Genomic DNA, 288,358 nt, shown 5'->3' on the forward strand with positions numbered 1-288,358 from the left:
TCTTGAAGTTACTTAAATAAGGATTTAGGTGCACAGGTAACAAAAAATGTGTATTTATCTAAGTAAAATTTATAGAATACCTAAACTATAATATTTGTATTCCATAAATATAGGAGCATTTGTATATTTAAATATATTTTTCTTTCTTTGTGGTGATCAGTAACAAACATATAGTTGATTACAGAATTCCAAAATGCATTTTTGAAGTCTTCAATGAACTTTATGAAGTTTGTAGTTCTTTCCTTCCTTCTTTCCTTTCTTCCTTCTTTTTTTCCTCCCTTCCCTCCCTCATTCCCTCCCTCTCTATCTCTCTTTCTTCTTCAAGAAATTGACATACATACAGGCTTTAACAACGAGTTTCAAAATAGAAAATAAACTTGGAAATGCAATTTGCTAGTGATCAGCAGGATATCCCTTACATTTTACTTCAGGCTTAATCTAGTTCAATGCCAATTTCCTCCTTCAAATTTACTGAGAACAAAATTTTTAATGTTTACCAAATCATATCTGCTTGTAATTGTGCTTATTTCCAATTTTATGAAGTCCTTCACCATAAATTCTCACCCATTTTCCTTGTTCTTTTCTAACAAAATTCTTCTTACTTGATGATTCCTTATGGTGAATATATCATAAGAAGTAAATATATGGCTGTTTTTCCTATTTAAATATCCATTTGTGTAGTAGTTGTAATCCATAGAGAGATTTAGAAAAATTCTTTGAAAAATATCAACTTTGTCATCCTCTTATAAAATCAGAAAATCTGTTAGAATGTATCTTAGTTAGCAAGGCCTGGGTATCTCAGACTTTGAATGAGATTTCTTATTTGGAGGAGCCTGAAGTATAAACAATGCCTGCTGCTTGAATCTCTCTATCACTAGGACCAAGTCTGTACCTGGGTGATGTAATCCTGTTAGGAAAGAAAAGGGAGGAAAAGCATTTTCATGAATAGCTGTTTTCTCTGCATAGGAAATGGACACTAAATGTCACATTTAGTCCATTTAATCTTACCACATAACACCTATATCACCAAATCCGTATTTTCACATGAGAGAAATGACATGTGTTTTCAGCATCGTTTTTAATTTCACAAGGTACATAATCATTGTGAGAATGCCTCTCACTTGTTTTTCTTTCTTTCAGCAATTTATTTATGTCTAAAATGTAATCGCCACATATAGTGTATCAGCTAATATCCAGCAGTAACCAACTTATTTATGAATAAATTTGAGTCTGCCATATAACATGTTCCGTAAGACCTGCTTTTCCATGTCATTCCTCCATCTTAATATTTAATGATGTATCCAAAGGCATGTAAATCACTATATAAAATAAATACTTGTATATTTGAGTTGATAGCCACCCTATTTTCCATAAACATGCAATTAACCTAGATGTTCAACAATTTACATATTGAACATAATACAATGTGCATAATCAATTTAGTCATAAAGAATAAAATTATCATATCACTTTCAAGAAAATGGATGAAAATTGTATAAAACAAAATAAGCCAAGTTCAGAAAGAAAACATAACATTCTCACTCACAGCTGGAAATAGACCTAATGCTAAACAGTAATGGTAAGATATGATTTTGTAAGAGTAATCCTTTGTGGAAAACCAGCATTACATATATGAAAATTACATAATGAATCCCACTACAAATGCAGCGAAAGATACAAAAGTTAAGAAAGAGTAATATAGGGTAGGTGAATTTGGTTAAAATACATTATATACAAGTTCAAAAAGGAAAATTGCATTTTCATGGTATGTAGCAAATTGATATATGTCCAAGAATGTGTTAACTTGGAATCAGATCAGATGATGATGTGATAGAGTAATTTAATTTAAATAATCATGAAAACATTCACTTCTTTTTAAATATATATTTTATTGTAAAGATACCATACAGAGGGGTTACAGTTACATGAGTAAGGTAATGAGTAGATTGCCTATTGAGCATTGTTATCCCTTCCTTTATTTTTTCCCCTACCATCCCTTCCCTGACCACCTCTCCAACTCCTTCCCCCTACCCCTAAAGTTGTACAGTTTGTTTTCAACATAGTGTCTTGTACATCTCATTGTTACAATGGCTCAACCTGTATCCTTATTTCAGCATTATGTTATTTCCCTTCCCCTCTCCAAAGTAGAGAAATGTATATAGAAGGTGCAGGGCACTGGAATCAAATACAGTGACAACAGGGGTTATACCATGGGGGCAGAAGATACAAAAGAAACAAAAAAATCACAATAGTACATTATAAATACATTAAAAACAACAGAAAATATTAACTCCTATAGAGTCCACATTTTCTGCTTAAAGGGAAAAATGATATCCCTAGGCTATCTTTTTCCTGTACCTATACCTAGAGTTATGATGCATGAGCTTTTTTGTTTTGCTTTTGTTTTGTTTAGTGATCATTTTGATTTTGAAGTTATTTTTATACTCATGAATGAAGCTTGCATCCCATTTCCTTTTTTATTCTTTTGTACTCTGCAATTCTAGCCTACTCTTATTTTGTGCACTCATTTACTATCTCCAAAAAATTGAAATAGTTCACTTTAACTGAAAATGAATCGAAATGAATCTAAGAACAAATATGGTAGCTATTTATAAGCAAAATGATATATAGTCTCCTGGTATAGATAGAAAAACATATTAATATGATTTTCATAGGCCTATTAGTATTTTCAAATTTAGCATGGAAAGCCTAAAGACATTTTATGCAGCATTATTCATGGTGGAATAATTTTCATCTCAAGAAAGATGCAATTAAAAACAGAAAAGCAATTATTTTCAACAAATTTAGGGGGAAGAGTCTATGAAAATTATTTATATAATAGCGTAAAGTTTATATACAAAGCAGCATTCACAACAGTGCACTTTAATATAAAGATATTCAAGAAGTGTATTTTGTACTTTCAAAAACAATTTCATGGTATATTTTATTTGACTGTATTCTAGGACCTTGAATTGTAAAAAAAATCCCATGAAGTACTATTATTAGTCGTGCAACTAGATAAATACTGGTTTTGATTTTGTTTTATTTATTTATGTTCTTGAGAAAAACTACAGAATTGGATTTTCAAATTTATCCTTTTGTGTATGGTTGTGAATATAGACTTCAGAGTCTTAACAACAATAGTCTAATTATTTACTACTGCTCTACCTGCCTAATCAAAACCCTAATTGATGTTTGGAATTTTATCTTTAATGTACTGAATGATTATGAAGTCTCTGACTTAATAGATGAACATTACTTATGGTAAAATTACATTGAATAATATTAGTAAATATTTTTAGGATTGGGAGGGCTCAGTGGACAATAAGGAGGTAATATTATTGTGTAATTGATACACGTTTATCAGACAACAGGGCTACAGACTTTTGTAACTTTATTCTTAATACAGAAAAGAAGTTTTTAATTTTGTCTAATATTAAATCTACAAAATGCATACACATATGTGATTTTATACAACAAATACATGTATGTACAAATGTGTATAAACAGATATAACCAATGTAATAAAATCCTTTACTATCACACATTAATGATTCTGTGAACTCACATAAAAACAAGAGACACGAAACTCAGAATTATAAATTATTGAAAAGTTTAATGTGCCTTATTCAGTGGCGATGAGAATCAGCACAAAACAGGAAGGTTATTCAGTACTGAACATAAGCCAAGAACTCAAATTGAAAACATATTCACTATACCGGTGATGCCTTAAAAAAGTGTATTTGTATTTCTTTGAAATCATTTTAAATTATTTTAAGGCTCCTTTCCACAGAATAGTATGATAATATTAGTAATGTTATTAGTGTCACTACTAATATGGGAATTAATACATGAGCACCTGCATCTTAAGGACGTGGTTAAAATATATACATAGTAGTAAATGTAATGTTATGAAAAAAAATTGTGACTTTATGAACTCAGGAAATAGATGCCATTAGAAATAACTTAATCATGTCCATTCAGAATTTAACAAACTGCTTTGATATTGTCTATGGTAATTTTTGCCCAAATCACTACATTTTTTCATGTTTCAAAATCATTCCTAAACAATTAGATCAGCGTTTTACTAGGTGCATGTGTGTTTTACAAGATTACTTTGAGAATGATCTTCTATTATTTCAGTTACCCACAATCTGATATAATAAACTTACTGGCATGCAAAGCAAAGTGTGTTCTCACGTATGAGGAAACTATGCTTCAAGACACAGTTGCTCTTTAGATAAATTCATTCATGTCTACATGTTATTAGGTGCTAAATTACCTTTAACATAATTCAGTAATCTAGAAAGTAGAAGATTTTTATTAAAGGATTTCTAGGCAGAAGAAGAAATACACTTTTAGTACAAGCAACCATTTCTAACATGAATTCACTGATCTAGAAAATTACTTTAATGCACATATCAATATCCAAGCCAGTTGCTAATATTTTAGCAATTAAAAACTGTGGAATTCTTGCTTGTGTATATAGAAATATACACAAATTTTCAAAGTAAAAATCATAATTATTTCTTCATTATTGCTATAAGGATAAAATTAAGTCACTACTGCTGAATAAGCTGAAAATAAGGAAAACAAACCATTGCACCTTTCACATGCCTTTCTCTTTATGGGAAAAGAGTCAGAAGAAAAAATTAACATTGGACTTATTCTGTAAAACAGAATTTTTTTTTAGCCACAGATTTTAAAGTCTAAAAATCAAGACATCCATATCTGAAGAAGATTATAATAGAGATGGAGAGACAGACAGAAACAGACACGCACAGACACAGAGGATTTTTAGTTAAGTAATTAATTAAGTCAGTCATGGGGCTTGAACTCTAGGCCTGGGCACTGTCCCTCAGCTCTACCAGTTCTCTAAAGGAGAACGCTCCACCACTTGAGCCACAGCACCTCTTCCAGTTTTCTGAGTGGTTTATTGGATATAAGAGTTTCACAGAGTTTATTTCCTGGGCTCATTTGAACTATAATCCTCAGATCTCAGCCTCCTGAGTAGCTAGGATTACAGGTATGAGCCACTAGTGCCCAGCTACTTAATTCATTTTTAATATCCAAAACTTTTGTAGAAAAATTTTAAAATCCCAAATGTATATCTATTATCATAGCTTTCATCTGTCTATCTGTCTCTGTCAGTCTCCCTCTAACATCTATCATCCATCACCATCATCCATCTTTCTACCTGAAGATTTCTAAATTGAAGAAAACTGGTTCCTGTGTGCCTTCAGCTTTATAGGATACAAAGAACTGAATATATCTGTGAGAAGCCATGAGAAGTCTGCTCAAATATGATTTGATTTGATTTTTGAAACACCATTTAATTTATCCCTGTTTATTTGTTCCCTTAGTATAAATCAGGTTATTATTATTTATTTGTGTTTCTTTAAAACTTTTCCAAATTCACTGCTTATTATATTTCTAAAATATACATAAATATGTACATACGTATTTCTCTTACTTTCACCTCTTTGCAAATTTCTAAGTTTATATTTCAGCTTATTACTTTCACAAATTCTTTATGAATTTCTTCTGATATTTTAAATATCTCCAGTTGTAAGGCACAAAGTTGCTATGTTTTAAACTCCTGTTGTTGTTGTTTTTTTTGGGGGGGCCCGGTTGTGGGGCCTGAACTCTGGGCCTGGATGCTGTCCCTCAGCTCTTCAGCTCAAGGTTAGCACTCTACCACTTGAGCCACAGTGCCACTTCCGGCTTTTTTTCTTTTTGCTTATGTGGTGCTGAGGAATCGAACCCAGGGCCTTAAGCATGCAAGGCAAGCGCTCTACCACTGAGCCACCTTCCCAGCCCCTAAACTTCTGTTTTTAGTGTTTATTTTATTTCTCACAACTTCCCAAACCCCTCTACTACTCTTCTTAACTGTATCTATCCAATTCTAATAAAATCCCATTTGTCGTTTTCCCACGTTACATTATTTTGTAAACCCAATTTTTAGCAACATCTTTCTCTCAAATTGTCTTATAGATGAAATAAATTATAAATTTTTTCCAAGTGCTTCAGGGCAGTGAAGAAATAGAAGCGAAACCTGTACCATCAGAAAAGAATGCCAAAATTTCAAAGTCTCATTCAGAGATGTTAAACCTGACCATACTGTAATATGTATAGGTATGGTGATATTCCTATGTAGATGTTATGGTCTCTATCACTTCAGTCAATGAACAGCAGGAAAATCTTTGATTTTTGTTTGGGATTAAATAAAGATGATTTAGCATATCCATATATACTAGATGTTATTTAGTTTCTGCCCCACATGATTGTAACACATAAGAAACATGTGTAGCATGAGGAAATGACAAAAGTAAAATAAAGATGAAAAGTGGTTCGTTAGTGTTTAACCTGTTTTCACTGTATTTGATGTTTGTATAATTTGGGGAAGGGAAGGGAAAAAACAAATTGTTTAAATAGGGATACAAGTAGACCAATTGCAACAACGAGATGTACAAGATGTTATGTCGAAAAAACGAACTTTACAACTTTGGTTGGAGGGAGGGGAAGGGATGGTAAGGGGAAACAAAGGAGGCAACAATACTTGATGAGAAATGTTCTCATTACCTTGTCATTGTAACCACTCCCTACAGTATTTTCACAATAAATAAAATCAAAAAAGGTCTGTCTTCAGAAATAGTATACAATTTGTAATGAAAGTAATTCATATTGTATTATCTGAATGTACCAAATACTTTTATGTCTCAGCAATCACTCATCTTCTCAGTTTGACTCCTCCTTCTCACATTGTGTCATACTCTCTCCTGAGACCTCTTTGCTTCCCTTTTACTGATCCATTGAGCTATTTACTTTTCTGTGCAGCCAGAAACTCCTGCATAGATTCTGACACATTCTACATAGATTTTATGCTACTAACGTAACATATTAAGACCTGTGAAACATCAGCATGAGACAAAGAAACCCATCTAATAAATACATGTAAAACGTGCTTTCTTTGAAACAAGGTATTGTGTTGGTTATTCTCGATCTTGACCTTGATTGAGTAAAGAAGTATGTAGGACATTAGTGGGTATAACCTGTGAAGTGTTTTTAGACATAACTATGGAAAAAGACCTGCTCTAAATGTGGAGAGTAGCATCCCAGAGTCTGGGACAGCCTTGAATACAAAGAAGAAAAGCAGAAAAGCCAAAGTTCAGGCATTTCCCCTCTCTCCTTAGTTCTCAGTTGTTATTTTATGAACTTTTCTGCCCACTATTGGACTGCAACATCTGAAATCATAAACTAAATTAAATTTAGTCCTCTTTAACATATTTATGACAAACATATTGCCACAGTGACTCACAGTCTTACTAGTAGGAAGTTAGGACAGAATTGGATTTAATCAGTGCTAAATCTTACTAAGTTTGCTTTAAAATACTTTTTTAAACATCCTTTGTTTTATGCATGTTTCTCTAAATTTTGTGGTCATGAGCCTCTATGAGTCAGTTTTGGTCAAGGGAAAACCTGTCTTCTGAGTTAATTGGTGAAATTTTGTCCTCAGTGAAAGAATTATTTCAGCCAATAGTCAGCTAAATACATAATTTTATATAGTTTCCAATTTGTGAAACTATTGTTAGAAATAATCATAGCTTCCCAACTTCTCTGCAGTGTCAACCTGGACACAATTTTAACAATCTGTATATTGTACATTACATTTCTGTATAGCAGTTCTTTGATATATAATATTTATACATATATTTTGATAATATATAACAATCAAGCATTAGCTATGCATAATTAGAATTTTAGGCAATGAGAACATCAGTTGATTTATTTATATTTTCTGTTACAATCACTTATATCTTTACTTTAAGAATGAAAGGAAGGTTAAAAATGAACCATTAAAATTTTAAAGAGTTGAGTAACTACTGTCGTTTAATAGAGTGTTATTAACCACAGCACTTAAATGAGTAAAAATTTCACAGTAAAAATTACATTAATTAAAAACTAAATATCCTCAAAATTCTCCTAATAATAAAGTAATTTAATTAAAATCCAAGACAAGAGATGAGGTATAACCATGTGTACACTCATCACATAACATTTCTATTTTGTATGTGTGTGTATGTATGTGTGTAAAAGCTGATATCAGAAAAATAAAGGTTTGGCCATTACACTTACATATTTACCTGGAAGGAACTGTACAATATAGGCCCTTAATTATGCTGCCATTCTAAAAACAGAGATTCTGTGTTAACGTGCTGTTCCTGAAGTGGGAAAACCCTGGACTTGCAATTTCCAATACTTTTCTCAGTCTTGGTGGATCATAGAAAACATTTGAGAAATAATAGTCTGTTGAAGAAAGTCAACTGAGCTACAATGAACAACTACTAATTAATAACAAATATGCTAAAACAAGGCAACAGACATATATTTCAAGTGTTATACATTATGTTTTACAAATTCCTTCATTGACAATCTTTTTAACTGATTATACTTCATATTTTGATCATGTTTTATTCACTTTTAAGGACATTGTAATCTTCTTTCACACTTTTAATTTTTGGAATCCCTACAGCCTGTTTTGGATAGTTTCCATAGATATTTTACTCCTATTTTGTAACCTTTATTTTCCTGAAACATGTGAGCTATTAAAAATGTTTCTGTTTTCTTTGGTTGGGGTCTCTGAGCATCATATGTGTTCAGCATGTTCAATCTCCAGTTTTTCATCTATTTCTTGGCTTTGTGGAAAGAGTATAAACATAAAGGAAGAATACAAGATTCATTAAGGAGAGTGCTTCTCCTTGAGCTTTAGACTTGGAATCTATAAACTTCAGAAAATAGGTCACCATTTATTTTCCCTATTGAGAGTCTGCTAAACTATAGAAGCAGAGACTTTTAAAACAGATCACAGGTAGCTGTACTTGTTCTAAGTTTAAATTAATCTCAGCCTTAACTGTACTGCATGAGATTGGGGACTACAGAAAAGGTTGATGCTTAAAGCACTGGGTTGGATATTTTTCATTTGCCATGAGGCTTGAATTCAGGGCCTAGGTGCTGTCCTTGATTTTTGCTCAAGGCTAGCATTACACCATTTTGAGCCAAAGCACCACACTTCAGATTTTTGTTTTTGTTTTGTTTTTTATGTGAAAATAACCTTACAGAGGGGTTTACAATTACATGGGCAAGGTCATGAGTACATTTCTAATCAAGCATTGTTGCCACCTCCTTTGTTTCTCCTACCATCCTTTCCCAGGTCTCCCCCACCCTTCAGCGCCAAAGTTGTAAAGTTCATTTTTCGACATAACATCTTGTACATGTCATTGTTGCAATGGGTCCACCTGTATCCTGATTTAAACAATTTGTTTTTTCCCTTTCCCTCCACAAATTGTACCAAGATCAAATACAGTGAAAACGGCTTATACCGTGGGGGAGGGACACACAAAGCAACAAAGAAATCATCTTATAAATATATTAGAAACATTAGCAAGAAAGAAAAACAATTTGAGTCCTTATCTTGGGGTTCATTTCACCTAACATCAACTTGTCTGACAGTTTTTGCTTGTCTCAGACATACTAGTTATTGCAAATAAGGGAAACCATGGGACCTATGTTTCTTTGGGCCTGGCTTACTTCACTTCATATAATTTTTTCCAAGTCTTTCCATTTCCTAACAAATGGGGCAATGATATTCTTTCTGATGGAGGCATAGAATTCCATTGTGTATATATGTGGTATATATACCACATTTTCTTGATCCATTCATCTACTGAGGGGCATCTGGGTTGGTTCCATATCTTAGCTATGCAGATTGGGAGAAGATCTTCACTAGCCATACAATGGACAAAAGTCTCATATCTAAAATATACCTGGAACTCAAAAAATTAAATCCCCCAACAACAAGTCCTCAAAGAAACAACTGCCTAATAAATAAGTGGGCTAAAGACTTAAAGAGAAACTTCTCTGAAGAGGAAAGAAGGATGACCAATAAACACATGAAGAAATGCTCAACCTCCCTAGTTATAAAAGAAATGCAAATCAAAACATTGAGAAACCACCTCACCCCAGTTAGAATAGCTATAAGCAACTCTAAAAACAGATGCTGGAGGGGATGTGGACAGAAGGGAACCTTACTGCATTGTTGGTGGGAGTGTAAACTTGTTCAACCACTTTGGAAAGTAGTATGGAGGTTCCTCAAAAGACTCCACATAGAGCTCCCCTATGATCCAGCAATCCCACTTTTGGGCATTTACACAAATAGTCACAAGACCATACAAAGCTACCAGCACAACTATGTTTATTACAGCATTATTTACCACACTTCAGCTTTTGTTGGTTAATTAGGGAGTCTCTCAGATTTTCTTGTCCCTGAGCTGGCTCTGAATGGAGATCCTCAGATCTCAGTCTCCTGAATAGGTAGGATTACAAGTGTGAGCCACTAGAGCCCAGCTCTACTGTCCTTTCCATTATGTACTTTTATTGTCTGACATGAGTCAACTAGGCAGACCGTGAGTGTAGTTGGGCTTACATTTGATCATTTTATTTTACATATTACAGAATTAAAACCTTTTTTTAAAAAAAACATGAAAACCTTTTATAGTCTTTGTAAATGATAATATAGAAAAGGCAAGATCATCTTTGTTGAGGGACTTTCCTCATTTTGCAAACTAGGAAAGATGTCTGTAGTTGTTATCCTGAGATGTAAAACCTCTATCATCTTGATTCCTGGTTTAGCCAAAGACTGTTTCCATAGCTTACAAAGAATACTTTGGTGGAAATTTAATCACTGTAATACCTCTGTCTTATATATATAGATGCCAGATTTCAGGACTGGAATTTCTGTGCTTAATCAGAAAATCAAAATAATATCCATGCAATCCTTGAACATGGTGCAGATTAAGTTTCTAACAACTAGAATACATGCAAGGAAAACTGTTAAATGTTTGGCATTAGAAATCCATGAGTGAGTGTGTTTTCTAAATATACCGATCGTAAGTGTTTTGTACAAGATACATTTAAAAAACAGTGTCAACATATTTTAGCCACTTATTCTTTGCTATTTTGCTCAAAATGACATGCCCTTTCCAAAGTATTTGTGAAAACAAATGAAAACCAGACTTCTGCCCAGAAGCCACTTGATGCAGCCTTTGGAGTTGATTGAGTGTATTACAAAACATTGTTAACACTGACCTTATTGAAACAACACCTATCAATTATTACACTATATATGTGTGCTGATGCACTGTACTATATATTCTTATATGAGTTTCAGTATATTTCACTTAGCGTCAAGTGTTCAACAGTAGTGTTAGAATAAGTAAACACTAGTATTAATTTTTTATCTATTTTTTTATTTCCTAACCTTTCTGTCCGCTGCCAATAGAAAATACATCATATTTCTCTAATAAATCAGTGACATTTGTAGTTTCAGAGTCTAGGAAATGCACTACCTTTTTGAATATTTTTTCTCTCTTCAGTTTGTCACAAACTGACGAGTTAACATACAGGTGAAAGAGAACGTTAAAACACAAAATTTTGATATTGTAAGTAGACACCCAAACCTTAAAAAATCATTTGGATAAGTCGTTTGGACAAGCCTTTTGATCAGCATAATTGATAAAGAGAAGATTAAGAATAACCATACTGTTTTAATCCATTTGCAATCTTCAAAAAGTACACTTAAATTTTAACAGAACATGCATATATTCAGGACAGAGTGCTGATTAAACTTTAAAACCTTCCATTTTATTATAATACAGAGTTTAATAGTGATATTATAAAATGCATATTATATCATGAAGTCAGTAAAATTTCCATTTTTGTGAAAAAAGGCAGAATAAAGTTCTCTCACTTTATTCAAAATCCCTTTTGTTGTTTATATTTTCTAACAAGTACTGTATTCAACTCACATTTATATTCTGAAGATAAATACTATTATATAATAACAGCAAGATTACAGGGATTTGGTTAAATGAAATAGCAAAATGCACAAAAATCAGCCTTTAAAAGTGGCTTAATAGTCAATTCAAATCCACTGATGACCATTATTTATGGGTAAGAAAGGACCCTATATTCTTACCAACCTTTATACTTCTCACTTGGCATACATCCAAATTTCTGCTGTGTTAACATTTGCTCCTGGGAGGAGATGAAGGAAGAGAGTTCCATACGGTTCCCATTGGCCCAGACAGTGGAAACATCTGCTGGATTCAAGAGCAGCTTGCTGTCCCAAGTCTGCAGGGAGAGTTGATGCTTATCAGCTCTGCCATATGAATTGCTATTTCCTGTGCCCTGGGGCTAAACAAGCTAATTTAAAAAAAAAGAAGGAAGTGCACTATATGTCAAAATCTATCATTAACTAAGTATTATATGTATTTAAAGTAGCTGTCAGGCAATTGTAAGTTATGAATTTAATACTAGTAAAAGTCAAATTAAAAAAGTAATCTATTATGTTATCATCAAGTGATCATTTATATCAATGATAACTTGCATGTATTTAGAAATGTGGTTGGGGAATGAAACCTTAAACTTCACTAGTTTGCTGGTATTGTTCTTTAGTTAGATAATAATTATCAGAAAAATAGGTAACATTTCAGTTTTCCAATGAGATCATCTTCATAGGCTGCTCTGGTCAGTGTTTTCAATATTAGGATTATAACTCCAAGAGCTTAATAAATATTTACACAATTCTGTACTCATAATTATTGAATTTTAACACATTTGTCAAAAATAGTCATTCATGTTACTGACGAAAATGGGAGCACTCAAAACTTTTTCATTTGTTCTCTAATTCCTGGATTTATCACATTCAGTGACTTTAAATGTAAATTTTGTCACTCCAAGATTCACTAAAACTTTTTGAAAATTTTTTTACAAAATATGAAAAGAATATAGGATCCTGTAAAACAATGAGACATAACATATAAAATGGTAGAACTAATTTTCTATTAAGATTTCTCTAAGAGGAATTTCAATAATGACAGTTTAGTTGACATTATTATGCATTCTTCAATGGACTTATTGGAAAATCCTAAGTATATATCTTAATTAGAACAATAACACTTAGCTACTATTAATATGCCAGTGCAGTTATTAATTTCCCAGTGCAGTTTAGAAAGTGAGAGATTTATTTATCATCTAGCAATCCTTCTACTTGTCCGACCAACTACTCACCCACCTATCCACTTATCCATCCATCCATCCATCCATCCATCTATCCATCCATCCATGCATCCATCATTCATCTGTCTTTCCAACTAGATATTTTTGGTTTATGATTTCCCAAACTGTATATAGTAACTTTAGTTTTATACAAATTATTCATAGTATTCACAACTTATTTTATATTTTGTTTAGTAGTAGTCTGATATATGGAGGAAACAAATAAGAACCATGCTTAAACATGAAAAGTATGACTAATTTACTGAGATTAGAAAAGCCAAGCTGGAGGTTTAGCACAGCAGTAAAGAGCCTGTCTTTCAAGCACAAAGCCTTAAGTTCAAACCATAAGAAGGAAAAAGGAAAAAAAAAATAGAGCTACTATGTTACCTAATAGACATTAAAAGACTGTTTTGTCAATACAGTACAATAAATATTGGTTTTGTGAATACAAAATGTCCAGAAAACACAACAATCTACATCCAATATTGAGTTTATCCAGAGGTTAGGAGACAGATGATATATACAATGGGAACAGAGGCCATGATATTTCATGAAATACTTCTGCATGTATGACATCATTCTTTATACAAGAGTTCATGAGACCAGTATAGGCTAAGCAAGTCTCTTTTTCTCTGGAGGTCTATTCAGCTTTTAGGTCTACTCATAAATCATCCTCTTCAAGATTTTGTCATGATTCCATCCGCTTGTACCACTATATCTCATCAGTCCTGTGTACTTTATGTATGTATGTATGTATGTATGTATGTATGTATACATACTTTTGTGGAACGCCTGGACCTTGAACTCAGGGCCCGGACATTGTCCGTATGATTGGGTGCTCAAGAATAAGACTCTACCACTTGAGCCACAGCTCCACTTTGAGTTTTTTAGTGGGTAATTGTAGATTAAGAGTCTCATGGACTTTACTGTTCTGGGTGACTTTGAACTGTGATATCGGATATCAGCCTCCTGAGTAAAGAATGTAATAGGCCTGAACAACTGTCACCCACCTAATTTATTTTCAATTAATAATCTCATCAATGACATATTGACCCTTAATCCAGTATAGAAGAATCTATCCAGTTCTCATACCTGTATTATTCAATGTATTTATGAATTATTTAGTCAAATCTGTGATTCAGCCAACCGTTAACTTTGTTTTGAGAAGCTCTAAAAACAAGAAGCAAGGTCCAGGATCAGATCTTAACCCTTTCCTTGCAATACTGTGGTTTAGAAACTTTGAGCCTTCTTACAAAAAAATATTTCTTTTCCACATTATCATTTTTGAACTATACTCCCGACTAAGATTCCTACAATTTAAGAATCTTAAGGTATTTCTAAAACCTCACCTTGATTTTTGAGGTTCCTTTTAACAATTGCCATTGAAATAGTCACTCTAATTATATAATTAGGTGGAAATTCAGTAATTATCCAATTATCCCCAAATATTTTAGCTATCATTCATTCTATTATTGCCTTTTTAACAAGTATAACACTTTTGAGCTATTTCATCTGTACTACTCTAGCCAAACTATGAAATTTCATTTCAATATTTTCCCACAGCAGTTTCCACTTGCTCTCCTAGGGTAATGTTCCCTAGATCTAATATGGCACTACAAAGGGCTTGAACATCAAAGACTGTAAACACAGACAAGATGGGTAAAATCAACATTCATGATATCTTTGCACATTCAGAAATGATCAAACACTGAAAAACACATTCTATTAACCACTGTGTTTTTACATTTTTTTTTTCAAAAGGGAAGCTTGTTTCTTAGGGGATATTCTAAGTTGCTTCATATGTTACTACATATTGATCTACACTTAAATAATTAAGGGAACATCATTTGAACACAATGCTCATATGTTCAAAACTACATGCACACCGTTTATAAAGCAATACTTTATGTATAATGAAAAAAACTATGCATATTTCAGTATGTCTTATTAATGGAGTTTTTCCACACCTCAGATTTATATACCATTGGTTACATTGAGAATTCCTTAATGTAAAAAGTGTTTATGTTTATGTTTCTTAAAGGATGAGTGTAATTATAAAGTTTATATAATATGCTCATGTGCTGAGGAAAAGAAACAAAACTTGTTATCGTATTTCTGTATACTTTTAAGAGACATTACTTATTTGAACATTTATTTGAATTGGTATTTCTACCCATTCAGTGAAATATGCCTTGGAAAGGAAAATGTTTTAAACAAAATATTTATACTTATGGTGTTTCACAAAAAGTTTTTTTTTTCTTTCAATTAAGTGCTGCATTTTTAAAAGCAAGAAGTAAAAAGAAAGTTAATGTTTTAAATATAAGAGATTTATCAACCCAATAGCATCTGAAAGTTTAAATAAGGTATAAAGAGTGATTATATGAACTTCTGGTAACAATCCTTATTACAAGCTCAAGTCTATAGTAGATAAGGACTATTTAATAGAAAGTTATTTTCAGGGTAAAATTATAAAAACAAAACCAGCTTTATTTTTGAAAGTAAAAAAAAAACATAAACAATGTATTTATCTACAAGGTTGAAAGTCTTTTGTTATAATAGATTAATAGAAATATAATATTTTGAGAATTTAATATTATTTTAAATCATTTTCCATTGTGTAAATATAAGAGAATAAATATATTCTTATTTTGATAACAAAACTGTCTTGTATTACCTATTTTTAATCTTTTGTTTCTCATCATGGGTCTTCTAATTCCATCCTATACCTGTTTCAACAATATTTTCCCTTTGGTTAAATACCATTGTATATTTTATTGCAATAAGATGATATTAGATAGAGGATGACTCTAAATTTTTTATTATTATTACTATTGTGAAAATACCAAAAAGAGGGGTTACAATTACATGGGCAAGGTAATGAGTGCATTTCTTGTCAACAATTGTTGCCTCCTCCTTTGTTTCCCCTTCCCATCCCTTCCCATCTCTCCCTCTACTCCTCCACCCCCTACCCCCCACCAAAATTGTAAAGTTCGTTTTTTGACATAACATTTTGTACATCTCATCGTTGCCATGGGTCCACCTGTATCCTCTTATCATTTGAATTACATCTGAAGTCTCACTACCCTCTTAGGTAGGATGTTATTTGTTTGCAATGTTGTTTGGTTCTATTGACTCTTTAATAGCTCAAGGTCTGAGTGTGCAAGAATCCCTCCCACCTTCCCAGATACATCCTTCATATCTACAGAGAAAGTGCATTCAAAGCATTGGCAGAATTTGTTGAACAAATTAGTGTAGTTGAAGTATGTTGAATAAAATCCATTAAAATATAAAATATTAATTCAGAAGATAGTACATGTTATTTTAGATGAACTGAAATTATTGATGCCTAAGATGAACTGAACTTATTTATCACTGAATATATACATGATACCTACCATACTTACATATATTCTAACTTAATGCATTATTTTATACTTTATTACATTCCATAATTAGAAAGATAAAGGTGTAATCTAACTAAGAATAACTATAATTCTATTACAACAATTATATTCAATATACCAACACAATCATTTTTATAATCTATAGCAAATAGTAAAGAAAAGTAATCTTAGTGGGAAGGTAACAAAGCTCAATATAATTTTGTGCCTGAAAAGTATATATTTGGGACAAAATAAAAACAAAAAAGATTAGTTTCGGGGGGAGATGGGAAGGAATATTAAGGGGAAACAAAGGAGGAGGCAATAATGCTTGATAAAAAAATGTACTCATTACCTTGCCCATGCAATTATAACCCCTCTGTACAATATTTTCACAATAAAAAAAATCTTAAAAAAAAGATTAGTTTCTAAATCCAAATTGCAAATAAAATCCTTAGCTAGTGATAATCAGGCAACAACCAATTTAAATAAATATATTTTGTTCTTTTACTTAGAATTAGTAAAAACCCAGATAAAAGCAGGTTTGAAGCAATAAAATGTCATCAAATTATAACTTTGTAATTTTTTACTGACTTGGTGATTACAATGGTGGTATATTAGAAATTAACATTTTAATAAGGTTTACATAATTTTCTTATGCCACAAAATTTTCTTTTGAAGAGTTATTAGCAATTTTACTTTTCCTTGAGATTATTTAACATACAAAACATAGTAAATGCAGTATTATTTTGTAAACTATGTGAATAAACCAGATAAGACTTACTATATGAGACAAATTTGTAGGAATTATTTTATCTCTTTTTCAACTCAGACTGAATATTTTCCCAAGAACTTCAGTTTTAAATCACTGCATCCCACCCAGTCCACTTGGTGTGTCTCTAGAAGATTGATTTTCACATGCACTGCACTATATCCCTTACCCTATCTTCTAAAGAGCCCCACCATCTGTGTGCTTCTTTCCAGAGTATTTCCTCCAGGTTGACATCTCAATTTAAAATTTAGTTACGTGATTGAGCTTCACTGTGAACCACAATGTGATTGTGGTCATAAATTTCTTTTCTCTGGAAGGCTGCCTCTCAAATACTCATCAGTTAGCCAGTACAGCCAGGCAGTTCTAGGTCTTGCTCATTCACCCTGAAAACAGTATTCTAGAAAGATAAAATGACTTTATGCACACAAGGTAATTACCATGAAAGTCTGTTTTGAAGCTACAGAGATACTTTAAGTTTATTTTTTAATTTTATGTTGCTTGAAAGAGACAGTTTGGAGGCTATATTTAAATCATCTCTTCTGTATATTTCCCAATTACAATATTTGAAAATATACTTGTATATTTTCATGAGCATAGCCTCATTAATACGTGAACAATCTATCAATTTTATTTCTTCCTTCAAAGATCAAATACATTTACTAATAAATTATCATTTGAATATGTGATAAAATAAATATAATTTCTGAATAAAATTAAAATAGATGATAATAAAGACTATATTTGATGTCAAAATTCAATTCTGGATATAAAACCATAATATGTACTTTTAAATTTTTTTCTAGTTCACTAATTCTTTGGATTATAAACAACTTTGTAAACTCAAGCTTGTGTTTACATTTTACATTTTGGCAGGAATAGTGAGCAGATAAACAATCATATAAAATTGACTTTGTAAGTTTAGACATAACAGAACTTCCAAATATATGTGATAATAATTTTTTACAAAAACTAAAGGATTGTCACTTCTTGGAAAAGATATAATGCAGACAATAAACAACATTTCCTAGGATTTTACAAGTATTGCATGCAAATTATAAAGTTATCAACTAAGAGAAATATCAAGCTGGTGATAATGCTGAGTAATGCAAACTTAGTGGAAGAAATTAAAGCAAAATTGATTTGTTGAATGACAACTATTTTGTACAAATACATAAAATAACCATTATCATCATCATCATCATCATCACCATCATCATCATCATCCACATCATCATCATCATCATCATCATCATTACATTATTGCCAAAAATAAATGTAACACAAGAAAATAATAGATTATATATATGTATGTGTGTGTATTTTAAAGTATATTATGTAAAAGGCATTAACAGTACTAGCAAAGATGTCCCTCAATGGACTAAAATATCAAGAAAATGTGGCATATAGATATACAATAGAATTTTACTCATCCATTAGAATTATATGTTATTTTAAAACAAATAGAAATACCTGGAAAAAAATTGTCAAGTGAAATACGTCAGGCCCAGAGAGATATAGAATAAATATGTGCAGAACCTAAAATTAACTTATAACTATATAATTATCTCACTCATAAATGTGAGATATCATGCAAGTGTATACAAAGGTATTAATTGAAATATGGTATATTCAAGGAAGAAAGCAAAATAGTGTAATTCCTTAGAAAGGCAAAGTCAAAGTTCAATAAAATAAATTCCAGGAAAGGGGTGTAATGGTGGGGGAGAATATAGTCAAGATTTCAACGTCTATCCTACAAAATTAAGAAGGAAGCAGGGAGTGAATGCTGGAGGGATGGGTTGGAGTGGTGAAAGTGGTGACACTGATCGAGGTATATTTATAAACTCCCTCATTAAATGGCAATTCTTTCGTACAACTATATAAAGATAGTACAGAAACAAATAAGAAAGTCTGACTTGGCTGAAATACAGTATCTCTGGTCCCGATATTCAGAAAGGAAGTATAATTGTAAATGCTACTGTAGACAGAGAAAATGGCCTTTCGCTTTGATGCTATTTGAACTGTGTTTCCTACTCGTTCGGTTAACTTTCCCTAAATCACTAGGGGGATAATCTAATGGTCATTCTATAGGTTTCCCTGTTCTGCTCTGAATCATATGGAAGAGATGGTTGAATTTCTACAGGAATATTACGATTTTCTGGATCAGAAGCTGTGGGAGCCACTGTAATTCTGAACGAGCCTTTTGTTATGGATCACAAGCCAACAACAGAGGACTAGGGCCAAGCTTTGGGTACACAAGACATTCTGCTCCCCAAGTTGGTAGCAGAATGGGCTGCTCACAATGGCCACAGTGAACAAGAGGATCTGGTCTACAGGATTGTAACTCACAAAGCTGCCAATTTGGCACCGTTACGCTCTGATATAAGGCGCAGAAAGCCCTTCCAACCTATCCTGGCCTTGCAAGACCTTCTGCCCGCCAGCTTTGTCTCTTCTCTGCTGTGGTCTGGCAGTTGCAATGGAACACAGGTCTCCAATGTGCCTCCTGTCGCTATGGAAACTGGCTACCAGTATCAGCCTGATGGCCATGCTTACAGTGGCTGGGCATCTGAGAGGCACAGAAAGCGGGTACCAGGTGTTGTGCTTTAACAGGCAGACTGAATCCAGAAAGGAAGAAGTAGAATGAAGGAAAAATAAAAGTGTGTGTGGCAGCCTAGAAAAGTTTTCAGGCAAAGTCTAAAAGCCTGAATTCAACGACAGGGGAAACAAAAACAAAACAAAACAAACAAACAAACGACAAAAATGACCAGAGAAATCTTAAGCTTATGAAAGAGCAGAGGAACATTCCAAACGTGGAAGCATCTACACTTAGTTATCCGTTTTCATTTTCTTTTTCTTTTCCATTTCCTTTCTCACATGATAGCACATTTATCGCCCTCCACTTAAGAATTGTAAGCCTGCATTAATGACATTGGTGCTTTTCAATCCAATAGGCTTTCGTATGCAGTATGTGTTTCAGTCCACACAGCTACTGAGCCACAACTTTCACATTAGAAGGTTATTTGTTTAGAATGCCTTCAGTAATTTAGTGGAAGTAATAGCATGCTGTGTGCACATTTAGATATATTTTTAGACTCTAATTTAAGCAGCAAGAATGATCTTGAACTTCCTAAGATGCAGCTTCTTTGTATAAATACCCCAATCATTTGATGAAAGAAAAGTGCAAGAGGAAAAGAAGAAGGAGAACAGAAAGAACCACAAGGGCTAAGAGCTGAGATTAGTAGAAGGGATAACTCTAAAGAACAGTAGACTTGGGGCTGGGAAGGTGGCTCAGTGGTAGAGCACTTGCCTTGCATGCATGAGGCCCTGAGTTTGATGCCTCAGCACCACATAAGAAAAAAAGTCAGAAGTGGCACTGTGGCTCAAGTGGTAGAGCACTATCCTTGAGCTGAAGAGCTGAGGGAATAGTGCCCAGGCCCAGAGTTCAGGCCCCACAACTGGACCCAGAAAAAAAAAAAGAACAGTAGACCTCTTCATGCTTCATTTAAAAATATATTGTCTAATTTTTGAGTTGGGTGTTTAAGAACAATGAACATATTTTATATCTACTGATACATTAGTCATTTGTGCTGTTCACAACAAAGATATAAAAAACAGTATGGGAAAAATACTTTGCATTTAAATATGGTTCTTCAGAGAACACACAACTTAAAACATTGACGATGCTATTTGATTCATGTGGCTTTACCTCTGTCAAATTAACTAATTTTTTAGATAAACTTGTCAGTATTCACTAAGTATAAGTATACCCTAATAAGAGACTTCTACATATTCTTCTTGAAAATTTGCTTCTTCATTTTTTTCCACATCATGTTTCTTTTGTCATGTTTTTCTTTGTTCTGTTTTGGTTTTTTTTTTTTAATCTGATTCTTCTGTTGAGGAAGCTTTTTTGCTTATCTCCAGAAAGGAAAATATGAATGGCCCACAGTTTCAGTGAAATAGTCATATATTGTGATCATTTGCTTTAAAAAAATTACTGAGTATAAAATACTCCCTCTCAGTCTCTATCTAGATATACCTTGGGTGATTATTGCTCTTAAGGAAGAGAGCACTCAAGATCATTGCTCCATCATTTTGTCCATGCTTAATCTTGCTCTTTGTGAGAGAGATGGAAAAAGTCATTACTCTTACTCATTATCCATTTAAGAGATAGGAAAAGTTGAATAGTATTGTTTATGGAAGTAGAGTCATGCTTTAGGATCCATGCTAAGACAGGCAACTTTGTCTGCCTGCTCCCTTTCAATGAACAATGCTGGTTTCAAGGGTCTTTCTTCAACATTTTGCTTACTCATTCTTTTGTCTCATGATATATCACCAGCTCTCAAGAAAGTTAAGATGGTCATCATCTTAGAACCAGTTTCTTAATATTCTATTTGAGAGTGAGCTAGATTCTTGGTTGTCAGACTGTGTAGGTTTGTACCAAACTTGTGATGGCAGGACGGCTAGATAACAAAGGTCAACAGGAGCCAAGGTTTACTTGATTTTGGACTTCATAGGAGAAGCAAGGAAATCTTTAAACCACTTCATAATAATGTTTGTATTATGAATTAATGGCAGCAGATGCTTAGTATACTATTTAAAATATGGAGCACTACTTTTTCAGACTATTCTTCATAAAAAGTGTTTTCACAGAAATAAACTAGCATATTTTTTTTTGCAGAGCTACTTCAAAATTTGAAACCACCAGTCATAGTTAGAAATAACCTTGGCAGCATAAGAAAAACTAACACTTGAGTATCACTGTCCACAGAACTGATGAAACACAGAAACCTGTTGGAAGAATATAATTGGAAGAATGATGGGTCAGAAAGGGAAAAAGTTAAGCATGTGTGCAGCAGCCCCAACAAGAGACATCAATGATAATTTTCAGTGATAGGCTGTAAATATTTAACAACTTACTCTGTGGGGAAAATCATTGGCCTGTAGTGTTTGCCAATTTCCATGGTGAAAATACTCCCTCTGTGGTCAATTTCAAGCTATGAGCTTATGTCACTGAACACAAAGTGGGAAGAGTTACATTCAGTGGGATCTTGGGATCTGGCTCACACCAGCTCCAGCACATTGTGCTTTTACTTGAATTTCAAATGCCCTTTTATGTGTTAAAAATAGGTAGAAAAGCCCAAATGCATTTTAATTGCTTCACTTTAAACAGTGTTATCATTATGTAATCAGAATTAGATTTAATATTTGCAAAGACCCTCTGTGATGAAGATCTAAGAACAAGAGGGCAATAATGAAATTTTTGTCTCTTTTCCAACTATATGACTGTGGGCATATTATTTAAAGTTGCTGTGTGTCATTTCATTAATCTTCAATATAAAGATGATGGCAAAGTTATTATGGCAGATTAAGCCATTGGATATGGAAAATGTATTTAAAATTTTGACTAGTTACCTAGTACATTGTCAGTGTTAAAGTCAGCTACACACTCCATATGTTTACAAAATAGGAAAAGGAATTAGAAGGGCAACATACTTAATCCTATAGAAGACTACTTATCTAAGAAGCCTTAAGTAGTACTATTAGTTAATATTAAAAAAAATGTTGAACACTGCATTCTTTTCTTTTGACATGAAAATCTGGCATATATATAAATATATATGTATATAATTTCCTTTCTCATTTTAAGGCTGCATTGGTGTTAGCTCTCTTTCTCAACCACCATCTGCACAATATTCTTACATATATTTCTTAAATTTCAAGTAGAACTTAAAAATACCTTAATGTATCTTTAGGGCTATTGCAATTTAATCTGTGCATGTTTTGTCTCAGGGAAGATGAATTACACTTTGACCCCTTGATTTGACCATGAGCAAATGCAACAGGCCAGATCTAACATCATTATTCTACTGTCACAATTCTTCTCCAAATTCTTTCTCTTTGAATAGTAAAAAATAGAGCTCAAACTTAAAATAAAGCTAAGCAAATGTAGCACATTTATATGTTACTATGCTCTACATTAGTTTGTAGTTAACAAACTAACATAAAAACAATGAGGGATTCAATAATGATGAGAGATCTTCTAGAAAATCCACTTCTAGGATTCCTATTTATTTATTTATTTTTATTTTTGAATACTTGTATTATCTTTAAGCAGTTGTACAAAGGACTTGCCATTCAACAAAGCAGTTTATGACTAATACAGAGTATCCTGATCAATGCCACCCCTTTCAACATAATCATCCAACCCTACCAGCCAAATCCTTCCCTCAATTTTCTTAATTTTTGAGGATCTGTACTGACTTTTGTTGCCATGTAACAAAACAGTTTATGCCTACATCTTTATCTGTGTCGTCCATCAATACCTGCATCCTTTACTCCCTCTTCTGTAGAATTCTTCAATAAGGTAAATGTAATTATTTGCTTTTGTTCATAAGGATGCTTCTCTGGACTCTAGTTCTTGGTTGTTAGGTAAAGTTAGGGTTATTTTAAAATAAGGACTCAATACAAACACACACACACACACAAAGATCTGGATCATTACACCTCAGTGTGTCTTCTTCCATCATTGCTTCTAAAACTACTGATTATTTTGTTGGCTACTTAGCAGGCAGGATTTTAATCTTCTGTTCATCCTTTGACTATTGATTCTTTCAAGATAAGGCACATGGGTGGTCTCACAAAATATTTACTCCATAAAAGCATTGAGGATGAATTGTTCATTTGAAAATATAGTCACTTTTATAGGTAAGAAAAATTAGTAATTCCTTTGGAAGGACTTCCTGAAATTAAATAGCAACTGTGAGCCATGAGGAGTTAAAAAAGAGAAAAGCAGCAGCCAACTCAATGCTCTCTCCAGGTTATAACCAGGAGTAAAAGGCAATTCAGACCTCTGAGAAGAAGTTTGACTGCCTTCAACACAGGCTTTCGAATTGATTTTGGAAACCACGTATCCTAAGGGTATTTAGGATTAGTAGATTCTCCACATGAATTTGCTCTCCATTGGGAAAAACTAAATTATTTGACTGCAGGGATTTTAGGCTGTAAGTCTCAGTGAACTGAAGTCATACTACTTTAAAGTCGGAATCCATGTGGTGAAAAGTTGGAAGGATGCTGTCCTAATCTACCTGGAAGGGCAAAGTGTAGGTATGCTGGCATAGCCAAAGTAGTTGGCCCATAAGAAGTCATTAGCAAATATTTGCTTCTTTCTTTCATTCATGCTAGCAAGAAAATAGGCTAAAATAATTATCAAAAGTAAGTTCTGTAAAGCACAGGAGATTTGAGAGCAATTAATATTGATAGCCCCTCTCATTTGGTTTACAAATTAAAATTTTACTGTGAACATGATTCTTTTTTTTATTGTTGTTTAAATCACATTTAAACAATGATAAATCTATAATGAGTCAGCAGCATTTGTGGAAAGATAGTAAGAGACATCCTGAACTTTCAGCACAAAACTCCAAATGGTTCATTGACTTTGTTTCACCATGGAAAAAAAGAAAATCTCTTAGCCTCCCAGTGTCAGTTTACCCATCTGTGAAATGAGAAGGATAATATTTTCTTATGGGAATGTTTAGAAAATTATTTTGCAAATGTAGTGGATGAAATGGCTGCAAGCCTCACTGCTCTTTTTCCACTTCCTTTAAGAAACTGTATCATCCAAGTAACTCTTGATAGTCAAAAATGTCACCTGGGTTGAAGTATGCTTATTTATTAGCACTTGTATGCTTTTTTTATGATGCAAAGAATCCAAACTATTCAATTTATTCATTCCATCAATACTAGAAACTGAAGAAAAGTATCTTTAAAAATGTCCTGAGCTTAGAATTTATGAACTGCTAATCGCTGGTAATTATTCCCTCTTTGTGCTTTAGCTCAAGCTTTCTTTGATGTGGTTTTTGCCTCACTTCACATCACAAGATTGATGGTTCTCCATGTTCCCCTGCTAGAGGTCACCTCGGAGCTGAAGGCAAAACACATCCCACTCTGGCTCCTGTTGACATTCAAGTCAACTATCAAAGAATTTATTCCAGACAACTTCTAACCTCAATTTTAAAACTCCACCCTAAAGATTACAGCGAGCTATCCCAGGGAGTTGCCATAGTGACTCTAAGAGGTTGGCATGGAGAAGACAAAGCTTCTGATATCAGATTTTTATACTTGATAGGTTTAATTATATAATGTGGCCATGAACCTCTGTGTAGTGTCATTTAGGTCTGAGTAGAAAAAATCCCCTCAGGCTCTTCTATCTCTTATGGTGCCAATCAACAAGTTTCTTGGTAGTAAGATTCTTTATGCGAATAACTCCAGCCTAACCTACAAGTGGTGATTGAAGTACCAAGAGTATATTATTATACAACTGAGAAAAAACAGGAAATATGCTTACTGGATTTGAATCCATCATTGTAAGATTCTGGCATATTTAAATTATCTCTGACTTGCTGAAATACCTTGTTCATATAAGAGTATTTTAATTTGGCTCTACAAAGTCATTTTTACCCATGTTCATCTTTGTTATCAGAATTAGAGGAATTAAATATAGATCATCATCTTCTAAGTGAAATTTATGTATTGCTTTCTGGATGAATGCTTTGTTTAACTATTAGGAGTGTGGTTCTTCATTAAGTGTATTGCAAAAATTACTTCTATGTATTAGTATAATTCTTAGAAATGTTGAAAGATTGATTATATAATAATAATACCTATATATAGACAAATGTTCAGAAAAATATATTTTCCTGATTCTAAAAAATAATGCATATACCAACTGGATAAGAACAGACAACTACAAAAAATTGCAATGAAGAATATTACCAGTATATTCTGGGTTAGAGTTAATGGCTGTGTGTGAATGTGTGTGTGTGTGTGTGTGTGTGTGTGTGTGTGTGTGTGTATTTCTTTTATGAGACAGAGCCTTGATATCTTGATATTTGACTGACTCAAATTTCTAGGCTGAAAAGTCCCTCCTTCCCTTAGAATACAAACATGATCCCAAACTAGAGTTAATAATATATTAATGAATATTCTATAAGATGAACTTCATTTTAGACACTAGTCACATACTTTTCACCCCAACATATTATAGATTTCTAAAAATAACTTTCTCTACAAGAAACGCTGGTGGAATAGGGTTCTTTTTAATTTATGCTATCAGAAATTGAATCAAATGTTCTAGTATTCATATTTCAGATTTATTCAGCATTTGCAAAGCTACCAAGAAAGAACTTTATGTATTGCATGTGCTGCATTAGAGAGTTTATTTCATCTCATCTCATCCACTGACTTATCCTCAATAATAATCCAATCTATCACCACAAAATTAATGCAAGACTAAGGGATATTAATGGCTATCATGTGCCCACTGGAATATAAATCTCCATGTGTGCCTGAAAGGAAAACAAGGTTTTCTGGAACATGTAAGAGAATATAAAGAAATCTTGATGGTATGTTGCACTGTTCCTCTGATGAAGAATTTTTAATTATTTTATATTGATTTTTTTAAGAGGTGGTTGGTTAGTTTGTTTACTTTGAATAAGAAGTGAAGTCCAATGTAGAAACTGGGAAATTAATCATTTTATAACTTGCATTTAATCAACTTTCTCTTTAATCTCCTTTTAGGCAGTCAAGGGCAGTTTCCACTCACACAGAATGTAACGGTTGTAGAAGGCGGAACCGCAATTTTGACCTGCAGGGTTGATCAAAATGATAATACCTCCCTCCAGTGGTCAAATCCAGCCCAGCAGACTCTGTACTTTGATGACAAGAAAGGTGAATAAATTTTCTTTTAAATATTTTAATTATATTCTGAAATATCCTAATTATAATAAATTTATTTTTCTGAGATGATTCAAATTATTCCTTTTGATTACCAAACTGCTGCTGCTTGTATTTAAACATGTTAAATATTAAATACTTTAGTTTGCAAGTCATAAACACTGAAGATAACCTATGTCAACTTTTTAATAAAATAAACAGTTTGAATGCTGTTTTAAAAAATACTTTTATGACTCCTCTTACATGCTGTTTTCTTCTAGATACTATCATAACTTTTTATTGTCTTACTTATGAGTTAACATTTTGAATATTCTTAAGACAATGCTATTTTTCACAACATTATTTTAGATATTTGGAAAATGTTATACAACTTTGCATAGCAAGAAAAGTTTGTAGCCAAAATTTGCATAATAAGAAATTACTCTCTTGAATTAGTTCTACAATTAATAATTTTAGAAATTGATTTCCAAAATATAGTTACACATACAAATGTTTTCAAAATAAGTGAAAAGCTGAATTTATATGTGCTTAAGAGAAAGGTAATATGTATTTTATTAATATGTATTTTATTAATTATTCTGGGCTTCTGATTGGATACAAGTAGATTTTGTTTAAGCTTTTCAGAGCAGTAAGAAAAATACAGGTTTTCTTATGCAAGGAAACCATGAATAACATATCAGTAAGAGTTGTTCCATTGTGATATGATGAAAGAAGAGAGTTTATTAACAGAGTGAAAATGTATAACATTTCTTTAAATGGTATGGAATAGTAATTTTAATTATATATTATTAATTCAACAAATGATTAATACCTGGTTTCTTATTAACCCTGATAGGTAATGATGAAATAATTTAATTTCATTTTTTCATTTTAACAATTATATTTGGTACAAATAAGTTCTAATAAATGTACCCAGTCCACCTAAAATATCCATTCAGTATATTTTGAGTGGTACTGTGACTTTCTCTCATTTACATCCTCTAAATTTGAGATGAATTTTTTAGTGTATTAAAGATACAAGGAAGAAGTGATTAAATGTATCCATAGTTCATTTGATAATTTTTTATGAAGTGTTTTTCATGAAACAATATAGCAAGAAAACAAAGCCCCTACATTTACCAGGCATTCAATCAATAGAGGAGGCAGATAATAAGCATACACATAAACAAACACATATCTATGTGTACACATACACAAGCATATACATAGATGTTAACAAATCGTAAGGGATATATAGTATATAAAAAGAATGAATTGTGTGTGTAAGATATACTAGTTGTTTTCCAGAAAATCAATACCAACAGGATGGAAGAAGAGAGAGAGAAAGAGAGAGAGAGAGAAAGAGAAAGAGATACAGAGAGAGAGAGGAGAAGAGAGGAAGTGAGAGGGAGAAAGAAAGATGTTTAGTAACTAGCTCAAGTGTTTATGGAGGAGGCAAGTTTGAAATGATCAGATGGACTAGGTTTTGGATGAATCCCAACTGCAGACTCTAGGAAAGTTTTCATGTTTTAGCTCAAATCCAAAAGCATTATAGAGATAACATCCCCTCTCCTTTTAAGACCTTAGTCTTTCTCTGATGGTCTTTAATGAATAAGATGAGACATATTCACAATGTAGAGAGAGGACGGCTTTACTCAAATTCTGCTCATTTTAGTACTAGTTCTTCTAAACAACATTGTCATGGAAACATCTAAACTAGTATTTCAACTATCCCTTCCCTTGTTGGTAAGGGATGAATTCTAGAACATCCCTGAATTCCTGAAACAATAAATACAGTATTTCTGCTCTTCTCTAAGTTTCTGAATTCCAAGGTTTTAGTTGTGCGCAGTTACTGCAGGTGATTATATGGTTATACAATATATAATGTTTACATGTCCATATTTTAACAATTTAAAAACATATTGAGAAAATTTCTTTCTCTAGCTTTGAATTGAATGGAACAATCTACTTAGGACTTTTAGAATATATAGCATTATTGATGAGAAATTTATGTGGGACAACAATTATACTTTTACAATTACAAATTTGGTACATTTTTATTGCTGTTTGTTCATCTTATAGGCATTTGATAGCCTTCTTCATTTTTCTTTCTTTCTCTTTTTTTGGAGGGCGGGGGGTGGTCCAGTCATGGGGCTTGAACTCTGGGCCTAGGTGCTGTCCCTCAGCTCTTCAACTCAAGGCTAGCACTCTACCACTTGAGCCACAGTGTCACTTCCGGCTTTTTTTTTTCGGCTTATGTGGTGCTGAGGAATCGAACCCAGGGCCTCATGCATGCAAGGCAAGCGCTCTACCACTGATTCCCAGCCCAATAACTCTCTCTCTTTTTTTTTTTTTTAACAAAGCTTGTACTGTTTAAGATCTTTGGCAGTTGTGTTTACAGTGACATCTACAATTAAGAAGTCATATCCTCTGACAAAACAAAAACAAAAAAAATCTATATTGAATGCCCTTCCCTCTTCTTTCAATGGTTCTTTAAGTTGTACTTTACAGATCATCTAAAACTGGAATTGATTTTGAGTTTTTCAAGCTAATACATCTTTCCAGTAGAAATGCAATATATGTTCAGGGTTTTGAATAAGCAACTCTCAAACTTCTGGGAAATTATTCTAGGGAGAAATAAAACTTATATTATATTTAGGATATCGAGCATCTTTCCATTGCTGTGAAATATGGAATGTATTTGATCATATTAATGTTTGCAGTTTGTTCTTGTTCTGCTTCCTTCCTTTTTCCTATCTCAACTGGCAGCTTAAAGTTATGCTGCAAGAAAAACAGTCTTCTCTCTCTCTTTCTCACTCTCTCTCACATGTGTGTGTGTGTGTGTGTGTGTGTGTGTGTGTGTGTGTAGTGTGAGTTGCAGTAGCAGTGGCAGTAGTAATAGTAGTAGTAGCAGAATCTTTGGGTATTAGCTGTTTGTCTACTTTGTTATGGGTTTAGTCATCAATCACAGCAAATCAACGGAAATTACTTGAATAAAGAAATCCTTTCATGAATGGCAGTTGTTCAGCTTTTATGTGATGTTTTAGTTGAAGGAAACTCTGAACAGTGATGTTCATTAACTACAGGAGTTTGGAAAGTGAAAGCTTCCTTTAAAGATTCCATGTCAGTTTTTCACACACCACCTTTTGGTTAGCAATTTGCCTATTTAACCTTCCGCAAACTAAGGCTTATCTTGACTTTGTTTTTAAATCATGACAAGTTGTACCTAAACTAAAGGACAGAAACTAAACATGTGTTAGATGAATAGGGCCACCTGCACCTGCTATTGTCTGTGTCATTTATACAAATTTCTGCAGGGGGCTGCTGTTGAAGATTCCCTGTCAACACCACCCATATTTCTGGCTCAGATAATGTCGCCAGTGTTTCTTAGCCCTAGCAACACAATAAAATCACCTAGGGAGCTCTCCAAATTGAATCTTTCAGGACAGGAGCAGTATCAGAATGTTTTAATTACATCTTAACTGAAACGAAGCTCAAGTTGAGACTCTTGAGTTAAGCAAGTCAATACAGGAGTATTGCATCTGTAAACTCAGAATTGTGGACTGAATAGATAGCAAACAAAAAGAGGGAAAGACAAAAAGGAAGTGGAAAAGGGTAAAGCAATTAGGAAAAACCAAATGAACGAGTGCACCTCAATGCCATTGCTATTTCCATTGTGATCATAAGCCTCAGCATGCTGAGCAGCACTACACACTCCCTAGCCATGGGTGTCGTCAAGGGTTCTCACCAGATGGATTAACCAAAACCTACAAGGGTGTCAATGGTCATGTCAGAGTCAGGAAAGCCTTGTTTAGTGGGAATTACTTGCTGAAGCATGCTGAGACTGAGCATTGAGCTAAAGTAGCTGGGATATCTGGTGTGAGCCTCTGTGTCTTGTTTTCTTCCTTTCCTTTTTCTCCTTTCTCTTCTTTTTTTTTTCTCCTTTAAGACAGGACCTTGCTATGAATTTTACTCTGGCAACTTAAGGGGAACCCACTCTCTTCCAGTCATAGCATTCTTAGTCTAGGATTGAATGAAATGGGCCCTACACCAGACAGATATATAGTCCTTGAAAGCAAGAGTTCCTTCATACCATTGAAGACACAAATAAGTTAAGATGCAAGAATATATTACAGTCACACTGCCTTACTTGACATTTCATAGTGCTCAAATCATTCAATGCAAGCTTCAAACAATTTAGTAGACTCATGTAGATTTTTACATTTAATTAAAGCTAAGTGAAACTCAAAATGATTTCTCATTCACATTAGCTACTTTTCAAGGATTCTATAGGTTATAATTTTTTCTACTTTGAAAAGTATAATTCTACATGCTTATTCAGACTTTAAGTTACAACATAGGTCTTGCCCAATGACAGCACTGACTAGTAGAATATCTAGTTCCTAAACAAGAATATCCTATCACAGAAATATTCATGGATATTAAATGTTTAGTTCTTTGCTGTTTAGGTTGTAGAGCTGTACATGGTAGGCTGTAGAAGAAAAGTCAGATCTGACCAGTAATATTACTTTTGGCACTAACTAGCAGCCTAAAAGAAGGTGCTCACTGATACCCTGCCAAATCAGATAAACTGGATGTTGGATCAGAACTGCATTTTGACAACTCCCTATCCGCTTTGTGTGCACCTGAAAGCAAAAAATATTAACCTTTGAAGTAGAAATTCAAGAAAAATTGCATTTCAGTTCTGCCTAGCTTCTAGAAGTTTTTTTTCATGTGTAATATTTAAGAGCCTGAAAAACACTAAATAGGAAATAAATATCAAGAAGAAAATTTAGAATCCTTCTGGATTAGAAATACCTAGAGTATATTTTTTTGAAATCTTTCCATTTTCTTACAAATGGTGCAGTATCCTTCTGACAGAATCAGAACTCCAATATATATATTCTTAATCCATTCATCCACTGAGGGGCATCTGGATTGATTCCATATCTTGGCTATGGTGAATAATAGTGCAATGGGCATTGTTGTGTTGATACTGTGTTGTTTACTGTGGCCATGTTTGAGGTCTATTGGATAAAGGCCCAAGAGTGGAATTACTGGGTAATAGGGAAGCTCTATGCTTTTTTAATATTTTGAAGAACCTCCATGCTGTTTTCCAGAGTGGCTGAACAAATTTACATTCCCACTAACAGTAAAGTAGCATTCCTTTTGGCCACATCCCCATCAGTAACTGTTGTTATTACTTTTCTTGATAATGGCCATTCTAACTGGGATAAGGTGGAATCTCAATGTTGTTTTGATTTGCATTTCTATTTATGGCCAGAGACGTTGAATGTTTCTTCATGTGTCTTTTGGCTATTCTTACTTTTTTTGAGAAATTTCTCCAAGAGTTTAGCCCATTTATTAATGGGCTTATTATGTGTTTTTGTTTATTGGGGGGATTTTTTGAGCTCTAAGTATATTTTAGATATAAAACCTTTGAAGCTAGTATAAATTTCCATTCTATGGGCTATTTATCTTGCTAATTGTTTATTTTGCCATGCAGAAATTATTCAGTTCTTTCTCTGATTTGCCAGATACCAAAGAAATCTAGGTTGCATGGTTTCCTCATTTGTTGTAGCTGTGCCTATAATCCTACAAGTAAACATACTGTATGGTAAAAGACAAAAAAAAATATGCGTGGACATGATAAAATATACAAGACTCTAAACATTCACACAGTGAGACCAAAGATGATATTCTTAGATTATAGCTCCATAGCTATATGCATATGATCATATAAAATGGTGCTTTTCAAAAGTAACTCCAAGAAATGGACACAAGAGATTTTTATTATGTAGCTTATTAATTAATTCATATATTTCCCTCTCTGCTATCATTTTTTTATTTCTATAATTTTTGTTTTGTTATGTAAATTCATCTGTTTTGGAGAAGCACAAGAAAGGAGGGATCAAAGAGTAAACAAATGCAGTGATACTAAACACTGTGTTGAACTGAACTATACAACGTGTCGGGGAGAGGTGTCAGGAGGGAAACAAGGAAAGAAGGGACACTAGTCAAAAAGAAAGGTACTCATTATCTGACTTATGAAGCTGTAATCCTTCTGTGTATCACCTTTACAATAACAACATAAATATATAAAAAGGAAAAGAAAAATCTAGATTGATATAGTAAGGTGACATTCATTTGTTAGTCTTCTCCTGGTTATTTTGCACAACTGTGAGCCAAGCAGTTACAAATGATAGGTCAGCATTGAAATAGTGAGAGTGTGGGAAGAAAGACAGAGAGAGAAGGAGAGTTCACCAAAGTGCCACATAAATGCTGTACGGTATTTCGCAACAGAAACTTTGGAAAATAAATTAGATCATAGTGTTGATAATTTGGCAGGTGCAGGAAAAAAACAATTGAAGAAGGAAAATCTTATCATTAATGGTCAGAAAAAAAACCACTTCAGTTCTTTCCTATTATTCACACACACGAAAAAACTTTACATGAACATCTGCAGAAACCCATAATGTACACATTCTAAAATCACATTTTTGCTTATATTTTTTAAATATAAAATGTAAAATACATTACTCTTTGTGAGGTGTTTTCTCCATTTGTGTATGTGTGTGAACTATTGTTCTTTGTTTCTCACATGTTTCCTGGAGGAAGGAAAACAAGAATTTTCTAAGAGCAACACCCCAAATCATTGGTGTTAATTGACCAATTACTCTGTTGATAATTTTACATTAATATTGGAGACAATGAGAGGGAAAGAACATGAATATAGTGTCTTAAAACAAGGAGTGATAAAGAGAAGAAAAATGAGATGAATATGAAATGAAGATACCAGTGCTTCAGCTTCCATACCAATCAATGCCACCTCACTGTATCTATACCTACAAGCAGTATCAATCACCTTGACAGGCTTTGAAATATTAAAGATTAGCCAGAAGCAGGTATCAAAGTAGTAGTATTATTCTTCCTTTCTTCCTGTCCCCACTGCCAAAATCCAGTTGTTCTCTGTGTGTCCATTAACTATATGCAATGAGTGGTGATACTTACACTTATACAATAATACACAATGGTAATACAATATTGCACATAATTGTCTTTCATTAGATTTTCAACAATACTTATAGAAGGCCTCCCTCTTCTGCATACAAAAATAAAACCAGACTTACAGTCTTGAAGATCTTGAACAGCAATTGGCAAAGCAGTGATGTATTATTTATAGCACAGACGATGCTATCAAGAAAGGCTACATTTCTTTGGTTTTTATTTATTATTTTTACTTTCTAGTACATATTGCAACTTCTTTTGGGACTGTACTACAATATCCTTTTTGTATTACTGATTGCCAAGCATCCTTTATATTTCAATTCTACCACATCACAATAATTTCATGCATATTAGCAAATTTTCTAGCAAATTCTTCCATGTTAACTGAATAGGAATCAGATTTCCTTTAAAAATAAACTGCACAGTTTGATTAAGAAAGAAAGCTTAATTATGCAAATATAATAAGAACACTAGGGAAGATGATACAGCAACCAGGAAGGCCTAGCAGGAGAAAAGCATCCTATTTGGGGCCCTCTAGCAGAAACCGGAGCTGCCACTTCAGTTGTATACAGGAAATATGACTGCATGAGGAGAAGACAATGAAAGACAATATGGAATTTGCACCTCTTCCCTTTGAGCTTCTGTGAAATGTGTTATGTACACTGAACCCAAATGGAAAGTGTAAGTCAAGAGATTCTGGGTTCATTAGTCCTTCAAGACAAAAAACACAGCTCTGGAAAGATAGAAAGAAGACAATATCAAATATTCTGCATAAAGATGTTTTTCCTATCCAAATTTCTTTTAAGATAATTTTCATTGAAAGCCATCTATCATTCTATGTTTACAACTGCTCTCAGTTTTATCATTCCTTTTGGAAGTTACATTGAAACAATGCACATATTTTCAAAATTATTTTTTTATTTCAGTGTTTCCTGCCTCTAATATTGAATGTATATTAGTATGTATGTTCATAAGCCTTTTGAGAAAAGTACTTCCACTTTTACTACTGATAAAGCCATTCTTTCAACTTTTTACACTGATTTTAATAAAAGGAAAACAGTTGTGCATGATGAAATCCTACCTCTTTATGATCATGTGATTTGAGTCCATTAAGTTGAAAATATGCATAAACACAATCATATACTTTAATTTTTTACATGGTATAACATTCTGTAACAGCATAAAATTTTAAAGCTGACCTAGAGTTCTATGCAGCACAAGTGGTAAAACTCCAGCTTTGTGCAAAAGAGGGGTGAAGCCCTGTGTTAAATCATCAACATCAGCAAAAAGATTTGGAATTGTGACATTCAAAACACATTCATACTCCCACCAACAATGCAGTAGGGTTCCCTTCTGTCCACATCCCCTCCAACATCTGTTGTTATTAGAGATCTTGATTATAGCCATTCTAACTGGGTTGAGCTGGTATCTCAGTGTTGTTTTGATTTACATTTTTTTTATGGCTAGGGAGGTTGAGCATTTCTTCATGTGTCTATTGGCCATCCTTCTTTCCTCTTTAGAGAAGTTTCTCTGTAAGTCTTTAACCCTACTGCATTGTTGGTGGGAGTGTAAACTTGTTCAACCACTTTGGAAAGCAGTATGGAGGTTCCTCAAAAGACTCCACATAAAGCTCCCCTATGACCCAGCAATCCCACTTTTGGGCATTTACCCAAATGATCACAAACAAGACCATACTAAAGCTACCAGCACAACTATGTTTATTGCAGCATTATTTACCATAGCAAAGATATGGAATCGACCCAGATGCCCCTCAGTAGATGAACGGATCAAGAAAATGTGGTATATATACATAATGGAATCCTATGCCTCCATCAGAAAGAATGACACTGCCCCGTTTGTTAGGAAATGGAAAGACTTAGAAAAAATTATATTAAGTGAAGTAAACCAGGCCCAAAGAAACATAGGTCCCTTGGTTTCCCTTATTTGCAATAACTAGTATATGTCTGAGACAAGCAGAAATGCTCAGATAAGTTGATGTTAGGCAAAATGAACCCCAAGGAAAGGACTCAGGTGTTTTCTTTCTTGCTATTATTTCTAACATATTTATAAGTTGATTTCTTTGTTGCTTTGTATGTCCCTCCCTCACGGTATAGCCTTTGTTTTCACTGTATTTGATGTTGGAATAATTTGTGGAGTGGAAGGGAAAAAAACAAATCGTTTAAATAGGGATACAGGTGGACTCATTGCAACAATTAGATGTACAAGTTGTTATGTCAGAAAACAAACTTTACAATTTTGATTAGGGCTGGCGAGGGGGGGGGGATGGGAAGGGATGGGAAGGGGAAACAAAGGAGGAGGCAACAATGCTTGATAAAAATGTTCTCTTTACATTACCTTGCCCATATAATTGTAAACCCTCTCTATGGTATTTTCATAATAAAAAAACTAATTAATAATAAAAAAAGAAATTTTTTAAAAATCTGCAAATGCTCAAGTCCCTATATAAGATGACATAATACGTGCACATCACCCATATACATTTTCCCATATACTTTGAATCATCACAGATGATTCATAATATCTAATGTACTGTACATGCCATGTAAATACTTGTTATACTGTTTTATTTAAGCAACAATGATTAAAGTATTTTATGTATAAAAAAATTCATAAACATTCATAAATTTTCTTCCAGCAACTTTTAACTTTTGCATGCCTTAGAACTCATTTTAACGTTCTGTAGTTTATATATACATATATATATATATATATTCAATGTTCATTCATATAATCAATTTATAATATCTTCTGCAATGTTTTGTTTAAACATTATAACATTTTCTGCAAATAAATCAAGTGTAGGTGTCTTTTCTTGAGCCAGAACCTAATTCTAGATTATTTTAGATATTGCATGTTCTTGATCATATAGAAAAAAGGTTTTGTTAAAACCCTACAAAGAGAAAAGTTATTATCACAACACTATTTTTTAAAATCTATTTTCTGAGTATTATCTAATATTTTAATTTGACAATTCAACAAATTTTTTGTTTGTTTGTTTATTTGTTTTGAGAGCTCTACCATATGAGCCACAGTGCCACTTCTGGTTTTCTAGTGGTTTATTGGAGATAAGAGTCTTTCGGATTTTCCTGCCCAGGCTGGCTTTGAACTGTGATCCTCAGATCTCAGCCTCCTGAATAGCTAGGATTACAGATGTGAGCCACTAGCTCCAGGTTTCAACAAAATTTTTGAGGTAGCCACTGTGTTAAATATCATGAATTTCCCTGATCCTATAGTGCATTCCCTAAAGAGATTTGGAAGAGAGCTTGTTTTGCTGCAAATGAGATTTCCATATTATCATATATCATCTATACAGAAGTGTTAAATTTCCCATATGAATAAGAAATGATATTATGCCATGTATTCTTCAGATAGGAAACTATAAATCTATTTATTGCAGTATAAATTTATTCTGGGAGATATAAAATAGCCAAGTAATTTAACTTTCATGTATCTAAAAACAGGTGGGATAAAAGTAGGTTTGTTTGAATCCCTATAAATTGTAATTAACAATTGTAGTTATCAGCTTTGTAGTTAGGATCAGAAGTTGTGAAATAGCATCATTGATGTAGTTTTTTGGTACACACAGGAAATTATAATACTCTGAAAAGAAAATATTAGGCATTAAGGGATACATCTGATTCTTTATGATACCACATGATTTTTTATTTATATGAACATATTACATTTTAGATACAGTATTAGTTTTAGTCTTTAGTTTTATTATTCATTTTGACTTGTTTGTTTTACAAAAATAAAAAAATGATGCCCTGATTTTACATTGGTGAAATCATATGGAAGTGTTGATGTTGGGCACTTAAAACCAGCTCCAGAGCAATTATGAACAAGGGCTCTTCAATCATCTAGAGCCACTGTAATTCCAAGCCAGAAAAATAGATTTAATCACCAAATATTTATCAAATATATTCAAAATTCCAAGAGAGTGTAGATTTGTTCACCAAATATTACATTCCTGAGCTCTAAGCTTTGGTTAAAAACAGTAATCTATGGACACTGAAGAGCAGAAGATCTACACTTTACATCACAAAGAGTCTTACTTCAAGTGTTCAGTATTGCATGTGTGTTATGTAATCCCTTTCTGGGACCAGGTTATAGTACTTGAGTCAGGTCTTTTTCTTTTTTTTGTTTGTTTGTTGTTGTTTTTGGTATTTTTTTCTTTTGTTTTTTGTTGGTCATGGGGCTTGAACTCTGTGTCTCGGCAGTGCCCCTGAGCTCTTCAGCTCATGACTAGCACTCTACCACTTGTGCCACACCACCATTCCTGGTTTTCTGGTGGTTAATTGGAGATAAGAGTCTCACAGACTTTCCTGCCCACGCTGTTGTGAACTGCAATTATCAGATCTCAGCCTCTGAGTAGCTAGGATTACAGGCATAAGCTACTGGCCAGCTGCTTGTTTGTTTTTGAGGTAGTCTCACTGACCTTGCCTGGACTGGCCTCCAACTATTTTTTACCCTCTTCTTTCTCTCTTTGGAGTATTTGGGAAAATAGGCATTTGCGCCAAGAAGTAATCTCTCTTAATAGAATACATTTTTTTTCCTGAAAGTCATTTTGACATAAATTATAAATTGAATGAAAAGGTATATTTAAAATGGTATTTCTTGAGTTTTCTTTAAAGGTAGTATGCAGGTTTTTGAACCAGAAAAGCTTTTTAATAAGCAAACTGTAAGTATTACTTCAACTTATGTAAAAACGTAAACAAAATAAAGCCAAAATTTATTAATGTCACCAATAATTAGAAAGCTATCAATTATGACTTTGTGATTAAAAGGTTTATGGTGACTATTGTGATCTACTTTCAAGTATTGACTTTTGATTTTCTCCAATTACTTGGAATATTTCTTACATTTATAAAACCAAGGATTTTCCCTTTCTCTAGCCCCTGAAGCAAAAATTCCTCCACTGTTCATACAAAATCATGCAATTTAGAAATAGTATTTCCAGAATAAATAATTTAATGTACTTTTATATTGTGAATATGAAGGGTTATAAATTAATAGAACTTTTTTCTGTTTTCACTAATCTGCTCCTTTAGTCTCAGCAGGCTCTTACAAGTGGTTCCTGGAAACAAGAGTAAACAACCATTTGTAGTTCTAGTGAAATGTGGGAGGCTATGTTATTTATTTAGTACCCACATGTGGGTGTTTGTAATCACGGAGTCTCCTAATTTTATATCTATTTAACTGAGACTAGTGAGTGAACTGAATTACAAATGGGAAATAGGGAAAGAGGAAGGTGAAAGATTGTTTTCAGTCTTCTCTAGCATTATTATAAAAATATAGTCATAATTAGAAAGATAAGCAGCAGTATGAATTAGATAGAATATCTTGTGCTCAAATTTTGGAAGAAAATTCAGATATACACATCTCTTTTTCTTTTATGTTTACAGTGAAACTGATTGGACTATTTTTGAAATTATAAATATATAATATTTATATATGAAAGCATTATATATTATCTATAAAATATATTGTGCATTATATTACATGTAATTATATATGACATATAATGTATATTATATAATGTACATTATATATAATATAAAACATAATATATTATATATAGCACATATTATATTCACTGATATAAATAGATCGATAGATAGATAAATAGATCAGTTACTGTTCTTCTACAGACCTGATAATTGTTAGTTTATTAGTCATATATTTATTCATTTGAACTCAAAAATCCTATCTCATGAACTTTCATAAATATTGTAGATGAATCTAGTTAAGGAAGACTGAATATTACTGGTCAAGAGAGCTGCAAATGAACCCAGATAATCAAATCTGTAGCAGTGTACAAAATCAAATCCTAAGTCTTATGTTAGAAGTTCTTAAGTATTTCCTACCTAACTGAAAGTTGTGGATTTTATACATTTGCCTTTGAATGGAAATGGTTTCACCTTCAATAAACACTTAAAATAGACCTCTTATTAGAGTAACCCAAAGCAAAATTCAGTATTAAATGGCATTATTTAGCCCAATAATTTACTAGATGCTGAAAATACCCTAAAGGAAACAATGGAACCACTATTTCTCATTTTGATACTTCCTTTCTACACTAAAGGGTTTGAGGAAACAAGTATATGAGTAATTTAGGAGACAAAGGGGAAACTTTCTCACCCTTTAGTATCTTACTTTTAACTTACAATATGAGTTTTTAGAGCCATAAATTTCCAGAAAGGCACTTTCCATCAGCAGATGTTGCTGACCCTTTGCGACAAAGCATGGCCTGGCACACGGAGAGGAGAAACCACTGCTAGTCCTTCTGACACTGACAGACAATTTAAGGGATTGTTCCCCCTCTTTTGTGCATAAAATATTATACTGACTGTTGTGTTAAAATTAGAGGACTGAAAAATAATACTTGACCAGATGTTGGAAGGAGATATAGCCATAGGGAAAGACAAACAGTTTAAATATGGTTTTCTAGAACTAAGGTATGATGTAGTAATGACCTGGATCAGAAAGAAAGATGTGAAAATAAAAAGGAGAGAGATAGGAAAAGATACTCCAATACGTAAGTACATAGACTGACAGATATATTAAGACAAAGGATTTACTGGACTTTCTAGTGTGACAAAGCTAGAAAACTATAGCTCCCACTTTTGAAACCATAGCAATGTGGTTGAAAATTTTATATTTATTAGATACTAATGTGTTCTACCATTTTTATGACAGACTAGGTATGAGCAAGGAAACCAGCATAATTTTGAATAATAACTCTGAGTGTATAAATAATGACAAAATTAGCAGATATATTCATTAACTATAACCTTACATATTGATGCAACTGGCATTTTTAGAGTAATTAGGGTTTGATGATACATTTAATAACAATCATTGATCTGCTGCATGCCAGGAGTTACATTGAGAACTTTTGAATTAGCAGAGGACAAAATATGAAACTCTGTCCTCATGCCATGCATATTCAAATGGGAAGAAACTAACTGTAAACAAAATAAATAATGTAAATATCTCATGTGTCTGAGAGTGACAAATTCTATCAAGAATCATAGCTTAGAAAATGAAGACAAGAAAAACCCTGTTAAATAATATGGTGAGAACTCTCATTAAGAAAGTAATACAGCCTGCCGCCAGTGGTTCACACATGTAATCCTAGCTATTCAGGAGGCTGAGATCTGAGGATCACAGTTCAAAGCCAGCCTGGGCAGAAAAGTCTGTGAGACTCTGATCTCCAATAAACCACTAGAAAACGAAGTGGCGCTGTGGCTCAAGAGGTAGAGTGCTTGCCTTGAGTTGAAGAGCTGAAGGACAGTGCTCAGGTTTAGAGTTCAAGCCCCATAACCAAAGAAAGAAAAAAAAGAAAGAAAGAAAAAGTAGCTAGATGTGTGACTGTGGAGACAGTAGGTGAAGTAGAGAAACTGAAGTGGCTGCTCTCTGAGCAGGTTGGAAGGGGAAGTCAGTATGTACACATCATCTGATGTGAAGAAGAGATAAAAAGTTTTAATAGAACAACATACAGAAAAAGAATTAGAGCTTTTTCCCTGATTAAGACACAAAACTGAGCCAGGTGCCCATGACTCACATCTGTAATCCTAGCTACTCAGAAAACTGAAATCTGAAGATGGCTGTTCATCAACAAAGAAGGTTGATAGGTATGCTGCACACAAGGAGAGTGGTGGGTGGTTTCACACCAGCCAAGACAGGAAAGTCTATGAGAAACTTAAATCAAATTAACGAGGAAAAGAAAATCAAAAGTGAGGCTGTGCCTCAAGTGGTAGAGTGTTAACTTTGAACACAAAAGCTCAACACAAAAGCTCAAAGACAGCTCCTGGTACCAGCACAAAAACAAAACCAAACAAGCCAAACAGCTACAACAAATGACAATTTTGGATAGCATTGGGCCAAAAACAATGAAGCATTCATATGAATACATACACAGTATCAGTCTAACTGACATGCAGAGAATATACTGAGGGTAGAAGAGAGAGTCACAAGAAGATTGACCTACTGAGCAGCTGTTTGCAATTTTTCAGGCAAAAATACCAATCTGGTTTAATTAGGTATATAACAATGAAAATATAGTGAATTCTCCGCGTTCATGAAAGTAGAGCAAATAAATCTACATGAAAGTAGATAACATGAATACTTGTGTCAAAGAGTATAAAGAGAAATCCTGTGCTTTTATAACAAAAAATTGACTGATAGAGGTGCATGCTGGGTTGAGAGCTATCACTAGAAGATTTAGATTTGACTCTGTTCTATCTAAACTTATTAACATAAAAGTGGAGACTATATAGTAGGGAAGTAAGTTTAGAATCCAGATAGGATATTTGATCTCCAGTTTAATTATGTTAAGCAAAAACACAATATTGGCAAACCATAAATTTGTCATTTACAAATGGTGAATATATTCATTCATGTTTCTTCTTTCCTGTCATTACTTATCAAGCATATTTCAGTCTAAGTCACTACAATTTGGGTTTACAACATGCTTGCTCATACTTTGTGGAGTAGGTTCTTGTTCTATATTTGACCATTTCTGTTTGTTCATCTCCAAATCCTGATACTCAAACTGGGAAATTTTGTACTCTTTTGCATTCTACATTTGATGGAATATGAAATTCAAAATTTGCCATCAGTGTTGTAAAATAATCCAACTTTTTGCAAATCAAGATGGTCTATGGAAGTGGCGCTGTAGCTCAAGTGGTAGAGCGCTCGCCTTGAGCTGAAGAGCTGAAGAGCCCAGGCCCAGAGTTCAAGCCCCACGACCGACCAAAAAAAAAAAAAAAAAAAGATGGTCTATATCACAATGATCACCAAACTTTACTCAATTTTAGAGGTCATCACAGATAATTCTAAAAATCCTGTACTTTCTAAATTTTAACTTTTATTTTGCCCTTTAATCTTAACTACCATTGGAAACTACATTTTTTTCTTACAAAACAATGAGCAAAGGCAAGGATTGGAGGTGGACATATCAGGGACCCTGCTAGGGAACAAACCTACATGAATGGCCATCAAGTGAGGCAAGAGAATTTTTCCATGTGTCTTGGGCATCGGTGGAAGCCTCCATGAGCACCTGCAGTTAGTGCAGGGGTGAAAAATCCATTTTCTACTCAGAGTAAAGGAAGGCCTCTTAAAAAAGTATTTCCTTGTAAAGATGCTGTACAGAAATCTGGGCACCAGTGGCTCACATCTGTAATTCTAGCTACTCAAGAGGCTGAAATCTAAGGATTGCGGTTCAAAGCCAGGCCCTGGGCAGGAAAAGTCCGTGAGACTCTTATGTCCAATAAAACCACCAGAAAGCCCTAAGTGGCGCTGTGGCTCAAGTGGTAGAGTGCTCTTAAGTTACAGCCCACAGTTCAGGTCCCAGGATGAACCAAATCACAAAAACAAAACAAAACAAAAAAAAGATGCTATATAGAGAGGTTGTATTTACATCACTAAGGTAATGAGTGCATTTCCTGTCGGGCATTGTTACCTCCTCCTTTGTTTTTCTCCCACTAACCCTTTCCTCCCCTCCCTTATCTTTCCCATCCTTCCGCCCGCCCCCCCAATTCATTTCCAACATAATGTCTTGTGAGTCTCATTGTTGAGTAACATCGTTTTTGTTATTAGTATAAAAATTAAAAACACCCCTAATCTTATTTCTCCTTAGCGTAATGCAATTTTCTATGTGGATGTCAAAAAGAAGGGAGATCCTTTTGTTGTTGTTGTTGTTACATGCAGGAAGATGTGATACATACACATTTTGTATACTTAATGTTGTTTGTATCAGGGCTGCTACTTCTGCTGCTGCTACTGATGATGATGATAATGATGATGATGATGATTGTTACTACTGAGGCTTCTTGTTGTTGTTGTTTTAATACAACAAGCCTCTGGATGAATTTTGTCTGGGCAAAATTCTAGCGAGGAAGAGTGGGTGCTTTAATAGCAACTATAACAAACTAGCTTCATTCTAAAAGCTTTCTCAACTTCTCTAATTCTCTGAAAGGTGAAACATTTTCCATCAATGAAGCATAATGATTTTTTTAAGTGAAACAAAGGTAAATTAATACATAACAAAATTATAAGAGATACAAAAGGCAAATTCCAGTGTTTTCTTATTATGTTTGTTTCTGTAAAAAATAAGCAAGGATTATAAAATTATATGCACTCATTGAACATGATATATCAGAAATAATAAAATAAATATAAATTTTTATTATATTTGCTCTTCTGTAATTAGAATAAAAAAACTATCAGAGAAGTAGAAGTTGCCTATAACCATATATTAAATGAATATCACATTTATCAATGATTTAAAGTTAAATATAATATGGGCATGCTTCTTTTTTATAATTTACCTAATCTCTTTGGAATTACTAAAGCCTTTCTTATAGGAAATAATGGACCAGCTGAAATATTTCTATGTCTAATATTAATAGCAATCATGATAAAGAAATGCCTTAGACAAGTGCATCAACAGGAATGGAAGAGGATATTTTGAAGCAATTTCAGCAAGCTTAGGACACTCATTTTAAGCTTTTATATAAAATGAGGCACATTTTGGTACATTTTCAAAATTCATCTTCAATCCGATGTTAGTAGTCAGTTCTAGTATTTATCCTGTAAACTTATAGGTAAAATGGAGTTTTTGAAAGAAAGGAATCAGCTTTTAGGATTTGTGAAATTTCTGAACCTGGTTCATTTTTGATGGAAAAATGCAATTCAGAATCCTGTGTTATTTTGTAGAATGATCTATCATAACTCCAAATAAGCAATATCAAGATAATCACCTAATCTTATTTATGGAGATCATATCATAAATGATTGTAGAAATTCTGTACCTTCTAGATTTTAACATTTATTTTGCCCTTAATTACCTTTGCAAACTCTGCTGCATACTTTTTATGCAAGATGTACCATAAACATTAAGCATAAGGAAAGCTGAGTATCCCAATAGTTATAAACCCAGAAACTGAGCTGGTTCTAATTTGATTTAAAAGAGCTATTAAATGTCTTTATGCAATAAACTTGTTTGAAAATAATAAAACTATACCTGGAAAGAAAGAAAAAAAAAACAAAAAACAAAGCAGTGTATCTTACCTGAAAATATCAACAATCATACAGAAGTGTATGCCTCATATGCTTCTCTATTCCTACACATCCACACTTCACTGTATATAGGCAGAAATACACAATTAATTATGTTAAAGACATTCTATAAGAATAATTAACTAATTTCCAGGAAGTGATATGTGCAACAAATGTGTAATCAAATGGCAGCCAATTATCAAGATCATTATAACAGCTAAGAACACTAAGTGAATTCTGAGATTGTGAAAAAAGATTGTGGAATTATTTGCTTTAGCTTAAGCTAGTCCTGAAAGCTTATATGCATTTTGATCTTATATTCATCTGTTGTCACATTTTTCCACCAATGCAGAATAAACAAAACAGTTTATTAACAAAAAGTGCTCTTAAAATTTTAACCTACATAATATTCAATACAGTGCTATTATTACATGAATTTACGCATATGAATATTGAGGAAAGAGACTCAGATGCTTGCTTAAGTTTGCAGTAACCAATACTGTAACAAAGTTTACAAAAGGATAACATGTTAGGCAGGGTGACCATACAGCCATTGGACACCAATATTTACAGTATTGTCTCACAAATAGTAAGTAGAAGCTAAGAATGGAAAGTTTGTAGTAAGTCTATTGAAAAAAGATATTAGACAAAAGGAACTTCCAAAATGACTTCAAGTGAGCTGAAAATACACAGATGAGTAGTGAAGACAGAAGAGAAGAACAGGTACACATGCCCTGTGCTTTTAAATGGCCCAATGTATGCTATTGTGCATGAGAACAGAGCTGTAAGTGGAATGGGCAACAAAGAGCTGGAGCAAGGTGGATTTTCACAACTAAATAGGAAGGTAAAGGTAGAGTTATTTTGAAGTCCTTATTTTGTTCAAATCAGGCAAGTCAATTGAGAAACAGTACAACCCAAATTAGGACACAGGAAAACAAAAAAGAATAATCTAAGAAAAACATGAAATATGGAATATATATTTAAAATGAAGTATATGAATGTGTAATCAAATAGGCGTGAATAGGAATCAGTAACAACCAATAATGAGCCAAGATTCAAATCTCTATGAATGAGATACTTTAAACAAACAAACAAAAAGTGGCAGCTTTAAAAGGCAAAAAGTATGTAACAAGGGTTAAAAATAATCAAATAAACATACAGATATGGTAAATATTTTTTAAACCTCCAAATAGTAGATTAATTTGTATTGGATAATGCCATTTATGCACAAGGCTGTCTGTATTTTATACTGTAAACTGACATCTAATTGTCCTGACTCTGAAAACAATATCAAAATGATGAGCAATTAGGATTGCCATGAGAGAATATGATCATTTTACAGTAGAAAACACAAGCACCAAAGTTTGTAAGTAAAGAGACTATAATGAAGGCAACTTCACTAGATGTGGGAGATTATAGGAACAGCAGAAATGAATGACTTATTAGCCAACAATATGCGAAGTTATCACTTATGGGGCAGAAGACTGATATAACATGTGATTTATGTTGTAACCCAAATTTATATCCATTATCAGAGCTAAAGGAACAATACCTTCACCCTTTTCCTACTTTTTTTTTCCAGTTTGACAGAAACTGTTTTTAAGACCCAGGAAAAGTATGCTTAAGGAGTGTGTTTCTAAGAGAACATATATTTGCTTATATAATAGAGATTATGGCAATGACAGAGGTAAATATGGCAATATATGAATCAAACTGTATCAGGTAACAAATTCATTATGAAAATAACCTTCAGAATACTACTTTCACATTTTGAAATGTCTTGTTTTTTTTTCTTTTTACAGATTTTTAAGTGAATAATTTTTTGCTTTATTTTTTCTTTTATTGTGAAAATACCATACAAAGGGGTTACAATTACCTGAGCAAGGTAATGAGAATATTTTTTAAGTTACTGTGTAGAAATGCTTTGCAATACGAGGCAGAATGTGAAAATTGACACTCAATTCTTTAATATATTTCAGACATCTTCACCACTCAACAGAAATTTGTGTAATATCAAAGGGAGTTTCTAATTTGAAATATTTTAATTAGCAAGTGTTGCATTCAACCATTCTAGGAATATAATTTTCAAGTAAAATAATATATTAAGATTATTCTTAAAAGTATATCATCACAATGTAATTACTAACCTTTTATATTATCACATACTTTATACAAATTCAGAATATTCTTCAAAAGTTTGTCTCATTCTAACTTCAATCACTCATTATATAATTCTAAATATCTGTCATGTTACTTTGGCTTTATTCAGTACCAATACACTAATCATGGGTAGTATAATTATTTGCAAGCCTGACTTTCCTTTTTGTAAAGTGCTGCCCATTGTACTATGTAATGAACGATTGCACTCAGACTTAATCATTACTTTGCACTCTACTTCTGTTAAAATAATGACAAATCACACATTTGCATTTCAATCATTAAATCAACACTAATAATATGAATGATTTTCATGATGGTAGGGTATTATACTTCTTTTATAAATCCCAAATAATTTTGTATCACTTTTCTTTTGAGATTAGTAAAAATTCAAGTAACAAGAATTGTTTTAAGAGGCAGAAGTTAAAAGAAAACGTGAAATAATTTATTTTCTTTCTAATTATAAGATGAAAAGATTCCCCTACAGCTACCAAATGATAGTGGAGAAATGATGGGTAAAAGGGCAGAGAAGAATAAACATTTTTCTTTGAATGAACCATAGGGGAATTTCTGGAAGATTTACAACCATACTGGTTCATTGACTACTCACATGGCAGAAAGATATTCTCAGTGTGTGCTCTTCTTTCCTAATGAAAAAGACTATTAACCTACCTCAAAATGAATATTAAAAGTTTTATTTTTCAAAATGGAGAGCTCTGTTTAACCCACTTGGAGAAATGGGCCCTCTGTCTGAAAATTGCAACCACTTTTGAAGAAATAACCCTGCAATTAGAAATCAAGTGGAAGTTAGAATTGATACAGTGTTAGATTCTGATTGCAAGATAAATGCAGTCAGGAACTATATTTCTCCCTTTGTAGTCCAGAGATTATGTGGAAATTCAAATTTTACTTAGTTACCCAAATTGACCTTAAAATGGAGGGTCACATAGGCAGGCTAGAAATTACCCCATTAATGCCAAAAAATGAGAGGGTTTTACAGATTTCATACTAGGTTTCATTGAGATCACTCTTTTCACTGAATAAAATTGAACATTTAAATAAATGAATAATAACTTTTGGTCAAAGTAATATGAAAATGTATGATCATAAAATCTTGATAACCCTCTAGTCATGCTCATAGGAATTGTAGCCTCATACAAATATAATAGTGGGTGGTAACCCAGTAGGAAATTATAAAGGCTGTCTAAATTCTAGAACATTTTCTAAAATATGCATTATTACTTTTCCTGGTACATGTAAAAATGCACATTTTGCATTATGTTGTGTGCTGTGTAGATCCCCCAAAAGAGTATATTTCCCTTAATATTAAAATAATTTGACAAAGGAGTTACATGACTCTGTAAATTCAGGTGGCTCTTAGGCAGTAGTAAAGTACTCTATTCATAAAAATAAATTCATGATTTTGTATTTCATTCATTTTGTAGGAATCAGACCAAATGTTTTAAAGGGATGGCTTATATGAAATATTCAAACTTAATATAAATAATTTAAAAGTTAATGAATGCTTCTGTTCTATGTTTTCCCCAAAATATGCTTAGACATAGGACAAAAATCTCTAGAGGGATGTATATGATTATTTCATATACTGATAATCTGATACACACAACACAGTGTAATAATTTCCATAATGAAATTAATGAACAGATTTATCACTACCAATCTGGTTACCTAGTTGTCATATCTGTGGTTGAAGTGATTTTGAGATTCAGGCATTCACTACAAGTAAAGGTTGGTCTTGAAATACAGTTCCTAATGATTAAAAGTAGATTACTGTTTACAAAAGGCCATTAAGTTAATGGTTTAGAGCTCTTAAGTAATAGAGCTGAAAACTTACTAGCCACGTTTAAAAAAAAGTCACTTGCTAATTTGCACATACTCTGTTGGGAGTGTGCTGGTTTACATGACTTCAAGTGTGTAAATGTTTAAGATATACGTATGAGGATTTATTACTCCTGCTGAGGTTATCAGAATTAAGAACAAATAAATGTGCAGCATCTTGAAGGATGGCAAAACTTCAATGTGCATTAAGAAAAAAAGTGAACTAAAATCTTTTCCCCATAGCTCTAGTAATTTTTCTGGGTTTGACTTTTCATTTTCCTTACCTGCTTGTGATGAATACTTTGATGGAGATATTTTGATAGCTTTTTTAAAAGCTGCACTTTAAAATTTGAAATATGTGAGCAGTAGCTATAGTAAGAACAGTTTCAGTATCATTCCTTTTTCTCACTTGTTGAACTTAGTTAAAATCACTATTTATTCTGGGCTGTAGGAAAATCAAATATAATCTAGCACTTGGGCTTACAGGGACAGTTCGTTGTTATTTTGTTTTTTAATTTTTTTTAGAAAATTTAATACAATATGCCAAGTACTGTGAACCTGCGGGCCATGCAGAACTCTAAAAACTCTCAATGAATTTTACTTCTTGTAAGTTAATTATATTCTAAAAACAATAATATTCTTTGTTCCTTATTCTATATTGTTAGGGTTTTCTTTAAGTACCCTATGTATTAGTCTTTTCTTAGTAAAGAACTTGCCATTTGCTTCCTAAAGGGAACCTCTGGACATAACTTGTGTCCATACCAAATATCCCATACTGACAAACTCAGTAAGAACTGATTCTACTACAACCCATTCTCTCTGGCATTAAATCTTGTAAATTTTCTCTTTGTTTCACATTACTTCCTTAATTTCCTCTGAAAGTCACTATATTTTTACTTCATTCCTGGAGATAAGTATTGCTCATGTTTAAAAATACTCAATGAAAACAAAAGGCTACTATTCTTAGTAGGCTGAGATTTTTGAATATTGACCACAAATAGTTTTCAAAAAGTACTTTAGTCTATAAGCAGAATAACATGGATGCTGTTGACTTATATAATGAGTGGATGAAAACATTTTGATAGCATCTGACCTTATAAGATCACTTATTTAAAGAGCCTTTGGAGATTAAGAGAAAACTTCCTCTAAAGAATAAAATTACTCGCTGGTAAAGTATATTTTCTGTTAGTGTAGTAAGGTGGGAATAATCACAAGGAAAAGTCCAGTAGCCATGATTATAAAAAGAACCATTTGCTGCTGATAGAGATAATAATTTATTCCAGTAAAAGCAAGGAGTGATAGTGATCACATACCACTTCGGGTTCTGGTTCTTTCTACCTTCTGCTGACTGTTCACAATAATTAGAAATTTTTAGAGACAAAACGATCAAGGCTTGGAAGATCAGGCTCCCTTTCCAAGAGTCAATAGTGGAGGTCAGGATTAATTTGTTGCTTTAAAATGTGGAAATTACTCTTCATGTTTGAGAGCAGTATGTGGCACCACTTAACTCTATGATAAAAAGGGCCTTGAGTTTCACTGTACGTGTGTGACATAAAGGATATCTATTTGGAAAGATTTAATGGGCCTGGAATAGAGGGTAATAGAAACTGAATTGGAGTAATTTATGTTGTGCACCAGAGAAGATGGCCAGGGAAACTTCAAAGACATTCCCTCCTGCATGACTAAAAGTGAATAGACATTTTAAAGCTATCTTCCTCTTACATGAAGCTTAGCACTGATACCTTTATTCCAAAGTTTTTATATTTACTCATGTGTGTGTAAGCAAAATATTAGAGAGACATGTCTGTGATCAATGGAAGCACAGGAAAAACTTAGCTCAGATAACTGACTAAATTATTTCAGATGACTTTCAATTAATCATCTGAGAAAGAAATTAAACTTAGTATTTTTTAAACAAGAGAGACTGTTGTGTGCTTTACTTGAAAAAATGAGTATGTGCAGTTTAATGGAGTCAAAAGAAATTGCAAGGTATAACATTTACCAAATTAGTTAACAAAGGATGTTGTATGACTATGAGGATGTACAAGTAATACTTATTTTAGAATATTCATCATCCTTTTTTTCAATGTAAGTTAAAATGAGCATGCATTGGTACTTCATGTAATTTTACAGGGAGTTATATTTGGAGACGTTTGCATTGGATGTTGCTTTTTCTTAAGTTTGTCTGTTACATGTCATGTTTGGAGCCAACTAACATAATTAAGCTTTATTTGGTATTACGTATAAAAATTTTGAGCTAGAACAAGAAGTATGTCTGGAAAATATCTAAGTGTACTCTAACCATATACTGTCTCATTAAAATACGCTTTTCTGCTGTTACTTTCCAGGCATACAATTATAGAGTATACATTTACTATAACATATACATTCTGAAGTCAAACTTAAGAAAGAGTATGTTGATAGTGTACTGTAGGTAATTTGAGGAAGATATTTGCTGCAATAAATGATTACACAATAATTTAATTATACAATCAATACATAATTATTTATTGTGATAAATGAAAATAATTGTCATCTTCATGATGGCTAGCTATCCCTGCTTCCCTTTTCTATATAATTCAATTTTCACAAATATGTGCTACATTGATAGCAGCCATTGAGCACTTTTATTAGTACACATAAATTAAAAGAAATGTTTAATCATTTAGATGACTTTTAAATTTACTACTATTTTGATAACAGTATTTTTAAATTCCTTCATCCTTGGATCCATTTTAATTTCAAATGGCTATCTCATTTACGTTTAAGGAACAAGTCAAAAGAGGCAAATGTCTAGTTTGGGGATCTCATTTTGCCATTGAAGTTGCTTGTCAACTTAAAAAAGGATGTGAAACATCAATACTGAAACACTACCAGAGGACCAGGAAATATGGCTGACTATGCAAGACTTGCCTTGTATGTACAAGAACCTGGATTTGCTTCTCATTGCCACACAGCAAAACAGTAAGAACAAAACAACAACACTGCACACACAAACACACACACACACACACACACACACACACACACACACACACACACACACACACACCTTGATGGATCTTTTCTAGATACAGAATCTGTGAAGCTCAGTGAAAAATACAAATATGAGATATCATGATACTCAGCTTAAAGTTGGCAACAGCTAAAGTATTATCCATAGCCAATGGTGGCAGAGTTTTAAGCAAGCATGAGAACTTCCTAAATTTAGGGCAGCCCAGTTTGCAATGGTTGTAAAGATTAAGTGAATTGATACTTCCTACCATATATGAAAGTCTCAAAATCAATACTTATTTCAATTCTATTTTATTGGATATAGGCTGGGTATCATATGGGGTTCTTTTGGTAAGGCTAGTTTTAATTTAATCATATATATTTTAGTTTTGATTTAGAATTTTAAAGGTATTGTACATGATCATAATACAAAGGAACCTCCAAATATTCAAATAAGTGTATCTATCCCAGGAAAGTGTGATGAATTGAAGAGATATGATATCTAACAGATCCCACTTTTGCTGTACAATTTTCTTTTGGAAGAACTCTAGAAAAGAAACAAAACATAATCACATGACTATTTGGAGAGTAATTAGCACAAGATTCTTATGCCCAGAGTGTTGGGAAACATACAGAGTCTGGTTTAAAGACACAAGTTCACAGATTAAAAGTTATATTGATAATTCAACTGTGAAATGAATTAGAAGAAATTTAGATAAATCCCAGAATGAATGCAATCTTGGATTTGAATGTCAATGACTTTTTTTTGTTTCTTTGGTTCTTTTGGCTCAATGCCTGCATGCTCTACAAATAGTTACAACTTATTTAACATAAAACCAGTAACTGCCAACAATATAATATGATATTTATGTTGTCTCCCACAACATCAATTTCTCTCCTCTCTCCTTCATATAATGTTAAAATACACACACTTTTTAACATCTGTACAAATACATATGCATACATATACATATACATGCACATACACACTCGCTCAAATAGAGAAACTAGGTCTAATTCTCTTGCATTTTTTGAGTCCATATCAGACGCTTACTTATGGTTGCAGGAGAGATGAATATGTGATAAGCAGTTATGGTTACTTTTTTTCTCTCTGTAAATGTGGTGGTAAGGATCAAATTCTGGTGCTCATTCATGCAATGAAATCACTTTGTCATTCACCTCATAACCCTGATCATGATCATTGACAAATGAAGCTATGTCCAAATAATTGCAACCATTGTGAAGTGAGATACAAAAAGTGAGTTTCAGAAAAGCTACTAGAGGGCAAAGCAAAATGCCAGCTAAGTTTCCCCAGCAATTGCCTCCTTACAAACTCACCAATTTGAACATTTTTTTCTTTTTTTTTTTTTTTTTTGTTGGTCGTGGGTCTTGAACTCTGGGCCTAAGCGCTGTCCCTCAGCTCTTCAGCTCAAGGCGAGCGCTCTACCACTTGAGCTTCAGCGCCACTTCCGGTTTTCTGGTGATTTATTGGAGATAAGAGTTTCATGGACTTTCTTCCCCGGGCTGACTTTGAACCGCAATCCTCAGATCTCAGCCTCCTGAGTAGCTAGGATTACAGGCATGAGGGCTTTTTTTCTTACATTAAGCTACTTTCTTAAGAACAAAGGAACCCAAGTGAGAAAACACAATGCCTGCTTTTTATATAGTAGTAAGAAAAAGTTCACTAAAGGTGGCAGACAGAAAAGAGCTAACTCACAACCAACCTTTCTCAACTCCAACTTTACAGATGCAGTTGTAACTGTAATTACAGTTGGGGAGGAAAGAATTAGGATTTCAACATGAACCCTAGTGCTGATCATAGCTCCAAAATTCCTAACACCACTCTATTCTTTCGATTGAGATGTTGGAGTTCTGCTACCATACAAGCCAAAGCAGCTGCTATTTCCAGTAATCCAATCTGCATAGGCAAACAAGAGATCAACCCTACAACTGCTGGTGAGAAGGGCATAAAATGAAGACTAGTAGAATTAAAAAATCAGCGGCTTCTTTACCCAATCCAATGTTTACAGACATAGGTCTCTATAGCTGCTCCCACACCATGGGGAGACCTAATCATGAGTTCATTAGTCTTAGTGACCAAAACCACTGATATTACCTCAACTTTTGGCTACTTAGCACCAAACAAGACTTTATTTATTGGAGTAGGAAAAGCTAGCAAGAATACAACCTTGACTTAGAATTCAGTGCCAAAAATATGCAGTCTGATATTGGGAAGACACTGAATGTCCTGCACTTCTAAAGCCAGTGTTAGTAAATCATGATTCTAGAATAACTTTATTATCAAATGGAGACTTTAACTCCATTTACTAGAATTCTTTGTACTGTGGCTGTTTGCAGACTTCTCAATTCAGCAATACACAGCCTGTGGGCATTGGTATACTGAGCACTTGCCCTGTCTGGAACAGCAGTGATTTCAAGATGTGACATAGCCTTACATCTTTCATGGTCACATCCCTTACTTAGCAACTGACTTACCTAGAGCCAGGTGAAATGTTATAGTTTCTGTCAGAAACTACTGAGTATAGACAAGGTGTTTAGGGCTATGTCCACACCAGGAGAAAGGTTGTAAGGATGGACTGCCATTTTAATACACTTTCTCCGTTCAGGCTGAACAATGCACCAGTGTTGATTTGGGAAAAGCCTGATCTCCTACTGCCCTCTCATGCTAGCAGTATGAAAACACACCAACAGCAAGTTTGGCAGAACTAAAGTTGGTGATCTGTTGTCAAAAATCTCAGTAGGTACAGGCTCAAAAGAAATAAGTAAGCTGCTTGACTTTCTGGACCAATGGGAATAAGCAAATCCAGGTTACAAAGACTGGAAAAGATACCATATTTTTGATGTGCAGACAAGCTGGACACCAATAAGCATTCAAGAACTTTTAGGGAATGAGGAATTTCACCTACCATTCAAAATAAAGTGACAAGACAAGACAGACAAAAATAACCAATGAAGAACATAAAACTTACTTATAGAAAGTCAACGATTTTCAAGAGAAAATAAAAACCAATACTATAACAGTACTAAAAAAACTAAACAGATATTCCTGAGCAAAAAAAAGTGAAAATCATAAAATTAAATCAAAATCAACAAAGGAAGAATAGACTGAGAAGAACCAACAATCAGTGAGCTTGAAATCAAGCTATTTGAAAATATAGTTTAAGGCAAAAAAAAAAAAAAAGGAGTGGAAAGGGATAAAGGAGTCTGGGTCTATGGGAATTCTGGATCAGTTCAAAGAGATAAATTTTGGACTACTACGGAAGTTTAAGAGGGATGTGAGAAAACTAAGAGGAGAAAGCTTATTATAAGACATTATAAAAGAAAAATGTCCAAACCTTGAGAAATATATATACACATACTATTTAGGAAGGTTGGAGGTCACCAGATTGAACTCATTAAAGTGTATTGCAAGACATAGTACTGCTGTTGAAGGTAAAAGTCTGAGAATTTACCTGACTCACAAAATCAGAATTACCAAGAACAGGTGCCCAAACAAACACAGGAAGTATAAGTGTCTTGGTCTAAGTCATTTGCTTCCTTGCCAGTTATTTATTCTCAAGGAAATTTAACAGCCAAAATTGCAGACCCTAATTAATGTGGCTGATCACCTGCTGATTGTAACTTATTCTGTAGCTAAGTGCCTACGGAGAATACAACAATGCTTTCTTTTTTCTTTCTTTCCTTTAGGAGGTTTGCTTTACTAACAGCATCAACTTGCTTTCCTTTTTTTTGTAATAGTGTAATTCCTCACTGTTCAGTTAAAAGTAACTACTTTGGATTGTAAGAAAAGGGATATTCTTATATGCCTGCCCCTTGACCTTTGTTAATACTTAAAATAATTACTTTCATTGCTTACATTTTTTCTCCTCTTTACCTAAGTCTTCTACAAAGGCTAATACTATATAATAGTAAACAAAAAAAAACTTGTTAATGTTTCTTTGGAATTTTTCTGTTTTAAACTTGTGACTATTTTCTTTGTATTCGGGACTCTGCCCTCTGTTATAGAGCTCAGTGAAAGTTCATTGCTGTCATAATACGTTCTCACCACACAATTCTATCTAATTGACATTAGTGAAAATGAAGGGAAGCAAGACAGGAAGAGCAAAAGCAATCATTTCTATTATCTAGCAGTGTAGAAGTCAAGGTCTGTCACAATAAGAAAGAAAAACATCAAAATCCTACATAATCACCTTACACATCAAGAAAAAAGGTGAATTTAGTTATCAAATCACAGATTAAGTAAATGAATATGCATTCTTATGAGAGTATATGAAATAGTTCATTCAATAAAAAAGAATAATTTTGTCATTACCATTTGAAAACTACACATTATTACAAGTAATGTGGGAGAGATAAAAGAAAACATTGCTTCTTGACATCTCTTGTTTCTTGTGGAGGTATGCTCATTAACTAAAATTAAGATTTTTCTAATAATTATGTGTATGTATAATAGGTATTAAAAAGAAATTTGAAATATATCATGCCAGTGATTTCCGTGTAATTACTTGGATTTTTTCCTACATGCCCTTTTTGGAAAGACATGTCTCTTTAGTTCAATAAATGTTATCAAGCATTCTTTGACTGTTCCTCTTGCATCGACCTTAATTAGCTTTTGATTACTGTTAATTTCACAGCATTTTCCCTTTAATAAGTTGCACCAAAATGCTTTCACTTCTGTTGCAGCGTTTAATTAGTTTTTGAATCTTGTTTCTTGTTTTCCTTTCCATTTTTAGGAAAAAAAATTACAACACTCACTTTCTTTGTTTTCTATGAGAATAAACATGACTTACAAGCTTGTGTTAACCAGGAGTCCTCACCTCTGACTTTCAATAGCTTATTGCAGTGACTAGTTGTCTTTTCATGCACATCAGGAATTTTTTCATGTCCTCTGGTTTTTATAATTCTTTCAGATTATTGAAAACGCTGTTCTATTATAATTAAATTTTATATGTTTCCATAGGTCAGATGCTTTATTTAAAGCATGTAGGATTCTAATTGGTTCATCAATTCAAATATAAAAACACATTTGCTCTTTGTATAGTCAATTATACGATACAAAATATTTATATTCTCTTTTCAGAAATTCAGATATCTTTTGTCTCCCTAAATCTAATTTTTATCAGCAAAATTCTTTAAGACAAAATGCTTCCCAAATTATTATTTTGATATTTGTAAAATGAAGTTATGCTTTCTAGACACAGAATATATTGTTATTTAACTTATCCATAAAATATAGTAATTAAATTTTAAATTACATAAAATAGGATACAATATAACTCAACCTTAATAAAACATTATAAACTGTTATTGCCGCAACATCTTGTATATAAATAATCAGTGATACTCATATGTATTTGAGAGCTCTGAACAGAAACTTGCATTAAATGAATTTTTAACCTTTACCACTAGAATAAACCCCCAAAATAACTAAAAACACTTTATCTGATAAGTTTATATATCTGTTAAATAGCAACCATTCAGATATCAGTAAATCTAAATGTGCTTCATATTGTATTATTGTAATAACAGCATCATAGTAAATATTTCACAATGATTGAAATTCAGCAGAAGAAAATTAAAGGCCTAATTAGAGAACTGATTAAACTTAACATTGTTATTATCATTTGATATTACAAAATACTTCAAGAGAAAATTATAAAACTTAAAATTGAGTAGTACAGGTAATGGTAGTCAATTAGACAGCTATTCATAAGCTTTATTCCTAGTAAGGAAAAATTATATATAAAACAACATGGAGTTTGTTTCGATGAACACCATTTTATATGATCATAAGCATATAGTGGAAGAAAGGATTTTATTGTAATATTTGCAGTAATTTTTTTCTTTGGTTTATTCCCTTTTGTCATTGTTTTTGATATCTGTACACTTTGTCTTGTATGTAAAATTTTCTGATTTGGGGAGAGGAAGGAAAGCACAGAAATGGTGGGACAAAAGGTGAACCAATTCAGCAGTGGATACTCATTAGACACTGTTGGAAATGAACTTTATAGCGTGGTGGGGGGTGAGAGCAGGGAAAGTCAGGAGGCGAAAAGTGGGAGAAAATGAGAGATGGGTAACACTGTTTAAAAAGAAATGTACTCATTACCTGACTTATGTAACTGTAACCCCTCTATATAACAACTTTGCAATTACATTTTTGAAAGTCAACATGGAATGAAAGATTAGTATTGTAACAGAAAACAGCTGTAGAGAAAGAAAAGAGCCTTAATTCCAGTAATATGTAAATTTTGTGTACTTTCCTTAGAAAGCATGACTTTGGGATTTGAAGGAGCTGAGCAGTCATCTAAGCCTTTATATTTTCATATATTACCAACATCCCTATGTTGATCTAAACAGTCACTCAAAATTTGTTTGGCTATTGCCATCAAAGGAAAATTCTGCAAAGCTATTTCAGTCTTTAGCAATTTCTGAAAAACAAGTTGGAGACTAAATTCTTTAAATATCTTTCTTTGACCCTATGTTCTCAGTGTATCCAAATAATCCATATTCTTGAGAGTTGAAGTGGATTTGTAGATACATCTAGTGTCTCTAGCATATAGAACTGAGAGATTAGTGGTATAATTGTTTAGAATAGCAATGTTATATATTATAAGACAATGAAGATATAGCCACAGTGATACATGCATGTAATTGTTTTCCAGTTGCTTGGGAAGCCACAGTTTTACAGAACTTCTAGCTTCCTTCCATTGACTTGTAAATGACTTTAATCTTTCAAAATTCACTAATACACTTTTATTAAGAAGCCCTAGATAATATTGTTAGGAAAATTTCAGGGCATGTGTCTTGTGAAATTATAGTTTCTGTCTTGTAGCTAATTTTAATGTATGTTTATTTTCTGTAATAAACCCTATCATGCACACATTACTGCTATGTTATGCCTCCTACATTTTTTTAGAATTTAATTGCTTTAATGCATATATTTTCCAATCCTGCAGCTGCAGCAGAGGTTAAAACTCTACCAAGAAAACATTCACGATGAACCCTCATGATTAGTGTCTCTGCATATTGCTCCAGAGAAAAACAAATTAGCACTAGAAGGAAAATCTCTTGTGGGAAGTCACATTGCTGATGTAACAACCTATCGCCTCAAGATTGAATAGAATAGATCTACAGTGACTCCCAAAATGGCTGGGGCTGGCAGCCTCTGGAGATGAGGAACTACAGCTGAAGTGATAAAGCAACTAAATGACTCCAAGTTATATATGCCTGCATTCCTCAACATTAAAAAAACAAACAAAGAAAAGGTGTCATTTCAAACTTACACATCTGCTATGTTTTCTCAGTGTTTTGTAGAAAACCTAGTTAATAAGATCTATCTACTTGAAGCAAATAATTTCCTGTTTGTACACAATTCAAATCATCTGAAAGTTAGATTTAGAGACATCATCACAGGTCTTCTTGGCAAATTAGGAAGCAAGACAGTCAAATCTATGCATCCTCTTTCTACCCTGTAGACTTCACCTAGGAACTACAAAAAAGGAGGATCTTCCATGTATTTCCATCGAACCTTTCTTCTGTTATTGAACTCAAGAATCCTTTAAGTTATGGTGTTCTTAATTTGAACTTCTTATAGGAAGCAAGATTATGACTTAAAATTGATATATATATGTATATCAAATGATTAGATATTAAACAAATTAGTGCAGTGTAAACAAAATATATTTTCCATTGATGCTTATACATTAGGTAGTAGGTGGAAATATAAAATATATATAAAATTTTTATAACAGCCAGTTAGAGGCGTTATCTTTATAATACACAATTAGAATCGATGTATTTGTTCCAGAAATAGAAAAGGGAAACCATGAAACTATGGCATAGAAGCTGGTATAGCTGATGTTTTTATATACCAGAAGTGTCTTTTGGGAAAATATGAAATAAAATCTGAAGTAGGGCATCTGAGAAAATATTTAGATTATTTTTTGAAAGTGATATATATTTTTGTAAAATTTATGTTATTTTTTTCTGAGTATCTTTAAGTGCTTGGGAGTCAATAGTGGAATCACTGCTTTTTTTCACCAAATAAATAACAATAATAAAAATAATAATAATAAGTAAAAACTTTTGCTATAACCTCATAGTCTCTCACTAACTCTTTTCCTATTTTGTTCAGTGTAAATCTATGATGAATCACATAATGTATAATTGTATATAAATTGATTTAACTTTTATCTTGAAACAAAATAAGATGTAAGTAAAAATACCCACGTAGTATAAAAAGATGAAAGTGTTCACTCTAAATGGGACCGTCTTGTATAGATGAAATGCTGAATCTGATTTTCCTCTCAAGTCAAGCAGTACAATTGAAAATCACCTTACTGCTCCTTGTAAATAAATGAAACTAAAACTCTGGGAGAAGCTGTAATACCAATGTGCTCTCAAGCATTCAAGATGGTAATCTTGGCTAAGGATACAGGGTTCTTTTGTTTGTTTTTGTTTTTTTTTGTAGAAAAACAGTAATGTGTGTGTGTGTTGCTATTTTGTACTAGGAAGCAGATTCCCTTGTTAAACTTTTACAAATGGGAAAGAAAACAAAATATATTTACATTCTATCATTTGAATTACTTTATAATTTTGCCTAAATCTATTTTTAATTTTAATTTATACAAACATAGCTTGTAAATAAATTTTTGAAAATTAGCATCATGCTATCAAATTTGCACCCTACTGGATGTTTTGGTCTTGTCCTCTCAAAACAGCATGTAACCAAAAACAGAAAGATACCTCATAACTACCTAAGTCTGGAAGAGAGTAATGGCAGTGTAAGTGGAAAAACGATTAAATAGGGCTTTGGGAATGGACTCTGTAGGATACCTATAAAAGGTATATTTTAGGTGTTCCTTATATTCGAGATTTTTGGTAATTTTGTGTGGTGTATACTACAGACTTCAGGAGTCTGGATTCCTGAAGCTCATCAGTACATCTATAATAGCCTTCAACACAAGTGGTTTTTCCTTCCACTGTAATCTTACTGACCTTTTGTAATGACTTGTATTTTCATTTAAGCTGTGTAGAGAGCACTAATTAAATATGCTGTCTCTGTGTTGCTTGCACCCAGTAGACTGTTTTATTTAAAATGAAATACTGTGCCATCATGGCTCTAAGTACATAACAGCCACTCAATAAATGTGACATGCATAAATGAGAAGATACATGGATTACATCTTTCCATGTATACTCATATTGTTTTCTCATTTTCCAATAGAGTAAGAGCTGATTATAGACAAAGATTTTGTTTTTTCTACAGTGTGTTATGCCCTAACAAAGAGTAAATAAATACTTCCTATTTAATGAATAGAAGCAAAGCTACACAGTTCACTTAAATGGTTACTTAAATTTTGGTGTAAAAGTCATAAAATTCGCTTTATTTTTCACATTTTATATGGAATATTAAGAAAAAAAACACTGATACACAGAAATAAAGACAACAACACAGAAAGTAAAACAATACAAAGTTAGAAGTTGACAGTACTAGTGGTCACCAGTCTCCAGCAACAATCCTAGTAGAGATTTTCCAAACATTCCAAGTTAGCCAGAGGCCTGGGTGTACATCTCATTATATTGTGGTTTCATGCATAAATTTACCTTCAAATCATCCTTCTGTCTCTGAAAGCACATTATTAAGGTAAGCCATTTTTACTTCTTGGAAAATTCCACAATTGTGTACATAACCTTAACAAAATCATTAACATAGTCATTAAACAGTATCTATAGAAGTGTCTAAGACTGGGTACACGGGGTACTTAACTGTGAGGTTGAGCTGTCCATCTTGTTTCTTCTTGCTTTGTAATCACTTCTGCCTTAATAAAAGCTAGCTTTTGCTTTAAAAGAAAAAAGTTGACAGCACTGAGGAGTAAAGACAAAGAACAGAAGTTTTTAAACTGCATTTAACAATGTGACATTTGTCTCAGCCACAAGAATCTCATTATGATCATACTCTGAACATAATTCTGCTAGAACTAAGCATTTTATGTTATATTTATTTGCTTACAAATCATTTGTTCCCCCAAGGAGTCTTCTGTTTGTGGCTACATTGTCCAACCCTGGCACCTGTCATCTAGCATTCGGACAATGCATTTGGTGAAAATGATAATGGATGCATGGAAGCAATCTTTTTTTTTTCAATCAAGAAGAATAATTTTTGAAAAGTCTTAAAATTATTTATTTTAAAATTTATTTACATTTATACAGATAGATAATTTCCAAATTTAGCATAAGAATGCTTAATTTTTCTTTTGCAGTCATGCTGTTATTTAGACCTTTCGCTTGGGGTTTTAATTACTAGTAATGTTTTAATAACAATACTGATCACAAAGGATCATTTCTTGAGAAATAATCTGTTTAAAATTCAAGTCAGTGGCAATCCACAGACTTACAAAGGGGTGTTACCTGTGTGGAGTGCCAATTAAGTATCCTTATTATTAAATTTTCTGCTCACAGTTTGTAGAATTATAACATTTTTGTTACAGTAATGGTAACTTTCTAGCTAGTGTGGTCATTCTCTAGTGGTTAGCGGTAGTGAGAAAGCACTACCAGTTTCTCAGGAAATATTGTAGAAATAGCATTTTTCTTTGTCCCTAAACATAGTAGCCTGTTACACAATATTTTATATTTATGCTTCTTAAAACTTTGGGTGTATTTCATTCAGATTCAGAGCAATACATTCTATAATTATTATAAAAGAAATGGCAAGTATTCATTTAAATATTCCATTCTCTTTCATAAAATGCCTTCTGAATTTTGGCCAGTGTCTCAAAACCATTAAAAGCATGTCTTCCTTCATAACCTATGTTGACTGAACATTTTTCCTATAGTAACAAGCTCTTTCAAACTGTGTAGTAACCATTGTTTAAAAAGGAACATTAGGCCAGGCACCAGTGGCTCATGCCTGTTATCCTAGTTACTCAGAAGGCTGAGATTGGAGGATTGCAGTTCAAAGCCAGCCTGGGCAGGAATATCCATGAGACTTTTATCACCAATTAAGCACCAGAAAACCGGAAGTAGCACTGAGGCTTAAGTGGTAGAGTGCTCCCCTTGAGCTGAAGAGCTCCGGGACAGAGCCCAGGCCCATAGTTTAAGACCCAATACTGACCAAAAAGAAAAAAAAAAAAAAGAACGTTATAATATATGGAATATAACTTTCCTTTTGTTTTCTGAGCCACAGTCTAGGATTATAGCCATCAGCAACTTACATTTAGGAAAGAATTATTAGAAAAAGACAACATGCAAAACTTGTCATGATTTAAAGCTTTGAAACAACAATATAATGGAAACTCAGCAATGTAAAATTAAGAATTACCTCATGTTCTCATCCCGAGTAAAAGTTTCAAAAAGAAGAAATCACATTTAAGATGGATTAAAAGTCAATGCTTGGCCTGGAGCCAGTGGCTCATGCCTGTAATCCTAGCTACTCGGGAGGCTGAGATCTGAGGATCACAGTTCAAAGCCAGCCGGGGCAGGAAAGTCCGTGAGACTCTTATCTCCACTAAACCACTAGAAAACTGGCGCTATGGCTTAAGCGGTAGAGTGCTCGCCTTGACCTGAAGAGCTGAGGGACAGCGCCCAAGCCCAGAATTCAAGCCCCACGGGCGACAAAAAAAAAAAAAAAAAAAAAGAGTCAATGCTTAAGAACCAAAGTAAAATATATCTGTTTCTTATGTCATAATAGATTAATAGATGAGCCACAAGGGTTTCTTGGAATAAAATTATATAAGAAAAAAATAAATTGAAGGGTATTGTTTTAGTTCAGGTTATTATAACAGGATACCATGGACTATATGCCTTGTAGACTATGAAAATCTATTTCTTATACTGATAGAGGCTAGAAATCTATGATCATGTTGTCAATGTCATCAGGGTCATTGATGTTTATAAACTCCCTTTCTCTCAATGGATCCTAACAGGACACAGAAGAATCAAGACAGCTCTCTGAGATCTATTTGGTAGGAACACTAATTCTCATGAGGTAATTATTTCCTGAAGGTGTTTCCTGCTCTGAAGACCATACCTTCACGGGTAGGATTTCAATTTGTGAATTTGGCAGGGATAAAATTATAATCACTCAATTCATTGAAAAGAATAAGGTCAAAGACAAGTGCAACAAATAAGCCAAGAGTCCAGATGTCTGATAGTCAAAGTACCAGCCAAAGTATAATGATGGGGAAACACCCAGGAAAATCAGGATTTAGCAGTAAAGTTGTATATAACAGTGTGGCATCATGTTGTGTGCCTTCTGTTAGCATTCTGTTAGCATTCTTTATAACTCATAGGCTCACATGGCTGTGTGCCATGAGCAGAAAACCCAAAGTGGAGCAGAAGCTTCCGTCAGTTTTGACAGTTTTCCCAAACTTAGATCTTCAGAGTCCTTGAAAGTATTTTCTGAGATAGTCTTGGCATTGTTACCTGCATTATGGTAATAACAAATTTCAAATTTATCATCATAAAAACTACTAACTAAAAGTCAAAGCAAAAGAATAAATGCTTTGTTTTACTGAAAAATTGTATTTTCAGCCAAAACAAAAAACACACTAACAAAAAACAATAGTTCTTTAGTTTAGAGGCTTATAGATAGTGAGATAAAAATGCAACAATAATCTGATTATTCAACCTACTATGAATATTAGTCCTAATTATTTTATTTTGTTTTCTGTTGGCAATGGAGAATAATTTGGTGGTACATCGGTGGGAAAGAAATGGGTTATATTTGTAAAACTGTAGTGTAGAACATGTAACATCTCTGCCTTTAGCTATGAGAGGCTGAAATTAAAATATCCTAACAAGTTCTGAAAACAGATGCTTAAATACTAATAAAACCTTTGATTCTTGATATTGTACTGATGACACATGTTAAAAAGATAGATTGTTCATTAACCCCTCAGAAATTCTAACTTTTTTAATTCAATTACATTTACCACAACATTCTCACTACAAAATGCTTTCAGAGCATCCATTATTATTGAGACAACAGACTTTAAGTGAGGCCATTAATGAGTTTAAATTAGTAAAAGTTGTTGGCTTTCTAAAAGAAACTAATGTTGCAGAATTACTATATATATATATATATAAACAGAAGCAAAAAAGGTTTAAAATTACATTCAATTCACATATTTCATTCCCGTATTTTACTTTTATACTGCCCTGAGAAAGCCCAGATGGCTGAAATGTTGGCAGGTTTCTGCACCTGCGATGATAATAAACTGCTCTGTTAGTACCTGATGCACGTGAGTTGAATGCAATTACGCTTTACTTGGTGTTGTATGCACTGTCAAGTCAACAGTTTATATTGCATTTTTATAGGATTGGTAAATGTGTCTTGCTAGACTTCGCTGAGCTCACCTTTAGCAACAGAATGCCAAAGGCCGCTAAAGCTCCTTCCTGGTGACACATTAATCATGTGCCAAAGCTTAGCACTCATGAGCTTATTACTACTCAGATAAATAGAAAGAATAACTAAACTGGCCATTTGTAGAATACCAAAAAAATATACATTCTTTATAACAAAATGCATGGGTTTTATTACAGTTTTTATTGAAAAACATCTAAATGAGAAGACTGTATGGAAGGATTTAGAAACAATTTCAATTTTGTGACATTTTAAATGTAGAAAGTTTACTGGTTTATGTTTGAGAGATATGGAAATATATAAAGAGATACACATAGATATAGATATAGAAATAATTTAAGTATCAAAATATATAAATATAGAAATAATCTTAAAACTATGTACCACTCACAATCTCAACACCTAGAAACAACTTCTGTTGACATTCTGTATATTGTTTTATACATTCAAACATAACTGACAACATATATAGGTTGTCTTGTGTGTTACCAAGTAACTATTAATAGTTTCTTTCTCTATGTCATTAAACGCTGTAGTTTCTTCTCAGTAAATATCTTTTCTTCACTCCCAGTTTTGCCTTTTGTAATCTGAATCTTCTGTTACAAATTTCAAAAGCTACTTTCTTCAACAAGAAGAAAAGCCTTCTCTTCTTGCTGGGGAACAGTTGACTATTTTCACAGCAAATTAAACATTGTCTTTGTAGTCTTTATGTAAGTTTTTATGGAATTCTTACTTACATGTATTTTTTTAATCAGAGATTTTAGTTTGAATTGTATTAAACTTAAAACTTAATTTAGGAAGAATCATTATTTATAATACACATTATTTTCATCATATTAATCATTTTCCTCTTAATTTCATTTTTATGAATTTTTGAAAGCATATCCTGTAATTTATTTTTAAGTAACATTAGAGTAAATATTTTGTTTATTATATGTTAAGCTAGCTTATGCTATTATATTGTAAACATATTTTGAAGTGTAGAAGCTTAATGGTATATAATTGTAAGAATTTTTATGTAAAACCATAGTCACATACTATTTATTACACAGTGGTAGCAGATGAACTCAATCATTCCCAAATAAGTTTCATTACTTATCATGTATCCTGCAGTTTGTTGGATGCAGGAGATAATAAAAGGAAAGGTAAAGAAAGTAGGTCTGAAATACAAGGAAGTTTACAGACATTTAAAGTGGTGTATTAATCAGGTAAATAAGTAATTTATCTTTTGTTATATAATACTATGAAAAATAAATTGAATAAGATAGATTTGTGACAACTTTAATTTTAACTAGGCTCTTAGTCCTGCTTAGATAGCTAGAACAAAATCCTACAAGCTGCGTGGATTGTAAACAAAAATGTATTTCTCATAGTTCTGAAGGCTAGAACTTCAAGATCAAGATGTTGAAGTCTTTTGAAGATTGAAGTGTGGTATCTTAGCTGTCAGTCTTGTTTCTGATGGTAGCAGGAGCAAGAGAACATACTTCACCTATTTTGTAAGGTTGCCAATTCCATTCAGGAATTCTCCGCGCCATGACCTTGTCAATCTCCCCAAACTGCTTCCTTATACTATCTTCTGGGAGGTGAAGATTCCCATATTTGGATACTGTGAAGATACAAATATTCCGACAATAAGATGATCAGAAAAATTCTAAGGGAATGTGGGACTTTTAAAGTCATTTTTATGTAGAAATTCTTACAAGGTTGAACAACAATAAGCATCAAAACTATGAGATTGGTATTCCAGAAGTAGTGTGAAGATGGACACGGCTAAAGGGAGAGAAAGGATTCTATTGTATGTCATGACAGGAGTTATGGTGATAGCAGATTGTTTGCACCTGTTGAAGCAGTCTAAGGAACTCTGGCATTATTAGAAAAGAAGCTTATGGGAGAGGTGCTTGAGCATGTAAATGCCTTACACATTTGGGGCAGGATCACCCTGGCTATATTATTGACATGGTAACCTGGAGAGTGATTAGTGAAGAACCCCCATTAGCCAAGTAAGAGTAGTTCCAGTCTTGAAGTAGAGTATTAGCAGTACAGATGATCATTGTTCTGATTTTCTGATCTATAATTGCAAACAGGGCAAAAAACAGTTATTGAATGCTTTATGTTATGAGGGACAGAGATGAATTAAGGATGATTTCATTGTTTATGGCTTGGACAAAAGTGGAGTGAGTATAAAATAAGACGGGATATTTTTCTAGTAGAGGTATTCGGTAAGGAATACAATGGGTTGTGCTGTAAACATTTAACCAGGAAATGTATAGTAACATTAAAATGGACATCTCTAGTGTTCAAGCTGCAGACATAAATTATAAGGAAATGAGGATAAATTGTCAAACATATAAACCAGTATTTTACTAAGATATTCATGGATATTAATAAAAGCAATTCAACTTAAAATATCTTTTTTTCTGGTGCTGGAATGCAATGTTTAATCAGATAAATTTATGTGTGGCTTCTTCCAGCTAAAACTAAACTGGAGTACAAAGAATGTCTCATATTTTCCATAATACATATTTCTTCTATTAAAGAAAACTGAAAGTTGCTAAAATCACATATAAATTCAAGGAAATTTTAACACATCAGCCTCTGGTATACTATAAAAGCATATATTCACCAGCATTCCTCACTCTGTTTTAATATTTCATTCATCTGTCAACCTAATAGATATATCACACAGATGTAATATTTTATTAGTAAATAGCATAAACAAAATAAAATTATATTATTCAAAGCTTTTCAGCACTATTTGTTTTGCTTTAAATCAGAGAAGTATTTCCGATCATCATCCTGTGTATTTTAGTCTCAAAATGTTATTCAGCTAATGTCTCATGCTATTTCAATTAAAAATATAGTGATTGATTTTTCTATTGCTATAGACCCTTCAAATTAGTGGAATAAACTCAAACTGATAAAAGTTAAATCATCCTTTATATAAAACTGCATTTCTCCTCCTAAGTAATGAATGAAGTCAGGAGACATCATCCTGTATTTTTTCTGTGCAATTTTCTCTGAATAAAGTTATGGATATGAGTCGAAAGTTCTCCATTTAGATCCAGCTAAAATTTTGTTATGTTTTAAAATATATCCCTATAGATAAATAATAGATGGCTAGATAGGTAGACAGAAAGATATAGATAGATCAATTTATAGATGATTAAAGACTATAAATATTTATTTTCATTTCTTTATTTTAATGGGAAATTATTCCTGTATTTATTATTTCATTCAACTCTAACATATACTTTATACTCTTTGTTTAGTTAATACATGACATTACATTGTTAGAATAAGTTTGAATAATTACTAGAGCTGGCAAAAGTAACACAATTTTCAGAAAACTATTAAATAACCAAACACAGCAATATAAGTAGAAACAGCAGAAGGGAGAAGAAATATGCAATGAGCTCCAAATCTTCACTTGCTAACCCCGGGGTTACTATTATTTGTTCCTCCCATTCACAGGACATGAGAGAAGCAAATTTCCATTGTTGCTCAAGTTTTTCAAGGTAATAGTTCAGACAAAATAAAACTGAAAAATGTCCTCTCAATATATACATTTTGATTTGAAATCAGAAAGCCTTGCCAGAGCCAGAGGTAAATATATTTACTTGCTTTTAAGTATGTGTTTCCTACAGCCTACTGGTTGGATTATCAAAACATGTTACTAGATTCAGGCCACTTGTTTCAATACTTAAATTCTTATGTGATCTTTCAGTACTTAAGGAATGTCAAAGGAGAATAGGCAGGATTAGGTTTATTAATATAAAGAAAAGCAAACATGTACCTACCAAAGAGGAAGGTGGGCAAGATAAAGAGGAATTGTTGTAATGAAGGTCTAAGATTTCAAGACTCCTTATTGGAATCTTAAACATAGATGGTCAATCTTGGAAAACTGGATTATGTGTCATTAACTTCCAGAGATTTTGTTGTATATCATAATTTCATAAGATATTTGGGCCAACAGGAAAAAGGTCTTGGCCCTGTAGTCAGTCTGGGCTATTACTGCATGTTACAAGAGCTGTGATTCATCAAGACCCAGATGTATGTCATAAGTGATTTTATTAATGTTATTAGTCCAGGATAGGATTCCTTATCAATATCCAAGATATTTTTATCAGCCACAGGGTAGCCTGACTTCCTGTCCAGGCCATCTGTCATTTCTATATTGGAAGATGTGTATATCCTATAAGATGTTTTTCTTCACTACATGTATTTATTTATTAACAAATGTTTTGAACCAAAGTATTACCCATTCTGTCATTTTATTTGAGTCTTTCTTGATAGACATGTGGTTACTGGACAACATGAAATAGGATAAAAAACAAACAAATGTCCGCTAAATGTGATAGCATTTGGGCTGGGAAGGTGGCTCAGTGGTAGAGCACTTGCCTTGCATGCATGAGGCCCTGGGTTCAATTCCTCAGCACCACATAAGAAAAAAAGAAAAAAGCCAGAAGTGGCGCTGTGACTCAAGTGGTAGAGCACTAGCCTTGAGCTGAAGAGCTGAGGGACAGTGCCCAGGCCCAGAGTTCAGGCCCCAGGACCGGACCCCCTCCCCCCCAAAAAAAAAGTGTGATAGCATTTATAGGAAAATATTTCTGAGGGATTTACAGTTGAAAGTTTAATATTCTTCTGACAAAAATATTGGTTTTTTTCTTTTTTTTTCCTAATAGATGTAGTCACATCTGATTTTCCTATGAGGGGCATCAAGGGGCAACATTAATGTAGGTAAAAATAACACATCTTAGAGAAAATGATCCCTAGTATAAACAATATTTACATCTTAATGAGGTGAGTATGCATCACTTTTATTTGAAAAAATGCAAGAGAGAGAAATAGGATTTGGTACTGAGAGCTTTCAAGACAGATCAACTAAGAGGCAGCCATGAGAACCAAGGCCCAGAAGAGCATAGTTTGGAGTTATATCAGAAATGTCTTTCGATTTGCTGAAAAGGGCAAAACAAATATGGTTGGGATGAGTCCTGAATGTTATCTGCAGAAATACATTGCTTCATCTCCTAGTCCATTATTTCTCTGGCTGAAGTTAATGTTAATTTATTTCTTTGCCATTCAGTGGCCTATAGCCACATTCTAAGTTAAAACAAGGAATTTCTTGGCTCATTAGATTCTTATTTAATTTCTCTTCCCAGTTCAGATTTATGAATCTTAAACCATTATCATTCACTTGTTTTCAGGTTACATTACAATTATCACCTTCATATTTTATATCTGTATGTTTAATATCCTTCAAATAAATTACAAGCTCTTAAAAATCAGCAGAGACACTTAACCACTTCTTTGGAACTTCCTCTATACATATTCAGTGCTTTGAACGAATATTTTAATTAATAATTTATATCTTTGAGGTGTGTATTAGGAAATTGAGTTCACATTCTAGTTATTCTTTTTTTCATATTTTTCTCAACTTGTCTTCATTTTCTTCTGCCTTTTTTCTCTAGTGCTTTCTGATTCTTTGTCTATTTGAACAACATAAATATATACATGTTCACACACCTTAAATGTATTTATACTATTTTATACATAATACATGTACAAACACATTTACACTCTGAAGACAGCACCTCAAGAAGCAGTATCTTGTAAACATTGTGTGTAATTTTCCATAAAATAAAGTTATAAATACTTATTGTATTTTTTTGGTGAAGACAACATGTTAGAAAGCTGGAGAAGGAAGAGTAATTTACAAGCATCAATATAGCACTTCTATGTATGTATTAAGGTTAGCAATGATCTGCTTAAGACCATGGGCATGTCACCAGGCTGTCGATCACCTTCTTCCCTTATTAGTCACAGATGAAATATAAACAAAAAGACTGGCAGTTTTATGCCCTTTGTCGTTTTGTGTTACCCTCACAGACAGGAGGGTATTTTGTCATCACTCAAGTCTGTCACGATTGGTGTAGCTGCCTATGTGACATCAACACTGTTCTGGTCCTAATGTTCATAAAGACATGCACATAACAAATTTGATTATATACATATATATATATTCCCCCTATGGCAACATATTCCTGAGGAAATAAACTCTCATTATATAACTTACCTACTTGAGAAGAGAACATTTTAAGCCGCTACCAAAAATCCTAGAATATAGAAGCAATCTGTTTCACAGATGCTTATTTAAAATAGAGGAATAAATACCACAAGATATGTCTATTTTTTTTCAAAATATGAACAGAATCTCTATAGGCATGCAGCACATAAATTGAACTATATTTATTGCTTTAGGAATATTTTTAAACAAAATTATTGGTGTATTTAGTGCTCCAAAAGAAGTTACATAAAAAGATTTAAACAGTGCTTATTTTATGGATGAAAAACATTTCAAAAAGTAATATATTTGTTCACATCCTTGATAGCTAAGGTAAAATAAATCCCAACGTAGTAAATATAGGATAATTTAATGTGGTGATTATGATAATTAAAGTACCTTTTTAAAAATCACATACTCTATAACAACTTTTTCATATTTTCCATTTCTAGTTTTCTTATAAACATCTTCTGACATGTCTATTACTAAGAAATAGCATTAATAATTGAAAGAGTTCAGTATTTAGTAAATAGTCAAGTTCAGAAACAACAGTTTGTTATATTAATTCTATATAACATTTTAAGATTTTAGAATAGCTGTAATGCTACCTAATTGATAAATTTAGAAAATTCAGAAATTTCAAAGAAACAGGTGAATGATTCCCAATTCTAGTCCTTAATTAGGCCTACTTACGTATTTTCTCCTTTTTTTCAGAAAAATAAATAGAAGGAATTTCCCTGGTACTTTCAATAACTAACAATCTATGGCAGTCTGTACTGAGAATGAATTTAATAGTTATTAACTTTTGTCTTTTAATCCATTTCTCAGCATTGTGATGGAAGTTTTCATTCATATTTGAAATGTAATAATATTTGGACTGTAAAGACAGGTTAATTATGGCCAAAGAATTTATCTTACTGATATATTTAAGTAACAGTGTGTCATTGGAGATTTTTTTTCAGTAATCTCTCTCTCTCTCTCTGTATCTGTATCCCTTTCTTTCTCTCTCATTTACCTTATATTGAGATACCTTGAATATGTAGGAATTGAATAACCCAAGCTCCTTTAAGGATACAGTGTTTTTACCATCTAGAGCCTTTGCAGATTCTGCTTGCACACAAAAGGAAAGATAATAGAAAAATTAATAAATAAATGTGTCCACCTCTCAAAATGTATATATGAAGAGGAATGCAATCATTACTATCATTCAACTCTCTAATCTTGGTTTGTGACAGCTTTCATTTGAAAATTGTACCCTAAATTTAATATGAAAGGGGAAGCAGACACAGGGGTCTTACACCCTGTTATTCAGAATTCTCAGAAGAGTGTAGAAAATAATGGCTTGATTCCAGATAGTGCAGAAATATTCATTGGACTCAAATTCTAACAGAGCTGGAGGTGTGGTTGAAATGGTAGAGTGCCAAACCACCAACCACAAGCAATAAATAAGTAAAAAAGTAATAGTAAATTTTATTTTTATTATTTTTGAAAGAAAATCAATCCACTTACATTACACTTAGTCTTTAACAAGTTCTTTCCCCACACCTGATTTTTAATGATGAAGTATGTAAAATGTGCACATTATTCTTTTATTTAATTATTTATTTACTTATTTATTTTTGTGCCAGACACGGGGCTTGAATTCAGGGCCTGGCGCTGTCCCTGAGCTTCTTTTGCTCAATGCTAGCATTCTACCACTTGAGCCACAACCCTACTTCTGTCTTTTCTGTTTATGTGGTTGTGAGGAATTGAACCCAGGGCTTCATGAATGCTAGGTAAGCACTTTACCACGAAACCACATTCCAAGCCCCCACATTATTTGTAAACTTTTTTTTTTAATGGGCCAGTCCTAAGGTTTGAACTCAGGGCATGGGTACTGTTCCTGAGCTTCTTTTTACTTGTCTAGCATGCTAAAACTTGAGCCAAAGCTTCGCTTCCATCTTTTCTTGTGCAGGTTTTTTGGAGATATATGAGTCTCACAGATTTTTCTACCTGGTTTGACTTTGAACTGTGATCTTCAGAATGCAGCATCCAGAGTAGCTAGGATTATAGGCATGAGCCACTGGTGGCTCACTTTATATTTTACTTTTTATAGTGACTATATATATATATATATATATATATATATATATATATATATATAAACATATGTATATACATATATAGTGTATTGTGTATATAGATATACATAATTTATCAATTACTGGCATAATCACTAATTTAATAATAAGAACCCTTCCTCTTAATCTCAACTAAGAGATCACAACTGTCCTAAGTTTACTAAAACCTCAGACAATAACAGTAAGGATAACACTTGGAAAAACCTGTATAAGCACATTTTTTTCTTTTGTATTAATATATTACATCATCCATAGGTATTAGCTACAAATAACTCCACACTTTCATCTTCATTTTATCATCATCATCATCATGGTGTGAATTGTGCAAGTACTGCATTCCTTTTTTGATGACATTATGTTTATTTGTTCTCTATTGACCACAGAATCAGTCATTATCTAATTGTTTAGGATTCTGTAGATTAGGTTTCAATAACTTGAATCGAAGGCTGGTTTTGTTGTTGTTGCTGTTGTTTTCTTTTCTTTTTCCGTTTTCTTTCTCTTATTATCTAGTTGAGGAAATCAAGTCAGTAATGTTTAAGTTGTAGAATATAAGAAGGAAATAATGTTGTAGAAAATTATTTCTAAAATGTTTTCTTTTCCCTTCTCAAACTAGAAAACTACTTTATACAGTCTTTCTTTTGAAAGAAGGATTTTTTCCCCCTCCAACAGAGACTGGTTGTTGAGCTGCCAATATTTTCACACTTATTTCTTTGGAATAATTAATATAAAATGACCATAAATTTATTTTTCAACTAGGTAACATGCAAGATTTCTATAGGAATCTTGCAAGATTTCTGAAGGAATTTGTATGCTATAGCAATTTCTTTTACTAAACAATAATGTTGTCCACGTATAAAGATGGAACTAAATTTTTTTTTATACAAAATTCAAGGCTAGTATTTCATGCTCATCATCCTACCCACTCAGGAGGTTGAGGTGTGAAGATCATAATTTGGAGCCAGCCCAGGAAGTTAAAAATGAGATTCTTATTTACAATTAAATAGTAAAAAGCCAGAAGTTGAGGATGTAGAGCATATGAGCAAAAGTTGAAGGTTCTGAGTTCAAATATCAGGACTGGTGCTCACGTGCACGCATGCACATGCACACACACACACACGCGCACACACACACATACATACACATGCAGGGTGCCAGTGCCTCATGCCTGTAATCCTAGCTACTCAGGAAGCTGAGATCTGAGGATTGTTGTTCAAAGCCAGTCCAGATAGGAAAGTCTATGAGACTCTTATCTCCAATTAGCCACCAGAAAACTGGAAGTGGCGCTGTGACTCTAATTGTAGAGTACTCACCTTGAGTCCCAGGACTGAAAGCAACAACAACAACAAAATAATCAGGCTATAATATGTTTTACTTTGGAGCCATCAGAATCATGCTCAACAGAAATCAAACTAATTTCATCATTCTACATTTATTATAAACATAAACTGAAAGCCTTTCACAGAATGTGGGGCATTATAATTTCTCAAAATAATAAAGAACAAGATTTTGATTTCTCTATCTAATGAAGGCAAATATTTTTCAATCACTATTTAATATGTATTTAGTTAACAGCTTTACATATAATCTAATCTCTGAGATAAATTCTACATGATATAGTAGCAATATTGTAGATGTAAACATAACAGTACAATATGCTGTAAGTGGTTTAAAAAAAAGCTTCCAAAAGTAGTTTTTTTTGTTACTAAGTATAAATCAAGACTTATATCAAATTTCAATGTAAACTGTGGTAATTACATGGCAAAATACTCTGTTGTGAAATAATCAGACAAAATATTCTATAACTGTTATTTGTGATGAATGGAAAGAAAAGCATTGTCTGAATAAGAGCCACAAAAAACGGGTCATAATTTTCTAATTAATTAGGATTTGTGATTATGTATTAAAAGTCTTCTTTAATAGAATTTCTCATCGGAATTAAAAATTATATGCCATATTCGATAAAAAAGAAGGCTCATAAACATCTTTTTCACCATATAAAACTTTCATTGCTCGTATAGCAGCATAAGGGCATTTAGTTTAAGTTATAAATCATACTTTACTTGCTATGCTTATGAGTTATTTTGCCTTGAAGGCTTAAAGAATTTTCTAAAGACTAAGTTCCTAAGATTGTATAGTCTTCTTTATTTTCTGGTCATGTTTTCATTGGTATTTTACTAGTTCGAAGAACATTATTAAAATATACATAATGTAAGTAGTCAGAGGACAGTTGAATCTTCTGGCATTCTAGATCTGAGTTTTGTAAACTAACCTTCTACCATGTTGTCATGGCATCTGGCAAATAATGTATTCATTTTTTTCCTATTAGACTTTTTTCATGAGATAAATACACAATTATTAGAATATTAATTTTTAATTTAGGAATGATATATGAAAAGAGAAACATCCTGTGTAAGAATAAGGGAATTAATTTCATTGAAATTATGTATGTATTGTGTGCATATCTATATTACTGTGTGTAATATATCTAAAAACATAGTATGCCTGAATATTTTTCCAACTTGCACAAAATGTCTTTGTCATTTGAAACTCAACCTTAATCAACTAGACATACATGGGTGCCTCTTCACAACTTTGTGCCATTCTCCTACATACTGTCATACTGGCTTTGTCATTTGTTTGATGAGAATAATCAGACCTAGAACAAACATGATTTGAGTGGATACGTACTAATTTTCTAAAGATAAATGTGTGAAATGTGCTTGATTATCTGAACAGTCTTATTGAATCGCTAGCTTCCCAGTGACAATATTTTCAGCATAAATTTCAATCATATTAAAGAACTAAATTGAGCAAAAAACGTAATTCATATTGGATAATTTTAAAATATGGATGAATAATAGCACGAATACAATTGAGGTTTAACTAATTTGAAAACACCTTAAAATTGAATGAACTTTTTGAACACTAATACAATTGAGATTTAACTCATTTTTAAAAACAACTTAAAGATGGAATTGACTTTTCGAACATTCACAAATAGACTATAATGCACCACTGAATCACATGACCACCAAGGGTCATATAATATATTGTGCTTTTCTAGGTGTCTCTGGAAGGCTGACTGTACAATATACTGCAAGGGACCTAAAAATTTATGAGAAATTATGACCCTGCAAGGTCAAAAAATACTTAAACAATCTTGGCAGAATACCAGGTAGCTATTATATGAATAATTGTCAGGGATCACTACTTCAAGTATAGATGCATTAAAATGTTGAAGTTCTCAATAAATAAATACTTCCTATATGAAATCCAAAACCACATTGTGTTTAAAAATTCAGTAGACTTGAGAGACATAAAAGAACTTCTTATTAATGGATTGTGTATCATACTTTTTCAATCAGTGTCCTTGTTATTAGTGCAAATTTTTCCAGATTTAGATTATGTAATTATCTGTTGTGGATTTTAGGCAGTTACTGAGTTTCTTTCTTTCTCAAAATGTTCTATTACATATTGTCAGAGACAGGAAATATTATATATCAATCATGTGTGTCACTGAAACATTTTCTCCTCTCAACAATGATCAAGAGCAGATTTCTGGTTGTACAGATTTTATCATAGAGTAAAAAAATATTATGACAATTGTATCATTATGAAATAGAGTTAAATACAGGTATTTTACATACAAAAAGAGTTGCATTTTATGTATAATTGAAATGGACATTGAATTTCTTATTTATCAATATATGTATATACATGCACATATTTATCACACATTTATGTAAGACACACTGAATGTTCTGTGATATGATTTGCTAAATAGAGCTAGCATGTTATGTACTCCTCTGTATTGTCATTCACTTGTTAAATAGAGGAAATAAGAGTTACATTTAGAGCACTTTGCTGATTAGTCTGGGCAATAGATACTTGTCTTTTACACAGTTAAAATGTCTTGGGAGATTACTATGTCATAAGGTAAAAGGTGCAAATAAGAATATAAATAATGGACCAGAAAAAGCTCACCTGTTCACTCTCTTTGTCATAACAAAAACTATGTAGCTTCATTTTAATATGTTGACCCTGAGAACTAAAGATTTAGGTTAATAATCCATAAGCACAAGTAATGTCGTTTGGGGGGTGGACTAGAAAAGAATTAATAACATATGGAGAAAGAGAATTTTTTTTCTTCCATATTTCTACAAATGCTCAGTTATTTCTAATTGATGAGATTTTTGAGGAGGCTTCCGGGAGGATTGAGAAAACAGACTCAGGCCTTATATTGTGTAACAGTTTAAATGTGATCTTACTGTAAAGATACTGGTGTGTTATCAAACTAGCTCAAGTACATAGAATAAAAGAGCCCACCTCATAAAGAGGATGTTCATTTTTAGCAAAATCAAGAAGTCTGGCAAATAAAAAAAAGTATACAAAATGAAAAACAATGTGGAAGTTAAACACATTATTAGTATTTCTTGTATAGTATATTTCCAATGAAAGTATATTAGTTTTATATATCATGTGGCAACATTTTTGCTTTGCTTTTATAAATGTTACATAAAAGAGCTTTTAGGTATGGGACCGAGTAGTCACTCTTTGCTTTTATACATTTGAAATAAGAAAAGCTGAAGTTTAAAAAGTGGAATTCTGCTAAAAGTCTTCCAAATGGCTACACAGTTTCCAGATTTATTGCTTAGGTTCTCTTCACATTTTATTCTAAAAGCCCATTAACTATGGCTCTGGTAAGATTTCATCCAGGCTGAAACTTGGTATACCAAAAAGCAGCTCTGAAGCAATGGCTGTTTTTTTTTTTCAATTTTCCAGAAAATTGATTTAGATTGTTCTATGTTGTCTGACTGTAAAAGAAAAAAAAAAAAAAACAGAAAAGATTCACTTGCTTCATCTTTCAGTTTTTTTTCCAGTACTTCCTAGTACTGACACATGCATGGAACTCAAACTAATTTTAATACATTAACTAAAACTGTGCTGACCTTTCAGCAAATAAAGTATCCATTGAGGGTGACAAGAGTTCCCTTTCTCTTATCTTTTGTGCAATAGGTAGAGAAAAATTTTAATATCACACATGTCAAGCTAAAAAGTATTAGGCCTGATTCTTTATGCTTTTTATAGGTTTTATGATAATTTATTTGACTTAGCTTTCCTTAAATGATCTTCGTTCTTAGTGTTCAAATCCACTCAGCAGGAAAAAAAATCATTTTGGCATATTAAATCCAATTCTCTTTCGCAAAGATAAAGTGGTAGGAGGTGGAAAGTAGATATGTAACACTCATAGATATTGGGGTTTTTGCATTGAATGAATCATCTTGGTAATTAACCAAGTCCAGAGAAATTGTGATTAGGACTGAAGTACATTAGGCAATTAGGCCTGAACCAGGTGGACAATACAATATTCCTGCAAAAAAATCAGATTAAAGTCCAGGTATCCTTGTTATCAAAAGTGGAAATAGAAAAGAGGATATTCTTATGCAATGCACGGCAAAATAAATCTTAAATTAAATCAAAAGTTTAGTATTGAAATTTGTAGCTAAATCTTACCTGTCAGCAGAATTTGGTTGATTATGTTAACACTTCTAAACTCCCTACAACATCTACTGGATAGAGATGATGTGCTCTTAGTCCAAGGAGAATAGGTAGCAAGATTCTTAAAATGCATTCCGTATCTGATTTGTGGAGCTTTCATTACAACAACTGTTTGGATATTAAAAGAATTTTGAATGCTTTTAAGTGATTACACTGATTGGTAATATCTCATGTATCTGGAAATGTATGCTTGCCTTAGCTATATTAATTATATTAATATTAAGAAATTAGGGCTGGGAAGGTGGCTCAGTGGTAGAGCGCTTGCCTTGCATGCATGAGGCCCTCGGTTCGATTCCTCAGTACCACATAAGCAAAAAGAAAAAAGCCGGAAGTGGCGCTGTGGCTCAGATGGTAGAGCACTAGCCTTGAGCTGAATTGCTGAGGGCCCAGAGTTCAATCCCCAGGACCAGACCCAAAAAAAAAAAAGAAATTAAATAGCCAAGATGACATTTGAAAGTACTGCTATTATTCTGATGGGATTTTATCTCTGGTTCTTCTGGTAAACTGCATAGTAATTCAATACATTAATAAAAATTTCACTATACAGAATTCCCTTCTATAAAATATGTATTACATAAAGTATATAATATTATTCTAAACCATTAACACATAAACTCATAAACTACTTTTACAAATTAGGAATATGTTCCTATTCAATTTAATAATTCAATAAACTAGCAATAATTTTGTATATGGATCATGAGGAATTGTGAGGAATTGTGTATAATTCAATCCATCATAATCATCTCATGGGAAGAAGTCATGGGGCGAACGAGTGAGTGAACTAGAAAAAAGCAAATAAAACAATGATATAATTATGTTAGTTAATATTTAAACAGCAAAAAATATTTGATATTATGTAAGTATTATATAGAATGTAAAGTTAATTATTTCTCACTAGAAATCTATTTAAACATAATTGAATTGAATAGGTTTTGCAGGGATGTAAAAATTATAACAGAGTGTAGATTGCTAAGACAGCACTCTGCAATTGAGCTTCCTTTTCCTAACTCTCCTAGTAGACGCCTGGATAAATAATGTTAAATGGATACAATTATACTGTTGTTATTATTTCATTTTTTTATTTGAATTAGCATGCAGCTTACCAAATATTCTGGCAACTTTTGTCACAAATGGGCATTACTAAATTTATCCAAGAAATTTTCTTAGGAAAATTATGACTAAATTTATCCAAAAAATTTTCTTAGGAATTTTAATTTTATGTAACATGAATTATAGTATTTATTTTTATATTAATAAACCACTTAGAAACAATAATATTTTGTAATAATAATGTTTACCATTAAGTGGTTATTAACAGATTTTTTACTCATTAGTCAGTACTTCTTGTTTTAAACTCTCCAGAACTTGGGATTTTAAACCTTTAAATCACCTTACCTGTGTTTGGCAAGTACCTAATGGTTAATGATGCCGGACAAGAGAGGCCTATCTAGTAGTTCTTTTTTTTCTTAATCACTGCAGTATGTGTAATTTGTTTTTCCTCTTTTAAAAATTACAATTGCTCATTCCTGCTCTACAATTATTCATTTGTAGGGAAATGTTTTAAAGAGACATATGTAAGATTCATACTTATTTTCGAAAGATAAACCATTTGCATTCCTTGCTTTCATGGGGAAACTTTTTAAAAACTGAATTTACATCCACTGACAATATTATAATTCTTTGTTCGCTACATATTTGGAAATTACTACATAGCAATACGGGTGGTCTCTGATCAACTATTACCTTGCCATGAATGTTCATTTGGAAACTGTGAGGCAAAGGTATTATATCAAAGATCACCTACTTGGTACTTCAAATCACTTGCCAATGAAATATCACTTGGTTGAAAACTATGTAGCATGGGGTTTCTAACTCTTTTATGCCCATAGCCTGTAAATGGGAGCTTTTTTAAAATTAATTCTCCCTTCTTTCTCTACCTCTATTTCTTTTCTTTTTCTCTTTATTTGACTTCTTTCCCATGGGGAATCCTGTGGAGAGATATTGAAGAGGATTTCCCAGTTCAGTTCTTTGTTACACTGTTCTTATCATATACGGACAGAGTTTAGTTCTCACTTTCAATGTAACAGCCATTCATTGAATACCTACTGTGCAGAGAGCTATGGTTCAGGGTGCTGAGATATTGAGACAAGTTTTCTGCTCACTGGGAGTCCATTGAGTTTTAGGAGATCCTCGGTTGTACCACTGCAGGTTGTCCTTTATTCTTCTATACTTGAACTTCCTTTTTGAAGCATATTGGAGATGACACTATATGTATTTATAAACTGGGAAAGAAATGCAATGAAAAAGAATGTTATGAAAAATCCCATGCAGAAGTTCTATTATTTAGCAAATGAACTAGCAAAGAAATTTTCACTGTAAATGATTGGTGAACTCACCTTGGCAGTGATTTGGTAGGGCAAGGTATTCGCTATTGCCTTGGAAAAGGCATTTTGAAGACTTCTTATTGTGAAAGGCTCTTCTAGTTATTGTCTTGTTATCTAAATACCTTGCCCGAGATGGGCCAGGGTTCTCAGGCTGAATTTGGGGTTACTTTTGGGGGATGTTTGTCTGTGATATTTCTTCTATATTTCATTGAAGGTGACCAAGTGTCTTTTTATACTGATGGAAAGACCCTATTTGATCAACAGTATAATCAAGCTTAATGAGTGCTTCTTCTGTAACTGGGAGAAGATGGCCATGGACCATCTTTTCCTTTTAGCTAGCCACTATATTATTCATTATATCTGGGTATCCTTGAGCATCTTTGCTTCCTTTTTCTATATTTCACTAGTAAATTCCTGCTTAATTCCAGATTTTATGTGTTTACTTAATGAAAATATGATTTTGTAATCATAAGATATACATAATAATGACTGAGACTCCTGTGCCCTCCCACAAAAAACTGGTCAAGTGTAGCACAACCCTATAGCATTCTAAAATATATTGCATGAAAACAAGTGTTCTGTGATAGGAAAGTGATTTTGATCGAAGCATATATGAGCATGATCTATCTCAGCCAATCAGAGTGAATTGAAGTCTCTGGTAGCCTGAAAGTGTTTTCAGCTAAATATCACCTTAGATTTAGGTAAAGTTCAGTAAATGTCCCTATTGAACTTTTAATATAACAATTCTCTTTGTTCAGTTTCTTGAATGTCGTCAGCAATCAGATTCCCAGAGCTATCTGTCCACAGAAATGAAAACATTTTGTTCACATGTTTCCTTGGTTCTGGCATGCCATGGCATCCTTTATAGAGGTCAGCTGCTAGCACAAACATCGCTTTATCTAGCATTATACTAGATTTAATCATTTTAACTAAAAAATAACTCCAGAAACAATTAATGAGCACTTCATTGTGCTTTTGTTAAAAAAAAACTGATAAATTATGCCAAACTATTTAAACTAGTTCAGGAAACATAGATGTACGTCAAACAGAAGGTATCAATAATATGTTGAAAATGTATAAAAATATGGACTATTTCTAATGTTATTCACTTTCAATATTTTTTTTAGCTTTAAGAGACAATAGGATCGAGCTGGTTCGCGCTTCCTGGCATGAATTGAGCATCAGTGTCAGTGATGTATCTCTCTCCGATGAAGGACAGTACACCTGTTCCTTATTTACAATGCCTGTCAAAACTTCCAAGGCTTATCTCACTGTTCTGGGTAAGTGCAACTGATTAATTCCAATAGAAATTCTAGAGACCTGCATTCCACCACAGCAAAGTGATGCAACTAGATAATATATTTTGAAAATCATTGATAGATTCAGTTCAAATTATTCTCTGCTATTGTACAACAAAAGATATTTAAACTCCATCTAGTATGGTTTTTTCTCATTTTCCAAATGGACAAAAGGAAATACATGGATTTATATGACAACCAGAAAGTATAGAGCATTTCGGCTATTATTCACCAACACCTGTCAGTTTCCTTAATTTCTAATTAATCTTGATAGAATCATCTCGATATAGGATGTACTCTGGTCCCCTTATTAAATGACATGGTCATGAACATGATGGATTCAACTTGTGTGTAACTTGTGCCTCTTCTTTTCTATAAGTCACTCAATAGAGACCTTCCCTAATAACCTGTAGCTTTCAAAAATGACTCTTTTGTATATTTTAGTGCCTTTAAATGACTGTGACATTTCCATGCATTTTCTTTCTTTTTACATTTGCAGTTTCTAGATTCCCAAATGAAGTACATAATGTCACTTGTGCATGCAGCCTGTAGCATCTCTGTGCTTTTATTTTTTAAGTATCAGACTTATTTTCCCAAAGGTTAAAGTGACATAAAAAAGCAATATATTTGTAGAGATTCTGAGGAAATAAAGTTGCAGCTCAGAGCTCCGCAATTCTATAGACACCGGTGCCCCAATCAGTGCAAATTGCTGCAGTTCATTGAAAAATACCTGTGTTCTGTAGAAGTTAGAGAAGTTTGAAGATTGATTCCCCCACTAGATAGATAAACACACAATGTTGCATTCAAAAGAACGAATACACACCTCTTGGGTTGGGAATACTAAGGTTAATCCAGATAGCAAATTGGTTTTGTGCTTAAGATATAAAATAATGTTTCACTGTGGGTCCTGCTGGAATGATTTTATTTAAAAAAATCTACTCCAGTTTGTCATTAAAGATATGTGTATGTGTGTGTGTGTGTGTGTGTGTGTGTGTGTGTGTGTGTGTGTGTGTGTACCAACAACAACATTGAGTATTCCAAGTTAACAATTACTTAAGTTTAAGTAATATTTTCTTCTCTAGAAAGACATGAGACTCAAAAAGAAAAATAATTACTGAATACCATTTATTATTTTGTACTTTGGCCAGAAACACAACAGATCTTAGTAATTGTAGGTTTTGTTTAATTTGAATGCTTCATATTTAAACTTTCCAACATTTGTGCATTTAGTCTCCTCAAAACTTAAAGTAGATCAATGTAGTTCAATAAAGTTTTAGTATATGTTTATTATTGAATGATTTGATAAGAAAATTTAATTCATATATACCTAAGAAGTATATATACCTTTGAATTTTTAAATCATTCATATACTATAACTGCATATGTTGATAAGGACTAGAAAAAAGTAGCCATAGTGAGCATTAAAATAATATATACCCTACTTCTCCAACCTAAATTGCATTTTTTATGCAAATGTTATCAAGAGACATTCTCTCATTTAAAGGAATAAGATAAATAATCAAAAAAGTTCATTGATGGATCTCTTACCCAAAACTTTATTTTCTCAAAATACACAGAAGGTGGCAAAACCACTTTAAGGAAATGACAAAAAAACATTTCAGGATCAGGAAAGGAAGATGTTTGATGAGCGATGTTATAATTTTCCAAAAAAAAGTAACAATTTTTATGGATTCTATCCCAAATGCATTTTACTTTCTTTAACCTATGCTGGAAATCTTACAATATATTGCGTGATTGTGTTTCAGAATTGCAAAAAATATTTTTGCACGTAAAATCTTGTGATTTGAACTACACATACTTAAAAACTATATGTGTGTAAAGTATTTAATTTTATCATAAAACATATAGAGATTGATGATAACTTCCTTATTTACTTAAATTTCAGGTGTTCCAGAGAAGCCTCAAATTAGTGGATTCTCTTCACCTGTTATGGAGGGAGACTTGATGCAGTTGACTTGCAAAACATCTGGCAGTAAACCCGCAGCTGATATAAGATGGTTCAAAAATGACAAGGAAATTAAAGGTAAACAATGGAAAAAATCCCCACATCAAAATGAATATACTAAAACACTATGATATATTAGAAAATGCGTATTTTGCATATCTTTCAAACTACATTGTTAGTGAATTAAAAGTCATTTGAACTAGATTTACCATTGAACTAAGGTAATTACACAAGTTATGGTAATATAATTGTTGTATATTTAATTTTTAGTTATTAAAAATTATTGAGTTGAGCCGGGTGCTGGTGTCTCATGCCTGTAACCCTAGCTACTCAGGAGGCTGAGATCTGAGGATCATAGTTTAAAACTAGTCCAGACAGGAAAAGTCCATGAGACTCTTAACTCCAATAAACCACCAGAAAAAAACAGAAGTGGTTCTGTAGCTTAAGTGGTAGAATGCTAGCCTTGAGCTGAAGAGCTGAGAGACAGTGCACAGGCCCAGAGTTCAAACCTCATGACCGACAAAAAAAAAATTACTGAATGAACACAATCCACATAGGCAATTTGTGAGAATGAGTTTGTGTATGAAAGACACACAGATTCATGTGTGAAAATAAACACTAAGTACACTTGACTATCCAGAACTCATTTATAATATTTAGATTTCAGGCAGACAAAATACATGAATTATTCATAAGTTTGTTGGTTATGGAATTATAAGATTCTAAGAATAAAATAATTTAAGCATCAATAAATTTGATTTCTAATAATTTCCACAGAAGGCCAAAATATCGCTTGTCGTGGTAGAAAGGCATAATTATTTAACAAATTCATACATTTAGATTTAAATACTCTTACACACACACACACACACACACACACACACACACACAGAGTTTGTTTCTTTTGCTTGTAATTTTTATGTCTGCCATGGGGTTTGAACTCTAGGCCTGGCCCTGTCCTGAGCTCTTTTGATCAAGGCTAATGCTCTAGCACATTGAACCACAGTCCAGTTCCAATTTTTGACTGTTTAATTGGAGATAAGAGTCTCATGGGGAATTTTCTGCCATGGCTGGCTTTGAACAGCAATCCTTTGTTCTCAGCCTCCTGAGTAGGTAGGATTATAGACTTGAGCCATGGGAACTTGGCTACACAGAGTATTATTTTTGTTTTAATTTTTGTAAAGGTGGTGATAGACATAGGGGGTAACAGTTACACAAGTAAGGTAATGAGTGCATTTCTTTTTAGAATAGTATTACCCACTCCCTTGTTTTCTCCAGATTTCCCACTCCCATCCCCTGCATTCATTCTACTCCCACACAAGTTGTATAGTTCATTTCCAACATAATATCTTCTGAGTATCACTGTTCGCATTGGTTCACCCGTTGTCCTTTGTCTCACCATTTCTGTGATAATTACCTTTCCCATGCCCAAATCAGATAAAACTTATATACAATACAAAGGGTACTAAAAGCTAAAACAGTGACAACAGGGGGTAAACCAAAGGACTGGGGGAAATAAAAAAAAAAAAGCAAAAAAGAATAAGTGCATACAGTGCACTAAGAAAAAAACATACAAAAACAACCCTCTTGTTTCCATATCTTGTAGTTCATTGTGATTAGCATAATTTTAGAAATATATACATAGCTATTAAGATCCTTTGCTACAACTATCCTAGACCTATACTAATTATTAAAAATAAGGGAAGCTGGGTGCCAATGGCTCACGCCTGTAATCCTAACTACTCAGGAGGCTGAGATCTGGGGATCACGGTTCAAAGCCAACCCTGGGCAGGAAAGTCCGTGAAACTCTTATCTCCAATAAACCACCAGAAAACCAGAAGTGGCACTGAAGCTCAAGTGGTAGAGTGCTAGCCTTAAGCTGAAGAGCTGAGGGACAACGCCTAGACCCAGAGGTCAAGGCCGACCCCTCCACCCCCCAAAAAATTGAGACCATGGACCTATGTCTCTTTGGGTCTGGCTTACTTCACTTAATATGATTTTTTTCAAAGTCAGTCCATTTTGTTACAAATGGGATGGTGTCATTTTTTCTAATGGAAACATAGAACTCCTTACACACACACACACACACACACACACACACACACACACACACACACACACACACACACATGTTTCCTTGATCCATTCATCTACTGAGGGACATCTGGGTTGGTGCCATAGCTTAGCTATGGTAAATAATACTGTGATAAACATAGTAGTGCCGGTAGCTTTAGTGTGGCTTTGTTTGAGTTCATTAGGTTAAATGCCCAGAAGTGGGATTACTGCATCATAGGGGAGAGCTATGTGGAGTCCTGTGAGGAACCTTCCCACTGCTTTCCAGAGTAGTTGAACATATTTACATTCCACCAACAGTATAGTAACATTCCCTTTTGTCACATCCCCTCCAGCATCTCTTTTTTAAGATTTCTTTATTATAGATATTCTAACTGGGATGAGGTGGAATCTCAATGTTCTTTTGATCATGGCCAGAGGCGTTGAACATTTCTTCATGTGTCTATTGGCCTTTCTTATTTCCTCTTCAGGGAAGTCTCTCTTTAAATCTTTAGCCCACTTATTAATGGGGTGGTTATTTCTTTGAGTATTTTGTTTTTATATATTATCTGTGTTTTTCATATTATATAATATACAGTCACATAATATATATAAAATATAGGCATTATATAGTATATATAATATGCATATGTGTTCATATTATATACATTACATGTACAAACATCTAAGTGTAATTATCTTTTATACTGAGAGAAAAATCAAATTGTGTATTGGTAATACCAATATTATTCTAAAAACAATCTACATTATACTAGCCATATTGTTTATTATTGGTTTATACTAATAATAATGATTATTTTAGCTTCTAACTCCATTGACTTATATCAGGTTATATAATTTTTAGTAATGGTATACAATTTGAATAGATAGAATCATCCATACCACATAGAAACTTTTGAATTATAATCCATAAAATTATTTTACTTATTTTCCAGTTTAATTTTTCCTTTTGTACATTCAGTTTACAAAAATGAGATTTCATGTATGAAAAAAATATTTCATGTATGATTACAGCTAATTACTCCCTTTGTCTAGAAGTAATAAATATATCATATTGAAGAGTGTGATTTTGGAAATACAAAAGGAAAGACACAGTTTGTCATTTTATTATGTCAAATTAAACTTTCACAGTATTGTTACCTACTTCTTGTTTTGTTTACAGGACTCAATTATAATCTTTTGGATTTGAATCTAGGACATATTTGTTTAGGAAATTCTGGTCCTACTTCTTATTAGATGGAATTTTCTTAAAAGTTGTAGTGTTATCTGACTCTGATAAGATCTTTTCTGGTCACTTTTCTGCTGAAACCCTTCAATAGAAAGATCTAAATTTAGGATGAATTTGAAGTTCCCTTTCTTCCCCATCACAAAAAAATCATTTTCTGTGATTCTGTGATTGGAATATGATAGAATCCATTACCCACCCTCTTTTCTCTCTCACTCCCTTCTCTCCCTCTCCCTCATATATAGTACTGTTGTTTGAATTCAGGACATTCTGCTTAACAGGCTGACACAATACCACTTGAGCTGTGCCATAACCCTGTTTTATGTTGACCCTTTTTTTCTTGACTGGACTCTATCAAGGGACCTTCATATCTCAGTGTTCTGGGAGGCTACAATTGCTATCATAAGCCATCAGTGGCCATCTAGAATATACTTGTTAAATGTGATACTGCAAAAAAAACCTGTTCTGTTACCTATATACATCCCTTCCTTATCTTTGATATAATCATTACTTCTCTGTTTGCTAGGATTTTGTGTTCCAGAAGCTTTTCCTTTCTTGTACCCTCAAGGTAGTGATAAACCTTAATAAATTACATATTTTATTAGCTGTTGATTGCTTTTAGCATTGCAGTGATGTTCTCAAATTTTTATTGCAAAACTTAATTTTAAAGGTATATGGCCTCTTCTTTAATGTCAAACAGATTTGATATATATGAATGTATATGTATTGATACATAACAACTGCAGACATATGTTGTTGTTTATAAGTGTAAATGGGAGAAGGTTAAATTTTAAATACCTTACTTCAGTCATCTGAATTAAAACCAGACCAAAGATTGAAATCAAAACATACATAATCAGCATATGGTTCTTTCTGAATTCAGAGTTGTAGAGCTTCATTTGTTTATACTCTAAAATGCATGGCCATTTATGGAGCATATATTAGACCTAAAATTTTATTAGTCTATGTATATTTTTTCTTTGTTTATAACTTTTCAGCATGTTTACACATTTTGTCTTCCCAACCAGATGGCGAACTTCCTGAATGCTATAAACTTTATTTTTTACAGAAATAAATGTAAATGAGATAAGTATAGTTGTTTGTATAAACTGTGTGCTCACTATGGTTACTGTTCTCTGGATATACTAAATGAAATCTCAGGCCTGTCTGTTTAGCAGAGACTCTTCTGTGAAAGCAGTTAGATCCATCCCTATCTTGCGCTGTCTTTTCTTTTCAGAGATGTGCATTGCATTCTCTATTTCACTATCTATATTTCTATTTCACTATTCTCTATTTCTGAATCTTACTCTTTGTACTAACATTTTTAAAAGATATAATTGTGAAAAACAAAGGAGAAAATAAAACTCATCAAATACACAAATTTAATTCAAAAAGTTATGATAAAACATTTCATGGTATATGAGTGAATATCTAAATGAAGAAAACAAAAATTTTCATCTGCAGGTGTTAAAGATGTCTTTGTAATTATTAAGCAGGTTGTTGATAATACTATCCTATAAATGAGAATATGGACAAATTTTTATTCTTCTTCTTCAATAATTACTATGCAAATTTCATTTGCAAGTTTTGTGTTAACATTAATAGAACTTACTAAATAATTATATTTGTATGAGTAAAGCTGATACTCTTCTTCTAGGACCATATTGGTATAGAAAGAATAAAATTAGGAATAATAATCTTCAATAATATAGATAGAAGACCTCCATCTATAACTGATCTGTAGTCTCTGTCTACTAAATGAAGATAATATTTGCCTCAAACTGCTTTCATATGAATTCTAGATTAGCCAATATAGAGATTTTCATCAAGCACAGGGAGCAACTAAAAATATTTTAAGTATTAATATAGATCTCACTGTTATTGGTATATTCATCAAATTGTGGCTTATGAGTTGTAAAAACATGTAAATTAATATTGAAAATACCAAAGTGCACAAGCCACCCTCCAAATAGTCACAGCTGGAGGTAGATGTCATAATGTATACTGGGAAGAAATACATGAGCTACTTCTCTTATGTTGTTCAAAAAAAGCAGGGAACTAGGCACTGGCGGCTCATACCTGTAATCTTAGCTACTTATGAGGCTATGATCTGAGGATTGGCATTTGAAGCCAGCCCAGGTAGGCAAGTCTGTATGACACTTATCTTCAATTAAAACAAAACAAAAGAAAAAGAAAAACAAAACAACAAAATGGAAGTAAAACTGTGGCTCAAAGCAATATAGTGCTAGCCTTGAGCAGAAAAGTTCAGGGACAGCATCCAGCCCCCATTACTTACAAAGACAAAAAATAAAACAAAAAACAAACACAGAAGCAAGGAACAGTTATAATTCTGGACACAGTTGGAAAGCTATAGTTCATTCATACATCTATGCACCCAATGTACTTGTTCATTCAGTGAAAAACAAAAGGTCTGAAGGAGTGGAATTTATCACATGATTTGGGGATAAGACTATCTGAAGATAGATTTTTAGTATCTGTATCTACATGGAATGAAAAGCATACAACTGAAATAACTGGAATTTTATATGTGATATACATATAATAGGAAAATAAGGAGACTGAATCCAGATGGCAGGTCTTTTGTTGCAAATTAAAGGTTTTGGAATGTATTCTGTAGGCAGTGTTGAGATTTCTTTTTTCTATGAGCTTTAAACAGTAGAATAAAATCATAATTTCATCTAACTCTAACTCTGGGCTTCCTCCCTCTGAGAGCTGACTCAGATATCCCTTTGATGCCTCTGTGCAGCGCTGCTTCCAAACCCACAGGTGTTTCTCTGAAGCTTTTAATCTACCAAGTAGCCAGGAAGCCTGCATGTCTGCCATTTAGTGGGAAAAAAGATGTGCATGGCCTTTCAAATATTTCAGCTCCATGAAAACCGACTGTTACAGTGAAATTTTCATTCCAGGTCTAAGTTTGGTAATTTGTTATTTGAGGATATCTTATCATAATCTTGAGAGTTTTCAAACTAGCTTTTACTTGAATGTATTAGGCACTATTCTATCATAACCCTCAGTGACCTATGCTCCTGTATAAATCTTCCTTCTTAATTGCCAGAGAGAATCTTCCCTTTATTTTGAAATCTCATTTAAGAAATAGGGTCATGGAGATGTAACTGTGGATTATATTCTAGTTCATTAAAGGGAGATATCAAAACTGTGTCTGGCATAACAAAGAATGGTCAAAGGCACACTTTGCTTGGCCTGAAAGAGGACAAATAGTTTTGAACTGTTTCTGAAGGCTGTGTTTGTGGTGAAGAACCATATATGACTTCAACAAGCTGAATACAGTTACTGTGTAGCAACAGTCTGCTTAATAGAAACATTTGGTAACAACCGCTGAACTCATAAGGACAGTAAATTCCAAATAGCAATTATAGCTCCCCCGTAAAATTTTGTTTATCCCCATAACACTAAATGGAGTACCAATATAATATTTTCTTGGATTTCTAACTCACAGAAAGTACAAGATAACAAATGCATTTACTGTGTATTGATTAAAAATAAATCCTAATTTTTAAAGGTGTTTTGTGAACATAGAGATCTCTAGATACCTAAGTCATCATATGGGGGGGCGGGGGGGAAAGCATGGCTGCACCATGTAGGTGTTTGGTGTGGGAAAATAATAAATAAAACATTTATTTGCTTTTTGTTATTCTCATTTTTAAAAATCAAGTTTATTGTTAACGCATAGATCCATCATCCAGCCCAGCCTCAGCACGAACCACTAATACCTCTAATGGCTCATGTGCCAAGATCACGTTCCTTCTTCACATGCACAACTTAGTAATTGCATTGCTGAACACAAGAGGGAGCACCAGATATGTCTGACTTTCCCTCTTTGCACCCTCTTCACTGATAGAAAGTGATCTGACCTTAGATGACTAGCTCTTTCTCAACTCAGTCTACCTACTTCAAAAGGATTCCCCTCCATAACTGCATCCCGAAAGTATTTCAAAGCAAGAAAGAAGTGGCATTTGAGGACTCAAATCATATGTTTCCAATCTGTCAGATTTTACTCACTGCTTATTAATATACTGTTCACCATCTTAAAAAAAAATCTCCCTTACTTCTGTGTAGGTTGGAAATAGATGTCCCAGTCTTTACTTTTGAAATGTTGATGAATTATTGTGAAGACTTGGGTTTAATTTTTGTCTGTTGGCTTGTTTGAAGTATAGTAGTAAACACTATAATGTTATAAAGAGCTGATAATCACTTAATATTTAGAAGAATGAAAAGGAATGAGAGTATAAACTATATTCCCTTTTGATATATTATTTTACACTATAAAATTACAGATTAGAAATCCATTTGCTTAATCAGAGGAATGCAATAGGATCGTAGAATTGGAAAAAATGTAGAGGAATATTTCGGTACATATAAAATGATATAAGTAATCCTTTTATTATTGGACTTACTGTTAATAATGAGACTTTTCTTAGTAAAAGAAGTTAAAAACACTTTTAAGTTCATGTGTTTAATTAAAAAAAAGAGTTCACCTCAATTCTATAGGATTTATAACCCTTTAGGCAATAATAAACAAACAAATTATAGCAACATAAATGTCCAGATACACTTGCTTTTAGTTATCATTTTCTGACTAGGCCACTTGCAACTTTTAAAGTTATTTCCATAAGGCCTTTTGTGGATTCTGCTGATTCTAGGAAAGGTGACGCTAATGTTATTAACTTTCAATTTCTCATGGAACCAGGATTTTTTACTTTTGTGGGATTTGAAGGGCAGACACTGGTTCCAACACCTTTGGCTAATGACCTTTTTGAACTCAGAGGATTTTTCAACATTTAAAGCATATCTTCCTAAAATGATTTTTTACTTTAACTCATTGAAAGACATGAGATTCAAATAGTTTTCCACACAATTGTGGTCAAAATAGCATCTTAGTGTCACAGAACTGAAGTGTATTTGTATACTTTCTTTCATTTGCATTCATTATAGGAACTGGTGAAAACAGATTACTAACATAACCCAACAAAAGGGTGACACTATTTAATATTACTATTACAAGATGAATCATAAAGTTCTGCATAGTAGACAATGTACATTCTTTGTCTACCTGTTTATTTACCAGTTTTAGTCATTATGTAAAACTATTCTTTTCCCAGAGAGTGACCAATTTAATTTTACTTCACATAATTTTCTCTTCAACTGAAACTCTTTAAAATGCCTGTTATTTCATCCTCCCTTGTTGATGCCAATCATGGAAATTACAAATCTGTATCCTTAATATAGGCTTATTGAAATAAAATTGATATAATAAAATTAAGGTATTATGTATAATTTCATTCAATTAATTTATAGAGCTATAAAGTTATCATCGAAACTTCCTATTTTTATAATCCCACAAGCAACCTCATAACCATTATCAGTAGTTTTCTATTTCTACTCAACTGCATTGCCTCCAGTCTATTGACAATTATTATAATTTCTTATTTTAAAATTAGTGTATATTAGGAACAGAGGGATATGTTGTTTTTATAACTCCACACATGTTCACTCTGAATTGCAATCAATTTTACCCCTCTATTCCTCTTCCTACTTCCTACAACACATATACTCTCTCTCATCACAATTCATATATATGCACATATATGTGTATAATTTATAAAAGCATAGTACATATACTGTTTTTGTGACAAGCTTAACATAAACAAAGGTTGCATACTGCAGCATATGTTAGCATTTTACTTTCATTGCCAAATTATGCACCAAGATGTGTATATACAATATGATTTGTATCACTTAATGTTTTAATAGTTCATGTCATTGTTCATATATTGTTTCTTTTTTTATACTACAACATTCCATATTGTTTGACTCATATACTTGATAGCTGCTTAGAGATGTACACATTGTAGCTTCCCAAACTCTTTATCTGATTTTAATAATCTAATCTAAAAAGCTGTAAAATTGTTACTTTTCTCCCATTATTAGTGTTATTAGACAAATTACAACTATTGTTAAAAACAATAAAAATTATTATTATTGCATTATAAATTGCTATGTCTTTGAATCTGAGATTCACAAAGGATAGAAAATACAAAGAGTTTGTTAGATTCATCACATCGTGTATCATTCTTAGTTATTATCTCCATGCAAATTTCTTCCATCACTGGTGACATTTCTTCTTTCAGAAAAATATCTGCCCTCATTTCCTCCATTGTTATTAAATATGTTTCATTTTAGTGTGTTATAAATCCTATGGTACGTTGAGGAGCAATTGTTGATGATTGGTAATTAAGTCAGTGAAGAATAGAGAAAAATTATCCTTTAAACACATGTTGTTGATTATATAGGCACCTTTACTTATGTTTTTGGTTTTGGTTTTGTCCTTAATAACTTCCTTTAATACTTGGAAAGTGCTAATAATCAGTTCTGTCACATTTTGTTTTGGGGATTAATATTTTACATTCTTTTGTAAAAAAATACTTAATCGAATTTCTTGTTTGACATTTCTATCCTTTTTTTAGAACTTGATATATATTATGAAACTTCCTTCTTTGTTTTAATTCATTGTTTATTTGGAGAAATTAGTTGTTATTCTCAGGGAGTTCCTTTGTTTATATGTAGTTGCTCATTATACCTTGCTTACCTGACTTTTTGCTTGCTTTTGTTTTCCAACATGTACAGACTTATTATGATGTCTCTGGCTACAAACTCCTTTGTAGTTGTTTACATTGAGCCCACTGAGCTTGTTAAAGAGCTAGGTAATATTTTATACCAGTTAAGGAAATAAATCCCAAGAATACCATCATATTTTTTCTACTCCTTTTTCTTCTGTCTTTTAGTTCTCTAATATGGTCCTTTTGTTAAGATATACTGTGCTTGCTTAATGTGGTCTTGGATATATGTTTGGGGCCACTTCTTTTTTCTTTTGCTTTGTCTTTGTCAAATTATTTGTCTTTGTCAAGCTATTAAAAGCTAATGAAACATACCTAGGTATATTTTCCTTAGTACATTTTTTGTCTGCAAAAATAATCATTTATCTCCCATAATTACTTCATAGACTTTTTTGAAGTAGTGATGATTAAGGAATAGATCTGATATTATTGATAGTTAAACTCTTCACCTAAGCATTTTGAACATGTCTACAGAAAATTTGTTTATACATACGTATGTGTGTGTGGCCCTTTAATATACAGCGACTTACTTCCTTAATGAAAGTTTTACATGCAGAATCTGGCATTCTGTATTTGCACAAAAATGAAAATAAATCACAGATTAATTAGAGTGCTATTAAAAATTAAACAGCAGACAAATTAGTGTACAAAAATAAGATATTTATAAAAGTCCTGAGTGTTGGCTTCAAAAGGTAGTAGTATGGCATTTTCAAGGTGGAGAGTGGTTATCAAAACCTACCTCGTTCCCAGTGTGACCCATTAGCTTTGCAGTGGATTAAAAAGAAACTGGACTGCTCTGGGTGTGTGCTTGATATAGAAGTCTACTTCAGGATCCAGGGAGACAATTTCTCTTTACAAAAGCAGAAGTATCATCTTTTCAGGTTTCTCTAAATGGAATCAAAATCACAAAAGGGAATAGAGAAAATGAGTGAAAATAGTTCAGATTGTACTGCTCAGGATGTGTTTGAACTACTGTGGAGACAAGGCAACTTCCCCAGGAAGTTCTCTTAAGAGGATTTTCTCTCTGAAAGTCTAGTGCAAATGTGGTTAGAAAGGCAGATAACTTGGTGATATAAATCTACTCAAGATGGACAGGTGATCTGATACTTTCTTTTAATATTTAAATATAAAAAAGCCTAGATGACTTTTTTTTTTCAGAAATATTTCAGAAGATTTTCAAATATTTTATTTTAGGCCTCTAGCAATCTAACTCATCTTCATCTTCATTTATTTTCTAAGGTAACTCTAAGTGAGACTAAAAAATCTATGATACTGAATATAAGGAGACTGCTATTGCACCCTATATATGTATTATTTATAAAGATAAGTGAAAAGTTCATAGGAGGTTCTTTAGTTTGGGTCATTAAACAAGGAATGTTTAGCAAAACTTTTTTAAAAAAAATACTTAAGGAATATTCTCTTAAAAGTAGATATGTCATTTAGATAATTTTATTACCTACAAAGTAATCACAATAGTATAATGAGGCAGACAGTGTTTATCACCTAGGTTAGCACTCAGCCTTTTTATTTTTAAAATTTTATTGTCAAGGTGATGTGCAGAGGGGTTATAATTACATAAGTAAGGTAGTGATTACATTTCTTGTTAACCCTTCTTACATTTTTCTCCTTCTTTCCCTCCCCCCACCCAGTCCTCCACACACAAGTTTACAGATCATTTCCAAAATATTGTCTTGTGAGTATCACTGTTGTATAGGTTGTCCCTTTGTCCTTTGTTTCATATTTTGTTGTTCCCCTTCCCTTCCCTAGTAGACATAAACAAATACACAATACCCAGGGTACCAAAATTGAACACAATGAAATAACACAAGAGAAAAAAGAAATCACGTAGTGCATTGAGAACAACAACAAAAAAGAAAAACCTCTTGTGTCCATGTCTTGGAGTTCATTTTGCTTAACATCGTCTTGTATGGTAATATGAAAATAGCTATTGAGTTATTCTGCTCATTTTCTAATATTATCCTATACTAACTATTACAAATAAGAGATATCATGGGACCTATGGTTCTTTGAGTCTGTCTTACTTCACTTAATATTATTTTTTAAAAGTCCTTCCATTTCCTTACAAATTTCCTTTCTGATGGAAGCATAGAATTCCATTGTTTGTGTGTGTGTGTGTGTGTGTGTGTGTGTATACCAAATTTTTTGATCCATTCATCTACTGAGGGGCATCTCGGTTGTTCCATATTCTATCTATGGTGAATGGTGCTGTGATAAACATAGTAGTGCTAGTAGCTTTAGTGTGGTCTTGTTTGTGATCATTTGTGTAAATACCCAGAAGAGGGATTGTTGGGTCATTGGGGAGTTCTATGTGTAGTACTTTGAGGAACCTCCATACTGCTTTCCAGAGTGGCTGAACAAGTTTATACTTCCATAACAATGCAGTAGGGTTCCCTTTTGGTCACATCCCTTCCAGCATCTGTTGTTATTAGATGTTTTATTATTATTATTATAGCCATTCTAACTGGGGTGAGGTGGAATCTCAATGTTGTTTTGATTTGCGTTTATTGTATGATCAGAGGTGTTGGGCATTTCTTCATGAATCTATTGGCCATTCTTATTTTCTCTTCAGAGAAGTCTTTAGCCCTCTTATTAATGGGGCAGTTGTTTCTTTGTTTTTTTGGGGATCTGATTTTTTGAGCTCTAAGTGTATATTGGATTTAAAGCCCTTGTCTGATGTTTGGCTAGTGAAGATCTCTCAATCTGTGTGTTTTCTACTGATCTTACTAGCTATGTCCTTTGCGATACAGAAGCTCTGCAGCTTAATGCAATCCCATTTATCCAACCTTTCTTTGATTTGTTTTATTTCTGGGTCTTTTTAAAGAAAATTTCAGCCTGTACCAAGGAGCTTCTTCTATTCTCCAAGCAGTTTCTTCTATTCCTTCCAGAAAAGTTCAGCCATTCTTGTTTCAGTATTACTTCTTTTTTTTCTATTTTTTATTAATTTCTTTTTTTTTATTGTGAAAATACTGTACAGAGGGGTTACAATTACATGGGCAAGATAATGAGTACATTTCTTATCAAGTATTGTAGCCTCCTCCTTTGTTTCCCCTTCCCATCCCTTCCCATCCTCTCCCCGGCCCCCCTACCCAATCCTTCTCACCGCCCTTCCACCCCCAACCAAAGTTGAAAGTTCCTTTTCGACATAACGACTTGTACATCTCATTGTTGCAATGGGTCCACCTGTATTTCTATTTAAACGATTTGTTTTTCCCCTTCCTCTCCACAAATTATACTGACATCAAATGCAGTGAAAGCAGGGGTTATACTGTGGGGGAGGGACATACAAAGCAATTTCTTGGTTGTGTTAATTAGAATGTTGTTAATGCCAGGCGCTGGTGGCTCATGCCTGTAATCCTAGCTACTCAAGAGGCTGAGATCTGAGGATCACGGTTCAAAGCCAGTGCGGGCAGGAAACTCCTTGAGATTCTTATCTTCAATAAACCACTGGAAAACCTGAAGTGGCACTTTGGCTCAAGCGGTAGACAGCTTGCCTTGAGCTGAAGAGCACCGGGACAGTGCCCAAGCAGCGAGTTCAAGACCCACAACTGACAAAAATAAATAAATACATACATAAATAAATACATAAATACAAAAATAAATACAAATTATAAAAAAAGAGAATGTTGTTATACTTCTTATTTTTCCAGTAAAAACTATGTACATTGAAATTAACTCAATTTAGCCATGACATTTTAGCAAATATATAACTAAAATCTTTTTTGATGGAGAACATGTTCACACCTCAGAATTTATTTTTATATTTCTTTTTGGTCAATTCTCAATGATTAACCACAAAAAGGACCACTGTTCTTAATAGGAATACATGTCATCTGTAACGTTATTTTGAATCACATACATAGGAAAATATACATTTATATATTTATTTTCACCTACATATTCTTACAGCTGCATAAGAACCTGCATTGAACATGATCTGAACGTGAATGACATACTTATCCCATTTTGACATGATGCTTTTAATCACATATAACATGTCATATGAAAGGTAATGTAAACTACAAGATAGACTATAAAAAAAAGAATGCCATGAAATGAGCAAGTATGAGACATAAAGATGTATTAATTCTGTAACTTAGCAATATAAAATTCACTTTTAGAAGGCAGAAAGTATTAAGGTTATTTATTAAGGAAACTCGAAAGGAGGTCAGCATCAACTATGGGGAAAGGTACTAGGAGCACCTCATGTCACTGTTGTGGAGTTTTTTTGTTTTTGTTTTTTTTAGTTCACCTTGTGGACTCACATTATCGTCGCACATTCATATGAGCTTATTAAAAGCAACAAATTAAACTTTTGTTTATCTTATTTGAAAGATGCTCATTAAAATTTTATGGTTTATACAACTGCTATCAAAGTTTATGTGTCCAATTAGTTTTACATTAATGATACTTTTGGAAAGGAAATGGCTAAAAAACAGATGTGTAGATTCATAAAATGAACTGTTATTAAAAACAAACAATTGCTATCAATATTCTGAAATATTTTGTCATATATAATAGGATAATAAAAGTTTGTCAAGAGATCTGAATTTTCTTACCTTGACAGTTTAGATGTAGGAACAAATAAACATTGACACAGATTTGTAGGAGAAAAAATAAAATGTTAAAATGACCCAACGCTTTTGTATAAATATACGAGACATTGAAAAGTGAACATCCTAAACCTTTAATGTTAGCAAATACTGGAAATATACTTCTATTATTCTGATACAATTTTACTTAAAGGAGCTCATTCCATATTTTTTTATATATTAACTGGAATTTTAAATACAAAATTCTTTATATAAGAAGAAAACAGCAAAAACAATATATTACATAAAGCATAAGTAAAGTATGCATCCATTCTATAACTAATAAAATTAACATACTGGTAAAATACAGAATGGAGATTTTTATATGTCGGTCCCTGTTTATAAATGCTAGAAATTTTCTTCTCTTCCAAAGTTCAATAAAGTTTTGTTTTGTTGCCTCTGTGTGTGTGTGTGTGTGTGTGTGTGGTGTGTGCATATGTGTTGAGAGGGGTAAGTGGTTTACTGAAGTTTGAGTTCTGGGCCTTGCACTTCTTTGGCAAACCCTCAACTGAAAGCACATTTTTTAGCTCCCAATCTCAAAACATGTTTTGCGTTAAAAATCTTACTTGATTTTTCTTAATACATAAACACCATTGTAAACACATATTTTAAAGGACAAGTACATTACATTTATCTAGAAATATCCTTTGCTAATTTTTAATTGTTCTCTTAAGAGCAATCACAAAGATTAAATCATAATTTCATGGAAATAAAATCTTAATGAACCATACCTATTTCTACTTATAAAGCACATCAAACTGAAAGTTATTTTTAAGTGTAAAGCTAAAAGAAGAGTTGCTAAACTGAACTTAAATGTTTACTGTCATTAACATATTTTTAAATGTTTTTCAAATAAATTGAATACATGCATAGTAACTTATGATGTGTATTTTACGTGAAAGTGTTCATTTTCAGAGAATATAACTGTTCATTTGCTATTGAATGGTGGGAAAAATGAGGGAAAGCAAAATAAAACTGAACACATTTTCTTCTCAACTATGTTTAAGATTGTGTTATAATACTATCTACACCTTCACCTATCATTTTGATTTCTAATTCTTTTAAATTGCCCTCTTCTTATCAGCTACTTCAGACTTCAGAAATTACAAAATAAATGAATATATTATTAAGCTCCTTTTTCACACAGGCAAAATAATCCATGAGTGCACCATTTAACAATGGATCTCAATCTTGCACAGCAAGTTTGACTATCTATAAGTGAATTCACATCTTCAAAAACTATTTTCATTTCTGCGGAAATAGATTCCTCAGCAAAGTGGAGAGCATTTATTTCAATATAACTTTCACTGAAAATGTACATTTAAATATTCAACTTATTCAGATGGCTTCCCCCCACCTCCCACCAGCAATAACAACTCTAGAAATTCTTTAGAAATTTTGTGTTTATCTGGGCTCACATTGTTTTTATCATCTAGGTCACATTCAGAATGAAATACCAGTGCTTGTTTCCAACCTTTTATTTTTCAACTCCTTAAAATTTTTCCAACCTTTTACTTTTTAACCCCTTAAAATTAAAAAAAAAATAATCAAATTGGCATGTATTAAATCAGAGAGAGAGAGAGTGTGTGTGTGTGAGAAAGAAAAATCCTTTCAGTGTCGAGTAAATAGAAATGCCCTACTTTAAAAATATGATAGACTTTCTCCATTCATATTTTATTTTCAGATGTAAAATACTTGAAGGAAGAAGATGCGAACCGCAAGACGTTCACTGTCAGCAGCACACTAGATTTCCGAGTGGACCGGAGTGACGATGGAGTTGCTGTGATCTGCAGAGTAGACCACGAGTCCCTCAACGCCACCCCTCAAGTAGCCATGCAGGTGCTAGAAATACACTGTAAGTACATCTACTCTTCTCTCTCTTACCTCAGCAATGCATCTCTCCATTTGCATTTAATCATGTCAAAGTTGCGCAAAATAACAGAAAATTTGCGGCAAACTCTATACTCCTTACCATTCTTCACATTCAAAGGGAAATACAGTTTGTGTGTCATTCTCAGCAATGAAGTAAATATTAGAGATGAAATGAGGTTAGCATTCATAATTGGGTCAAAGTTGTGGCTTGCAGTGTGTGTATGTCTGTGTGTGTGTATGAATGTGTGTGTAGATTAAGGGAGGATCAATGTGTTTATATTAAAATAATTTTGGTCTCCCAGTGATGCTTTTAAAATTAAGCTTCATTTGATCTTGTATATGAGATATTTTATTTCTGGTTGAATGCAGGAGTATGTCTGTTTATCACTATTATTTATTATAATAATAGTAGCCTTAATTTCCACACCCCTCTACATGAGGAACTGTTAGAAACACTTTGAATAGTTTCTCACACATCCTGATGAGCAGTTGCTCTCATTAGTCACCAGCTACACACAGACAGCAGTAAAGATGAAGGAAGGAGATTCTAAGAACTAGCAAATGACAGACTTGCTATCATGGCATTCCTTTAATTAAGCTCCTAAGGTTATGGTCAATAATGTATGTTTATTAAAATTAAACTGAATAGAATGAAATAAGAGAACAGGAAAGTGTAAAAGAGAGAAAAATATATTTAAAATTGCACTATGTGACTTTTGATTATGGAGACTTCGGTTGGTTTTTTTTATCTATATTAAAATCATAGCTTGAATTTAGAATTTATATGTGACATGTAATTACATAAATAAAAATGCTGATTTCTAAATGCAAATTTATTAATTTGCTTCATTGTTGAGTAAGAGTTTATCAGGTTCCAATTATGTAAGAGATATTGTGTGGACCCCTGGTCTTAGAGAAGTACCACCCCCAATAAATAGCAGCAACAGAAACAAAAATGAAATTGTTCTCTTCTTTCCAATTGTTACCCTCCTCACAACAAAGTTCCATTTTCTTTCACCATCTAACTTAGACAGGAGTAATAGAAAGGCAAAACATAAAATAAAATAAATACACAAAACAAGGAAAGTAAGGGATGGATGTGTGTGTGTGTATGTATGTGCGTGTGATACTGAGGAAGGGATTGTACAAAGGCCCTAAGTTACAAATGTGCTTACCACTTTTATGTCTAGAAATAACACTGATACAAAATAAGCCCACAATATGGGTGAAGGCAAATAGAATATGCATTTGAAGAAAATCTTGGAGAATTACCAGGAAACAGGAGTTGGGGGAGGGGAGTATTTTTACTGTTGATTTTTGTTCGTTTATATGTTTTTAACTTTTGGCTAAAAATGTCTTTTAATTGTATTAGTTTTCCAGTGAATGAAATTATTGTATAATTAGTTATTTCATTAGGTTTTATCATATTTTCCTTTAAGAAGAATGAGAAACAAGAAAACAGTGGAGTCCACATGCAGGATTATCTTTAAATACCAAGAACTAGTCATAGTGACCTTGGAACAATTACTTATATGTGTGTGTTTGATTATAAATTAAAGAATTAATGTCTGCATGAATTTGATTAAAATATGAGAGGTAGGTCTTGTAGAGAGAAGTTCCATCTTCTCACTTTATTTAATAATTAAATATCGATTGCCTTTCTGTTTTCTTTCCTTATTTATTACATCATTTGGTCTTTCAAACCATGAAAAATAGTATGGATAGTTATTCTGAAGGAGTCTAGAACACCAGCACAATAATTTGTAATTGTGATACAAATTTATATAACAAAGTAATACTTTAATAATCACTTATTGGACTATAAAGGCCAAAAGATGATAATAGAAAACATGAATCAAGCCATAAAATATATTAAAGCACCGGGTGCCGGTGGCTTACGCCTGTAATCCTAGCTACTCAGGAGGCTGAGATCTGAGGATCATGGTTCAAATCCAGCCTGGGCAGGAAAGTCTGTGAGACTCTTATCTCCAATAAACTACTATAAAACTGGAAGTGGTGCTGTGGCTCAAGCGGTAGAGTGTTAGCCTTGAGTTAGAGAGCTCAGGAACAGCACCCAAGCCCAGAGTTTAAGCCACAGTTCTTTTATCTCTACTTCCTATGTAATTAGAATTACTGGTACATGCCATGAAACCATATTCAACTTATTTTTATGACTTATTTCCTATAGATCACTATTTTTGTGAATTTATTACACTGGTAGTTAATTTATTGCACTTATATAGTAGTAATTCCTTAGTATTATGAGAAACTTAGCAAAATATGGAAGAAAAGTTACCGGATATCACTGCACACTGACAACAGGAATCTGAAGCCACTAGGATGTGAAATCTGGGTTTAACTGCAAACTTTCAAACAGAAAAAATAAATTGGACCTCTTAGATAAATGCAATGTTACCTGGAGAAAATGAATACTGGTGCTGAAAATAAAATGGTTCAGGCTGAAATCAACTACAACCCCTAATAAAAAGTGGTAGGCCTTGTGGAATTAATCAAGATCAATTTCTAAAATTGTTTCCAAAAAATTATTATAGCATTTTGCTCAATATTTAGCATTTAGTTCATTTCAGGTGTAAATGGAACAAGAAAGTGAAACATCACAGATCAGTTTATGTATTCATCCAATGTTTCAGAATTCTTAACATACCATGCATTTCATTAAGATATGAAGGTACAAGACTATTGTACAATCAAGCACCTAGACTTAATGAATTAAATATATTAGAAAGTGTCACTAAGTTCAATATATTATAACAGTTTATACTCTGCATTTAACCATGAATATTAAGTATTTCCTGACATTTTGTATAAATGTGGTATACATTCACATATATCCAGTACATACAGTATTGAGTTTACTTAGATATGGTTTGACTTTAATATTATATACTGCTTTAAAATCTTTTTTAAATACACAAAAAAATAGCATACAGCCAGGCACTCGTGGCTCACACCTGTAATCCTAGCTACTCAGGAGGCTGAGATGTGTGGATCAGGATTGAAAGCCAGCCGGGGCAGGAAAGTCCATGAGACTCTTATCTCCAATAAACCACTAGAAAACTGGAACTGGTGTTGTGGCTCAAACAGGAGAGCCTTGAGCTGAAGAGTACAGGGAAAGTGCCCAGGCCCAACAACAACAAATTAGCATACATGATGAAATAAGAACAAAGAACTGACAACAATAATAATGCAATTTTGGTAACCCTTCGATATAACATCAAGTGGTACAATATCTATCAGTAATTAAACACAACATAATACATATGCCAAAAAAGCTGAAGCAAGAACATTATTTTAGTTTGTAAAGAAGTAGAGTATGTAATTCTATACTGGAAAAGAAAAGGCTTACTTTCACAAGCCTGGAATTAGTATTTAAATGAATTTGTGATATGAAATCTACATCCAATCCTTTGAAATGTATTACAAAATATAAATGCAAACATGCATGCAGCTTTTAATAATTGTTAAGGTTTCCCTTATTTTCAATAATTAGTATACATCTAGGATAATCTTAGCAGATGAGCAGAATAGCTCAATAGCTATGTACATATGACCATATAAGATGATGCTAAGCAAAATGAACTTGGAGACATGGATGGAAGAGGTTTTTCTTTGTTGTTGTTGTTGTTGTTAATGTACTTTGTGATTTTTTTTGTTTCTTTTGCATGTTCTTCCCCCTATGGTATATCCCCTGTGGTCACTGTATTTGATGTTGGTACCCTGGTATTGTATATACATTTATTTCAATTGGGGAAGGGAAGGTGAACAATGGTATGGTGAGTTAAACGACAAGGGCAGGGGGGAACCAATGCAATAGCAATATATACATGACAATACGTTGGAAATGATCTGTACAACTTGAGAATGGAGGGGTTGGGGGGAAGTAGGGGTAAAATGAGGGAAGAAATAACAAGTTTGATAAGAAATGTACTTATTCCCTTACCTATGTAACTGTAACCCCCTCTGTACATCAACATGAAAATAATGATTCTTTAAAGATGTTAAGGATGTACAATGAAATATTTTGATTATGTAGTGATTACTTTTTAAATGCAACTCATCTATTAGTTATTAAAAATCAATATTATAGAAATGTATGAATTTCTAATTTAGAATTGCTTCATAAAAATCACATAATCTATGGTATTACATCCTTTTCTTGATAAATCTCCCAACTTAATATATAACTAAACAAACAATACAAAGAAATAAAGGAGACATTGTTTATTGGATTGTTTTGAAGAAAATGTGGAAAGTGAATACTGTTAAAATTCATTCTGACTTGACATATATATCTATATACATATATAGCATAAATTTATATGTTAGTACATATTTGTTAGGACAGTTTTACATTTGTTGCTTAAACTACTAACAAAAGTTCTATTCTTGTTAAAAATATCATTTCAGGAATGGCATTAATATTTCACTAAAATATTTTGCCCTAACATCATCTGATCAATTCCTTCATGGATATTTTAAAATGAATCACAAAAGTAAAGGATGATTTAGAATGAAAGAGGTCTTATTATAAAATAAAAATTATCCAGAATCCAAATTACTTTCTTTTACTGCAAAACACTTTGAAAAATCAAATTAAGCTAATAATCAGCTAATTGGACATACATTCTGTGTGTGTTGCCAACATACTCTGGTTAAAAAGGAATATTGAAATTTCATGGACATTAAATCAATCTAGAATTTTAGCTTGAAAATTAACACATCTGTTCATAATTAGGTTCTTCCACTATATCAAGAAAGCAAATAAAGGGACTAGGAAGGTGGCTCAGTGGTAGAATGCTTTCCTTTGCATGTATGAGGCCTTGGGTTCGATTCCTCAGCACCACATAAGGAGAAAAAGCCAGAAGTGGCACTGTGACTCAAGTGATAGAACACAACTCTTGAGCTGAAGAGCTGAAAGACAGTGCCTGGGACCAGAGTTCAGGCCCCATGACTGACAAAAAAAAAAAAAAGACTAAACATAGACTTTCCCTATGACCCAACAATGCTATTCCTGGGCATTTACAAACAAGCCTGCCATTTAAGCCATCAGCACAAAGATATTCATTGAAAAATTATTTATTATAGTTACAACATGGAACCAATTCATATGCCCCTCAGTAGATGAATGGATCAAGAAAATGTAGTATATATACACACTGGAAATCTATGCTTCCATCAGAAAAAATGGCATTGACCATATAATAAAGAGAGACAAGTATTACACATATACACTTGTATTCAAAATAACTTGCCAACCAGATGCTGTTAACTCATGCCTACAATCCTAGCTACTCAATGTGCTGAAATCTAAGGATTTTGGTTCAAGACCAGGCCAGGTAGGAAAGTCTTTGAATCTCTTATCTCCAATTAATCACCAGGAAACCGGAAGTGGCATTGTGGATCAAAATGGTAGAGCAGGAGCCTTCAGATAAAGAGCTCAGGGACAGTGCTCAGCCAGAGTTCAAGCCCTACCACTGACAAAACAAAAAAAAAAGATATCTAAAGCAGAAAAATTACAGCAGGAAAACATCTAGCAAAATAACACTTAATTTATGTCAAATTATGTCAATGTGAGCTGGGAATAAGAATTAATATAAAGTTTGTGTCCTAACTAGTTAAGCAAAATTATCTATGTAATAGACATGAAAAAAATTCAATCATTTCTTAAAGGCTTCAGAATAGATTATCAAATCGATGACAAACCAGCAGAAATAGTATCATCTTCATTTATTGTCTGTTTATTAAGAAAAGACTTCGTATAAGAAACTGTGCAAAATACTAAAGAGATAGCAGTTACAAAATACATAGCAGTATAAGGATGAAATACAAAGCATTCATTTAATGCACTTGAAAACAACAATTTGAATTGAGATTAAAAGTAGTTTTAGGGCACAGTGGCTTATACTTCTAATCTGGGGGATTAGAGGACTGAGATGCTACAATCAAAGTCCAAAATCAGTCCAGGACAAAAATATAATGAGATTCTTATCTCCAATTAAACCACAAAATCCTTGAAGTAGGGGTGTAGCTCAAATGGTAGAGTGCTACTTTGAATACAAAAGTCAAAGGAACTCATGAATCCTTGATTTCCAATCCCAGTACTAACACAGCACACACATGCGCACACACACACACACACACACACACACAGATTCAAAGATATGTGAGAGCCAAATAAGGAAAAGATTGTCCACCTATGGAGTATTTTTGAGTTTCTATGAATGTAAATAAGTCATTCAGTAAAAGATGAGTAAGAAAGTATACTTGGTGGAATTTTATAAATTAAATAGAAAACAAGGAAAAGAAGATGTAGATTAGGCTAGTACATATGACATTATAATTTTGTTTTGAATATATAACAAAAGATTGTCATTTGAGCTCTGAGTCACAAAGTTGATGTCAAAATTCCTATTTTGAGATGACAATTTTATTTTATTGTCAGAATAAGATTTAGTAAGACATAAAGCAGAAAGAAAGAAAAAAATATTATTTGGAAAAATACATAAGTGACTTGAGAGGTGTAAGAAGAGAAGACAATGGATTTGAAAATGATTTAGGAGGTAGATCAGACAGAGTTTGGAGCTGATTGAAAGAAGCAGGAGAAATCAAATAGATGAGCTAGATGAATGGTGTTCATCTAAGGAATTGCTATATGAAGGACAGGTAAGAGGAAATTTAAAATTTTTTATTTTACTTAAGGGCATATCAAATGAGCTGTTTTTGAGATAGGCAAATGGGCATGTCAAATAGGTGCTACATATAAATAAAAGTAGGTCATTTGACAGTATTGCTGTGGGATAGTCATTTGCCATTGATTGGTGTTTAGATGTGGGTATGACTGAAAAGACCCTGCATAAAACAATATGATATCAGGTTCTAGATCCTGTGGTCTGTGGATTCCAACTATTAAAGACTAAATAGCAAAAATGAAACACACAAAATGTAAGAAAGATCACCCAGAGATATACATTAAATCATATGCGTGATACTTTTGTGTCTGCACATGTGTGTATAAGGGAAGGATGTCAAACAAACCTAAGAAATATTGCATTTTTCGTTGTATTTCCATTGTTAAATTATCTTTACATGAGCTATTTACTTTCTCCCTCTTTACCTCCCCCAACCCCTCCAAGTCGTACAGATCATTCCCAACTTATTGTCCCAACATATTGTCTTGCGAGTTTTGCTGTTGCATAGGTACCCCTTTGTCCTTTGTCTCACCATTTTATTGTTCTCCTTCCCTTCCCTAGCTCATATAAATGTATATACAATTCCCAGGCTACCAAAATCAAATGCAGTGACAACAGGGGACAAACCATACGGGGGAAAAACATAAAAGAAAATAGAAAAAATTAAAGTCAAAGAAATGTGTGTTATGAAGTACCCTGTTTTCGGATGCCCCCTCACAGACCACCAGAGATCATGATCAATGCAAACAACAACGAGTCATTTATTGAAAGCTCGAACTTGGTCGTCGGGGCACTCTGTGACCAGTGACGCTAAGAGGCCCCGAGCATAGAATCAGCACAGGTTTTATAGCATTGAACAAACAACTTTAAGGAACTTTTACATAAAAAATACATGATTGGTTAACATTTAAAGCAAGCTAAACTGGGCAAATACGATTGGTTACTCTTTACAGAAAAATAGCTATAACCTATGACTTGACCACAGCGGGGTCGACAGTTCCCAGGAGGTGTTTCGCTCTGGGTTCTAAGGAATAGGTCGGTTGGAACGTTAAGTGTTTTTCTCAAAACCGAAACTCTTGGCCCTAGGTCACTCCGGGGCCAACACTTTTTAACTGATGGAGGCCTTCTGGCTCCTTACGTCTTTCATGTTGTATTGTGTCTCTTGATTTTTTGGGAACTTAGAAGGTATTAGGTTCATTCTGGAGATTTCCATAGAATTACGTATTAAATATTTTACCTCATTTGGCCTTTGTTTTTACATAAAATGCCACAGGAGGTTTCTAAAGGGAGTATTGATCAATGCATTGAGGAATTTGTTATACAAAATTTTGCCTCTAATAAACTGCCTATACTAAATAGGCAGAACTAAAAAAAAAATGCATACTTTATTTTCTGTTTTCTTACACCAATATTCCACAATATAATTTCTTTACTATAGTGGAAACTGATTGCTATCCTCCATATCCTTTAACAAAACCCATTCCTATGTTCTGAGTAGTGTAGAAGTGTCAGGGAAATAATACTTCTCTTCTTTACCCAGAGAGCAATCTCCAAACAAACCTTAATAAGAATTAGAATAGTCAGTAGTAAATATTTCTGTCCCTTCACTATTGAGTATTATAGAGCTGTGTTCTACAATGGGATGGAATTTCTGTGGCTAATATATTATCTGTTTGGTATCACAGGGTTGGTAGGCTTTATTTATTTTCATCCATTCTTTTCTCCTTTCTCAGTACTTTTTGAGACGGAGTCCCAGTCCTCATAAAAGCCATGCCTCAAAATTTTTTACTAGGATAGTGCATTAGTGTGAGCTCTCTAGAGAAACAAAACCAATTACACATACATATAAAAAGAGATTTATTTTAAGGAATTGTTCACACTATGAGTCTGACAAGTCCCAGAGAACATGGAAAGGAGAGACTCAAACCAGCCATTGGCTTGTTTCAGGCTGAGTTGCCTGGTTTATAAATCCTAGTCCAAATTGAAGTCAGGGAAGACAGATACTATTATTCTAGTCTAGTTATTAGCTTTTAGGCCCTGTCACAAAATACCAACAATTATGAAATTAATAGGGAACACGTTTTACTTTGACTCATACCAGGAACTTCAAATCATGATTGGTGGGCCCTGTCACTTTGAGCCAGTGGAGGTACAGTTAATTGTGGTAAATGCACAAGGAAGCTGAGTCCTGTTCACCTAATGGTGGCTAAGAAAGCAAAGTGACAAACAACAATACCATCTTCGGAGACACATGCCAGTGAACTTCCTCCTCTAGGCCAAACCTCCTTAAGTTTCTCCTACCTTACAGTAGTGTCATAGGCTGGTGATCGTGCTTTCAACATCTACCCTTTGAGGAATGTTCTAGATCCCAATGACAGCCAGTCAAAAGGCAGAAAAATTCCAGATCCCAAGTTGAAAGATCCAATTTCTGGGCACAGGTTTAGTCTCATCATTATTCTTTGTAGGCACCACCAGTTGGGTGAGCCCACCTGTATTATGGAGGACAATTTGCTGCACTCAGTATATGTCAATCCTATTTTGAACAATCATTTTCACAGAATCAATTACAATGCTTGACTTAAGAGCTCTATATCCTATGGCATAGTCAAATTGACATAAATTAATCCAATCTCTTTCACAGAGTCATATGTATTCTATTATTTTCCAACCTGTTTCCTAGAAATACAGCTTTCTTTTAAGATATGACAAAGGAAAGTGATGTTGTGTATATATTGTCTAAAAGTAAAAAGATATAGGCTTCAGTTTGCCAACAACAATTCTGACTCATCTCTCTTACCCTGCATATGATCACTATGTTTCCACATGTCCACTTTCACTTTTAAAAATTCTGGAGTCAGTATGCTCACTATAAGCCCCGCTTTATCGTTGAATTCGTGAGTCATTGAAACCAAAAGTGATAGGCTGGTTTAAGTAGCCATTATGTGACAAAGTGTAGCCTCATTGGCCACCTGCGTGTGGTCTAGTATGACTGTGCAATCTTTTGGGTGTGTGACAATCTCATTGGTCACCTGCGTGACCAGGCTTGACCTTGTGAAATTTGCCTTTAAAAACCTAAGTACGTGGGCCACTGAGGGTCACAGTATCAGTACCCAAGCCTGTGCTGCGGCCCTGGCTGGTCAGTGTAGGAACCTTCTCAATAAAGTTGCTTCTTTATTAAAAAAAAAATTCTGGAGTCAAAAATTTATGTAATTTCTAGTCAACAAATGACTCACAAATATAATAATATTAATAAATGCTAATGAAATTATATGTAAATTTTTCTTCAGTGTACACATCTACCAGTTAAAAAATGACTACAATGAACACATCTCTTCATTTTCTTAAATAATTTTTTAGACTGGACTTATTTTATTATAAAGTATAAGAGGTACCTATCTGTACTATTCATTCTATTTTGGGAATTCACACCAGAAGTTACACAGGTTAGGCAAACACAATATTCCCGATCGCAAACACAGTATTCCTGATCTGTACATTGGTCCCTTTGATTTTTTGTTTTGTTTTGTTTTTTAGATTTTTTTAATTTTTATTTTCTTGTTAAGATGCTGTACAGAGAGGTTACAATTGCATCAGTAAGGTAATGAGTACATTTCTTGTTGGGCATTTTTACCCCCTCCTTTGTTTTTCTCCCACTATCCCTGCCTCCTCCACCTTCCCCCAGTTCCCTCTCCCAAATTTGTAAGGTACATTTCCAACATAGTGCCTTGTGAGTATCATTGTTGTGATGAGTCATCCTTAAATCAGGTTCTCTTCATGGTCACACATCCTGATTTTGAACTCAGAAAATCTAGCCTCACCATCATGAATAATGGGATTAGAATCATGTCAGCACAATGAAATAGATTAAAGTTATACAAATTAGAAATATAAATATCCTATACTATTCTTGAATTTTCTACAAGTAGATATGATTTTTATCTATATGATACCTACTTGGTATATCAAGTAGGTATAGTTTTTTAACAAGGCACATTTTAACTCTTAATAACATTTTAAGTAGCTATTCAGTTTGCTTTAGACAGCTTCAGGTGCTCAGTGATATGTTACTTCATTCTGAAAATACTCAGTATTATGCTTCTGAGATAACAGAGGAAGAGTTCACTAGGGGTTCCTTATTGTGACTCCTGTAACAATGAAGTGCTGTATTTCAATGCACATAAATACATTCAGCCCACACTAATAGCATTCATAGCATCTATAAACAGTTGGAGAAACAATTGTATGAAATACTTGATATTCATTTGAACCACATTTTGCCATTTCACTTTTCAATCTAGATTTCAGAGATGCTCCTAAGATATTCATATATTTCTGTTGGATTTGCATGGAGAAGAACTTCTTAAAATTGAGTTGCCTCAGGAATCTTTTATAAATATATATAACTATAAAAAAGGAAATAATATATGAACATAAAGAATGTATGGAGAAATTAGATATCGTCTGTGACTAATAACCTGTCTTAATATTCTTTGTTTTTTTTCCAGATACACCTTCAGTTAAGATTATACCATCTACTCCTTTTCCACAAGAAGGGCAGTCTTTAACTTTGACTTGTGAATCCAAAGGAAAACCACTGTAAGTAACTTAACAAGCAATAAAGACTTTCACTATATCCTTATTTGATTACAGGTTTTAACTAAAGAAACATATTAGTTTTATTTTTTTTCTTGGTGGGCAAATATGATCCTTGGAATAGAAAACCTCTGAACCATGTCTTCATTAAGCTTCTGGGGAAGGTTGGCTTTTACTTTGCTATCTAGAGAAATTTCTGGGAAGGTTTCCAACTATGCCTTTTTTTTTTTTTTTTTTAAGCTTCAATAAGATATTTTAACTTGGGAGGAGTAAAGGCTTAATCAATCACTATTTATTTATTTATGTCACCATACTGATAAAAGTGACACTCTACTAAATTTAATTTTCCTAGAAAGTGGAAAAATATTTAAGTATCCTCAAAGTTTCAAGAAAAACAGGCATATACCCTTGATGTAGTACCCAATGAAAATATGGTTTTCAAATGTTACATACTTCAAGCAAACATGAAATAAGATTTTAATATTAGAGCATGTTAATGTTGAGGTCAAGGTAATTCTAAAGCTTTTCTTTTCAACATACATGTTCAAATACAGCCAAATCATAGGATGTTACCTTTTTCTCGATGTACTGTGGTGTGAGGCACTCCAACAGCAGAAACCAATTCCAGACTCTTTTGTCTAGTTATTTACCAAAAACAAAGACAAACTCCTATTTTTCATACCATCATTCCAGCTTCTTTCATTGAGATGGAGACTCGGGGACTTTTCTAACTGGGCTTTCCTGGCAGTATAAGCTTCAAAACCTCAGACTCCAGTGTAGCTTGAATGACGTGTGAAGTCAATGAATCAAACTTTTGGTAAAAAAGGAGTGTTGCCTATATGCTAGGGCTGGCCATCGGCATGATCCTCCCCATCTCAGCTATAAACCACCATAGCCCAGGACACAATTTTTTTAAAAACATAATATATTTAAATATGAATGATTCGTGAATAGATCATTTACTAGTAATTGAAAATGATGTGATTGTTTTAATAAAATAACACTCTAGGCCTAACTTTGTGAAATGTTTGATTTTTAAAAATCTTCCAAGTCATTTGTGTTTAAATTTTAATAGGAGAAATTTAATTATATTGTATTGTATTATTTAATTATATTATTATATGGGAGAGTCTCTGCAAAGCAGTTTCACTTGCCAAATTTCACTTCTAATTATAAATTATTAAAGTATAGGTACCAGCTTATGTCATGACAAACCTTTCTCCATGAACTATAAAATATAAGCTTGACATTGAAACTTTTTTCTATTAATCACAGTAAGTAAATCAATGTCATCTTTATTACCATTTTGATACATATATTTTTTTAATTCCTGACTCTTTGGGGCATTATTTTCCTGGGATGAAAGGACACTGGTTTTCTGGGTTCAGGTGAGTGTAGTGGTATAATGTCAGGCGATTGTAGTGGTATAATGTCAGCCCAATCAGAACATTTTTGAGCGTTTTGTTTTTTGTTTTTTTCTCAGCAAATAACTGGCTGCAGTTTTGTGTGGCTGTCTTCATGAGGTGAATTTGTGGCTGAAATTAAAAGGATGGTGATTCCAGATTAGCGTAAGCAGAAGAGTCCACAGCCTATATTTATGGAGGGATGGTAGATTTGGGGGTCATACCTGTCAGTCCAGCAATGACAGAAAGCTGAAAGTAGATAGATCATGACAGGAAATAAGTCTCAAAATTAACCCCTGAAAACATTTCTAGAGGCCTGGCTCAAATGGTAGGGTATCAGACTACCAGTAGAAGGCCCTGAGTTAAAAAGAAAATACAAAAAACAGAATACATAGTTTTATGAGCAATTTATACATAATTCTATTGTGTTTTCCACTTAAATATATGAAACCACTTTAGAGCTAATTGAACATACTTTTATGGTAGCTTTTCTGTCTAGATAGCCTGTTCAATTCATATTCATAGTTTTACCTTCAGAGAAGTTGAAGTTGCTTATAGAAAACTGTTTTCTACCACAATATGTTATTTATATGTGACAAGTACATTTCAGCATTACAGCCTCAGCTAGAACTTTTGACTATAAATATAGTACTTTAACCAGGAAAAAAGTATAATGGATTTTACCCAGCTTAGATATATTTAAACAAAAATTTCTCAGATTCTGTACCACTATCTTCTCTACTTTCATTTATTTCTGCTATTATTGTTAGTGTAGTCTTTTCCTTGTCTCTCTTCTCTTGCTTTTGTTTTTCACAACATCAGGATTAAGCATAGGGAACTATGAAGGAACATCAGTATAATTAGGATACGCAAAGTAATTTTGTGTTTACTTTTTTTTCCTTCATCTTTATCCTAAGGTAAATAGTTGTACATTTGGTATACATGTGCAATATATTTTGTATATGTATGCAATCTATGTATATAGTATAGGAAGTTAAATGAGATGGAGGAAAAAAAACATGATATATACATACTTAGAAATAAATATGTGCCTGCTCAAATAATCGTCAGCTGTCAGTGATCTGTTTTTGTTTGTTTGTTTGTTTTTAATTCAATGCCTCCTCCCAATGGTAGAGTCATCATTTTATTTATATGAATAATTAGATTGACATTTATGAGATTACATATTTAAGATGTCCATGTCATCCACTTCAGACATTATTGAGTGGTTGTGCCTCATTGTGTTTCCTGGAGCTTCGTTAACTTGAAATAAGCTTGTGTGTAAAATATCCTCTCTATTGGAGATGATTGTAAAATATAATAATCTCATATACTTATTTTTAAGAATTCAAAGTTTGGTAATTTTAAGAAATAGGTGTCACCTTTCCCATAAATTTAGATTAATATGAACGGGCAAATGTAAAAGGAAAGTTAGAATGCTCCCTATTTTATGGAAGAGAAAATTAATGTTCAAGAGGATTAACTACAATTTTCTATCCATCTACATTGAAAATTGGTGAGACTAAACTTGTAATTCAGTTCTATCCAAATCTTAGACTGTTTCAATTATTTGTGGCTACTTCAACTGCTGAGGCTAAATTGCCACTTATGATATCCAAACTTACATATGAAATTCTACTATAAGGCTAATAATAATTTTAACACAGAAGTTGCAGCTCTGGATGTTTTAGAGAAAGAATTCACTAGCATTATGATATATTTAGTTTGCATGCTTATCTGACTTTTCTTTATATTTATGCCCTACTGTTTCCGAATTCTTATTCCACTGTTGCTAGCATGTTTGTACTCATATATGAAAAACTCCAATTAATATATGATCTTTGAGCAATTAATTCATAGATTTGTAAACAGGTAAAATAGTCATTTTCTACTTCATTCTTACAATTTCTGTTTATACCCAAATTGTACACAACTAAAAGTGCATTAATTCATTCTCTTGTGTTAGATCTCCATTTCCAGATTTTCATTTTCATTTCTTTTCCATCTAAGCTGCTAGGCAATTGATAATAAAATGACAGCTTCGTGTGATTTCTTTACTTCTTCCTCATCTTCTTGGAACCTATTCTCCATTTTTTAATGTGACCATCATTTCCATTACATGAAGGCATTAACCTCTCTAAAGACAGTTTCACTGGTAGCCTCTCTGTAGTTTGTTGTTTCCAACAGTGCCAGATGAGGCAGACAGAAAAAAGAAAAAAAAAAAAAGGAAGTGAAGGCTAAAAAGAAATTATTGAATTTCCCCAGAAGGAAATCTTACTGATCGTCAAGAAAACAGTTTCACTAGAGCCCAGAGAACAGAAAGTAAATTGCAGTAGATTAATCAGGGAATTTGTAGGTAGTAGGCAAAGGAAGAGAACCTCTAATCAGAATACAATGTACATCAGAGAATGAAACATGAACTGTGGAAGAGAGGTGATTAAAAGAAATAAATATTTTGAAATAAACATTTTAAAATAAAACACGATTGAAACAGTAGTGGGGACGCTATCCATATTTTAAGAGAGGATCAAAAAAGAAAGAGTGAAAATGAACTCTGGGATAGTACAAACCTAACAGGCAGATTCAAGTTGCCTACTGCACTTTGGTAATCACTGCCAAAGTTCTGCTCCATTACCTCAGAGCTATTGCAACTGATTCCCCACTTGATTATTTTGGCACCAGGAGAAATATTGCTATTGCTTCACGTTCAATTGCTTCCCTAAACACTTAATGTCTATTAACTTTACTATTTACCTGATCCACCCTTAATGAACAAAAGAGAATCAAAAATGTAAAAGGGAAGCATTATGTCTTCACTTTTTTTCATTTTAGCTGACTTGAATCATTTCTGTGATCCAAGGCCAAATCTTTATTACTTCCTAAAAATAGTGTTTGATCAACATATGATTTCTAGAAGAATGAGTCATTCATCATTATTAGGCATATTGTTAACAGACAAAGCAACCCACTATCCTTTGTGTAAATCACAAAAAATGATGCCATCGCTCAAGTTGCATTGAGACTCCTGTTTGTAACCTGCCCTCCTGCATACTAATGTTGTTTTCCTTGTTCTAAATGTGAGGGCCCTAGTGACTGTTTAGGAACAATCATGCCTTATTTGCCTGCTTTGGACTGGAGCCTTTTGCCATTTTCCTGTGGAACAGCTGCATTACTTGGGCCAGAACCAAATTGTTCCACTTGACATTACTATACAGGCAGAGGCATCCCATTCTTTCCTTAAAAGAGAGATTACAGTACATGTCTGTCTATTGTTTTAATTTTAGTTTAAAGTGAGGACCCAGCCAATGACAGCCACTTTTCTTTCAAGTCCCCAGAGTTTTTGCAGTCTTCTTTTTTCCTTGGCTGAATTCCCAGACAGCTTTCAGGCAGCAACATTCTCCATTTATTTAAAAAAAAAAAATTAAAAGGTGTGGGGGAAGGGGTGGGAACTTTATATTACACTAAAGTCATGACCTTAAGTGCTGTGTGGTTGCCGCCCCATGCTGTGACTAGTAAGTCATCCTACATTTTAATCCAATATTTAACACTTTGTGAATTAACTTCATACAAAGGACCCTTTTTCAGTTGAATGGATGTGTTTTGGCATTCGTTCTATAACAGGCAATAATTATGAGATTTGATAAATTTTTCTGAGTATCCAGCACAATGTTTGCCTTGTACTTAACTACTCTCCTTTCTGGTAACCACAATTTTTCTTTCATTTTTTGGCATAAGTCTAATATGCATAATTTCATGCCAAAGAAACTTCTGATTCTGGACAAACAGAAATATTTTGATCTTTTGGAAGACAGATAAAATACCATATAGCAACCAGTGAGGTGTTGTAAACAATTATCCATTTTAGAAATGATCAAAAATTGGTATTTTCTTATTCACATAGTAGAATTTTTTTATTTTTTTATTTTTTATTTTATTTTTTGTCAGTAGTGGGCCTGTCAGCTCTTCAGCTCAAGACTAGTCTAGCGTTCAACCACTTGAGCCACAGCACCACTTCTGGTTTTTTCTGCTTAGATGGTACTGAGGAATCAATCCCAGGGCCTCATGCATGCAAGGCAAGCATTCTACCACTGAGCCACCTTCCCAGCCCCTAGAATTTTTTTTAAAAGAGACAATTATTAAGGAAAACCTGTTTTATAAGGAGTTAGATTCCTTCCCTTCTGTGGACTTATTTACAAATCATGGGCTGTTTGACATTATTTTACAAACTAATTAATGAGAAGAAATTGCAAAACATATCAGGAGTTAATGGAGTCAAGTTATGATCCACAGTGAGATACTGTTCAGCAAAATAGGGAAAAATATAATTTGGAATTAATATAGATCTATAATAATATCAATATCACATATTTTGACCTAAATACAACAGATATCATCATTAAGGAAAATGTATTTCCTGCTCTATAGCAAGCTTTCTAATTAATCATCATGATCTGTGTTTATGCTAGAAGAGGATGCTTTAGCAGTTAAGCTCAAGGGTACATAAAAGTTTTATTCTTAATAGAAAGAAAAATGTATATTAGGATTTGAATTATAAAAATCTGTGGCTATACTAAGCTTTCATTTTAAACAAGTCTTCTAATTACTTCAGGTATCTTTTGTATATATATACGTATATATATATATATATATTTTATTAAACAACTTTGACTTTTGAAGCTTTAGATTCCTAGCATCATCAATACAAATACAATACCCATTTAATATAATGTCATGTGGAGCTTGCTAGTCTAAATAAAATGAGCAGAAAATCAGGTCATGATCTACATAATAACATGTCATCAAAACAATTATAAAATGGATGTAGTGATTATTCCTTTGTTATCTAGACATTCTTATAGCACCATTCCTAGTTAATAAGTGTTATAGAATATTTAGGTTTATTATTTATCATCTAATGTCAACTTTAGAATGATTATAAACTTTTCTCATTTAATTAATTTATTAATTAAAATGAAAGATATTGCACTTATTATTCTAAGATGTTTTCAGAAGTATAATTTGGGGAATTAATTCTAAATTTCCATAATATAAATGCATCCATGTGTTGTTCTTCCCATATCAATTTCTTCTTGAAGCCCATATGGTCTTTTCCATCTCATGGCTCAAAATTTAATCATACTTTGACTCTGTGGAAACACACAAGTGGTTATGTTGAAAATGAGTCTGAGATTGAATATATTTGGGTTTGTTTTGAAACAAGAAGCTGATGACTGGTAATCTCCACTGCTGTTATTTAGGATATGCATCTGTGGTGTGTTGGGCTCTCAGTCGTTTTCAATTAAATGTTCCAATGTCTTGTGAAAGTCCCCTAAGAGCTTAAAGAACATGATTATAGATCCCCAGAGCAAAAGTATTTCTTGAATATTTTCAGGTAAGCAGTTTTCTTGCAACAAAAAGCCAATTATTTTGAGGGATATGTAAATGTTTAGCTGGAAATCCTATACAAAATTTATCTACATATTAATGATACTGTCCTATGCATGAACTAGAATTTTAGGCCATGCATTTCTTGTTTCTAGCTTTAAAATTCTGTAGTGATTTTATACATTTATTATTATACTATATCTTATCTTTTTACTTTTTGAAAATCTACAGACCATGTAGGTGCTTATGAAATAATAAAATCATCAACTTGGTAATGGTATAGGAAGATTTCAGGAATAAAAAAACATGTTATATGTATGTATGTTTTGGTGTGCATATGTGTGTTTGTGTATACACTGAAATGCTGGAATTATTTATTCAAGGAAAAAAATTATTCATTCTTCAATACGAGGCATTCTATATCTGCTTTTTCTTTTTGCATTTTTCCATATTAGTCATAAATTTGAAGCTAATATCCCTGTGGAAATCACAAATACAATTTACTGTCAAGTGGATTGTTCTGTGCTTGTTATATTAGCTGTAAAATATTTTAGTTATCACTTCTGAATAAATATATGGATAGAAGAAGATATGTAGAACAGAATTAATTTGGAGTCACTGTACATGTTTGGTATTATTTTACTTAATGATGGAATAGAATATTATTCTCTGGAAAGTTATTGTGTGAACTCACAGAAACAATAAAAAAAAAAGTGTTTTCCTTGCATTACACATGCTTTTTAACATGCATGAAGTTATTTTACAAATAACTTCTGTTCAAACGAAACAGGCAGAAAGCTTTATAATGGGAAACAAATTTAAACATTAATGTCCCAAATTTTAGGAAATAAATTGGTTCTAATTAGAATAGTCAGTCTGTCAATGATCCATGGACATTCTATCAGCCTAACTTTTAGGAAGTCAAAGTCCCAGAAATATCCATATACCTGAAAGAAAGGAGAAAGTAGAGAGATATAGAGATATATTAATTTTTTAAAGGTAGGTGAGTAGTAGAAAAGCACCTATTGTGATTTGTGACCAACATTATGCTCTGAAGGTGGGAAGTGAAGTATGTAAGTATTTTTCACTTGAAACTGCAAGGACAGGAGATCCTGACATGATCTTACTGAAGTCAAATGTAAATACAATGGTTTTGCAGAATGTAGGAAGAAGAGTATCTATGAATACAGTTGCTCTCCCTATGATGTCAAAAATGCAAGTTGTGGCTTATTCTTGAGTCATAAAATCAATTTAGATGAGGACCCTTAAAGCCAAAAAATGGACAATGGAGGAAAGGAAATTACAGAGAAGAAAAGAGAACAAAGTCAGCAAATTGTTCTTATATACAAGTATATGATTTTTATACATGGCTTTGTAATGCCTTTCTTACCCTCAAAATTGAAATTTTTTACATTAAAGATACATCAAGATCTTGGGGAAACTGATGCTAAAACCTGTGTGTTCTACCTGAAGTCATTTTAGTTCCATAAAATAGACTTGAATATCAACAGCAATGCTTTGTTTAATAAAGAAAAATGTGATCCTCTGAGGATTTCTTCCAAATAATTAAAATACAATTTCAAATTTGTAAGTTTTAAATTTAGATCCACTTCATTCTTCTTTGCACAAAACATTTCATTGTCAGCTACCAGACAACTGATGTGCACTTTCTGATTATTTTTCCAAGACCATTCGCTTTGATGTTAGACAAGAAAGGAGTTATGAAACAGTTGCAATTCTATGACTGTGGCTCACTCTGTGTTTAACATAAGTATGAGATCACATAGACTAATAAGCACTATTTTACATCAGTGGAAGCCATGAATTAATTTAACTCTTCTATAGAAAATATAATTCTTCCTTGCAACATTCTGAACTGAATGTTCTTCCAGGTTCTGACTGAGGTGAATGGTAGAAGCTCCATCTTATAAGGCACCTTATTGCCTTGTATGATGGCAGATATAAAACAACAGAATCTGAAACATTCAGACTGGCATATTTTGGATTTTAAAAAGCATGAATCTGTTAAAAAGTGCATTATTTTCAAGAGAGAAATTCAAGAACTAATAATTTTCAAGTAAGTTTTAAAAAAATTCATAGAGTAAGTGCATTGTTCAATTGATCATGAAGATTTCATACTTAATGTACACACATAATGGTATTTGCAATTTCACATATGATACTCATGATGTCGTTCTGTTGTTGTTGGCCATGGGTTCTTGTGCTCTTTTGCTCAAGGCTAGTGCTCTGTTACTTTAAACCATGGCTCTCTTTCTGGTTTTCTGGTGGTTAATTGGAGATAAGATGCTCAAGGACTTTCCTGTTGAGGCTGGCTTTGAATCACAATCCTCATATTTCAGCCTACAGCTAGGATTACAGGCAGTCACCAGCACCTAGCTGCTCATGATATCCTAATCATTAACATTTTGTGTTACAAAAGAAAAAAAATGTTTAGATAAAACATGGGTAGTTGTTTTTCTTCAGCAGAACATCCTGAGAGATTAGTTTATTTTTGTGTGCCACCCTGAATTTTGTTTTGACTTCAGCATGACGTCTGCATCTCCTGCAATAGCATAGCAATCTGAAATGCTCTAGGAATAATCCATTTGTTGTACCATAACTTTGCTGGAATTATGCAGTTTGTAGTATAATGGCTTTCTATCTCAAAACTTGAAATAATTATCAATAGACATTCAATAAATAAGTATAAAGTACAGGATTTCACAGACACTCTAAAATAATGTTATTATTATTAAGTTTGCTAACAAGCACTTATCTCTTCTATATAGGTTATTTCTTCTCTCAATTATAAGACTAAATTTAGCAGCAATAAGTGCCTAGTAAATCAGAATCAAGTATTATATGATGAGAAAAATCTGATTAGAAGTCCATTTCTTATTTGCTGTTCAAGTTTTAAATATATTCACAAAATAAAACATTGGATTAAAATTTATAAAAATGTGTTAAATTTGAAAACTATGGCCCTACAATCTTAGAATGTATGCGAGTGAATTCATAAACATATTTGCTTCTTTTTTTCTGTATCATCCATTCAGTTGGTTTAGAAACAGTTATAATTTTAAAAGGTAAAAATAAAACATTGTCACTTAGATTTGATAGAAAAAACCTCAAGGTTCATCACATGTAGATTTCCAAGTTCTAATTACTTGCTATTTTTAAATGGGTGATTTTCAGGATTAAGTAAAATGTACAATGTAACTGTCTCACATGTGTTGCTGCCTTCAATTTTCTTTTACCCTTAGTGCCTGACTCCTGTACATTTTTTAATCTGACCACACAAAATCTGAAGACTATGACCATTTTTCATATGATCTCTTTTGGATGTCTGGACACCAGGCAAGAACGTTGTTCTCTGGAGCCAGAAATTCAATCATTTCTGTGTTCAAATTAGAAAACATCTACAGGCCTTCTTTATTAAGATGAAACAAATTGTATTTGCTAAACCACTTAATTTTTATGGAGATATTAAGAAGTTAGAATATTTTAAATAATAACTGGAAATACATGTATGCTAGAGTGTATGTGTGTGTGTGTGTGTGTGTGTGTGTACTTGCTCATGTGTATGTGTGTTAGTCCTGGTGAACTCAAAACCAAAAAGCTGTAGAGAAAGCACAGAGAGCTGTTAAGACTAGCACTCTACCACTTGAGTCACAGCTCTACTGCTAATTTCTCGTTATGTCGAAAAACGAACTTTACAACTTTGGGGAAGGGGGAGAGATGGAAAGGGATGGGAAAGGGCACAAAGGAGGAGGCAACAATGCTTGATAAGAAATGTACTCATTATCTTAATTGTAACCCCTCTATATGGTATTTTCACAATTAAAAAACCAAGAAATAAAAATAAGAGTCTTACAGACTTTCCTGCCTGATCTGGCTTCAAAATATTATTCTCAGATCTCAGCCTCCTTAGTAGCTAAGATTACAAGTGTATGCCACTGGCACTTGGCTGTGTAGGCTAGTTTTAATTTATGTATAAACCTAACTACTATTTTACCATAACTCAATCTGATGGTTCTAATGGAAGATTTATCATCCATAATAGGTTCAAGAATCAGTGAAAAACTTAGCTCACTGTTTGCAGAATGTTCTTTTTTTTCATTTTCCATTAATCACTTCTTCAGGTGTTTATTTCAGTTATTTGAAATGCTAATTAACAAATCAAAAGGTTCTCTATATGTCTATATTTCTAGCTACGTAATTTAAAAAGACAAGTCTAAATTTAATTATATATTTGTAGAACCTTTTGCTGTCAGGATGACACAAAATTTATGGATTCAAGTAATAAGAAACCGCTACTGTTTCGGGTTTGAGATACTACAGGTATTATTTTTAATAAATATAAATGTAAAGATACATTAATGTGTATATGTACATAATTACATCTGTTAATTTAAAATTTCAGCTTACTTTTCACTAAAATATGCTTAAATATAGTGAGTGATTTGCATATAATTATAAAATTTCATAGGTACAGTCCTAATAAAAGCCCCTTCTTCGTTTTCACTCTGTGAAACACACATACACACACAACTTTTCACTATTCTCTACTCACACACTATAGTAATTCACCCGTGATCATCAAAATATATGTGAGTTTCATCTCCCAACAATGGGGGTCAACAACCCATTGTCCAACCTACTACAAACTGGGGTGATCATGGCTGTCTGTGTGTGTTTGATTAATTTTCTATAACAGCTCATGGGTCTCTGGAAAGCACTATGCTTATGCTTTCCCATAAACTACATAGGATTCACATGAATAGCCAGATGCAGAACATGGAAAGGACATGTGCTTCCACATCCTCTACTGAATGACCTCACTCCTCCCAGCACATTGTTCAGCACCTATGCTCTTTGAATCACGAGCCTTGAGTTTCTCTGATGGCTTCTTTACAAAGGCCTTAGTGATTAGACACTGAACATTGATAATTCAATATTCAATTATTTCCTTTTTCTCAAGTAGGATTGAATGTTATATCCTTCTACATAGTCTCCATCCTGATTTCTCCAAGAGTCCACCAAGAGAATCTCATACTACTTTTTAAGAGCTCCTCAACAGAACAAAAATAAGCCTATTATTCAGGAAACATCAGGACTTAGAATGCTGTTAGCAACTGAGGTGAAAGACCAAAATTTTGAACAAAAATATTATAACACTCTTAATTAATTAAAAGGATTTCAAGGGCATATAATTAATTACTATTGGCAGATGGAAAATATGCATTATTTGTTATATCAAAATATCACACTTCCAACTGGCTTCAACATTTAACTATTTGATTGCCAGTTCTTTCACCATCTCGCTGATTTGCACATATAGGTGTTCTTCTCAATGTTGTATTTTTAATATTTCATCTGTAAGATTTGTTTTGTTTTATCTCATTTTGTTTTGTTTTGTTTTGTTTTTTAATGTCAGTACTGAGGCCTGATCTCAGGGCCTCATGTTCTCATTAAAGCTATTTTGTTTATGGCTGAGGCTCTACTTGAAACACACACACCTTAGTTTTACATTTTGCTGGCTAAGTAGAAATAAGAGTCACTCTGATATGTGTGGCTGGCCTGGATTTGAACCCAAATTCTCTATGTCAGCCTCCTGAGTAGGTAGGGTTAGAGGTGGCAGCTACAAACTCACAGCTTTCATCTTTAAGTTTGATATTTTGCAGATGGTTTTCTTATAGATGGCTTATTTCTTATAGAATGCATGTCACAATCCTAGTATCAATTTTCAAATATTATGTTCTGCTTGTATTCACAATGGTTTAACATATATTTAAATGTTCATGACATGAAATAAATAATGACAAAATCTTGCTAAAAGTAGAAAATCCATATGTACACAAGGAAAATAATTGTTATGTTGAAAGCAGGAGCTAGGAGATGAAACATCAAAATGAGTTAGATCAGATTTTTGACTATTTCTCCTATCTTCTCCATTCTTTGTATAGTACCTGTGATTTTTTTTCAAATGGCATTTAGGTTAGTTAGGCATGATGGTACATCCTGGTAATGTTAGCTGCTCAAAAGGCAGAGGTAACAGAATCACAGTCCAAGGTTGGGGCAAAAGTTCACGACCTTATTGAAAAAAATAACTAAAATCCCAAAAATGTTGGGATTGTTGCTTAAGAAGTAGAGGCTCTGCCTAGCAATTGTGCCGCTCAAAGATCAAGCCACCATATTGTAAAACAATAAACAGATATGTATATTTTGAGAATTACTGAAAAGATATGGAATGCATCATCCAGAACTACTATCATCAGGACAGCATGATAGGGATTATGAACAACTATTCCTATTATTAATGCTTTGAAAAAGAATTACATATTTCAAAGATGAGAACCTATGGTTTACTTGTCATTTCTTTTCCAAAAAGTAAATTTTTTATTTTATTTTTTTATTAATAAGTTTTTTATTGAAAATATTGTACAGAGGGGTTACAATGACATGAGCAAGGTAATGAGTACATTTCTTAAGCATTGTTGCCTCCTCCTTTGTTTCCCCTTCTCATCTCTGCCCTCACCCTCACCCCGCGCCAAACTTGTAAAGTTCATTTTCTATATAACGTCTTATACATCTCATTGTTGCAATGGGTCAACCTGTATCCCTATTTAAACAATTTGTTTTTTCTTTCCCCTCCCCAAATTATAATTTTGACATGAGAATCCTTTGCAAGTACAATCTTCATTGCTCAACTAATGGGATAGACCCCGAGACAGGCAACTTAGGAGATTTCCCTGCTGTAAGAACATCATTATACACATTCTAAGATGGTCACAAGTCTCATGAGCTCAAAATTCCATGTTCTCTGTCATTAACCAAAATTACCCTATGAAGTACATGAATTACTTTTATCATCATATATCAATCATAACAGAGTTTCATTATGATATTATATAGATCCATTCAACACACATTGTTCAAATTCATTCCTCCATTATTCTGACTTAGTCCTATTCTTTATCTACTTATTCTGTTATCTTCATTTATACATGCATATATGGTGATACGTGTATTTTTTGTCCTGTTCCTCCCATTCTCTATTCCTCTGCTGATGCCCCCTCAAGAAAGCAATAGTAATTATAATATGATATAATATATATTATATAAAAAATATATAATATAGGTTATATAATTATATAAATTATAAATATATAATATATATGTATGTTACACATTACATATTATATAACAATAATATTCCATAATTATTATGATTATTTAAAAATTGATTTGCATATAAGAGAAAATATGCAGTATTTGGCTTTTGAATTTGGTTTTACTCTTTCAACATGATAATCTTTATTACTATACATTTGTTCAAATATGGCATAATTTTATTCTTTATTGCTGATACTATTTCATTGTGAATATACACAACATTTTTGTTACTTATTCCTAAATTATTAAGCACATGGATTTTGTTAAAGATGATCTTTCAGATAAACCTTTTGGGTGAATGCCAATGGTGGAGGAGATGTGAGATACCCATCAGTCACATTCAAGCAGAGCTGTGTCATTAGATAGGACCCTTGGGAAAATATAATTTCAGGTATTTCTGGGAAAGATTTGCTTCAATACTGCAAAGAAAATCTTCTAATGTGAGGTGTGAGCCATTAGCAGTAGGATGTAGACTCAGGAACTGTTCAGGGCACCAAGGTTAAATGGTATGATCCTCAACAAATTAGTTGTTCCACATCTCTCGGCTAAAAAAGGGTAGAATTAAATTATAATTTAACCTAACATGGAATCTTCTTAGTGAGAGTGTTCGGTGCTTCTAATGGTACCATAGCCTATACTTATGCACAAAGTAGGTCTTGAAATTTGTGAATTGCTCAACTCTGTGAGTTCACAGAGTATGCAATGTTTCTTATTTTCTCTATACTCCTCTTTGGATCTAACAGGCCAGAACCTGTGTTGTGGACAAAAGATGGCGGAGAGCTACCGGATCCTGATCGAATGGTTGTGAGTGGCAGAGAGCTCAACATTCTGTTCCTGAACAAGACTGACAATGGCACTTACCGATGCGAAGCCACAAATACCATCGGCCAAAGCAGCGCGGAATACGTCCTCATCGTCCATGGTAAGTATCTTTCTGAAAGCACTGCAGGTGAGAGAATGGCCTAAAAAGGTTGCTTAAATTTGTCAAAGTCCTTAGCATAATAAAGCAAATTAAAGAGCTGGTTGCTCTTTCACCAGGACTTTTCATAAACATAAACATCTCTGCATTAATACGTTCCAAGAAGGCTAATAAAAGAAAATTACAGCACACACTAAGAATAAGATTATTTTGTGAAAAAGTTTGTCATAAATACTTTTATTTAATTTTTGGTGGTGACACATAAATGTTAATGCATACCTTTAATTTTGCAAATTAAAGGATTTTTATTAAAATCTAGAGTTATGAAAACTATTTCCTTTAATTAACTTTCAGTTGTATGATCAAAAAAAAAAAACAGCCTTTTAAAAAATCTCTCTAACTGGCAATTCATAAAAATGATAGTACTCAAAAATAGAAAACCCTAGAGACAATATTATTGATTACAGAATAATACAGTATCAATGAGTAATTTCATATGAATAATTGTTGTAGTTCAGCGAGACCGGGGAACGCAGCGTCTGGTAGGCAGACCCTACCGTGCGAGTATAGCCAAAGTTTATTAAAACGTCCCACGCGTATGCTTATATAGGGCACAGGGGCATAGAATGTAAGTCTGTAGTCATGGGATCATCACGGGACAGAAAGTTGACCTTAAACAATTTCGGGGGAATGTGGACAATTAGCAACCTTTAATCAGTGGGAGGGAAGAGTTGTTCAAGACAATAAAAGAGGAAGCAAGGTGGGGGGGAGGCTCCATTAAAAAACACAAAAGGCAGCATGAGGCATTGTTCTACATGATTAAATAGGAGGAGCACAAATGGCACTTCCGGCAATCCATCTCCTGAGTATGACAGGCAGCGCGGGCTCTTTGCCCAGTGTGGGGCACCCAGAGGGAATGCATGACAGCATGTACCCCATGGCACACAGGAACTCAGATAGGGTCACGCAGGTCAATGCCTCGGACAAATAATAAATTGCAATATCTGTAGACTTTTCTTCTTGATTGAACTTATTTCATAATTGGGGTGAATACAACAAAATAACAGGAAATAATGCCTATACTCCTTAGTGAAGACAATCACTGTCTTTTCAACCACAAGAAGTCACAATGGGTTGTCCATAGGTAGCTTTAACGTATCATTAAATGCAACTAACATTTTATGATATCAATAAGTACTGTAATTAATAAAATTATACATTGCCCCTGAGGTTTATTTCGTATGCCAGGCTAAAATGGCATCTCTCTAAGAGAATATAACATTTCCCTTAGATATTTCACCAAGAGAAACATGCTTAATAGTACCAGTATATTATTTTCAGTATTAAAACAATTCTGAAATTCTGTAATCTTATGTAAAACAAAATTCTGTAAAAATCCAATGATTTGTTTTTTTTGGTTGGTTGTGGGACTTGAACTCTGGGCCTTAGCCGATGTCCCTGAGCTCTTCAGCGCAAGTAAGTGCTCTGAAACTTGTGCCACAGTGCAACTTCTGGTTTCCTGGTGGTTAATCAGAGGTAAGAGTTTCATAGACTTTCCTACTTGGGCTGGCTTTGAACCGTGGTCCTCAGATCTCAGCCTCCTGAGTAAATAGGATTACATGCATAAGGCACTGATGCTGGCTAAATCCAGTGAATTTTAAGAATCATGTATAAGTTTTGCTTATGTGATATTTTCCCTATGAATCTAATTATGGAATACAGTAAGAAGCATAGATTAGTTCCATAGATTTATACAAAAACAGAGTTGTCTAATTCTTTGTAAAGAGTTTTAATTTACCAAAAATAATAATAATAACCCTGCTTTTCTGATTTTTCCTTGTGTTCATTTTGTAAAGATGTGGGCTAATGTGTGAGAAAAATAGTATATAAAAGTAAGACTTTTCTTATTTTTAGGCAATCTTGATTATACATATGTGTGTGTATTTTCATTCATTTCACAATGGCCCCTGGTACTGCTAAAAAGATGAGGGCAGACAGTGAATAAACTCTCTACATATATACATCTTCAGCATGGTAAAGCTAAACATTTAATTTCTAATATTTTATAAGTAGTACAAGCCGGGTGCCAGTGATTCTCGCCTGTAATCCTAGCTACTCAGGAGGCCGAGATCTGAGGACTGTGGTTCAAAGCCAGCCCAGGCACAAAAGTCTGTGAGACTCTTATCTTCAATAAACTACCAGAAAACCAGAAGTGGTGCTGTGGCTCAAGTGGGAGAGTGCTAGCTTTGACTTGAAGAGCTAAGAGACAGCACCCAGGCCCAGAGTTCAAGCCCCACAACCAATACATATATATATATATATATATATATATATATATATATATGTATATATATAATATTATATATATATATATATATATTAGAAAGCTCATCTTTGGGAAAGCTTAGCACAATCAAGTATGGAATTAAATGTTGTATGTTCCTATAAACAGAACATCTGGACTTACTACCAGAATGGATTGAACAATTGATGCAGGAGTAAAGAATATAAATTAGATCCAGGAAGCCAGATTCAAGAATACGGGTATAATTAGATTGTATAGTATCAAGGTTAAGTATACTGTCTGTGATTCTTCCTAAGTTTTAAGTGTTTCTCTCACCTTATGATTTCTCAGAAAGCAGTTGCATGTTGGGGAGTGTGCCCCATTGTGCTGAAAGCAACAACACAAAAATACAGAGAATTAGAAGGCTAGTGACAAAAGAAATAATATAGTCAGATAAGGAACATACCACTTGTTTCTTTAAGGCAATTCAAATGGGCTAAATTCATATTTTTTTTTCTGGTGTTTGCAGGCTAGCCAACAGCATGGTTTCCTAAATAGCCAAGCTACCTTTAGGTAGTTGGCAGCTGACATATTTCAAATAAATAGTTCTCTAAGCTCTTTGTAAGAAGTCATTTTTGGCTTTGCTTTTTGAACTTCAATTCATCAAAAGCACCCCATAGATTAACGCTATTCATGCTGCTAGATAAATGCTGTGAAGTTCAACAGTCGTTTACCTAGGATTATTGACTCCAGTAATGAGAGGTTTGATGAAACAGTGAAACCATGTTACAGTGTGTTTAAAAAGGGTTCCAATTGGGTTCGTTACAAAATAAAGTGTTTTTTCCCCTTTGCACACTGGGCATAATGTTTCATTAGTCACTGGTTGTATAAATATAAAGCTGCACTCTTCTGTAAATGGTTTTGCTGTTTCAAAACCTACTAAGCGATGAAATTTGAGTGGCATTTCAATCCATAATGACATCTGTATGCATTTCAGAATTGGATGATAAGCGATCATTTCTGATAACTTTACCCTTCTATCTTTTATACCAAGGATGATTTTTACATTAGCTGTGATAATTTAATGTGGCTCTAGCATAAGATTTTTCATGAACAGAATCTCCTGTCTGAGCCTCCCACAATTGCCCAGATTCTATTGATTGTTAACCTGATAGACTGCTGAGCCGTTTTGTGTGAAATCATCAGCTATCTACATGCATCTTTGTGGTTAGATTTTATTCTTTGGGTGTCAATGGAAAGAGCATGACTTAAAGGCTCTCACAGCTAATTGTCAATGGCACTGATATTTTGTGTTATGTATACTAGTAGCTTTTGTCCCACTCTCACTTGCACCTTTCGAAATTTAAGAAGGAGGAGTACAAATGGTAATTTGAAACCGTGGGTACCAAATTTACCTGTAATGAAATTCCTAACTGGAGCCAGGGAACAAATACCTATATGATAACATATTATACTTATGAAGAAGAATTTGCACCATGGAGGTTCCAATAGTAGAGTAGATATCAGTTTCACTAAAAAACTCAACATAGAAAAAATTAACATGTTAAATTAATAAGCACATTTGTACTAATTAATTCCTGAGAGCATAGTTATTTCTTACATTTTGCTTTCTTACTTAAAGGTTGAAATTTTTTCTTGTTATATATGCTATCATATTTATTTCTTTAAAATCCAGAATCCAAAGGTTAAAAGATTTGAAATATTTTTTTCTTTTTTAAAAGTTTTCTTGTTGGTCATGTAGCTTCAGCTCATGGCTTGAGTTCTATCCCTGAGCTCTTGTGCTCAAGGCTAGTGCTCTACCACTTTGAGCTACAACAGAACTCCCAGGTTTCTGGTGGTTAATTGGAGAAAAGATTCTCATGGCCTTTCCTTCCTGGGCTGGCCTTGAACAATGATCCTCAAATCTCAGCCTCCTGAGTAGCTAGAAATACAGATGTGAGCCAGCAGAGCCTGACTTAAAATATGTTTTTTATTGCCATATTTATATCTAGATAATTTAACCAAAAGAACAATTGATTCCTTTATTAAAAAATGACAGTATTCATCTTTTTAGAACAATGACACTCAGGTAAATGATACTCAAGAAGATTGTAGTTTAATATGAAAAGGAAGTCATACATAGATGCACATGATTGAAACATAGGAGAGTGAAATCCAAGAATCTGGGATTTTAAAAAAAATAGTAATTCACGAATTCTGGATTTTTCCTAAGTGACAAATATAAATGGAAGTATCATATACTATGTCAGATACATAGATTTATTCATAGATTAATACAAAGCTTAATGCATTTATTATTGTTGTTTATTTTAGTTATAACCTTCTTATACAAAGGACAATTCAATTACAATAATTACTAAAGGACTGCAGAAAGTTTACTGACACAGATGTTTCTGAATAGTATCCAGATTACAAATTAAATTAATTTTACTAAAGAACAAAAACACTCAAAATTCTTGCTAACAAAACAATAGGAAAAAATCTTTAAAATACAGAAATAGAGCAAATTATAATTTGTTTGCTTATACAGGTGTCTATTAAATAAATACTGATATTTATGTTGCCAGTAAAATTGTTTGTTTCAGATGTAGCACTCACATACATGTATTTATCTATATATGATTATCTTAAAAGAGTAGTTGTTTTAATCTTTTAGATAATACATATATATGTATATATACACCTATACACACTTATTATTAGCTAACAGGAACCATTATAAAAATATTGTGGGTTTTTTAACACATAAAAGGACATGTTAAATTGGAATTCCTTTGTATAAGTACTTGCACATAATAAAAAGGTGTTCTATTTCTTAAATTTTAATAATAAGAGAATATTGCTACTAGAAATGTGCATGTATTGTTGTAAAAGGAATGAAGCTATTTACTGTGCCTTTCTAACTTTTAAGAATCAATAAGATTGCGACTTTCATTTCATTTTGATTTTATTGTTAATAAATGTCAAAAGATATTCAGAGACAAAAAAAAAGCTGTATGTGCAACTGTATATTACAGATTACTGCCGTAAGCCAACCTTCCAAGCTTGGTTCCTTATTTGGACATACATGTCTTCAGAGATAAAGTAAAGGAAAGCTCTTTTCCATCCTGAGTATTGTTGATTTTCTATTGTAATTGACTTGCCTGCTAGTGAAACAAACCAAAAAAGGGGTATCCTTCTTTCAGTTAGTAAACATTTCAATTCAAGCCATCTTGTCTTTCAAATATTTAACTGTTATACAGAAAATAAACATTGTTGATCTAGCATTGTTATTATTGACCTATGTTTAGCAAAATAAAATTTCTGTGAGTGAATGCTGTAATATTTTTTCTAAAAGATTAAAAATGTCACAAATTAATATCTTAAATTTGTTTATGACCTTCCAAAGTATAGAAATTGATACATGTAATTGTTACATGTACATGCCTATTTATTATAGGCATAGAACTTCCATAGACACATGCCAGGGTTAGCAATGATTTCAAAGCTAATAAGTATTCTCATCACAATATTTTTGAGAAACGTGCTTCAGAGCAAGTATGTAGCCAGACAAAATGTTTGTAGCTTCTTGTGACATGGATTTACTATTAAAGTCACCTAAGAACAAAATGTTTAGACTCACTGGAAGACAGCATCGTTTCTTTATGCCTAGCTGTATTACTAGGCAAGGTGACACTTATAAACCTTGTTAAATTAAAAGAGAAAACCTTTGAGCTCTGATGAGTGGATGACAAGCAAGAGAGGAAGCCTTGGATTATGGACAGCTGCACAGCCTAGCAAACATGAAAAGGGGTTTTAACTAAAATCTGTTTCCTTACATAGAAACAGACCTACCAGTTGGCAAATTAATTCTGCACACTCATAATGAGCATTTTCCTTTGGAGCAGCTTTCTTTAGAAGCATAGATAGCAAATACATGGTAGAGGAAGAAAAGGATGGCAAAAAGACATCCATATGGAGTAATGAACAGTCTGCTAATGGAAAAACCCTATGCTTGCTGCTCTCATATCTGGTTGAGAATTTCCAGGCAGTGACTAGTTGGATGATTCTTAAAACAGTAGTTGCTTTAATCTTTGAGATAAAACATGTCATTTCTGGACATGAATGAGTAAGGAGAACTCTGATGCCTGTAGGAAACGCATACCTCTGACTGGATAAATCCACTGTTGAACTCTGCAGAGAGAAGAGGAGTGGTGAAAAAGACTAGGGACAAGATCACTGTTGGCTTCATAAAGCATTTTAAACATATATTGGGGAGACAACACAGAGTGAAGGTGAATTCCAGCTTTTCCACATAGACTATGTGGTGGATAAATTTTAAAAATTCACATAAATTTTAAAAAAATCACATAGACATACCACTCTGCAGTAAATATCTAGATGGAATCCTGCATGAGATGTCAAAAGGGAAAAAACAATCTCCATTCCTCCTAAGAAAGGAAGTAGTCTACTATTCAAAATTCCATACATTTAAGAATATTTCTGAGTCTAGTTATATATAATTGTTTCTCTCAGTTGCACTATTTAATAAGGAAATAGAAGGATAAAAAAATCTATGGCACTCGCTATGGCCTTTTTAGATAGGTTTTTGTGGAAATAAGACAAGGCTAGAGCTTTGCAGAAAAGCAGAGAGCTCTTCTACCCCAAAATACAAGCATTAATTAGCTCATTTATTAGTGAATTCAAGCATCATGCAATAGCCAGGAGGAGAAATGTTAGCAATAGTTTTCAGAAACAATGACATATATGGAAAGGAGATACAGGTTTGGCATAGAGCCTATTTTTTCTGCTCCTTACAATGTAGTTTTCCCAAATGGCTTAACTATGTATCATGTAGTTGTTTTAGCATCTAAGAATTATCTTGATTCCTTCCTGCTTTTCTCTCACCAGTACTTTTCATCCTTCTAAACCATGCTCCCTAATCTTCAAGCCAACCTTTACTCTGGCATAAATACTGAAAGGGTATCTTACAGGTGCCTTATTCTAAACACCCATGCATAGCTGGGCACAGGTGGCTCATGCCTGTTACTCCAGCTATTCAGTAGGCTGAGATCTGAGGATCACATTTCATATCCAGCCTGGACAGGGATGTCCATGAGACTCTTACCTCCAATTAACCACCGGAAAACCTCAAGTGGTGCTGTGGCTCAAAATGGTAGAGTGCTCACCTTGAGCTGAAGAGCTCAGGGACAGCACCCAGGCCTGAGTTCAAGCCCTACAAACCACACACACACACACACACACACACACACAAAATCCATGCACATTTCCATTTGTTCCAACTTAATGAGCCTTTAAATTCATATCCTTTCATGAATTTTCCCCATTCACAAAACCTAAAGATGCTTCATATATAGAGCAAATGCAAAGTTATTACTTTGTATTAAGCTCAATTATTACTGAGCTTACCATATCTAGCTAGATAAGATTGGTGTTGCCAGCAGAGTTCCCCCACCCCAGCTTAAACTCAAAGCCTCATACTTACTTGGCAAGAATTCCACCAGTTGAGTCATAAGCAACCCTGCAACCCTGTCCTCCTTCATTTAGAACTTAGGATTTTTTGGGGGGGAGGAGGTGGTTTGTTTTGTTTTTTGTTTGTCTTTTGGGTAGGGATTAAAGGTTGTTAGCCCTATCCACCATCAGACCATCATCCTCCTATCTTTTTCTCCTTAACTATTCATATCTGGTATTAAAGGTATGCACCACCACACTGGTTTGTGATAGTCTTGCCTAGGCTGCCAAGCAATGTGATTTTCCGGTCTTCACCTCTCAAGTAATTGAAAGTTATGTGCTACAGTCCCTAACTCACATTTCCTGGTATCATGCAGACAACCAATTCTGTCCCTTCACCCTCTTTCAACTCTCCTAAGACACTAAGCTCATTCTCTTTTTAAAGGAATTTTGCCTGTGTCCACAGTGGTTTTCCAAGAAATTGAAGCATGACTGTCATGAATGCTGGCCTGGTCTGTGCAGTGCTATTTTCTCATTGTCCAGATCTCTGATAAAAGATTTCTTCTTAGACGTTTTTCATTCATCTCCATTAAAAGCTACTACCATCCCTCTACCATTTCATTTTATTTCTTGACAGAACATTTATTATTATTCTCCATGTTTTAGTTGGTTGTATATCTATCTATCTAGATATAGATATAGACATATTTAGTTATATAGTCTTGTGCCACATAATGTTGTGCCTTTGGTCAGTGATGGGCTGTGTAGCTGAATGTAATCTCAAAAGATTATGAAGAGGATAAAAAAATCACTATCACTTAATGATATCATAGTGACCAAGACATTGTAGCATATACAGTCGTCCTGTTAGTAGTGATGATCATATAAATAAATCTATTCCTATTCCAGTGTTTACACATAAATGCTATTCTCTAAAAATATATTTCTTAGAGAATATGCAACCCCATCATGAAGTAGTTCCTGACAGTATATTTATATAAGTGTTTATATAAATGTATATAAAGCTACGCCTTTATCTTTAAATAAAAATGTATATACATATTTAAATTATTCTTTATTTTTTCAGGAGAATATGATTTCCTTGAAAGCAGAGCTTTAGTGAGTTTTCTTTATCTCTGAACACCTAGCTCTTAGATAGTAAGCTATTAATTAGTAGTTTCTTTAATGATTATATCTATCTTCAAACACAAATTTAATGGATTAATTATATGTAAATGTGTATATGTACATATGTACATGTTGATATTCATTCATTCAGTCTCAATTGTAATTAAATGTACAGTACACATATGTTTTATACGCACAAAAAACACACACTCGCACACACGCACACACACACACACACACACACACACACACACACATACAACTTGACATCAGGTGTCAGTGTAATGCCTGTTCTTCTATCACTTCCAAAGATCTTTGTATGCTGTATGTGAGTGAAGTAAGTTGTATTTATTTGGCAATCCATTTGAAAATAAATGGCCACTTATAGAGTTAAACAGGTTTTCCAGGTTAATATATTGCAAGAACTATATCCATGGAAATGTAAAATTCCTCAAAGTGTTTTAATTTGGTGAAATGTTTACATCCTTATAAAGACCATATTTTAAACAAAAATATTCTGGGAACATTATCAGTCTTTGTTACTACTTCTAAAATAAGAACCATGAATATTTTACCAAATAAAACAATTATTTATTTTTTTCTTGATGGTGTGGGAGTTTAAACTCAGGCCCTCACATTTGCTAAACATGCAAAACTTAAGCTACAGTCCTGGCTCTCTTTCCTTGAGTTTGTTTTTAGATAAGATCTCATGCTTTTGCTTGCCTTAGCCTTAAGCCAAGATCCTCCTTTCCTCATACCCCAAGTAGCTTTGATTACAGACTTGAGCCATCAAAAACATTCAGAGTAAAATATTTTTACTTGTGAAATTTCAGTCTTAGATGTGACTCCTGGAAGCTTAGATCTCTCTCTTTAGATTCAACAAAGGTAGTATAATTCAGACATGATCCAGTCAGTTTTACATTATATGTGTGTGATATGTGTGTGAAAGAAGAAATGGGTTCAAGACCAATATTGCAAATATTTTTATTAAGTCCATGATTGAACAATGTAGTATGAAATAAATATATAACCTAGTACTAGTTAAGCAACTTTTTGTGAAAAAATGAACACTAAAAATAAATAAATAAATTCAATCAAGAAAACTTGAGAGGTTTTATCATTAGCATGCTATATTCAACTATGGTTGCTTGATAGAAAGTGCTTTTGTATTCTCAAATGAAGTTTCACTTATGTTCCTTTTTATGCCATGCATGTCATTATTAGTCTTTCAAGCATATACAAGGTTAACTTTTAAGTTTTATAACTAATATGACTTGCAGTGTAAGGTAATAGGTGAGTTTTTGTATTTTATATATGAGCTGACACATTGAGGAAACCAGTTTCTCAAAGTCACATGCAAAAATATTACATCAATAATATTCTTAAGTGAACATATTTTGTGTTTAAGTCAGTTGTGTCTATCAATAGTCAAGAACCTGTTCTGGAGAAATTTATATAAATTACCATATCTATAGTATTCAATTTTATATAAAATTAATAGGTACACAGACCTAAACTACATACAAAATTCCTTCTAGGTATTTTATCATAAACTACATGAAAACAAAAATATCTGTATTTTTCTAGTATAACACATTTTTTTGTATACATACTTAATTCGATTTTGTAAATAAAGGACAGTATTATTCTCCCATTGAATTATCTGATATACTTGTATGTAAAATATTTTAGCAAAAGACAAACCAATTGAATTAGGTGGAGCTAAAGGATGTCAGATTATCCATGTCAAAGCCTTTTGAAGTCCTTCTTTAAATTTCAATGTACTTTTTTTTGGAATGTATCAAAAGCATTTTATTTTTTTAATTTTTATTTATTTTTTATTGTGAAAATACTGTACTGAGGGGTTACAATTACATGGGCAAGATAATGAGTACATTTCTTATCAAGCATTGTAGCCTCCTCCTTTGTTTCCCCTTCCCATCCCTTCCCATCCTCCCCCCGCTCAAAAGCATTTTAAAAGTGTAAACCAGATATTTTTAATAATACTTGATTTTATTCATAACTTTTCATTGTAATTACATAGAACTGTAAGATACCACCTACAGTTGAAAATTGTGCTACTTTTCATTTTTCTCATAAGGATTCATTTATTATGAAAAGCTGTAGGAGCAACCAAAATAATGAAAAGGGATTCATTCAAATCTGGTTTTGCAAAGGGTCCCTTTCTATGATGCATGTGAGATTATGGATGATTCTTCAGGGAGGTGAAATCCACTGGTGACTTGAGGCCCTTTCAACCTGATGAATGGCATTTAAATTAGGGACTTGTAGTTATGTACTTTTATGGCCTGGCCCAAATAGATTGCGCTATGTGTAATTGATCATAAGGTAAACAGAGGAATGTTCATTTTCCCCAAAGATGTAAAAGCAAATACCATAAAATGTTCTTTTACCATCACATCTGATGGAAATAGAATTAGCAATAACAAGAAGGTGCCGTACAGAGTTGAAGCCCCATGACTGACAAAAAAAAAAAAAAAAGATGCCTTACAATTTGTAAAGAAAAAAGAATGTGCATACTCTCTACCAGAAAGACACTTCCAATCTTTTTTAATTTAAATTTTATTGTAAAGGTGATGGACAAGACTTCCAGTTATATGATTCAGATGAGTACATTTCCTTTTCTCTCTGCCAGAAAGACACTACCAATCTGTTTTCTTTCCTTCTTTCATTTTTTGGAGGGAGTTAATTCCCTTAAGTAGATTTGTTTGTTTGTTTTTTCTGTACCCTTTATCTTCTATTTAAGTTAATCTGATTTAGGGAGTGGAAAGGGAAGCAGAGAAAAATGGGACCAATGTTGCACTAATTCAGCGGTGAAACCTACTGGATTCTATGTTGGAAATGAACGAGACACTTCCAATCTTAGTTCATCTATTATCCATCAAAATCTAACTCTTATATGTGTCTCCATAAAAAAAGAAAAGAAAAATTAGTGTAGACTGATTATCCTGGGAGTAGTCTGGAAAGGAAAACTTAGGACACACAAAGGAAGGAAATAGATAAATGGATTTCAAAGTACGTAAGTGGGAGGAATTTTTCTCCTTATTTGAACACTGGTTTGGAAAGAGAAACTCACAGTTTTGGCTTCTAGGGCTGTTTAGACTTAATTTTGCTTCGAAAATCCATTCTAAATGCCAGTTTTAAAAAGAGAAACTGCCACAAAACAAAACAGCTTGACAAGTTAGAAATTATTGTACATTGCATTTGTAGAGAACAGAACATACCTTTAACCTGAAAAGCTCGTTACTGGGGAAAAGGTGCTTTACCACACTGCAGTTTATTGTATGCAGTGCTTGTTGCAAGTGATTTCATTCTGACAAGGTTATACAGTATCTGTTGTGCTCTACTAAGCGCCACTAACAAAATGTGGTGGCATTTTTTTTTTAATTCACTCATTAGTATGTGAAGGAAAGGACATTTTCCCATCATTTTTAATTGGATGATATGATCTGGGAGTTCTAACACTTTCACAACATTAAAAAATATGCATTCAAAGCACAAGATCCTTGGAGATGCTGTCTTTTTTTATATTTTAAAAATAGTCTTGTAGAACTGAAGACTCTCAGAATGAATTTCTAAATACCATGAACACAAGAAAGTGAGGACAGCAATATTTTCTAGGGAATAATTATATAATTCTGTTACTGATTCATGTTATTAACAAGGATATGGTACCTATGTCATCATTATCATTATCCCTAGTAATAGCATTATGAAGTGCCTGACAAGTCCAGTTATTTCATGAAAATATTGCATACTTTTGTAATCAACAGCTAACTAAAAGGCCAAAATTAATATTCTTTACCTTGCCCTCATCTGCTAAATAGTATTGCCAGTCATTTGTCAGAGTAAGAACAAGATCAAAATAAAAAGTAAGAACCCTTGGGTTTCAGAAAGAGGTTCCTACAGACTTTTGCTAATGTCTACTCTCTGACAAGACAAAGATAATAATACTGAGATCAAATAAAACAAGGTTCTGTCATATAACTAGTATAAATATGTATATGTAAAATTATATAGACCAGAAAACTATCTTGAAACTTTCTTAATTATGGCAGTACAAGTATTGTAATTTTGTTGTGATACGAGACAACTGAGAAGAAGCTTGAAAAAACTTGTTAGGTGACAAGGAAGAGAATTTATATGGAAACATAGAAAACATAAACTATAACCCAGATCTGCATTACTCTCAATGTAGAAGAAAGATTTGTGGATGATATTTATGTTTTGATGAAATGAGGAGTAACTAGGTGTTGGCCTTGAAATCTGACCTTTCTAATTTATGTTGAAGACAAAAATAAGATCACTTTTTTCAGTGGAAAGAAATCATTTTACTTCAATGATAATTTGTTGGTCCTATCACATAATTGGGCTTATCTAAATACCTTGAAAAGGTTATATGCTTATAATATTATAATTGTGTTTATTGGCTATTTATTGACCTTTCACATTGCACTGAGGTTTCAACAGCAAGAAAGATTACGCTCTAAGACTAATTGTCAAACAAGAGAAAAGGGACTAAAATGAGAGCAATCAGGAAATTTAAGTAGAATATAGGACTACTGTTAAATTTCTATCAACTTGCACAGAATTCCAAGCAGTTCCAAACAATTGTTGGAAGGTTTAAGTCCATGGTTTATTTTTGAAATTCATATTAAATTATTTAAAAAATTCTAGAAGTGTGAATTCAGATTATTTCAGATTTTCTTGTTTCACCATCCCCCCCCACAAAAAAGAAGTAAATGCCACCACATTTGTGAGTGGTGCTTAGTAGAGCACAACAGATTGAAGAATCCCTCATAATTATTTGAAATTTTAAAAGAAACTTTAAAAAAATCAAAATGTATCCATTTGTGTTCATTGAAAATAGTATCCAGGCTCCACTGGCTCATGCTTTTAATCCTAGCTACTCAAGAGGCTGAGATCTGAGGACCATGGTTTGAAGCCAGCACAGGAAGAAAAGTTCATGAGATTGCTTTCTGCAATTAACCAGGCATGCAACTATGGTTCAAGTGGTAGAGCAATAGCCTTGAGCACAAAATCACATGGGAGCATCTAGGTCCTGAGTTCAAGCTCCGGTCCGTGAGACTCTGTTTATGTTTGTTTGTTGTTCTTTTTTCCCCACAGGTACGTGGACTTTATTGAGAAGTGATAGACCTAGGCATTAAAAACAACAATTAAAAAAATAAAAAAACTAATATGATCCAGTTCACATTGATCATTCTTGTAGCCCAGGAAAGGAAATCTTCTGCAAGACTTTTACCTCTAATTAACCACCAGAAACCAAGAGCTGTGGCTCAAAGTGATAGTCCAGTAATCTGGAGGAAAATAGCTCAGGGATAGGGCCCAGGCTTTTAGTTCAAGTCCATTTCTCTCTGATTTACTTTATTTTATTTGTTTCTTGTTTGTCCTGGGGCCCAAACTCTGGGCCTGGGTACTGTCCCTCAGCTCTTCAGCTCAAGGCAAGCACTCTACCACTGGAGCCACAGCGCCATTTCCAGCTTTTTCTGCTTATATGGTGCTGAGGAATCAAACCCAAAATCTCAAGCATGCAAAGCAAACACTCTACCACTAAGCCACCTTCCCAGCCCTCTAATGGGTCATTTTCTTAACTGAGTTATCATATAGGCCAAGGTGCTTTCACCAAATTACTTTCAGCCACAAAAAAAAGAAGGAAGGTTGGAAGAAGATGATGGGAAGCTAGATCACATGCTAATAATGACCATTTTTTACTCATCTATCTGGATAATTAATTTAAAATTCATAAACAATTGTTACATTTATCCATATTTTCAATTCTCTGAGTACTAGTTGAAGAAAAAGATATATATATATATATATATATATATATTTAATGAATTTTCCACAATACCAGGACATTATTGGTTTATATGAGATAGGTCATAAGACTTGAAAATATGTAGATTCCCAAATTAGAATTTCTATTTTTTTCTAATATGGGAAGAGAAAAAAATTCAAAATGACATTTTTAAATATACTAAAATAAGCAAATGAATAACACACTTATATGTATTCTGTGCTTACAAATCAAATGCCCGAGCTGATATTGATAGTTTATTTTATTAAAACTAGATGAAAAAGTAGTATTCTATTACTATATCTGATAGAAAATAATTTAATCTGAGATTAGTTTGGTAATAATAGATTCTTTATACTTTACACTGAGCAGTAAGTGACAATACTAAAATCTGTTTTCAAACTTGAACGTCATGGAAAATACTGACCTTTGCATTTATTAAATACATACCATTTAGATCCTAATGAGGAAATTATTTTGCTAATAAAGATTTTTCATTTTCTGTTGTCTGTGTACAAAAATTAAAATCATATTTGGAAAATTAGAATCAGTTTCCACTATTTAAAAAGCTTACCATGAAATAAGAACATATGATTAAAAACAAACAAACAAAACAACCCTCTCAACCCAAAAGTACTATGTACATGCATAGATACATAATATTTATTCCATTAAAACATTTTATAGACAGTTCTAAGGTATGATCATGCAAAACCACACTCCAGGAAATAGCCACTTTCCTTAGTAATTAATGTTGCATCAATGAGTTTTCAGAGGTTGTTTTCATAATTTGCCTGGCCAGGAAGCATTTCTCCATTGCAAAGCAGGTGTAAACATCAATATTCAAGATGAGAGAGTGACCCCATGCTTGTTTCTAATATACAGAATTCAGCAGGGAGAGTCTGTAATTGAGTAGGACTATTTATCAGAAGTAAAGAACTATAAAATGTTTGGTGTGACTCAAAGACTTTTACTAGAGGGAATTATAGGAAACCACTTAATAGCAAAACAGTCTGTCAAACACTTTGCATTTTTGTGACAAACACATGAAATAATCACTAGTATATTAATTGCAGGTAATTTGGGAACAGTTTCTAATCACGTCACTGTATTAGTTAATACATATATCCACTTGAGACTAGATTTGTCACTCTAAAGCTTTTACTGAGGATTATGTAGCTTGATATTAGTTGGGTCCTTTTAATGTTCCCTTTGCTATTTTTTCATATTTTCAGAAAGTTTGAATGAAAGGAAGAGGGGATTGGACATTAAATTATTCTTTCTTTATTTGTTTCATCTCCTGTCTTGTGTAAATTTGAAGTACTATGTTAACTTTTGGCAACTTGATGATTTATGGATTAAGGATTGAATGTCATAAAATCTATGTTCAGTAAATTCCTCAAGCTATGCCACATTAAAATAAGCCATAAACCTTTCAGAATATTGAGTTCCATTCTAGTTGACTCAATACATGTTAAAGACTCCTACGTACCGCAAAATTGTTACAAGGCGTTACCAGCTAATTTGGGTAAGATTTGCAAGATTCTGTACATTAACATCATTTGTGAAAACAGGAGAAGCAAAATAACAATAATAATAATAGCTTCTTTTGTTTGTTTGTTTCTAAAGTTTGCTCTCATTTTAGTTCTTACCATTAAGTTTTCCTAAAAAAAGCAAAAAGCAAACAGCACTTAATATGCATATGCATATTCATCATTAACATCGTTAATCTTCTATGGTGGTATTTTTGTTTATTTCTGTATGTGTTATTTCTTTTTTTTAATTTGTTTACCAAGCATGCTATTTTTTTGTTTTACTCTATGTATTTTGCTACTGCATGTCCAAATTTTCAAATGACTCATTTTTCAAATGATTCAGTGAACAAATGAATTCTTGTCATTTTAAATTTCACTCTACATATTGCAAAGTAACTTCATTATTCTCCAACTTGGCTCCAAGACATTGCTTTGTGTTGGAGAAAATAAAAAAGAAGTGAAAAATAAAAATGACAGAATCTGTGTGGTACCATCAGTTGTGTACCTGAACCTCTGTGCAAGCTTGTAAAAGTTAAACATAAGTAAGATTTATGTGCTTATAATTTGAATCATTCGTGTTTCTCTTTTGTTTGCATGATATGATTTTTGTTTTGTGTTTTGTTTTTCTTCCCACTCACCAGATGTTCCCACCACTTTGCTTCCCACTACTATCATCCCCTCCCTTACCACTGCAACAGTCACAACCACAGTAACCATAACAACCAGCCCAACCACATCTGAAACCACCAGCAGAATGAGAGGTACAGTATGCTTCTTTGTTACGGCCTGAAAAACACCATAACTGGTGTTATTATATAGAGGTTCTTTAGAAGAGTAGAATAACTGACGTACAATATGAAAGAATTTTAAGAACTAATTAAATTACCAAAATAGATGAAATTCAAATTATTGAAAAATAATATGGGAAATCATTGGGATATTTTATTTCATAGTGTACTGAAGAGTTATCAAAATATTCCAGAATACAGATGTTAAGATGTGGGACTCTAAAGTGTTGACCAAATTAAAATCTGAGCATGAAACACAAGTTTTGCTTCATCTTCAAATATAAATGAAGAACATTCAAGGATGCAGAGGGCATCATCTCAATTCTCTGATACTAGTTTAATGTTATTGACTTTATATTCCTCTGCAAATAACTAAAGGGTGTGGAATGCTGAACTTGATTTAAAATAGTCATAAGTCATGAAGTTATTACAAACTACTCACCACATAGACTTGTCAAGAACTATTCAAAGTGCAAGTCATTCTAAATTGATTTGATACTAGATTTATTTATTATGCTAACGGAATGTTCTCAGACCAAATATTGTAGTTGTCCAGGAAAATAGTAGGAATCTATATTCCTGCAGGAAAAAAAAAAATCCCTGCTATTACTATACATGTAACATTTTCTATTACCAAAAGAAAGAGCAAATTTAAGGAAATCAAGTATCTTTAAGATTAAAAGAATTAATTATATTCTAGTTGAGAAATACAAAAAGTAAAAGTATTCTTGAGAAAATTGTGAAATGGCTCATTCATAGATAATAAATAAAAAAGAGTTATAATGTTATTATAGTAAAACCTACATCTTACTTTATGCATAAGCAATATTAAGAGAGAAGTCATCATGTTTAATGTCTTTTTCTTACTTATATGTGTTTGTATCATGTTGGCTATACTAATATATGTTAAAATTAACAATTTCATTTAAAATTAACAGAGACTTTCTATTTTTGCATGTAGTAATTAACATCAAAGATATGTTCGCTATCCTTACCTGTAAGGGTAGATCATGTAGGAGTGTTTTTCTTGGAATTTTTAATAATTTTGATGTTGTATTCAGTTTCCAATTTGCACAACATTTTCTTCTTTAAATTGTTCCAGAAAACACAATGTCTGACACCTGTCAAGATCTAATAATCTGTCAACCATATTTTTCAATGTAGAAGACTGTTGTTAAAATGAATTTGAGGTGTGTAGCAGTTAAAATATTTCAGAAATAATTTGGTTTATTGTTTGGATAACTGAATAAATTTTATTTTAGCTAACTCTATAAGTAGGAACAACTTAAAGATCTTAGTCATTGTTAATAATATTAAATAATGGAGGAAAGAAAATGAAAATAAAAAGGTAAAAAAAACATTTTTATGGAATCAATAAAATGAAAGGTATGTAAAGTCTTATATATTTTGTTCTGCAGAGATGTGTGTACATTGTAATTCAATGTAAATTTTAACTTCTGTGTTATACCAAAGTCTCTATGTTATGTTCTAGTATAACAAACATAAAGAGTGAAGAGCATTTACTGAAACAGTTTTAAATGTCTATTGAGATACAAAGTCTGATAATCAACTACTCTGTCATTTTTCAAAAATGTATTGACTGTTTAGCTGGCATCTACCAGGTCTTAAAATTATGAAAATTATTTACATTTAACATCAATAGTAATTAATGGAAACATTTTTAACCCAATCAGTGATTTTATTTAATCTTTAGAAAGAAGCAAATGTATTCTTTTTGGGAAAATCTTGCATATCTATCTTTCAGCCTATTGAAGTGGGATGCTAATATTTATATTTATATTATGTTTATATTTATATTAATATCTGCATTTGTATATGTTGTATATATATACAGTATATATAATGGATATATTTATACATTTTACACATTTGTATTTACACAGAGTATAGTCTACAGTATATATTTACACATATTAACATATATATACATAGATTTATATAGAGTAATATATATAATAATACATTGCATATATACACATTCAATTCATTTATAAATACATTTTTGAGGCTATTTCAAAATTATAATTAAGGAGGTACAGTAAGCAGTTTATATCAGGAAATGTAAAATTTAAAGAAATATTTTCAACCTGTAAAATTCATTTCAACCCTACCATACAATGATTTGAATTAAACTAAATACATTTCATTTCATTAGATTTAAATGCCATATCTTGGGATTTCATAAACTGTAACATTTATCTTGATAAATATAATAAATAATAGCAAATTATCAATGTTAATATCAACATCTATACTTTCACAACTCCTATCATTACACAGTCTTCGAGTATGATCAATATCCAATTTAAAGTAAGTGTAGAGTCTCAACTGTGGCTATATAAGAAATCAAGATGGACTCAAACAAAAAAAATACTAGTCAGATGATTAAAGTGATAACCTTGAGACTATATATCTCTTTGCTTGTGAATAAAATTAATCCCTGTTTGAAAACGAAGACTTAATTCACTGAGGGAGAGAGGCAAGAAATTAGTAGTATCCAGTAGTATGCAGTGTTAACACACAAATAAGTGAATCAATTTGAGCAGTCATGGCAAAAGCAAGGAAAAAATAAATGCTAAAGATAATTTTGAGGATGAATGTCTATTTACTCATGTTTGTTATCAAGTAGTTCAACTGAGCGGTTTCAGTTCTACACGTCAGTTTATGAGTTCAATGTATCTTGAGCAATGTCACCCCTGTCATCATTCTCCCCCATCTCTCCTTACCCAAACCATCCTCTCAATTTACCTAGATCTGATTTCACATATACACTGAATATTATGACTGCATTGAGCAACCTTTCCTCTTTCCATTCATCCAATCTCTCCCTTTGACTTCAACCCTTTAAAAAACATGCTCTCGCTTGCTCTTATTCTTTTTTTTTTTCTTTCAGTTCTGAGGCATGAACTGGGGGCCTGAGCCTCTTTGTGCTCAAGGCTAGTGCTCTACCACTTGAGCCACACACAACACTAGTATTCAGCTTGTTATGAATGGTTTATTGGAGATAAGAGGGTCCCGGCCATTCCTGTCTGGTCTGGCTTCGAACCACTATTCTTAGATCTCAGCCTCCTTAGTTGCTAGCATTATAGATATGAGCCACTGGAGCCCGACCTGGTATTCTTTTTTTAAAGCCATACTTTAAATGAAGGGACAAAGTGTGAACAAATGCAGTAGTCATACTCAATAGTAACAATGTTGAAAATTAACTGTGTGTGGGAATGGGAGAGAAAAATGGGGAGAGAGCAAAGGAACGGGTGATAGTGTTTGAAAGCAAATGTACTCATTACCTGACTCATGTTAACTGCAACACTTCTGTATATCATCTTTATAATGAAAAAGTAAAAATAACAAAAAAGCTAATTTTGATTCTTTGATTAAGAGCCTTTTGGTCTCAGACATGGAATTAAATTTTGCTTTCCCATTTTTTATTTCATCAGAAAATGAGAAGCCCTTACTTCCTGTAGTCATTATGAGAATTCATGTTGAAAATACCTCTGAAATACATTAATTTTAACAAATTTATTTGAGCAAGACAACTGGAACATTCACACTAAAAATATTGTTTCTTTAACCCACCCTACCACATTTGCAATTAGTATTTATAGCTAGAAAGAAGGGAGCAATATTGCCACCATTATTATTTGCCATAAGTGGTAAAGGTCTGGTCAAGGTGTAGCTTGTGATTGGTTTCAGTGATACAACTATGTAATTAAGTAAGGACATATAAGATTAACTATGTATGTTTATCTGAGTTTTTGAATAACAATTCATAACATACTTTTATAATTGAGACAGGAAGAATCCTAAACTAAATATTAGTACCTGTTTATATTGGAATTATAACTTGTTTTAAAACATTTTATATACCTTAAGTCTGTTTGAATAATTCACACTTTAATAATGTGGATGTGGAAAAAAGAAAAACTAAAACTGGACTCAAAGTTGTTTGTACATCCATGTAATATTGAAATTAATTATTGTTTTAAGTCTGGAATTGATTTTGTATCAGCTGTTGAAATGATAGAAGGAAATTTTCACGCTAATTTAGCTATCATTTTTCTAAAAATCCCAACCAATTTAATAATTAAAATGAAGCTAATTGCAAGAGGACCTTTGTTGATTTATAGTACTGCAAGGTAAGACAAAAGAGTTCTTTATATGAAATCTTGTATTTTTATAATAAATCAGAGCTATGGATTCTGGAAATATTTGAATAAATCATTAATTTTTCTTTGTAAAAACTGAATCAGCTGGAGCTGATGGCTCATGTTTATAATCCCAGGTACTCAGCTGAAATCTGAGGACTGCCTTTCAAAGCCAACCTGGCAAACAAAGTCTGGGAGAATCTTGTCTAATAAAATACCAAAGATCCAGAAATGGTTCTGTGGCTCAAGTGGCAGAGAGCTAGCTTTGAGCACAAAAACTCAGATATAGCACCCAGGCCCTGAGTTGAAGCCCCAGGACCAGCACACACACACACACACACACACACACACACACACACACACACAGAGGAACAAATCTATTTTAATCTTTGTAATATAATCATATATGTGTTGTATGTGTAAACTGAAAATAAATTACCTCAGTATTTACCTTGTTCCAGCATAAAGAATAAGATATATTGCTAATTTCTACTTGTATTTAATATAGGCACAGTTGGTAGGCTTATATCATAAAAGTATTTTTTGTCTGTAGGCTTTTAACTTCAATTATTTCATAGCCCTGACTTCAAAATAAAATAAGCTCAAGAAAAAGAACAGAAAATATTGCATGTAAACTTAAAGCCAGTGTCTGAATCATGTATATTATACTCAGAAATTTTACAACATAGAAGATTATGGCATAAAGGAAAATCTATCAAAATAAAAGGACAGAAATATAGCAATAAAGAAAAAAATTACTGAAGTAAACACCATATTTGTGAGTTAGCCACTACGAATGCACTCAAACAGAGCATTTGAAATGTCAAGAATCTATCATCTTGACACAAATTCTAAAGTGTACAAATCAAGAAGTTGTTTATGAGCCTTTACTACAAGTGTTTAACTATAAAGATGTTTCTGGTTTTATTGTTGGTAATAAAATACAATCTGTATGGTATTGTGAGCTTTTAAAAATTAAGTGTCAATATGCTGGGGATTCTTTCAGTTGATAAAAATTAAGTAATAATTTGATATCCAGATGGTCTGTATACAGAAACATGCTTACCTACAAAGAGACAAGTTTCTCAGTCTGAGCTAAAAATGATAGCTAAATTTTCATTAGTTTTTTTTCCCCCTCATAACAAGAATTGTTATGTGAAGTTGATTCTGTTTTAAATTCTACATGTAAAAAAAAGTTCATAATGGAAACAACACATTTGGCATATATCATACAGCGAATGAATAGCAATGTAAGTTCTACAGTTGGAAGTATTTCATCAACCTTGCTGCACGTACCCAATTGTTAATCCTAATGGAGTATCCACAGGCTAGATGTGAGTAGTGAGGCAGGCTGGTGGCCTATGCATAATTGAATGGGTAGGGTCAAATTACACATGGTATCATAAAATGCCAGAATTACTGTATTTTTTATTTTACCTCATTTGAAAAAAGAATGAAAAATACTATTTTTAATAATCATTTTAAAACTAAATTGAGTGTTTTGGACTCGACTGAAATTGCTTTCTGGCAACATTTGAAAATCTTTAAATTCTTACCAAATTCATTGCATCATCCATGAAATATGAAAGCTCATATTCATGTTTTCATAACAATGCCAATCTCACTTGCAAAGAGCAGTACACCTATAGTTATGTCAGGTTTTAAGGACATTCTTGCAGTTTGTGCAATATCAAAAACAGTGGTAGTGGCATTACATTTTAAGGTTTTATACATCCATTTCAATAGAAATTTCTGTCCAACTGCTGTTATCTGTAGTAAATAGAATATAATTATTGCTTTCAACATTTATAAGTATAGTGGTGATTTTATGATAACAACATTGTCTTTGTAGCAGGGCACGCATCGGTAATCCTAGCTACTCAGGAAGCTGAGATCTGAGGATCTCGGTTCAAAGCCAGCCCGGGCAGGAAAGTCCGTGAAACTCTTTTCTCCAATAAACCACTAGGGAACGGGAAGTAGCACTAGCCTTGAGCAGAAGAGCTGAGGGACAGCAGTCAGGCCCAGATGTCAAGCCCCATGACAGACAAAAAAAAAAAAAGAATATTATCTTCGTATAATATAATTATATTCTTATATTATCCTCAGAAGAAACTAGAAACTAAATGACAGGTGTCTTAACCAAGTATGTGCCATTTTATTCAGTTCATTTTCATGTTATATATAGTCGCATAAATTTTAAAGTCATATGCATAGTGTTTGTAATGAAAAAATTATATATATATATATATATATTACATTTAAAAGTAGTGAAATTAAAATGAGTTATATGTTATTGGGAAAATCTTGTTTTCTCTTTGGAAATCCTGGACCACATGTATGAATAAATAATTCTAGAACATCTCTGATATTATTTGAAAAGTCATTAATAAACTAAACTGGTGTATCTTTCTTACTAAATAGTGAATTAAATTTATGAGCTGTGCCTTTGAAGCTTAAAAGATTGCCAGTCCTGCCTTTGCTTCTCTGACACTCTGCATGAAGCACAGTTAATAACCTCCCTTGTAAGCTTGGTGAAACACTGAATTGATACTAATTATACCAACTTTGGGGCCCAAGGTGACCTTGACTTCAGTGGGAACTTTTAGGCAGGACAATAAATAAGACCAAAGCCACAAAGCATGACTTCTAAGCCGGGTCTAATATAATCTATTAACTTTGGGAAGTTTGTGGAATTTCAATAAGAGCTCAGATAATTGCGGTATTTTAAACATCTCTTGCTTCACTAATACACTATTTCCTTATTGCTCAAAATTTCAAATAAGTTCATATTGGCTTTCTATACTCATTTAAATTAATCTGCGACCAGTAAATTAAAAGCTACTTGATGTAAAATGTGCACACAATGATTAAAGAACTAGGAGACTGAATTTTCTGAGTGACTGCTGAAAAGTGGACAAAATATTCAGAACTTTTTATTTTGAATCTTTGACACACTGAATCTTTTTTTTTTTATTGTAAAGATACTATACAGAGGGTTACAGTTACATGAGTGAGGTAATGAGTACACTTCCTCTTGAACATTGTTACCCCCTCCATTGTTTTCCCCCTACCATCCCCTCCCTCCCTCCCTTCCCCGAGGTTCTTTTTTTTTTTTTTTTTGATTGTGATTAAGTTATTACATAATTTCCGGAAATTCACAGTATTGTGGAATAATGATGCTCATTTAAAGTCACAAGTTCATTCTAACTTTCTTGGAGCAAATTGTCTATCACAGTCTGTAATATGTAACGGTGTTCACATGTTATATATCATATATGTGATCAGCAGCATGGGGATATTTAGTAGTGGTTCAACCAGATGAGTGGAAGTTCTTTGTTTCTTAAGTCCTGTTAGTTTTGTCATATCACCTAACATTTTAGATTTAGCATCCACTTATCAAGGAGACCATGTACCGTTTGTCTCTTCGTTCTTGGCTTACCTCGCTCAACATGATTCCTTCTAGCTCCATCCATTTCCCTGCAAATGCCATTATTTTGTCATTTCTAATGGCTGCATAATATTCCATTGTGTATAGATACCACAATTTTTGGATCCATTCATCTGTGGTGGGGCATCTAGGTTGTTTCCATATCCTAGCTATTGTGAACAGTGCTGCAATAAACATGGAGGTGCACGTGTCCTTGTGTATTGGTTCCTGTTGTTCAGGGTAGATGCCTAGAAGTGGTATGACTGGGTCATAAGGGAGGTCAATCTTTAGCTTACTAAGGACCCTCCAGACTGCTTTCCAAAGTGGTTGTATAAGTGTACATTCCCATCAGCAGTGTAATAGGGTTCCTCTTTCTCCACATCCCCTACAGCATTTGTCGTTGGCTGATTTGGACACACTGAATCTTAAATAAAGAAATCCTATCATAAATTGATCAAGAAAACTGAAAAAGCAAAAAAACAAAGTAGTTTCACAGATTTAAACTATTACATATCATACACACCACCACCACTACCACCACCACCACCACCATCACCACCAGCAAAATTGTCAGGACCAACTATAAGTAGAAGTTTCATAGCCAGAAATTTGAATGCAACAGTGTTAGAAAAGCAGTTAACAGTGTTACATGTCAGTGATAACAGAAATAAAACTTCCTTTAATAATATGGTTTAAATGATTACATTAATGTTTATTATTTATGGAAATTCTTAGTAAGTCCAGTTATTTTTCATCTTAGGTAAAGATATGAAATCAAATATTAGAAATACCTTTTTATTCAACTCTCTAGTTAGCGAAGGTTATGCAATGCATATTTACATCGGAGAAAGAGAATATAAGTATGAGTTAACATTAGAAATTACATGAGCATTTTGAAAAACATATTTTTGTCTAAATTAGTTCAAACAAATCATGCCTACAAAGCCTGGCATTGGTGGCTCACGCTTATAATCCTAGCTACTCAGGAGGCTGAGATCTGAGGATCATGGTTCAAAGCCAGCCCGGGCAGGAAAGTCCGTGAGACTCTTATCTCCAATAAACCACTAGAAAAGCAGAAGTGGTGGTGTGGCTCAAGCAGTAGAGCGCTCGCCTTGAGCCGAAGAGTGCAGGGATAGCGCCCAAGCCCAGATTCAAGCCCCATGACCAAAAAAAAAAAAAAAAAAAGTCATGCCTACAATATAGGTTCCATAACAACAACAAAAAAAGCAAACAAACAATGCTATACAGAAATAGTCTGAGTTATAATGAAAAGAGTTCACATTGAAATACTTTTCTTTCTCTTTAGTGTCATGCTCTACATTGATTATAAAATAATCCCAACTTCTCCTCCCCTACTACTCTTATGGTTACCCTGCTCAGGATGTCAGCAGAAACATGAAGATGGTCTAAACATATAGTAGCCAATGTTTGTTTAATAAAGTAACCTTTAATACAAGGCTGGAAGATAAGGTATGGAGAAAAACAAAAAATGTACTAGCAAGAAAGAAAGATGCTATTTCTAGACTAAATCTGCAGGACCAAAGTAATGACACAGATTATTCCAACCAGGAATAACTGGAGTCACACAAGGTAAAGTTCAAAAACCAGTTTTCACAGAAGGTATTATCAAGTGACAGAATCCCAGGAAGGTAAGGACATTGGAAAGGGGAGATTAAATGTCAGACATTTCATTTTCTGCCTTCCTATCTATACCTTTCTAACTAAAGTCATCCTGAAAATTGGAGGACCCTCAGGGAACCCTGCCAGGCTGAATAAAAGACAAATCAGAGTAACAGATGGATTTGGGAACCAGGTTAGGAATGAAGAGCAGAGATGTATGTCTTTAGAATAATTCATCCGCACATTTGTTTGGGGTGATTAGATGTCAGATCTTATTTTAGTTTTTGAATTCTCTCATGAAGCTGTAATAGACAAATAATATAGATAAGGAATGCCTTCACAATTTGATACATTGCAGGGAAAATCAGGAAAAGACAAATACTGGAGATGGGAGAAGGTTGAAAACCCCATGAGTCTTATAAGGAATACCCATCTAATTTATTCTTCACTTGTAAGACTCTCAAATCCACTAGTATGGATGCAAACTCTTTCCATTAGGAATAAGTGCTTGTAGAATCTTAGCTACAGTTTCTAAAAGCTAGATAGCAGTAATTTAATAAAAAAATGACTGATACGGTTATGTCCTATTAATTTTCCATTAAAGGAATTTTAGTGTCACACAGACATGTAATTTCCAGTCCTGAGAAATAGCTTTTCAAAAATTGAAATTATTTTCTTAAGAGAAGATTTTACCAACAACAATCACGGTCTTAAATATATAACTTTATTTATCTGTCTTTGATACTTTTAAAGTATGTGTGTTTTTAATTCAGCTCCATTGGTAGAAAGGAAACATGTAAAATGAAAACAATCTAGCTTGTTTTCACTGTGTTGTATACCTATTTTTCTATGTTGCAGCTACAACTGAGAAATCATAAAGCTTTGGTCATAGTAGGATTTTAGAAGTTTGTTTAAAACATGAAGAATGATAATGTATTTTTTTTGTAACAAGTATTTGTAAGGTATATTAAATAGGTAGGTTTCATTAGGTAGCAGATGAAGAGGATACCACACGATATTCTGGCAGGAAAAAAAGTTTATTTACCAAACTGCTGCCCCTTGCCAACCAAGGTAGAGAGGCAAGGCCAAAAGGGGTGACCCAATCCCAGTCCAGGATTTATCTAGGCCAGGGACAGGAAGAGGTGTGGCCACACTGGATCTGGACATGACCTCAGGGCCTGGGACCAGCCTATGGTCAGATAGGAGACCTGACCAGATGCAGCCCACAGTTGTGACCTAACAGGAGGGGGAGGTTACTGCTTCTTGGTGTGCCAGTTACCTATGTAACACAGATACTGGGCCAAGACATAGGGAGCTGTCTGCTCAGGGCCTGCCTGGCCTGGGGCAGACCTTACCGTATTCTAAACACAAATAGTTTGAAATGCTTCTGGAGATTCAGTAGTTCACAATCCATTTCCAAGAAGAAAAAAGCAAATCCTCTTATATTTTCCTTTCAGTCTACCAAGGATAAATCCATATATTACAGCTTAGAATCAAGTTAAAAGAAATGAATATGCAAAGGAGAGATAAAAAATCTAATATTCTTTTCATTTGACTTCCTTATATTTATTTTCTTTCTTTCATACTTTTTGTCATAATGGTGAGTATTGAAGCCAGGGTTAAACACATGCTTTACCCTATCCCACTAATATTTACAAATGTTACACTTCCACACTCATTTTTATATCACTAGTCTGTAGTATATTTCAAACTTCTTCAGTATTTGGTATTATGTAAATGAAGATACTTTGGTGGTAATATAAATTTTGAATTAAAGATGATGAGCTTAAAATACCTTTGTAGCTGAGTGCCAGTGGTTCAAACCTATAATCCTATCTATTCTGGAGGCCGAGATAAGAGGATCAAGATTTGAAGGCTGTGTGAGCCGGAAAGACTGGACAAGATAAAAATCTCACTACGAGTGAGATTAAATGTTGTTGCTAAGTGAGAGCTACAAGGTATGGCAGTTTGAAAATATGTGTGTTTCTGTTTTCTGCTGCTATGACAGTATGACTAGAACTGGATTATTTATTTTTAAAAGTGTGTTTTCCTCTGGATTCTCAGCCAGCAAGACACTGGTGAAGGCTTTCTTTTTTGTGTCCCCATGGCAGAAAGTGCAAGGTCAGGAGAATTCCCAAAAGTGTGTGCAAGGTCCTGGTGCCCTGCATCTTGTATATACACTTTCCTAATTTAGGGAAGAGAAGGGAAATAACAAAATGCTGAAACAAGGATTCAGGTTGACCCATTGTAACAATGAGACATACCAGACACTAGGTTGAAAATGAACTTTACAACTTCCAGGGTGAGGCGGGGAGGAGCTTGGGAGGTAGGAGGGAAGGGATGTTAGGGGAAAAACAAAGGAGGAGTAACAATGCTCAATAGGAAATGCACTCATTACCTTACTCATGTAACTGGAACCCCTCTGTACAGTATCTTTACAATAAAAAAATATTTTAAAAGGGACACTTTCCTAACCACCCACTTTCAGATAACTAACCAAATTTTGCCATTTCTAGGATCTATTCATAAAGGCAAAGGAACACATCACTGTGCATTAACCTCATATCCCCAAATAGGGATTAGGGATTAAGTTGCATTGATAATTAAGCTTCCAACACATATACTTAATAGAACACTTAAAAATGATAATACTCATTCTTCAAAGTCAACCAAGTCATCTTTAAAATCTAAATTTATAAATGTCTGCAATGTGAGTTAAAGTGAGCCATTATAGGTGGCAAAATATGCCTACTCAAATGCCATTATGGCATAAAGATTATGTTGAATTAAGGACTCTAAAAAACAGCAGATTCAAAATAGTCAGTCTAACGTTCCTCTTTCTCCCTTTATTAGGAGAAAGAAAACTCTTTAACATCAGATATAGGAGATAAAACTCCTCTTGTGAAAGACACCCAATTATAAGGATCACTCCAATGGCAGAGTCCTGGTATTTGCACACATTTTCACACACACACACACACACACACAAAACACAGATTTAATCTAGTAGAAACTTTATTGTTAAGTATTATGAGAAAAAGTTTTGTATGGTTATAAAATATAACATCATATTTTACATATTATTTTCTGTATGAACTTACTGCAATCTGGTTTGGGGCTCATTTATTTTATTGATTGATTGGCTGATCGATTGAATGATTAATTGCTACAGGTAGCCTGTGCTTGACTTGAGACCCTTCAAGCCTCAGACTTCCATTAACTGAAGTAGAATTACAATGATCAGCTCTTAGAAGCTCATTTTAAAATTTGAAGTAATTATTTTTACTGCTTTCACCTAAACATGTAATTTAAGGAATTAATTAACCAAGACTTAAAACAAGACAAAGGATTCCTACTTCAATATGTTTGGAAATCTTGTTCTTAGGTTTTTTGATCCTTAGGTACTTTAATCCCCTCTCCCTCTCACCTGCCCTTCTTGTCCCTCCCTCCCTCCCTCCCTCCCTCTCTCTCTCTCCCTCTCTCTCTCTCCTCCTCTCCCTTCTCCCTTCTCCCTTCTCCATCTCCCTCCTCCCTCCTCCCTCTCCCTCTTTCCCTCCCTCTCTCTCTTCCTCTCTCTATCTCTCTCTCCCCCTCTCTCCCTCCCTCCCTTTCTCTCTCTCCCTCTCTCTCCTCCTTCTCTCCCTTCTCCCTTCTCCCTCTCCCTTCTCCCTCCTCCCTCTCTCTCCCTCCCTCTCTCTTCTCTCTGTCTCTTTGTCTCTGTCTCTCTCTATCTGTCTCTGTGTGTCTGTCTCTGTCTCTGTCTATCTGTCTCTCTCTTTCTCTCTCTCCCGCCCCATGTCTATCTGAGCCCCAAAGCCTCATTTTGGTATGAGAAGTGTTAAATGATACATTGGTCAGCAAGGAAATGGAATTACGTTGCCTTCCATAAACTACTTCTCCAGACTCTATTCAAGGTCAAGATTTTCTCTTTCGTCTATCTGAACAAGTTGGCTTCAAAATGAAAACATTTTGTTTAAATTACACTTGAAGCCTTGGTGTTTGGAAACTGAAAAGGATTTGTAAACTTTAATACTTGAAACATAAAATCAAAAAGCAACATAAAAGCAAAAAGCAGTATTATCTGAAGGAAAAAGTTTAAGGCTCTGGAGTAAATCTCAATGAAAATTTTAATTTATTGTCAAAAATAAAACTAAATCTTATTATTTGAGTCATGAATTTTAATATCATCTCCTTGACTATTTGGTCCTAATCTATAAAAAAGTAGCATAATTATATATGCAGGACCTGTTTAAGAATTGCAGATTTGGGCTGGAAAGGTGGCTCTGTGGTAGAGTGCCAGCCTTACATGCATGATGCCCTAGGCTCCATTCCAGCACTGCTAAGCAGAAAAAGCAGGAAGTGGCCCTGTTGCTCAAGTGGTAGAGCACTAGAGTTCAGGTACCACAACTGACAGAAAACAAAATGAAACAAAAAAGAACTGGAAAATACCACAAACATACATTTCTCTTATGGCTATTTTATTTAAGAACTTCATTTGTATGGGCAGGAGGGTAATGGGGCTTGACTCAAGGCCTCACACTTGGCTTTGTCTTACACAAGGCTAACACTCTACCATTTAAGAAACACTTTCAGTCAATGTTTTAGCTGCTCATTTGGAGATAAGAGTCACAAAGACATTTCTGCCTTGGCTAACTTTGAACCATAACCATTGGATCTTAGCCTCATAAGTAGCTAGGATTACAGGCATGAGCCTGTAATGTACCTGAAATAGTTGTTGTGGTTTTTTTTGTTGTTGTTGTTTTTGTCTTTTTGTTTCGTTTTAAAATTGGGAAAAGACAAAACATTAACATTCTAAGGAAATTCTTTAAAAAATCATTTTACATAGCTTTAAATTTTAATAAATTTTACTAGATATTATATTAATTGTAGAGGTTGTTATAATTGTGTAATTATGTTATGATGATATATGTTGGAGAAGAGTCGACACTATGTCAAGTCTTACACATTTAAGGGTTTTTTTTTTTTTGCATCTATTCAGTTTTTAGAGAATCTCACCTGCTGTTAGCAGATGATATTAGAGGAGTGTTATTGTAATTGTAATAATGATGGTTGTGAGTATAATGAGATAATGAATGCAAAGTGTTTAGAACAATGTCTATAATATTTGTAATAATCTCAAAAAACTTATCTAATTACAGTGAAAGGACTTATAGCTACAGAAACACCTAACTTTGCAACTTTCATAATTAGATATAAAGATCAAATGAATGGAAAGTATGTATCTTGAAATACTGAATCCCTGCTTAAAAATTGTTGTTGCTACAATAAAGTAGAGAAAAAAACTGTAGCGACTACTATGAGCATTCAGAATAAGTAAATTAGAGGAAACTGCATAGAGATGGAGAGGAATTCTTTTTGTCAAAAATTTTCAATGCACAATATATCATGATAGTATTTGCTGTGTAGTTTATGTATGGATCCAGTCTTGCCTAATTATCTACTTTTAAAGGGGATCTATAAAACTGGAATGAAAAATGTGTGTGTGTGTGTGTGCCAGTTCAGGTCTTGAACTCAGCCTGGGTGCTGTTCCTGAATTTTTGTGCTCAAAGTTAGTGCTGTACCACTTGAGTTACAGCTCTACTTCTAGCTTTTGAAGTAGTTAATTTGAGATAAGAGTCTCATGGACTTTTCTACCTGGTCTAGCTTCAAGCTATGATCCTGAGATCTCAGCCTCCTGACGACTTAGAACTATGGGCATGAGCCACAATTTCCCAGTATTTTTTAAATATGGAATTCATTTTCTTTTGTATTTTAAAATTGAGACCCTAAGACTGTAGGCTAAAAGAACATCATAGTTCCTTTGTTCTATTAAAAATGATAGGGACAGGGGATATGGCTCCCTGGTTCAGATATTGTATTGCATGCACAAGGCCTTGGGTTCAATTCCCAGCACTAAAACTTAAAACTGCTGCTGCAAAGCAGTGTGACTACAACGAAATTGGTTTGACAAGCCTTATCAAAATGCACATAATGCAAGTAATAGTAACAGAAACAAGGTTAGAACCAACCATAAATGAGGCTATATTTGTGCAAGAAAAGAAAGAAAGAAAGAATAAACAGACATTGTTAAGTGTCATTAAGTCACTACAGGGTTATTCCAAAATCCTCAGCTATGTTAATCATGAGATACACATTTAAATTGATCTTCCTAGAAATAAAAAAATAATCCTGTAATGTGTCAGGTGGAAGTAGACTTGCTAGGTTGTTGTAGAACATCAAGATGTGCAAGGCCAGGCCTGTCTAGGTGAGCTAATCCATACTAATCTTGTTCTAGCAGATAATATGTGAAAGAAATTAGGACTTTCTTGGATAAAAGAAGATAAGGTGAGTAATGATAGAGTTTGTGGCTAGTGATATGAACCTTTTACACCTTACACTCCCAAAGCACCTAATACTGTCAAGCAGAAAGAGAGAAAGAAAAAAGAATTACTACAAAGACTTTTGGATTCTTCAAGTACTTTACCTTAAAGAGAACACAAAATTGTAAAAAAGAAAATACACTTCATATGTGAAATTCTTCATGAATAATTTTAATCTTCTTTCTATCACCCATGTCGTACAAAATAATTTCTAATAGACTAAGATAGAGCAAAAAGGAAAATAAGTACTATTGCTCAAGAAACTAAAAACACAGTGCACTGACATTGTTAAGAGATTCATAATTTATGAGTTCTACGTTATTATATCACGAAATTTGACCTTTATTCACTGAAAAACTGTCAATATGACTACTTAAGTCAATACTTCCTGCTTATAAAATCTTATTATCTTTTCCCAGGAGCAGTCAAGAAACTATTATGGTTTTATTATCATATGAGTATTTAGTAAAAAGTTCTAATCACATGCATTTAATTTGCATAGTTTTGAGCTTTAAACTTTTTAGTTGTGTTTAGATAATGAATGCCTTAAATGATGCCTTTCTTACTTGTTGTTTAACATTGTGACACTTTCTCCTTCTCAGCCTATTTGGAATATCTTAGTAATTATCCATTTAATTTTTTACCCTTTAATTTAAATTAAATGGCAATATATGCAATAAAGATGACTACTTTGTGTTGATCAGATTGAAAGTTAAAATTAAATATTATTTAGAAATCCTGTATGTGATATCCTGTAATCTAAAACCATGGAATTACAATCCTTGATAAGGCTAATAATAATAATTTAAATAGGCTGAACAATTAAAACAAACTTGGTCTGACTGGTATACATCAAATTCTTCCCCACAAATGGAGAATACATATTTTATCAAGTTTGTGTAAACATATTTTTATAAAGGAATCAATCACATAGAACTACCCTAAAAATCTAGCCATATCACAATTAGGCATTTATTCAAAATATTACAAATCAGGGATAGGACAAGAAACAACAGTCAGTATGAAAGAATATAAAATATTGATTAATATAATTTTTTCTAGCTAAAATATAATATCCTAATATATTATGGACAATGGAAGATAAGTTATGGTGACAAATAATAGAAAAACATAAAGTCTTCACTTCATAATACTAGTGAAACAGCAAATCTAATGATATATAAACCATTTAAGTCTTATTCATAGAAAAATTCCAAAAAGTGAACATTTCTATTGCTGTAACTTGATAAAACATATTCTAAAAATAAGTATGGAAGAAAAATAATCATAAAATTTTAAGACAAGGAAACAGAAACCATATAGTAACAGATATAGTAATACTTTTCTGTAATGTAAGATATTAAGAAGGTCGAACAATCTTTGTCAGAGATCAGTCCTGGAAGACAAATCTTTTTCTCAGCTCTTCAGCTCAAGGCTAGCACTCTACCACTTGAGCTACAGTGCCATTTCTGGTTTTCTGGTGGTTTATTAAGAAGAGTGTCATGGACTTTCTTGCCTGGGCTGGCTTTGAACCATGATCCTCAGATCTCAGCCTTCTGAGTAGCTAAGATTACAGGGATGAGCCACTGGTGCCCAGCCAAGAAAAGATTTTAAAATTACTAGTAAGGAGAAATTAAGAGAGAAAGAAAAGGAATTCTATAAATAAAGATATAAATATGTCAAGGAAGAGAAGAGGTAACAATGATCAATAAGTAATGTACTCATGGCCTTACACATATAACTGTAACCCCTCTGTACAGCATCTTTACAATAATTTTTATAAAAAGATACAAATAAGTGAAAATCTATATGCAGTATATTCCCATGAAAACAAAGTTAAAAATGTCTTGTTCAGAAAAATGAACTACAATAGTGGCCAAAATGCCCTTTTTACCATATACTTGTCAATTATATCAAAATTTAAATGTATTATTTTTAAAAATTGACCCAGGCACAAAGAAACAAGTAAAATTTCACATATCTTTTCATGATGCCAGTAGAACATCACTAGAAAATCTTATAATGACAGTACAAAGAAAATTTTTATTTATTTATTTATTTTTGTCGGTTGTGGGCTTGAACTCTGGGCTTGGGCACTGTCCCTCAGCTCTTCAGCTCAAGGTGAGTGCTCTACCACTTGAGCCACAGTGCCATTTCCGGTTTTCTAATGGTTTGTTGGAGATAGGAATCTCATAGACTTTCTTGCCCGGGCTGGCTTTGAACCGTGATACTCATGTCTCAGCCTCCTGAGTAGCTAGGATTACAGGTGTGAGCCACCAGCACCCAGCAAGACAAAGAAAATTCTAACGCAATCACTGTAAATACTGATGAAAAAAATCTAAATAGAATAATAGCATATATAATCTAGTCAGATTAAAAGAACCATAGCTAAACAACCTAGTGATTCAAATTTAATATTAATAAATATATCCAAATAATTAGCCATTTTAATAAGTATGCTGAGTCATTAATATGTACATCTTAACAGACTTAATAAACACTTGAAAATTGGCAACTTCTTTAAAATTTATTAAGAAACAAAATATATGTGTGTGCCAAGTTTAGACTCCAAAAATTGATCTTGTAGTTAATGACAAAACGTTAAGAGACCAACGTAGAATTCATGAGACTGAGGAGAGAAGTCCAATAAGAAACGTGGAAAAGAAGAAAAAGAGAAAGACAACAGAAGATGAAGAGATATTGTATCAGATAAAGATCTTGAACTACAAAACTCCATGCACAATCTAAGCTGCCAATTATATTGCAAAAAAGTAAATCTCTCCTTCTTGATGATGGCATATGAGAATGTACAAAAATTATCTTAAAATGCCAGATAGATTCAATTCAATATCTAAAATCTTAGCGACATAATGGAAATATATGTAGTCTTATGATAAAATATAAAATAAAGAACACAAATCTGTAATTAAATGATAAAATACATTGTAATGTTGAAGTCAATATAAATTAGCAGATAAAATATTCATTTTTGTTTATATAAATGCATAGCAATCAGTATTCTGTTAAATGTGTGATTGTAACTTTTGTATTGTATATAACTTTTTATTTTCAAGCAATTGATCTACCTCAATATAAAATATATTTCTTAATGTAAATCTAAACAACACTAAAATTCCACTTTTCCCCAGTTAGAATGCTCATCATCAAAAATACAAACAGCAGAGGTTCTTACAGATACAGTAGAAAATGGACACTAATACAATATTGGTAGAATGTAAATTGTTAAAATGCTCTAGAAAGCATCTTAGAATTAAAATTTAAAAAAAAAACTACACACAGAACTACTCTATAACCTATCAATACCACAATTAGGCATTTATTCAAAATATTACAAGTCAAGACAGAGTAAGTCACTTGCACAATCATGTTTTATAGCAACACTATTCACCATAACCAAGGTATAGAAACAGCCCATTTGCTCCCCAAAGGACAAAAGGATTATATATATATATATATATATATATCACATATATGTATATATACCACATATATGTATATATATCACATATATGTATATATATATCTATATATGTGTATATATGTGTGTATATATACACACATACATATGTGTGCATATATATGTATATAGAGAGTGGAATTTTACTCATCTGCTGGGAAGACAGACACTATATCACTTGCAAAGAAATAGATGGACCTGGAAAATAATGTTAAGCAAATCCATCCAGAGAGAAAATGATTCATGTTTTCTCTCATATGCAAAAGCTAGAACTAAATTCTTAATGTATAAGGGTTTGCATACAAGTACACAGAAATATATTAACCGAAGTATGAGATTTGCAAGGGAAAATTCAAATGTTATAATTCCTTAGAAAAACAAACTCATGGCCTAACAAAATGAATACCAGGTAACTGACATGTGAAAGATGTGTTTGTGGGTGGGTGGGGTGGGAAGGTGCAAGGGAAGAAGATAAAGGATAGAGAGAAGGAAGTGAGAGGGAGAATTCAGTCATAATTTTCAACGCATATACTATGGCTTTCAGCAAAAGTAAGCATTTTATATTCTAGGCAAAAAAGAAATACGTAACTTACAAAGGCTTTCCATTTTCCTAGGATGTAACTAACTCACATCATTCTAGAGGCATGCATTACTTACTTTCTAATTAAAGTATGAAGGTGTGATAGTGAAGTAGGAGAAGCCATCTGTAAACCATGTTATTGTGCTTCTTCCTATGTATTTAAGTTATATACCTATACACTTATTAATATTGATTAATGACACTGTAATAAGATAAACTTAATTTTTTATGTAGTGATCTATCATTTAAAAAGTTTTAAGATAAAACATGAGGAAGAGAAAATTATGCTACATATTTTCTCATTAAGGTGATAACCTTATTTTGATTTGGAGGTTAAGAATAGATAAAGAAAAGATTCTGGTGTAAAAGGAAGAAAATATAATTAATCAGTAATAGTGTGTCAGCAGTTGTGACTCCCGCCTCTTTCTTTCTTAGAATAAAAGGTAGCATAAGTTTTGTTAATCACAGTCCAAAAATTATTCTTTGCATTAGAAGTTCCAAAGGTGAAGGAAGGTGTAAACCTTAAATTTGCCCTGTTGTTACCTCTAATAATAATTTTGAAAATCTTAACAACTCCAGAATTTGGCCTCTGGAATTTTATGATATGTTAAAACTTAGGGCAATCATTATATTTTATTCATATCTACTGATGATTAATGTCTTTGTTATATAATCAAGGTAAAATAATCCAGTTCCCAAAGGTGATTTAATAATAAAACAAATTACTAAAGATTGGATTAATGATTTGAAATAAGTTCAAATGCAAAAACACAATTTTTAAAAGTTTTTTTACATATCTTTTTTTTCAAGAGACAAACAGAACAAGAATATGTAGAGTGACAAGTAAGATTCTTTTTTTTAATCAAAAAGAAGAAACTCATTTCAATAGAAAAGTTGTAACAATTATATTCTGACCACCAAGTATTTGTGCTGATGGATTTCAGCTACCCAGTGGACCAGTGCCATTGTACCAAGTTGATGTAGGCTAGTACTTATCTGAGTAAGCTGAAGAAGCATAGTTTGATGAGTCTGGATCTGCACAGACATTAGTGTCCAGTTTATACTATTCCCTTATACCTAGTCTAGAAGCATTTTGCTAATTATTTGTAGTACAGGCCAACAATGATTTTGATTTCTAAAAAAAAAATATATGTAGCATCTTTAGTTGGTAGTATTTAGCAAGTACTGTTGCAAAGGGGAAAAATGTGTCTTCCATTTGATAACTCATAATTGTCCTTGAAAATTATGTGTGCCCAATTCTTTTAGGTAAACTACTATTTTATAGCCATCAATTGCAATAATATCTGTCAGTTATATTACACACTACAGTGGTATATTTGTTCCAATTAGGTTACAGTGTCGGATCTTTGCTTAAAATAAGGTAAAAAGTGTAGATTCCAGTACTTTCAAATTGTTGTAACATTTTACAAAAAAAAATAACTTTACAGAAAGGGAGAAAAAACAGCTCACATAAAATTTGAAACTTTATACAGCCAAATCAAAACTTTTTAACTTAATTTTCTAGGTGAATGAGCAAGATATTTCATTTTCTTAATTCTCAATATTCTCATCTGTAAAATGAAGTAATAATACTAAATTTGCCCTGGAATAAATTATGTATCATACTTTTGTCTCATACCACAATATTTAATGGAGGAAAATATGACTGGAGATCAGTTGTAGAAACATTCTTCAGACGTACTCTAAATGTCTCCTAAGAAGAGATGCTTCTCTTCTTTAGGCAATAGAGAAGTATCAAGCATTTGTGGATAAAGTTACAATGCGGTAATAATTGGGCTTTACAATACTAAAATTACTAGATGCTTTTAAATTTAAAAAAATAGGAAAAATTGGGGACTGACAGGTGTCTTATGAGATAATTGTTCAATTAAAGGATAATGAGGATCCAAAGGATAATGGCAAATGTTGCACACACCAGAGGCAGAAAGTTGGCAGATGAGAACCAGGGGAAAGAAAATTATTTAAGGAGAGCAAAGTAAAAAGGAATTTTGTTCAGAAACTAGTAATTTATATTTCAGAATTTTTGAAAATCCATTCAATGTCTGAGGACTCATAAAATTACTATTTTATTAAAATGATTAAACAAATATATGAATAATTAAAAAGTAGAAAAATAATGAATTATCCTACAAGAAGCAAGTTGGGGAGAATTTCTTTTTTTATTATTAATAAGTTTTTTTATTGTGTAAATACCATACAGAGGGGTTACAATTACATGAGCAAAGTAATGAGTACATTTCTTATCAAGCATTGTTGCCTCCTCCTTTGTTTCCCCTTCCCATCCCTGCCCTCCCAACTCTCCCCGGCCTCCAAGAATTTCTTGAGTGAGAGACAAAAGGATGAAAATATTCATCATAACTGATATTTTCTAAGTGGAGGATAGTATCAATATAAATGCCAATATAGCTGACAAATATTAGCCAATAAAAAGTGGAAGTTTAACCAGTAATAATCTGGTTTCTATTTTCTTCTCTATTTATTAATTTATATTTTGAAATATTCCCTGATCAAAATTCACTAATAATATGAGCATGAAATAGATTCATGCATTACACAAAGAAAGCTGAAATGTGGCTTTCATCTAGTTTGAGACATAAAGGGTCATTTTTTTCCCTGTAATTCATATCCTAGTTATCAAACAGGTACATAAAATTTAAAAAAACAGCTGGTGTTTCAAAAGACATCTGTGTTACAACTAGAATAGGCATTAAGTGTTTAGTAAACAATGCTATAAAATATAAACTAGCCTTTCAAAGGATACCTTTGTTTTGTCAATTGCTATAATAAAATGTATCAGAGAGCAATAGCTAAAACGAAACTTTTTAATGTGTTTCAGATGTGGCTTTTCTTATGTAGCTATAAAATTTGAAGAAATTAGAATCAATGACAAATATATATATATATATATATATATATTTGTCACATTCATACACATGCATATGTTAAGTTTGTAGTGAAAGTGTAAGACAAAATTGTTCTAATGCTATACTTCTAAATATAAATGACAAATTTTCATTATCAAGTAACTCATACATGACCAAAATAGTTATACTCACTCACTGTTTTTTGAGTTACACACTGAAATGAAGTCCCTATTTTACATTTAGAACATAAAATTTGACAGAATGCTAATGCAAAACTGAAATCATTCAAATGTTTTATGAGCTATTCGTGAAGTTATACATGTTTTGAAAAAAATTAGGACATGTTCTAAAAAAACAACCCTGTATTTCTCTTTTTCTGAAGTTCACTCATCTTATTTGTCTGAAAATGTCATGGTTCTTAGACATTTCTTGAATTTGCTTTTTATTTTATGATTGCTCTTTGATCAAATTCTTTCTTTTGATTTATCTTTGTCCTTTATATGAAAATAAAATCTTCCACTACAAATTCTCTATTTTTCACTCCTTCATTCCCACAGTCTTCTGTCGCTTATGAATCTGGAGATAATTTCTCTTCATGATCTCTGCTGTTGTACAACATTTTTGCCGCCTTCTCTCCTAAAATCAAAGGTGAAGGACAAGGTTTAAAACCACTCCAGAGAACCACTTTCATCCATAAAGATACCTGTAGTGTGAGCTGTATATTTTGTAGCAAAACAATTTTTATTTTTTCTATCTAAAAACACAAAGTATGAACATAAGGAAAAAGTTGCTGTTCAGACATAGACTAAAAAATAATAATAATTGTTATTTCTGAGTTAGGATGGCCCATGTCTATAATCCTAGCTACTAAAAAAACTGAGATCTAAGGATCAGCATTTGAAGCCAGCCAGGCAGGAATATCTTTGAGACCCACTAGGCACGGGCGGCTCATGCCTAATCAGGAGGCTGAGATCTGAGGATTGCCGTTCAAAGCCAGCCAGGGCAAGGAAGTCCATGAGACACTTATCTCCAATAAACCGCCAGGAAACCAGAAGTGGCGCTGTGGCTCAAGTGGTAGAGCGCTTGCCTTGAGCTAAAGAGCTGAAAGACAACTCCCAGGCCTAGAGTTCAAACCAAAGATCACCAAAATAAATAAATAAATAAAAATACGAGAGACTCTTATCTCCAATTATTTACTTCATTATGAAGCATTATCCTGGAAAAACAACAAAAAAATGTGTAAGCACAGCCCTAAGGCCTCGAGTTTCAACCCCAAGACCCACACACACATATACACACACACACACACACACATACACACACACACACACACACCACACACCACCACCACCACCACCACCACCACACATTATTTTACCTCTTAAGATCACAGTCTACTCATCTGAAAATGGAAAGACAAATCTCTTCTTAAGAGACTTAAAAGTCAGGATAAGGCTGGGTGCTGGTGACTCATACCTGTAGTCTTAGCCACTCAGGAGACTGAGATTCTTTATTCTTTTTTAAAAAAATTTTTTATTTAGAGAATACTTTATTAGTTTCTGTAATCAAACCCACGTAAATAAGGGAGATTCTTTATTCTATGATATTTTTTTCAGAATTATTATTCTACACTTGTCGTTTCCTACTTCATTAGGATTTCTATTGATTTTTTTCCTCTTATTTCTACAAGAGCTATCTAAAATGTTTATTTTATGAAATTTATGAGTTTTGTGCAATGAAGTGTTATTGGTTTGTTGTTTAAATTTTTTTAACTAAGCCTACCCTGCCAACTTTCACTTAACACACAGATGTTACCATAATGTCAACAGTTAAAGGAGGCTTTAAATTTGAAAATGGAAAAAAATGCTGAGAGAAGAACAGAGAGAGATAGAAGCACAGAAAAAAAATAATGAATTATAAATGCAATTGTGATTATTGGCACAAAGAAATGTTTCAAAAGTGTCTATTGAATAAAGCAGTGAGGAAGCTGAATTTCTGTAGCTGCTGTTGTACAAAGCCAGCCATACCAGCTAATCATACCAGTAGAGGCTAGATTTTAAATGAAAAACAAATAGTTATGGAAGTCTTAAGGATTTATTTTTAGAATTTAAGAACTTTAGTGATTTACCTTTATAAAGAAACTATAATAACTTATGCTGTATGCCTTGTTAAAACAATTAGAAACTATTATTATCAAGCTTAGAGTTTTAATAGATTGCAGATTTTATTTCCTTTTGTAGATACAAGTGGAGCTAATTTTAGAATTAAAAGTAAATTGTGTTCTAAATGTTTTTGTAAATTCTCTAAATCCTTGCAATGAGGTCTTTTACCCATCAGCGACCTGTAGAACATGGAGCCAATCACATGACCATGGAAAGAAGTTACTGGAAGAAAACATATCCATGTGTAAGGTGATAGGACAGCATATCTTTCTGATTTCTGAAGCTTTCGCTGCTTCGTTGAACTCACAATGTCCTTTATCCTGGCGTCTTTTTACCTAGCCCTCTCTACTGAATACTTATGCTACCTCTTCCTTTGAAAACCATCCTACATTATTAGCATTGCCTCACTGCAGTTGAGGTCATTGTCCTGCTTTCCTCACCTGCATCTTCATGGAGCTGTCTGGCTCAACAAACTTTTTCTTTAAGATATATATTTTTATTGTAAAGATACTGTACAGAGGGGTTACAGTTATATGAACAAGGTAATGAGTCCATTTCCTATTGAGCATTGTTACCTGCTCCTTTGTTTTCCCCCTACCATCCCTTTTCTCCCCACCTCCCCAACTCCTCCCCCCACCCCACAGTTGTAAAGTTCATTTTCAACATGTGTCTTGTACATCTCATTGTTAGAATGGGTCATTCTGTATCCTTATTTCAGCATTTTGTTATTTCTCTTCCCCTCCCCAAATAAGAAAAAAAAATAAATATATATATATATATATGATGCAGGACACCGAATACAATGGCAATAGGGTTATACCATGGGGGAAAAATACAAAGAAAGAACAGCAACAACAAAAATCACATAGTACATTTTAAGTACATTAACAAACATTTTTATAATTTATTTTATGAGTTTTTTCTGAGAGCAAGAAAGTAGATCGATATAGGAAATTAGTTTGCATAATAAAACTTACTAAAATTTTAATTACAAATGCCTCTTCATTCACCCCTTCAGAATCCCATGAAGTAGATATTAGTAGCTTCATTTTACAAAGTAAACTGAACCTAACCAGCATCTTTTTGTCTTTTCCTTAAAATGGAATGGTAGGAAATGACATGGCTGAGCTTTCTACCTATAAGAGACTTTCATCATACTTGTCTGTCTCAAATGACAGATATATTTGAGATCAGGATTGGAAAGAATAAACACATAGAAGAAGAATCTGGACAAGAATAGAGAATAGCAATGTTGAGATTGCTTTATTTTCCCCTTCCACAATTACTAATGTTTCTGTAAATACTACCACTGTAGTAAAAAAAAAAAAAATAGTAAGCACATGCTGCTATTGCAAATATCCTTCTAAGAACTGATCTTATGGGAGGAGGGCAGCTAATTAACCTCTATGATTTCATGATTTAAGTTAATTGCCTATTTGTTCCTCTAGTCTTCCTGGAACTTGAAGGTAATTACATTGGTCTGAAATTTCTAGCATCATTCTTTTTTATTCCCATTCATAAAGGCAGGCATTTCTTTGTCTATGCTCCAGTTCTTAGGGACATTGAATTATTGAAGCATTGATGAGTGTACTTATAATCCAATTCTCAATTGCTCTGGATTGTATCACACGGACTACTAAATTAGGCCATAACACAAATATCCCTCCCTTTGTTTCACTAGAAGGTTTTTAAAGATACATTTCTATCTACCAGAAATAAAACATTTACTTAGGTTTCCTTTTTTTTTTAATTTGTCCAATTAGATTACATTTCTGTACAAGTTTTTTTCTCAATAGACATTTTTTGTATTTATTTAACTTACAGTAATAATAAAAATAGCAACAAATATAAAGTTATTTTAAAGTGCTAGGCATTATGTAAGTCCTTATACTTGTGAGATTTTTAAAAATTTTAACCATAAATTATATAGCACATACTATTTTTATATTATATTTCAGGATCCCAAGAGAAAGTAAACTTTGCATTTTCCTGTGTCCAAGCTTGACAAAGATAAATTCAGATTCTAACACAAATCTAAGCCTACTGCTATGCAATTATGTCCATACTCAATTTCTCACTCAAAATCCAACTTGATGCGAAGAATGTAGTTCAGCTCAGCCATAAACAAAAATGTGTTAAAATGTAACTAACTGTACATTGCTTCTAAATGTATTTATTAAAAATCAAAATGTTAGAATTACTAGTAGTCCAGTTTACTACATAATATTCTGTTGTACCTAGTAAGCAAAGACAATATTTTATTTTTTCCTTTACTTCCTATACTAATCATTTTAATGCATCACTTTAAATATGTTGACTTTTTCTTAACATGATTTTGTAAAATTAATATTTTAATACAAATACTCATTCTTAAAATATGTAATATCTGTGTATTCCATCATACACACAAATTTACAAAGATTTAGTAGTTGATAATCTAGCATATTTTTATTCCTATCTTTCATATTACCCTTTGTGCTTATTAAGCAAGTTCATTTAAATCATTATGGATAGCCAAACTCTTGGCTTGCTAGGACACATTCAGTAATGTCTCGGCATGTTTTTCTTGTAAAGGTGATATACAGAAGGGTTATAGTCACATAAGTCAGGTAAATGAGCACATTTCTTTTTAAACATCCTTTCCCCTCCCCTTTTTTTTCCCCAGTTTTCCCCTCTCAACCCCATCCCCTATACAAACTGCATAGCTTATTTTCAACATAGTGTCTAGTGAGCATTAATGCTGATTTGGTCCCCCTTTGTCCCACCATTTCTGTGCTCCTCTTACACTGAAAACAGATCAACTTACATACAAGAAAAGAAGTAAACAAAAATAGCAATGAAGGAGAAAAACAACAACAACAAAAAAAACCCTTCTTGTTTTTGTTAGAATGTACCTATAAATTTACAATCTACAAGTAAATATACTGGATGGTAAGAGACAAACAAAACAAAACAAAACAAACAAAAAAACACTTGTAGGTGATAAATTAAACAGTCCTCTAAACATTCACACAGTGACACCAGAAGAGAATATTCTTAGGATCGGATCACAAAGGGCTCACAAGCTATGGGCATAGGATCATACAAAATGATATTTATTGAAATGGGCATTTTTAAAAATCAAAGTCCATATGAGGGTTGGTTTACAAGTATGTCACAAGTTAGCTAAACATGCTGCTAAACTTTTCCAATGCATGAGACACACCTCCAAAAGTAAAACAGTCAGTGTTGCCAAGAGTGAAATTCTGAGACCCAAACACTCCTTGGAAATTTTACATAACATGAAAACTTGCAACAGACTATACTATGTTCTTTTTTTTTGCAATGGATTGTTTAGTTTTATTTTTACCCTATTCTAAAAACATGCCTCATCCTTCCCAACATGCTTTGCATTTTAATTAAAAGTCAATAGATTAGAATTATTTCCTTGAAACTTAAATGTGTTGATATGAGAGTAATAACCACAACATGTAAGAATGTCTAATAATGTGGTTTTGTTTTTAATGCCTTGAACTGTTGATGTTCTTTGCTTAAATAAACAGCTAGGCTTCATTCGTTTATCAAAATTTGGTTATTTTAAAATATAACCAAACATTTATCTGGTGCCTTCATTTCCAATCCTTTTTGATATATTTTTCTGTCATTCAAAGCCAGTTCCTGGCAGATATGAAATTGACTTTGCCCTCTTCAAACAGTTTCAATACAATTGTCATTTAGTAAAATAAACATGGCTCTATTATTTCTTAATGTCTTCCTTAACAGTATAAGATTAGCTTGTATCTGACAAACTCCCATTGTGTAACACTTTAAAAGTGACTAACATTTCTGTCTGTCTAAGTCAAGTAATCCCCAATGTACATCATTTATAGAAAGACATCAGGGACTGTTACAATCGACAGATTTCAAAGTATCACTGGAAACCAACCTCTCTCCACATCTTTGATCAATAGCCAAATGGATGCATTCATCAAATTTATTTATTCTGAAATACCCTTGGTAATTACACTGGACCTTTGATTCAAGATCTTATTAGTGTCTTAGGAGAACTCAAGAAATGAGTTTGTCAGTTGCAAACTGACATAGATTTAACTCTTTGGGTAGACTTTACATCTATCACTGCTGAGACTATAGTATTGCTGAAAGTCATAGTGGACTTCAAGGACTAGAGATAGATAAAAAATCTTAGTGAACTTGAATGCAAAGAGAAAGAAGGTTTGTTCAGTCTAATACATTGCCTATTCTCTTATTCTTTCATGTTCCTCAGAAGCTCACTCCTATGAGCGATAACTGGGAGGAATGGGGTACAAATTGGTGAAATATCAATATCCACATATATGATCTCACAACTCACATGCATGGTATACATAAATTCAGGGGAAAATCATGTATTTAGACTGGTTCTCTACATTAGGAAGATATCAATGAGATATCAATACAGAATTTTCTAGTTAGGAAAATTATGTATCACCAGTTTGTTTTGCTTTTTTCCTGAATGGTTCAATGTTGACTATAATTGCAACTATGGCATAATAAATAATGCTGAACCATGCATGTATTTGCAAAATATATTGAAAGAATATCTAAGATGAAGATGATCTCTATAGATTAGTATATTTATTTATTTATCAACTTATTTATTTATTTTGCTGTCATGGGTCTTGAACTCATTGTCTGAGAACTATCTCTGAGCAATTTTGCTCAAGGCTAGCACCCTACCACTTTGAGTTACAGTACCACTTCCAGTTTTCTGGTGGTTAACTAAACAACCTGGTTTTGAACCATGATCCTCAGAGCTCAACCTCCTGAATAGCTAGGATTATAGACATGAGCCACTAGTGCCAGACTATAGATTAGTTTTAATGGAAGAATTAAACCTAGTGTTACATCTTTATAATCATTTAAAATATTTATCTTAAAATAATATTTTTTTGTTTTCAATTAAATAACATATATAATGTATATATAAAACTATACATGTATATATATTTTATTTCTCCTCCTGCATAAGTTTATTAAAAATATAGCATTTTCTGAAATAATTTTGAAAATTTTAAGTTTTAAAAGAAATGTGCCAGCCAATGGTGGTTCACTCCTGTAATCCTAGCTACTCAGGGGTCTGAGATCTAAGGGTCTCAGTTCAAAGCCAGCCCAGGTCCGTGAGACTCTTATCTCCAATAAAACACTCAAAAAAACCAGAATTAGTGCTGTGGCTCAAGTGGTAGAGTACTAGCCTAGAGCTGAAGAGCTGAGGGGCAGTGCGCAGGCCCAGAGTTCAAGCCCCATGACCAACAAAAAAAAAAAAAAGAGAAGAAAAGAAAATGTATGAGACTGTCAATAAAAGAAGACCAGTAAGTCTATTTAGATAAAATGATATAATGAAAAAGATAAATTATATGTATTCTGAAATGTCTTAAAATATTATTGTTCAGAGCAATATTTAATATACTATTTTTCTTTAAATCATGTTAAACTAAAATATTACTAAATTTTTACTGAATTAATGTGCTAATTCTAAGGCAAAATGGATCCTGCCTACATTTCATTTTTTACATTAAGGAAGGATAGCATATACTATAGTATATGTATATTCTATAGTAATCAGTAGTGATTATTGTTACTATTCTTAAGAATAATAGTTTCTTCAAATGGCACTTAAGTGTAGACATTGAAAAGGATATATTTCATGAATAATATAACACATAGTAAATATTACACTGGGGCTGGGAAGGTGGCTCAGTGGTAGAGTGCTTGCCTTGCATGCATGAGGCCCTGGGTTCGATTCTTCAGCACCTTATAAGCAGAAAAAGCCAGAAGTGACACTATGGCTTGAGTGGTAGAGCACTAGCTTGAGCTGAAGAGGTGAGGGACATTTCCCAGGCCCAGAGTTCAGGTCCCACAATGGCCAAAAAAATAAAATAAATAAATAAATAAAGATTACACTGTAATGTACACCATTTAAAGGACAGATAGACAACCAAATTGAAATTCACAACTCGGTAGTATAAATGATCTGGACAGAAAACAAATTGCTAAGGATAAACCAAGGCTCAATGCAATGGACAAATAGGGATGAAATTATGAAAGGCACACTGAGTTGGGTTTGTTCTGAGCCTTTTTGACACTAAAAATCTTACTTGAGACTATAAACGATTGATAATCAGTGTTACATTCTTTGTGACAAATATTTTCATCAGTGACACTAGACACTATGTTGGAAATGAACTATGCAACTGGGGGGAAGGATTGGGAGGGAAAAAATAACTATGAAAAATGAGGAGGGATGACACTGTTCAAAAATAAATGTACTCATCTGACTCATGTAACTGTAACCCCGCTGTACATAACCTTTACAATAACATTTTTAAGGGGGCACATTTAGTTTTGCTAAAAAATTGCTTTAAGCTAGGTATCATTGCTTTATGCTTGTAATCCTTGCTACTCAGGAGGTCAGTATCTGAGGTTTAAAGTTTGAAGCTATCTGAGGACAAGGAAGTCCTTAAGACACTTTGTTCCAATTAACCACAAAATGCTGAAAGTAGAGCTATGGCTCAAGTTACAGAGGTCCAGCCTTGAGCACAAAAGCTTAGGGACAATGCTCAGACCCTGAGTTCAAGTTCCATACTAGGCATCCCTCCCCCCCAAAAGAAGAAAAATTACGTTAAGCATCATTTGATTTCTATTTTAGGTTTATAGCAACAGACCCATTATGGCCACTAAAAGAATTACCGTATTTTGATGTGTTTAATTTTTACAGTATCTTGATGTGTCTAATTTAAAAATTATGCTTTAATCAACAAAAAAAATCATACAACCATTTATGGTACTGAGTTGTTACCTTCTAAGAGGACTTTCAAAAAATCTACAGATTATTTTTTTGTTATTGCATTTTCTCCATCGGTTATCTTGAAGACAATTTCAACTATTGGTTAGGGACATATTTCGGAAAATAATTCAGAAAGGTGATTTTATATGGGGATAAGTGGAGAGAAGGTAAATAATTACAACAGAAAAAGAAATAAATGTGTTAAATTTTAAGAACCATTAAGATGACATGAGGTTCTGAGTCACAGAATGTGCTCTATTTGCATATACTTTATATTGTTTAAAGAGAGGAAAGATAAAGCTGTTATCAAAGTTCTTTTGTTTCTTTTGGAAGTTCTTCCCCCATGTTATAACCCCTGTTTTCACTGTATTTGATTCCGGTTTTCTGCATCTTGAATATACATTTTTGTAATTTGGGGAGGGGAAGAGGTATAGCGGAATGCTCAAATGGGGATGCAGGTTGACCCATTGTGACGATGAGGTGTACAGGACACTATGTTGAAAATGAACTTTACAATGTTGGGAGGGGAGCGGAAAGAAGGAGGAGTTGGGGAGGTGGGGAGGGAAGTGATGGTGAGGGAAAATCAAAGGAGAAGGTAATAATGCTCGATAAGAGGAAATGTACACATTACCCTCCTCATGTAACTGCAACCCCTTTGTATAGTACCTTTATTTAAAAAATTCTAGAACACTTCTTAATATTATGTATCACTTTAAAAGATTTCAGAATGCTACGCTTATGACTTTAAGACATAGTTTAGAATATAAAGTACAAGTATTTTAATGTTGCCATTAAATTTTTTCCTTTATTTTAAATGGCTTCAGTGGATGAATCTTACGTCGGGTGTATCTTTTCATTTATAATGGTCTATAAATTGCTACGTAATAATTGTTAACATGAATAATTACATTTCCTACATATCCAGGATTTGGTCCTACTGCTTATTAGTATTCATGTAGGAAAAAAATATTACATCTAATCATAGTTCATTTTTACTAGTAAGGACAGAGCTATTTTAGACAGAGTTGCCATTCTTTACTATTAAAGGCAATTCCCTCTAAAGAATTTGCTACAGGCTTCATTAGCTGCATTTTGCATACTTATTTCTTTTTTAAGTTATGTTTTTATTATCTTTAAGTAGTTGTACAAAGAGGTTACAATTCACATGTGAGTTTATGAGTATAATGCATCTTGATAAAGTTCACCCCTTCCATCATTCTCCAGCATCATTAGAATATTCATTCATCCACTCATTTTTCTTTGTTTCATAGGATACACATTAAGTAGTATGACTGAATGCATATTTTAAATTTAAAAAACAATAAGATATTGTGAATTCTGGCAGTATGCAAGCTATCTATAGTTAAATAGAAAACAGTGTTATGATTTCGGCACAGTATGTTTCTTAAAAGCTTTCCATTTGCTTTGTGAATGATAAAGTTCATTCTGTAGTCACAGTGTATACATAATTCCTGTTGCTATGATCAGTATTATGGTTTCTGAAACAGCTGATTGTTTAATTCCTGATACTGAAGACACAGAAGCTTCAAACATATCAAATGATGTTTACCTGAGAATAGATCCGTGTTGCCCCTTCCACCAATATCTCCCTCATCTGTACCAAACCACTCATCCTCTCAAATTGCCTGATTATATTTTCATGTAAATACATTGAGTATTATCTTCAACCATTCCTCTCTTCATTTGTCTCCCCTTACCTGCCTCCTCCACTCTTTCCTTGAGAGTCTTAACCTCCTCATATAAAGCATCTTTCAGATCCCTGATATTCATTTTGTTAAACTGTCAGAAAAATATTCAAAAGAATTACCTTGTTGTAAACCACCATAACATCTATCATACTTTGATCAATTTTATTTTGTTATATATGCACATGGCTTATATAAGTTTTCATTACTGTTTTGTATTTTATATCTAACTTCTACATATGAGAGGAAAAATTTGTTCTTTGTCTCTTCAAGGCTGATTACTTCATTCCACATAATAGGAAAAATTATTTCTAGACTATTGTTCCATTTGAAAGTAAACATGTTTCTATCCAAGTGATAGTTCCCTAGCCTTGCAAAGTTTTATTTCTGTCACTATCATTTCCATATTTGGACAGACATTTGAAAGAGTTGGTATTGACTAGAGAGCTTTAGCATGTCAGGTCTCTCTCTCTCTCTCTCTCTCTCTCTATATATATATATATATTATATGTATATATTCTTGTTTTCAAGTATGTGTTTCTTTTTTTTATTTTCTGAGCATTTAAAAATAACTTTTTACTACTGCTGCTTACGCATAATTTAAATATAATATTTAATGTAAAATATATTTGCTTACTTTAAGAAATAATTTTTTCTCTAGATTTTACATTATGCAAAAGTCATAGCCTTCAATTCATTGAAATTCCATTCTGCTTTAAACACATTCTAATACATCTTTTTTTTTCCATAGAATTCATTGCCAAAATAGAGAAATGGCAGTGTTGTAGGTTTGTCTTTTATCTTTTTTCTTAGTTGTTTCCATGTATTCACTCTGTATGCAGAAACTGAGACCAGTGATGTGCAAAGAAGTAGGTATTATTGACCATGAATGCAGAGAAATTTCTAGTTAAAAACACAAGGATCAACAGTGTGAAATTCAGCCATCTTCACAGATCAACAAAGAAGAAAAAGAACTTGGGTGCTATGGAACACATTTAAAAGTCTTTTTTTGTTCTGATGAAAGCAAAACAAAGTTACAAATTGTAGATATGTTAATATACTTCAGACGCTTTATTTTACTCGGCAGTTATTTCTGAAGATTCTGATCTACAGTTCTTACATGCATAGATTCTGAGTACTTTTCAGGCTTCTCTAACAAAAGACTTTTTCACCCATATGTTGGGTGATATCAGAGCAATAGGAATTTATTTCCTGCAGACCTAGAGCTAGTGAGAAGGTACATGTGAAGGCAAAGGCAGACCCTTTGGTTGTGGCAATGGCTGTTTTGGGGTCACTGATAGGACATTCTCACTGTGTCCTACCATGATAAAAGGACAAGATAGTTTTATAAAAAGTTTTATCCTATTAATGAAAGAACAGCCACCGTGATTTCTTCACTTCCCAAATTCTCTTCATTCTCTACCTAATTTCACCACCACTATAAATAATATTCTGGTGAGAATTCTAGAAGTACACAAATATTCAGACCATAGAAAATCCAAAGGAAACTATTTTTAACAATACAGTTTTGAGAAAGACACAGCAGAAATATATCCACTCTCATTAATGAGGAAGGAACTGCAAGGGAAAATGTCAACTTAAGACATGAGTTAGGATCTTACATTTTTGAATGAGATGTTCTTTCAGATCTCTATCAGAAGGAGTGCTATTATTTAACATAGGTGTCATGTGCTTGAATGATCATTTATGTGACTGATTCCAATAGATTTTTTAAAATTATCATCTAGAGATAATGTTTTATAAAACATTCCTTTCCTTCAATTTCCTCCCACTCTCTCCTCAGTAATCCTCTGGGAATTTCTCTCGCATGTTGGATAAGAGTGATATACTTTATGAAGGTGCTCTTGGTCCTAATGCTGCCACTGCTATACTGGGTGTGAGAATCTTCTCTGGAGTTGTACAAATTCTTCATAGCTGAAAAATTTTCTTTCCAGAGAGAAAGATCAATGAAATCAATGGAAATTTGCTAACATCTCTCTCTTTTTTTCCCCAAGACATCAATTGAGAAGCAACTTCTCATTTTAATTTTAATTCTCAAATTAAGTAAACTACTCAAGTACATATTTTATTCAAAATCAGTACATTTTGACTCTATAAATGCAAGCTGATTAAAATTATATCTATACTATATATAGCAAAATACATAACTATTTTATCACTTGATTGTATTTCTAAGCTAAACAGTTTCATGAAAATAATCCAAACAAATAAACAAAACAATGATTTTATAATTATTGTCAAAAGTGCACGAACTAATGCAAGCAGGAAGATGTGAGGGTATAATATACTTTAGATTCATTTTGTCCTACAAAATCAGTGAATTAAAGGATTGTGTCAGGCTGGCACTCCTAGGAGATACTCTATAGGAGGTAGAGGATAGCGAGAAGTCCTTAAGATACTGGAAGCATTACAATATCTCCCTCTTTCTCTTGCTCCCTGGCGCATCAAATGTGTAGTTTGCCCCACCAAACTACTGCTACTACACCAATGTCTGCCATTGTCATCTGTTGTACATTAGAGCCCAAAGCAATTACTATACTGTAACCACTTTTGGAATGGAACCTTCAAAACCAGGAGCCTAAATAAAACTTTTCTCTTGATAAACTAACCATTTCAAGTATATTGTTATAGTGATTAAATGCTAATACAGAGTATCTGTCCCTCATCAGCTTGAAGTGCAAACAAATGTATTATAATAAATATATTTTAAGAGGAAAGCTTAAGAATTCTAGTAGAGTTTATTTTAATTTATTATTGAAAATCTCTTGTATGATATCACCATATTATAGAACTCATATAAACTTATAGTCCCTCTACATATTGCTTTTGTTTTTCTTATTATTTTTTGAAAGGAAATGAGGTTGTTGTTTAGCCTAGCCTATCCTGGAATTTGCAATTCTGATTCAGCCTTTATAGGCTGAAGACATGTGGCCACCATGCCCAGTTCTTATAATGAAATTATAGAGGAAATTAAGTGAAAATAACTGCACATAGACAAATATTTACATATTTTAATGTTTTTTCTTCTTTGAAGTTTTTCTTAAATAGTTTCATCAGAATCAGTAACTGAACAGAAATATAATAACAGATGGCTCTTTCGAAGCCCTCTCTCCAGGAGCTTTGCTGATTTCATATTCTGCCAAAGTTTTTTTTTCCCATAAATGATTCGTCAATATTACCACTGTTTTTGTTACAGCAATCCTCTGTGAAACACTTTATCTTTAAAAAGGGATAAACAGTTCCATAGCTACATTGAAAAATTCCAGATCTAATATCAAATCAGATTATTCTAAACAGGAATTAAATGAAAATCTGGCTGTCATTTTTCTACTGAGCTCTAATTTTTATGTTATTTAAATGGAAACTTAGTATTTAGTGTTTAGATAATATTTAGTTTGTGAAAGAACAATGATTCATTGCTCAGTGCTCAACACAATAAATTGAGATATAAAAATCCAATTTTTCTAGAATTCCATGTAAGAATTTAATATTATCAATTTACCCGCTCAAGTAGTTTGATTCTAAGAATTTTATAAAATTGCTGTTGCAGCTGTATTACAAGTGTATGGTCCAACTTTTATCTTCAAGAAAACATATATCTAGGGAAGATGAAACATGAGTGAATTAATCCAATGTGTGAGCTCTTGATCTAAATAATTCATGAAAAACTGATCACTATTGTCTGAAATTTTGCAAACAGAAAAAGAAAAAAACATCTTACAGTAAGAAAAAGGAATATTGGCAAGTGATTATTTAATAGGACAGACATTAGAATCTTTATCATGATAAAAGAAAGGAGACTATAATTGTGCAAAAATTAAATGTTACTAATTACCTCCATCAGTTCTTATTCTCAAATTGAGTCATCTTCACGATATTAAAACATGATTTTCATTATTATTTCTGAATATTTCAAACATCAAAGCTACTGAGTCAGCAGTTTCTGTGTATTGAATGAAGTAATGATTTATAATAAAAGACCTGACACAGATGGAAGAGTTAACAATGTATTCTCTCATGTAATCCTTAACCCTCAGGCTTCCACTAGAGGTTTTCCACCACTCTTAGTTTATACAAATCGTCCTCTAGTCAACTCTTCAGCTAGTTTTGACCTTAGAATGTTCACAGTTGCCCTCTAGAGTGAATGAGAGATCCTCAGTCAGTCTTTTGAGGAGCTCCAAACTGGAAACTTACTGTTCTTCATGGCATCCCATTTACCCTCCTTTTTTCTTATGTAACTAACAGATAATTTTGACTGTATGAAACATATGTGTGCACACATGTGGAGAGGCTAAAGTGGTGGAGCACTTAAGAATCCTTGATTCAAACTTTCAACTAAACATTAGAAAAACTTCCCTGAGATAAACATAACTGATTTATGGTCTCTTATTTCACATTTAGCTTAATATTTCAGAAGTGTTTCAATCAATCAAAAAAATTCCACAGCTTACACCTGTGATTTTTACAATCTTTGACATATTTTTATATTACAATTTATACTTGCATAAAAGAATAACGTGTTAGGCCGGGAGCAGGTGGCTCACACCTGTAATCCTAGCTACTCAGGAAGCTAAGATATGAGGATCAGGGTTCAAAGCCAGCCAGGGCAGGAAAGTTTGGGAGACTCTTATCGCCAATAAACCACTAGAAAACCGGAAGTGGTGCTGTGGCTTGAGCCGTAGAGCACTCGTCTTGAGCTGAAGAGCGCAAGGACAGCGCCCAAGCCCAGAGTGCAAGCCCTATGGCCGACCAAAAAAAAAAAAAGAATATGGTAAATTGAAATCTGCAAAATAAATTTGCAGATAGATTATGCACTATATGTTTCTTCATATTTTAATATTCTAAATAAGACTATAACTTAATCATTTTTTCTTTTCTTTTCTTTTTCTTTCTTTTTTTTTTTTTTTTGCTTCTCAAACTCGGTATCTGATGCTTTTGCTCATTGGTAGCACTCTACAACCCAAAGGGTTGGTTACTTCTTTTCTTTTTTATTTCTTAATGTTATTTTCTACTCTTTCAAATAGAGCAATTTCTAACTCTAAATATCATATATTGACATTACTTTGTCTTTGTAGTAAATAAAATAAAATAAAATAAATAAAATAAAATAAAAGATATTAAAAAGCTCTAATTTTACTATACTTATGTATATATCTATATATTGCTCTATATGTATTATATATATATATATATTGCATTGTAATTATTTTTTAAAAGAACACTAATACCTTGAAAAACCCTTGAAACTGACTCATTCTGGTGATCACAGGGTCACTCCAGAAAAATCATTAACACTGGAGAGCAAATAAGGTACTTTAAAGATGTGTGGTGAATTTATATGAATAATAATGCAGTCTTATCTTCCTGTTATGAAACTTCAGAAGAGAAGGCTGTACTTTATATTCTATCTTTATGACAGTCAGAGATGGATGAGACAAAAAGGATATGGAAGAAATTCTCATTAGGATGTGGTCATTTCAACTATCTATTATTTGTGCATTGTTCATATAGTATTTATTTGATTTGGTGTCTTGTTTTTAACTGTTAAAAAGAAAAATTAAACAGAAATCTTTAAGATGAGTGCATGTGGCTCATACCTGTAATCATAGCTACTCAGGAAGCTGAGCTCTGAGGATTGCAACTCTAAGCCAGACAGGGGGAGGAAAGTCTGTGAGACTCTTATCTCTAAGTCTATCATAGAAAACTGGAAGTGGCATTGTGGCTAAAGCCGTAGAGTGCTAGCATTCAGCATAGGAAGTTTGAGACAGCTCCCAGGCCAAGAGTTCAAGCCTCAGGAATGGCAAAGGAAAATTTAAAAACAAAATCTTAACATCTTAGAGCCACAATAACATTCTTTTTAAAAGATCAGATCCAGAAATAAGTAATGCGTCATTAAAAAAGACATATTTACCAGTAGACATGTAAATAGCATTCTCTATACCTCAAGTGCATGTGCAATCTTAAAAGTTACTGGGCTACATTTTTATCGATTTTATGGATGGTCTCTTTCCCAGGTTCTAAGAATGGATACAGCCAAATTAATATTGGTGTGATTAATTACCCAAAAGTCATAAAATATCTATTAGTGCATATGAAATGAAGGAAACTATAAATGTAATAAGGGGCATGAAAAGATTACTTTGATCTGAAATAAATTGTAATAGATCATATTGTCCTTTCATCCTAAACTCAACTGTATATGAGGAAAGGCTAAAATATTATGTGATGGGTTAAGAATAAGTCTCAATATCAGGTTGCTTGCCCTAGATGGACAAGACCCTGACGTTGATTCCTAGCATTGGAAAAAAATCATCAAAAATTATCTTAATTAAACTATATTATCTGACATTAAGCCATGAGATTGAAAATATAGAAAATGAAAGGGAAAAAATGAAATAAATCAGGGAAAGCTGTCAATCAAAATGATAGTCTGTGTCACCAAGCTCATTCTCCACTCTACCCAGGAAGTATAATATCATAATCCATATTTCACCTACAAACAAATCCAAATACCCAAAAACATAGTACATAGATGACCAAGTTATGAAAAACCATGTAAAATTTCTGATAAAATAAATTATGTACAGTACAAGTAATTGTCCAAAAAGACTGAACCAAATGAAAAGGAGATGGGTTATACACCTGTAATTCCAGCTCCTTGATAGTAGAAGTAGGAGAATCACCAATGACAACTGGCCAACTATTGGGTAAAAGCAGGAGACCTTACCTGAAAATACATTACAGAAGAAAAAAAAGGTACCAGAAATCTTAGCTACTCAGGAGTCTGAGATCTGAGGATCATGGTTCAAAGCTATCCCTGGCAAGAAAAATCCCTGAGATTCTTCCTTCTAAAAAATTACCACAAATGCCAGAAGACAGAAGAGGAGCTGTGGCTTAAGTGGTAGAAGACTAGCCTTGAGCAAAAGCAGCTCATGGACAGTGTCCAGGCACTGAGTTCAAGCCACAAGAACAGCACAAAAAAAAAAAAAGAAAGAAAAGAAAAGAAAGAGAAGAGAAAGAGACAAAGACAGAGAGAGGAGGAAAAGAAGAAAAGAACGTAGATACATATTTCAAGTGATTACATACTTTCCTACTAAATTTAGGCTCTGAGTTTAAACTCCAGCAATATAATTGTATGCATTAACACCAAATCATAGACAGAAAGGCATTTCAGAAGGACTAAATATAATAGTGAAAGTGTAAGGTGACAATATAGATTTAGATGCATGTAATTTTATCATGGGTGAAATGTTTCCATTGCTGTTATACAAAATCTGGTAAGAAGTATGTATCACTGAGAATACCACAAATGGATAATAAATAGAAAATGCTAAAAATGGTTAATCCTTTTGTGAAACAAGTTGCTAAAATAGAAACCTTGAGTACAAAAATGAATGAACTGCTTAGGTAGGTATTTCAAAATTAATTACCTCAAGTGGCAAAAAATATGCAGACATTATGCAAACCTTCAATGAACTAAATCCAAAATATTTAAACTAGAGCCAGTGGGACATCTCAAATAGTAGAGTTTAAACTCCAGTATTGCCAAAATATTTAAATTAATATGTCATTTTACTGCACCAGATTGGCATAAAAATTTTAATTATAGTATCTAAAGTGAGCAATACATGGAAAAAGGGAAATTTCCCAGGAAGGTTGATTCTACAATAGATTTTGGTTATATTTCAAAAGTCTCTACAAAACATCTAGGCCCTTTGATGCAGCATTACCCCTTCTTAGGGTTTAGTTTCAAGAAATGAGTTGTTTGAAAAGTATTCCCTAAATCTCCTTTCCCACTGAATGTTCAGTTTTGAGAGATACTCAGTATATAAAGTGTTCATGATTGGGGCTGGGAAGGTGGCTCAGTGGTAGAGTACTTGCCTTGCATACATGAGGCCTTGGGTTGGACTACTCATAAGCAAAAGAAGCAGGAAGTGGCTCTCTGGCTCAGTGGTAGAGTGCTAGCCTTGAGCTGAAGAGCTGAGGAATAGCACTCAGGCCCAGAATTCAGGCCCCATTACATACACACATGCATGCACACACACACACACACACACACACACACACACACACACACACACAAAGAAGATCTATAGTCAAAACTTTCAAGTCAGTATTTTTCTGTCTAGATATATGATTCTTTGACACAATAGTTCCATTAAAAGCACACAATACTTCTAAATATATTTGTCAGATACATGTTTCTATCATCACACTCTAAGTTTTTTGAAAGAATTATTGACAAACCAATTTTCTTTGTTGCTTTCTCCTTCCCCTAGATACTATTTCACAGTAAAAGTAGTCCATGAGACTGGTTTGCAACATGTGACTTGGGAAGCATAGGAAAATACATTTAATATAATCCTTGCCATTAAACAGACTTAATGGATTCTCTTGCTCAAAATTTCAATTATTGTTTTTATTTATTATGTGACATATACCACTTATTTTCCAAACTTTGCAAAAACATAAACATTTAGAATTTCTTTTGATCATTATATTTATGCTTGAAAGCTCTCCATCTATTACTGAGTTTATCTCCTTCCAGTGATACTAAAGAAAATGTAAAAGGATATTAATAACTTGTTTTATTCTAATCACTTTATTTTGGACTATACATTTAAGATGTGATCTTCCATATTGTACATTGTCTTCCCCATCTTATCAACAATATACTTTTTCACTTTGATTAATTACAGCAGCTTTTCAGTCTTCTTCAATGATAGTGGAACTCTTATCTGAACTTAAAGGAAGAAATCACTTGAGACTTAAATGTGGATTAAGTGTTGGGAGTCTTCTCTATTTCCAAATCATTCATATATATATATATATATATATATATATATATATATACATATAGTGAAAATACCATACAGAGTGGTTACAATTACATGGGCAAGGTAATGAGTACATTTCTTATCAAGCATTGTTGCCTCCTCCTTTGTTTCCCCTTCCCATCCCTTCCCATCTTCCCCCTACCCACTCCCACCCACCTCCTACCTCAGCCAAAGTTGTAAAGTTCGTTTTTCAACATAACGACTTGTACTTCTCATTATTGCAATTGGTCCACCTGTATCCCTATTAAAATGATTTGTTTTTTCCCTTCCCCTCCACAAATTATACCAACATCAAATATTGTTTCTAACATATTTATAAGATGATTTCTATTTCCAAATCTTGAAATAATATTAACATGATAATAAATCTCAATATACATATTTAGGTCTAGATTTTCCAATGACATAATTTTATTTTTCAAATAGCATAGTTGGAGATGGACACAGGTGGCTCATGCCTGTAACCATGACTACTCAGAAGACTAAGGTCTTGAGATTCAAGTATCAAAGCCAGTATGACGAGGAAAGTCCAGGAATATCCCTAATTAACCAACAGAAAGCCAGAAGTGGGGCTGTGGCTCAAATGATAGAATGTTACTTGAGCAATGGTTGAGCAAAAATAAGCTCTGGGTAGTGTCAAAGTTCTGAGTTCAAACCCCAGGAACCCCAGGACCAGCACACACACACATACACACACACACACACACACACACACACACACACACACACACACAGAGGCAAATGGCATAATTGGATTTATCACACCAAATAGACATACACACAATACAGACATGTATTTTCAAATAGAAGTAAGGATCATGAAAGAACATATGAATATAAAAGATCATGTCATGTACTATGCACTTGTTTATGAAGTCTTTTGTTTAACATGTAAGCCTTATGGCAATAGTAAGTAGCTAATATGTCAGATGTTATATTCTCAGGTATGCTGTACTTTATTGGCACACAATATATATTTGCTAACTGGATAAGTGTTGCAACAAACAACACAATTTTATTTTACAAAAATGTGCTATTTTTCACATAATTCATTCTTGCACAGATATGTGTCTTTTGACTTAATTGAGACAGACTAACTATAACAATATTTCTTCTTTCTTCCAGATCCCAATTCCCTGGCTGGCCAGAATGGTCCTGACCATGCCCTCATAGGAGGAATAGTGGCAGTAGTTGTGTTTGTCACACTCTGTTCTATATTTTTGCTTGGTCGATATCTGGCAAGACATAAAGGTATGTTATAATGAAAGAGATTGCCCTTCATTAGGACAACAAAATTCTAAAATTGGCTTAAAATTTGATGGATAGATATACATGTATGTGTGTATATGTATATACATCTACGTGTATATATGTGTATAAAAGAAAGGAGGAGGGATGAGGCTGGGAAGGTGGATCAGTGGTAGAGCGCTTGCCTTGCATGCCTGAGACCCTGGGTTCGATTCCTCAGCACCACATAAGCAAAAAGAAAAAAGCCGGAAGTGGCGCTGTGGCTCAAGTGGTAGAGCGCTAGCCTTGAGCTGAAGAGCTGAGGGACAGCGCCCAGGCCCAGAGTTCAGGCCCCACGACCGGACCCCCCCCCCCAAAAAAAAAAAAAAAAGAAAGGAGGAGGGAATGGTTTTTATACTAAATTATTTCAGGATATTCTTGGTCATATCATTCATATTCTATTATTTCCTTTTTAAAGTAAAACATACCACTAATAGGTTATCTATAATATTACACAAGATTTTTAAAATGTCCTCATTGTTATAGAAACACAAAAAGAACCAAACAAACAGATGCTTCTAGATGTATTTTAGTCCTTAAGATAAATTATGATATTTTATTCTTTCCCCCCCTACACCAGAAGCCCATTTGTGAGCTTTCACAATTTTCTAAACAGTATTTTACTAAGCCAGTCCAAGGTTGAATAAAAAATGACTTAAAGAATGAAATGACTTTCTAAATTTTCTTTAGGACTAAACTTTCAATTCTAACTAGGTGGTCAGTGTATTGTTTACAGGTTTATGGAAACACAAGTGGCCAGTCATATTACTTTTTTTTTTTTTTTTACTGAAAGAACTATGTAACATTCTTTGTTATGGAAAAGAGTCCATATTGACATTGCTTTCAAGCAGAATTACGAAAGTGAATGGGACACATTTGGCATGATCATTAGCTTCATCTTTGTTTACAAAGGATTCTGATTCCTACAGCCACATTATTATGTACTCTTTAGCAATCATTAAAGAAATAAAAATGCCATGTCCATTGCAGTTTGGCTGTTCCCTATCATTAACTCTCCCATAGCTACACCTGCCGAAAACTAAAAGAAGAGACCCAAATATAGAAGGGCGACTTCTGTAGTTTATTACATCTCAGAATATGTTCCAACATGTGAGGAATTCAACCAAAATTCCTTACGAAACAAATCTAGTTTTGTTGCTGGTTATTTTATTAGACTTCTAGAAGTAACATGGTTTCTTTCCATATCCACAGGAACCTATCTAACGAATGAAGCTAAAGGAGCTGAAGATGCGCCCGATGCTGACACAGCCATTATCAATGCTGAAGGCAGCCAAGTCAATGCGGAAGAGAAAAAAGAGTATTTCATTTAAAATTCAGGCCACAGTTCTGAGTTTTCCTTACCCGGCTGGCTGCTGGAGAAAACTGGCTATCATCTTTCAGAAAATCATTCCTACCATCTTCTGCTACTTTTATTAACATCCATACTGTACTGCTATCAGTAGCCAGTGTATGCCAACAATCAGTTGTTGAAAGCATCATTTTTTAATTACAGTACCATCCATAATGCAGGACATTCCTACTGCCTAAATTTCACACCATTGCTGTTTTAACACACAGTGCTTGAATATACAGCCTTAACAATGTTAATCATCTCCTCTGATCATGATATTGAGTTGTTTTTATACATTGAAAAAAAATGTATGCAGCAGTTCCCCACCCTCCATGCTTTTCTTTAAATCATAGAATTTATTGGTTTACCATTGGACAGCTTTCACAGTAACAAGATTAGGTAAAGACCTAATATACTTAAGTTTAATCGAAGATTAGAGGTTTACAATGTTTTCTACTTGTCTATCTTCAAAGACATGTTTTGGAAACATATGCCCTAGAAAACACAATCTGAAAACACTGTAGTGTAGTTTACTGAGTGTTTGAGATTATACTGGTAATGCTGTATCAATTTACTATTTAACAAATTGAGAGTTTGATACAGGAGCCATGTGTATGGATATAATCATGACATGATATCTTATAGAACTATATAGACCCTATCATTAGGTTACTGTAGCTTCATTTACCAATAAATTATTCCAAACGTGTAACTACTTTGGGAATCACAACAATTTCATTCATTTCTCTCTTTGAAACTATAATTTATTTGCTCCATCCAGACTCACCTGCCTAAACAAAACCGAAGTATCCATAGGGCACAATTTTGAGACATTTTAGTATCTGTATATAGTGCATATAATAAATCCAATTAAACATTATTTGATACATATTTAACTTTTTTGGCTGTAGGTTATTCAGTCATAAGTAAGCATTTTCTAATGTCCATTCGATCTCTTTAGATATTACTTAAGTCAATATTATGAGTAGATAACATGTATTAGTATTTTTGTCTGTATGTCCTCGCACTGTTCAACAACAAATTTTTCTAGTTCTTGTTAATTTTTATTTGTTATACAACGGAAGCACAATGTTCTAAGGAAAGGTAATTTTAAGCTAACAACCAGTGCACAGCCTCAGGTTTTCAATTACAACCACAGTTGAATAATAACCTAAAAATAAACTTTTAGTTTGCTAAAAACTTACAAAATTTGATTTGGCAGTTCTAGATCTGCTGACCTATGTTGATTTGCCAAAAAAGTGTTCAAGATATGTTTTCTGTATAAATGAACTAATTCTTTATATTAAATTCCTGTCTATGCATTTTGTGAGGTACAAACTTATGACACAGTGAGTGATAGAGAAATTCTGCCATGCTTTTAACTCCAAGGTGAAAGTCTCTTTCTCTGGATTATTTAAAAACAATTGTGTATTTAACCACTATGAAATGCTGTATTCTTAAATATGACACAGAGTCAGTCTAAAGTCTTATTTCTTCTAGTAAAATGCAATATCGCTAGATTAGTTTTCAGTAAATTTCTATTATGCTAAATTAAAAATCCAGTTAGATTAAAAATATTTTCCCATTTATAAGCACTGCACCTTTAAGAAAAAAACAAATATGACAAAATGGTTGCTATTCTTATGACATCTGACAGTATGATGGCTTAGGGTTTTAAAAACAATACCTTGGAATATATTTTTGCGGGGAATGATAATGGTTGAGTACAACATCATGTATTAATACAAAATGAAAGACGAAGGTGCTGTATCTTAGGTTATTTATCAGAAAAGTATAAACCTTTAAGGATAATGTTAGAATTTTTCAGGGTTTTTTGTTGTTTTTTGATTGTTGAAGCATTTATCTTGTTGATTTCGTACAAGAGATAAAGGACGATGTCAGTCAAGCAGCACTTTTTTCAAAATATACAGAACATAAATAATATGATGTGGTTGAGTGTTAACATAATAAATCATATACAGTATGACATTTTAAGGAAATAAGTCTGCATTGATGTGATTGCATGCTTGTTTTTTACAGTTCACTACATACCATCTGTGGAAAAATGCAATAATATGTTAATATAGTATGGTAGTTTGAGAGAATCAGGTAGGTGCTACTAGACACATTGAAACTAGAATAGGTTTATACTGTTCATATCTTTCAATGCATAATATTTAGAAAGACTCCACAAAGCAAAATTCATCCTGTTAGTACAAAATAAAAGGGTTCTTACTGCAGAAGTATTCTGTATAAACTGCATCATCAATTACTATTTAAAGCCTAATTTCAGGATGCACTTACAAAATTGCTCCTCTTCATCGATGCTGTATTTACATTCCTCTTCATTTCATCTATATTCTACTTGGCTCCAACTGCTAAATTGTTGCCTAAATAACTCAGTCCTTATTTATGGCTCTTGTAAAATTAGAACTCCAAACTTGGTTACATTTCAAATTTTGACTCTTTTTAACCCCTCTGAGTAATATAAAAATCTTATTAGAACTCATAAAAAATAGATTGAAATTTATGGAAATGTTTTCAATTTGATATACTTAGTTTGAATTGATATCATTTTCTGCAATAGGACAAAAGAATGAATGAAATATCCTTCCAATAATTAAAAGTGATTTGACTTTTCACAAATGAAATCAATTCTAAAAATCATGTTTATGTCCATCACAACAGATCAGGAAAAAACTAAAAAGAGATAAGATTTCTAAATGGGACATGTGTCCATTGAGAAGTATGAAATGCACACACTGTAGACAGGAAGAGCCACTTGTCTCTGCTAAGTGAGCACAGTAGCTACAGACTCAATGGAATGCATGTGCAAACACACCCAGTAGAATATGGATCATTGTCCTTTACCAAAAATAGCTATTCTCTGCCAGTGTACTGTTTACAGTGTAAATTGATTGTTCTCCATCAAAAGTTGATCAAAACAACATTTCTCTTTTCCATTTTTTAATGTCGTAGGTAGAATCAAAATTCATAAGAAAAGGAAAAGTTTGTGAGTAGAAGGGTAAAGACAGTCAAATGGAGTATTGATGATGATGAAGTTGTGTGAATGTGTGTGAATGTGTGTATGTATGGCAATATGAGAAGAAGTGGAATAGAAAAGACAGAGATAGACTAAAAAATAGAGAGAGAGAGAGAGAGAGAGAGAGAGAGAGAGAGAGAGAGAGAGAGAGAGAGAGAGAGAGAGAAAACTTCAACTTGTTTTCTTTCACCAGAAAATCCAAGAAGCAGTTTAAGGAACCTGATATTGGAGCTTAATATAGAAACTGGATGATCTCATGTTGATTCAAGATGCTTACTCTTTCATTGACACTCCACAATTAAAATAACATAGAGAAAGTTAACTTTCCTCATTATGGAAAAGAAGCTAACATCCATTTATTTTTGTTTCGATATAAAAGTATAGATATCTCAGTGAAAAGGACAGGCTCACTTGTAATTATGTACTCATGATTGTAACAGCATTGAGGTTCCATATAGGCACATGTACAGCTGTTTCACAGTGATGGCTCTTCCATGTAACATAGCAGTTATAGTGTAATTTAGTGCCACTTATTGCAAAGTGTTACCAAGGGGAACATGAAAAATGCTTTCTTCTTTTATTTTGGACATAATGACAAGTGGATGACAAATATCAAATTTCACATTGTTTTATTATTTTTTTAATTGTGGAGAACATGCAAAACCTCATGTCTTACTGCAACTTTCTCATGGTACATATAATTACTTAGAACCCTCTAAAATACTCTGTTATTATTATTCTGTTTTGCAAATGGCAATCTATGATGAATATTAAAAACGAAAAGAGTTTAAACTGTAATCAGAGTTGAAATAAATGAGACACCTAATGAGAATTACTGATGAGTAATGCTTTTTGTTAAGTGGCACAAAGTACACACTAAAAACTATGCAAAATATAGGTAACTACAGTATATGTACATGTAATTATCTTGTACTTGCTGTGTATGGATGTTGGAAACCCATGTAATTATAATATGCATTTTGAATACTGGGAAAGAGGAAATCTTAGTGTAGATAATAGAATTTGTTTTGAAATATATACACTGGCAATACTGAAATAGATTCAGTGCAATATCTACAATTCTATTGCTGGATACCTAATGCAAAGGGATTTTCAAGAATTCTTAAACAAAGTCCAAGAGTTTGCTCCCCTTCACATTTCATATACTAATACATAACTCAAAAACACACCTAACTCAAAAAGTTGTTTCTTAAATATTAATGTAACATAATAAAATTGTTTGGTTTAGTTTTTGGCATTACTATAGAGAAAGAAATAATCTGGCATTAAACTTTGATTCAAAGCTCATAGAAATGATTAAACTTTCTTTGAAATGTGTATTTGTTACTAGATTGCAGTACTCTTATTCTGAGTGCAAGATTATTCAATGAAAGAACATCAGGTACATATCATAGTTAAAGTAACTATATATTAATTGGAATTGTGTGGGTTTTCATTTTTTCTCTTTTCTATCCCTATTATAACCCAAACATACCCTTTGCACTTATACCCTTCCAAAGGCAATGCATTAAAGTAACAAGATAAGAAAGTGTGTTAAATGGGTCATCAATAAGAATGGATTTTTAAATCATCAGCATTTTATGTATTGAGGTTATTAATATTGAATGCAATAGTTATTGGATATAGCTGGTAATTTCTCTGCCATGCATACTTACAATAATCCTTCTACCTCTCACTTTTAACATGGGCTATATAAATAGAGGAAATAAATATTTACAAGATATCCCAGGAAGCATTATTTTGGGATTTTTCATAACAATGCACTCCCCGCCCGCTGGGAAATCTCAAAAGCCAACTTCTTGTAGTGTATTCTATGGTGTATGAATCTGCGTTTGTTTCCCTTCTCTCTACCGTTAACTTTTCCTATAGGTAAAATATGATCACTTGGTAAGGATAGTTTACATGTCTGTTTAATATTCACTGTAATGTAATTGTGATTTTTAAAATAATTTGAAAGGCAACACTTTGCAGTCTGATCTGATATTTCATTTCATTTTTTAAAAGGAAACAATTTCTTACAAATCAATGCTGCGTTTTAAGTGAAAATCATGTATATTATTTATTTTCCTAAGAAGTGTTATCTATGTAAACAAAAAATATTTTTAAACTGCCTCCTCATTAACAGATAACCCTGAAAATGCAAAGTATTGCCATTAATACCAATATATTTTGTCTACTTAGGCACAATATAATTTTGTTTTTCAATGGGTGATTTAAATAACTGAAAAGAAAATTTTATTTTATGACCATATTTTCCTCTAGGAAAAGAAAGCATACATAAATTTCTCAGATTTGGTGGTGAATCTATCAGTTATTCTTGAAGTGAAATGTGGCTATGTTAAGTTGTAGGTTAAAAATCAATACATGATAGAATCTTTACCATCTTTTTCATATGTGTGTGTATATATATACATCTATGTGTGTGTGTATATATATATATCTATATATCTATATATCCAAGAAATGTATGATTATTTTGGAGAGAATGGGCCCAAATGTGAAAAAGATGTAAAGAAAACAAGCTATTTTCCCCTCTGAAATATACTGTATATTTCAAAAGAAGTCAAGTTTAAAAATATATGATTTGCAGGGGCAAAGCAAAACCTACCAGGGCTCAGCACTTAAGCACTTTTCCCACATTCAGGGTCAAAGCAGCAATGATTCCTACACGGACTTTTCAGTGCAGTACTAAACGCAACATAACACTTACACACAGTACTGTCTAACCTCAAACGCTTTCTTTCTTTTAGTGCTTTTCCTTGTACATGAAACTAGTTGACAATTCTATTTATATTTGCGCATAGTGAAGGTCATACGCAATAAACTATGGATGGTTGAAAGGAGTGGTCACTAATTGGTTATAAAGATTATAGAATGTGAACAGAATTGTTATATATTTCTTCTTCTGTTTTCCTCTGTGTTTCTAATGTGTTGAACGAATATCATAAATAGAAAAATAATCTGAAAAATTTTCAAAGCTAGTAGTATTTATCCTTATGAATGTGTAAGAACTCAATATTTTGCAATTCATTTAACTGTACCTGTTGTACTTATTGTAGAATCAATGATGCAGTTAAGTAGTAAGCCAAGGATTTCTGAGTTTGGGATTGCTGATCTATTTTCTTCATATTCAGTTCACATCAGTATTTGTGAGTTGGTTGTTTAGTGTTTCATTCAACCAAAAAGTATTTCGTCAAGAAAGCTCCATTTTTGTCATAAATATTTCAACCTTGGAACAAGTCTGCCATGTTAAAAAGAATTTAAAGACTTATCTCTAAAAAATGATACCCAGATATGCAGGTGTTCCCAGTAATGTAGCTTCAAAAATAAAATATTTTATTTCTATGACATGAAATACATAACTTTTGGAAGGGTATATTTATGATAGCATTAAAGAAAATTATTCTGTGCTGTAAAGACTATTCATCAAAATTAAATATGTTGCACAGAAAACAAACACTATTATCAAATCTACTTGTAATTCACATTTTCAAACAAAATGCATATTGTAATATGAGGTACATGACACTTGCATGTTGATATGCCTATATACTTACAAAGTATTCAATGTGTACTTAGTGGCACTTAAAATATGTCATGTACAACTCTTATAAACATTCTTACAGGGTTCCCATTGGCACTACATCTTTCAGTAAAGTCTTGTCAGAAAAATATTGTTCAAGAAATATAATAAAAATTTCAATTTTAGTTATCTGTTGAACATTACTGAATTCCCTATTCATTTAGTATTTAGCACATTTTCTTAAGCTTAAAAACAGACATTGAAAGATGGAACTTTCTTTTATTCTAGTGACAGCTTAAAGATGTTGCAAGGATTTCTTTATGTCAAAGATATTATTTTGGCAACATTTTCAAATGCATACATTACCCACCCTTTTTAGGTTTCCTCATGCTGACCATTTTTGTTATAAATTTTTAAGGAGAAGTTTTAAAAATTAAGAAGCATTAAATTAGTGTATTTTTATTTGTACAACATTTAATCATTACTCCTTGAAATTTATGAACCTTGTAGTATGCTGACTAAGGGTTAAAAAATATAAGTGTTGCTGATTTAGGGAAATTTGCTTGAGATTTCCAAAATTTCAAAACTCTGTATAGGTAATTTTACATTCACTTACATGTATTTACTAATGTTGACTAGAAACAAGCAAATATATTTAAACCATTTTTTTAATTTTCACACTATAATCAATTAAATATTTCAACTACCTAAGATAATGCAATTAATATTATATCCATCCTAAGCTTATACAAATAAGAATTTGAGATAAGCTTTTAAATTTATGGAGGATTTTCTTTGTGTCTTTGAAAGTTCACTTACCATAAGGTATTTTATAGTCTACTTTAAAAAAAAGATTTTGTTAATACAGGGTAAGCCAAAGGCTGTACAAGAATTAGTGTCATTGGGTCTGATATTTGTGTTGGACCATGAAATATTCCATTAAAATTTGTCTGTAAATACAAGGCAAGATTTTGTATCTGGTTTATTTTCTTTAAGTAATATGCTGTATTATATCTAATTCATGTTTTACAAGAAAAAAAGTCAAACTTGCAATATCAGTTAAGATATTTGAGCCTATATAAAAGATCCCATTCAGTACGTAAAAAGAAATGATGACATTTAATGTGAAATACCCATAGCCATAGCTATGTTTCTCTTTTTAGTGATAAGTGACATGCGCATTCATACAAAATTCTACAACCAAATACTTGCATCTCTGTTTCCTACCTAAAATAGTTGGATTTTCATAATGGAAATTTTTACTTTGTTAAAAGCTTTCTGTAGTGTTTTAAAAATCAAGAAGGTACTCTAGAAATGTTTAGCTCACAGAAAAAAGTTTTCAGATTTATTTTACTTGAATACATTACTACTACAATGGGGCTTCATCATGACAATTCCCCTATGTGTATAGAGTGTTAGCTAAACACATTTGCCATCTCTATTGTATTAGCTTAACCTTACTTGTTTTTCACCCTGTTTCCAATGGTATTTGGTGGCTCTCATTATGCTATCTGCACATACATATATGTAACATACTTTCATTTTCTTCATACCTCAAGACTAAGTATTAATTGTTTATTTATTACATGGTAATTTTAGTACATGAGAAAAATCTTTATTGCATGATAATACTAAAATAATGATATAACATGATGTGTTTCAGGAAATATATAGTTTTAGAGAATTTTCAAGCTATACATTTTTTTGTAAATTTTGAAGCCATTTTTTTGTGAAATTTAAGAAAAGTAATTTTCTAGCTGGGCACTGGTGGCTCACACCTGTAATCCTAGCTACTCAGGAGGCTGAGATCTGAGGATTACGGTTCAAAGCCAGTCCAGGCAGGAAAGTCAGTGAGACTCTTATCTCCAATAAACCAGCCAAAATATCAATTCCCAGACCTCTAAACCCTATTAAACAGCCACCTTAATTTGCAAAGAATACCAAATTTCTGAATTTCTTGCATTCTTAAGCTAGTGAAAAAGTAGAAAAATCCAGTAATGAATAGTTACATATTTAGGGAAAACAAATCTTAAAACTAAGTAAAACTAGAAATTAAAAGGATGTATCTTTCAAAAATGATAGCTATAAACATGATCCTTTTCTATAGTGATTTCATGTGAGAATTTTTTTTTTAAAAAACCAATCTGATTTAGAAATAAATACTTCATCAGACTAAGGAATCATAATATTCAGTCATCTGAAAAGGGACCAAAACCATGACCAAAATCAATAAATGACTCAACTTACTAAAACATTTATCCTGAACACAGTTTCAATACACTTAATATATTTTAATTTTACCTTACCAACTTAAATTCTTAAGAGCAATTGGATAATATATATATGTAATACATATGCATTTCTAGTATATATGGTATATATACAAGAAATACAAGAAATATTAAGGAAATAAATTCATAAGCCAGGCTGCCATAGTGGCTCATGACTGAAATCCTAGCTAATCAGACGGTAGAGATGATAAGGTTACAGTACAAAGCTACCCTAGGCAGAAAGCTCATAATTCTACATTTCCAAAATATCTATTAAAAGCTGGATTGGAGCTGGAGTACCAGACAGGAAATCTATTCAATGCAACTAAGAGTGAGGCACTGAGTTCAAACCCTGATACTAGGGAGAAAAAAGAAAGAAAGAAATTCATTCATACAGATTGCAATTGGGATATAATAATGATGGAATTGATGGAATTCAGGTGACCCAATAAAAACCATAAAGTATTTATGAAGACAACCTACTACCCTTGAATGGGACAAATATTCACTCTATGATTTGAAAAATAAACTTAGCTCATAAAATAGATGTATCAGAAAGAGATGTGGGTTTTTTTTTTTTGTTCTTCATTAACAGAGTATCAGGAAATGGATCCTTTTCAGTGTTGTTTCCAGAAAAAATAATGTGAAAATTTACAAAGGTAAGATTTACCTATTTGACAATTTTCCAATTGATGGGAATGCAGCACAATGAAGATCCCCTAGAGATCATAGAAAGTTTATGAAAGAGGATCACAATGTATCAGAGATCTCACAAGCTCTCATTTACACACTTATCATCAGGATCGATTAATACAAGAACTTTGATTTTTTACTACATAATCTATCAATTACTTAATTATACATTTCTTAAGTACTGTATAACAGAACATGGCTATATTGCTTATACTTCCCTTGTGTTTGTATGGACTTAAGGAATCAGAAAAGGCATTTTCTTTTTAAATAATATTTTGGGAGTAGCCCAAACAGATATATTTTTCTCTTAATGATTAGAAAGTAGACACTCATAGAGTACTTTGAGTAGAAAGTGGGGCAGTATTTTACGCTTCACAATGAACTACAGTATGAAAATCTCTATCCTTGAACCAAACTGTGCCCCACAGGTCTGGAAACACTTCTGATTCATGTTTCTCCTTCTTGTACCCAGCCACTATCCATGATTTTTATACTGAGATATTGAAGTATACTTCACAGGTGATTCTCTTCTTAAAAATACACTGCTTCCTCAGAGACAAAGAAAGTATATAATTTTGAAGAGAACTTCTAAGCCGATATCACATCATGGGAAACAGGAAATTCAGGTTAAATATCATAAATATCTATTGGAGGGTAAGAATATACATCTAGCCACTGAACTACATTTCCGTTGTGTTGTGTAATTCCGCTGAAAATGCACAGGTTTTCCTTCCCCTAGTACTGTTTATTATTAGTATTATTTATCTGCTACATTCATCCTTAATCAAGGCAAGCTCTGTAACCACTGAGCTACATCCTCAGGCTCATTGTTAATCTATGCTACATAATTTGCAAGTCCACAATTTTTTTAAAATGTGTGAAAGTCTAAAATTTCTTTAGTGTTCCACAAATATGCAAGAATGGACTCGTTTAAATCCAAGTGAATAACATTAGGAACCTGTATGTATTTTAATCTAGAAAGTCCAAGTTCATGTGGATAATTTATCAGAGGAGGCTACAAAATCCAGTACTTATCATCTGAGCTTATTTTTTTACTTTTCAGCTAGAAACACATACATGAATCTTTCTATTAATTCTGTCTTACAATCTGTTTTGGACATATTATGTTCTTTCCTTTTACCCAATAGTGTGTTTTAATTTAAAATATTGTATTCCCCATGTATCTGCTGGTATTTCTATTTTTCCCTTTATTTATTCAATCAGAATTTTAATCACTAAAAGATCCTGGGTCATTCATGAGAGTCCACAGAACAGTAGTAAATAAGACACCATCCCTTCCATTAGCAGATATACACTGCCTGGAAGGAAACAGAACAAAACACGAAGGCTAATGTATAATTATCAATTCCAGTATCTGTGATGGGCAGTATACAAAGATAGAGAGGATGGACAGAGAAAGCAATGACTTATGGAGGCAGCCTGGTCTGGGAAGAAATGTGGAACTGTTTCTCATGAATGAACTAGCGAGTGGTAAATGGTAAGTAAACACAAAGGAAAATACAGTTGACACTGAAAAAGCAGCAGCCAGTGTGAAGGCTTGAGTTAGGCACATCATTTTTGACCAGCAGAAAAGATGCCAGAGCAGAAGCACCTGGTCTTTTATCCATATTTGTATTTATCACAGGCATGACTTGTGAAATATGGGCAAAGAAAGTGTAAAACTCAGTATCTTCACAAAGACAGAAACACTGTAGTTTTGTTTTGTTTTGTTTTTTTAAAGTCAGTGTGAGTTATCCAAGTGAGAAAGTAAATGAGTTGGTGAATCAATCTAGGGGTTAGCCACATGAGGAACGTGCTGTCACACTCATGCTGGAAAGAGCCAGAAATCTCCTGGAGGGGTTCATGTGGCCTACCCAGTGTCTAGTGCTGACTTAGAAATAGACTGCAGCTCACTAGACAAGGATTTAATCATCCCCCCTACGTGTGAAAACCATGGGAGTCCTTGGAGAGCATATGGTACTAGGAGTAGAGAGGGTATGTGATTGACAGGTTCCTGAGTCAAGAAGAAGCTGAAGGTTTCCTCAAAAGAAGTGAGGTCTCATCCTGCAAGCTGCAGTAACAAATGCCTTAGACTGAGCAATTTTAAATGACAGAACTGCATTTACAGCTCACAGCTCAGGAAGATGTGAAGTTCAGCTCTAGGGCTAGTAGATTCACTGCCTGGTGAGAGGCGATTTCTCCCCACATGGCACTGCGTGCTCACAAAACACCATCAACCACTGTTTTTGAAAAGGAAGAAGTTTGGGGGAGGGGAATAAAAAGAATATCATAGGGGAGTGACATTGCTCTAAATAAACTGGCTGCAGCTATGGAATTTGTATTTTAAGTCTCCTACACTACTAAATAAAAATAAATAAATAAAAATGGCATGTTTATAATAATCCATGCTATTTCAAAAGAAAATCAATGCAACTGATGTAGAACAATGATATGGGCAGGAACCACCGGCACTAGGTTAAATATAAGAGGCCATTTGTAACGCATACTTTACAATTCTATTCCTGCAGATTTCTAAGAAATTAAGTCTCTATGCTGCTGTTTAGAAATGTAAGTGATGCAGGCATCAGTTATTCACACCTGTAATCCCAACTATTCAGGAGACTGAGATCTGAGGGTTGCAGTTCTAAGACAGCCCCAGACAAGAAAGTTTGCAGTACTGTTATCTCCAATTAACCACTATAGATGCTAGAAGTTGAGGAAGATTGCTAGCCTTGAGCAAAAATGCTCAGAGATAGCACTCAGAACTTGAGTTCACGCCCCAGAACTGGAACACAAAAAAGTAAATCACTGAGATCATATGATTAATTGTGTTAATATGATTTTAATTATGTATAAAAACATTCAATTTTCCTCCATTCTTCGATGTTCAAATATAACTCTTTGGTATGTTAAAGAGGATAACATATTTGAAAGAAAAATCTGTAAGATCTGATAGATAGAGCTATAAAATAGCACTGAGAAAAGAGAAAATAGAAGGATTTTATTTAAAATGTTGTACAGTTGTTTTTTTTTTTCCTTTAGGAGTCTGGGGGTTTGAACTCAGGCCTAGTTCTTGCTAGGCAGCCACTCTTTAATTTGATTTACATCCTAGCCCTTAATGACTGGTCAATACCAGTCATTTATGTCTGGAAGTAATCTGACTATAATCCTCATATTGATATTTTAGGCATAGCTGGAATGAGAGGCTTACACTACTATATTCAACATTTTATTCGCTGCAAACTTTACGCACTTGTTGTCTTTGAAATGCGTTTTTTCCTAATCTTTGATTCCTTTGTAGCTAATATTATGGACATGAGCCACCACCACTAACTTATTCTAGACATATTGAGTGTCAAGTGAATACACACTATAGTGTCTTTTGTGGTTTTCATACTTGAAAACTAAAAAACAAAAAAATAAAATAAACAGAACAAAAGCAGATATAAGGATAAGCTGGTTGCTGGTGGCTCATGCCTATAATGCTAGCTACTCAGCAGACTGAGTTCTGAGGATCATGGTTCAAAACCAGCCCAGGCAGGAAAGTCCATGAAACTCTTATCTTTAATTAACCACCAGAAAACCGGAAGTTGCCCTGTGGTTCAAATGAGAGAGCATTCACCTTGAACTGAAGAGCTCAGAGGCAGCACCCAAGCCCAGAGTTCAAGCCCCATAACCAACACCCCCCCCCCAAAAAAAAGAGGAAGAAAAAGAATATGAATAAAGACAGAAATGCAAAGACATCAAAATTTGTCAAGTAATGCAATAATTATTAGATAGCAGAGCACTTGAAACCACAAATAATTGAGTAATGCATCTCAAAGAATAATTCACAGAGCATAATAAATATGGAATATTACTTTACATTAAATAAAAATAATTTTCAGCAAATTTCTGAGGGCACAGTAAGTCTTCTGAGATGGATCAGTTTCGACCAAGAATTACAATATTTGCAGTGATACTGCATTACTTTCAGAAATCAGCCCTAGCTTTTCTTGTTTTGAATCTGAAAGGGCTCACAACTTCTGCAAGGCAAAGAGTAAGACAGGAATACCTGATGAATTCCAGAACTAGATCATATTAAAAAAAAAAAAAAAAAAAAAAGAACTTCACATTGGCTCATTCTCTCTCTTGGACATGGTCTGGAGCATGAATCTATGTATATCCAACTTCCTTGAAGCCACTGCTGGAAAAAAAAATTCACATGGAAATATAGAGTTGCATAAGGAGTCCTAGTCTTTTTCAGCCAAGGCTTTTAAGCCCGGGCACTGGCATGTTTATAAATGAGATTTCAGAGGATCCAGATATGAGCTTCAAGCTGCCAGAGCTTCCAGAGTGTGGCAAAACATGTTGGTCCTGCTGAGGTGATAGCTCAGGCAGCAGAGCTACAATCAAAACCAATGCTTTTACACCACTAACTTTTAGGGTTTTGTATACATCATTAGATATCTACATTATTTCTCTAAGAATATATAAAGAAGAAATAATTTAAATATTTACCCAGGTAACTTGAGTAAGTTTGAATTTCATAGGGCCATGGCTACTTCATGTGTGTGGAACTCTTTTGAAAAAGTGTTTAGAGAAGAACTGGAGGAAATATAGATTTCAAAATAACTATGTCCAAAACTATTTCTGTCAAAAAGCCATCTATAGTATGTGTTGCCTTTCCAAAGCATGATCAGCCTCAAACTGAAAATTCCAGATCATGAAGGAGGGGATTCGAACAGAAACTTTATTGATTCTTTCTCCTTTATAAAACTTGCATGGTTTTCTCAGGCACTAGTGACTCATACCTATAATCTTAGCCACTCAAGAGGTTAATGTCTGAGGACTGCGGTTCTAAACCAACACTGGCAGATGAATCTGTGAACCTTATTTCCAATTAGCCAGCAAAAAGCTGAAACTGGAGGTATGTACCATCAGTGAGAGAAAATCCAAGGGGTCATAAGTTAAAGCCCAGTACAAGCAGACCACACACACACATACCTATAGACACACACACACACACACACACACACACACACACACACATACACACATACACACACACATATACACACACAGTATTTTTTAAGTAAAATGTATTATAGAGATTTTTTTAGTTAGGATTTGAACTCAGGGCTTTACCACATATAGGTTAGTATTCTATCATGGAGGCCATACCACCAGTCTAGCTTTTTGCTCATTATTTTGGAGATGGAGTCTCATAGACTATTCTTCCATGGTCAAAGCATGATCTTGGAGATCTTAGTGTAGCTACAAATTAGGTACACTGAGCCACTAGTGCCCAGTTTTGTGAGATTCTTTGATCCATGTGCACAGTATATAATGTGTATAGTATGTATATGCACAGTATATAAGTTCTAACCAAAGTAAGCATACTTCTTCACTCAAACACTTATCATTTCAAATATTTGATTTCCTATCAATTTAACCTTACAATTTATTTTCCCTTGTGCTCAAGTTAATGGTACTGGCTCTTAGGTGTTCCATATAAATTTTATCTAGTGTATGCCATCTCAGAATGATTACAATGATAAAGGTTAAACTAGAACTTGAAATGACTACATTGATCACTTCTGTGTTTCTGGGGGAAAAAAGAAATTATTTAAAGTTACTTTTAAAATTAAAACTTAATTTGTAAAAGTACAATTCAACAAGTAATTGAAGATATGATAGATGAGGAACCATCATAAGCATACATATTCATCAGAATAGAATGCTAGAACTCTTAGAAATATAAATAGGGATGGTGAGATATTTCAATAAAACACTCTCATTTAAGTAATTGTAACATAGGAACTAAAGTGATATTTGGCTAGAGAGTAATGGAGGCAACTTTATCTTAGAGGTAGACTAAAAATGATGGTAAATTGGCACAAAGAGCATTTTTGATAGAGTAAAATTGGAGGAACTCAGGGCCTAAGTAGAAATACTGTGTCACTGAATTTACATTAATATCTACATTCATTTCAGAGTAAAAATACTGGATTGTATCTTTCAATGAAATTGCTTTTGATGGTTTGAGGATAGAATTGGCATTAAAAAAAAACTTCAAATATAGAAAATTGTACTTTATATTAAGTGCAAATCAACCTGAAATTTGGACTATAAAATCAGTCTCAGACTAGATATATTTCATGAATATAAATAATATGTAGTATATTAGCTTAAGATGACAGTAGAGACTTTCTGTTGTCTTCTAACTGGTGCCAATGATCATAAAGATAAGAGTAAACAGAAATAAAAATAACAAAAGCACACAATAAAACTCATGGTATTTTAGCCAGCATTGGAAATGCCAACACTGACAACCTCAATATTTGAACAAATATGTGGAAAAGTGTGTCAGACTGTAGATGATTGTAGCTTGTGGTACAGACTATCAACTAAAGTCCAGTGCTTTTGAACAAAAACTCCACCTTGCCCCAGCCCCCAACTCCCCAGCCGCCCCAGGGCGGCTTGCTTCACCTGGTCAGAATCTGCTGAGCACATTTTTCTAGAGTGGCACATTTTTATCTAAAAGTTGCTAGCTACACACCAGTGTGTAACGAGAAAAAGTGACCTTTCATTTTTTTTTTCCTTGAAACTTGAGAGGAAACAATCCACCCTACTGATTTTTTTTTAAGAGCTGAGATGCATGGGTGCAGTGGTAGAGGTGTCTATTTTTCATACTGTGGGGAAGATATTTGTACTGCTTTCGGGGACTGGACTGAGCGCCTGGCTGCTGGCCCCAGTGGCCGGCACCTACGCTATTTTCTGTAGGTGACTACACACAGTCCTGGCTACGCAGAGCCTTGTTCAACCACTTTGGAAAGCAGTATGGAGATTTCACAAAGGACTACACATAGAGCTGTGCTATGACCCAGGAATCTGACTTTTGGGCATTTACCCAAATAATCACAAACAAGGCCATAATAAAGCTACAGCATTATTCACCATAGCTAAGATATGGAACCAACCCAGATGAACCTCAGTAGATGAATGAATTAAGAAATTATATATATATATATATATATATGTATATATATATATATATGTATGTATGCATTCTCTCTCTCTCTCTCTCTCTCTCTCTCTCTCTCTCTCTCTCACACACACACACACACACACACACAAAATGGAATTCTATGCTTCCATCAGAACCATTTGTTAGGAAATGGAAAGACTTAGGAAAAAATTATATTAAGGAAAGTAAGCCAGGCCCAAAGAAATATAGCCCCCATGGTTTCCCTCATTTGCAATAATTAGTATAGGTCTAGGATAATTTTATCAGATGAGCAGAAAAGCTCAAAAGTTATGTACATATGACCATATAAGATGATGCTAAGTGATATGAACCCCAAGATGAGGACACAAGAGGTCTTTGTTGTTGTTTTTAATGTACTATGTGATTTTTTTTGTTGTTTTTGCCTTTGTATATTCCTCCAGCTATGTTATATTCCCTGTTGTCATTGTACTTGTTTTTGGTACTCTACACCTTGTATACACAATTGTCTGATTTGGGGAAGTAAACGGGAGTAATAAAACACTGAAACAAGGACACAGGATGACTCATTGCAATAATGATACCTACACCCTTATTCTTTTTTGTTCTCTTATTTGTTTGTTATTTTATTTTATTTTCCTATAAAGGTAATGAACAAAGAAGTTACTGTTACATGAGTCAGATAATGAGTATTTCTTTTTTCTTTTTTTTTTTTGGGGGGGGGTCCAGTCGTGGGGCCTGAACTATTGGCCTGGGTGCTGTCCCTCAGCTCTTCAGCTCAAGGCTAGCACTCTACCACTTGAACCACAGCGCCACTTCCAGCTTTTTTTTTCTGCTTATGTGGTGCTGAGGAATTGAACCCAGGGCCTCATGCATGCAAGGCAAGCTCTCTACCACTGAGCCAACTTTCCAGTCCTATTTCTTTTTTTAATAGTGTCACCCACTCCCACATTTTCTCAGTTTTTCACCTCCCAACCCTCCTCTTCCCCAAATTATATATTTCGTTTCTGACATAGTATATAGTATCACTGCTGAATTAGTTTAACCTTTGCCCTACAATTTCACTGCTTCCTCTTCCCTCCCTCAAATCAGATAAACTATATACAAGAGAAAGAATACAGAGCTCAAACAGAGTGACAAAGGGAATAAACCAAAGAAAAAGAAAATAAAAGAACCACAAACAATACAATTAAGAACCTCTAGTTTCCATGTCTTGGAATTCATTTTGATAAACATCATTTTATATAATAATATGCACAGAGCCAATTAGCCCTTGTGATCCTCTCCTAAGAATATTCTCCTTTGGTCTCACTGTGTGAATGTTTGGAGTGGTGTTTAATTAATTATGCCCAACTGAAATTATTTGTATTATACTATCCATTGAGTTTACTTGTAGATTTCTGGGCACATTTTAATTATTACAAATTATTACAAACAACCTGTGTTTCTTTGGGTCTGACTTACTTCATTTGACATAATTTTTTTTCTAAGTCTTTCCATCTCTTTACAAGTGGGGCCATGTCATTTTTTCTGATGGAAGCAAAGAATTCCACTGAGTATGTATACGCCATTGATCTATTCATCTGCTGAGGGGCATCTGGGTTGATTCTATATCTTTGCTATGGTAAGCAATGCTACAATAAGCATAGTTGTTCTGGTAGCACTAGTGAAGCCTGATTTATGTTATTTGAAGAAATGAGCAGTAGTGGAATTGCTGGGAGAGAGCTTTTACTATTATCTCCAATTAACCACCAGAAAACCAGAAGATGATAGAGCACTAGCTAGCCTTGAGTAAAAACACCTCGGGAACAGTGTCAAGGCCCTGAGTTCAAGTCCAATGCCAAAAAATGTCTAATAGTGCAATAAACACAAACAGAAATCATTACTTTGCAACTACCAATATTTGTCAGCAGGAGTTAAAGAATTTCTATCACAAACATGCATACAAACACACACACACACATACACACACACACACATACCACTTGTACATATGCCCTGAGGCATGGTTTTAATTGTAATCTTACTCTTTCTTCTTCACAAAATTCCACCTTGCTTTAAAAAAAAAGTCACTAATAATTGATTTTATATGTAGTTCTTGTTCCATTTAAAATTATTTCAGTTCTGGGGAGGAAGATGGTGGAAGAGAAGCTGGAGGCTAAACAAGCACTCACATAGAAAGCAGTTTTAGTGTTCCAGTGAACAGTCCTAGGCTAGAGAATCACACCAAGTGTGCCATCACAGTACAGAGAGTTTGGCCAAAGAGGGAAAATCCAGGCAGCTTGGTCAAGGAAACAGATTTGAGCACTTGTCAGTGTCAGCTGTGGTGGCAGCTGCCATGACAGCCATATCAACAGAGAGAGGGACAAAGTGCCAGATGTGGTGTACAAGCAAATTCTACTCACCACAGGCAAGAACTGACAAGGAGGAGACATCTTCATCCTGCTGATCTCAGACCAGGGATGGCTCAGGAACCAAGAGTAGAACCCTGACATCCTCACTCCTTCTCACAGAGCAGAGGTGGGAAAGTAGCCCCTCCCCTACGACCAGAGAAGATCTCCATCTTTGATACTGACAAAGTCATGGACAGAGCAGCAAGCTCCAACTCAGGCCTTAGAAGAAAACAACAGGAGCCATTAGCAGGTCACAGGAACCTGACCTGAGGGTCTCACCCACAGGTAAGTCGCCCTTCTCAGGCATAGGAAGCTTCCCCCAAAGAATTCAGCTCCACCCCTGAAGAGGGACTTTCCTCACTGGGTAAACAGAGCTATAGGCTGCCCTTCCCTACTGCAAGCCTAGACATCTGGAGGGGTAAAAGACAAACAATTGAAACTCAGTAAATATAAATCATGAGAATGGATCCAGGCTGGGCTCTGAGAGTATCTCAGGAGTTAACCCCTCAGGGAAAAGCTACTGATTGCCAATAGGCCTCAAACCTACCCAGAACCTAGCCTCATCACAGCAACTCCAAGCTAGAGGAAACAACCGTCTACCTCTTTTGTGATACTCAAAGCAGATCTCCCTCCCACTGAACTAGAATGGGAGGAGTATCACAAAATCCTGAGAAGGCAGATCTTCTTTATGCCTACTCAAACTGACTTAAGAAACCAATCAAGCCACAGGAAAACCAAACACCACAAGCAGACCAGAGACTCCACCAAGAGACTGGTTACAGACATATGGGAGATACAAAATCTTCCCTCACGCCCCCCCCCCCAAAAAAAAAAAATCAAAGAATTCTTTTCTACCTAATTTGTTTTTTATTTTTGTAAAATGTTTTCTTTTTTTCTTTCATAATTTTTATTTTAGGTGTGTGGGGTTTTTTTAATCTCTTTTAACCTTTTGGTCCTTTTTTCATTTCTTTTTTTTCTTTTTATTCTTTTCTTGTTTATGTGACTTAATTGTTTTTCTGCTTATCCACAGATATATATATCCATTGTTGATTAATAGATCTTATCCCTCATGGTGTATATACTTAATTCAGAAATATATTACTCAATTCACAACCTCTTAGGCTTAACTTCTTTAATAATAGTATTATTTCTTTATAGCTATATAATTTTTAAGTATTCCATTTTTATTTTATAAATTTTTTATTATTTCATTTTTCTTTTTATCTCTCTCCTCTCATCCTATCTTTTTCTTCTCTCAATATCATTTTTTACACTTTTTACTAATTTTTTAATGTTTCATTTTTAAAATTTAAATTCTTGTTTTTTTTTCATTTTTCTTGTTTCTTTGTCTCTCTCCCCTCATTCTGTCCTATCCATTTCCTTTCTGAGATTAGGATTTGGTTAAATTCTCTCTTTTCTTTTACCTCTCTCTATCCATCTAATCTTATTTTTCCACACAATTCTCCCTCAATCTTTTAATTTCTGGTCTGCTGAATCCCTCTTTGATGTTCTTACCCCATTAATCCATAGTTGTATGATGAATAGATTGTATTTGTTGAATTAAGTTGTATCTGCAGCCATTTTGATCATGTAACTACAGGACTCAGTTTGATGCTTGCCTAACATAAAATGTGTTCTAACATAAAATTGGTGTTACTTTCATACAAAATGAGCAGAACAAGCCAGAGAAACACAAGAAAAACTGCAAATCTGGGTATCTCAACTCCCACACATGATAACCAGGTGACAGAACAGTTTAGGAATAATCCAGAGGAGAGTTCCCAAAAAGCTCTACCAACACTACTGGTAAGCATGGTGAATGAAAAAATTGAAAACCCGCAAAGGACTCAGTGTGAGTGTGATAGGGAGCAAGACGAAACTAACCAAAGATTTATACAGGAACTTCAGGAGCATGTTGAGCTAACCAAAACTTAATACAGGAATCTCACTAACATGAGGAAGCTAATCAAAGATTAATACAGGAACTGTATGAGTGGGAAGAGAATAGACAAAGATTAATACAGGCATTGTATGAGTGGGAAGAGAATAGACAAAGATCGATATAGGCATTCATGGAATCCATAAACACACAACTGAAGGAATCTAGGGAGACCACAAACGGAATGCTGTATGGAACCCATCAGAAGGAAAGGAAGTCCAAGAAACCATAACCACTAAGGAAACCATAACTAATCACCTAAGTTATTTGAGAATAAACAGTGACCACCAAATTAAGGAAGTAAAGAAGTTCATACAAGATCTAAACCAAAGCTCCAGCAAAGAATTTGAAGCCATCAAAGCTGACCAATTAGAAGGAAAGCAAATAAAAAAACAAAGTAGAAAGTCTCAACCATGCAGAAGGTCAAATCTCGGTGATTGAAGACAGCCTAGATATTATAGAGAAAGAACACACAACTATCCAAGACAAATCCAAGAAATATAGATCTATTCAACATTTAGAAGACACCAAAGGGCCTAATCTGAGGATAATGGGTGTAAAGGAGCACCTAGAGAAGAAGTTAATCGTCTAGGAGATTTATTTAACAGGATCCTAACAGAGAATTTCTCAAATATGCAAAAAGATAAGCCTATTCAGATACAAGAAGCTTTTAGAACCCTAGATAAACCAGATAGACCCACAACAGGACATCCCACCCTCAGCACAGCATCAATTCAGACCAAAGAAAGGATCCTTAAAGCTCTCAAGAGAAAAGATCAATCACCTACAAAGGAAAACCAATTAGAATAACCTCAGATTTCTCAGCAGAGACAATTAAAGCAAGAAGAGCCTGGATTGATGTATGCCACACCCTAAAGACAAACAACAATCAACCAAGAATACTGTACCCAGCTGAACTCTCCTTCATAACGGAAGGTCAAATGAAAACCTTCCATAGCAAAGAAAAACTGAAACAATATATTTCCACCAAATCAGCTTTACAAAAGATACTTAAAGATGTCATATGCATAGAAAACCATCGAGACCACAATAAAGGCCAAGAAACTGCACCCAAACTGAGAATCCAAGAACCATATGAAGAACCCAGTTGTCACAGCCCCCAAGAAGGTAGATAACATGGCAGAAACTACCAAACACCTCCCACTCCTGACTCTCAACATTAATGGACTTAACTCTCTAAGCGACATAGACTGTCTAGCTGGATTAAAAAGCAAAATTCAGGCTGGGAAGGTGGCTCAGTGGTAGAGCACTTGCCTTGCATGCCTGAGGCCCTGGGTTCGATTCCTCAGCACCACATAAGCAAAAAGAAAAAAGCCGGAAGTGGCGCTGTGGCTCAACTGGTAGAGCGCTAGCCTTGAGCTGAAGAGCTAGGGGACAGCACCCAGGCCCAGAGTTCAGGCCCCACGACCGGACCTCCCCCCCCGCAAAAAAAAGCAAAATTCTTCTATCTGCTGCCTTCAAGAGTTACACCTTGCCCATAAAAACAAACATATTTTGAAAATGAAAGGCTAGAATAAAATCAACCAAGCAGTCCTGGGAAGGTGGCTCAGTGGTAGAGTGCTTGCCTTGCATGTATAAGGCCCTGGGTTCAATTCCTCAGTACCACATAAGCAGAAAAAGCCGAAAGTGGGACTGATGCTCAAGTGATAGAGTGTTAGCCTTCAGCTAAAGAGCTGAGAGACAGTGCCCAGGCCCAGAGTTCAAGCCCCATGACCTACCAAAAAATAAAAAATAAATAAATAAAATGAAATCAACCAAGCAATTGGCCCCAATAAACATATGGGAGTTGCAATCTTAATATCAAATAACATAGTCTTCAAATTAAAATTAATAAGAAGAGGTAAATAAGGTTGCTACAAACTAATTAAGGGATCTCTCCTTCAGGAGTATATTACAATTCTAAATATCCACTCACCAAACAATAGAACATCCAAATTTATCAAGAAACACTACTTTCCCTCAAATCTCACATAGATTCAAAGACATTAATTGTTGGGGACTTTAACACACCTTTATCCCCACTAGATAGGTCAACTGGCAAAAACTCAATAGAGAAATCACAGATCTAAACAACTGCATAGATCAACTAGATTTAACAGACATCTACAGAATATTCCACCCAGCAGCATCAGAATACACGTTTTTGTCAGCAGCACAGGGAACATTTTCCAAAATAGACAACATTTTAGGTCACAAAGCAAACTTGTCCAAATTCAGAAAATTGAACTTATGCCCTGCATTCATTCAGACCACAAGTGAATAAAATTACAACTCAACACCAAAAGCCACCAAAGAAAGTCCTGGAACACATGGAAGCTGAACAACAAACTATTTAAGCACCAGTGGGTCATGGAAGAGATTAAAAAGGAAATTCAAATGTTCATGCCATGCAACAAAAATGAACATACAAATTACCAGCTGAGACACAGCAAAGGCAGTAGTCAGAGTATATAACTCTGAGTTCCTGCATCAAAAATTACGAGAGATCTGAAACCAACAATTTAATGAGACATGTGAACCTCTTGAAAAAGAACAACAAGCTAAACCCCAATCCAGTAGACAGAAAGAAATAATTAAAATTAATTCAGAATCAGACCAATTAGAATCCAAAGAAAACCATAGAAAGAACCAACATAATAAAGAGTTGGTTCTTCGAAAAAATTAACAAAATTGACAGACTCTTAACAAATCTTATCAGAAAAAGAAGAGAACACACCCAAATAAACAAACTTAGAGATGAGAATGGATACATCACCACAGAAAAAAACAAGATTCAGAACTTTATAAAGGAATAGTTATCAAACTTTTATACTAAGAAGTTTGAGAATCTGGAAGAAATGGACCATTTCCTAGCAAATGTCAACATGCCAAAACTAAACCAATGTAAATTAAACCAACTTAACGGACGCATATTAAGTATTGAAATAGAAACAGAAATAAGAGATCTCCCATCTAAGAAAAGCCCAGGACCAGATGGATTTATAGCAGAATTCTACAAGGCCTTCAAAGCAGTACTCACACCAATACTCCTTCAACTCTTCAATAAAATTAAAAGTTCACTACCAAACTCTTTCTATGAACCCATCATAACCCTCATCCTAAAACCAGGCAGGGACTCATCAAAGAAAGAGAACTATAAATCCATTTCTTTGATGAACACTAATGCAAAACTTCTCAACAAAATTTTGGCCAATCGACTTCAACAATACATCAAAAAAATCATACACCACGGTCAAGCAGGATCCATTTCAGGGATGCAAAGCTGCTTCAATATATGCAAATCAATTAATGTAATTCATCACATCAACAAGAGCAAGGATAAGAACCTCATGGTTATCTCAAAAGAAGCAGAAAAAGAGCCGGGCCCCAATGGCTCACGCCTCTAATCCTAGCTATTCAGGAGGCTGAGATCTGATGATTGTGGTTCAAAAGCCAGCCCGGGCAAGAAACTCTGTGAGACTCTTATCTCCAATAAACGACTAGAAAACCGGAAGTGCTGCTGTGGCTCAAGCGGTGGAGCAATCACCTTGGGCTGAAAGAGCACAGGGACAGTGCCCAAGTCTAGAGCTCAAGCCCCATGAACGACCAGAAAAAGAAAAAAGAAGCAGAAAAAGTATTTGACTAGTTCCAACACCCTTTCATGATGAGTCTCTGGAGAAATTAGGAATCCGTGGAAAATTCCTCAATACAATAAAGGCTGTATATGACAAACCTACAGCCAACATTATACTTAATGGTGAAAAACTAAAGACATTTCTTCTAAACTCAGGAATGAGATAAGGATGTCCATTCTCTCCACTTCAATTTAGTCTTAGAATGCTTAGCTACAGCACTAAGACAAGATGCAAACATAAAGGGGATCCAAATAGGGAAAGATGAAGTAAAGCTCTCCCTCTTTGCAGATGACAGGACCTTAGATTTAAAGAATCTCACGGACTCCACTTCCAAATTACTGGAACTGATTTGAAACTTCGGCAAAGTAGCAGGGTATAAAATAAACCCTCAAAAATCAATGGCTTTTTCTTTATGCCACCAATGAGAAGAGCACCGCTGAAATCAGGAAAACAACTCCATTTGTAATAGCCTCACAAAAAATAAAATACCTAGGAATTGACTAAAGAAGTGAAGGACCTCTATAATGAAAACTTTAAAAACCTGAAAAAGGAAATCAAAACAGAACTTAGAAAGTGGGAAAACCTCAAATGTTCCTGGATTGGAAGGGTCAACACTGTGAAAATGCAATACTTCCCAAGGCTACATCCAAATTCAATGGAATACCTATCAATATTCCAGTCTCATTCTTCAAGGAAATAGAACAGGCAATCCAAAAGTTCATATGGAACAATAAACGACCCTGAATAGCAAAAACGATCCTTAACGGAAAGAACATTGCTGGAGGAATATCAATACCAAATTTCAAACTCTACTACAGAGCCATAGTAATCAAAATAGCTTGGTACTGGCATAAGAAGAGACCTCAGAACCAATGGAATAGAATTGAAACCCAGAAATGAACTCACAGAGCTATAGCCACCTAATCTTCAATAAAGGAGCTAAAAAAATAGAATGGAAGAAAGACAGCCTCTTCAGTAAATGGTACTGGAAAAATTGGTTAATCACCTGTAGAAAACTAAAGCTAGATCCTTAAATATCACCTTGCACCAGAATCAACTCCAAATGCATCAAAGATCTCGGAGTCAAAGCAGACACCCTGAAAACATTACAAGATGGAATAGGAGAAACCCTAGGACTTCTTGGCACAGTGCTAATTTTCTTAATAGAGACCCAGAAAAATGACAAATCAAAGAAAGGTTAGACAAATGGTACTGCATGAAGCTGCAGAGCTCCTGCAAGGCAAAGGACATAACTAGCAAGATCAATAGAAAGCCCACGGATTGGGAGAAGATAGTCACTAGCCATACAACGGACAAGGGTCTCATATCTAAAATATACCTGGAACTCAAAAATTATTAAATTTTTGAGTTATTAAATAATTATTAAATTATTAAACTAAAAAAAATTAAATCCCCCAACAACAAATCCTCAAAGAAATAACTGCCCAATAAATAAGTGGGCTAAAGACTTAAAGAGAAACTTCTCTGAAGAGGAAATAACAATGTCCAATAGACAAATAAAAGAAATGCAAATCAAAACAACATTGAGATTATACCTCACCCCAGTTAGAATAGCTATAATCAAGAACTCTAATAACAACAGATGCTGGAGGGGATGTGGACAGAAGGGAACCCTACTGCATTGTTGGTGGGAGTGTAAACTTGTTCAACCACTTTGGAAAGCAGTATGGAGGTTCCTGTAAAGACTCCACATAGAGCTCCCCTATGACCCAGCAATCCCACTTTGTGGCATTTATCCAAATGATCACAAACAAGACCATACTAAAGCTACCAGCACAACTATGTTTATTTTAGCATTATTTACCATAGCTAAGATATGGAACTGACCCAGATGCCCCTCAGTAGATGAATGGTTCAAGAAAATGTGATATATATACACAATGGAATTCTATGCCTCCATCAGAAAGAATGACATTGCCCCATTTGTTAGGATATGGAAAGCTTCGAAAATATTATATTAAGTGAAGTAAACTAGACCCAAAGAAACATAAGTCCTATGGTTTCCCTTCTTTACAATAACTATTATATATCTTGGGCAAGCAGAAAAGATCAAAAGGTGTGTACATATGACCAGATAAGATGATATAAAGTGAAATGTAACCGAAGATCAGGACACAAGTTGTTTTTTCTTTCTTGCTATTGTTTCTAAAGTATTTATAAGATACCATGTGATTTCTTTTGTTTCTTTTGTAAGTGCCTCCCCCATGATATAACCCCTGTTTTCACTGTATTTGATGTCGATATACTTTGGAGAGGGGAAGGGAAAAAACAAATGTTTAAATAGAGATACAGGTTGATCCATTGCAACAATGTGATATACAAGACACTGTTGAACAATGAATTTTGCAATTTAGGCAGGAAGGGTGTAGTTGTGGAAATGGGAGGGAAGGAATGGTAGGGGAAAAACAAAGGAGGAGGCAACAATGCTTGATAAGAAATGTACTCATCACCTTGCTCATGTAACTGTAAACCCCTCTGTACAGTATTTTCACAATAAAAAAACATAAAAATTATTTCAGTTCTGAGCTTATAGATGAGAATCAAAGGCTGAGGAACTCTTCCCCAACTCTTCAAAAATTGTGATTTTTTTAGGAATGAGGCCCTGAATCAAAAGAATAAATAAAACTGGTTTTTCAAAAGATTTTGAAATGAAATCTAGGGAATAGAATCCCTTCCTTGTTTGCTTGTCTGCCCACCTACCCTCTATTCTTTCCTTCCTTCCTTCTCTCTTTCTATCCTTCCTTCTTCTCTCCTTTTACCCTTCCTTCCTTTCCTCCTTACTTCCCTTCCTTTCCTCTTCTTCCCTTCCCTCCCCTTCATTTTTTCTTTTTCTTTTTTTTTATTTTTTGGGGGAGGAGGTCATTTTCCTATAACATTTGGACTATGATTTCCATATATCATATATTCAATTTTAAGAGCTGGCTCTTTACAAAATAATCTGCCTCCCCCTTTTCTCTTCACCTTTTTTTTCTCCACCCCCTCCCCCTCTTGTTCACCCTCCTTTTACTCCTCCCCCATCTTCTTTTTCTTCTAACTACCATAGCAAATGCAAAATGCAGCCAGAGTAAGTGAATTGAAAGCTACCAAAAAACACAACGCTGACCCTCTGCAATGAAAGTCAAAGGGAAGAAAGAAAAGAGCTGTGGCCGGAGTCAGCTCAATCAGTTCTGTCATTGTGGTAAAATAGTATCAGTCCTGGATCACAGCCAGTAGAATTCCATTTCAAAACTGACTCATATGTCCACCTGCTTCACAAAATCTAGAAACATGATTTTTGTTTAGCACACATTGAGGTCCCAGTCCAAACTCTACTTCTGGTGATGAAGCAGAAAGGAAAGCAAAAGTAAATATTGGATAGTTAACAACATTTTCCACCAAATTTACTGAAAGCAGTATTAAAGCCTAGAGCTACTGAAAATAGGGGGATAAAGTTCACTAACAAACACAGGACGGAAAATCCTCCAACTTCAAGGAAGTTTGAATGGTAGTGGTTGAACAGAGTTCTGCCTTCTGTGTGCTAGAGAGCTCTGTCTCAACCTGATCATAATCTAGGAAAAAGGAGTTCTAATAATTCCTTAATCGAGTCCAATGTGTGTGTGTGTGTGTGTGTGTGTGTGTGTGTGTGTATTTGTGCTTAGGTGTATATCTTCTTGGAAATGAAATTGTCTACCATACTGAACCACTGTGAGACACTTGGTTATGTCAGTCACATCTTGACATAGTGTTATGTTCCTAAAAATGACACCAGATTGAAATGTAAATTACATGGTCCTAAGTCTTTTGCTTGACCTAATTCTCTCTCCATTGTCTTATTACATTAAAAGTTTTATTTTCCAAAGAAGTTTACCAAGAATTGTTTCAAGCCTACTATCTCCCAACAAACATGCTAAAAATAAAATATAAAATGAATTTTACCTGCAAAGGATATTTTGTGAACATACTAGAAATATACCTAAAGATGATAGTAGAAAACAGGTGATATTTGATTACACACTTTGTTATTATATCAAATATGTTAAAATAAACATCATCTTCATGAACATTATAACTTAGTGGAAAAAAGAAAAAATAATATGCCAAAATTTCTGTCAAAATGAATAAAAACAATAGCATCTAAAATAAATGTGCTGATTGAAGCAGAAAGATAAAAATATAAACTTACCAAGAGAATTTAAGTTGAGCAATGTGAAATATAAAAGTAAATGAGCAGTTTCAAAATAAAAAAGGACTACATGATGCAAAAAGATCATCCAATATATACATCATTGCTAAGCCTTGTAAAATTAAGCATAACCAATGGAACATGATGAAAACAAGCAGAAATATTTTCAAAGAAACAATTTAAGAGAATTCATTGAAAACTTGAATAAATGCATTGATGTCACAATTCATATCTAGGCAAAAATTATGAGGCAGTTCAATCAGCTTAAGTTATCTTAGAAGTTATTAGCCTATGGCATTGAGACAGAAAAAAATCCAACTTATTAGTCAGGTGGAATAAAATAGGAATAATTTTACAATCATATGAAAATAATAGGGAAATCAGAAAGTAAGTTTTATTTCAAAATCATATAGAACTAAAGCATGATTCAAAGATTTTAGATCAAGCAAAAGTCTTATTCAGCTACTAAAGCAACAGAAAAAAAATAAAGTGAGGAAACACTTTCTAATATATCATTTTAAAAGAAAAATCTTATCAAAGCAATAAATAGAGCACTTCATAAGATCAATTAACTTAAACAATTCTTGCATGTATAGTCAGAAAGTATAGAATGAAAGCACTGTCTTGAAAACAGAGATTTTAGACCCTAAGACTAAAGCCTTGGAGTTGCACAGGTCAGATCAAGACACTTGCCTCTATTTGTCAAGTAACTGGCAAAGAATAAACAATTACCTTTGAAAAGTTGTGCAATGGGTTTTCAATTCACCATGAATAAATACATTTTTGCTGTCTTCTTTTGTATTTTTTCAGTGTATTTCAGTGTTGCTTAATGCTGTTCCTTTACAGAGTTTAATTTCTTGAGATTTCTGTGTCTCTATCTTCCTTAGAACTACTATCTACATTCTGATTTCAGTAACAGGAACATGTTAATATACTAATTTTGGCTATCATTTCTTTCTTCCTTGCTAAAATTTCATTAATTCTTAAAATGTGGATTCTAGATCCTTTCCTGTATTTTATGTATTATAAAAAATGTCATGTTCTCTTCCTCAGCACATTATCCATTTCTTAGTGAATGGATTAATTAAATCTGTTTAGAACTTTATAATGTGAAGGTATAAAACAAAAAAACTACTTATGTAACTGACTTTGCTAACCAAATTCTTACTTTCAGACATCAATTTATTTCTGTCCAAATGAAGAAATTTTTGATCTAGTGAAGTTCTCTAAATCAGTATTATCAGATTGAAGCATAAGGATAATAAAAAAATTCTACATACAAAGCATGTGACTAATGCCAAATAACTCAAGTGATGTAAATTACATATATCTGTATTTCTAAGTCTTATCTCTTAATCTGCCTACTGATTTACTTGTTAAAACTACATCATCCAGACACCAATGCTTTACAGTTCCAGTCCTACTTACTCAGGAGTCACAGATCAGGAGGATCATAATTTTAGCCAGGTAAGCAAAAACCCTCTGAGATCTTAGGTCTAAATATAACCCTTGAATAAGTTGAAGCAAAATCATTTCCCTAATTTTTCAATAAAAATTGGAATCCCAGATATTTGACCAAACAGTTTTCTGAGTGTTTCCCTAAATGTTTCTGGATGAAATAAACACTGAGCAATGTAGACGGGCTCCTTCCAATCTATTGCACATCTGAATAGAACTCAAGGCTGATTGAGAGAAATATCCTTCTGCCTCACTACTTGAGCTGATATTGTGTTTCTCTTGCCTTCAAATTTGGTTTGACATATTGACTTTTCTTAGACTTGAGCCTGTCACTCTTCAGAGTGATACTTAAAACTATTGCTTCTCCTGGCCTTCAGGCATCCAGCCTTAGAATGGAATTACACATTGGCTCTCCCTGATCTTAGCTTACCCGCTGGAGATCTTGGAACTTCTCAATTTCCAACAATGCTTGCAAAAAAAATTTTTTTGTCATAATACATCTCTGTTCATATAGATTCTTACCCTACCACTGTAGGATCAGATCCTATTAAATGATGAAATCACAATAAAATGGCTGGGTGTTTAGGAAGTGGCTCAAAGATATTGCAGTTGCTTAGCAGGCCCAAATCCCTTTGTGTCCCCAGCAAATACACACACACACACACACACACACACACACACACACACACACACACACACACACACACACACACAAAATAACAGATAAAAAATATTGTTTCATATCCAATTCAAAGAAGAGTAAATTATTTTCCATGGTAGGTGAGAGGTTTTAGAAGACTAGCAGGAAAAAAAAATCGGAACAGTAGTCATTGAATATGTTTGTCCACATATTTTGTTTTCAACAAAATGCCTTGAGGCACTATGCCATTCTCAGCTCTCCTGGTATCTTGTAATGTCCTTTCATCTATTCCTGTAGAGAAAATGATGATCTTTTATTTTTACATCCAAAGACACATTCCCAATTTAGCTACCCCCAGGTAAAAATTATACAGAATCTGCCAAACTATTACTGATGTAAGAAACACTGATGAAAAAACCATTAGCTTTTTAGCCATATGCTTTTATTATTATGTTTCTATTCATAGTTCGAAAGATGCCAAATGAAAAGTTTACAGCAGTGGCTGACATAGAGATTCTTTGCCAGCAGCAAAATAGTTCAAGTGAGTTGTAAAATCTGCATGGTCAAGTTGAATTCAGAGAAAGTTTGACTTACTACTAGAGGCAATGATTAATTTTGTTAGGGAGAAAAATATCACTCAAGTTGGTTTATCAGACACAATGCCTAATTTCACTGAAATACTTAAAACATTATAGAATATAAACTGTGATTCTCTGTGAATTGTCAAATAATGGTTAGTGGCAGTAGCATACAAACCATGTACTTTTAGTTAACTGCATCTTTAGGGTACTTTTTAAAAATTGTTGTATCTTCAAAAATATTGTCCAGCTTTAACCACTAAGCAAAATTTTCAAAGAGGTCTCCCTGGAGGCTAATGTCTATAGAAATGCAGTCTACACACATCTCTTCTTAAATAATATATGATATTTTGAGTATTAGCTCAGCTTAGAGTTTTGAATCACTGTCTAAAAATTTAGAAAAGTAAATACTATAAAACTGCAGTTGAGACCAATGAAAAGAAGAAAAGAGGAAAGATTTTGAAAATATGGACTTTGTGTCTACTTTATTCCAACAGTGTTAAACTATAATTTTGTATACACACTTTTTGCTCATTACACAAAGCAAACAACATTGGTCTGAAAATGGTGACTCTTGCCTCTGCAGATAAAAGTCGTATGTAGACACTATCAGTAGTTTTGATAGTGCTAGAATTCTCAATTTCTGTATCTAATTCTTTATTAGTACAGAAAGATTGATTGTAGAATTTCTTTGCTTAAAATTATGAATCTCAAGTAAGAATGTGGACAACAAGGTTTATTCTTGGTAAATAATGTCTATTAAAATATATAACAATTAGGCACTGATTTAGTGTGTGTTTATATACAATACCATTTCATTGAAAATATACTTTATTGACCAACATAATCTCATTTTTAAATGCTAAAATGATTATTGAAAGTTACTAATTACTTAAAAGTTCAGAGAAATATTTTAGAGGAAATTACAGTATTGAATCACACTTATCCATCTTCTAGGTTCTCATATAAAATTTAAGTTGAACTATTTAATTATTGTACTTAAGAACATTGAAGAAATAGAGATTTTGAGCATGTTAATTCCCATGAAATTTTAATGTAAATATTTCATATAGGAACTTAAATGAAATTCTAAAAACATATTAATATGTACCTGAAAAATAATGAAACACTTTTGCACTAATGTAGGAACAGAGATAAACAGAAATTTTAAAATCCATCTGTGTTGTCTTTGAATGACATGATTGCATTTTCAACCATGGTTGCATTGTCAGTGTGACTCTTCTAATATTTTATTTTGAAGATTATTTTAATTCCATAATTGCCATGGATCAGTTTGTTAATTTAGATAGATTGTTACTTTAGTTTTAGAATCAGATGGTTAGTTTAGATAAAGAAAAGGGTAGCAGTATTTCAAAAGGGAATGTGGATCACCCTGAAATCCTTACTCAGGAGGCTGAAATCTAAGGACTGTGGTTCAAAGCCAGCTCTTTCAGGAAAGTCTATAAGATTCTTATCTCCAATTAACCACCAGAAAGCTAGAAGTGGCACTGTGGTTCAAGTAGCAGAGCAGTAGCCTTGAATGAAAAAGCTCAGGGACAGTGCTCAGGCTCTAAATTCATGCCCCACAACTGACAAAAAAAAACAAAAAACAAAAAACAAAACAAAAAAAAAAAAACCAGAAGATTATCTATTTTTTTTTTTGGGGGGGGGGGGGGAGGTCCGGTCGTGGGGCCTGAACTCTGGGCCTGGGCACTGTTCCTCAGCTCTTCAGCTCAAGGCTAGCACTCTACCACTTGAGCCACAGCGCCACTTCAGGCTTTTTTTCTTTTTGCTTATGTGGTGCTGAGGAATCGAACCCAGGGCCTCATGCATGCAAGGCAAGCACTCTACCACTGAGCCACCTTCCCAGCCCAGATTATCTATTCTGAGATTACATCTATTTTAGTTGTGTTGTCTTCTAACAGAACTACAGGTATTGACTTGCCTTTTAATATGGTGCTAGTTAATATTTTACTTATATTTTGTAATATTTTTCATGTTTCTTGCATTTTTCTTGTCAATACAGTTCTAAAATTTGTAATTTTTATATGATGCTATCTTAAAGTGAATTATTGTCTAATTTCTATTTTAGAAGCTTCATTTTTAATGTGTAGATATAAAAATAACTTCTGCACATGAATCTTCTATCCGAAAATAATACCAAAATCTAGGGATATTTTTTACTGATTAGGATTTTCTGAGAAGTCAGTTCATCTGTGAATAGAGAATATTGTCATTCCTGTGGGCGTTTTTAATCTGTACTTTTTACTTCTTTGTCTTGCCTAGTACCTAGGCTAAATCTCTAACATCGTAGAAATGTAATCATTTGTTCTTGCTCTTGGTTTTGGGAAGAAAGCATTCAATTTTTACTAGTAAATGTGATAGAATCTGTGGGTTCTTGTTGAGCCATTATTAGACTAAGAGTGTTCCCTTTCATCTCTCCTTCACTGAGGGCTTTTATCAGAAAATATGTTGGCAACTACCAAATAAATTTTAATCTATTGAGTTTTTCAGCTCTTGTGCTTTTTTTTAGTACTATAATATTGTAATTCTATATACTAAACAAAGCTTTCATTCTCATAAAAATTACTTGTGGCTTATTATCCTTTTGAAATCAGTGGGAAGAGGGGTGAGTGCAATCAAGAATTCATTGTATATATAAAAAAAAAGAGAAACAATAATGGAAGCAGTGTGTTGAAGTGGGGTGAAAAAGATTATGTTGATGGACAGTTATCATGTCACCTCTTTGACAGTGCTTTAGTTCCCCTACTCTCATGTGAAAGAAAGTGTTTACGTCCGTTTTGCTATAGTCCATAAAATAAATGCCTTGGACTAGATCTCTCAGGTGGTTTCAGCTTTAGTATAGATTGTCTGCTCTACAAAAAAATGAAGTAAGTGAAAACATAAGGATTTGATATCCGTATTACAGAAGAACACAAAGGTGCAACTCTGGAAATGTAACACCACCTCCCTTTAAAACAGGTAGGTTGTTCTTTGTTCTGGTAGGTTCTGTTTTGTCTCGTCAAAGTTTTTGTTTGTTTTGTCACGACTTTTGTGAAGTGTACATCCCCCACCACGCAAATTCAGTGGACTTTTTGCTTGGTGGTTTTCAGCTTATAATTTGGCAGCAATGTCCTTTAATATCTTTAACTAGTGATTTTCTCAGCCTTGGCTGAAGAGTTTCTTATATGTGTTAGGATATTTGTGTGTGTGTGTGTGTGTGTGTTCAAGTTTCCCACAGGTAATTCTGAAGCTCTGCTTTAGTCTATATTTGCTGTTTGAACAGAGTTTCCAGGTCAGTTAGAAGAGACATATTTCTTGTCATGTGCTCCCAGGGTATGTACATACTTCTTCTTGTACAAGTGCCGTTTCAATATCTAGCATTCCATCAGAGGATAGGACATCTTACTCTGGAGCATTTTTTTTTCCTTTTTAAGATTTTTATTCAGGCTGTCAATAGTTCCACCTAGAAATACTATCTCAGGCAGTTTGGCATTTAACAATAGGCTCTGATTCTTTGTCACAATTGTCTTGGGGATAAGGCTCTTTCCACAGAGTGAGCTGCTACAGTCGGGTCAAAATGAAGACAAATCCTGAGAGCAGAGTTTTTCATCAGTCTACCAGTCAGGTCAAACAGTAACAATTCTTTGGGGGTACAGCTTTGTGGAGCTCCAAATCTTCCTTCCTCTTACAGTAGCTGCTAGGATGTTGGTTTCTCACAGGTTGTGAGGTTATTGGTTTTTTAAGTTTTTGAAGAGTTGGAGCAAAAAGTGGGATGAAGACAAGAGGGCAATACAGAAGCACACAGTTCATTTTTAATAAGATTCAACCATCTATGTTTTCCCCCCTTTCTTTCTTGGAGTAAATACTTTTCAGATAATCTTAAGCATTTATTAATTTCCAGAAATCTAATAATATTTGACAGTTTTTATTAAAACATTTTACTCCTAGGAAAAATAATTCAAAGGTTTCTACTATACAATTCAGAACCATTCTTCTGTGTTTACAGCTTCTGTTTCAAAGATTGCTCTTGATACTAGCTGAGATTATAAATAAAATAAGGTTCAATGGTGCACATTTATGTCTTTGTAGTTCAGAGACTGAGATAGAGTATCTCAAATTTGAGGCCATCCTGGCTATGTAGTTATTTGTTTCATGAAAGCAAATTATCTATCTATCTATCTATCTATCTATCTATCTATCTATCTATCTATCTAGCACTCTATCAACTTATCTATCCACCTGTCATATCTATATCTATCTATTAAAGTAAGCATCTATATATAGCTTCTAAATTGAACATGGAAAGTTACAATTTTAGAGACTCTAAAAGTAAGGTATTGGGTCATTGACACTTGAGTGATGTCAACATAAATCTTGATAGAAATTTATCTCTAAAAGCTATGTCAAAAATCTGTCAATATAAAATGAGCCTGGTGCTGGTGGCTCATGCCTGTAATCCTAGCTACTCAGGAGGCTGAGATCTGAGGATCATGGTTCAAAGCCAGTGTGGACAGGAAAGTCCATGAGACTCTTATCTCCAATAAACCACTAGAAAACCAGAAGTGGCGCTTTGGCTCAAGTGGTAGAGAGCTCACCTTGAGCTGAAGAGCACAGGGACAGTGCCCAAACTCAGAGTTCAAGCCCCATGACTGACCAAAAACAAAACAAAAAAAAAATCTGTCAATATAAGATGAAAACCTGTTTTACATTATATGAAAATTATATGAAAAGAAAAGAAATGTACAAATAAAGTCTGCCAATAGTATTTGTCCTAAAGTAGAAGTATTATATAAATCAGGCCTGCAACTTGTTTTTTAAATTCTATTGTAAAGGTGATGTACAGAGGGGTTACAGTTATCTATTTCAGGTAATGAGTATATTTCTTTTTGTACAGTGTCATCCCTTCCCTCATTTTCTTCAGTTTTTCCCTTTCAAACCCTCCTACCTCCAAGTTGTAGAGCTCATTTCTGACATAGTGTCTAGTAGGTTTCACTGTTCACGCCTTATCCCACCATTTCTGTGTTCCCTTTCACTCCCCAAATCAGATACACTTACATACAAAACAAAGGGGACAGAAATCAAAAACAGTGACAAAAGGGAATAAGCCAAAGGGGAGTGGGGAGAAAAGAGAACTACAAACAGTACACTAAAACCTCTTCTTTCCATTTCTTGGAGTTCATTTCAATAAGCATCATTTTATATGATCATATGTACATAGCTGTTGAGCCCTTGTGATCCTCCTCTAAGAATACCCTCCCCAGGTGAATGTTTGGAGCGGAGTTTAATTAATCATTTCCAAGAGTATTTTTTTGTCTTTTACTAACTATTGGGTTTACTTGAAGATTTATACGCACCTTCTAACTTAACAGTGGGGGAAACCATGCAACCTATGTTTCTTTGGGTCTGGCTTACTTTGTTTAAAATATTTTTCCTTTCTTGAAATATATACAAACTAAAGTGAATCTTATCATAGATAGAGGAACTAACAGTTATGTAAAAATGTCTGGTAAGGGTAATATCATATAGTTATTTAATGTAAAATCACTCAAATTTGCATTGATAAAATGCTAAAGCGTAATCCTTGCCAAGCGGCTGGAGTTAAAATCCTTCCACCGAGGAAATGTGTGTTTTTGTTTTGTTTGTTTTGTTTGGGGGCAAAAGGGCACTGTAAAAGGAAAAGTTAATATCATTTACAGGTTCAGATTTCAGATTTTTTTCTGTAATAGAATAAACATAAAATATTTCTTTTTCAGTACCATTTCTGTAAGAAGAGTAGTAGCAGGTAAATCGGATATCAAACTTTAATGAAACCAGTGAACAAAATGGTTATTTCAAAGCTATGCAAAGGCAAAATTTTTTGATAGGGATCTTCTGAGAGGAAAGCTTTATGAACAACATCTAAAAGCAATCAAGTCAGTGTATACTGAGAGCATCTTTTTCCCAGAAACTTAATTAACCTGTAATTTAAAATTCATCATAAAGCATAATGCTTTGTCTTCCAGACCAATTTATTTTCTGTCTTTTGCCAAACTGCTAGATTGTTATTTAATGTGATTGCATAATACACAGCTAGCTATACATAGTAAAATTGTATCAGCACTTCCCCCCCCGCTACAGTAGAATCTATTCCCTGATCATAAGAGCAACGTGGTGCCTTTGGAGTTGAGAGGGAGAAACAATACTGGGTGCTGGTGCTGTTGAACAATGCAGGAATCAGGACTGTAGTCTGTAACACATGGACATCACAGCTCATCCTAGCTGTGTGCATGGCTGTACCTGAGGGAGCAAACAGAGTCAGATACGCAGGAATGTTTGAGTGCTTTTTAATCACCATAGGAGATGTCTGCACTGTGTTAATCTTGCTCTCTTTTATGGACAAATAGGAACTTTTAGCACAATAAATGCACTGAGTCTCTAGCTACAGAGGGTGAAAAAAAAGAACTCATGATAAGCAGAAAACACATTTTAATACCTAGTATCTAGTATAAGCAGGAACACATGGCAGTGATTCAGGCAATGTTTGCTGATTAAATAAAAGCATGAACACATTAATGTGGGGGTTTTGAAAAGGCATACTCTTATGGAATATTTATATGTACATATATATATATATATATATATATATGCATGTAGCTTTTCAGTCTGTAGGGTTTTGAGTTTATTTTTACTTCACAATGTTTCTAAGGTAATACATGTTAAGTAGAAACTGTTTTTAATTCTTAGTTTTAATCTTTTTTTTCAGACTTTCAATCTATAACACTACTTACTTGTGATTCTGGACAGAGGAAATAAGATCCAACTCCAGGTAACTCATGTGATCATGAGTGTGGATAGCAGTATACACCAGTTCACTCTATCTTTAAATATTGCTGACTTATTAGGTTATAATTCTATCATAGGTCTACCATCTCATTAAAGTATTTGAAAAAAGTCTGTATTGGGTCATATTCAAAATGCAAAGCCTCATGATTCTAGATCTCACAGAGCCTACAATCTACCCTAGATGGTAAATTATAACAAAGAAGTCACAAAATGGTAAGTGCTGAAAGACATCAGAATGCTAATAGAGCATGGAAAAGTATGGCCACCTTGGGTAAATGTGTGGAATTAGATGCTTTGGGGAGAATTCTAAAACATAAATAGAAAGAAATGGCAAAAGATAGAATATGATAGGTAAATTTAGATAAAATATGATAATGAGTTATAGCTAACAAAATACAATTTCCTTCATTATTCAGGTTTGATTATGTAGAATTCATCACATTTCACAATTTAATGAAGTTTCTTATGTTTACATAGTCATCTAATCACTGCTACAATTATAACACACACCATTTTTATCTCTTGTAAAAGTTCCCTTATATTCTCTGTTGGTATCCTATTACTACTAAAATAAATTATTACAAAAGTAATGGTTATGACAACCCTTTTACCTTCGCAAAAAATCCAAAAGGAATTATGCAAGAATTATATATGATGTTATTATTATTCTCTTGTGGAGTCAACTATGCATAAAATTTTAACTATCAGTCTATAAGTCATACTTTTGGGGCACATACCATTTAACTGTCTGCAGAACCTATATTCTACAGTAGAGTCCTGATTATAGCATTATATGAGAGAATAAACACACACACATTTGTACCATTTCAATTTATTTTATTGTTAAGACGATATACAGAGGGGGTATAGTTATATGAGTAAGGTAATGAGTACATTACCTGCTGATCATTGTTACCCCTACCCTTCCTTCCTTACTGTTGTCCCACTATCTTTTCCCTCCCCCTCTCCCACCTCTCCCTCCCTCAAAGTTGTAAAGTTTGTTTCCAAGTATCCTTGTTGCAATGGATCATCCTGTGTCCTTGTTTCAACGTTTTGTTATTCCCCTTCCACTCTCCAGATTAGACATATATATATATACAAGATACAAGGTACCAAAATCAAGTACAGTGACCACAGGGGATATGCCATAGGGGAAAGAACATACAAAGGAAACAACAACAAAAAATAAAATTATTTAAAATCATTGGCACATTTAAAATGATAACAATAAAGACAGACCTCTTAAGTTCATATCTTGGAGTTCATTTCACTTAACATCATCTTATATGGTCATTTCTACATGTTTTTTGAGCCTTTCAGCTCATCTGATAAGATTATCTTATGTGTATACTAATTATTGCAAATAAGGAAAACCATGGGACCTAAATTTCTTTGGGACTGTATAACTTCACTTAATATAATTTTTTTCCAAGTCTTTCCATTTCCTAACAAATAGGGTGGTGTCATTCTTTTTGATGGAAGCATAGAATTCCATTATGTGTGTGTGTGTGTATATATATATATATATATATATGTATATGTATATATATGTATATATGTATGTATATACATATATGTATATGTGTGTGTGTATATATATATATATATATATATATATATACCACATTTTCTTGATCTACTCATCTATTATAGGACATCTGGGTTGGTTCCATATCTTAGCTATGATGAGTAATGCTGCGATAAAAATAGTTGTGTACAATTTCAAATTTAACCTGAGAGAATAAGAAAATATTTCAAGCTGATGAAAACCTTACAAAGACAATCCTCTACTAAGTATCCCATCCAGTTTTGTGTAGGTCTTTTATAATCAATAGCCAGATGGAACCAGAGAATGAAATAACTTCTTTCTCAACTTTCCACTGTCCCTGCTGTTCTACAGTTCTCTGTATCTGTTTCAGTTTGGAGCACACCTTTCCCAGCTTCTTTCTCTGTGTCTAAGACAGAAAATGTGGCTGCCTTTCCAGTTTTGCTCCTCTGAGCCTCCCAGCATCATTCCTTATTTAGTTATGTCTGAAATGTGGTCCTTTCCTTTGCAGAGACTGACTGCCTCTTGGTTTAATTCCTTATCTCTGATGATAATCTGAGTAGCCTCCCTGGCATTAGGTGTTCTTTCCCGGCCTTATCAGCTCTCTATAGGCACAGAATAGAAAGAGGTGCACCACTGTGGAGTGGCAGGCTATGGCTGATAAGTGAGCAGTGAATAGTTGTAGTTCTCAGAGAAAGAGAAATGCATTGTTTATCAGGGAAGTGTTTCTCTAACAGAATTAAGCTGGTCTAGGGAGATGGATTATATATTTAATTATTAACAAGGGAATTAATAACTTCTTACTCTCTTTTAAGAATTTGGTCAATGTTGCTTTGTTGGCACTTTCTCCAGAATATTTTCCAAAGTACAAATTATTTAGAGCTTACATGCTCTGGAAAAATTGCTCTCACATTGCATTGCTCTGCTATTTTGAAAAGATAATTAGAACTTGACTGTTGCTATTTTCATTTTTGCATTAAAGGAGGTTTTTGTATTAAAGGAAGGTTGAATTCAGGTTAAAAGAATAAATGGTTCAAAATTTAAAAGAATGATTTTTGCACCTGATTTTTGCACCACTGGATGGAAGTGATTACTATATTTGTCTTAGAAAGAGCATTTGGTAATTTGTTAACCCTCTTGTCCTACAGGTAATATACTAGAAATGATGTACATATTATGAAATTTACAAACTAAGTCCTCACAAGTATTTATTATGACATGAGTGTTTGAGATGGGACTTATAGTACCAACCTGTGAACATTTATGAGACTGAGAAATTCCTGTTAATGAAATGTTTCAAAAGTAATGCACACTCATACAACTGAATGAGTCTTTAAAACATTGTATGAATCAATGCAAACTGTATATTTGACCTGGATGTAGAACTGAGTGTAGTTGTCAGTACCTAAGATTTCAATAATTTATCCATAGACAGTGTTATGTAGACCTCAAAATCTTCTTTATTAAATTATTAACACCCAAAATGACAGTATTAAGTTGTAAGACTTCTTTTCTTTGTATGCTGTTTTATTGTAAAAATGCTGTACAGAGGGGTTACAGTTACATAAGCAAGGTAATGAGTACATTTCTTATTGAGCATTGTTGCCTCCTCCTTTGTTTTCCCCCTACCATCCTTTCCCTTCCACCTCTACAACTACCACCACCCCCCACCCCAAATACCAAGACTTCTAAGAGGTAGTTACATCCTTATTCTGGATTTTATGAATGTGATCAGTGCCTCGTTTTCCCTCCAAATAAGGAAGGAGGCAAGACCAAGCTGTTTGTGAATCACAAAATACCAGACCCAGAATTTTCCAGTACTTTAAATCTCAATTCTCCAGCTTCCAAATAGTGAAACATAGATGTCTGTTGTTTAAAGGCTACTCGATGCATGCTTAAAGTGTTATATCAGTCTGAGATGGACTATGTCAAACTGGCACTGAAAAATGTGATTGCTACTTTAACAAATATCTAAAAATGTGGCTGTGCCTTTGGACTGGACAATGGACAGAGGCTTGAAGAGGTTTGAAGCACATGCTAGAGAAAGCTCACCTACTGTAAGTGAACTAACTGCTAAGGATAACTCCAGTAAGTGCTCAAAAAAGAAAAGAGCTGGAGAGAATGTTTCAGTATTCTTAGAGGTTATCCAAGTGGTTATGAATAGATTGCTCGTAGAAAAATGGACAGTAAAAGTGTTTGAAAAAGTAACTCTGGAGGCTACTGGGATAAAATAAGTCAGGTTTGCTTAGGAAAGGATGTGAATTTTTAGAGATAAGTGCCAAGATGTTGTAGTAGGAACACTAGTGTTCCTCCTGAATTCATATGTTAAATCCTTACCCTCAGAAAGATTTTGTCAAAAGCTGAGACTTGGAAGGTATGTATAGGTCCTCAAGGTGAAGCTCTCATGAATGGAATTAATACCCTTATAAAACAACCCCTTTGGATTTCCTTGGGTCTTTACACCAATAAGAACACAGGAGAAAAAAAAAAGACACCATATGTGAATCAAAAAACAAGACCTTACCAGATACTGAATCTGCTAATGCCTTGAGCTTGGATGTTCAGTCTTCAGACTCAGATAATGGTACCTAGCTTTCTGAGTGAGCGAAGACAATGCACATTCTACTACTGCAAAGATCATTTGGAATACAGAAGTTTTATATATGATAACTTAAATACAATTAGCTGCAATAGAAATAGAGGTAACATAAATTGTGAAAGGGGTTTGATGTTTATATCTAAAAAGAAATATAAGTGCACAGACTAAAATTCAATAATGTAGAGCCTTCCCATGAGTTTATCCCCAACTCCTGCCATAGTAATAACATCTAGTTAAAAGAGAAACATATGGACTTTTATATACCTCTTCTAGGAACAGGGTCCAGAATTTTCAATAGGTATCTCTGCAGTCCCATGGTTTAATTTTCATGGCATCTAATATTGGAAATTCAATGAACTTGTGCAGCTCCTCACCAAATAGATATCATAGCATGATTTAGCAGAGAGTACAAGATTAGATGGCTAGTTAGAAAATGGAGCTGGATCTAACTCAGGGCTGACTTGAGACTGTCTGGGCAATCGATTTCTGGCAATGTAGATAGCAGCTGTAGCCCCTGCCATAGATACAAGTGACTTTTGAGGAAAAGAGAAGCTGCAGGAGAAAAGAAGGAAACATTTCACTGAAACCCATCACACTAGTTTCTTCATATTTCCTGATCAATTAGAAAGAATAAACAACTCCTGATAGCAGTACAGACCACGAAGTGATAACAGAAACTAGTCTAGGAATAAGTCATAGGAATCTGCATTGTTAGGAATCTGCATTGTTCTCCTAACCCAAGGCTGCCTTCAGGGACTACTGACCCACTCCTCCCACACTCCCCAAAACCACACCCTGTCCAATTCTCAGAAACCACCACCCTGGAGCAATTCTCAAAAAACCTATCTGCGAGTGCACATTGCCTCAGGGAACTCTACTATATTTAGGCTCTGACACTCTCTTTCCAGACCCCTTCTGTCTCCTACTCTGTAGGTGCCCCTCTTCAGCACTAAGTAAAGTCTGATCTGATCTGTTCTCTACCTTCTTGCTTCCCTTTTGTTGTTGTTGGTTTTGTTGTTTTGTTTTGTTTTTTTGTTGGTCGTGAGGCTTGAACTCTGGGCTTGGGCGCTATCTTCTGCTCTCTTCAGCTCAATGCGAGAGCTCTACCGCTTGACCCACAGCACCACTTCCGGTTTTCTAGTGGTTTATTGGAGATAGTGTCTCACAGACTTTCCTGCCCCGGCTGGTTTTGAACCATGATCCTTAGATCCTAGCCTCTTGAGTAGCTAGGATTACAGGCATGAGCCATTGACACCCGGCTGTTGTTGGTTTTATTTTTGTTGTTGTTGTTTTGTTTTGTTTTTTGTTTTATTTTGGTAGGTTGGGTGGCTTGAACTCTGGGCCTGGGTGCTGTCCCTCAGCTCTTCAGCTCAAGGCTAGTGTTCGACCACCTGAGCCACAACGCCACTTCCAGTTTTCTGAGTGGTTAATTGGAGATAAAAATCTCAAGGACTTTCCTGCCCCAGCTAGCTTTGATCTCAATCTCCTGAGTAGCTAGGATTACAGGCATGAGCCACAGGCACCCGGCCCCCTTTATTCTTTTGGTCTTTCCTAACAGTAATACTAAAAGACTGGCTACTTCAAATGGACATAGACAAACTAAGTGAACATCTAATGGTGTCTAGATACTGAAGTGGAACTAATCCCTAATCCCTTAAAATTGTGAATGTCTTAAGGATTATGTGTGGGTCTGTTTATTAGGAGTAACCAAGATTTCTCGATTTTAAATGCCTGATGTTATAACTGTTTAAAAATTAATCTTTTTAACATAATGAGGTATAGCTCATCTTTTTCAGAGTTGTGTCTCAGTTTACTTGGAGAAAGGACAATTACATGGTATGATTCCTCCCAACTAATTAGTGGAAAAACCCATGAAAATGTGCAAGAATTACTGTTCTAAATATTCAAACTACTATTTTGTATTAAATGGCAAGTTGTTGAATGATTCTTACTGGGTACTGCAAAAGAATAATACATAAGAATCTTACCTCAAATAAGATTCAAGTTTACTAGAGAGGTAAAGATTTGTATAAGAATAACTTAATGCCAAGCATTTAACCTAAATTACCATTCAAATTAGTGTACCATTTATAGCCAGAATAAATACTTTTAGTCATAAGAAGGGAAGTGTTAGTGAAATAAAAATGTATTCAACTTTAGGGAAGCCAAACTGATATGATTAGATGCATGACACAGATTTACACCAAGACCAACTTGACCTTACAGAAAATAAAATCTCTGTCTCCTAACAAGATGGAAAATATCAGATGAGAAGTGAGTGATTATCAGATGATAGCCAGTCTCTAACAACTCTACTGTTTACATAAAAAGCACATCCTCTAATACTGTGCAAAAGCATTTATCAGACAATGATGCTTGGTGACAATAAAGTTACCTGCTGCTAAGAAAAAAAATGAAATAAAAGAAAAAAGCAAATGTGTGTTAGCAAACAAATCAACCATCAAAGTATGGATATGGATTATATTGTTTAAAAATATGATCATTAAGTGTGTATGAAAAATGTAAGAGTCATTTGTGATATTCTATTTGTATTGTACAATAACAATCTCTCTGTCTCTGTCTCTGTAATATTTGTTTTATTTACTAGGTATCAGATACATTTTGCTTACATATATGTATAGACAATGCTATGACTACATAGTAGTTTAGTAAGTCTCTCTAAATAAAAAAAAATTAAGTCAACTTCTCTCAGCACCCAAAAAATTTTGTTTTTTTCCATCTCTAAAAAGCCTATAATTTGAGTTTGGGATGTAGTTCACTGGAGGAATGTACATGGCTCTGATTTCTATCTCAGCAAACTCGTAGCCCTAACCCATGTCAATAAATAACTACCTAAAAATATATCATTTAAACATAAATGGAATCTACAGAATGACTGATTGCATACTTTTGATGTCTACTCTTATCATTCTGTTCTATTGGCCAAAGAGACTAAACATAAATTGAGAAGCAAAAACTACATGAATTCATTGGATCATGTTTTGTAGGTCATATGTTCAATGGATTGAACTGATTTTAATAATCTTAGTCTAACAAAGAAAATACCAAGTTTTCTACAGGGCTGTGTTTAAATAGACTCGGGATAAATCTGCTTCTAAGCTTATTAGGGTTCTGTCATTGAAGTTTCAATTTATTTCTGAGTGTCATCAGAAATCATTACTATCTTCTACAAACTATGAATATTCCTTGGTTCATGGCATCCTCTACATCACTTAAGGAGAACTGATTCTTTCTGCCTCATGACATCTCTTTCCTTTCTCCTCTGTTTTATTCCTCTACTGTAATCAAAAAGAAAAATTATCAGATTAATATCCATTAGCTAGGAGAATCCATCCATCAAAATGAATTGTCATACTACATACATATAGACATATACAATATATTGGCAATAATTATGTTTTTTTTTATTTTATTAATAAGGGGTTGCAATTACATGAGCAAGATAATGAGTATATTTCTTATCAAGCATTGTCACCTCCTCCTTTGTTCCCCCTTACCATCCTTGTACCCCCCATGCCAAAGTTGTACAGATCGTTTTTCAACATGGCATCTTTCTGCAGTGGGTCCACCTGTATCCCTATTTAAACAATGTGTTTTTGCCCTTCCACTCCCCAAATTATACCAACATCAAATACAGTGAAAACAGGGGTTATACCATGGGGAAGGGACATACAAAGCAAAAAAAAAATCATCTTATAAATATGTTAGAAACAATAGCAAGAAAGAAAAACCACTTGAGTCCTTATCTTGGAGTTCATTTCGCTTACCATCAACTTATCTGAACTTTTCTGTTTGTCTCAGACATATATTAGTTATTGTAAATAAGGGAAGCCATGGGACCTATGTTTCTTTGAGCCTGGCTTACTTCACTTAATATAATTTTTTCCAAGTCTTTCCATTGAATAACAAATGGGGCAATGTCATTCTTTCTGTTGGAGGCATAAAATTCCATTGTGTATATATACCACATTTTCTTGATCCATTCATCTACTAAGGGGCATCTGGGTTGGTTCCATATGTTAGCTATGGTAAATAATGCTGCAATAAGCATAGTTGTGCTGCTAGCTTTAGTATGGTCTTGTTTGTGATCATTTGGGTAAATGCCCAAAGTGGGATTTCTGGGTCATAAGGGAGCTCTATCTGGAGTCTTTTAAGGAACCTCCATACTACTTTCCAAAGTGGCTGAACAAGTTTTCACTCCCACCAACAATGCAGTAGGGTTCCCTTCTGTCCACATCCCCTCCAGCATCTGTTGTTATTAGAGTTCTTGATTATAGCCATTCTAACTGGGGTGAGGTGGTATCTCAGTGTTGTTTTGATTTGCATTTCTTTTATGGCTAGAGAGGTTGAGCATTTCTTCATGTATCTATTGACCATCCTTCTTTCCTCTTCAGAGAAATTTCTCTGTAAGTCTTTAGGTCACTTATTTAATGGGCAGTTGTTCCTTTGAGGATTTGTTGTTGGGGGATTTATTTTTTTGAGTTCCCGGTATATTGGCAATGATTATTGACACTTGGTTAACTTCAGAAGATACTAAAGTATTGAAAGTTAATAGATAACTAGTCTAAGTGATTAGAAACCTAAAAGACCACCTTAGATATTTAAATCAAATAATCCTAGCATCTTAAAAACAAGCCAAGATCATTTATCAAGGAGCCTAGTATGAGTGGTCATCCTGGTTTTCACCATGCGGTTATCCTTTACCTCTAATCTCCAATACTATTTCTGTTTGGTTTTGTTCACCTTTGCAAGTTAGTCTCTCAAGGTGATTTGCTTTTAACAGCATTATCAGCTCTTCTTCAATTAGATTCGGTAAAGAAAGATAATTCTTTTTATTTAATTTATTAAATAATTAAGTTCGTTTTTCGACATAACGATTTGTAAATCTCATTGTTGCAATGGGTCCACCTGTATCCCTATTTAAACGATTTGTTTTTTCTATAATGCTTGACTTTGTCCAGGTTCACAACACAATGAATGAGTTGCCACAAAAAATAGAAAATATGTGTAGACACTAAGTGACCACAAATAATAATTATTCACTGAACAGATTTTAGTTCTTCTACATTTTCATCATTAAAATGTTAATGATTGAATTGTGTGCATCTTGACACTGATAGGTTTCACGTTAAGTATGGAAGCCATATTCAGTTTACCAGGCACAGATTTTCTTAGAAACCTAAGTTTTTAAGGCATCACCTGTCATTGTCTCAAATTCTCAGGATTCTCTTGACTTTTTCCAATGGCACTAGATGTGAAATGTATGCTAATCTTATACTTTAGCTTCCTCAACAAACATTCAAAGCAGCTACCACATGCTAAATTCTAAAAATTCCTTAACTGTTCAAGGTTATTGGATGATGATCCAGTCTTCTAGGGTACTAATTGCCCATAGTGTAAGAGAACAATGTCTCGTGGAAATAATAGCTTAGGTTAGACACATGGGTCCAGGTTTTATGACAGCCAAAATGGATAGGAAGGATTATAATGGCACCTAAGCATGTGGTAAAACTAGCTCTCTCAGTGATCTGTGATCCGAACTATGGTTTTGTGATGGACTATTATCAGTTCAGAAATATAATTGCAGAGTATCAGGTCAAACATTTACTTTTTTAAAAGAACACCTAAGAATAAAATTATATATTGCCTAATAGAATTTTAGAATGTGATCAAGTAGAACCATATCCTCACCAAACATAAAAACAAATGGAACAAATATGACTCAAAATGCATTTAGCATGTGGTTCTTTTCTGTAGTGTGAAGCAACAATCTTTATTATCTTTGTAGCTTACAAATATTGCTTCTTAATAAAGCATAAAAATTATTTGCTTCAAGTTGGAATGAACTGCATAATAAGAATAAATCAGATAAATGTTCCTTTCTCCTGGTACCCTCTTTGGGGGATACCTATTGATGGAGATCTGTAACAATGGACACACTTCAGTAGCTCATGAATTTTACCTGCTAAATATAGTAGGCAATGAAGCCAAAGATCAATAAAAGATTAATGGTTTTAATTACCCCTCTGTAGCAACTTGTGGGTAAAATTTTGCTTGCTATTTTCACCCAGGGTAACACAACACAGTCAACTTTCCAGTGAAGCTAATTTGACTTTCTGCCTGGTAAATTGCTCATTGACAGTCCTTTAATGAGTCTGCTCTGTGTGTGACTGAATACTGAGCATACTTCTACTTTTGAAAACCAAGGAAAAAAAGTCCATAAAACTGATGAATGACACATAAACAATTTCCTTATGAAACCTACTAGAAAATAAGACAATTTCTAGGCAAACGTTTCTCTGCTTGAGCCATATGGAACAAACAAAAGTACCAAATGGGTGTTGTATTTATGGAGCTGCATAAATGATGTTCATACTGACAAACATCATCCAAACGCATACAGAGTAACTCAAAAGATGATATATTATCTCTTAGACAAAAGAAACTTTACATGATTCACTTTAGATTATTGATGTTTTGAAAGAAGATTAACTAATATTCTTTTCATGTATGTTTGCAAATCCACATTCAAAAATCAGTGGGTCTTTAAACACATGTAGAAAACTAAAGTTAGATACTTATATATCACCCTGCACCAGAATCAACTCCAAATGATCAAAAATGTTGAAATAAAAGCAGATACCCTGAAAACATTACAGGACAGAATAGGAGAAACATTAGGTCTCCTTGGCACAGGCCAAAATTTTCTTAGTAAAGAGCCAGAAATACAACAAATCAAAGAAAATTTGGACAAATGGGATTATATGAAACTCCAGAGCTTCTGCATAGCAAAGGACAGAGCAAGCAAGATCAATAGAAAGACATGTATTGAGAGAAGATCTTTACTAGCCATAGAATGGACAAGAGCCTAATATCTAAAATATACTTAGAATTCAAAAAATTAAATCCTCCAAAAATGAATTCTCAAAGAAACAGCTGCCCCATTAAATAAGTGGGCTAAAGACTTAAAGAGAGACTTCTGTGAAGAAGAAATAAGAATGGCCAATAGACACATGAGGAAATTCTCAAAATATCTGGCCATAAAAGAAACATAAATCAAAACAACATTGAGATTCCATCTCTGCCCAGCTAGAATGCTATAATAAAGAAATCTAATGACAACAGATGCTGGAGGGGATGTGGCCAAAAGGGAACCCTAATGCATCATTGGTGGGAATGTAAACTTGCTCAACCACTTTGGAAAGCAGTATGGAGGTTCCTCAAAAGACTACACATGGAGCTCCTCCATGACTCAGCAATCCCACTTCTGGGCATTTACCCAAATGATCACAAACCAGGATATACTAAAGCTACCAGCACAACTATGTTTATTGCAGCATTATTCAGCATGACATGAAACTATCCCAGATATACCTCAAGAGGTAAATGGATCAAGAACATGTGGTATTTATATACAATGGAATTTTGTGCTTCCATCAAAAAGAATAACACTGTCGCATTTGTAGGGAAATGTAAAGACTTGGAAAAAAATTATATTAAGTGAAGTAAGCCAGACCAAAGAAACATAGGTTCTGTAGTTTCCCTTATTTGCTATAATTAGTATATGTCTAGGATAATCTTAACAGCTGAGTAGACTAGCTCAATAGCCACGCACATATGACCATATAAGATGACACTAAGCAGGTCTGGGGAGGTGGCTCAGTGGTAGAGTGCTTGTTTTGCATGCATGAGGCCCTGGGTTTAATTTCTCAGCACCACATAAGCAGAAAAAGCTGGAAATGGCACTGCGGCTCAAGTGGTAGAGTGCTAGCCTTGAGCTGAAGAACTGAGGGCCAGTGCTCAAGCCCAGAGTTCAGGTCTCATGACTGACAGACAAAAAAAAAAAAGATGACACTAAGCAAAGTGAACTCCAAGAGGTCTTTCTTTGTTATTGTTGCTTTTAATGTACTATGTGATATTTTTTCCTTTGTACGTACTTCCCACTATAGTATATCACCTCTTGTCACTATATTTGATTTTGTTACCCTGGTATTGTATATATATTTATTTGAATTAGAGAAGGGGAAGGACAATATGTTGAGAAAAAGGCATGGGAGGAACCAATGCAACAGCAATTTATACAAGACAGTATGTTGGAAATGATCTGTACAACTTGGGGATGGGAGGGTTGGGGGGAGGGAAAGTAGAAGAATTAGGGAAGGGGTAACAAGTTTGACAAGAAATGTACTTATTACTTTACTTATGTAACTGTGATCTCTCTGTGCATCACCTTGGCAATTAAAAAAAAAGTTTCTGGAAATTCAAAATTATGCCCCAGTGTGCAAGTAGCTTAATCATGATTAGTCCTCTTTTAGCTCTTCAATACAACAAATCAGGATACTGAATCATAACGTCCAAGGTTTATCAAGGGAGAATGACTAGAACTATGGACATAATATTTTATTTGTTCAATTTCTATTGAACTGTGGTGGTACAAAGTACAGATGTTGCTATGGTACTAAAAATAAATTATTCATCTTACTACATTTGTCTGACTACAATTTGTATTAGTTGTCATGTTTTTCAATTAACAAGATTAGTATGCCTTTACAATAATACTAAATGGAGTTGTTATTGTCAATTGTTAATAACCTTTGAATACAATGGTAAGAAATGTCCACATCAATATACAAATTCAGTGGGCCACCCACATTAGAAACAATTGCATTTCAGGTAACTATGCTAAACAAATACATGACTGGTATTTCTTATTTCTTATATAGGCTTAAAGAAGTAAAGATATTAAATATTTTCCTACTCAATTATGTTAGGTCATTTGCTAAATGAACTTGCATGTAAAATGAAAATAAAATGGGTTAATTTGAAAATAGCCTTTGCTGTCTGAAAGCAAAAAACAAGAACCTAGAGTATCATGCTATCAAAAGAAAAGTCCGCATGGTGTCTATGACACAAGGTATCTATTTGAGACAACACGAAAGAGAGAAAGGGCACCCTGAGAAACGAAGAAGTCAAATTAGAGCGTAAGGCTTCCAACACTCAGCCAAACTCACGGAGAAATTTGGAGAAATGCTTTTTGATCACAGTCTCTTGCTTTATATTCTGAATTTGTTCCATCACAAACTGTGTGCTTTCTGAGCAAGTGCATGCCCTTGAGCTGTGGACCATGAAGGAACTAATGGCTAATGATGGTTTCTCAACAACTCTTCAAACAGCTAAGCAACAATTCCTTATTTGAAGGGGATCTAAGGTGCACATCTCTATTACAGCCCACTCCTGTGCCACCCAGATACATTTCTCTCTATTGATTCAGGAAAGCATTCAGCCAGGGTCCTAATGGGATCTTGCCTTGTAAAGAAACTCAAAGATGAAGGACAACATAGCAAAATATTGTTCTTAGTATTGTTGGTTGATATTGCAATTGATACTCACTTCTGTCTATTCTAGAGTCTACCTTAACTCAACTATTTGCTTCTGTCAGTTTTGTTTGCCTTAGTGGTTTATTTGATGTATTAAGGTTCTCAAGGAAGAACATTGACAGGAAGAAGGCAAATACAGAGAGTGACAAGAGAGGCAGATAGATTGAGAGAGGAAGGAAGGAAGGAAGGAAGGAAGGAAGGAAGGAAGGAAGGAAGGAAGGAAGGAAGGAAGGAAGGAAGGAAGGAAGGAAGGAAGGAAGAAGGAGTTGATAGATGACATGATGTAAAAGTAGAAGAAAGATTGGGAGGAGAAGAAAGAAGAAGGAGGGGGAGCAAAAAGAGGTATGGGGAGGGAGAAGAAGGGAAGGAAGGAGAGCAGAGAAGAGGAGAGTATAGAAAAGAAGAAAGATAAAATGTAAAATATAAAACTGGAGGAAAAAGAGTAATGGCTCAGCCAATATTCTCTCTGTGATAAGAATAAAGGTATAATGTAAGACAATGTAATATATATATATTTATAAATATATATATATACACACACACATTTGATGGAGAAAATATGTAGAAAGACAAATAATTTAGTGCTAGAGTAGTGTTTGTAAGATAAAAGGGTAAGATTTAGAGATGGGTAAAATAAGAAGCCTTTGGATAGTGACAGGTGTATCATATATCTCTGGGACAGATATATGTGACTGGTTATATTATCCTTTACACTTTGGATATCTATATATTATCGGGCAAAAATCTTACTTTAAAGACACATGAGAGTTGGTACTGACATTTGCTTCGTTTGAACAAACACAACATCCTCAATCATGCACATACACTCATGTGTTACCATTTTTTTGTGTGAAATATTGAAGATAGTATCTTTGTAAGGGTATCATCTTTATTAACTATATGACTGGTACAAACAAAACATACATATACTGATAGATTTATTACTCAGAAATTCTGGTTTAAATCATGTGTGAGTAAATAAAAATTTAAATTCAGTGATATAGATGATTATTATAAATTTGCTAGCTATTCAATGTGAACCCAAATATGATTGTGCTATCAGAAGCAAGTTTTATTTTTTTATTTTTGGGTCCGGTGGGGCTTGAACTCTGGGCCTGGACGCTGTCCCTCAGCTCTTCAGCTCAAGGCTAGCACTCTACCACTTGAGCCACAGCGCCACTTCTGGCTTTTTTCTTTTTGCTTATGCGGTGCTGAGGAATCGAACCCAGGGCCTTGAGCATGCAAGGCAAGCGCTCTACCACTGAGCCAACTTCCCAGCCTATCAGAAACAAGTTTTATTTAGTTTTTATTTTAGCTACTACACCATGTTACAGTGACAGCTTCAAATCTCTGATTTCCTCATTTACAAAATCAAATGTCTGATCTGATTTTGCACTCAGAGAGCCTATGGGTTTTGGATGTTCTTTTATATGGAAAGACTTTTTTCTTCTTTATGCTTGGATATTATAGAATTTCACTACCAATCAGGAAAAGATTAAAATAAATAGCATAATATTTTACTTTTGATTTTCCATCATTTAAAACTAAGGTGATATATGCAATTTCACAAGTAGTTTACCACCCATTGGAATCTGTCATTGATTATTTATGCTAACTTATATTTTATAAGGAATGCAAATTTTTTAAGTTACATTTTTAGGTTAAAGGTAGAAGAGGTTGAAGCCAAAGATATGCACACCTTAATATTTTTATAATATATTCATAATTTCATAGTATTAAATTTTTTGAGTGTATGAGTATGTTTATTCCTCCATCTAATTTAATTACTAGGAAACAAGCAAAAATTCTCTGTGGTATCATAACATAACTAGAAAAATATTTTGTTCTTCTCTAACTGTGGGTGAAGTAAATTCATAGTGAGAATTTTTTTAATTTTGAAAGAAAATAATAAATTACAATACTGTTGCTTAAGTGATACTTACAATGTCTTGAGTTAAAACTAAGAATATAAAAGTTAGAAATAATAAAACTCTACAGATTCGAGGACCACAAACCTTCAAAATTATTCGGAATTAAAGACAGTATTGTTATAGGTATTTTCTAGGACAATGTTGCAAAATTGTTAATATAGGGTATAAAATAACAACCTAAAGATAGCAAACTTTTGTTAAATTGATGACCAAATGGACTAACTACTTGTCAGGATATAAATTACCATGATTGGTGCTGGGAAGGTGGCTCAGTGGTAGAGCACTTGCCTGTATACCTGAGGCCCTGGGTTCGATTCTTCAGCACCACATAAGCAAAAAGAAAAAAGCTCGAAGTGGTGCTGTGGCTCAAGTGGTAGAGCGCTAGCCTTGAGCTGAAGAGCTGATGGACAGCGCCCAGGCCCAGAGTTCAGACCCCAAGACCGGACCCCTCCCCCCAAACAAATAAATAAATAAATTACCATGATAATGCCTGCATATTGAAAAACATGTTTATCATGTAAAGTAAAAATATGGAGATACCAACAAGTAGATATATATTGTGTTTTAATGTTTACAATCAAGCCCTAAGTAAACAAACCGAAAACAGAAGGGAAAAAAACTGATTGAGGTATTGCTTACAGCTACCTTTCTTTATGACACCTGACATAAACTAAAATAAGGTTCCTGCTACTTGATAATCACTGAACTGTCTCCAAAGAATAAAGTTTGTGTGTTCTCTTTTCATTCTTCCCTACAACCTGAAGAAAATATGACTTAACAGACTTCTCTGTCAAATGAAGCATTTTGATCACAGCCACAGCCACAAAGATTTGCATCTGCTTGAGACGTATTTGGAGAGTAATCTCAGGGGTCAGGGACCAAGCCAATTGGGGAAAGACATAGTAAGTGGCCTCTACACACTGCCCCTGGCATGATATTAAATGTTATAAATGACAAAGGACTAAGCTCTTTAATATTTATTGAATATGTGTAAATGCTCTCTATGTAACACTCCAGTACTCTTCAGAGAAAAGTTGCTGCAAGCTAATGATTACAGAATTACATAGCAAAGAAAAATGCTATTGGAGTAAGAGGGTATAATTTTCAGCCTCCCACCTTGAAAAATGGTCAACTTCTAGTCACATGACATCTGAATCATATAAGATAAAAAAATTATGGGTTTATAAAAGGGATATTGGAATCACTGATGATTATGTCTTACTGGCTATAACAACAGATGTATAAAATGGAGTATATTTCCATGAAAATGTCTTCACTGAATAGAACGGAAAGAATAAAGTGAGGCACTTTGTATCTGAAGTTATATCTCTTGAGGTTCATCACATGTTCTAATGGATCAGTACTAGATAATTGAAAGGAAAGTAACAAAGTAGAAGTGTTACCTCACTGAAAACCAAAGGCAGTTCTGATAGAGAGACTAGAATAATCATCCAGTAACAACAACTATACTAAGAATAATAAGAAATCAATTCATAGGATATTTTCCTTTTTTTTACCAAGAAAAAGATAACTGGTTAAAAAAAGCATGAATTTCCACTGGAAATTGACCTTCAGTGTTAGTAAAATATCAATTTGTAATATATTTGTTGTGGATAGCAAAATTACCAGTGTAGCTATTTTTTCATTCAAAATTATTTTCTGTAGTTTCCAAATCTGTGTCAACTATATTAGTGTATAAATTAAATAAACCAAATAGTAGATAATGATACACAAAATAGCTTTTAAATTAATGAACACATTTGCCTCATAGACAACATTTTTTATTACAGATTAGTAAAGGAAAATTTCTGAGAGGTCTGTCAGGTAAGTAACAACTTAAGCTTTGGCCCTCTGCTCCTGCAGCGCAGATGATTTTTTTTTGTTAATCTCAGCAATCAGTGTGATGGTAACCTGAAAGTTTGCATGCTTATAAACTTGTGGAAGGATAAAGGGCTTGGGAAAAAGTAGAAAACCAAGGAGCAAAAGATTATTCTGATATTGGGCTCCCTGCTGAGAGAAGAAAGGGATGAAGATGAGGGTGAAGGATACCTACTGAGAAAGGAAATACTTTCCAAGAGGTGGAGTAATAGAAGCAGAGAAGGGCAGAGAAATAGAAACAGGACACAGACAAGTATTTTTTCGTTTGTTTGGTGTGTGTGTGTGTGTGTGTGTGTGTGTGTGTGTGTGTGTGTGTGTGTGTGTGTGTGTGTGTGTGTGTGTGTGTGTGTGTGTGTGTGTGTGTGTGTTCTCTTTTGGGAGACTAGCCTCTGCTTCATTCTCTAAGAGGTAGTCTCAAACTGAAGCACCTCTATCATAGCCTGTATTAATTAGCCAGCGACCTTAGACTGTTTCCACAGGACTGATTCGGAGAAAGGTACAGCTGGAGGATTAATGAGTACATTCACTCAACTAAGGAGATAGCAGCTAGGATTCCAATAACATTCATTGTAAGGCAGAGAAATAGATTAGATTTTTACTGAGGAAAGAACATGATTGATTGATTTTTGGGTTGTAGGACTTGAACTCAGGACTTCAGTGCCATCCCTGAGCTCGTTCACTGAGGGCAGTGTTCTACCACTTTGAGCCACCATACTACTTCTGGCTTTCTGGTGGTTAATTGGAGATAATTGTCTAATGGACTTTCCTGCCCAGACTGGATTTAAACTGTGATTCTCAAATCTTAGTCTCCTGAGTAGCTAGGATTACAAATCATAGATTAAATAAAGAAATTCAGAATTATATAATTCCAACCTTTGCAAAATATACCAACTGTTACTGATCCTCACTTTCCTTGGTTAAAAGAAGGGTGTAAGTATGTTATATATTGGATAGGTAGTGTCATTTACATGTATTTCTACAATTAAAATAAAAATCTTGGAAATGATTGATGAAAACATTAACAGTGTAAAATTCAATAAGAAGGGGAAAATTTTGTTTCTTATTTTTATTTTGTTTTTTGTTTTTTTTCCTGGCTGGTTGCAGGGCAGAAAGGTATGGACATGAGGTAGTCAGGCTTCAGAACCAGTTATCAGCTTACTTTTGAAAGGGCAGACACAAGTGACTCCATTTGGAATCTGTTTTGGAGTTTCTTTCTCTTTTTTTTTTGAGTTTAACTAATTTACTGTATTGTTATTTTAGAGTTGATGTATGTCAGGGTTATATTAGGTAATGAATACATTCACTTTTGTAGTGTCTTCTCTTCCCTCATTCTCTCCCAGTCACTCCCTCCCATCTCCACCCACAAATTGTACAGTTTACTCCCATCGGTGTCCAGTTCCATGTTGCACTCTTTCACCCAGTTTCTTAGAAGACTGAAATGACAGCTGTTGGCCCAGGTCTGCTGCTAGCCTACAGTAAAATATCAGTAGGAGGCATAGTTACCTTAAGGTTCAGTGGAGACCACACCAGCTTCCAGGTTTATTCTTTGGTGTTTGGCAAAATATGTTTCCTCATAGACTGACATATTTAAGTGGTTTGGTTCCATGATGTGTTTGTTTTTTTTCCCCCTTTTCCCCCCCAACATCGTCAAACTAATTAAGCCAAGCAAAGGAAAAGATTGTTCACCAACAACAAAATTAATTAATTAATTAATTAATAGCACTAGCAAGAAGAGAGTCATTATCTTTTTAAAATGATATCCTCTCGCTTTTGCTAGATTTTATTCCTTAAATAAGATGTATCCCTTTAGGACACACTCAGGGAAAAGAGATTACACTAGTGTGTGTTTACCATGACCATTGTAAAATTTATCAGAAGCTGTTTATTTTTATTTTTTTTAATTTAATTTAATTTTATTTGAGAACATACTGTACAGAGGGGTTACAATTACATGGGCAGGATAATGCATACATTTCTTACCAAGCATTGCAGAAGCTGTTTATTTAACAGTAAACAAAAGCTCAGGTTTGTGCTTTTTGCTTTTCTCTTTGTGTTGCTATATTGTGAATTGTGTTAATATATAATACAGTCCACATAACAAGCTTGGCAGATAGGAATTACTAGTGTCTTTTTATTTGGGGCAAAATAGAAACTCTACTTAACTAAATTTATTGTGCGTACTGCTAGCAAACAGATTAGGTATTGCAAACAGAGTATAAATAGCCTTCTATTGTATTTCAGTAAGAATATCAAGGCCCATCTTTGTGCCTTATTTTTACAGTGTTTTATTTTATAGAGTTTCTCATGGTATAAGTTACCATTCCAAAAATTTTTGAGTAGACACATGATGCAAATAATTATTTAGTAGAAGGATCTTTCAATTTTTTCAGTAATCTTGCTGAGATTTCAAAATAAACTCATTTAGACATATACAGTAAGTGGATAAAATTTTTTAAATCTGAGAAATAGTACTATCTTCAATTTCTCTTCTATATCCTCACTAAGGGGAAGGAAACAATTTCCTTGAAAAGATAGAGTGAAATGAGTCAAGTCCAATGAGAGGCTGCTTGTGACTACTTTATTATGTAATTTTCTGCCATTCATACCTTATCAGATTTTAAATTAACATATAAATTTCCATAGCTATGCACTATAACAATCATTAGTTTAAAAGCATCTAATCTCATTTTGAAAGTTAGATAAGAAACAATCAACACTTTAGAATGAAAGTGCTACCCCTAAGCTGGAAAGTAAGAGCAAAAAAGCATTATCCTGACTAATCACCATTAACCACAACAACCATAATACTTGCAAAGTAGAAACACTGTTTTAATTAATTGTAACACCTACAGGGTGAAAAGATCTAGAATCTGCTGCATTATAAACAAATGGAGCCTGGCAGAATTCATCCCAGTTTTCATTTAACAAATCCACAAATTAACCTAAAATACATAATAAAAGGAACTCTAAGGCCACTTTCATTGTAAATTGCATGAATGCATCTGCTGTTGGTAACAATGAATTTCTTTCTATTTTCACCTATGTAACTTTGGAATTATTTTAAATTCAACCTTTTCCTCAACTTACTTGTTTTTCCATAGGCAACCAAGTAAGCTTCATTAACATCTAAGAAAACAACAGGAAAAAAATAAATGAAACTACAAGCCAAACTTGTTGTCCCATTTGGGATTTTAAAACTGCCTAATTTAATATTGTTTTCATGGCTTTTATTATGCTTGGGTGCACATATCTTTTTTTTTTTCAACTTTAGTAGATGGCAAATTAATTCAATATAGGGAATGAATCACACTCATTTGTTTGTCTACGTTTTTGACCAAGAAATATTGTATCTAAGTCAGGACTAAATAAATGTTAAATGAAGTATATTAAAATATATCCTGTCATAAAAAATGGTTGTTTATAAGAATATCAGTTTCTCAAATAAAATAAAATAAAATTAAAAAAAAAAAAAGAATATCAGTGTCTGATAATAGAATAAGCAAATCCAGTTATTAAAAATAATATAATATAACGGCTTTAAAATTAAATTACAAAATTAAAATTGTATTAACAGAATTCAGATATGGTGATGAGACTTTCTGTGCAGTGTGTAGAATTATTTAATTACAATAGTGAATAAGTATTTATAAATATTCACTAATACTTAAAGAAATTAAAAGTAAGAAAATAAAAATTTTACGTCTATCTATGAGATTAACATGTTTAAACACAATAGTGAAGAAATAAAGATATTCAGAAATTAAGTTAACACAACATACAACTTTACACAAATGTTCAATAGGACAGGAATAAACATTTTTTATTTTTTACATATTCATAGAGTATAAGGAAATTAAGATAATAAATTTTTCATTATATGAGAAATGCTTGTCTCATAGTTGCTGATGAAATCAAGGCACAATTTTATCAATGTGATTTGTACTTAGTTTCTCCATTACATGCACATAGAGAGAAAAGAAATTACAAAAATATTGTCAAAGATTGATTCCAAAAAGCAACATGATTTTTTTTCTATTCTTTTATGAATTTATTAAATGACATGTTTAACTGGCTATAATCAGAAATAACATTAATATTAGAAAATGAAATTATGAAATAATCTCCTTAGGCAGTATATAATTTCATTGGCAAAGTTAATAATCTTAAAATATTAGACTGTGCTTAGCTATAACCCTTCTTAGCTATTTTCATAAAAGCTTACAGAATATTTTACAGAATTTTACAGAATGTGCCACTCAATATACATAAGTATATGTATGCATAAATATATTGATATGTATACATATATGTATATATGTCTATATATTGGCATGTATATGATTATATACATGATTCATATGAATATATGAATCTTTTTTTTTTGTCCGTTGTGGGGCTTGAACTCTAGGCCTGAGCGCTGTCCCTCAGCTCTTCAGCTCAAGGCCAGCTCTCTACCGCTTGAGCTACAGCACCACTTCTGGTTTTCTGGTTTATTGGAGAGAAGAGTTTCATGGACTTTCCTGCCTGGGCTGGCTTTGAACCACAATCCTCAGATATCAGCCTCCCGAGTAGCTAGGATTACAGGCTTGAGCCACCGGCGCTCAGCTTGTCTTATTTTCTTAAAGACTCACTCTTGATTGTATTTTGTCAACATATTTGACTGGTGTTGGCTTTGTGCCAGATATATCCATGTCATCCAAGTTTGTGAAAACATAGTATATGCTTTTCCTTCTTCTGATCAAGTAATTGTTCCAGCTCTAGGGAAGTTAAACAAGTAGAGCCACTCTGAGTTCTGTTTGTTTCAAATTTATATGATTCGACTAGAGACATATTATCATCTTTTTACAGTAAGTCTAGCACTCCTTGTGCAAGTCTCTGTACTATCTGAGGCATCTCTCTAATAGTGACAGAGTATAGAGGAAACTACAAAAGAGAAAGAGTGGACATGCTTGTGACTCAGGTAGAAACTTGTATCTAGATATTTCTGAGTTTAGCTGCATACTCCATTTTAGGCATTACACAATGTAAATTACCTTGATCTTTTGAAATAAAATTAAGTCCTATAGGACTGGAAAGGTGGCTCAGTGGTGAGTACTTTCCTTGCATGCATCAGGCACTGGGTTTGATTCCTCAGCACAGCATAAGCAGAAAAAGCCAGAAGTGGCACTGTGGCTCAAGTGGTAGAGCACTAGTCTTGAGCTGAAGAGCTGAATTCAGGCCTCATATGTGACCAAAAAAAAAAAAAAAAGTCCCATATTGTAGTCCTAAAATCTCATTTCTGAAACAAATGCAGTAAGTACATCAACAAGGAAATCTTCATGATTCTTTTCCCACTAGCTTCTCAGATTGTTTCCTCTCTATGACTGTAGTAAAGATTAGAAATAAATAAAATGTATCATTGCCATGTTGTTACCCAGCTGTAAATTTCACAATTTTTAGTCTACCCTAGAGATCCATGTAAGTAATGATATCAACAGATAAAACAGGTGGAAATTTATGGATTTACAAAAATTTCTCACTAGGTATGCATGCAATAAAAGGCAGTGAGGTTGGAGAGAGTTCCGGGAAGATGGCAGAGGAGAAGCTGGAATCTGAACAAGCTCTTGCATAGAAAACAGTTTCAGAGTTCCAGTGAACAGTCCCAAGCCAGAGAATCACACCAAGCGTGCCATCACAGGACAGAGAGTTAGTCAAGAGAGGGGAAGCCAAGCAGACACATCTGAGCAGCTGCCGCTGCGGCGGCAGGGTCGCAGCGGCGACCACCGCCGCGGAGGCATACCTGAGACTCAGTCCGGGACGAAGGAGCCAGACGCAGCTGACGAGCGGATTCTACTCAACACCAGCAAGAACCGACAAGGAGCGGACAACTTCATCCTGCACTTTGCAGACCAGAGACGACCCGAGATCCATGACTCCGCGTGAGTAGAAGCCCCACTTCCTCACTCCTCTGGGAGCAGAGGAGGGAAGGCCACCCCTCCCCCCCCAGCACCGGTGATCTCCATCTTGGATACCGACAAAGCTCGGAGGAGCGGCTAGCTCCAGCTCAGGCCTTGGAATAGAGCTAGACATTTGGCAGGTCACAGGAACTTGGCGGTGAGGTGACCTCACAGACTCAGTTCCATCCAGGGAGGGGTCGCCCAGCTCAGGCACCAGCCATTGGAGTGGCTCTCCTTGCTGGGTGGCCAGAGCCAGAGGCTGCCCCTCCCTCTAGCAGCCTCCACAATCAATTGAAAAACAGAAACCCTGAGAATGGCTCCAGGCTGGGTGCTGTGAGTTTTTTTTCACAAAATAGCCCCAGGGAAAAGCTACTGTTCGTTGAAAGGCCTCAACTCTACCCAGAACCTAGTCTCATCACTGCATCCCCCTCTTTTGTGATTCTCAAAGCAGATCACCCTCCCAGTAAACTAACCTGGGAGGGGGATCTCAAAATCTTGGGTAAAGCAGAGCATTTTTCTGCCTGTTCCAACAAACTGACTTAAGAAACCAATCAAGCCACAGGACCTCAAGCTGACCAGAGCCTCCAACCAGACTCTGGTTACAGACAAAAGGGAGATACAGGACTCTTCCCACCCCTCCCAAAAAAAAAAAAAAAAAAAATCAAAGAACTTTTTTTTTCTTCTTCTTCTTTTCTTTTTTTCTTTTTCTTGTTTTGTTTTTTTTTTCATTTTTTGTTACCTTATATATATATAAAAAATTTTTTTTGCTTTTCTAAAACTTTTATTAATCTTTAATTTTTGCCTCTTCTGAAAAAATAATTGTTTTCCATTAACTTTTTTTTTTTTTCTTCTCCTCTTATAATTTTTATTTTAGGAATACGTGAATGTGTGTTTTCTTTTCTTTTCTTGTCTTCTTTCTCTTTTTCTTTCATTCTTAATTATCTTTTTGTTTTTTTTTCTAGCTCTACTGAACTTCTGATCTTTTCTTCTCACTTTCCTATCCTTTCCATCTTTTCCTCTTTGTTCATCTTTATGTGACTTAACTCTCGTCCTGCACATCCTCAGATAAACCCGTAGTTAACCAGTAGACCCTATCCCCCATTGTGTACACACTTAATCCACAAACTTATTACTCAATTCAAAACCTCTGAGACTTAAATTCACTAATAGCAGTACTTTATACCTATACAATATTTTAAGCATTTTTTTAAAGTTTTTCTCATCTCCTCTATGTCCCTCCCTTTCTCTCAACATATTCATATTCCTCTATAAATAGATGGTCTTTTAATCTCTAAAATAACATTAATTTTTACGTTTCTATTTTTTTTCTGGTCTCTTTTCATTCCCCTTTCCCTTTCTTCTTTTTCTCTCTCTCTCTACTTACATCCTACCCAACCTATTTCCTGCATTGTGATTAAGACATAGTTAACTCTCCCTGTGCCTCCCCACACCAATCTATTCCTATTTTTTACCCACATCTCTTCCTAACCCTAATAATTTCTGGCTTTCCAAATTCTTCTCTGCGGTTCGAAGTCCTTTAACATATAGTTGTTTGATGTCGAATAGATGTATCTGTTGAACTAGATTGTATCTGTAGACTATTGACTGTACAAATGCAAACTTTGGTTGATGGTTGCCTTAAGATAGTGTTCTAGCACAAAACTGGTGCTATCTTCATCTTAAATGGGCAGAGTAAGCCGGAAAAACACAAGAAAAATGGCAAATTCGGGTATCTCAATTCCCAATCCTGATAATCAGGGGTTAGAACAGATAATGAATAATCCAGAGGAGAGTTCCCAAACAGCTCTACAAACACTGGTGGCAAACATGATAAATGAAAAGTTTGACAACGTACAAACGACTCTGTATGAGCGTGATAGGGAGAGAGAGGAGGCATCCCAGAAGTTTATACAGGAATATCATAAGCGTGAGGAAGCTACTCAAAAACTGATACAGGATTTGCGTGAACAACTTGAGAATACTCAAAGAGAAAGGGAGGAATGGCGTGAGCAGGCTGAGAACACTCAAAGAGATCTGCAGGAATCCCACGAACGGGAGGAAGCAAATCAAAGAGTAATACAGGAATTGAGAGACCAGGTAGAGAACACACAAAGATCACTAAAGGCATTCATGGAATCCATTAACAAAGAGCTGAAGGAAGTCAGGGAGACCACAAAGGGAATGCTGAATGGAACCCAACAGAAGGAATGGGAGCCCAAAGAAACCATAACCAATCAACTAAGCGATTTGAGGACAAACACTGAACACCAAATTAAGGAAGTAAAGAAATTCATACAAGACCTAAAACAGAGCTTCAACAAAGAACTTGAAGCCATCAAAGCTGACCAACTAGAAGGAAAAGAGATAAAAAACAAAGTAGAGAGTCTTGACAGCAGGTTAGACCATGCAGAAGATCGAATCTCAGGGATTGAAGAGAGCCTAGATATTATAGAGAAAGAACATACAACCATCCAAGACAAGTCCAAGAAATATGATAGATCTATCCAACACCTGGAAGACACCATCAGAAGGCCTAATCTAAGGATAATGGGTGTAGAGGAACACCTAGAAACAGAAGTTAATGGTCTAGGAAATCTGTTTAACAGGATCCTAGTAGAGAACTTCCAAAACATGCAAAAAGATAGGCCTGTCCAGATACAAGAAGCCTTTAGAACCCCAAATAGACCAGACCAGAATAGGACATCCCACCGTCACATTATAATCCACACAGGATCAACTCAGAACAAGGAAAAGATCCTTAAAGCTGTCAGGGAGAAAAGGGTAATCACTTATAAAGGGAAACCAATTAGAATCACCTCAGATTTCTCAGCAGAGACAATCAAAGCAAGAAGAGCCTGGAATGATGTATGCCATGCCCTAAAAACAAACAACTATCAACCAAGAATACTGTACCCAGCTAAACTCTCCTTCATAACTGAAGGCCAAATAAAAACCTTCCATAGCAAAGAACAATTGAAACAATACATCTCCACCAAACCAGCCCTACAAAAGATTCTTAAAGATGTCCTACACATAGAAAACCAACAAGACCGCAATAAAGGCCAAGAAACTGCACCCAAACTGAGAATCCAAGAACCATAGGAAGAACCCAGTTTTCGCAGCCCCCAAGAAGGTAGATAACATGGCAGGAACTCCCAAATACCTCTCAGTCCTATCTCTTAATGTTAACGGACTGAACTCTCCAATCAAGCGACATAGACTGTCTAGTTGGATTAAAAAACAAGACCCTTCTATCTGCTGCCTGCAGGAGTCACATCTTGTCCATAAAAACAAACACATTTTCAATGTTAAAGGCTGGAACAAAATCTACCAAGCAAACGGACCGCATAAACAGGCGGGAGTTGCAATCCTAATATCAGATAAAATAGACTTCAAATTAAAATTCATGAAAAGAGATAAAGAAGGTCGCTACATACTAATTAAAGGATCTCTCCTTCAGGAGGATATTACAATTCTAAATATCTATTCGCCAAACAATGGAGCACCCAAATTTATCAAAGAAACACTACTTTCCCTCAAATCCCATATAGATCCAAAGACATTAATCGTTGGGGATTTTAACACACCACTCTCCCCACTAGATAGATCAACTCGGCAAAAACTCAACAGAGAAACCGCAGATCTAAACAGCTGCATAGATCAACTAGACTTAACAGACATTTACCGAACATTTCACCCAGCAGCATCAGAATACACGTTTTTCTCAGCAGCACATGGAACGTTTTCTAAAATAGACCACATTTTAGGCCACAAAGCAAACTTGTCTAAATTCAGAAACATTGAAGTTATACCTTGCATTCTCTCTGACCACAAGGGAATAAAGTTAGAACTCAACACCAAAAGCCACCAAAGAAAGTCCGGTATCACATGGAGGCTGAACAACACACTGCTGAATCATGAGTGGGTCATGGAAGAGATTAGAAAGGAAATTCAAATGTTCATGCTATTCAACAAAAATGAACACACAAAATACCAGCTCCTCTGGGACACAGCAAAGGCAGTACTCAGAGGCAAGTTTATAGCTCTGAGCTCCTACATCAACAAATTGGAGAGATCTGAAACTAACAATTTAATGACACATCTAAACCTCCTTGAAAAAGAGCAGCAAGATAAACCCCAATCCAGTAGACGGAAAGAAATAATCAAAATTAAATCAGAATTAAATGAATTAGAATCCAAAAAAACTATAGAAAGAATCAACAAAACAAAGAGTTGGTTCTTCGAAAAACTTAACAAAATTGACAGACCCTTAGCAAATCTTATCAGAAAAAGAAGAGAACACACCCAAATTAATAAACTCAGGGATGAGAATGGAAACATCACCACGGAAACAAGCAAGATTCAGAACATTATAAGGGAATACTTCTCAAAACTTTATGCTAATAAGTTTGAGAACTTGACAGAAATGGACCTCTTCCTAGCAAATATTGACATGCCAAAACTAAACCAAGATGAGGTAAACTATCTTAACAGGCCCATATCAAGCATTGAAATAGAAACAGCAATAAGAGACCTCCCAGCTAAGAAAAGTCCAGGACCAGATGGTTTTACAGCGGAATTTTACAAGGCCTTCAAAGCAGAGCTCACACCAATTCTCCTCCAACTCTTCAATGAAATTGAAAGAGAAAGCTCACTACCGAACACATTCTATGAAGCCATCATAACCCTCATCCCAAAACCAGGCAGGGACTCATCAAAGAAAGAGAACTATAGACCCATTTCTTTGATGAACATTGATGCGAAACTTCTCAACAAAATTTTGGCCAATCGACTTCAACAATTCATCCAAAAAATCATACACCACGATCAAACAGGATTCATTTCAGGGATGCAAAGCTGGTTTAATATACGCAAATCAATTAATATTATTCATCACATCAACAGGAGCAAGAATAAGAACCACATGGTTATCTCAATAGACGCAGAAAAAGCATTCGACAAGATCCAACACCCCTTTATGATGAAGGTTTTGGAAAAATTAGGAATCCATGGAACATTCCTCAATACAATAAAGGCTGTATATGACAAACCTACAGCCAGCATTATAATCAATGGTGAAAAACTAAAGCCATTTCCTCTTAACTCAGGAACAAGACAAGGATGCCCACTCTCTCCACTTCTCTTCAATCTAGTATTAGAATGCCTAGCTACGGCAATAAGACAAGATGCAGACATAAAGGGGATCCAAATAGGGAAAGAAGAAATAAAACTCTCCCTCTTTGCAGATGACATGATCTTGTATTTAAAGAATCCCATAGACTCCACTCCCAAATTACTCAAGCTGATTCAAAACTTTGGCAAAGTAGCAGGTTATAAAATTAACCCCCAAAAATCAATGGCTTTTCTGTATGCCAACAATGAGAAAAGTGTGGCTGAAATTAGGAAAGCAACTCCATTTGTAATAGCCCCACAAAAAATAAAATACCTAGGAATTAACTTAACTAAAGAAGTGAAGGACCTCTATGATGAAAACTTTAAAATCTTGAAAAAGGAAATCAACACAGAACTTAAAAAATGGCAAAACCTCCCATGCTCCTGGATTGGAAAGATTAACATCGTGAAAATGGCAATACTTCCCAAGGCTATCTACAAATTCAATGCAATACCTATCAAAATTCCACCCTCATTCTTCAAGGAAATAGAAGAGGCAATCCAAAAATTCATATGGAACAATAAAAGACCCCGAATAGCAAAAACGCTCCTCAACGGAAAGAACACTGCTGGAGGAATATCAATACCAAATTTCAAACTCTACTATAAAGCCATAGTAATCAAAACAGCTTGGTATTGGCATAAGAACAGACCTCAGGACCAATGGAATAGAATTGAAAACCCAGAAATGAACCTACAGACCTATAGCCATCTAATCTTCGATAAGGGAGCTAAAACAATAGAATGGAAGACAGACAGCCTCTTCAGTAAATGGTGCTGGCAAAACTGGTTAACTACATGTAGAAAACTAAAGCTAGATCCTTATATATCACCCTGCACCAGAATCAACTCCAAATGGATCAAAGACCTTGAAGTCAAAGCAGACACTCTGAAAACATTACAGGATGGAATAGGAGAAACCCTGGGTCTCCTTGGCTCAGGCCGAAATTTTCTGAATAGAGACCCGGAAACACAACAAATCAAAGAAAGGCTGGACAAATGGGATTGTATAAGGTTGCAGAGCTTCTGCAGGGCAAATGACATAGCTAGCAAGATCAATAGAAAGCCCACGGACTGGGAGAAGATCTTTACTAGCCATACAACGGACAAGGGTCTCATATCTAAAATATACTTGGAACTCAAAAAATTAAACCACCCAACAACAAATCCTCAAAGAAACAACTGCCCAATAAGTAAGTGGGCGAAAGACTTAAAGAGAAGCTTCTCTGAAGAAGAAAGAAGGATGGCCAATAGACACATGAAGAAATGTTCAACATCCCTAGCCATAAAAGAAATGCAAATCAAAACAACATTGAGATATCACCTCACTCCAGTTAGAACAGCAAAAATCAAGAACTCTAACAACAACAGATGCTGGAGGGGATGTGGACAGAAAGGAACCTTACTTCATTGTTGGTGGGAATGTAAACTTGTTCAACCACTTTCGAAAGCAGTATGGAGGTTCCTCAAAAGACTCCACATAGAGCTCCCCAACGACCCAGCAATCCCACTTTTGGGCATTTACCCAAATGATCACAAACAAGGCCACACTAAAGCTACCAGCACAACTATGTTTATTGCAGCATTATTTACCATAGCTAAGACATGGAACCAACCCAGATGCCCCTCAGTAGATGAATGGATCAAGAAGATGTGGTATATATACACAATGGAATTCTATGCCTCCATCAGAAAGAATGACATTTCCCCATTTGTTAGGAAATGGAAAGGCTTGGAAAAAATTATATTAAGTGAAGTAAGCCAGGCCCAAAGAAACATAGGTCCCATGGTTTCCCTTATTTGCAATATCTAGTATAGGTATGAGTCAAGCGGAAAAAGTCAGATAATGTGATGTTAGGAAAACAAAACCTCAAATATGTATTTTAATGTTTTTGTTTCTTTCATGCATGTGTTTCTAACGCATTTATAAGATTATTTCCTTGTTGCTTTGTATGTCCCTCCCCCACAGTGTAACCCCCGCTTTCACTATATTTGATGTCAGTATAACATGTGGAGGAGATGGGGACAAACAAGTCGTTTAAGGATTCAGGTGGACCTGTTGCAACAATGAGAAGTACAAAATGTCATGTCAAAACCAGCTTTACAATGTCGGTGGGGGGGGGGGGAGGGGGGGTACGATTGGTTGGGAGGGAGGGGGGAGGCCGGGAAGGGAGGTGAAGGGTAAACAAAGGAGGAGGCTGCAATGCTTGGTAAGAAATGTATGCATTATCCTGCCCATGTAATTGTAACCCCTCTGTACAGTATGTTCTCAAATAAAATAAAATAAAATTTAAAAAAAAAAATAAAAAATAAAAAAAAAATAAAAGGCAGTATGAGAAGTGTGTGGAGGATGAGCAGACAATCTTCATACAATGCTTTGTAGTTATTACTTTCTGTGAAAGACGATTTAGTGTTTCATGAACCCAACTTGCAAAGTGCTTTCATCAATTATATGATAAATCAATGATGCATAATCTTTACATATGAAGATAAACTCTGTAAACACAATGATTATTTTTTTGGGTAACTAGAAAATATGACAACGGATTAACCACAAAATTAGGATTACTCAAATAAGTATTTCAATAAACATAGAAAGCTTCAGTTCTGACAGTGGCTGAGTCTGTTTCAACTTGTATTCTAGAACTGAAAAAAGCAAAGATGAATGTGGAACCAAACTCCATTTATCACCTGAGATCCAAACCACAGAATATTCTGGGTGCCCAGAATAAATAAACACTTTAGACCCAAAGGCCAGTAACCTCATTTATTCCTCCAGTTCAGCTATATGGCAAATGATTTCAGGTCCCTTAGAGAATAACTTGAGACATATATATTTGTAGTGCTGTCAGAGGGCCCTTTCTCAAGGTGACATATCCCTTTTATAAGGGGACTTCTGGCCTATCAACTGTCTCAGGCCTAGTTGAAAAGCTATGACTGTTTATTGCGGTGAGCCACATTACGCTCATCAGTTTTGTTTGTACCATTTCATTGTTGTTTGGCTTTACTTGTACATACCAAGTTTAGTTGTCATTTTCCAGTTTACTTCATGCTCAGGAAAGCCAAGATCAGCAAGCTACTATAAAGATCATCTATGAGAAAAAACTCTGATTTCTGCATAGCACCTGCTACTTTATGATGTCGCACTACAAACAAAATACCCATCATTGCTATGATGCCTACCTATGGGACATAGCATTTCAAAGGTAAAAGGTCCTACTATGGAAATAACTCATGTTTCTCAATAACAAGTACAAGAACTACACCAAGTAACTATTTTGATAATAATTCAAACATTTACATCACTTGAAATTTTATTCCTATACTATTTTCAGTTGGTCTCTATTGACTTCTGAAAGTCAACTCTTATCTTTTTGACACATAGGAATTTCTTTTTTTTTTTTTTAATTTATTTTATTTTATTTGTGAACATACTGTACAGAGGGGTTACAATTACATGGGCAGGATAATGCGTACATTTCTTACCAAGCATTGCACCCTCCTCCTTTGTTTATCCTTCACATCCCTTCCCAGCCTCCCCCCTCCCCCCCAGTCCCAATCCTTCCCCCCACCCCACCAACATTGTAAAGCTCGTTTTCGACATGACAACTTGTACTTCTCATTGTTGCAACAGGTCCACCTGTATCCTTAAACGACTTGTTTTTCCCCATCTCCTCCACAACACATAGGAATTTCTACTAGCACTGGTATGACCTACCCAGTCCTCTGCCAGCGAGTATAGCATAGGCCTCCTTCAGCTATCTCCTACTGAGTTATCAGTTTGCCAAATTGCCTCTAAAAGACATAAGATGCATTCTTTCAATGCAGTTTTTCATTTGTGTGTAAATAGAAAATGCTAGCACTTACCCCTTTGAAAAATTGCTTACAATGCAGCAAACTAAGAAAATAATGCATTTTCTCCCCTTAAGTTTGAAACTAAATTATAATTGTTTGCCAAACATAACCTATGCTAATACCAACATTGAAAGTCTTATTTATTTCATAGTTTTGAGAATGCTGAGAAACATAAATGTGTTCAATTATGCAGTGTTGATGAAGATATCTAATAACATTGACTAAATATTTCAAACATATTATTATTACATATTTTCCTTAACTGTTTTTATTTTATTTCTTAGCTATTGGTTGATTGATATATTAATTCTCATAAGAAAGAGACTCAATAGTCCTTTTTAGAAATTAAAGAATATTTATATTAGAACTATGAATAACTTGCTGATATTAACTTGTATTTTTCCATTCAAAATTTTAATTTTTAAAGTAAGTTAACATGTCAATACAATAATTTATATGATACTGAAGCTTTTCAATTTTAATGTAGTTGAATATATATGCATATATGTACTCACATGGGCTGCTTTCTTTAGAAGATGACATTATAAAACTATAAGGTCCTCTTTTTTTTTTTTGACAGTCACGGGACCTGAACTCTGGGTCTGGGTACTGTCCCTCAGCTCTTTAGCTTAAGGCTAGTGCTCTACCATTTGAGCCACAGAGCCATTTCTAGCTTTTTCTGCTTATGGGGCTGAGGAACTGAATCCAGGGCCCCATGCATGCAAGGCAATCACTCTACCACTAAGCCACCTTCCCAGCCCTAATGTCCTCTATTTTAAGTAGCATATTTATTTCAATAATTTGAATATTTGGGGTGTTTATTTTTCTACTGAAATTTATAATCAACACAGAAAATTTTTAAATAATACTAATGTGATATAATGGTGAAATTGTTAGCATTTTAGAACTATCAATAATTAATCTGCATACTAAAATTATTTTCTTTAGTAATTTTATATGTATATATATTTTTTTAATTGTGAAAATACCATACAGAGGGGTTACAATTACATGGGCAAGATAATGAGTACATTTCTTATCAAGCATTGTTGCCTCCTCCTCTGCTTCCCCTTCCCATCCCTTCCCATCTCCCCTCCCCTCCCCTCCCCCTCCAAGTTGTAAAGTTCATTTCTCAACATAACAAATTGTACATCTCATTGTTGTAATGGGTCTACCTGTATCCCTATTTAAATGATTTGTTTTTTCCCTTCCCCTCCACAAATTATACCAATATCAAATACAGTGAAAGAGGGGTTATACCATGGGAGAGGGACATACAAAGCAACAAAGGAATCATCTTATAAATATGTTAGAAACAATTGCATGAAAGCAAAAACATTTGAATACTTATCTTGGGGTTCATTTCACCTAACATCAACTTATCTGACCTTTTCTGCTTGTATCGGACATATACTAGTTATTGCAAATAAGGGAAACTATGGGGCCTATGTTTCTTTGGGCCTTTTTTCCACTTTTGTAGAAAGTCCACTGTGAGAATCACCTTATAATAATTGTCCCAGTATTTTGTGTCTAACACATTGGATCCAGCTCCATTAGGCTGTAGAAAAGAAAAGAACAAAATGAATAACCTATTTAAAACACTATCGTCTCTGATCTTTCCATGCAACCATGAATGGTAGCCAGCATGAACCCTGTTGTGGTCACTTCTGAGCTTTGGGGTTGTCAGTTTTTCCTGTAGACAACTAGTAATAAGTGTGAATGCTAGCTGCTGCTCTGGTTTCACCCTTTGTAATAATCTCTTAGGCAATGAACTCTGCTTTTATACAATGAACTGCCTCCTGTCACCTCCCTCCAGCTTCCTGTTCCTGCTGGTGAAGCCTTGCAGAACTTTCCTGGTGTTTGTTCTCACATCTGACAAACAAGCATTGACCCCATAAAATGACAAACCTTAAGATGAAACCTAAGGGAAGTCAATAGCTTCTCATGCCTGTCTCATGCGGAGTATAGACACTAAGTCTCAGAATAGCTCACCCTTCTTTCTTGGGGAAGCTGAAAGAGAGCAGTGAGTAACCTAGAGAGACAATATCATTTTGCTTCACATTTTTTATTTCAGCAATACCACCATGCCTGTCCAGTATCTGCAGTGGTCAAAGGAGTGATGGGCTGGTGGGCTTACTGTATCTTGGTTTGTAACTACAGCACTATTCACCGTAGCCAAGGTATGGAATCAGTTGCTCCTCAATGGATAGATGGGATAAATTGATCAAGAAATGTGATATAAGCTGGGCACCAGTGGCTCACACCTGTAATCCTAGCTACTCAGGAGGCTGAAATCTGAGGGTTGTGGTTCAAAGCCAGCTGGGCAGGAAAGTCTGTGAGAATCTTATCTTCAGTTAACCAAAAGAAAACAGGAAGTGGTGCTGTGGCTTAAGTTGTAGAGCGCTTCCCTTGAGCTGAGCTGAAGAGCTGAGGGTCAGCATGACAGCACCGAGGCACAGAGTTCAAACCCACCACCTTTTATATATATATATGTATATATATATATTAATATATGTATATATTAAATGAAGTCAGACCCCAAGAGAAAAACAATGTACGTTTTTTTCCTTATATGTGGGAGCTAGATTTAGCTTATAAATTCATAAGTAAATATGTTGGGTGGTATGCTAGTATATGCAAATGTATTAACTGAAATATGGTTGATTCAAGGGAGGACTTAAATTGTGTAATTCCTTAGAAAGGGACATTCAAAGTTCAACAAAGTAAGCACCAGGAAGCAGGTACTTGAGAGGGATGAAATGGGGTCAAGAAGAAATGAGAAAAGGAATGAAGAGAAGAGGAGAAAAGGTAGACAGGAATTTGATGTATATCTTACAAAATTAAGAATAATGAGAGAAGGAGTGTATAGAGGAGGGATGGGTGAGAATGTTGAAAGGGGTAACCTTGATCAAGATGCATTGTATTCATAAACTGCTTTGTTAAATGTTAATCAACTCCTTTGTATGACTACTTAAATATAGCAAATTAATTATCTGTTTAAAAAGTCATGGGCTTTTTCTATTTAATAGTGTCTAGTTAAAAAGTATATAGTGTTTAATCCTTGTAAGTCACTCTTTGTGAGAAGAAAAATTCCGTTGAGCTCAGTGCCTTAAAATATGTCTTAGAAGAAAAAATTATTTTTTTTACTCATTTCTCCCTTGTCCTACATTTTTTTCCAAAAAAGAAAGCATCCATATTAACCTTGAGACAAATTTTATCTGGATTTTGTTTACTTTTATCCTTGGTTTATAAGTAGGTATACTTGTTTGTGTTCTATGAGAGTCCATGAACATTGCATACAAACTTTTTCCTTTTCAAAAGCTTTACCTTACTTTCTGAATGCTGCTATTCTTCATTTTAAGCACCTGCTACCAAGAAACTAATGCAAGCAGAAAAACACTGAATACACATCAGGTTAAGTGTTTACTTTGATACTCATTTTAAAACCAGACTGCATGGGGTAGAGTGCAGAATAGCTATAGTGCTTTCTGTCTAACCTTCAAGAAGTATGAACCAGTGTGCTTATGATGAACTCAATTGTGCAAGTGTGATGTGTCACATTATTTAGAGATGTGTTAAATATATTTAATTCCAAGTACAGAGGGATTGTCCCTAGAAAATGAGCAGATGCTGTACAAGGAGCAAGTGGTTATGACCTAGATTTCAGATTTGGGGGACCTCATGCCACATATAGCTATTAACAGGGCCCACAGGCAAGAAACACTAGCAAGAGACACCTGAGGCTCAAGGAGATGCTCAGTTGAAATATTTACATGTACTGGAGACTAAACAGGAGAGAACCTATTAGCACATTCAGGGGGATACCGGTTCTGATGGAAAGAAGAAAACAGAGAATTAAATATTCTCTCCAGGAATTCTTAAAGGGTCACTAGTCTGTGAGGATAAAGCCCTAGAGGGAAGATTCACATTTACATTTTTTTTCTCACTAAAGTGAGAATCAAAGAAGAGACAAAAGAGGAAGGGGTTGGCTAATTTCCTAGTTGGAATTGACTTTGCTGCTTCTCTGAGAACAGCGGAGGAAGGCAATAGGATGTATAATAAATCTAGTCTTGCTCTGTCAACTAGGAGACAATATTGCTATGCTAAGGGTTCTGGAGGCACAATCCCATAATTCAGTGGTTTCACTCCAATGCTTGTTCCACTTCTTTTCCCACTGAGCTCATTTGAGTCCCAAACAGTATTTTTTCCCTGTCACTTCCCATTTGTGTTGCCCCTATTTCCATGTTTTTTTCTTCTTTCGTTCTTTTAGACATGGACCCTGTCACAGCTCAACTTACTTCTGAATTTCCTTGAGTTGCTCCAACTCCTTTTTTTCTTCTTTTCACCCTCAGTTGCCACCACCTGTGGGTTAATGAGGCAGACCTTCTTCTCAGTGAAAATGATCCATATGGACTTTCTATGGTTTGGGAATCATGATCATCAGCCTTTTCCTGTGTGGATGGCACCTTCAATTTGAGGAATCTTGAGCTGTTTGGGTTTTTCTTCACTTGTATTGATTAAATATATTATGCTTACTCTTCAGAAAACCTAAAAACTATTTAGAGACCCTTTTGTAAATTGCTACATTTATTTCCTTTTGCTGTAGTAAAACTGGTCTGTATGGACTTGAGTCTGCACAGGGCATGACTTCTGAAAGATGACCACAGGCTACAGTTGTCTTGTCAAAAATCATTTAATATGTGGTGAGAAATATTTAAACAATAGATGATGTCACTGATTTAGTCAACTGTGAATTTGAAATACAAATTTCTAAAACTTTAATTTGTTCCCTGTTTCCAAGGCTACTCAGGAAAATTAAAACTGTTCTCTGGTGACTTTGGACATAGAGTTGAAATTATTGTTATATTCTCAGTTTCTAGATTATAAGACATTTAAAAGCAATGTAAGACAGTTTTTTTTGTAATGCCTATAAGACTCAATTACATTTTATTCCTAAGAATCACTAATGCATACTCATTAAAAACAATTTAGAACAGGGCTGGGAAGGTGGCTCAGTGGTAGAGCGCTTGCCTTGCATGCATGAGGCCCTGGGTTCGATTCTTCAGCACCACATAAGCAGAAAAAAAAAGCTGGAAGTGGCGCTGTGGCTCAAGTGGTAGAGCGCTAGCCTTGAGCTGAAGAGCTGAGGGACAGCGCCCAGGCCCAGAGTTCAGGCCCCCTGACCAGCCCCCCCCCCCAATAAAAATACAGAGATTGCAGATAAATAGAAAAAGGATTTAAAAAAATTATGTGATGGTTGCTTTTGCACCCATACCCATCATTAATTTTGTGTGTGTTTAAGAAGAGAAAGGAGAGAGAAAGAAAGAATATAGGTACCTAGGAGCAAAAGGTATTTTAAAAATGATCACAATGTCTGACAATAAAATTTTCTAAGCATGATGCTCTGACAATTGTACCTTCTGCTGGTGGAATTGAAAGTGAGTAGTAAGTAGTGGTGATTGCCTATGGATCTGCAGCAAACTGGAAACAAGGACAGCATGGTGCTGGTAGGATCTGTAGCTCAGGAAAAGGTTGGTATCAGCCTTATGGATGTTTATAAACAATTTCCATGCTGCTACTTTCCCTAAAAGTAAATGAAACTAATACTAGAAGTTTAGGTTATGAAATGTCATCAGGGCTTCAGAAAAGATCTGTAATGGAAAGAGGCTAAGAGGAAAGGAATTTCATTTTCCCAGAACTGTCTTTGTTTATTCATGTCTCTACCCTGGCCTTTTCAAATCTCTTTAAAATAAGCCTTAGAGAAAAAGTTAGAGGCAAATGGAAATCAGCTTTTTAATTCTACCTTTTTATAATTCTGAAGCTACAACTGACCCTCCTCAATATGGTCTTCCTTTTTAACATTAATTACCTTGTTATCTGAGAGAGGCAGCAGCTCTCTCCTGTCTGCTTAGGAAGGGTGCCAGCAGGGCAACAGTTGGAAGTGAATTACCATGATTGTTTGGGGCTTCAGAAAGCCCTCTCTGCTGTCTATTTTTCTTAGATTCCTTGTAGAGTCACTTGGGTATGTTTTCCAATTCAGTATTTCTATGTCCACTGTCCAGTAAATTTATGTTTATACTGTATGTATATAACCAATTATCCTGTGGCTAGGGGCAATGTCTCTTCTGGATTCTTCACATGCCAATGATTAGAAAACCTAGTGTAAGACTCCTGGGCATGCCCTCAGTCAAGTGGCAGGGGAAAGGGTTACTCTCTTTGCCTGCCTATTTTGCTCATTCCGATGATTGGATATGACCACTGGGGTGAGCAAGCATCTTTGCTTTGTGTTTCCTAATATTAACATTTTTTCCCCTCTGTTTGGCAAAGAATAGTGTTATGTGAGCAAAAATATGAAGATGCAGAGAGCCATTGTAAAGATATTAAAGTGCATACACCCAGTCTATTTACTTAGTTTGATTATTTTGACTGCAACCATTTGTCACTTCAGCTTAAGGCCAGTTTGGCCAATTTGATTAAATTGACTGGTTCTTTCACTGAAGTGACCAGTCACTGCTAACAAATTGGTTGTGTTTGTAGAAACTCATTAGGTTTTATCTCTTGTGTTTTGTCTGCAATAGATGCAGAATCAAGAATTTGATACAGACTTTGCTTTTAGCTTTTATGGCAAGGGGTGTGTAGAAAGGATCATGTTTAGAATTTTATAGATCTGAGATGGGGGAAAATAACCATTATTGACTTAGGCTACAAGCTAGCCCCCAGGTATTAATTATCATCAAGGCAATCATGGTTGTGATTACACTGTGCTTTCTTGAAAGGTTTTTGCAATAAGCACTCGGTACTTCTTCCCTTACTCTCGGCACCTGGGTAGTCAATTAACGTGTGACCTGAGGAAAGTAATGTCTACAGCAAATAGCATGCAAATCATTTCCTCCAAGACAGAAAACAAACAAAAGAATGAAACAAGAAGCTGCTTTCTTGCCAATAGGAGATGTGCTGACCATCAATGTGGTTCTGATTTTTGAGTTTCATGTATTTCTTTCTGTTTGCCCTCCCAAGGGCCACATATCTTCAAGGCTTCTGCATGTCAGCTGTGTAATTGCTGTATTAATAATCTGGTATAAAAGTCAGTAGCTGCTTATTATCCAGCAAAATAATTTTCTGGCATTTGTGTGTGTGTGTGTGTGTGTGTGTGTGTGTGTGTGTGTGTGTGTGTGTGTGTGTGTGTGTGTGTGTGGTGACCAAGCAACTGTTTTAGCAACTAGCTACATTAATCATAAAGAATAATTTATGAGAATAAATTAGAGGATACGTCTAACACTAATTTTTGGTGCTATTTTCATTCAAAATAAAATATATTCATCCCAGTGCAGGTTGTCTGTAAAGAAATTTGCAAGGGAAACTGAAGCTGACCAATGTAAGCAAAAGGGCATTTTACTGGTTGATTTACAGAGCCCAAAGAGATGATGAGGTACTCAGAAGCAAAGCAGGAGTCAGGAGAAAGTTCAAGGTAGCAAGAAATGGTGGACAGTCTTTTGATTGTCATTGTTGATACACATACACACATGCACACTTATACATACAAATATACACTCATACACAATCTTTTATCAGATTTTCTAATATATATTTTTGTATCTTTATTGACCATAACATAGTGCTATTTCCAGGAGGGAAAATAGGCATTCTCCAGGACAATAGTGAATGTTTATAAGAATAAAAGGAAATGAATCTTGGATAGTAATAATAATTAAAATCCTTTCATATAGAGATAGTGTGGTAAGGTCCTCCTGGATGGTGAGCAGACTCCTTCCTCCTCTCCCTCACCTGAATACCAAGTGCGTGGTGTTGTTCTTATTTGGCAGCTTCTTTAAATACCTAACAAGGGTAAACGTTTGAAATAAGAGAGAGCAATGATGCTAGAGAATGGATAAGGGATTCCCTTGGCTTTTTCATGTAAAGTCACAGGTCCTTGAGTCCCACTCAAAAAGGACATTTTCAGAGTGCCTGAGAAAAAGCAGAGTCTCACAAACTGAAAGTATTAGCAAGGATTTATTTTAATTTAACAGGGCTAAAATAAAGAGAAAAAGAAAGGGAAATAATGTCTGTTTACAATTGTTTTCTGGGAGTGGTGCACATTCCATCATATTGAAAACACACCAGGCAAAACAGATTCCAATACTTAGATTTAAATATTCAGAATGGCGGTTATAGATCTGTTACTTTTCTTCTTTCTGAGGTGGAAATACATATGGTCATGTCATTTAGCCAACTCCAACCGAGTTATCAAGTTGGTGTAATTTAATACTCTTAAATATGGAGATACACTTAGGTCTCCTAAAACACAGGGTCAAGAGGTGAATTTTCTTAGATGTACCTCCCACCATTCAGTTCAACTCATTCATGAAGAATTCACACTTTTATACCATTTTAAAGGCTCCGGCAAGTTTAAATGGTCCCCTGTAGGTTTCCCAGTATTTGTAACTTAGCATCCAAAAAGAAGTAGAATGAGAGGGAAGCTTAACCATTTTTTTGTTTTTTTGTTTTTTTAAAATATGTTTCCTGGTGTTAACTTCTGTGTCTGTCCCATTTGATATTTATTAAAGATAACATAGTTACCCTGTTTCTTTATGTGTTTTACTTTTCCCTGGAATATTTCAATGTTATAAAAATGAAGCCTGAGATATGTTGGTATTCAACACAAAACTGTTTACCTCTTATAAAAAGAAAATAAAACAAGTTTCATTTGTTTATGAAATTGCATTGTTCTTAGAAACTTTTGTTTTTTCTTTGATGAGTTGAATGTGTAAAATAAAGGGAAAAATCATTTACAGTTGAATTGTGAAGTCATACATTTTTTCAATACTCATCTAATAGAGCTAGTAGTTCTTAGATAAGGAGGCAGTCAGAGGATTGAGGACTGTACAATTGTCAAAGACAGGAAAAACTGATGAGCCAAAGTCTGCCTAGAAACAGGGGGCTACAAAAGAACAGAGGAAGTGAGGACAAAAGAATGAGCAAATAAGTACAGGATATAAACAAATTCTTGGAGACAAAGATAAACATTGTTCACTAGTTGCACTTACAGATTAGTCCTAGTTGGCCATTATCAGTTCTAATTTTTCTAAATCCCCAAGTTGTCCCTGTCATCACTTGAGGGGAGGAATCTGATTTCCATGGGATGATTTGTTGTTGTTGTTGTTGTTTCTAGCTCCACTGTACAGTCTGATGTTTATTGGTAATTATCCTCATTTGGGGACTAATCTTTTCTAAAATGCTCTTTTTGTTCTTTAGGGATAATTTTAGTCTTGTCATGAAGATACCATCGATCAGATCTGTCTTCTGGAACCCAGATGATTTGCAAAGTATGGAGAGAACAGTTTAAGACAATGGCAAAGACAAAATGGAAGCAACTCATGTGAGTCTATCACCTGCTTTTAGTTATTTCATAGCAACAAATGTAGGTTTAGTATAGTTTTTAAGTTATATTTGAAGTTTTTAATTGTTTTGAAATATGAGCTTATTTTTTGTTTATATGGTACTGAGGAATCAAATCTAGGGTCTCATGAATGCTAAGCAGGCACATTGAGAAGCCACATTCCCAGCCCTGAGTAGTTGTTATATTTACGAATATACTTTCCGTGAACTCAATGTACACTGAGCTTATGATGATAATTAGTCTTTGTGACCTGAATACTTACTGAGATTGATTATAAGAAATTCCTATCCCTAGGTCCAGTCTGCAGGGCTCCAGTTACATGTTAGTTGGGAAGTTTAATTACATTTTAAGTTGTATTTACATCTTCTCATTACTCATGGCCAAGTGTTAGCTATTGACGACATTATGTACTGCCTCATCCCTAACCCAAAAGCAGTAGAACCAATGGACCATGGACTGAAACTGCGAAATGGTGAGCCAAATATAAATATATATAGATATACATAAAATATCTATCTATCTATCTATATATCTATCTATCTATCTTTTTGTCAGTCATGGTGCTTGAACTCTGGGCCTGAGCGCTGTCCTTCAGCTCTTTCTCTGAAGGCTAGTGCTCTACCACTTGAGCCACAGTACCACTTCCAGTTTTCTGCTGGTTTAGTGGAGATAAGAGTTTCACATATTTTCTTTCCTGGGCTGGCTTTGAACCATGATCCTAAGATCCCAGCCTCCAGAGTAGCTAGGATTACAGGTGCAAGCCACCAGCACCCAGCTCAAATATATATATATTAATAATCAGATGCCTAATTTTTTTTTAGTATCAGTAAGCTGACAATAAAAAGAAGAAACTATGAGAAAGAACAAGCTTGGTGAGGAAGAAACTCTCAGAGTGGTCTTTTATTTATTTATTTTTTACTCTGAGCTAGCTTAGCAGTCAATCATCATTAAGTATTCTGACTTCTTGATAATCCTGATTTTTATCTTAATGGTCATCTCAAATGCCTTTTTAAAAAAATTATTATTTATTGCTGCTTTAAGTCCTGAACATTTGAGATCCCCATTAAGCTCTGTCATACATTCTTTCCAGGGTAGAATGTCAATAGTGAGGCAAATCTCTTCAAATCCTGGGTGCTTCCACTGCACATTAATAGAAAGTTTCTCCAATGTGGCCCTCCTTGATTTTTGTCCTCACACCTGGACACCACAGTGTCCTGGTTTAGAATTCACTGACTTCATGATTCATTTTGGCAGTTCTGCTCCTCTACTAGCTTTTGTTCAGGTACAGAAACACTCTCAAATGCTTTGCAAGAAAATTCTGATTAATATCAAGCAGGAAAAAAACTGCTTCTTATTTAAAACATTGTTTAAAAAAAGAAATTTAACATTTACTGAAGAAAATCTGCTGAAGACCCGAGGAAGATGGAGGAAGAGAAACTGGAGGCTAAACAAGATTTCGCATAGAAAGCAGTTTTAGTGTTCCAGTGAAAAGTCTAGAGAACCACACCAAGTGTACCATCACAGTATGGAGAGTTTGGCCAGAGAGGGAAAATCCAGGAGACAGATCTGAGCTCTTTCCAGTAGCCGCGGCTATGGCACTGGCAGTGGCAGTAGTGGTGGCAGCCATGGCGGCCATACCAACAAAGTCTGGGCTAAAAGCACCACACCATCAGCAAGAACTGACAAGGAGCAGAAATCTTCATGCTGCTAATCGCAGACCAGGGATGGCCCAGGAACCAAGAGTCTGGTGAAGAGTAGAACTGTGAGTAGAACTCCTTTACAAGGGGCCACAGTGGGAAAGCAGCTCCTCCCTCACCAATGGAGAAGATCTCTATCTGTGATACTGACAACGGCTGAGTGGAGCAGCTAGTTCCAACTCAGGCCTTGGAAGGAAACAACTGGAGCCATTAGCAAGACACAGGAACCTGACCTGACCTGCCAGGCTCAGCTCCACCCAGGGGAAAGTCACCTCACCCAGGCAAAAGAAGCTCTGCCCCCAGAGGAGTGACTTTCTTCACTGGATAAACAGAGCCAGAGGCTTCCCCTTTCTACAGCATCCTAGACAAACAATTGAAAATCAGTAAACATAAATACTGAGAATGGCTCCAGGCTGGGCTCTGTGAGTATCTCAGGAGCTAGCCTCTCAAGGAAAAGCTACTGTTTGCTAGAGGCCTCAACCCTACCCAGAACCTAGACTTATAACAACATCTCCAAACAAGAGGAAACAGCCATCTCCCTCTTTTGTGCTTCCCACTAAACTAGCCTGGGAGGAGGATCTGCCTGGGTAAGGCAGAACTGTCTGCCTGCTCAAACAAATAGACATAAGAAACCAATCAAGCCACAGGAAAACTAAACACCACAAGCAGACCAGAGACCACCAACACACTGGTTACAGACACAGGGGAGATACAAGATCTTCCTCATCGCTGGGTGCCGGTGGCTCACGCCTGTAATCCTAGCTACTCAGGAGGCTGAGCTCTGAGGATTGCGGTTCAAAGCCAGCCCAGGCAGGAAAGTCCGTGAGACTCTTATCTCCAATAAACCACTAGAAAACCAGAAGTGGTGGTGTGGCTCAAGTGGTAGAGTGCTTGCCTTGAGCTAAAGAGCACAAGGACAGCGCCCAAGCCCAGAGTTCAAGCCCTACCCACCCCCCCCCCCAAAAAAAACAAAGAACTTTTTTTTTTTCAGGTAAGGGGTAGGTTTATTCAGTAGCTGGGAAACAGAGAGAAAAGAGCTAGAAAAGAGCAGAGAGAGAGCTAGAAAAGAGCAGAGAGAGCTAGAAAAGAGCAGCAAGAGAGAGGGCCTCTGGGCCTGGGCTAGGCAGAGCTGGGAAAGAGAGAGAGAAGAGCTAGAAAAGAAAAGAGAGAGAGCAGAGAGAGCTAGAAAAGAGCAGCGAGAGCAGAGAGAGCTAGAAAAGAGCAGCGAGCAAGAACTCTTTTCTACCTATTTTTATTATTTTTAAAAAATTGTTCTGTATTATAAATTTTTTCTTTCATAATTTTTATTTTAGGAGTGTATATGTGTGTATGTGTGCTTTTTAAAAAACTCTCTTTTGACCTTTTGGTCCTTTTATTCTTTCTTTTTTTTTCTTTTCTCTTTCTTTTTTGCGTCATTTAATTGCTGTTCTGTTCATCCCCAGATAAATACCCATCATTGATTATTAGACCTTATCCCTCATTGTGTGCATACTTAATCCAGAAACTTATTACTCAATTCACAACCTCTTAGGCTTAAATTCTTTGAGTAGTATTATTTCTTTATACCTATATAACTTTCAAGTATTCAATCAATTTTAAGAATTTTTATTTTTTTATTTTTTCATTTTCCACTTTTATCTATCCCCTCCTCTCATCTATCCTTTTCTTCTCTCAGTATCATTTCTTTATGCTTACATAATTTTAAGTGTTTCTTTTTTATTTAAATTTTTGTTTTTTCATTTTTTTCTTATTTTTTTAATCACTCTCCTATCATTTTGCACTGCCCATTTCCCTCTCTGGGTTTAGGACTTGGTTAAATTCACTCTCATTTTACCTCTCCATATCCCTCTAATGCTACTTTTCCCCACAATTCTCCTTAAACCTAATAATTTCTGGTTTGCTGAATCCCTCTTGGATGTTATAATCTATTAATCCATGGTTGCTTGATGTAGAATACATTGTATCTGTTGAACTAGATTGTATCTTCAGCCATTTTGACTGTGCAACTACAGGACTCTGGTTGATGCTAGCCTTAATATAGTGTTCTAGTGCAAACTTGGTGTTACTTTCATACCAAATGGACAGAACAAGCTGGAGGAACACAAGAAAAGTCCGGGTATCTCAGCTCCCACTCAGGATAATCAGGTGACAGAACACTTAATGAATAATTCAGAGGAAAGTTCCCAAAAAGTTCTACAAACACTACTGGTAAACATGGTGAATGAAAAGATTGAACATGGAAAGCACTCTGTTCAAGAGTGATTGGGAACAAAACGAGACAAACCAAAGATTAATACAGAAACTTCACGAGCATGTTGAGGCTAACCAAATATTACTACAGGAATCTCGTGAGCATGAGAAAACTACTCAAAGATTAATACAGGAATTGCGTGAGCAGGCTAAGAACAGTCAAAAAGAAATACATGAGTTGTGTGAGCAGGCTGAGAACAGTCAAAGACAAAAACAGGAATTGTGTGAGCAGGCTCACAACAGTCAAAGAGAAACAGAAATTGCAAAAGCAAGCTGAGAACAGTCAAAGACAAATATAGGAATTGTGTGAGCATGAGGAAGCTAATCATAGAGTAATACAGGAATTGCGTGAGCGGGATGAGAATAAACAAAGATCAACAAAGGCATTCATGGAATCCATAAGCAGACAGCTGAAAGAATCCAGGGAGACCACAAAGGAAATGCTAAATACAGCCCATCATAAGGAAAGGGAGGCCAAGGAAACCATAACCAATCAACTAAGTGATTTGAGAATAAACACTGAGCACCAAATTAAGGAAGTAAAGAAGTTCATACAAGATCTAAACCAAAGCTCCAACAAGAATTTGAAGCCATCAAAACCAACCAATTAGAAGGAAAGGAAATTTTAAAAAAAGTAGAAAGTCTTCACAGTAGATTAGACTATGCAGATCGAATTGTGGGGTTTGAAGACAGCTTAGATATTATAGAGAAAGAACATAGACCTACCCAAGACAAATCTAAGAAATAGGTTAGATCTATTCAACATTTGGAAAACACCATTAGAAGGCCTAATCTGAGGATAATGGGTGTAGAGGAGTACCTAGAGGCAGAAGTTAATGGTCTAGGAAATTTATTTAACAGGACCTTAGCTTCCCAAACATGTAAAAAGATAGGCCTATTCAGATATAAGAAGCTTTTAGAACCCCAAATAGACCAGACCAGAATAGGACATCTGACTGTCACCTTATAATCCACACAGGATCAATTCAGACCAAGGAAAGGATCCTTAAAGCTCTCAAGGAGAAAAGATCAATCACCCATAAAGGGAAACAAATTAGACTATCCTCAGATTTATCAGCAGAGACAATTAAAGCAAGAAGAACCTGGATGGATGGATGCCACACTCTAAAGACAAACAACAATCAACCAAGAAAATTGTAGCCAGCTAAACTCTCTTCATAATGGAAGGTCAAATAAAAACCTTCCATCCAAAGAAAAACTGAAACAATATATCTCCACCAAACCAGCCCTACAAAAGATACTTAAAAATATCCTACACATAGAAAACAAACAAGACCACAATAAAGGCTAAGAAACTGCACCCAAACTGAGAATCCAAGAACCATAGGAAGAACCCAGCTGTTGCAGCCCCCAAGAAGGTGGATAACATGGCAGGACCTACCAAATATCTCTCAGTCCTAACTCTCAACATTAATGGAATTAGCTCTCCAATTAAGCTCCATAGACTAGGGGGATTAAAAAGCTAGGTCCTTCAAGCTGGTGCCTTCAGAGTCACACCTTGCCCATAAAAACAAACATATTCTGAAAGTCAAAGGCTGGAATAAAATCTACCAAGCAAATAGCCCCATATACAGGCAGGAATTGAAATCCTAATATCAGATAAAATATACTTCAAATTAAAATTAGTGAGAAGAGATAAAGAATGTCGTTACATATTAATTAAGGGATCTCTCCTTCAGGAGTATATTACCATTCTAAATATCTATTTACCAAACAATGGAGCACCCAAATTCATCCAAGAAACACTCCTTTTCCTCAAATCTCACATAGACCCAAAGACATTAATTGTTGGGGATTTTAACACACCACTATCCCCACTAGATAAGTCAACTTGGCAAAAACTTAACAGAGAAAACACAGATCTAAACAACTGCATAGATCAACTAGATTTAACAGACACCTACCAAATAGTTCACCGAGCAGCATCAGAATACACATTTTTCTCAAAAGCACATGGCTCATTTTCCAATATAGACCACATTTTAGGTCACAAAGAAAACTTGTCCAAATTCAGAAACATTGAAGTTATGCCCTGAATTCTCTCATACCGCAAGGGAATAAAATTAGAACTCAACACCAAAAGCCACCAAAGAAAGCCCTGTAACACATGGAGACTGAACACCACACTGTTTTGAATCACCAGTGGGTCATGGGAGAGATTAGAAAGGAAATTCAAATGTTCATGATATTCAACAAAATGAACACACTAATTACCAGCTCCTCTTGGACACAGGAAAGGCAGTACTCAGAGGCAAATTTATATCTCTGAGTTCCTACATCAACAAATTGGAGAGATCTGAAACCAACAATTTAATGAGACATCTGAACCACCTTGAAAAAGAGCAGCCAGATAAACTTCAATCCAGTAGACAGAAAGAAATAATTAATATTAAATCAGAATTAAACGAATTAGAATCCAAAAAAAACATAAGAACAATTAACAAAACAAAGAGTTGTTTCTTCTAAAAAATCAACAAAATTGACAGACCCTTAACAAATCTTATCCGAAAAAGAAGAGAACACACCCAAATAAACAAACTCAGAGATGAGAATGGAAACATCACCACAGAAACAACCAAGATCCAGAACATTATAAGGGAATAATTCTCAAAACTTTATGCTAATAAGCTTGAGGACCTAAAGAAATGTATGATTTCCTAAAAAATATCAACATGCCAAAATAAAACCAAAATGAGTTAAACCAACTTAACAGCCATATCAAGCATGGAAATAGAAACAACAATAAGAAACTTCCCATCTAAGAAAAGCCCAGGACAGATGGATTTACAGTGGAATTCTACTAGGTCTTCAAAGCAGAACTCACATTAATACTCCTTCAACTCTTCAATGAAATTGAAAGAGAAAGTTCACTACCGAACTCTTTCTATGACGCAATGCATCATAATTCTCATCCCAAAACCAGGCAGGGACTCATCAAAGAAAGAGAACTATAGACCCATTTCTTTGATGAACATCGATGTAAAATTTCTCAAAAACGTTTGGCCAATAGAATTCAACAATTCATCCAAAAAATCATGTACCATGATCAAACAGGATTCATTTCAGGGATGAAAAGATGGTTCAATATACACAAATCAATTAATATAATTCATCACATCAAGAAGAGCAAGGATAAGAACCACATGGTTATCTCAATAGATGCAGAAAAAGCATTTGACAAGATCCAACATACCTTTATGATGAAGCTTCTGGAAAAATTAGGAATCCATGTAACATTCCTCAATACAATAAAGGCTGTACATGACAAAACAGCCAGCATTATACTTAATGGTGAAAAATTAAAGCCATTTCCTCTAAACTCAGGAATGAGACAAGGATGTCCACTCTCTCCACTTCTCTTCATTTAGTAATAGAATGCTTAGCTACAGCAATAAGACAAGATGCAATCATGAAGGGGAACCAAATAGGGAAAGAAGAAGTAAAACTCTCCCTCTTTGCAGCTGATATGATCTTGTATTTAAAGAATCCCACGGACTCCACTCCCAAATTACTCAAGCTGGTTCAAAACTTTGACAAAGTAGCAGGGTATAAAATTAACCCTCAAAAATCAATTTTCTGTATGCCAACGATGAGAAGATCGTAGCTGAAATCAGAAAAACAATTGCATTCGTAATAGCCCCACAAAACATAGAATACCTAGGAATTAACCAAAGAAGTGAAGGACCTCTATGATGAAAAACTTTAAAAATCTGAAAAAGGAAATCAAAACAGATATTAGAAAGTGGAAAAATGTCCCATGCTCCTGGATTGGAAGGATCAACATCGTGAAAATGGCAATACTTCCCATCTATATACAAATTCATTGTAATACCTATCAATATTCCAACCTCATTTTTCATGGAAATAGAAGACACAATCCCAAAGTTCATATGGAACAAAAAAGACCCCGAATAGCAAAAAAGAATTCTTAACAAGAAGAACAGTGCTGGAGGAATATCAGTACCAAATTTCAAACTCTACTACAAAGCCACAGTAACCAAAAGAGCTTGGTACTGGCACAAGAAGAGACCTCAGGACCAAATGGAATAGAATAAAAAAACCCAGAAATGAACCCACAGATCTATAGTCACCTAATCTTCGATAAGGGAGCTAAAAAAAATAGAATGGAAGAAAGACAGCCTCTTCAGTAAATGGTGCTGGCAAAATTGGTTAAACACCTGTAGAAAACTAAAGCTAGATCCTTATATATCACTCTGCACCAGAATCAACTCCAAATGGATCAAAGACCTCACAGGAGAAACCCTAGGTCTCCTTGGCAGAAGCCGAAATTTTCTTAATAGAGACCCAGAAGCACAAGAAATCAGAGAAAGTTTGGACAAATGGGATTGCATAAAATTTGCAGAGCTTTTTTATGGCAAAGGACATATCTAGCAAGATCAATAGAAAGCCCATGCATTGGGGAGAAGATCTTCACTAGCCATACAAGAGACAAAGGTCTCACATCTAAAATACATTTGGAACTCAAAAAATTAAATCTCCCAACAACAAATCCTCAAAGAAACCACTGCCCAATAAATAAGTGGGCTTTTAAAGACTTAAAAGAGACTTCTCTGAAGAGGAAAAAAGAATGGTCAACAGGCACATGAAGAAATGCTCAACCTCTCTAGCCATAAAAGAAATGCAAATCAAAACAACATTGAGATTCCACTTCACCCCAGTTAGAATAGCTACAATCAAGAACTCTAATAACAACAGATGTTGGAGGGAATGTGGCCAGAAGGAACCCTACTGCATTGTTGGTGGGAGTGTAAACTTGTTCAACCACTTTGGAAAGCAGTGTGGAAGTTCCTCAAAAAACTCCACATAGAGTTCCCCTAGGACTCAGCAATCCCAATTTTGGGCCTTTACCCAAATGATCACAAACAAGACCATACTAAAGCTACCAGCACAACTATGTTTATTGCAGCATCATTTACCATAGATAAGATATGGAAGCAACCCAGATGCCCCTCAGTAGATGAATGGATCAAGAAAATGTGGAATATATACACAATGGAATTTTATGCCTCCATCAGAAAGAATAACCTTTCCCCATTTGTTATTAAATGGAAAGACTTGGAAAAATTATATTAAGTGAAGTAAGCCAGGCTCAAAGAAACATAGGTCCCATGGTTTCCCTTATTTGCAATAACTAGTATATATCTGAGACAAGCAGAAAAGGTCAGATAAAATGATGTTAAGCAAAATGAACCCTATGATAAGGACACAAGTGTTTTTTTTTTCTTTCTTTTCTTTCTTACTATTGTTTCTAACGTATTTATAAGGGACCACGGGATTTTTTGTTTCTTTGTATGTTCCTCCTCCACGGTATAACTCCTGTTTTCACTGTATTTGATGTTGGTACAATTTGGGGAATGGAAAGCTAAAAACAAATTGTTCAAATAGGGATACAGGTTGATCCATTGTAACAATGAGATGTACAAGACAATATGTGGAAAAACTAATTTACAATTTGGCATGGGTATGGGCGGGAATGTAGTTGTGGAGATGGGGGGGGAGAGGAGGCAACAGTGCTTGATTAGAAATGTACTCATTACCTTGCTCATGTGATTGTAACCCCTCTGTACCGTATTTACACAATAAAAAACTTATTAAAAAAAAGAAAATCTGCTGAAGTCTTAACCTTAATTTTCAACATTAGATGCAAATCAGGACTTTGTTCTTACTATAAATGCATTCTTCCATTAGCTTTCTTTTTGTTTTTTTCTTTTGTTCTAAGTCATTTATGGAAAGAATGAGGAATTTATCATAGATAAATTCATTCTTCTTTTGCTGTATTTGCTAAGAAGAAGAAATTTGTATTACAAATGAACTCTTAGAAATCTATGTATGAGAATATTTCATACCGAGAGAACTCATCCCAAGTCTATATAAGCACAAGTTATCATAATGTTGAGGGCTCTGTCTGCTACATTAAGAATTAATTTAATTTCTTCAGTAATATTAATTGGGCTTGCCATAATCAACTACTAAACATTGAGCTAGGCACTATGGAATAATCAATAAGTAAATCAAAATTCCTTCTAGATTTGAATGAATTTCTTATCTCCATTTATTGGATATTCCAATCCAATATTGTCCATTAATTAAAAGTATTATTTTCTGTTGTAGTATTGTCTTCAGGGTCTGAGTTTTTTTGCTTTCTATCCTGGTTGTTTGTACTTGAGTCCAAATTAGTTAAAGTTAAAAGATAAAGACTGGACCCTGTTAGATTCAGATAGCTAAAATGACCTCATAATATAAACCCGATTCCCAATAACACTTTGAGAATGAAAACAAGCATTAGCAAAAACTATGCAATTGAACAAGGATTATCATAGGCAAATTAGGACACATAGTGAATTGATGCTGTGAACAGTGATTGCTATAGTATTCTTTGTACACTATAATCTTGTTCTGGAGTATTTAAATGACATCATAATCCTCATAACTGATTTGTCTCTGATTCTTACTTAACCACTTCTCTGTAGATAAGAATTCAGAAATCCTTATTTCTAAATTGTGGTTATCATTATTTAAGGTAACATTATGGCCTTGTTTTCTTATGCAGAGCTGAACCTTATTTTCCAAGATTTGACTTCCATATAATCACAAAACTTGCTCTTAGAAAAATGAGAAGCCTATAACAGTATGGCAACTAAGTGCAGGATGTTTGTTCAGATAATATAAATGTGGTACGGATTAAAATAAGAAGATAAAGTTAATAAAAACCAAAGTTGTTCAATAATTTCAATGTGAAATTGCAAGTAACAACAAAAAATGAACTATAATGAAGCACAGTATATTTAACTTTATTCTAAGGCTTTCATGTGGTCTTAGGATGATATGTTAGAAAAATATTTCAATAAACCTATATAATTTGAAAATTTTAACAAGGCAACTTTCATTCATCAAATATTAATCACTGAAATTTGCCCTTCAGTTGGATTTCAGATATTTATTTTAACTTCTTGGTAAGAAATTCAAACAGCATTATTCTGAATAAGCATGATGATTGATTGCACTGAACCAATACATATATGTGATATGTTTGAAAATTACAAAAATGAAGCCAACTTTTAATCAGTACCAATTATTTACATTTTTCTCTGGAATTACTTTCATGGTTCTTTGAACTCAGACCTTTGGGTTTTCTCTTTAAGATGTATTATCAACATCTGATGATTTCACTTTTATTCCAAAGTAGACAATTAGTTTTTTTTTTAATAGAATAAGACTCATTAAACTTCATTGCTCCAACCTCAGCACATTAGAACCTTTTAGAAATATCAAACCCATTATTAAAACAATAATCTACTTTCCCCATGAGTTAAAGTATTTTAGTATTTTAATAACTCCATATCATTTTGGGCATTTTATTTTATATTTAAAAAAATTTATTGTAAAGGTGATGTAAGTAGTAGTTACAGTTACGAGTCAGATAATAGGTACATTTCTTTTGAATGTTGTCACCCACTCACTCATTCTCTCCCAATTTTTCTCCTTCAGACTTGTATAGTTCATTTCTAACACAGTGTCCAGTGCATTTCACTGCTGAATTGGTTCACCCTTTGTTACACAATTTCTGTGCTTTACCTTCTTGGTTGTTTAGTTTATTTTCTTTTAGATTTTCAATAAAGAGTTAAAGAGACATTTAAAAAAAATCTACAATTGTAGACCGTGGAACATGAGTAAAAGAAGATATTCCAAGTTTATTAGACAAATGATAAGAGTAACAGTGAAGTACTCAAGAGTCTAATGAGGAGGTGGAGGAGATAAAAATTAAAATAGGTTATATATCTCCACATATCATAGTATTGAACAAGTTCACAAGAAGATTATGGATTTTCTCAAACACAGAAATTAATTACTGAATAGTAATTTATAGAACATCAACAATAACAAAATATGGTGATATTGTGCAATTTCTCATTTAACTGAAAATTCATTATGCCTATTTCTTGCTGTTGTTGGTGGTGGTGGTAATGGGGATTGAACTATGGGCCTGGGTGCTGTCCCTCAGATCTTCTGCTCAAGGCTAGTAGTCTATTACTTGAGCCACAGCACCACTTCTGGTTTTCAGGTGGTTTATGGGAGATAAGTCTCACAGACTTTTCTGCCCAGGCTGGCTTTGAACGGCGATCCTCAGATCTCAGCCTCCTGAGTAGCTAGGATTACAGGCCTGAGCCACCAGCACCCAGCTCACTATGCTTATTTTATATTAAAGACACAAAGCATATAGATCTTTTTTTACCTTAAAAGATATGTGAAATTATTTTATGTCTTTTGTGATATCCATTCAGCAGAATGTTCTTGAGAGCTATTGAAAATGACAAATGTCAAAGTTGAGCTTCAATTGCAAAGGCAATTGAAAGGGAAATGACACAATTGAAATAGAACATAATTATTTGGCTTTTCTACATTTAATTGCTGTTTATAAATCTATGAATGGAAATATTTCAAAACCATGAAGGATAGGCTTTCAGCATCTTCTCTAAAAATAAATCTAAGAACTTTCAAAATATTCAAACCCTTTGTGTTTTGATAAATGCAGGAATAAAAGCAATAAAAACCTAATATGCATTCGATACTTAATCAAAATTCAGATTGACTATTTCAAATCCAGACCTATACATAAAAGTGCTGATCAGACATTACATATATATAAATAAATATATATATATATATATATATTTCATCTTCAAAACTGGGACAGTATTGTATATAATTTTTCTTGGTTTGCTATGTTTAGGAAACATTTTAGGAAAAAGTTGATTTTATGAAAAACTTTATTCTTACATGCATAAAGCTTTCAAACATGAGTTAAAACATATTTATTTGAAAATGTTTTTGTGAACTCACAAAATAAATGTTGATAAAAAATGTTTTGGATATACTAAGGCTATTCATTTTTCCCAGTCCATTACCTTGAATATATGTATTTTGTAAAAAAAAGATTTCTTTAATTTGTATCTTCCTACCTTTTCCCCATTTCTAGATAATATAAATGGGACAGATGTGATTATTATGTTGAAGGATGGTGGATTTTGTGAATTGGTACATTTTGAGTGCTTAGATGAGCTGATAGGGTGCTTACATCCCCTACTTCCTTATGTGAAATATATAATTAATTTCTACTTTACCAATCAATTATTAAGTATAATTGTGATTATGTGATCATGATTAATTAAATTATTTCTGAATAAAATCTGAAGATATGTATAAATAATAACACACTTTTGTCTTGACTAAACTTGAAATATATACCATGTAATCAACTCTTTCAACAAAATAGTTTGTTTTTATTATTTATTTGTTTATTTTCAAGACTTTCTTAGTATAAAGACCAAACTGTCTTTAAGTAGAGATTATTCTGCCTTGGTATCCTTACACCATTGTGCTTATAAGATAAGGTTAAAGAAAACAATATTTGGGCAGAAATTTAAAAAATGCATTTTTAGTGTTTCTACCAGTAATACCAATAATGACCAGTGAGAGCAAACTAATCACAGACACATCCATATCAATGCCTTAAATGTCCTTTAGATGAATTGGAGTCCACAGTTCCTTCTAGCAGAGATATGACATAACTATACAGATCAATAATTATACAGCTCACTAATGCTGATTGATCTATAATTTTAGTCAGTTTTGGCATTCTTCTTGTTTTCTTTCTTCTCTTTTCTTTATTTCCTTCCTCCCTCACTTCCTTCCTTCTTACCATCTTTCCTTCCTATTGTAATCAGATTTGTACTCGGCTTGCTTCCTCCTCTATCTATCCCAAAGCTTATGCTGTACCACTTGAGCCACCTATCAACTTCTGATTTTTTGCTGGTTAAATGAAGGTAAGTGTCACTTGGATTTATCTTCTCTGGCTGGCTTCATACCACAATTTTTGGGTTTCAGATCACTGCTGTTATAAATATGCTCTCCAAGAACCACTGGAGTAACAATAAGGCACAATTTACTTCTTCACAGAAGGATGCATCATCAGCCAAAAATCTGGCAAGCAAGCACACAGAGCAGTCAGTCTGCTCCCATATTTATTCCTTACGGAGCAGGTCCTGCCCCTCTGCTTGGATTGGTTGAGCTCAGGTTCACAATCTGTTCACAACTGGCTAGTTTTAATAAGGTAAAGTGTATTTACCTGTTAAATAAGAGTAACAGTTCCCAAGTAATCTCAACATATACCTCAATTCTCTACTATTTCTTGAACAGTCTAGGGCTTACAGTAATTCTATCGTGAGAAGAAACTAGTTTAAGACAAAGCTTATATTTCAAAAATCCTTTCTTATCCCAAAGCAGTTACTCTTTTCCTTAACAAAAGCCAAGCCACCAAGCCCAAACAGGACCTTTTAGCAATACAGTTTGATATAAAGGACAGTTTTTCTCACACAGCAAAGCTACAATTTACTGACGTGAGCCACCAGTGCTCAACTTGCCTTCTTCTTCTTTATTCATGTGAAAGGACTTATTAATGAGAATCTATCCCATTAGACTGTGTTCCAAGAAATGAGAGCCAAATCATGTTTGTTCACTATTACAACTATAATGAAAAGCATAACTTTAGGCTTACAATTAGAGCCAAAAAAATTGATTAAATAAGTACCTCAATTAATGGGGAAATAAATATAACGGAAGATATCTTGTATTTTATACTGTTTTCTCCCCTGTCAACAGGAAAAAAAATAGAAAGATCCCAGAAATTCATGTAGCACAGTAAAATATCAACTTCTAGGGACTTCTGACAACTTATAAATATTATTCCTTTCCCCCTGTAAACTAAATCTATTTCTCATGCTTGCTTGCTTGCTTTTATACCCACACACAAACAATCGGATTTTCTTGATTTCCGACTCCAATAGAATCAGGTCAGCAGTGAGGATAGAAGCAATAAATCTCTTTATCTCTGTTGACTTTTATAGAACTGACATCTCTTAAAATATTTTTCTTGACTTTGGTGCTTTTTTACTGACTGATTAGGCAGTAGGGCACAGCAGTCAATTGAATCTCCCCAAATCTAATATTAAAAGAGGAAAAAGAAAGACCCAAGGGGCAACAGAAGAAGTGAAGAGTACTAAAGAAGGTCCAGTAATTCCTTTCTCCAAAATGAGAAACTGCATTTAAGTGTTAGCCTTTCTGTCTACCCAAGTTACTGTCTTTGCTGCTCTGGCATTTTTTTTCCCATCAAAACAGCCTTCTTACTGTTTTATGTTTATAAGACAATAAACCTTGAAAATTGATAATAAATTTATTAGAAAGTTAAATATACATATATAATACCAAAAGAAACAATTTTCCACTGCTATGGAATAGATGAGTTATCTAACATAATAGAATATGTGGGATAATGTAAATTCTTGGCAATTTTATTTAGAGTTTTAAGTAAATTTTTGGTTTGAACATACTGGAATTAGCAGAAATGAGTAATGAGAACAACTTGGAACATCAAACTCCAGAAGAGTATTCAAGTGCTGTCTCTTTCAACATCCAGAAGTCAGAATCCAGAGAACATAAAGGATAGTAATCAAATTACACCTAGATGCTTGAGCATAAAATTATATTTTCAAAAGCTATAGAGACTTTTGCCAAAGCATTGTCATTCCTTAGTCATCTCTTTATAATTTCCATCATACTTTTATGTAATTCACTGAAGATTGACAGACAGAAGCAAAATATATACAAAGCAAAAGATATACAATTAAGTGTACAACAATAAAAATTTCTTTTTGTTCTTCCTAAGGCAAAATAGATATCTTCTCTTATGAGTGGGTCAGTATTTCTACCATGATAAAAATACTACTTAGTAAAATAAGCATGACAAGTTCATCTTATGGTTTATACTTAAGAACTTCCAATCTTTTCCTTCTTTCTTTTTCTTTCTTTCTTTCCTTCCTTCCTTCCTTCCTTCCTTCTTTTCTTCCTTCTCTCTTTTTTTTCTTACTTTCTTTTCTTTCTTTCTCTCTCACTCTCTGTTTCTCTCTCTCTTGCTTTTCTTTTAGATTTGAGACAGGACTCAAACAGTATATGCCACTTTTGTTCATTGGCTAACACTAACAACAAAGTCACACCTCCACCTGCAGAGCTTTTAATTTCTTATTCTGTTTATACAGTCCTTTACTCTGAATTTTTCTGATAGGGCTTAAGTTGAAACCTGTCTGAATACTTTCTTGTTTGTTTACCCTGAAAGGTAAGGTCTAAGAAAGAGAGGTTTAAGAACAATTTCATTTCATTCTCAGTGCTTTTTATTTTTAATTTTTTCCCAATAACAGCTTTCCAAAAAATCCAGTAAATAAATATCTATGAAGAGACTCAAGAAACATGGCTACTCCATGAAAATAGTCTTTTACATCTTTTATTTTCTTTCTATAACAGATTTCAGTGTTATACACTTTTTCCCAGCTTCAAATTTAATCAGAAGAACTGGAAATGTCACTTAAAAGATTCTATGTCATCATAACAAAAACTACAGGTCCTTAGGTAAATAAATCAACTGAAACAGGTTGTCATAGAAATGGATTTAGTTGATAGATTATTTCTCCTTTGAGATATTTTTGACAGAAGAGATGCTATTTAATATTTGATAATTCTAACTGCAGAAAATTGGGTGGTGAAAATTATGAGTACTCTATATTTGAGCCACTTTTCCTCTGGATTGATTTTGTGATATAGTTCAGTGCTTGGTATAGAAAGTCTCAGAAGAAAATTCCTAGAAGACCTAAAATGGAAATATCTAAGTTGACATGACCAGTTTTATGCTCTCCCTTGCTATGTGCTCAGTGATACTTTTAGGTTGAATTTAAATCCCCTCAAAACTTCAGTATGCACTCGGTTCTAACTTGTTGGAGATAGGCTTCATTTACTTTTTCTATACCAGCAGAGTTTCACTCACCAACAAGTAATTAGCAACAGAAAACCCTTATTTCTGCTTATGTGGTGCTGAGGAATTGAACCCAGGGCCTCATGCATGCAAGGCGAGCACTCTACCACTGAGCCACCTTCCCAGCCCATAAAATGGTATTTTTTTTAAATGAATTTATAACAAGGCAATATTCAACAATGTGATATAGCTGTTATTTTATTTCTGGAATCCAGAAGCATATTCAACTGAATTATTTAGCTTCTAGACTACTAATTGAAATCAATTATTGTGTGTGTGTGTGTGTGTGTGTGTGTGTGTGTGTGTGTGTGTCTGAACTCAGTGCGTGAGCATGGTCCCTGAGCTTTTTGGCTCAAGGATAGCGCTCCACCACTTGAGCCACAGCTCCACTTCTGGCTTTTTGGGTGCTTAATTGGAGATAAGAGTCTAACAGACTTTACTGCTAAAGTGGCTTCCAACCTCTAGATTCAGATCTCAGCCTCCTGAGTAGCCTAGGATAACAGGTATAAGCCACCAGGGCACAGCAATATTAACCATAAGAAAACAAAACAAAACAAAAAAAACAATGACAGTGCTTCTGTTTAATAAGTTTTAGTTTCCAGATTTTTTTCTAGTTTTACAGTTTTGTATTAATATTCCAATTTTTAAGGTGCCTATAAAGAATGGCTTCTGATAAAATAATTATAATAATAATATGAAGTAGGAATAAATATCACATAGTGGGCTGTCAGTATTCTTTGAACAATTATTTGCATATATATTTAACTGCACAAAAATGCAAGTTTATGTGATGAACAATGGTAGCAGTTGTCAAATCAAAAACAATAGTCTTGGAAGAGAAAGATCTGTACAGTTTAAATTGCTAATGTCAATGTCAACATTACTTAGATTAATATTACAATAATATTACAGACAAATAATAACATATTTGCTTTCAAGATAGTTTAGAGGATTGTCTAATAAACACAAATAACAACAATTGTTTGGGATGCATATTAGCCTGATGAAAACAGTTTAGCAGTTGTGGTATTTATTTTGACTGATAATTTATCTTAAGACTAATTGAATCTCACAAGGTTTCATGTTGCTACAGTGATTCTTACCACTGATTGTACCATATACATCACCATAGTAAATAGATTGTTTCTTTTCTTGGATATAAACCATATAAAACATATTATAACATAATCTTCTATCATTGTTTGTGACAGTTGTTAATTTTAGTCTGGTAGCAATTAAGAATCTTGGTTTCTCATCATTTGCAAAAGAGCAATTCATTGGTTAGGACACAGTGAAAAATAGATAAGTAACTAAAGACAGATCAATGAAAGCCAGTACAATTCCCCTCTAATGTATTGGCCCTCCTGTTAGGCTCTTTGGCATAAAATTAATTTTTCTGTTTTTTTTTAAGTTTTTCAGTAGTTCAGGAGATTCTGAGGGAGTATCAACCTCTTAAATTGTTGCAAAATAAATTCTTAGAACATCCTAGTGTTCTGTTTCTCAGGACAAATGATTAGTTTGCTAAATAAAAAAACCAAAATCAAATTTGCTTGACACTTTGGAATATGTCAAAGTAAATATATAAATTGAAAAATCTCCTTCACCAGAGTTGCATTTTAATTTAGGCCAAACTTTAAAAAGAGGAAGGAGCAGAAATAAACAGGGAAATCTAACTGATTTAAATAAGTACCTTCTGCTTTTGGCCTCCCCTTGACAAAACCAAACCCTCTCTTTGCTTTTCTTTCTTCCCTTCAACCTTTCTCTCTTTGAAGTTCACAGCTTTGAAATACACTATTATTATCTTCTCTCTTATCTTTCCTTTCCTGCAGCTCCTTTCTATTACATTTTTGTTAGCAGTCTAGGGGAAGGTGTGTTTGTGGCTGACCTCTGAGTGGTTTATACCTTCAGGGACACAATTTTGTTTTTTAACCTAGCAATGGGAGAGAAAGGATGTACTTCAAGACGGGTACATGAATATTGATAAACTTTATCTTGATAGAAATTTTTGTCTAGGTGTCTTGAGATGTATATGGAAGTAGATATATTCATTATTTCACTACAAGATCATGCAACTTACAACTTCAATTCATGCAACTTCAATTTCAAATTAAATATAGTTCTTTTAAAAGTTCTTATTTCCAGATTCTGGCCAATATTATATTGTGCTTGTCCCTAATTTTAATGAACTTGTGTGTGTAGTATTTCTCCTTTGTCCACTTATGAAAAAGAGAGTATAGTACTTAGATATGCAAAGGCAAAGTTCAACAAAATAAATGCCAGGAAGAAGTACTTGAGTGGAGTCAAAGGGAAACGGGTAGATGAACTAAGTGGGAGAGAATGCAATCAAGAATTCAGTGTATATATACCACATTTTTTTGATCCAT

The 288,358-nt window shown here is 33.9% G+C and overlaps 1 protein-coding gene across 1 annotated transcript; it reads left to right on the plus strand.

Moving 5' to 3' along the window:
* The first annotated feature begins 26,847 nt into the window (after positions 1-26,847).
* Cadm2 (cell adhesion molecule 2) lies at positions 26,848-191,864 on the plus strand. Its single transcript, XM_042676875.1, has 8 exons — positions 26,848-26,991; positions 82,698-82,850; positions 84,775-84,912; positions 101,083-101,253; positions 112,486-112,576; positions 127,281-127,459; positions 187,713-187,838; positions 189,087-191,864. Exons 2-8 carry the CDS (start codon positions 82,811-82,813, stop codon positions 189,203-189,205), a joined length of 864 nt encoding a protein of 287 aa, XP_042532809.1. The 5' UTR covers positions 26,848-26,991; positions 82,698-82,810; the 3' UTR covers positions 189,206-191,864.
* Positions 191,865-288,358: the final 96,494 nt, after the last annotated feature.

Source organism: Dipodomys spectabilis, unplaced genomic scaffold (genome assembly GCF_019054845.1).
Source record: "Dipodomys spectabilis isolate Male_0828 unplaced genomic scaffold, ASM1905484v1 ptg000032l, whole genome shotgun sequence".
NCBI classification, from domain to species: domain Eukaryota; kingdom Metazoa; phylum Chordata; class Mammalia; order Rodentia; family Heteromyidae; genus Dipodomys; species Dipodomys spectabilis.

Coding starts and splice junctions, on each gene's coding strand:
- Cadm2 (XM_042676875.1), top strand. CDS start 82,811: ATGCCTGTCAAAACTTCCAAGGCTTATCTCACTGTTCTGG. Junction 84,913..101,082: donor AAATGACAAGGAAATTAAAG/GTAAACAATGGA, acceptor TTTTATTTTCAG/ATGTAAAATACTTGAAGGAA. Junction 112,577..127,280: donor GAATCCAAAGGAAAACCACT/GTAAGTAACTTA, acceptor TGGATCTAACAG/GCCAGAACCTGTGTTGTGGA.